This window comes from Schistocerca cancellata, chromosome 3, assembly GCF_023864275.1.
Source record: "Schistocerca cancellata isolate TAMUIC-IGC-003103 chromosome 3, iqSchCanc2.1, whole genome shotgun sequence".
Classification (NCBI taxonomy): Eukaryota; Metazoa; Arthropoda; class Insecta; order Orthoptera; family Acrididae; genus Schistocerca; species Schistocerca cancellata.
This window is the reverse complement of record NC_064628.1, coordinates 837,058,997-837,347,354: the sequence shown is the minus strand read 5'-3', so window position 1 is coordinate 837,347,354 and position 288,358 is coordinate 837,058,997. Positions and strand designations below refer to the sequence as shown.

Genomic DNA, 288,358 nt, shown 5'->3' with positions numbered 1-288,358 from the left:
GTTGTTCATGATGAATGTCGACAAGGTCACGAGGTGGTCAACAGCGGAGCGGCGGCGACGAAAGCCGCATTGGACATTAGTAAGTAGCCGTCGAGATTCAAGAATCCAGACTAACCGAGCATTAACCATGCGCTCCATCACCTTACAGACACAGCTTGTAAGAGAAATGGGGCGGTAACTAGAAGGAAGGTGTCTATCCTTCCCGGGTTTGGGTATAGGAACAACAACGGCGTCACGCCAACGCATGGGGACGTGACCTTCGGTCCAGACGCGATTGTAGGTATGGAGAAGGAAGCTTTTGCCCGCCGGAGAAAGGTGTGCCAGCATCTGAACATGAATGGCATCCGGCCCCGGAGCAGAGGACCGGGACAGTGCAAGCGCACGTTCGAGTTCCCGCATAGTAAAGGGGGCATTATAGGTTTCCAGATTCAGCGAGTGGAAGGAAGGTCGCCGAGCCTCTTCTGCCTCTTTCCTGGGAAGGAAGGCAGGATGGTAATGGGCGGAGCTTGAAACCTCCTCGAAAAAGCGGCCAAAGGCGTTGGCGACAGCCACCGGATCAACAAGGACCGCATTACCTGAGGTCAGGCCAGGTACCGAGGAGTGGGCCTTAATACCCGACAGCCGGCGCAGGCTACCCCAAACGACGGAAGATGGAGTAAAACTGTTAAAGCAGCCGGTGAAAGAGGCCCAACAAGCTTTTTTGCTGTCTTTGATGACTCTACGGCATTGCGCTCGGAGTCGTTTGTATTCAATACAATTCGCCAACGTAGGATGGCGGCGAAAGGTGCGTAAAGCACGTCGTCGAGCACGGATAGCGTCCCTACAAGCCTCGTTCCACCAGGGGACGGAAACGCGACGTGAAGAAGTAGTACGAGGAATGGAACGTTCGGCAGCATGGATGATAACAGCCGTGAGGTATTCGACCTGACTGTCACAACTGGGAAAATCGTGGTCCGGAAAGGTCGCCAGGGATGAGTAAAGTCCCCAGTCAGCTTTCAGTATGTTCCAGCTCGAAGGACGTGGGGATGGGGTGTGGTGCAGGAGACGAACGACACAGGGGAAGTGGTCGCTCGAATAGGTGTCAGAAAGGACATACCACTCGAACCGACGGGCAAGAGTGGTAGAACATATCGAGAGGTCCAAGTGGGAGAAGGTATGAGTGGAGTCCGAGAGGAAAGTCGGGGTGCCGGTATTGAGGCAGACAAGATTGAGATGGTTGAAGACATCTGCCAAGAGTGAGCCTCTTGGACAGGATGCAGGAGAGCCCCAAAGGGGATGATGGGCATTGAAGTCGCCAAACAATAAAAACGGCGGGGGAAGCTGAACGATCAGGTGCATCATGTCAGCCCGACTAACGGCAGACGACGGTGGACTGTAGATGGTACAAACTGAAAAAGTAAAAGCAGAAAGAGTAATGCGGACAGCTATTGCTTGGAGTGGGGTGGTCAATGGGATGGGATGGTAATAGAAGTCGTCCCGAATGAGCAACATGACCCCACCATGAGCTGGGACACCGTCCACAGGGGTAAGGTCATACCGCTCCGAGGTATAGTGGGTAAAGGCAATACGGTCAGTCGGGCGCAACTTGGTTTCCTGGAGTCCAAGGACGAGCGGACAGTGCAGGCGGAGGAGCAGTTGTAATTCCTCCCGATGAGATCGAATACCTCTTATGTTCCAATGAAACAACGCCATCGCTAGTCAAAAAGTTGGGGGAACGAGACGGGGGAAGAGCTGGTCACCTCGACGGCCGCGGAGGGCCAGGTTGCGAGGGAACAACGCTACAACCGACAGGAGGCGGATCCGGTTCCATCGACTGGTCGCCAGCTGCGGCCGCTGTCCCTGGTTGTGTAGGAGGGGCAGCATCATTTGCCGACGAAAGGCCAGCTGAGCACCTGGCAGCAGAGCGTCCCGGCGAAACTGAGGACGGCCAGGAGCGGCGACTCACGGATGGAGCGTCAGTCGAAACGCGCTGGGGTGGAGAGGGGGATAGAGACTTCTTCTTGGAGGCCTTCTTGGAAGGCCGAGGAGGCACAGGGATGGTGGGCTGGACCCGAAGAAGGTCCTCACGCGCGGGGTCCGTTTTGGAACGCCGGACCTCGGAAGCCGGGGTCCGGAACGTGTCCCCGATGGACGCCTGAGAAGAGGATCGCTTCTCAGGTGGCGTGTGGGGAGAAGGAGGAGGAAGGATGGCCCCTGGGGCAGAGGGGGTGGGGGCCACGGGGGAGGAGGATTTGGAAGGGAGGGATTTGGGAGGCGGAGGCAGAGCCCCCTGATGGGCGGAGGAGGCGGAGGGGGGACAGGAGAGGGGTGAGGATACCGCGGAAGGAGTGGACACAACTGAGGCAAATGAAGTGGTCAATGGCACGGGATGGAGGCGGTCGTACTTCTTCCTGGCCTCAGAATAAGACAGCCGATCCAAAGTTTTGATTTCTTGTATCTTCTTCTCCTTCTGATACGCGGGGCAGTCTGAGGATCTAGGCGAGTGGACGCCAGGACAATTAACGCACCGAGGTGGTGGGGTGCATGTATGTTCCTCACGAAGAGGACGGCCACAATCGCCACAGAGGGGCTCAGCCTCACACCGTGACGACATGTGCCCAAAGCGCAAACACCTAAAACAGCGCATAGGAGGCGGAACGTAGGGTCGCACGTCACACCGGTAGCACATTACCTTGACCTTCTCTGGGAGAACGTCCCCCTCGAAGGCGAGGATAAAGGCCCCAGTGTCGATGCGACGGTCTTTGGGGCCGCGCTGGACTCGCCGGACGAAATGCACGCCTCGGCGCTCCAGGTTGGCCCTGAGCTCCTCATCAGATTGTAGCAGGAGGTCACGATGAAAAATAACTCCCTGCGTCCTATTGAGTGCCAGATGTGGGAAAATGGAGACTGGGATGTCCCCTAGGCGGTCGCACGCCTGGAGCGCCGCCGACTGTGTGGCGGACGTGGTCTTGATAAGTACGGACCCTGAACGCATCTTGCTGAGAGCCTCGATTTCCCCGAAGATGTCCTCAATGTGCTGAACAAAGAACATGGGCTTGGAGGTGGCGAATGTCCCCCCATCGGTTCGAGAACAGACCAAATAGCGGGGTAAGTACTTCGCTCCAAGCCGGCGGGCCTGTCCCTCCTCCCATGGAGTGGCCAAGGGGGAAGGGGCAGGAGAACCAGAACCAGAAACGGTACTTTTTCTTTTGAAAGACTCGGCCACAGAGCGACCAGATACATGGTGACGTTTCATCTGCGAAACGTCCGCCCCGATACCACCCACTCCGACCAGGGGCTCTCCCCACGGGCGCCACCCAGCCGCAGCAAGGGCCACCTGGCAGGATGACCATTGCCGGGAGTCCTGATGCCCCAAGGAGACGGGCATCTACTCCTTGGCCGACGTGGGGAGGGTGCACCTCAGGTATCGGCAGTACGATCCCTGTGTTGTCAGGGGGCTACAACCTAGAGGGTACATGACGACCCCACCACAACGGGCTGGCTACCGTGCTGGATTTCTGGTGCCATGGAAAGTCCATCATGATCGCTGGTGCAGATGGAGACGCACTATGGGCGTAACTGGGACAACCCAAAAGGCGTTTAGGCCCAATTTGAGTAATAGTGGGTATGGTTACAACGCCGGTGCAATGCTGAGTGCCAAGGTCTGAGTGCACTTAGGACCAGTGGTACACCACGTAAGGTGTCCTTCCCCAAAAGGCTCGTACTTCTGTAGAAATTTAGAAAAATGGAGGTCAAACCCCAAGGGGGACCATCACATGGAAGGCCGAAACAGTTGAAACTCCTTTTAGTCGCCTCGTACGACAGGCAGGAATACCTCGGGCCTATTCTTACCCCGGACCCGCAGGGGGGCTATGCAGTATTCTTGCCCAGTCCCACTCCATCCCCGCAATAGACCCAGATGAAAGATCTGTCCCATACATCCTCCCACCATCCCTTACTCGAATTCAGTTGCGTGGATGACCTATCCCATCAAAGGCAGGTCTACCTGTTAAAGCAGTTATGCAATCTATGAACTAAGCTTCAGCCACTGTACTGCTTTCTACAAAGGCATCACAACCAACAATCTGTCTGTCTGTCTGCATGAATTGCCATTGCCAAACTGTGGCCAAGAGACAGTTTGACCACCCACTTACTGAACATGCTGCCCAACACAATGTCCTTCACTTCAATGAGCCTATGCCATCTAGATCCTTTCTACCAATGCCAGCTTTTCTGACTTGCACAGGTGAGAACTCTCCCTGCATTAATGATCATTTATTACCATAGCTTCATTGTTCATTCAAGACTGGATAGACTATCTCAGTGGAGAACAAATTAACACAAGTATGCATAATAATACAGAACAAATTTGCATAGCACTTAATGGCATATAGAGTTAGAGCTCTTAACAAGTACATATTTACTTCATTTTATATGGTAGTGCATTGTTTAGGGAGTCCAGTTTGCTGTTCCACTGTCAACCTCCTTTAAACTGTACAGTGGTTTTTGGTACAGAGTTTTTCATATATTTCATCAAAATTTCATCAAGTTCAAGGACTGCATTTTAGTATTTTTGATAGTTGAACATTTTAATGGCTATTGATGGAATACTGTAGAGTATCATGGGGAGATGACAGCTTGAGATGTCCACATCTTCTTTACTGTGCATGTTGTAACTGTGGACGTCACTCCTGTTGGTGAATGTTCCACAATTTTCTTTCACATACACAAAACAGGTGAAGACATACTGAAAATTGTCATCACTCCTAGTAGCATGTGAAGATGGGTTTGCAGTGATACAGTTTCCTACATGATGTTATGATCCTTTTTGTCCCCTTGCCCCCCCGCACTCCCTTATTTAATTATTTATTTATTTTTTAGCATAAGATATTTCTTGCAGCCTGTAGAGAAAACCCTGTAGTGACATGTCACAGCTGAGACGGCTGTGGAACAGTGAGTGATATACCATTAGGAGAGACTGTTCAGTTCACATGCTTCAGTTTCCTCAAAAGGTGTACGACTCCTGGCTGTTTGTCACACACATATGCAGTGTATTCTTGCCAAGTTGTTTACTATCCACCATGATGTCCAGAATCTTCAGAGTTCCTGCATCTTTTAGGTACCCTTTGTCACCGAGTTCATATATCAATATTTGCATTTTTTCTTCATTTATTTTCATTTTGTTTATAAAAACCATTCCTTTATAGTAGCATACAAAGAATATACTACTTATTGAGCCTTGCTGGCATAAATACCTTTCCAGTACAGAATTATGTCATCTGCTAATTGCATGTTCTGTCCATGAGGGTCAATTACAAATACTAGGAACAGGAGGGAGCCCACTACTGATCCCTGTGGCATACCCTACTCCAACTTCCATTCTCATGATAGTGCTCCTTGGACTGATAAATCTTCCTTCTGTTTTCCAAATAAGATTTGTTGGATTGCCAGAACAATGATTCCAAATCCATATTTACTGAGCTTATTTATGAGTACTTTGTGAGGAATGCAATCAAGTAACTGACTAAGGATGCAAAAGTCAGTGCTACCGATTCTTCTTTTTTCTCAAAACTTTGCTTTATCCTAGTAACCAGATTTGGAGTGTTGGTGTTTTAGCCGGCCAGAGTGGTCGAGTGGTTCTAGGCGCTAGTCTGGAAGAGCGCAACTGCTACGGTCACAGGTTCGAATCCTGCCTTGGGCATGGATGTGTGTGATGTCCTTAGGTTAGTTAGGTTTAAGTAGTTCCAAGTTCTAGGGGACTGATGACCTCAGAAGTTAAGTCCCATAGTGCTCAAAGCCATTTGAACATTTTTTTTTTTTTTTGTAGATTTGCTTTCCAGAAATCGTGTTGTTCATCTGTCAAGAGTTCATTAATTTCAAAGTAGTGTGATATTTGGTCTTTCACTGCAGTCTCAGTGACTTTAGTGAACATTGAGATAGGCCTGAAGTTTGCTACTGTGACTGAGTCACTTTTTATAAACTGACACTGTCCATCCAGATTTCAGAAAGTCTGAAAAACCCCAGCAGTGAAACACTTATTAATTACCATAGTTAATAGTTCAGCAGTTTCATAGATAATTTTCCTGAGAACACTGGTAGCCACTCCTATATATTTTGAATATCAGAAGGTTTAAAATATTTTACAATCTTTATTATTTCAAAAATATTTTACAATATTATTTCATTTGTTTGCAATTCCATCCAGTTCATCATTGTGCATCTTTAGTCATTTATTACAGCAGCTGCAGGGTCTATACTGATGTCTGGGATTGTACTTATAATGTTTTCCACAACGTCAATGAAATAACTATTAAAGTCATCTGGACTACATTTGTTTGAGGGAGAGATGGTTTTCTTCTGTGTTCATTGATCAGGTCAAAGGCTGCCTTGCAAGGGTTGTGAGCTCCTTTGATGAACTGACCATTACTTTTCTTTTTGGCTTCTTCTACATCCTTCCTGCTTTGTCTTTTTTCTTGTAACTACCTGCTTTCAAAGACTTCCTTTGCACTTTGACCTGTTGCTGTTTTGTAGTGATCATATAGTAGCAGTACTATGCGTTTTAATGTTTTCATTTCGTCAGTGTTCCACGTTTTTTTCTTTCACATTTTAACTGTTGTGTCATGCTCATAGATCATTTTTTGGTCTTCTGTGGATAGATGTAGTCAAAATTTCCTTTGATGATCTGGAAAAACTCTAAATGCACCAATTATGGCCATTCCCTGCCATCCAGGCTGCCATTTTACTGCAAATACTGCTGTCTGAAAAGCATTTAATGTTTCCTTATTTATTTATAACACTTTTTGTGAATGCATATTTAGAATGCCATAATAGTTAATTGGCTTTTATCTCTCTTTGTACATAGTTCCATTACTAATGCATAAGTCGCACAGTCAAGATTCCCATTTGGAGAACAATATACTGTGACAAAAATTACATTGGGATCTAATAACTCTTAAGCAGCCAACTCTAAATCTTGTTTCTCGGAGTAGCTTTTTGAATCTATTTCTTTAATACTGAATTTTCTGTTGGCATATATAGATACACCACAAAAGGAAGCAGTTTCTCTATACCATGGACTTAACAAGTTTAGGTATTCAATAGAGTTGCAGTACTCAGCTTCTTGTGATGATAACTAGTGTTCACATAGACACAGTGAATCTGGCTTCACTACTTCTGTAAAGAATGACAACATATCGAGTCTAGTCTCAAGAAATCGTACATTGCCACTGCTCATAACTATAGGAGGGTGGGTAATGTGTGATCCGTTTTCACTTAGTTGCTCTTAGTACCTCTTTGTCAAAGGGGAGCCTATTTAACAGGGATATTGGTCATTATTTGGAATAAAAAACACTAACATATTTTTGGGCTATTTAGTGCTTTCCATTACTTTATCTCTTAGCTCAAAGCACTCCGTCTTCAGGCTGCAAGCGGCCCATCGGGACCATCCAACCGCCGTATCATCCTCAGGTGAGGATGCGGATAGGAGGGGCGTGTGGTCAGCACACCGCACTCCCGGTCGGTATGATGGTTTTCTTTGACCGGAGTCGCTACTATTCGGTCGAGTAGCTCCTCAATTGGCATCACGAGGCTGAGTGCACCCCGAAAAATGGCAACAGCGCATGGCGGCTGGATGGTCACCCATCCAAGTGCCGGCCACGCCCGACAGCGCTTAACTTCGGTGATCTCACGGGAACCGGTGTATCCACTGTGGCAAGGCCGTTACTTCTTAGCTCAAAGTCAACACTAAACTTGTAACTGTTATTAAGACCCTTAGTTTCAAACTTCTCAGCTGTAAAGTTGTTATATTGAGGAAATATCTTTTGCAGGGAACTAAGGGTATCTTCTGGCATCATACCACTCCTGACTCTGCTCAGATGAAACCAAACCCTTTTTTCCTTCTTGTTCTCTTGTACTGACTATTTGTTGAGTCATACTTTTCAATTTGGCATTCTGTGGTGATGAGTGTGCATTCTGGTTGGCACTCCGTATTGCACCTTTGTACGAATGCTTATATTGCCTGAAAAGTTCAGTGCCTAAACCCTTTTGGCAGGCTTTACGATGAAACTTTTTTTTTATTTTTTATATTTTTTTGTTAACATGTCACACTTAGATCTGCACGATCACTATGGAACAGTTTACTACAGCAAAATCCATACAACTATTCCCATGCTTTAAACTGCTTTTTTGGCCTTTACACATGATTTACTATCATCACTCACCACAATATTGGTCACATGTATCATACTTTCCCATAACTCCGCCCAATGGATTTTCCATTATTCGATTTCACAGGTACTAGAAGTAGAGATAATTGGACATACACAGAATGAGGCTCCATGTCTGAAGTCCCTGAGCATCTGAATACATAATGAACTGAGATGATATGAGCATGAGAATGAATTACTTAAAAAGCATCTTTCTGCCTACTTTGCACTTAGAAATCTCACTTGCTGCACTGCCCTGCAGCACAGGATTGCTAACTAACTTTGCATACATAAACTAAGCACTGTCTTCTGCTATAATATTTTTGGTCAATCCAGCTAGGGTCAAAAAAGCATTTATTCTACATAAACATGCACAAAGGACAGTATGTAAAATTGATAACCAAACTTCTTGCAGAAGGTGCCTCAGGGACCTAGTGATTCTTAGACATACATGCCACTTATATTTACTCAGAGGAATTTTTGATTAAAGAGAATGAGCTGAGCTGTGTTATTTGCAGCCAAAATATTAGAAGTAAAGATTTCCATAAAGACTGACCTATCTAGGATTCAAAAAGGAGTTTTATATTCTGATGCAAAAATCCATTTAGAGGCTGCTGATAGCTGTTTTCTTGCAACACACAAACACATATAAAGTTATTCCCTTAATTATCAGTATGAGTAGATTAGCACTAGTCATAATTGGTTGTTAGTATACTGTACAGAAATTACAACTGGAATTGGTCAGATCATATGTGGGGATGATATGAAATATAATTGCCATATAGGTTGTCATATATGTCACCTACAAGAAGTATTCTAACTGTGTCAGCTATTTTTCCATCTTGGTGGAATTAATACAACATTATGTGTGAGTGAATCAATGTAGAACTAATCTTTAAAACAATTTGCATGAAGTACAGGTCAGGTCCCTAACTGACCCTTGAGGAACTATTATTTTTGTTCATTACCAGATAAACAAGAAAGTTTTTGTTTCTTGATCTGTACACATTCATGTCTGTAATTTTCAAGTATTAGAAAACCACAAAACAAAATTTAGTATGGTGACAATATGGCCATTAGATCTGCATTTGTACTCAGCGAGCCATCTTATGTTTCCCGTGTATTGCTCTCATTTTCTTCCCTTCTCATTGCATTTGTGAATAAAAATAACTTGTATTGGACCTAATAAAGAAACATGCACTACCTAATTTCAGTATGATATTTCCATTCCTAACTGAGAAATTTAAAATTATTATTGTGTCCCAAGCATAGTTTGTACCTTGGGACAAGCCTCACAGAAGTCTTTATTGGTGAGTAGTGATGTAATTATAGGAGCTAGCCTAAACTGCTGTTCATTCAACATTTTTACAATTGCTACATTTTCTTTTATAAAAAATATAGTATATAAGAAATAAAAATGTAAAACTCCTCCCAAGGTACAACCCTTTCACCTGAGCTGAAACAGAAGCAAGGCAGCTGACAAGTGCTTACTGCATGTAATAAATTTCAATGCTAATAGTTGTATTCATAAGTGGAGCTCTTGAAAATTAAGATCTGGTTGAAAGGAAGGAAAATTATGATGAGAACATGCCATTTGTCATCACCCGATTCCCCAGAAACTTTACTGAGTGGAAAAGCAGTCAAAATGAGTGAACACATGTCTTGGCTTATCCATAGATACTCTATTCTTTCTCCAAAAACAAGTCAAAGTTTTCAATGTGCCTTTTACATTGCCATATCCTTGGAAGAAATGGTGGCGCAGTTGTTAGCATTGCAGTTTTTTAATTCTGCACCCATGTGCAGTGTTAAATTTATTTTATTTTTATTGTTTTCTTTTATCTGTCCATGTCTCTAGAATGTACCTACAGGAATGTTTATTAAATTAGGGGATACAAGGGCATTATATTAATTGCAAAACTAAAAATAGATTTCACAATAAATGTCACACGCATATATATGAGTATGTGATATATTAAGGGAATTGCAATCTTTTTAAATTCACATATTCCAATATTTCCGTCTATCAATTCTATCTGGTGCATTCACTTGGTGATACCAATCATAGAAACATTTGGAACAAAGCCATTGTGAACACTACAAGCATTGCACGAAGGCAGGTTTGCAACAGTGACTTCCTTCATATGAGTCACACATTGACAATTTTTCAGCAAACCATGCACAACAGATCACTTTTCTGGAAACTGGCACTTGCAACCAATGTACACTACAGGAATTTCACTGAAAACAATTTCAAACCCCACCCCTTCCCCTTTATAAATTCATTCATCTGACATACAACTAATATACAAATTAAGGACAACATTAATGTTTTAGTCCTCTGCAGACATTGATCTATAAATGGAAAACAAAAATAAAATTAATAATTGCATTTTGAACGCAGGGCACAAAATTATAAAGCTGCAGTGCTAACCATTATGCCACCATTTCATCTGAGGATACTGCACAGTAAAATGTGCATAAAATATCTCGAAAACTTTGATAATTGTTTTTTCAGAAACTGTCGAGTGTCTGTGAATAAGCTGAGACATGTTTGCTTATTTTAACACCTCTTCAACTAAGCAAAGTTTCTGGAAAATCAGGTTATGGCACTGACTGTTCTCATTAGTAACAAATGCATACAGTAACAAAGTTAGACATTATCTTTGCTTCAGTGGATATGCCATTAACTGTCTTTTGAAGCTGGAGCTGTTATTCAATTCTCTGCTGTAATGAAGTTTATTCCAGAGTCATGTTTCTGCTACTGAACTGGAGTTGGAAGAAGTGGCCAAGTGATGACGTGCGGGAAAGGATTTTGCTCTGATGGCATTGAGTGTTTCTCCCATGTTGTTCAGAAAAAGACTTAAGGTCAAGGAGAAATATCAGTCAGTAAGTTCGTAAAGAAAAAGTATGCAGATTGCTGCACTTGTCTGCACATAGCCAGGATAGCTAATCTTAAGATGGTGAAGTATGATCAGCGAGTTTAACATCAGAGATGTATAAAAACAGGCATTCACCACAAGTTCCAGATGCTGTGAGCTTTCCTGAGAAAGATCTTGCAGGGTAACATCAGTATTATCTATTATCAATTATTTTAAGTATTTGTACAACTTTCTTTTTCAAGTCACGAGGGAAGAGCTATATATCGTTGTAGAGTATGGAGAGATTCTGAGGCCTTCTTGCAAATTGCAGTTACATGCTCAGCCCAATTTAGCTTTTCATCTACTGATATTGTTGATATTTGTTCCATTTGGGATTAATGATGGTAGCAGTTCCCAGTATTTTGGGCTAATGAGCCTGGAATGACCAACCAGAATCATTTATGTTTTGGACAGATTGAGCTATAATCCTTCATTCCTAGCCCATTCTGATAGTACATACAGGCCAGCATTAAAATTCTCAATAATTATCTTCTTGTTTATTGGCTGTGGATTTAGCTATAAACTAGATCACCACCAAATATGTGATATTTACAGCAGAATAGAACTGAAGACCTCACTGACATACAATGAAGAGAATATAGAACATAATACTGAACCCTGAGGAATGCCCCAATATGGCTAAGGTGCTGATCAAAGCACATTGTAGACAAGATGTCAGATAGGAGCAAAACCATTATCCTAAAGTTTTAGAGGAATTTAGACTACTAGATTTAGAAAGTAAAATGTCTAAATCAACAGTATCAAGGGCTTTGCTCAAGTCACAGAAGCATAAGTGCGAACATTGTAAAGACTATTTATAAACCAACAAAGATGATCAAGGAGTGACTCATATCTGCAAAGAAGAAAAGGGCTCCACTTGCAATGTCACGAAAACACCACATACCATGCATGTGCGGAAAAGTTTATGTTGGAATGACTGGACAATCAATCAACACCAGTAACACAGGACGTATGTGGCATTGCAGGTTGGGGCAGGTGGAGAAATTGGTCTTGGCAGAGCATGCTCTGTGTGATACTCACCACATACTAAAATTTGCTGACATGGAAGTCCTGGCTGTAGAGAAGAGCTATCACACTCTCTTCTTCAGAGAAATACACAACAATGGAATAGCTTCAATATGAACAGAAATCCTAAAGGTGAATGGATCCTGGATTCCAATGCTGCAGTGAATGACCATTGCAGGTAGCAAGAGGAGAACCACACCAGAAATGATCACAGAAAAGCCTTTGGATGTTGGCACACTAGGTACATATAATCTGTGGTCACAAGCTCATCTCCCATCCACCACCAGCAATGGAGGGTGAAGCTTTGAAAATGCCAGCCACTTTTCTAGTGAAACATGAGAAAAATCATCAAACTAATGTTGGCGGCCAAAGAACCCAAGACAGAGGCCAACAGACACTTTGTCAAGTACATGTTAGTCATATCTTGGGTATATGTGGCAATCTTCCGGTAATCTTTTACTTTCATTAAAGCAGATAATGTGCTGCAATGTTTGCGGAAACCTGACTGGTATTCTTTTAGTACATTGTAATGTAGTTGGTTGGCTGTTCATGGACCTTATATTATGAAAACAAGATGGTCACAAGAGTGTGCTGTGGCGACATCCTTTATGGGTAATGGCTTAACAAATCACAGATTTTAGGTCTGAAGTAAAAAATATATCATAAGTTCAGTAATTTACTTATCAAACTCAGAGTTACCTTGTTTATGATTTTATGTACAAAACAGTGTCTTCATCAAGAATTCACAGCCACGGATTTCCATCAGTTACCTTCTGATCTATGATACAAGAGGATGGTTGTTATAACTGATGAGAGTTGGAACACACAGTTATTTCTGAATCATTCTGTTTTTCTTTTACAGTACAATGTCTGTTCTGTACCGAGCAAGGTGGCGCAGTGGTTAGACACTGGACTCTCATTCGGGAGGACGACTGTTCAATCCCCCGTCCGACCATCCTGATTCAGGTTTTCAGTGATTTCCCTAAATCACTCCAGGCAAATGCTGGGATGGTTCCTCTGAAAGGGCACAGCCGACTTCCTTCCCCATTCTTCCCTAATCCGATGCGACCGATGACCACACTGTCTGGTCTCCTTCCCCAAACAACCAAACCAAACTGTTTTGTAAATGATACTTTGGTGGTTATCATCAAATTTAAAATCAAACAAGTACTATACACTGACTGCCACAGCATTAACAGAGTGTACAATACTGTATTAATCCAGTTTTTTAGGAGTGTGAAGAGACATCAGAGAAAGACATAATTATATGCACTACATAGATGTATGAAGGAGAATGTCAAACATATTACTAATTAGTCTGGTTTTGGAACCTCAGTGGTGTCAGGATAGAAGAATTGGAAAGAAATTGATTTTCTTAAAAATGGCAGGACAGGAATCACTGGACAACCAAAAAGCAGAGGATGAATTGCTGGATGAAACACTTTTCATGTGATTTACTGTGAAGATCTACTAGAGTGGTGTTCCAATGTCAGACCCAATATTTCAAGAAAAAGTAATTAGTTCAAACAAGATGCAATCTATGGATTTCTAGCATTGTGCATTAATTGCAGGATAGCAACTTCTGTTCATCATTTCAGTATAGAAAAGCCAAAGTTGCAAGGTTCATTTTTTATTTAGTTGAAGACTAGTTTTGAATTACCTGAACCCATTTTTACATCATCCAGACAGACAAAACAGTATATAAATGATGTCAAGATAGGATAATGTCAAGTTTAACCATAAACAGGGACAGAAAAAAAGTAAAGTTTGTTATGTCATTTCACTGTTCATGGTTAAACTTGACATTGTTGTATGTTGTAATGTCACACAATTTAATACGAACATTTTTATTAGTGAATTTACTGACTGACACTGTACACTGTATGTAGGAATCAAAGACACTATAAACTAGCAGAGAGAGATGAACAATAAATCTGATTTATATAAAACTTCTATTGTTATCTGGAATGTTTATTACTCTGGCTATTGTTCCCATTAAGATGATCTTGAAACTACCACAGCTCTATAGATATATTGTATCAGAAGAAATAAAAGAGCTCATCTCAACTGATTAATAGGTGGGACTAATATTATGTTTCTACAATTATCTAGAGTGCTCCAGAATCTACTTTGATGTTCATTTGGAGAGAAATTCATTTGGAGAGACACTGAATGATTCTTTACAGACTAAAGAACTCATTATCATATAGTGTTAACAATGCTTCACCAAGATTTTGTCACTTAGCATGTTATGCAAGTGACTAATTTAGTAAACGGTACACTTTAAACCCAACAGTACAAATCAAAGTGTTGTCCATACAATATTCCAACAAACCACCACGAAACACGACAACAATATAATGTATATGTATAATCTCGACATGGTTTTTAAGAAAACACTGTTTTGACAAACTGCCTATTAGATCCAACGACGTACCGAAAACTAAGCACAGATCCAATGCAGCATATCACATGGAATATGAGTTGATTAATCAAGACATCTTCTCTGCCAGTGGACACACAGAGAAACCTGCACAACACAGAAGCCCTACCACCTCAGCTGTATGGATTACCCAAGATCCATAAGAACAACGTTCCGCTAAGACTGATTGTTAGCACTCCTGGCTCACCTATATATAAACTGGCAAAACACTTGGTCCTCTGCTCCAGGCACATATGGGGAAAACCGAAACATACATAAAGGACTCAAGACATTTCATTGAGAAGCTGAAGAAACAAACTTGCACCAAACAACATCCTGGTCAGCTTTGATGATGTTTTTTTGTTTACAAAAGTGCCACTTAGTGACACTATGGAGCACATCAGCTCCATTTTCCCGCAAGACATCACAAAGCTCTTCCATGCATGTCTCACCACGAGCTGTTTCACGTGGAATGGCGATTTATACTAACAGCTGGGTAGTCCTCTTACTCCAGTGGTAGCCAACTTCTTCATGGAACAATTCAATGCACAGACACTGGACTTGGCAACTAGCAAACCTAAGGTGTGGTATGGATACACCAACGATACTTTTGTTATGTGGAGCCATGGTGAAGAACAGCTGAGTGACTTCCTAAGACACTTGAACAGCGTCCATGCCAACATAAAATTTACCATGGAAGTAGAAAAGGACAAAACGCTGCCATTTGTAGATGTGCTGGTCACATGGGATGGTGAAAACCTGTGATGCAGCATCTATCGAAAACACGGACTGATACCTGCACAAACTATCAAACCACCACCCCGAGCCAGAAAAGATGCATGATCAACACACTCTTAATGCGAACAGGACGAATACGTGAGCTGCAGCACCTCAGACGCAAAATGCAACACCTGGAAGTGTTCTGAGGAGCAATGGGTACTCCACAAATTATATTAGAAATGAAAGAGAGCCAAACACTTGGTGAAGTAAGGAATCAGAAAAAGAAATGTAGGATACCGCCTTTCTGCCATACATGCCCAGAGCGACTGACAGAATCGGCCGTATATTGCGCAAACATGGTGGAAAGATGATTTTCAAACTGACAAGGTAGATCAAAGAGTGTCTTAGATCGGCAAAGGAGAAAAGGGACCCACTTGCAATGTCGGAAATATACTGTATACCATGCACACGCAGGAAAGTTTATGTCAGAATGACTGGACAATCTATCAACACCAGGGTCAAAGAACATAAGCAACATTGCAGGTTGGGGCAAGTGGAGAAATTGGCCACGGTAGAGCATGCACTGAGTGAGACTGACCAAGTAATAATATTCCCCGACACGGAAGTTCTGGCTGTAGAGGAGCACTATCACATGCGATTGTTCAGAGAAGCTGTAGAAATACAAAAACACACGAACAGTTTCAACAAGAAAGAGGAAAGCCTTCAGGTAAACGGATCCTGGCTTCCCATACTGCAGCAAACGACCGCTACAGGTAGCAAGATGAGAACCGCACCGGAAATGACCGCAGAGAAGCCTTCTCATGTTGGTGCACTAGGTACATGTAGTCTGCGGCCATGAGCTTGGCTCCACTTCACCCACGAGCTTGGCTCCATTTCACCACCGGCAATGGAGGGTGAAGCTTTGACAATGCCAGCCACTCCTGCTAGCGAAACGTTAGTAAAATCATTAGATGAACATTGGCCGAAGAACCCGAGACAGAAGCCAATAGGTAGTTTGTCAACAAGTGGCCATGAAAGCCTTAATTGTGTAAACACTATTTTGTCTGTCTCAGTTGTTTGAAAATGGGTTCAGGTAGCTCAGAACTAGTCAAATTAAGTTAGAAGTGAATCTTGCAACTTTGACTGTTTCTATATTGAAGTATTCTAATGGTAAGCCTAATGTCACAGCCACCTAGAATGGGTTACAAAGTGGAAAAATCAATATGAAATATGGAAGCCTTTCAGAGGCACACTAGCTGATGAAAATTTTGTAAAAGAATTATAAAATCTGATTTTCTTTGACAAGATGACTCCAGATCAGTTCAGAACACTGAAGAATCTGGTCTAAAATCAGATGCTATCCAGTAGACATTTGCTTCAAAGTTAGATAATTCTGTAGAACAATTTATTTGAATTTTTTTATTTATTTTTACATCAAGTTCAGCAGAATCAAATTGAGGAGCAAATCACCAAGGTCATGGAACGTGTCAGTACATGAAATTACAACATAAAAGTAATGACAGATAAATGTTTATGAACCTGAAAAAGTCACTCCATAAGTTTAAGTAAACGCACTCAACGATACGACAAGAATCGGCTTAATTTTTCAAGGAACTGCTCGACAGAATAGGAGTGACCCATGGGAATAAGCTAATACTGTTAACAAGAAATGACAGTAATTTTTCACTTATTGCCCGAACCACCCATTTCTGAGCCAAAATTATCCTTTTAGAATGGGAAGAGTTACCCCAAAATATAATACCATACAACATAAGTGAATGAAAATAAGCAAAGTAGACTAATTTTCAAGTTGAACGATCACTCACTTCTGATACCGTGCGAATAGTAAAAAGGGCAGTATTAATTCTTTGAACAAGATCCTTAATGTGGGCGTTCCATGGCAGCTTACTATCTATCTGAACATCTAGAAATCTGAACTTCAGTTTCACTAATTGTATGCCCATTCTGTGAAATTAAAACTTCAAGTTTTGTTGAATTGTGCGTTAGAAAATGTAAAAACTGAGTCTTACTGTGATTTAACATTAATTTATTTTCTACAAGCCATGAACTTAGGTCACATACTGCACTATTTGAAACCGAGCCAATGTTGCACACTACATCCTTTACTACCAAGCTAGTGTCATCAGCAAACAGAAATATGTTAGAGTTACCTGCAATACTAGAGGAAATATCAGTTGTATAAATAAGTAACAGGAGTGGCCCCAACAGTGATCCATGGGGCACCCACTTGCAGTACCCCACTCAGACTACACCACAGCCATTAGCAACATTGTGAATAATGAACTTTTGCTGCCTGTTGCTAAAGTAAAAGGTGAACCAATTGTGAGCTACTCCCCATATTCTGTAATGGTCCCACTTCTGGAGCAATATTTTGTGATCAACACAATCAAATGCCTTAGTTAAATCAAAAAATATGCCAAGCATTCAAAACCTTTTGTTTAGCCCATCCAGTTCATCACAGAGGAAAGAGAATATAGCATTTTCAGTTGTTAAACGACTTCTAAAGGCAAACTGTACATTTCTCAGCAAACTGGGTGTGATATGAAATTATCAATTATTCTTACATACACAGCCTTTTCAATAACTTTTGCAAACACTGATGGCATAGAAATAGGTCTAAAATTATCTACATTATCCCTTTCTCTGTTTTTATAAAGCGGCTTTACTACTGAGTACTTTAACAGCTCAGGAAACTAACCATTCCTAAAGGAAAAATTATGAATATGGCCAAATACAGGGCTAACATGAGCAGCACAGTACTTTAATATTCTGATAGACACTCCATAACCATGAGAGCCCTTTGTCTTCAGTGATTTAATTATTGAGTCAATCTCCCTCTGGTCTGTATCACAGAGGAGTATTTCAGAGATCAATCTCAGAAAGGCATTTGCTAAGGAAGTTATGATTTCCTGTAGAAACTAAAATTTTGTTTAATCCACCAGCAATGCTCAGAAAATGATTGTTAAATACTGAACATATATCTGATTTATCATTAACAAAAATATTTTTACTGTGAATTGACTTTATCGTCGACCTTATGCTGCTGACCTGACTTCATAACTTACCATGTGACTAATTTTATCCTGTGAATTAGCTATTCAATTTGCATTCAACATACTCTGACTTCCTAATAACATTTTTAAGCACCTTACAATACTGATTGTGGCTAACATTTTGATATAATTCCTGCTTTGTTCTACAAGATATCCTTATCCCACTAGTCCGGCACTCAGGCTGCCTATTACTGCTACTACCCCATTTAGAACGTTCTAATGGAAAGCAACTCTGAAAGAGCATGAGAAATTAAGGCTCAAATGGCTCTGAGCACTATGGGACTTAACAGCTGTGGTCATCAGTCCCCTAGAACTCAGAACTACTTAAACCTAACTAACCTAAGGACATCACACACATCCATGCCCGAGGCAGGATTCGAACCTGCGACCGTAGCAGTCGCGCGGTTCCGGACTGCGCGCCTAGAACCGCGAGACCACCGCGGCCGGCTGAGAAATTAAGGAAAGCATTATATTTATCATCTATGTTATCGGCACTATAAACATCCTGCCACTTGTTCCTTGACAAGGTTTAAAAACTATTGCTCTTGGATTAACTTTCCTACATAGTTTGTTATTAAATATGACATTGGTTTGAGTACAAAAGCCTTTTAGTGTTAAAATTTCTGCATTGTGGTCTGAAAGGCCATTCACACTTTTACTAACAGAATGCCCATCTAGTAATGAAGAATGAATAAAAATATTGTCTATGGCTATGCTACTGTTCCCCTGCACCCTAGTTGGAAAAACCAAAGTCTGCCTAGGATCATATGAATTTAGGAGATGTACCAACATCCTTTTTCTTGCACCATCATATACAAAATTAATATTGAAGTTACCACATGTAACTAATTTCTGGTACTTCCTACTAAACCTAACTAACCTAAGGACATCACACACAGCCATACCCAAGGCAGGATTTGACCCTCAGCCAGATATTAAATGCCTGTGTATATGCTATAGTTAGTCTAATTTTGTCTTCATGATCCCAATGGGAGCAATATGTAGGGCAATGGAGGACATCTGTAGATTATTCACTTAATATGGTTCCTGAAGATTCCTAAGTAGGCTTGTACAGGATAATTTGTATTTAAAGGAGTCTGCTGGTTCAGATTTTTCAACATGTCCATGAGAGAAAGGAACCTGTGGTTTGTGCCATCTTCCTTTGTAGAACAGCATATTCAGTATCATCTTTAATGGTTTGATACGGATTCCACACACTTTAGCAGAATTACAAGAATGCCTTACAGTAACATATGGGAAATAAACCTTTCTTCTGATAATGGGGAAAATAAAATGTGTTTGTATTTATGGTCTTTAACTTGTCTCATCTGAAATTTTCCCTAAATTTTCAATTACCTGGATTTTTATAATCCTTATGACTTCTAGTCCTACCTAGTCCAGATCAATGAAGTTCCACTCTTACATAAAATGAAAGTGCATTTGTAGATCCACTGAAGTGCAGTATTCAGATACAGTATACATACACTGTGCCACAGAGTTGTTTCTGAAACATTTCTTATTTGCTTGTGCTTAGCTGGAACACAACTGTTGTCGAAGTACCACCTGGGACTGGAACAACTGAATCACATTTCTGACAGTATTTCAACTACTTATCATTCCTCTCACTGCAGAATTCTGACACCTATCCTACCTTGTCCAACCCCACTCAGTCTCTGATCCCTAACTCAATGCCTCATATCCCTGCAATATACCTAGACACAAGAGCTGTTCTATACATCATCCCCTACCACCTACTCCAATCCTGGCCCAGGCATCTTTTACCCTATCAAATGCAATGCCACCTGTTGAAGCACCCATGTGATGTGCTAACTTAGCAGCAACCACTGTGCCACTTTCTACATGGAAATGGCTACTGTAAAGCTGTCTGTCCACACAAATGGCCACTTCCAAACTGGCCATCCAACACCTGGACTACCCGGTTGTTGAACATGCCATCCAACACAAGGGTTCCACACTAATGACTGCATCACAGCCTGTGCAACCTGGATTCTCCCCATTAACACAGACTTTTCTGAATCATGCAGGTGGGAGCTCCCCCTGCAACATAATCCTTTGTTGCTGTAATCCTCCTGGCCTCAAGCACCTGCCTGTCACCTTCCCTGCTTCTTTTCCAGCACTACACACACTTTCTATCCCTACAATGAACCTAAATATTGCTTTCCCCTCTCTCCTCCCATTTCCTTTCTTTCTCCACCTTGCCCCCACCCCCTCTCACACCCACCAGAAGCTTCACCAAGTACTCTTATCCTGTCTTCACAATGTCCCTGCATGCTTCCACAGGCAGCAGTAGCAATTTTTTTTCCAACCCCAGCCCTCCTAGCCCTCTACTATACACTACTACCATACCCAGCAGAGATTCCTGCTTACCTCAGATGCAGTCAGTTGGGCCTTAGCACCAAGACATGACAGTAGCCCTGTGAGCTGGTTTTGATTGTGTACATGTTTTCTTTGATAAACTTGGTCCAATAGCTGAATATACATTGCTTAAAAGTTACAGGAACATGTGTATCAGCATCAGGTATGTTAAATCCAGTTTATACAAGTGGTACTTGTGGTCTTACTGCATAGACCATGATTTTTGCTTTCAACATATCGAACAACCAAAGTCATTTGCCATCTATCAGCTGTGTTATGCATTACAGTATCAGGTGACTCCTCAGAAGGAAGACTGTACCAGTGTAACAGTGTTCTCTAGTGAGGCACACACAGGGTAGTTGTTTGTGAGTGTTGTATTCAACCAAGCACATGCAATGTGATGTCTTAAAAATTCAGTGCAAGTTACAAGGGCAGTTTGGTCCAAGAAGGATGGACTCTCCATCTTGGTGCCGTAGATGCTAATTACACTCCCTCTGTCATCTATAGGTTGTGGATGTGCTACAGGGAGACAGATTGGTTCTCAAGGCGAGTTTGATAAGGTCAACAACACCTTACAGCCCCATCTGAAGCCTGATGACTGGCCACCTTTGTATTGCAGCATCATACAGCTACTGCCAGAGCACTGCAGGACAATCTCAGAAGTGGCGCAGGAGGTGCCATGTCCAATCAGACTGTATGGACTAGAGTACAAGGAAGGATCTTATGACCCAGACATCCTGCTTAAGATCCCACTGCTTGACATGATATCTCTCAGCTCACCTGCAGTTCTACAGTTCCCACGTCAACTGGCAATTTTGTCACTGGCACGATGTGTTATTCAGATATAAGTCCAGATAGCCAGTGTGACATGGTGACAGCTATGTTCATGAGTGGAGACAGTGTGTTGAGATGTAGCTGCCAAATGTCCAGGAAATTGACAAATTCAGCCAAGGTTTTGTGATGATGTGGGGAGGCATCAGTATTGACAGCCATATAGATCTTACTGCCCTTGGTCATCTTACCACCAGGCAGGACATCAGACATATCTTGTTGAACTATGTGGTGGCTGTTGCATATGGTACAAGGACTGAATTCCATCTTGTGCATGATAATGTGAGTGCCCATGGGGTGAGCATCACCAGAGATGTCTTACGAAGCCTGGACATTGAAGTAATAAAATGGGCAGCAGTGAGTCCTGAGTTACACCCCAGCAAGCATGTATGGGACACATTTGACAGACATGTTTGAGAGCATGTTGTGGAACAGGTTGACTGCAAACTCTCAAGGGCTCTCACTGAAGAATGGGAATGAATACCACAGGGTGACATTCTTAGACTTACACAGAGGATGCCACATAGCTGTCAGGCAGTGATAAACACTCACAGGGGACATACACATTACTGGAGCTGTTTAAATCCAACAAAAAGCACCCAAGGTGATAGAATGAATGTTTCCACTTTGTTTTTGACACCTGTCAGACATTTGAGTTCTTGTTATGTAAATTATCAAGGATGTAATGAGTTTTGTACTTTATTTATGAAAGAAAGGTATACTTTGATAACACACCCAGTCCTTGGTTATTGCTCAACAGTATGTGGCAGATGCCCAAAACAATATTCACCTAATTTGAGCAAATCTAACAATCTTTTACATTATGCCAGACTGTGGCTCAATGCCTTCTCTTTGTGGTAACAATTTAGCCTTTCCATGTTTTTATACCATTCCATATTTTTTGAGGTTTATATCCAGATACATTTGTTAATTTTTATTGTGCAAATACAAAAAATTCATGCACCACTATGTATTGATATACAAGAAAAGAAAAATTACTGGCACAAGAGGAATTATGTAATGTCATTACATTTGCCAGTATGAAAAGGTAAAGTCCATTACGTACACAGTCAACTTTACTTCAGAAAGCAGTGTTATCTCTGAATACATTACTACATAAAATATAATGTGATGGAACTTTGTTGCTACACAGTGTACAAATACACATTACACAAACTGTTATAATGTCAGGGACTAAGACAGACCGTACTTCCCTTCAAGGTGCACCACCCTAAATACTGTTGTCTCAACACACGTAAATGAACAACCACACTCCCAGCTTCTGGATTTGAGTACTTTCACTAATAAATTTTACTGAGTAAATAGAAAAATATTGAGATCCAAGAAACTGCTTGGAAATATTGGTCTTTCAATTATGTGACCTACAGTGATTGTGGACACTGCCGAGTTGGGACTTTAGTTCATGTTCAATGAACATCACTGGAAAAAGCCCAGGAATCTCAGGATGCAACAGCACCTCACCTATTATAAACAACAACATAATATTCATACAAACATTTATTAGACCATTTATTCATTACAAAACTGCACTTGCAAGACTCAGAACATGTGTAAAGTATAGTATAAAATGAATTCACTTAAACTGATGAAGGCACTGCACCCACTGAGCAACAGGCAACATGTTTAATGTAATATACAGTATTTGAGGAATAAAACTTTGGTGGAAGCCTTCAATTCATTCCATATTTTGCCACAAGCTCTTCCACTTTCTTTATGTAAGCTTCCTTTGCTTCCTCTTGTGACATTCCCTTCTTTCCATTCCATGCATCCCACTTTGCTTTGCCTTTAAAATCCAACATTCCTGGACGATCTGTGAAAAAATAAAAATTACAGACTGTTATACATGCTCTTTCCTTTAGACAAGGAAGAAAAGTTCTAACATTTTTATTTCTTATGTTATGCTTGCTTATATATCATCTAAAATGTTTGTTAGCCAGGCCATTCCACCAATAAAACTGATTATTGCAGGTTGTGGTGGGAATTGAATTCTAAGATGTGTACATTACATGAAAACACTGTAATGCTCTAATTACTGCAAACTTTCGTATCTGCTTATAAAAACCAAGCCTGGCAGCAGTTTCATAACTGTTTTTCATCAATTTTCTGAATAATTTTTTATAAATTTTTTAGTATTTCCATTACTACTATGTAAAATTTAGCAGTTGTGCTGTAATGTAAACAACTTTTCATGCTATCACAAAAAATCTATATTTTGTCACATTCCATCACAGTAAAACAAGTATTATATTTTCAATGCAGATATGTTCTGTATGCAATAAATATTACTGAAAAACATAATATGCAAATAATCAAGAACTTATAATTGTAACCTTCAAATTATTTTTTATAATTTGTCCCCTTCTGCCACAGCTCAAACGACTGGTTTGAAGGTGCTCTGTAAAAGATTAGTTATTTCCTACTTTGAATGAACTTCATGTTCATGTTTTAATAATAGATTCAAATTGTTTGTGTTTTAAGTAAAACAGCTGAAATTTTTACATTAAACCAAGCTCCAGGCCCCAATGGAATCCCTATCAGATTCTATACTGAATTTGCAGCTGAATTAGCTCCTCTTTCAGTATAAGATCCCTCTAGCAAAAAACAGTGCCCTGCTCTTGGAAAAAGGCACAGGTCACACCCATCTACAAGAAGGTAGCAGAAGTGGTCCATGAAACAACCATCCAATATCCTTGAAATCTATTTGCTGTAGGATATTTCAACATATTCTGAGCTCAATCATGATGAGGTATCTTTGAACAGGATGACTACCTCGACACCAACAAGCATGGTTTCTGAAAACATCAATCACATGAAACCCAACTCTCACTTTTCTCGCATGACCTATTGAAAGCTTTGGCTAAGGCAACCAGGTAGATGCGAGATTTCTCAATTTCCCAAAAACACTTGTCTCAGTTCCGCACCTATGCTTACTGCCAAAAGTAAAATCATGTAGGATATCAAGGGAAATCTGTGATTGGATTGAAGACTTTTTGTTACAGAGAACACAGCCTGTTGTGTTGGATGGGGAGTAGTCAGATATAGAAATAACTTCAGGTGTGCCCCAGGGAAGTGTGTTGGGACCCTTGCTGTTCATGTTTTATATTAATGATCTTGCAGACAATAATAGTAAAAACAGACTTTTTGCAGATGATGCAGTTATCTATAATGAATTATTAGATGAGAGAAGCTGCATAAATATTCAGTCAGATCTTGATAAGATTTTGAAGTGGTGCAGAGATTAGCAACTTGTTCTAAATGTTCAGAAATGTAAAATTGTGCACTTCACAAAATGAAAAAGTGTCATCTCCTATGACTATAATATCAGTGAGTCACGTTTGGAATCTGCCAACTCATACAAATACCTGGGTGAAACACTTTTTAGGGATATGACATTGAATAATCCCATAGTTTCAGTTGTGGGTAAAGCAGGTGGTGGACTTCAGTTTATTGGTAGGCTGTTGGGGAAGTGCTTACAAATCACTTGTGTGACCCATCCTAGAATATTGCTAAAATGTATGGGACCCATACCAGATAGGATTAAGAGGGGATTTTGAACATATACAGAGGAGGGCAGCACAAATGGCCATAGGTTTGTTTAATCTATGGGAGTATCACAGAGATACTGAAGGAACTGAAATGGCAGACTCAAAGACAAACTATTTGAAGAAAGTCTATTACAGTTTCTATGATTACTCTAGAGAGTTATTAGAACTCCCTCCATATTGCTCAAACAAGGATCATGAGGATGAGATTACAGCAAGTACTGCATGCACAGAGGCATTCAGTCAATCATTCTTCCCACACACCATATGTGAAGAACAGGAAGAAATTGTAATAACTTATACAATGGGATGTACCCTCTGCCATGCACCTAACAGTGGTTTGTAAATATAAACATAGAACATTTAATATACATTAGGTTGGGTGTTTTTCTTAATATTTCCATCAATCAGGACTGGGCCTATACTGTGGCTGAAGTGATAACATTTTGTATCATATCAGCCTTATACATCTGGAAGTTCTCACATAGGAAAGAATGCTTATGACATTGATAGAGAAATCCGACAAGTAGAACACACACAGTACTGGATGGAAAATATCAGATTAAAGATGATGTGTCCTTTTACAAGATTGGCAAACAGATTGTGATGGTATGTTGTCCAAAGGATGGAGGTTAACAGCTTTTAGTCTTCATTTGATGTAGCTATTCATGATATCCATGCATCCTGACCCTGTACACCGTCAGGAAGCTTCAACTTATGTAAGGGGGGGGGGGGGGGGAAGGAGGAGGAGGAGGAGAAGGAGAAGGAGAAGGAAAGGAAGCAATTTTTGATATCAGCTGCATCACAACTTTATGCATAATCAGCAGTAATGAATGAATGAAAATGTGTGCCAGACCAGGACTGCACCATTCAGACACTATCGCAAATGCATGGATTATCTCGGCAAACTCCCTGGCCGACCCCCCTTCCCAACTAGCACCATCTATCCACAGTTCCTGTCCATGTCCTCCATGCTCACCAATTTTAGATTCCCATTTGTGTTGTGTCATGTTCTTTTGGACATGTTCAAAAGTGCAGACACCATGCTTACATATAAATTTTTGAACTTAACTGTTTCAGGGAATGATTCTCACAGACAAACGAAATAATGAAGTCAGTAATCAAATGGGAGAAAAAATAAAAGATACTCATGTGGGTTTCTTTGTTATTGAATTCACAGCCACAAGGTCAGTTAAGCAATTAATAGGAAAAGTTCTAACAGATGAACAACAAGTAACCTTTTAGGAGGAGGACAGTGTGAGCAAATTTACATTTAAAGCTAATAATATTGCATGGGTACCAAATTCTGATATTTTCCAAATTCTTGATATATCTGATATTTACTATCAACAGAGGTTTTCCTCCCTTTGCTTGGACATCAATGATATTTCATAGGATGTTGTATCTTTTGTTAAAATATAAAATTTTAACATCTTTTGTATTTTCAAAACATTAATGTTTGACTGTTGACTATTAAGCACAAAAATTTATAATCTAGTTTATAATTTCAAGGAATTTTTCTACTATGTTACCACAGGTGGATTTTATACCCTGCTTGATATCCATTCTGTCACATGTCTGCCTTTATTTATTTACACACTATGAAATTTCACTAAAGGTATATTTAAGTGTGTAACATTTTATGGCCAATAGAGTTCCTGTTTCAACAGAAATTTAATTCTGGAATGTGAAACATAGTGAAATGTTATGCAACTGTCCCATTCTATTACAGAATGTCTGAACCATAAATTTCATTTAAGAGTCTTATAGTGGCACCTTCAGCAACAGTTTAAGTGCTTTTTGAAGATCATGCTGAAAACCATACCAATGTCAGAGGGCAAGGACACAGAACAGGCAAGTCACAATCTGCCCATGAATGCAGCCAATTGTCATCAGAAAATTTGCAAGCTGCTGCAAGACCTAATGTAAAAGGGCTTTAGAAGGATGAGATTAGAGGTAGTGAATGTCACAGCTCATCTGAACTTTCTACAGGAGAGAAATGCATATGTAACCTAATCTGTTAGAACCTGATCCATTGTTTAAGCTGGAATGCCTTACATCCAATATTAAACACTATCAGCTCTGTGGTGCAGATGGTTGGGAGTTAAGGGACTAAACAGCAACATCAGTCCCTCAGGCAAATATTCATTCATCCATCCAAAATTTGGTATATCCACTAGGGAAGTTATCAGATGAGTAAAGTATGTAGGAGAGCTAAAATAAAGGCACTGAAGGCAATACTGATGCCATAGCTGAGAAATGATTTAAAGAGAAATGGAAGTATATGTTTTGGGCCACTACACAGGGCACATGGTCTCTCAGCTCTGGTGTGACAGAAACCTCACCTGCATCTGACCCCTACCAACCAGATTAAGAAAGACAGTAACAGAGCAAAGACTCTTCTAGTCAAATTCAGAACAGCAAGGGTGAAAAAGTTTGAAAATGTTATGGATCTGATGGACCATTAATAGTGAAAAAATACAATAGAAACAATTAAGGAAACAGCTGGGCATCACCCAGTGCTCTGCATGCATAGGGAAAAGGCCAACCCTCAGCTACTCCACCAGATACGTCAGTGGTGCTGAAGAAGAGGACAGCACCCACTATTCACTAGAGTGCTGCTCCTAAGAGAAAACAGTGAGGCATAAAAAGTGGCAAACTGCATCTAAACACGATTGAAACAGAGGAAGAGAGGAATGACAGAGGCAGTTGGCTGAAAAAGGAGACAGTATCAAAGGATCCCAGATCCAGCATGTAGCAAGAGTTGCCCCAGCCCCAACCATATCCACACTCCCTCAGAAGATAGTTTAAACTGTTATGTCTGCAAATAAACACTTTCACAACTGTGAATAAAAACATTTTCACAATGAAAATGAACCAGTCCAACCCTCCCCCCAGTCATTTGCCAATATGTGAGAGAATATCAAAGTATCAGACTTAGTATGGATAGCCAGGAGGAGGAAAGAATTCCTTCAGGGTAGGCTTCACAACCCCAGTGGGAGGGGGGGGGGGCGCACAAGTTTCATAAAATAAAACTATGGGTTAGTCTGGTATGATTGACACAGAGGCAACACTCAACAGTGGATTCTGTAGGGGGAAATGGTAGGAGGCAAGCTATGCAGCAATAGTCTCGTTGATAGTATGAAGTTATTACAGGAGTAGTAGTTCATCACATGTTCCAGAGGCATTATTTGCACTCAAACCTAGAGCTGGTATCATCAAAGGAAATATAGAGTGAATAATTGCTTCTCTCATCAAACAGTGTCATTCCCTGGGATACCCACATGACTTGGGAATTAGAGGAAGACAACCAGTCACACAATATGATTAAATTCAGAGGAAGACATGACTAGCAGGTATCACAGGGTATTGAAAATAACATCAGGCAGTGGCCTAGAGACTGCTCATTGAGTCACTACATGTTAGAATGTGGTCAAGGGGGGCCCATTTAAGTGGAAGGCACTGTTAATGGCTATCACCTCCGCCATAAAAATACTGCATTTTCCCAGTAACGTCGTTCCTGATCAGTAGTAGCTTTAAAAATATATTCCATCCTATCCATGGTTTTAGGGCCATCTGTGTGAAAGATGGTAGCACCCTGACACTCCTTAATAATATGAAGAATATAAATTAACCAAAATTATGATTTAAATGGGGGAATGAAGCAGAAATGATTAACATCCTATGAGCATGTAAGATACAGTTTAGGAGTAAAATTGCAGCAGAAAAAAGTACAGCAATGGCTTGGGGCACCATGTTTGCCACAAATGTACTCACAGTAAGAGTTGTGAGGGGCAGGGGAAGGGGGCAGTGCATGGACTGGCCAAACACCCACCCACCCACCCACCCAATTTTAGGAAGCATTATAAAGACATGAAGTGTGCTACCCCAGAAAAAGCAATATACTCAGCATGTTTTGAGGAGACTACTGTTGAGGCCACAGACTTCAAACCTATGTATTTCAACAAACACATTGATAACTGAGGCCACATGGCAGGGAGGCCCTGGATGAATTTGGCTACACCATCCATGAGAATAACTCTACCATGGAAGTAGGAAAAAGGGTTGCCATCCAATCCTTAACACCTGAGTACAGAATAAGCAAGATGACAAGCAGCTCACTTTGTACATAGAAAACTTATGCAGACAGACCACCATTTACATATGTTGAGCTGCCACCACCCAACCCAACACAGCAATGTTTTTGAGAACATAACAGTGACTAAGAGGTCCCACCTATTGAGATGCAATGCTTTATGAATGTTTTCTGGGGGAATGGTTACAGTGATATGCAAATCAAAGCAATATAAATAATGCCGAATGTTCAAACAACACAGGGGAACAACTAACATTTTTGCCGTACGTGGGACTGCCAGCAGCCTAGATTTCACATTTTTTGAAGAAACAAGGTGCCACTCTTCCAAACACTGCAGCTGATTGAAGATCTACTTGGCCCAGGTAACACTTCAGGGGGACTGCACACCTCCCTAGTATAGCCTTCAATATACACTATGATTAAAAGTATCCGGACACCCACAAAAACATATGTTTTTCATATTAGGTGCATTGTGCTGCGACCTGCTGCCAGGTACTCCATACCAGCAACCTCAGTAGTCATTAGATATTGTGAGAGAATAAGGCACTCAGTGGGACTCATGGACTTCAAACATGATCAGGTGATTGGGTCACTTATGTCCCATACCTGTATGGGAGATTTCCACACTCGCAAATTTCCCTAGGTCCACTGTTTCCAATGTGATAGTGAAGTGGAAATGTCAAGGGACATGTACAGCACAAAAGCATACAGGCCAACGTCGTCTGTTAGACTGCTGACAGTTGGAAGAGAGCCATACTGTGTAATAGGCAGACACCTATCCAGACCTTCACACAGGAATTCCAAACGGCACATCAGGATCCACTGCAAGTAGTATGACAGAAGGGAAGTAAGGAAACTTATTTCATGGTCAAGCAGCTACTCACAAGCCACACATCATGCCAGTAAATGCCAAACGATGCCTCACTTGGTGTAAGGTGCATAAACATTGGACAATGGAAAAATGTCATGTGGAGTGATGAATCAGGGTATACAATAAGGCCGTCTGATGGTAGGGCGTGGATATGGCAAATGCCCAGCAAACGTCATATGCCAGCGGGTGTAGTTCCAACAATAAAATTCAGTGGTGGTGGTGGTGGTGGTGGTGGTGGTATGGTGTGGTCGTGTTTTTCATGAAGGGGGTCTTTCACCCCTTGTTTTTTTGTAGAACTGTCACACCACAGGCCTACATTCATGTTTTAATCACCTTCTTACTTCCCACTGTTGAAGAGCAATTCGGGTACTGAGAGTAAATCTTTCAGCATGCTCCAGCACCTGTTCATAATGCACTGCATGTGGCAGAGTGGTTACGTGACGACATCCTTTTAATGGACCATCCTGCACAGAGTATTGACCGGAATATTACAGGATGTCTGGGATGTCTAATTCATGCCAGGCCTCACTGACCGGCATTGATACCTCTCCTCAGTGCTGCACTCCATGAAGAATGTACTGCCATTCCCCAAGAAACCTTCCTGCACCTGACTGAAGGTATGCCTGTGAGTGTTCGTCCTGATTTTGCTTTGCTTTACTGTGCAAAAACAACTGGGGGTCATACATTCCCAAGTCAAAACTATAGAACACAAAGACAGTGGAGTTGAAAATGATTATACGTCAGTCCCAACTGACATAAAACACAGCTAGAAACAGGCACATGGAAAAAGGGCTAAAAAAGACACCATACAGAAACAGAGGTCCAAAACTAGAAATTAAATGGCCTTCACCATATTGCTTTAGCGGATAAAAAGTAAGATGCGGTCGACAGCCCACGCGTCATTGGATAAAACGGCCAATAACTCAGATGGGAAACCCAAACGGGAATGTAAAAGGTTAAAAAATGGACATTCCATCAGGAAGTGGCATACAGTTAAAACTTGAGTGCAGTGTGTACAAATGGTGGGGTAGAGGCACTTAGCAAATGATGGCTAGAGAGGCAGTGCCCGATACACAGCCAAATGAAAATAACCACCTCTTGGCAACCTCATTTGCTAGCAGACCAACATAACCATGAAACCACAGAAACATCACACTGGCTCCACCAAGAATGAGCAAGTGACAGTTTTCATGGACCTGCTGCACTAAGAGGTGGGTAGTGTACAGCACAAATAGATTTTGAAGGGCTCAGAGAGTGAGCAGAGGACAATTGAAAAGACTGTCGCTAGATATACTCCGTGGCCTGATACAGGGCAAAGAGCCTGGCTGTAAATACTGAGGAGTGTGCTGGAAGCATATCAAAAGACACAGGTGCCAATGACAAAGGCACACCCGACCCCACCGTCAGTCAGAGAGCACCATGAGTGTATAGAAAGTTATTATCGCAAATTTGCATGCAAAGGTCTTTAAACTGAAGGTGATAGTGAGAGGCTGGAGTGGTATCCTTAGGATGCGAATTATTATTATTATTATTATTATTATTATTATTATTTCTTTCTATTCTCAGACGTTATGTCTGGTCAAAAATGGACAGTGACGCGGACCTTGATCAAGCGTGACTTCCTTTTAACTGTACGGTATATGTTATATTGCATTTAGGAACTTTCGGGTCATTGAGCATGTATCAATAATTACAGATTTTTGTAGTTGTGTATATATATATGTTTGGATGTAGCTGTATTGCATTGATGTACTGGTGGATATTGTGAGGTATGACTCCTGTAGTTGATAGTATAATTGGTATAGTGTCGACTTTATCCTGATGCCACATGTCCTTGACTTCCTCAGCCAGTTAGATGTATTTTCAATTTTTTCTCCTGTTTTCTTCTGTATATTTGTTGTGTTGGGTATGGATATTTCAATTAGTTGTGTTAATTTCTTATGTGTTGTTGTTTTATCTGTTATAATCGTTCTGTTCCAGTATAATTTGTATTCATCATTCTCCAGTACATTTTGTGGTGCATACTTGTATGTGGGAACGTGTTGTTTTATTAGTTTATGTTTTATGGCAAGTTGTTGATGTATCATATTTGCTACATTGTCATGTCTTCTGGGGTATTCTGTATTTGCTAGTATTGTACATCCGCTTGTGATGTGATCTACTGTTTCTATTTGTTGTTTGCAAAGTCTGCATTTATCTGTTGTGGTATTGGGATCTTTAATAATATGCTTGCTGTAATATCTGGTGTTTATTGTTTGATCCTGTATTGCAATCATGAATCCTTCCGTCTCACTGTATATATTGCCTTTTCTTAGCCATGTGTTGGATGCGTCTTGATCTATGTGTGGTTGTGTTAGATGATACGGGTGCTTGCCATGTAGTGTTTTCTTCTTCCAATTTACTTTCTTTGTATCTGTTGATGTTATGTGATCTAAAGGGTTGTAGAAGTGGTTATGAAATTGCAATGGTGCAGCTGATGTATTTATATGAGTGATTGCTTTGTGTATTTTGCTAGTTTCTGCTCGTTCTATAAAGAATTTTCTTAAATTCTCTACCTGTCCATAATGTAGGTTTTTTATATCTATAAATCCCCTTCCACCTTCCTTTCTGCTTAATGTGAATCTTTCTGTTGCTGAATGTATGTGATGTATTCTATATTTGTGGCATTGTGATCGTGTAAGTGTATTGAGTGCTTCTAGGTCTGTGTTACTCCATTTCATTTCACTACTCCAATATTGGTATAGCATAAGTATTTATAGCTTTTGTCTGTTTTCTTGCTGTCAATTCTGTTTTCAGTATTTTTGTTAGTCTTTGTCTATATTTTTCTTTTAGTTCTTTAATATTTGTATTATCTAGTCCGATTTTTTGTCTGTATCCTAGATATTTATAGGCATCTGTTTTTTCCATCGCTTCTATGCAGTCGCTGTGGTTATCCAACATGTAATCTTCTTGTTTAGTGTGTTTTCCCTTGACTATGCTATTTTTCTTACATTTGTCTGTTCCAAAAGCCATATTTATATCATTGCTGAATACTTCTGTTATCTTTAGTAATTGGTTGCGTTGTTGATTTGTTGCTGCCAGTAGTTTTAGATCATCCATGTATAGCAAATGTGTGATTTTGTGTGGGTATGTTCCAGTAATATTGTATGCATAATTTGTATTATTTAGCATGTTGAATAGTGGGTTCAGAGCAAGACAGAACCAGAAAGGACTTAATGAGACTCCTTGGTATATTCCACACTTAATCTGTATTGGCTGTGATGTGATGTTATCTGAATTTGTTTGGATATTAAGTGTTGTTTTCCAGTTTTTCATTACTATGTTTAGAAACTGTATCAATTTAGGATCTACTTTGTATATTTCCAAAATCTGTAGTAACCATGAGTGTGGTACACTATCAAAGGCTTTTTGGTAATCAATGTATGCGTAGTGTAGGGACCTTTGTTTAGTTTTAGCTTGATATGTCACCTCTGTATCTATTATCAGTTGCTCTTTACATCCTTGTGCTCCTTTGCAGCAGCCTTTTTGTTCTTCATTTATAATTTTGTTCTGAGTTTTATGTGTCAATTTCTGTGTGATGACTGAAGTTAATATTTTGTATATTGTTGGTAGGCATGTTATGGGGCGATATTTAGCTGGGTTTGCTGTGTCTGCTTAATCTTTAGGTTTCAGAGAAGTTATTCCATGTGCAAGTGTATCAGGGAATGTGTATGGGTCTGCAATGTAACTGTTAAATAATTTAGTTAGATGTGAATGTGTTGAGGTGAACTTCTTTAGCCAGTAATTTGCTATTTTATCATTTCCAGGGGCTTTCCAATTGTGTGTAGAATTAATTGGTCGGGTGACTTCATGTTGCAAAATTATCACTTCAGGCATTTGTGGTATCATCTTGTATGTGTGTTTCTGCTTGTATCCACTGTGCATGCCTGTTATGTTGTACCGGGATTGACCATATGTTGCTCCAGAAGTGTTCCATGTCTGTTATGTTTGGTGGATTGTCTATTTTAATGTGTGTGTTATCCATTGTTTGGTAAAATCTCTTTTGGTTTGTGTTGAATGTTTGGTTTTGTTTCCTTCTATTTTCACTTTTTTTGTATCTTCTAAGTCGTTTGGCCAATGCTTGTAATTTCTGCTTTTTTTCATCTAATTGCTCTATTGCTTCTTGTTGTGAGATTTTACCTAACCTTTTTCGTTTTTTGTCTGATATTTCATTTCTTATAAATTGTGTTAGCTGTCCGATGTCTTTTCTCAGTTTTTCTATTCTGATCTGTAGCCTGTGTTGCCATGCTGGTTTTGTGGGTTTCTTCTGTGTGTTGGTTTGTTCTGATCTCTGCCTAGTGTGTATATTTAGTGTAGTGAGTGCTCCTATATAAACCAGTAGTTGTAACTCTTCCATACTTGTGTTTTCATTTATTTTGTTGTGTATGATTGTGTTGACAGTTTTTATTGTTGTTTCGACTTGTGGGTTATTTGGCGGTCTATGCAAGAATGGTCTAATGTCTGTATTTGTGTCTTTGTATTCTATATATGTCAGCTGAAATTTCTCTTCTATATCTAACACGTGTCTCTCTTCGTGTGCTATTTGTGCTTGTTCTGGTGGCTGTCTTAAGATTTCGTTTTCCTCCGATTGTTTAATTGATGTGTGTTGGTCTTTGTTTGTTTGCTCTGGGATGTTTGAGTCCATTACTGTATTTTCTTCTTCTTCTGATTGCACATTATTTTGTTCCAGTATTTGTTGTACTTGTTTGATGTTTTCTAATTCTGACTGGGGTATCCTGTTATTTTTTATTATTACGCGGATCTGATCAGCTGGTAGTTGTTCTGTTAAAAATTTTAATTCCGGGTATCTGGTAATAAATGTTGTGTATACTTGTGATCTGTATCCAGTTGTGTTGGTTCCTAGGTTTGTTGCTTGGTAATAACAGAACATGAGGTGTCAATTAACTTCATCTGACCATCTGATCCTCTGTCTTTGTTTCCCTTCTAGGGTGGTTGCAGGAAGCATATCCTGCAAAACACCTCTATTTGGATTTAAATCATTTTCCAGTTGGCTAGCAGTGTCGTTACCATTGTGGGCGGGCATATGGTTCAAGCGTCGTCCCTGACCATGACGGCGCTTGTCCGAGGCTTCTTTAGTTCTGTCCTGAACCAAGTAATCATACTAAAGGGGGGTTAGCCCTATTAGTGGTTTGTTCTTTTCGTCGCCTTTTACGACTTTTCCCGGGCCTCCACGGGGTTTTATTATTATTATTATTATTATTATTATTATTATTATTATTATTATTATTATTATTATTATTATTATTTCGTTCTTTTCTCAGACGTTATGTCTGGTCAAAAATGGAAAGTGACCGGACCTTGATCAAGCGTGACTTCCTTTTAACTGTACAGTATATGTTATATTGCATTTAGGAACTTTCGGGTAATTGAACATGTATCAATAATTATGGATTTCTGTAGTTGTATATATAAGTTTGGATGTAGCTGTATTGCATTGATGTACTGGTGGATATTGTGTGGTATGACTCCTGTAGTTGATAGTGTAATTGGTATAATGTCAACTTTATCCTGATGCCACATGTCCTTGACTTCCTCAGCCAGTTAGATGTATTTTTCAATTTTTTCTCCTGTTTTCTTTTGTATATTTGTTGTATTGGGTATGGATATTTCGATTAGTTGTGTTAATTTCTTCTTTTTATTGGTGAGTATGATGTCAGGTTTGTTATGTGGTGGTGTTTTATCTGTTATAATGGCTCTGTTCCAGTATAATTTGTATTCATCATTCTCCAGTACATTTTGTGGTACATACTTGTATGTGGGAACGTGTTGTTTTATAAGTTTATGTTTTAAGGCAAGCTGTTGATATATTATTTTTGCTACATTGCCATGTCTTTTGGGGTATTCTGTATTTGCTAGAATTGTACATCCGCTTGTGATGTGATCTACTGTTTCTATTTGTTGTTTGCAAAGTCTGCATTTATCTGTTGTGGTATTGGGATCTTTAATAATATGCTTGCTGTAATATCTGGTGTTTATTGTTTGATCCTGTATTGCAATCATGAATCCTTCCATCTCACTGCATATATTGCCATTTCTTAACCATGTGTTGGATGCATCTTTATCGATGTGTGGCTGTGTTAGATACGGGTGCTTGCCATGTAGTGTTTTCTTCTTCCAATTTACTTTCTTTGTATCTGTTGATGTTATGTGATCTAAAGGGTTGTAGAAGTGGATATGAAATTGCAACGGTGTAGCTGATATATTTATATGAGTGATTGCTTTGTGTATTTTGCTAGTTTCTGCACGTTCTATAAAGAATTTTCTTAAATTCTCTACCTGTCCATAATGTAGGTTTTTTATGTCAATAAATCCCCTTCCACCTTCCTTTCTGCTTAATGTGAATCTTTCTGTTGCTGAATGTATGTGATGTATTCTATATTTGTGGCATTGTGATCGTGTAAGTGTATTGAGTGCTTCTAGGTCTGTGTTACTCCATTTCATTTCACTACTCCAATATTGGTATAGCATAAGTATTTATAGCTTTTGTCTGTTTTCTTGCTGTCAATTCTGTTTTCAGTATTTTTGTTAGTCTTTGTCTATATTTTTCTTTTAGTTCTTTAATATTTGTATTATCTAGTCCGATTTTTTGTCTGTATCCTAGATATTTATAGGCATCTTTTTTCCATCGCTTCTATGCAGTCACTGTGGTTATCCAATATGTAATCTTCTTGTTTAGTGTGTTTTCCCTTGACTATGCTATTTTTCTTACATTTGTCTGTTCCAAAAGCCATATTTATATCATTGCTGAATACTTCTGTTATCTTTAGTAATTGGTTGCGTTGTTGATTTGTTGCAGCCAGTAGTTTTAGATCATCCATGTATAGCAAATGTGTGATTTTGTGTAGGTATGTTCCAGTAATATTGTATGCATAATTTGTATTATTTAGCATGTTGGATAGTGGGTTCAGAGCAAGGCAGAACCAGAAAGGACTTAATGAGACTCCTTGGTATATTCCACGCTTAATCCGTATTGGCTGTGATGTGATATATGAATTTGTTTGGATATTAAGCGTGGTTTTCCAATTTTTCATTACTATGTTTAGGAACTGTATCAATTTAGGATCTACTTTGTATATTTCCAATATTTGTAGTAACCATGAGTGGGGTACACTATCAAAGGCTTTTTGGTAATCAATGTATGCGTAGTGTAGCGACCTTTGTTTAGTTTTAGCTTGATATGTCACCTCTGCATCTATTATCAGTTGCTCTTTACATCCTCATGCTCCTTTGCAGCAGCCTTTTTGTTCTTCATTTATAATTTTGTTCTGTTGTTGTATGTGTCCTTAATTTCTGTGTAATGACTGAAGTTAATATTTTGTATATTGTTGGTAGGCATGTTATTGGGCGATATTTAGCTGGGTTTGCTGTGTCTGCTTGATCTTTAGTTTCAGATAAGTTATTCCATGTGTAAGTGTATCAGAGAATGTGTATGGGTCTGCAATGTAACTGTTAAATAATTTAGTTAGATTTGAATGTGTTGAGGTGAACTTCTTTAGCCAGAAATTTGCTATTTTATCTTTGCCAGGGGCTTTCCAATTGTGAGTAGAATGAATTGCTTGGGTGACTTCATGTTGCAAAATTATCACTTCAGGCATTTGTGGTATCATCTTGTATGTGTCTGTTTCTGCTTGTATCCACCGTGCATGCCTGTTATGTTGTACCGGTTTTGACAATATGCTGCTCCAGAAGTGTTCCATGTCTGTTATGTTTGGTGGATCGTCTATTTTAATGTGTGTGTTATCTATTGTCTGGTAAAATTTCTTTTGGTTTGTGTTGAATGTTTGGTTTTGTTTCCTTCTATTTTCACTTTTTTTGCATCTTCTAAGTCATGTGGCCAATGCTTGTAATTCCTGCTTCTTTTCATCTAATTGCTCTATCGCTTCTTCTTGTGAGATTTTATCTAACCTCCTTTGTTTTTTTCTGACATTTCATTTCTTATAAATTGTGTTAGCTGTCCGATGTCTTTTCTCAGTTTTTCTATTCTGATCTGTAGCCTGTTTTGCCATACTGGTTTTGTGGGTTTCTTCTGTGTGTTGGTTCGTTCTGATCTCTGCCTAGTGTGTATATTTAGTGTAGTGAGTGCTCCTATATAAAGCAGTAATTGAAACTCTTCCATAGTTGTTTTTTCATTTATTTTTTTGTGTGTGATTGTATTGATAGTAGTTATTGTTTCGACCTGTGGGTTATTTGGCAGTCTATGTAAGAATGGTGTAATGTCTGTATTTGTGTCTTTGTATTCTATATATGTCAGCTGAAATTTCTCTTCTATATCGAACATGTGTGTCTCTTCGTGTTCTATTTGTGCTTTTTCTGGTGGCTGTCTTAAGATTTCTTTTTCCTCTGTTTAATTGATGCGTGTTGGTCTTTGTTTGCTCTGGGATGTCGCCATCGCCAATTATAGTAACACACATTTAGAAAAACAAAGAAATACATATAAAAATGAACATGTGAAATTATATATAGTACACAAGTTTTAAAACAGCTCAGACTACACTCAGATTTTGATGGACTCGTTCCAGCGGAGTGCCTCATGGGATGCTTGATGGAGCTTCTCAATGCCACCAGGGAAGCATCTGATTGGACAGTCATTCACAATGTGGCTCATTGTTTGGGTGTCACCACAGACACACACTGTCACTTGAAAAGCCCCACTTGTGCACGTTTTCTTTGCACCTACCCTGTTCAGTCCGATATCTGTTTAACTGCAACCACACCTCCATTGGTTGGTGGAAGCCAGGAAATGGAACTGTTGGATTGTCTACAAGTTCGTGGTTTTGGGTTCTTGTAGCTTGCCACTCACATTTCCACTCTGCGTCCTGGTTGAATCCTGTGGATAGCATTTGGACTCCCATTTCATATGCTGGCGTTCTAGATTTGAGGCATTTCCTGGGCAGTGACAGCAAATCATCATGAAGAGGGATAGAGTTTTTTTCAGAAGCTTGCGGACTGTACCACTAATTACTCTCATAACTGAGTTCAGTTGGACATCTACTTTCACTACGTGGGCACTGCACTGTGTGGACTGGTGCACAGTATTCTGCTGCAGAGTATACCGGTGCAAGAGATGCTCCTGAGGGCTCATGTGGTTGCTCCCCAGGTACTGCCTGCCAGCTTTCTCACAAGGTTCACTTGTGTTTATCTTCTTGGCCAAATTGGAAAGGTGTTTTTGAATGTTAAAGTTCTGTCCAGAGTGACTCCCAGGTATTTTGGGCTTTCGTTGTATCTGACTGTGCCAAGAGGGCCGAACCGTGGACTGATCTTTGCTGATGAAAGGTGATTAGAGAGGTGGAACAGGCTTACATCTGTTTTAGAAACATTTGGTCTCAGTCGCCATGTCTCAAAATACTCCAAGTTTAGTAAGGCTGTTCGTTAGGTGTTCTTCACATTCAGAAAGGTCTTCACTCTGATATGAAATTGCCAGGTCATCTGCATATTCAAATTTTCGGCAGGTCAGCTGTGTAGAGGTTGAATAACATTGGAGCAAGAACAGAGCCCTGAGGTAATCCATTATTGAGTACATGCCATCTGCTTTTCTCTTCTCCCTGATGTACTTTAAACCACCTATTGCTTAACACGTTAAGAGGGTGCCTAGAGTTTTGCAAGGTACTGCTCTCAAAAATTTCAATAATAGGCTCTCGCACCACACCGTGTCATAAGCTGCTGACAGGTCAATGAACACTACTCCAGTTAAGTTTCTTTTGGTATCCAGATTCTATGCTAGTAGTCAAGGAGAGCACTTTTTCACAGCAGCTTCTATAAGGTCTGAATCCAGCTTGTTCAGGTGGTATAGCATCAATTTGATCTGGGATTCAGTTGAGAATCATTCTTTCCAAAGCTTGTAAACACAGCTAAGTAGAGATATTGAGTGGACATGTTCTGCAGCTGTTCCCTCTTTCCCTGGCTTTTTGATAGCGATAATTTTTGCTCTTAAATTTTTTGGGTAATGTTGCTGTACAAAGAATTTCGTTAAAAAGGCAGACTAGCCAATTTCGTGTTACCAGTCCACTGTGCACCAAAAATTCAGGGTAAAGCACATCTACATCTGCAGCTTTTCTACATTTCGTATGCTTACCTCGATTCACACACTCCAGTAGAAAAGCAAAGATGCTGATTCACCAACTTGGAGGAAACCCTTCCCACAACAAAGATAACTCAACGGTCTCATGCGACTCAATCGCCAGTCACTTAGAGTTTCCAAGGTCCCAACCATGAAGCAAATCTTCGGTAAGTAAAAAGAGAGCTTACGGAAGTCAAGAAATCTCTGCAACATAGCCTGGAATTCGCCATTTACAATCACTGACCTGGAGACAGCCCTTAACCATACGAAATGTAGCAAGCGAATGAAGACCAAGGTTAACATGGGCCATTTCACAAAGCCAAGGTGGTGAAGGGTTAACACCCATTGGGAAAGTTGCAGGTAGTGTGAAGTTATGCCGCTGTAGCATGTGCCGAAAGCTGACGCCAGGAAGTAACAGAAGGGATACACCCCATACTGGCGATCAGAGGAATCATCGAAGGAGGCAGCATAGGATGGGTGGCCACACATGGCAGACAAATGGCATGCATACCTTCTTAGGAGAAAGTCACAGTGCACAATGGTAAAGCAGTGGTAGTACAGCAGCTTCAGCATACAGACTCAACTGGACTGGTGTAAAAGGCACCCATGGGCAAACATATGTCACAATCATGAATAGTGTTGAGATGGTGTAAGAGGGATGGGCATGCAGACACGTAAACAAAGCACATCGTCGAGTCTTGAACAGACCAGTACACACAGGAGGGTGGTTTGATCGGCACCCCAGCAAGTACCATTGAGGAAACGGACACTGAGGAACCAGATACAGTGGGCTGCCAGGAAAGATACATGGGAGAACCAGGGTGGTCTCTTATTTAGCACAAGCCCCACGAATTTTGTAGTTTCAATGAACGGAAGGGCAACAGGCCCAAGATGTAAAGATGGTAGGAGAAACCACTTGCGTTGCTAGAAATTCATACAGACTGTTTTGTGAATGGAACAGCAAGAGCCATTGTTGATGCTCCAGGAGTAAAGGCAATCAAAACACCGCTGAAGACACTGCTCAGTGGGTCCGTGGAGAACGGAAATAGACCGCAAAATCGTCAAAAGGTTAATAGCGATAAACAGGACGACGCTCCGGATGAAAACCCTGAGCCACAACGGTTTCCTTGATAAAGGTGTGCAACAAGGCAGAACCCACACACACCTTGGAAACTAGATCTTGTAAAAATACAAGGAGGAAACAGGGAAAGCAGCCACAGAAGCCCCACATGTAAAGAGTACAGAGGATACCAGTTCTCCAGTAGGTGTCTTAGGCCTTCTCCAAATCAAAAATCACGGCCAGTCTGGGATTTCCACAGAAAACCAATCATGACATGGGTGGACAAAGTAACAGGATGGTCAACTGCTGAACGCCATGCTTGAAATCCACACTGTGCATTCGTCATTCAATTGTGAGACTCTAGCCACCATACCACCCGGGCATGGTTGGTTGGTTGGTTGAGGTTTAAGGGACCAAACAGCTAGGTCATCAGTCCCTTGTTTCAAATAGGCTCCATTCCGCTAATGGGACATCTCAGTAAAGTCAGAAAAATAAAATGGAAAAAGGTAAAAACGTAAAAGGGCAATCATGTTGTCATTGGTAAAAACAAAATGAGGGAAGTCGGCAAGAGAACGAACCCATCACTATGTTGAAGCAGCATAGGCAAGACCACCTGTGACGTAAAAGGTACAACTGATAGAATGTAGGAAGTACGTATGGGAATAGAAAGACTAACCAAGCCTTAAAAAAAGGATAAAAACAGTAAAAGGGGAAGAAAAGAGGATATCGGTCAGGGAGGTGAATCGGGAGTCTCCTAACACTGCTTACAGTGGGAGACACCCAAACACTCACCGCCCTGCCCCAATACCAGAGAGAGAGATTAAAAACCTTAAAACTGAGAAAAACCACTTTCCCGGAGGAAACCGAGAACCAGAGAGACCATCTGGGAATAGTCAGCCAACATCAAAGGGAAAGTGTGGGGGAGTCTGTACTTAGCACGCAGAGCCAAAAGAATGGGGCATTCAACCAAAATGTGGGCTACCGACTGGAAGGCTCCACAACCACAAAGTGGGGGTGGCTCATCACGCAAAAGGAAACCATGGGTCAGCCTGCTATGGCCAATGCGGAAACGACACAGTGTGGTCGAGTCCTTTCGGGAGAGGCGAAAGGAATAACGCCACGGGCCTGGTGTCACCTTAATCGCACGAAGTTCATTAGACAGGGGAGTAGCCTCCCAAGAATTGGCCCATGACTGCGCGAAGTGGGATTTGATGTGAAGCCGTAAATCCGCTGCACGAGGGGTTACAGAAAATGGGGGGGTAAGTGACTGCTCCCCCAGCCAAACGATCAGCGAGCTCATTACCCGGGATACCCACATGGCCAAGGACCCAAAGGAAGTCAATGGAAGAAGCAGCACGGTGAATATCAGCGAGATGGTCATGGATGGCAGAGACCAAGGGATGGCGCGAAAAACACCGGTTAATAGCAAGAAGGCCACTCATCGAGTCCGTACATAACTAAATGCGGGTGTGTTGGGACTGTTTAATAAAGGTAAGGGCCTGGGAAATCGCCATCAATTCCGCAGTAAACACCCCACATGTAGGTGGCAGCAGATGATTTTCCGTTGCGACAGAGGAGGTGAAGGCATACCCCACATGATCAGCAGATTTAGAGCCATAAGTGTAAAAAAAACAACAGCATCCCGAAACTCCCATAAAATTTGGCGAAAAAAGGAACGGACCACCACCGGGGGGGGATGGAATCTTTTGGACCTCGGCGGAGATCCATCCGAATTCGAGGCCAAGGAAGTAACCAAGGGGGGGGGGGGGGGGGGCGAGGAAGGCAGGACAAAGAAGGAAGCTGAAAATCACGGCAAAGAGACGCAAGGTGGCGCCCAACCGGTAAACCCGCCCGAGGGCGGGAGTGGAGTGGGCGATGTCCATGGTCTGGGAACAGGAGATAATAGGAAGGATGAGTGGGTGAGGAACGGATAGTGAGTGCGTAAGACACCAGAAGCTGGGACCGCCGAACAGAAAGGAGGGGAGGGGGGGGGGAGATCCCAGCTTCAACCAGGAGACTATCTACAGGGCTAGTAGGGAAGGCACCAGTGGCCACACGGATACCACGATGGTGGACTGGATCCAGCACGTGCAGTGTGGAAGGAGCAGCTGAACCATAAACTTGACAACCATAGTCCAAGCGAGACAGAACTAGAGCACGATAAAGACGGAGAAGGAGGGAATGGTCCGCATCCCAAGAGGAGTGGGCAAGGAAGCGAAGGACATTGAGTTTACGGAAACATCCTACCTTCAGATGTCTGATATGGGGCAGCCAAGTGAGCTGTTGTCAAAAAGAAGACCCAGGAAATGAAACTGTGGGACCACACGCAATCGGTGGGCATCGAGAGAGCTCTGGATCAGGGTGGACCATAGTACGGCGACCGAAGTGGACCACCCGCGATTTTAGAGGAGAGAATTTGAACGCATGTGAGAGGGTCCATGCAGAGGCACGCCGTATAGCTCCCTGGAGCTGCCACTCTGCAGATGCCATCGAAGAGGAACTAACCCAAATGCAGAAATCATCCACATACAGGGCAGGGGCGACCAAAGGACCGACAGAAGCCACAAGTCCATCGATAGCAATGAGGAAAAGAAGGACACTCAAGACAGAACCCTGTGGGATGCCCGTCTCCTGGGTCTGTGGAGAACTAAAAACAATACCAACTAACTCTAAATGACTGATGGAACAGGAACTGGTGGATAAAAATCAGGAGTGGGCCCCGAAGACCCCACTGATGAAGGGTAAGTAAGATGTGATGGCGCCAGGCCATGTCATAGGCCTTGCGAAGGTCAAAAAACACTGCAACCAAATGGCGGAGCTGGGAAAAAGCCTGCCGAACTGCGGATTCCAAACAAATGGAGACCGTCCCTCTCGAAAGCCACACTGGTAAGGGGACAATGAATCCCAAGATTCGAGGACCCAATTGAGCCGACAGGCTACCATCCGTTCAAGTAACTTACAAACAACATTGGTCAAACTAATTGGCCGATAGCTGTCAACAGATAGGGGGTTCTTACCAGGCTTAAGGACAGGAACCACAATGCTATCCCTCCGCTGAGAAGGGAAGTCACCCTGGAGCCAGATACAGTTAAACACCTGAAGAAGATGTTGCCGTTGTGGAGCACTGATGTTGAAGCAGTTGGTTATGAATGGAATCTGGGCCAGGGGCTGTATCATGAGAAGAAGATAGAGCAGAAAGAAATTCCCATTAAGTAAAACGTTTGTTGTAAGATTCTGACACACAAGGGGTGAAACATAAGGTGGAAGCTTCAGCCCGCTGTTTTTGATGAAGGAAAGCAGCTGGATAGGAGGCTGACGCTGATGCCACTGCAAAATGGGTTGCTAGATGTTCTGCAAGAACTAATGGGTCCGTACAAATGCCATCCGGGAGGTGTAGGCCTGCGAGGGTGGACTGCTGATGGCAACCTTGGAGAGAGCGAAGTGTAGCCCATACCCGTGACAGAGGGACAGTAGAACCAAGGGAAGAAACGAATCGTTCCCAACATATCCGCTTGCTCTGTCTGATTAAATAACAGGCTTTAGCGCGAAGGCGTTTAAAGGTAGTAAGGCTGGCTATGGATGGGTGCCTCTTAAAGTGTTGCAAAGCTCGACGGCGATCACGGATGGCAATGGCAATAGCCGTACTCCACCACAGGACTTGCCGGCGACGAAATAGTCCAGATGAGCCCAGGACAGCAAGGCTAGCAGCGCAAACAATCGCGTCAGACACGTCATGTAGGACGTCATCAATACAACCCAACAAAGAGGGAGAAAACGCGACTTGTTCAGCATATAGAGGCCAATCGGCGCATTGGAAAGACCAACGAGGCAACCTGTCCATTGGGGAGCGGGAAGGGAGCGTGATAATCAACGGGAAATGGTCACTATCACAAAGGTCGTCGTGTGGCGACCAGTGTAATGAAGGGAGGAGAGAGGGAGAAGAAAGAGAGAGATCAATGGCAGAAAAGGTACCATGACCGGCACTGAAATGAGTAGGGGAGCCATCATTAAGAAGGCACAGGTCGTGGTCTGCAATAAATTGGTCTATAAGAAGACCTCGTCTAGATGGAAAGGCACTGCCCCACAAAGGATGATGAGCATTAAAATCCCCGAGGAGGAGGAAGGGAGGAGGGAGTTGCTGAAGAAGGGTGGTTAAGGTAGCAGGTGTAAGAGTCCTGTCAGGAGGGAGATAAAGATTGCAAACCGTGATTGCAAGGTCGAAGTGGACCCTAACAGCAACCGCATCCAATGTAGTTTGAAGATGTATCCACGTGCTAGCAATGTCTGAACGGACCAATGTACGAACGCCACCAGAAGCCCGCAGGGGTCCGACCCAATTTCGACAGAAAACACGGAAACCACGGAGGGTCGGTGAGTGAGCATCAGTAAAATGAGATTCCTGGAGAACCACACAAGCTGCAGAGTAGGACGAAAGAAGGGATGTCAATTCCGGAAGGTGGCGATAGTATCCATTACAATTCCATTGGAGAACCACAGAACGATGGTTTAAATGGGGGCTAAACACTTTAAATCCAATCATACCACCGGGTCCCCACCCGTCACCGACAAGGAGGGGGTGACATCCATGAACGACAGGTCAGAATCCGGTTGTGAAGTCGGGGAAGGGACCTCCGGTGACACCAGAGGCTCTTTGTCCCGGGACTTATTTTTCTTCTTCCATTCAGGCTGCGATCGAGGAGGGCTGTGTGGCATCAAGGAGCCAGCTGCAGCAAGATCAGGAACAGAAAGAGACCGGGCGACCTGGGGGCCGACAGACCGCGGCTCTGGCGGTCGTCGCGCGGCAGCAGACGCTTGGCCTGGAAGGTGCTGGGAAGGGGCATCCTGGGAGAGGCGCCCTTGACCGGCAGACGCCGAAGGAGTGTGACACTTCTCCAGCTGGGGAGGGGGAGCAGTGCCCATAGGAGAAGGTGTGGGAGCCGCAGGGGTGGGGGGGGGAGGAGAGGTGTCCGGGATGAGGGTAAGGAAGAGGGCGGAAGGGGCGAAGATGTAACCAAGGCGTAACTAGATTTCATGGACACAGGGTAGAGTCTTGCATATTTCTTACGGGCCTCTGTGTAGGTTAAACGATCAAGGGACTTATACTCCTGTATCTTTTTTTCCTTCTTATATACTGGGCAATGTGGTGAACGTGAAGAATGACTACCATGACAATTTACACAGACAGGAGGGGGAACACAGGGACTCCCCTCATGGAATGGACGTCCACAGTCACCACAGAGAGGGGCCTGTGAACAGCGGGAAGACATGTGTCCAAAACGCAAGCACTTAAAACACCTCATAGGAGGTGGGATGTACGGCTTCACATCACAACGATAGACCATAATCTTAACTTTCTCAGGGAGGGTATCCCCTTCAAACGCCAGGATAAAGGCACCAGTATCAATACGATTGTCTTTAGGACCCTTCTGAACACGCCGAACAAAGTGAACACCCTGCCGTCCGAGATTGTCCTGAAGTTCCTCATCACTTTGAAGGATGAGGTCCCTGTGAAAAATCACACCTTGTACCATATTTAGAGACTGGTGGGGGGGGGGGGGGGGGTAATGGACACAGGTATTGTGCCAAGATGGGTACAGGCACGAAGGGCTGCAGATTGGGCAGCTAAAGCAGTTTTTATCAGCAACGGGCAAGAGAAGCAGCACTTGAGGAATCAGTTCCACGCAGAGAGACAGCCACAGATGAATGGCCAGAGTTCTGGACCCGTATGAGTTTCATTTGCATAGTGTCCACCCTGATACCACCCACTCCAATCAGGGGCTCTCCTCACGGGCGCCACCCAGCCACAGCAAGGGCCGTCTGGCACGGTGGCCATTGCCGGGAGTTCCAATGCTCCAGGAGGATGAGCAACCACTCCAAGGCATGTATGAGGAGGTCACAGCTCAGGTATCAGAAGTGTGATCCCTGTGTGTTCATGGGGCTCAACCAAAAGGGTACATAGCGACCCCACCACACGGGCTGGCTACCGTGCTGGCTATGTACCCTAGCATCAGACAACGACGTGAAAGAAAAGGTGGAAGGTACTAGGAGGGTGCACATCGGAGACACTAGGTAAGGTGCTCGTCCCCAAATGGCCCACACTAAGGAGGAGAAATTTTGTAATGGAGGTCAAACCCCAGAGGGGGACCAAGGAATGTCAAAAGGAGGAGATGTTTATGCAACAAAGCCAGATTGTAAAACCAACAGAACCAGGAGGATAGCGGGGGCCAACATAAGCAAAGGACACCAAGAGAGGGAGAGGAGAGGGCGACTGGAAAGGAGCAAGGAGGGGAAGGGGAAGGAAATGCAGCCCTGGAGAGAAAGAAGGCTGCAATAGCTCGGGGCCCCGTGCTCGCCTTGCACGTATCCACAAAAGAGTTGTGGACCCCCCTGGGAGGAAGGGGTAACAAGAACAGAACTATAGGTGCCAAACAGGAGAACACGGGGTTTGTGACCAGCCAGTTACTTGCAAGCTACTGGGTAATGCACTTTTTCCTTTACTCCAATCTCTCTGACAGCCCACTCATCAAGATATATGGGACGATCTCTAGAGGTGGCGGCATGGCCGCCACTGCAGTTGATACAGTGGGGTAAAGGAGGCAGACAATCACCCTTGTGTGCACCATACTACAGGTTACACATTTGGCTGGGTGTCAACAAGAAGTTCTAGTGTGGTTGAAACGATAACACTGGTAGCGGCACTTCAGGTTCGGAATGTACAGCCGGACTGTGTCGTGCCATGAGAGTGGAAGCTGTTATCAAGGCTAAGGGTAAGGGTAGGACACCACCATATTGAATTCCGGAATTACCGATGGAGGGTGCCACAAACTTTGAAGGTTTTTTTCAGCCATATGTCCGGGTACTTTTGATCACATAGTTTAAGTCTGAAAGTGGTACATCAAGCAACAAAAGCTATATTCTACAAAGCTGCTTTGAGCTCTCCAGGTACATTCAGCCAATGCAACATTCCTGTTGTGCATCATGCTGTAAAAATTGTGAAAAATACGTTTTGCTGTTTAACTGCAGAGGACTGGTGTTAGTTTGATAACACAATACTGGTTAGTCGTCAAACTTAGACAGGATTTATCTCTTGCATGTATTTCTTTGCTATTAAATGATAAAGCCTTTGCACTTTAGTCCAAATTTAAGAGCAACAACTTCAGAAAAATTATGTTTTGAACATCCATAGGTATGTTTTTAGGAAGGGATAACACTGTATACAGAGTATGTCATTTTTCATCCAGTGAAGCGTAAGAAACTGCCATCCACATTGTATCTTTTACTCTTATATAGATTTGGTTTCATGAATTTCTAAACAGTGTCGTACAGACAGTGTCATTATCTTTGTTGGAAAAACCAATTTAGACATCAATCCAATATTCAAAATCAGTAATGAGGTGCCTTTAGTCAATATTACATGCTATAAAAGAAAAATAATGCCAATAGTTTTGTCAATGAATCCATTGTGTAACAGCTTTTCATTTACTTTGACTACCATACTTTCATGTGCCACAATCAAACACCAGAAAGGTTCTGGAAATTCATGCACAGGTTTGAGTGTTAACTGATTGAGGGTTTTAATCATTACTATCCTGTGTAACTGCAGTAGCTTAAGTTCAAGAATAAATCAATGATGTAAGCATACAATTCTAGTGACTTTTTGCCAGATTGTCTCAAGATACGGAGATTTATTTTTCAAGCAAATGCATTTTGTAACCTGTAACTGATCTCACCTGTGTTAACATCTCCAACAGAACCTTGTTTGAAAAGTGCATAAATCTCTAGGAGCTCTGCATCTGTGGGAGTAGACTTCAACTTCTTGACATCTTCAGCTGCTTTGTTGAATCTCTGAAATAATTATATATTTTGTCTTAAACTCAGATTTATTTCTCCAATGAAAAAAACTATTTAACAGATACATCTACACAGATATGTATTGTAATACTGTCAGCCTAGTAAAAAGATATTTAACTAATTAGAGTTAATTTAATACAATTATTTCCTGTAATTGCTCTGAAAACAAAAGTGAACAGTATTATGCAGCATGAACAATTTCCCCTCTTTGTACTGAATCAGACTTTTGCCATTCCTTATGTATGTCAAAGGTTGCTGCTAACTTGTTATTGTATAGATTGTTCTCTTTTGAAACTGAGGTAGCTATGATTATATTATGGAGTCCATTTTGGTCAAGAATGGAAGTGTGTTCAAATGCAGTGAGTTCTACTTACTTCCTGTCAGTCAGAAATAATAAACGTCAGAATTTATATAGCAAAACCGTAAATATATTACATTACATGCAACAATAGTAGCACTTTTAGACGTCGTTTAAGTCATCCAAGCTCATTCAAGCATTTACAGCTCCACTTTAAACCTCAATGGCAATTGCTCCTGCTACTTATACAGAGAATTTATCCTCATTCACATCCATACAAATAAAATCTCTTTAACCATATGGTTTTGTTTTAGGGTGCAAAAACAAATGGGGTAATATGCACACAAGTGAAACTACAGAACAAGACAGGAGCTAAACAACTATACGTCAATTCCAACTGACAGAAGACAGCTAAAAAGACTGACATGGAGAAAGGGCTACAGAAGACACCGTACAGAAACAGAGGTCCAAAACTAAAAATTAAATGGCCTTCGCCATATTGCTTTGAGGGATAAAAAGTGAAACACAGTCAACAGCCCGCACATTATTTCCTAGAACGGCTGATAACTGACAGCAAACGCAAGTGGGAACGTAAATGGTTAAAGATGGGCATTCTGTCTGGAAATAGTGGACAGTTAAAACTTGGGTGCAAAATGTACGAAGTGGTGGGGTAGCACCATTTAGCAAATGATGGCTAAAAAGGCAGTGCCCAATACGCAAACTAGGTAAAATGAGCTGCTCCCAAAGGGAAGACCGAGAGGTCACCCAAGGTGCTGGGAGAGGCTTAATAAGCCGGTGCTTATTCTCATGTAGGGAGGACCAGGCGATGCCGAAGGAACACCACCACCTGACAAATGGCAACACAGATCATTGGGGGGATTATAGGAACCAGTGGGCTGAAGTACGAGGACAGCAGCCTTGGTAGCTCCGTCAGCAGCCTTGGTTCCGGGCAGACTGACATGACAAGGAACCCACGTAAATATCAGTGGCTCCACCAAGAGTGAGCAAGTGACAGTTTCCCTGGAGCAGTTGCACAAAGGGATGGGCAGTGTAAAGTGCACAGACTTTGAAAGGCACTGAGCGAGTAAGCAGAAGACACAATTGGGAAGACTGTCGCCAGATGTACTCCGAGGTCTGATACAGGGTTAAGAGCTAAGCTGTAAATACTGAGCAGTATGCAAGCAGCTGATATCAAAAGACATGGTCACCAATGATTAAGGCACACTACACCACACTCAGTCCGAGAGCCATCGGTATACACTAAGGCACTATCGCGAAGGTTCATGCGAAGGTTGTGAAACTGAAGGTGACCGTACAAAGCTGGAATGGTCTCCTTAGGAAGCAAGTGAAGGTGAAGGTTAACATGGGTCACTTCACTAAGCCAAGGTAGTGAAGGGTTCGGTAGTGTGAAGTTTAGCCACTGGAGCATGTGGCAGAAGCTTACACCAGGAGATAACAGAAAAGGGACGCACCCTATACTGGCGATCAAAGGAATCAAAGGAGGCAGCATAGGATGGGTCGCCACACATGGCACAGAAATGGCATGCTGGGGAGAAAGTTACGGTGATAGGACAGTGGTAGTTCAGCAGCTTCAGCATACAGACTCAACTGGGCTAGTGTAAAAGGCACCAGTGGCCAAATGGATGCCACAATCGTGGATAGTGTTGAGATGGCATAAAAGGGACGGACGTGGAGATACTTAAAGCAACCATAATCAAGTTTCAAATGGAGCAGGGAATGGTACAAACAGAGGAGTTCGATCTGGGTCCCAGGAAGTACCATTGAGGGACTGCGTACAACGTGCTGCCACTTAAGACCTGTGGGAGGACCAAGAGTGTTTCCTATCGAGCATGAGACCCAGGAATTTTGTAATTTCAACTAATCGAAGAGCAACAGACCCAAGATATGAAGATGGTGGGAGAAACCAATTGCCCCACCAGAGATTCATACAGACAGTTTCTTCAGTGGAAGAACTAAAGCCATTGTCGATGCTCATGGAGTAAAGATGATCAAGACAGCACTGAAGATGCTGCCCATTGCGGCAGGTGTGTGGAGAACTGTAGTAGATGGCAAAATCACCACCAAAAATGGAGCCAGAGATGCCAGGTAAGAGACAAGCCAAGATAGCATTAATGGTGATAGCAAAGAGGATGATGCTCAGGACAGAACCCTGAGGCACACCAGTTTCCTAGATAAAGGTGTGACAAGGCAGAACCCACATGCACCTTGAAAACTCTTAAAATTCCTGAAGTACACAGGTCAGGCAGCCATAGAGACCCCCTGTGTAAAGAGTATCCTCCATGGAAGATACCAATTCTCCAGCAGGTGTCATAGGCCTTCTCCAAATGGAAAAAACTTGGCCAGTCTGGGATTTCCACAGAAAACCACTCATGACATCAGCAGACAAAGTGACAAGAGGATGAAGTGCAGAACACCGTGCTCAAAATCCACACTGTGCAGTCATTAGTAAATTTCAAAACTCGAGCCACCATACCAGCCGGACATGAATCTCACTTTCCATCACCTTGCGAACACAGCTGGTGAGATATGAGGTGGTAGCTTGAAGGTTTATCCTTACTGGGCTTAGGTATGATTATGATGGTGGCTTCACACCAACGTTCGGGAAATGTGCCCTCTGAACAGATGCGGTTGTATTAAGCAGAAAGTGCTTGCCCGCAAGAGGAAGGTGCTGCAACATCTGAATGTTGACAGTGTGGCCCTGAGGCAGAGGATTGGGATGAACTGAGAGCATGATCTACCTTCCTCATACTGAAGGCAGCAGCATTGTAGCACTAATGATTCTGAGAAGAGAAGGGTATTTCCCGAGTCACCCCCATTTTTTTTTTTTTTTTTTTTTTGGAGAAAGGCAGGGTGATAGTGGGAAGAGACCAAAATTTCCGCAAAATGGCAGACCACAGTGTTGGAGATAGCAATAGGGTCCACGATGACTATGTACATTACTGTCAGGCCAGAAATTGGCGAATGGATCTTGGTCCCAGAGAGCTGTCATAGGTTGCTCCACATGACAGAGGAAGGGGTGGAACTGTTAAAAGACCTAGTGAATGAAATCCAGGTAGCTCGTTTGCTATCTCTAAGAACACGACTACACTCTGCATGCATATATTTATAATGCTTGCAGTTTGGCATCATAGCATGATTGTTAAAAAAGTGGAGAGCATGCCTCCATGCGTAAATTGCATCACAACATGCCTCAGTCCACCAAGGGACTGGGACACTGAGGCAAAGAGAAAGTGCGACGAATGGAACATTCTGCAGCAGTAAGGGTAACGTTTGCGAGAGATCCACCTGGTCACCACAACTGGGGAAATCTTTGCCTTCGAAGGTCACCAGGGAGGAGTAAAGCCACCAGTCAGCCTTTGTAAGCTGCCATTTGCGTGTGCATGCAGGTGGGGTACGAGTGAGCATATGGATATCACATGAGAAATGGTCATTTGAGTAGGTGTCAGAACAGACCACTCAAGGTGCTGGGAAAGCTGGGCAGTGCAGAAGCATTGGTCCAAATGGGAACAGGTGTGTGAGGAGTGAAGGAATGTGGGTGCTCCAGTGTTTAAGAACATCAGCCAAGAGGGCACCTCTGACAGGTTCTGGGAGAACCCCAAAGGGAATGATGCGCATTACAGTCATTGAGTAGCAGAAATGACTGAGGTAGCTGTGTAATAAGCTGAAGGATGTCCGCCTTGGGGACAAAATGATGGAAGGATATAAATGGCACAAAGGGAAAATGTCAGGTGAGGAACAAAAAGGAGAACTGCAACAGCTTGAAGATGGGTGGTCAGTGAGATGGGTTGACTATCAACAATATCCCCGTTAGCAGTATAATGCCCCCACGAGATGGAATGCCGACCTCAGGGGAAGGACAAAACAAAACAAAATGGGAAGAAATGTGAAAGCTCAAAGTGGTCGTGATAACATAATATTGTTTCCTGAACACCGAGTACTAGGGAACGCTGCAATGCTAAAAGCAGCCGTAAATCCTCTTTGTGGGACCAAAGGTCGTGAACATTCCATTGGAGGGTTTGTTGGTTTGTGGTATGAAGGGACCAAACTACAGGGTCATCAGTCCCTTTTTCCTGACACAAATAAGGTGCAAGGTAAGGTAACAGCCAAATTTAGTTTGGGAAAGTGTGAGGGATTAAAAGAATGGGGAACCACACAAAGAGAAAATGAAACAAACTAACAAGAAATGGGGAAAAAACACACCATAAGGAGAAGCAGAAGAAGAAATTAAAACCAGAGAGCAGATTGTCTGGGCTGTCTGATGACAAGCATAAAAGTGGATGAGCCAGTCACTGCAACGCACTAAAATGTCCAGTCCAAAAAGACGAGGCGATATGAAAACATAGGGGAAAGACGGACTCAGAGACAAATGCAAAGCAAGGGCGACAGAGTTAAAATGGAGGGAGGGTGGAGGCCTCAAAGATAGCCAGGTGCCCACCCTTAGATGGTACAATAACCACCCCCCCCCCCCCCACAAATAAAACTTAAAATCTGCTGTTGAGGCATTGTCACCCAATACCGTAGTAGGGTGCTGTGAAGGGTGAAAGCCTGGCACTTTACACACACTATCAATACGAATCAAATCAGTGAAGGGGAAGTTTGTAAGGTGTCTCTTTCGAGAAGTCCACCACCATGTATGTACGGCGCGCCCAGCATATCACAAAGCTCCTTTGGGCCGACACATTTGACTCTTCAGGCAATCAACAATGCTCCGCGGCATATCTGTCAATGTCAGCGACCACCAGACGTCTGTGTTTCTAATGGAGTATGAATTGCTGTTAAGACATTTCATTGAACTTAAGTTTTTATTTCAGAGGCTGGAATTCCACTATATAGGTTCGACTGCAGTTTTCTAGAGAAATATATGCGTTAATATCTGCGAACTTTTAAATTTGTATTATTTCCGTCGTACATGGATCTGCCTTACATCTAATTCCTGTTTCTTTTGCAGTAACAGAGCTAGTTAAGCAATTTTGAAACAACCAACGTGATAATTAGAATCTTCTAGGACAACCTATTCTTTGGACTTTGCATATCATTGTTGTTGTTGTGGTCTTCAGTCCTGAGACTGGTTTGATGCAGCTCACCATGCTACTCTATCCTGTGCAAGCTGCTTCATCTCCCAGTACCTACTGCAACCTACATCCTTCTGAATCTGCTTGGTGTATTCATCACTTTGTCTCCCTCTACAATTTTTACCCTCCATGCTGCCCTCCAATACTAAATTGGTGATCTCTTGATGCCTCAGAACATGTCCTACCAACCGATCCCTTCTTCTAGTCAAGTTGTGCCACAAACTACTCATCTCCCCAATCCTATTCAATACTTCCTCATTAGTTATGTGATCTACCCATCTAATCTTCACCATTCTTCTGTAGCACCACATTTCGAAAGCTTCTATTCTCTTGTCCATGTTTCACTTCCATACATGGCTACACACCATACAAATATTTTCAGAAACGACTTCCTGACAAATCTATACTCGATGTAAACAAATTTCTCTTCTTCAGAAACGCTATCCTCTCTACTTCGACCATCAGTTATTTTGCTCCCCAAATAGCAAAACTCCTTTACTACTTTAAGTGTCTCATTTCCTAATCTAATTCTCTCAGCATCACCCGACTTGTTTCGACTACATTCCATTATCCTCACTTTTGTTGATGTTCATCTCATATCCTCCTTTCAAGACACCATCCATTCCCTTCAACTGCTCTTCAGTCCTTTGCTGTCTGACAAAATTACAATGTCATCGGCAAACCTGAAAGTTTTTATTTCTTCTCCATGAATTTTAGTACCTACTCCGAATGTTTCTTTTGTTTCCTTCACTGCTTGCTCAATATACAGATTGAATAACATCGGGGAGAGGCTACAACCCTGTCTCACTCCCTTCCCAACCAATGTTTCCCTTTCGTGCCCCTCGACTCATAACTGCAATTTGGTTTCTATACAAATTGAAAATAGTCTTACGCTCCCTGTATTTTACCCCTGCCACCTTCAGAATCTGAAAGAGTATTCCAGTCAACATTGTCAAAAGCTTTCTCTAAGCCTATAAATGCTAGAAACTTATGTTTGCCTTTCCTTAATCTAGCTTCTAAGATAAGCCGTAGGGTCAGTATTGCCTCACGTGCAGCAGTGACTTATTAAACTGATAGTTCGGTAATTTTCACATCTGTCAACACCTGCTTTCTTTGGGATTAGAATTATTATATTCTTCTTGAAGTCTGAGGGTATTTCGCCTGTCTCATATACCTTGCTCACCAGATGGTAGAGTTTTATCATGACTGGCTCACCCAAGGCTGTCAGTAGTTCTAATGGAATGTTGTCTACTCTCTGGTCCTTGTTTTGACTTAGGTCTTCCAGTGCTCTGTCAAACTCTTCACGCAGTATCGTATCTCCCATTTCATCTTCATCTACATCCTCTTCCATTTCCATAATATTGTCCTCAAGTACATCGCCCTTGTATAGACCCTCTATATACTCCTTCCACCTTTCTGCTTTCCCTGCTTTGCTTAGAACTGGGTTTCCATCTGAGCTCTTGATATTCATACAAGTGGCTCTCTTTTCTCCAAAGGTCTCTAATTTTCCTGTAGGCAGTATCTATCTTACCCCTTGTGAGATAAGCCTCTACCTCCTTACATTTATCCTCTAGCCATCCCTGCTTAGCCATTTTGCACTTCCTGTCGGTCTCATTTTTTAGACGTTTGTATTCCTTTTTGCCTGCTTCATTTACTGCATTTTTATATTTTCTCCTTTCATCAATTAAATTCAATATTTCTTCTGTTACCCAAGGATTTCTACTAGCCCTCGTATTTTTACCTACTTGATCCTCTGCTGCCTTCACTACTTCATCCCTCAAAGCTACCCATTCTTCTACTGTATTTCTTTCCCCCATTCCTGTCAATTGTTCCCTTATGCTCTCCCTGAAACTCTCTACAACCTCTGGTTCTTTCAGTTTATCCAGGTCCCATCTCCTTAAATTCCCACCTTTTTGCAGTTTCTTCAGTTTTAATCTACAGTTCATAACCAATAGATTGTGGCCCGAGTCCACATCTGCCCCTGGAAATGTCTTACAATTTAAAACCTGGTTCCTAAATCTCTATCTTACCATTATATAATCTGATACCTTCTAGTATCTCCAGGGTTCTTCCATGTATACAACCTTCTTTCATGATTCTTTCATATCATAACATCACTGATTTTTGTTAATCACATACGCCATACATAATGTTTAAGATACAATTGGTAAAACCGTCAACGTTTGTGTTAAGTATCTTTAGAAGTACACGACAAAATGCTTATTACAATGACATGAGTAACACGTTGACGTAATTTAGCATTGTGGTAACTGATGTACGCACGATAAACCAACTGTTTAATTTAACATTTCACACTATGCAACATGTAACCACTTTTGACACGACTCCATTTGACATACCACAGCAGCAGAAATGATGCACAGAAAAATTCACAAAATCTGCTTCAGTAAAATTATGACAGTGTTTTTCACCGAACCAAGAGGCTCGTGCTGAAATGTTAAAAATCCGATACGAAATTTTTTATCGAATAGCTTTCTACATAAATGTTTTATACCATTATTATGTGAAAAAGTTTAAATTTTGTGTGACCGGTCACTGAAATACGTCCACCCTTAACTCTTATCAAAGCAGAGTGCGGATTTCAGCGGACAAAAATTAGGGCCAGACGCACCTCTTGTTGGAGCAGTGGCCGTGATTAAACTGCAATTCAATCTTTAGTAACGGTCATTTGTAAGTGTTGTGTTGACAGTTCGACAGGAAAAATATTAGCTGCTAACGTCTCACCATGTGCTTCAGGAGGGCGACAAAATGAGTGTCCAGGAGGTGCAGAGATCAACCATCTATTGGTTGTATTTATTACACTTCACAAAATGGGCATCGTCGACATTCAAGAAACGTTCAGAACAAACCATTAACTTGCACCATGATCACCTAATGAAAAACTGCGCACTACAGTGATCACGAAGGTTCGCACCATCAAGATCGAAGGCGAACTCTTTGGGAGTTACAAACCGTGCACAACGTTCAACTAGGTATCCACTCAAAGGACGCATATAGAATATTGGTGTAACATGGTAATGAGAACTGATGGAATGTGATGGCATGCAACCGAAAGCCAAACAGTCTATCAGAGCTTATCGTGAAACTAGCTATCCTCTAAGATGCAGCCGCATATAGTGTGACGATATGTTTTATAGACACGGGAAAGAAAAAAAAAAGCTGAATTTGTCCAGTCGTTCCAGGTGGTACGAACTGCAATGTCACTTTTCAAGAGCGATAGTTTGCTGTAAGGGAGTATCAATTTTACCCGCAGACCAGGAATTAAGCAAAAGCGAGTTATTTTGACCAGCTATTGGGCAATAGCAGTGCTCATACCTTAGTTTCAGTTCTCTTGTGTCCATTTTCCCACTCTTGCTTGCTGTAACGTAAGTATTTCCTACTGATCTTGCAAGCCAACTTCTTGCAACACAATAAGTTTCCAGCCAATTTACAATCCAGAGTAACAAGTCGGGAGTATTGTATACGAATGCTTAAGGCACTGATGTTAGTTGATCTTTATAACTTTCTTAGTATCTCTACTTTACAGGGTTCTTTTCATGTGAATTTCCTTTTCAAATCCCGATTGGTCGGAAATGTAAAATTCCTTACTGAAAGAGGCTTTTACCCACATACAAATTTTCGTGCCGATTCCGCGGTTTGTTGTGCATTCGTCAGGTTGGCGTTTTGTTTGGAATTTTGTTATCGCACGTCTTCCAGTTCTGTAGCATTTACGTTACGCAGCCATGCCCCGCTTCCCCTGAAATCACTCATCTATGCCGCGGGCGATTTGATGCACTTCCAACGTAAATTGCTTGGAGCATTCTTGAAACGCGCAAACAGCAGCTTACGAAAATGCGAGTGCGCCCTGTCCTCTTCACATCAGTAGTTTTTCTTATGCACTACACGGTCATATTGCTGCGGACTTGTTCAAAATTGTTTACAATTTTTTTTTTATTATGCTGCGGATGATCTTTGACACACTTGTGTTTAGAACACGCTCCTTGGACAAAGATGGTCCTTTACTACATTTCACTGGAAAGGATATGTGACTACTTGTCCGACAAGGATGATTAACTACGTGGCTCCTCAACTGTTTCGATATCACTGTAACTTGTTAAGGACGCATCGAAATCATTGTGCTCCCCATATGCATTGCCAACACAGTCGAGTGTATACGAAACCACGCATTCCATTGACTCATCTTGCAATAACGCTAGTATTTCGTTTGCCACTTTCCCAGTCTGCGAAATTCCTTGGGTTCCTTCTGACGAAATGTCAACTTCGGCAACTGCTGTTTTACATATAATGCAATGTTTGCTTCGTTTAACATTGAAGCTGACGCTTTACTGACGGGCCTTGTCCTTGGCCCGAGGGTGGAGGGGGGAGTGAGTTAGCTTTTGACAGCCTTTCCTCCTATTCCTTGCTGGAAGGGTTAAGGTGTTTCCTGATGACTGAGGTCCATCCTCGCGCGTTCGTTGGTTAATCCTGGCTGCTAGCATGCAGGAATGCTACCGGTGGGATTTGTGATTTTGGGTCTTCTTCCCTTCGCGCGTGGCGTGTTGTATTGCTGCCTCCAACTCTGCTGACAGCTTCCTCCCGCCGTCGCGAACCTCCTTCCGTAGGAGCACGACTGCATCTTCCAGGATGTAGTCGCAGTCGCACGGCGTGAAGACGGGGTTTGCGTTGATGATGTGCAGGTCCTCCTTTGTGGAGAATTCGAACGTGGTCGCCCGTTGTCCGCCACGTGGTTCAAGCGGCCTATGCGGTAGTGATGGCTTCTGTTCCCCTTCGACATGCGCAAAGAGATATGGCTCCTTGTGCGTGTTGTAGCGCCCACCCCGCAGCATGGTGGCGATCTTCTCAGCACCTGGGGCATGGTGGTGCTGTCTGGGAATGGTGTAACGTCGGTGTGAAGCTTCCCAGCCTCTTCCTCTTGTTTCCCCTGCTGCTTTATCTCCCCGTCGGGAGGTGGGGAAGGAGAGGACGGTGCCACGTCCATGGGCGTCTCCCCAGTTTCCTGATTGCTTCAGATTCCGGGGCGACGTCCGTTTGCGGCGGAACGTCCGTCTGTGTCGCCACATCCACCCCTGCTTGATGATGTTTGGTTTGTGGGGCGCTCAACAGCGTGGTTATCAGCGCCCGTACAATTACCCAATCTTTGCTCAGTCCAATTGTGCCACTTTCCTGGATGATGATGAAATGATGAGGACAACACAAACACCCAGTCATCTCGAGGCAGGTGAAAATCCCTGACCCCGCCGGGAATCGAACCCGGGACCCCGTGCTCGGGAAGCGAGAACGCTACCGCGAGACCACGAGCGGCGGACATCCACCCCTGCTTGACCACCGTAGAGGTGGCGTCGTGGGCGGGTGTCTCCTTCAGTTCCATACTCAATTCTCGCAGCTGTTGAAGCTCCGACGAACAGCGACGAGCTGCTGCTGCGTGGCTGCCCTCTGCCTCCATTGCGGCTTTGAGAGCAGCCACTGTGTCGTCGGTGGCGGCGCTGGGCGGGACTCTAGCAAGCCTCGCCGACTTTTTGTTGGCGCGGGCCTTCTGCCCTGTGGAGTGGGATTGCGGGGCCGCAACCTCTGTTAACGCTGACACTGCTATGCTTCGTAATACCGCCACTACCACTGTAGCACTGTTGTGAGTTAATCTGCGATCACGCAGTTCAACTACACTCCGTAGCCTCATTCTGTGCTCATCACTGGATACCTCCAGTCCCACCTCCTGCTGTCATTAGCAGTCAATATTGCGGCTGCATGGTAGACATCGAATGCCGTAAACATTGGGCTTTTGCGACCTCGCACTCAAGGGGATCCATCTAAGTGTTGCGTCTCAAGATACTGGGTATTTTGTATTGTCAGCGACGGTACGACCACAACAAAATGACGAGACTGGCGAACCGTAACAAGGAATTTTCGTGCCTAATCTGTGGCGTCTTTACGGCAGTGGGACTGACTACGACGTTCGGCGGCGACGCTTCGGTGTTTGTGACATTCAACGTAGTTACTATGACGTGATGTCAACGCACACGAGTCATACGGAAAATCGTGACAAATTCATTCCATTGCTTTACTAGCGGCGGGACTACCGTGACTATTGCGAAATATAAAATTAAGGTTCGAAATCAAAGTTGGTGATCACCGACGAAATGAAATTTATTATGACCAACGGCATGGCCACTTGGCCGGAAGAGGTTGTCGCGCGTCGATGAAAATCTGGCAGCCGTGCGGGATACTTCATGGTTGTGTTGACAATAGGGAGGCAAGAAAGTGTGAGACACGCGCTCGATAATTTTTGGCAAGTAGTGATGCCAAACAAGTACGGTGTTTCCAGAGTTAGGATTTTATTGCTTGGTTCACTACTGGAACGATACGATACGAACTTGTGCACCAAACCAATACTTTGATGTTCTTCAGACTTGGGTATGCACTACAAAAATGTAGCGATACGTCTATAAATATTAGGTTTCGTGACAAATAGCACATGGATTTTCAGTTTCTTTCACCATTACGTGTACGTGGTTTGATTTTCTGTATACGTCGAAAATTCAACCTGAATTAACTAAGGTCAGCGTATCCTGAACAATACTGCTTAAACGTATTTCCCAACCCAGAATGGAACTACTATACTGTCAATGTTTATAAAAAAATCACAATGCAAAGGTGACGTGTCAGATTTCACTTTTCTGTGAGATTAGACAAAAAGTCTTTACTAATACAGCAAATTAGTCCCGGTCTCAAAATTCAATAAAACAAAAAAATCAACGAAGCGGTCAATAAGTGTCATTCATAAACGGCTCTGAGCACTATGGGACTTAACTTCTAAGGTCATCAGTCCCCTAGAACTTAGAACTACTTAAACCTAACTAATCTAAGGACAACACACACATCCATGCCCGAGGCAGGATTCGAACCTGCGACCGTAGCGGTCACTCGGTTCCACACTGTAGCGCCTTTAAGCGCTTGGCCACACCGGTCGGCCATTCATAAACAAGCAAGATACGTTGACGTAAAGATGGAGACATTTCTCCACTATTTTCCTGGTTGAAAACAATTTCCTAATAGTAGCCGAAAGGGATACACCGACTCTTAGATGGCACTGCTGTTGTTACCGAAGCTCCAGTGACTTTGGAAACTATTAGCTTGGGTGATGGAACGTACGAGCTGAATTTGTCAGTCATCGAAACTATTAGCCTGAAGCACAATAGCTGGACTAGAATGTGTACTCACTCTTCCTCCAAACAGGAGTTATTTCTTCACCGTATAGGCTGAAACTAGAATTTAGTTTGATCGAGTCTATAGTCAAACAGGTTTTACGTAAAACTCTTATAGCTAATAATCTAACTGCGCTGCAGCTACGCTTTCTCACCTCGTCGAGGGACATGATTGCTCAGTGTCGCCTGTCTTCCTCTCGGCTCAGTCTTCCGCTGTAGTCCTGAAAGAAATAAGATTGTCGCTGGTTAATTTTAAAAGCTTATACGCTGTGTAAAAAAATTGCGCATACAGCTCTCAAGAATGTTTAGAGAACATGAAAAGGAACACATTCTTACATGACAGTGTCACAGGAGCACCGTTTCCCCGCATGAAGTTTTTGAAGCAAGGGATGCCCAGAGACTGTTCAAAATGCCATGTGAGGTATACTATTACAGGTATTGACGAAAATGTCGACCGTTTACGTTATCGCACGATTAGTATATGTGTGCCAATGATAGGTAGTTGGACACTCCATAACGGGTTGCCCTTTTAGCTAAAGCTGCAGCCATTATTTGGAGTGTGTTAGTCGTAATCACTCAGATGACAGTTGTGAATTAATGTAAGTGGACATTTTCAGCAATATCTCATACAATATTCATCACACGACAGTCCGAACACCATCTCTGAGCATCACTAGCATCAAAACCATGGATCCTTAGCAGAAAAACGGTGCACCTGTGACACTTTTGTTAGATATAAAAATGCTTTTTAGCTCTTCTATACACTCTGCATTCCTGGCTAATTATTACAATTAAATATCGGTCTTAATTTGAGAAAGGAATTTGAGAATGTAAGTTCGGGGCACTGCAATGTGTGATGAAAGGAAGAAAATCGGAAAGTTTGATATATGGTGCTATAGAAGGATGTTAAAAATTAGAATGGTAAGCAATGCGGTACTCCGCAGCCGAAGAAAGAAACATGTGGAAAAAAATGATGGGGAGGGACTGGACAGGATTTGCGTTGAGGGGTGAAGGAGTAACTTCCATGGCACTACCAGGAGCTGTAGTGTGTAAAAAGTGTAAGGGAAGATAGGTAGGAATGAAGATGTTGACACAAAAGGAAATTGTGACGAGTCGCCTCAAACGAGAGGGAAGACTTGAAAAATTTTGTCTACTCAGCTTTTTAACACTCCATATATGCCACAACAAAGGCAAAACCAAACAGATTTATGTCGGGAATTAATGTTTTACAAAAAAAACTTTAAGAACTTAGTCTACTTACGAACAACAGCTTACATTTTTATGACAAATTTGTATTAACACTTCAATACATACAGGAAGCCCGTTTATTAAAAAATAAATCTGTGCCAATGAAAATGATAAGGCCCGTCCACACGCAACGATCAGTCTGCGCACATCACATCTGCGCAGACAGATCGTTGCGTGTGGACAGAAGATTTGCACCAACCTGAGGTGTGTGCAAACCTGGAACTTTGAGTTGGAAGTTTGAGCGAAACTTCTCAAATCTGTGGGTTCAAACCACATCTGCGCAGACAAGTTGGAGCGTGTGGACTGGAGATCGCCGCAAATCTGGCGCGAAACAGCTGTTTGCTCAGTCTAGTGTTTGTATTTGTGCGCACAGGGCATTAAAATGGCTGATACTCGTCAGTGTTCTCGAGAATTTGTAAGTGAATTCATTGAAATATATAGAAACCACACATGTTTGTGGAAGATTAAAAGTAAAGAATCTAGTGACCGAGACAAAAAGGCAGCAGCATACAAAGCTCTACTTGAAAAATTGCGGGCTGTTGACGCCTTGACAAACAGAGAAACAGTAATAAAAAAATTAAAATTCGTTTCGAACTGTTTACCGAAAAAGAGTTATCCAAAGTTCAGAAATCTAGAAGATCTGGTGTAGGAGTAGATCAAGTATACCAGCCAACGTATGGCATTTTGATGTCCTTGGCTTTCTTAGTGATCAAGAAACGCCAAGGCCAAGCAGGAGTACAATTGAACATGAAATTGGAGTGTCAATGTGCGAAGAAATGGAACACGAGGCAATGTAAAACACTATATTTCACATACGTTTATCAAAAGCTTATTCAAAAGAATATATTTGTGTGCAAACATAATAGAAAATTAACTACTGTTATAAAAAGAAACATGAATATACTTGTCCATGTTTTACAAAACAAATTTTATTACGATACAAATCCTTCCTGCCATGGAACAGCTCCAGTAGTACTTAAATAATGTTTATATTTATTTCTAACAGTTGTTGCGCTTTCAAAAATTTGTCCACTTCTTCCACGTTGCAGGGCGTGCATAATTTCTTCGTCACATCTTTCGCCCAGTTCAAGAGAACATTCGTTGATATTTTCGCGATCCAGTGACTAATATGGTGTGTAAAATTGCGGGTTTCTTCTGCGCAAAAAGTTGTGTAAAACACAGCAAGTTAATACCACAGTGTCAATATTCTCCAGCTTCAAGTTTATGGTTGTATGGAAAATACGGAACCTTGATGCCAATATTCCAAATGTATTTTCAACAACTCTGCGTGCCCTAGAGAGGCGGTAATTAAAGATTCTTCCTTTGATAATTTTTCTTGACGATATGGCTTCATTATATCTTTGCAAATTGCGAAGGCATCATCACCAACAAAAACATACTCCATTAGGCCTATTTCCCGTGAATTTGCAATTCGTTGAGGTTGAGGAATTTTTAAATTATTAACAAGAAGTTCGTAAAATTTAGTGTTCTGCAGAACCCCTCCATCGGATACTCTCCCATTTGTTCCCACATCACAGTACACAAATTCATAATTTGCATTAGCTACAGCCATTAAACCGCTTTCGCTTTAGCAGCTACTGTCTACACAATTCTGACCGCTTTCTCTGTTTCCTGCGGTTGGTCTGAATGTTTTCTCAACACAAGTTGCGAACACAGACCACAACAGAAGTTCATTTCTATATTTCAAAATAACAATTAAATTTTTGACGTTTACGGGGAGCGTAGTCGCTTGCCACTAATTTCTTTTCTACACCGACAGATGGCGGGCGAGTAGTAGACTGGGGTTTGTGTTGTGTGAACACACCACATTTGCAGCGATGTTTTGCATGTACAGACATCTGCGCCGATGTCTGCGCAGACATATCGTTGAGTGTTGACCGGGCTTTAAAAGCTGACCCGACTCGCGAGGACTATCTTTGGTTTCAAAAATCTAACTATGGCGAAACCATTTCAAATATCAAAATATACGAAAAGCTGAGGAAACGTCACACGGTAGTGTGTGGCTGTATATTGGCAGTATAGCTAGCTACTCTGAACAGCTTAAGCCTCCACCCGATAAGTTTATTGGAGAGGCAGCTTGAGACTTCAGAAAGCTGTGAAACATTCCACCTTTGTTCACGCTAACACCATTTGTCACAGTCTCTGGTCATATTCGACTGAAAGTACTCATTCATTATTGGATTCCGTGGACATTGATGGTACGGTTCACCAGCTGTTACAAATAGTCCCGAACATTTTCTTCAGAATTAAGATTGAGTGATTTAGTGGAATAGTCAAAGTGAGATCCAACGCATAAATCTTCATCGAGCCAGGAAAGTGTGCGTGCTGCCTTGTGAAGAAAGCTTATCTTGGAAGACAGGAATGTCCATAGCGTATTTATCATGAAGACGTACCAGAAAGAGCAACAATGTGTTCGTGTTCACGATAATCTGAATGAGTGGGGTCAAGTTATGGTACGAAGAACACCAAAGCATCTTAGAACCATCTCTGGGCTGAATTAAATCACTAAGTCAATGCGATTTAAAGGGGGGCCTCATTGGGCCATTCGTACACCCGACGCCGTACAGAATTTGAAGAGATTCCATATATGGATTCCTCAGATCACACTGTGCGCTTCCACTCAGCTACTGCCCAGTTTGTTTTCCTTGGCCCTTGGAGACGTGCAGCTTTATCTGGCGGTATTAGAAATGACCTTTGGCGAGGTGCAAGACTCGCTATGTCCGATGCATGCAGCTCAGCTGACTGAAATGGACTTTCATCCACAGATAGCAGCATTTTCTTTTTTGAAATCGACTGCCATCGACATGGCGCAAAAAGCTTCGGTTCCTGTCAGCGGGGATCATTCTAAAATTATGTTCTTACGTAGTATTACATGGCAGAATGTAGTTCATGATTCCTTGTGCACAACTTGGGCACTTGGCGTTGACACACCAACAAATCGGGCAACTTCAATCACAGGCTTCTTTCTGCCGTGCTGCTGTTACGTCTTCGTGTCGATCCATCTTACAGCGCAGCAAAACGTTGTCTTTGGTCTGCCTCCTCTACAACGTTATAGAAGTGATCGTTTCAGTTTAAGTTGTTCGTCATTTTAACTCTAGTTGAATTGACAGTCTTTACGTTTGTGTGATTTATCGTGCAACCGAAATTTAACAGATTCCTTTTAGTATTCGTATGGAATGTTTAGGGTCAAGCTTCCACTTGTGGCACTATAAAGAGATAGTGTCTACATCATTCTGCAATTGTTTTGATCTATTGACTACTAGTTGGTGAAGGACAGTACCGTCTGCGAACTGTCTACACACTGTCGCCTTGCTGACAAGCAATCACGAATCCAGCCGCGCAATAGACTATACTCCGTAGGCACGCAATCTGATCAGAAGTCGCTTGTAAGGAACGCTGTCAATAGCCTTTTGGGAATATAGAAGTACTTGAGGTCCCCCGTCGTTATGACTAATTACTTCATGACAAAGAGCTAGTTATGCTTCTCAAGGCCGATATTTTTTGAAACCGTGCCGTCAATAGAGTGGTTGTCCTCAAGGTAATTCATAATGTTGAAACTTAGTGTATGTTCCGAAGTGCTACTCCAAATCGACGTCACGGATACCCGTCTGTAGTTCTCCGATTACTATCACTTCCTTTCTTGATTATTGATCTTTAGGTATGGATCTGTGGTGGAGCGAGCGGTTGTATATGACTTATGTACAGAAATTTTATATCACCATACTCAGAAAGGAATCTGGTACACAATCTGATACTAAGTAATTTAAGCTGTTTTACTACAGTGAGGACTTCAAAGTTACTCATACTCGCAGCAATTCTTCATTCGAATTCTGGAATTTTTGACATCGCCTTCTTTGGTGAAGGAATTTCAGGGAAACGTATTAAATAACTCCGCTTCATTGACACTTATCACTAACATTACGAGGGGAGTTTTAAAAGTCCGTGCAAAGTCCGAGATGGCACCACCGGCGCATATCGAGGTCATGTTTACCTAGTAGCATCTTTGGTAAGAACGCACACCAAGTTTCATCCATACTGGTCTATTTGTTTGGCATTCGTGTGAATCAAGGAAGTCGAGTGATTGTCAAAAAATGGACGAAAAATAATTTCGTATTGTGATTAAACACTTTATGAAAGGCAAAACGCCTCAGGAAACTAAAGAGAAGCTTGATAATCATTACGGTGACTCTGCACCTTAGATTATAACAGTTTGTAAGTGGTTTCAAAATTTTCGGAGTGGCCATATAGGCACAAGTGATGCTGAACGTTCTGGACGCCCTGTGGAGGTTACGCCTCCAGAAATCATTGATAAAATCCATGATATGGTGATGGATGACAAGAGTTAAGGTGCGTGAGATTACTAGTGCTGTGGGCACCTCGAATGAACGGGTACATAATATTTTGCATAAACATTTGAACATGAGAAAGCTATCTGCAAGATGAGTTCCACGATTGGTCACGCTTGACCAAAAACGAAATCGTGTGAAGTGTTGCAAGAATGGTTTGCAACTGTTCAGGAAGAATCCGCAGGACTTTAAGCGTCGTTTCGTCACTGTGTATGAAACATGGAAACATTACTATACTCCTGAGACCAAAGAACAATCTAAACAATGATTTACCAAGGGAGAATCTGCACCAAAAAAGGCGAAGGGTTACGGCAACGGTCTTTTGGGATTTGGAACAGATAATCCTCATCGACTATCTGAAAAAGGGTGAAACTATTACAGGTGCATATTATTCATCATTATTGGACAGTTTGAAAACCGAGCTGCAAGAAAACGCCTGCTATTTGACTGCAAGAGTTTTTCCATCACGACAATGCACCAGCACACACCTCAGCAGTCGTGGTCGCAAAATTAATGGAAATAGGATTCCAACTCGTTTCACATCCCCTGTTCTCCAGAATTCGCTCCCTCTGACTACTATTTGTTCCCCAATTTGAAGAAATGGCAGGCGGGACAAAGATTTTATTCAAACGAGGTGGTGATTGCAGCAACTAATATCTATTTTGCAGACTTGGACAATTCCTATTATTCGGAAGGGATCAACAAATTAGAACAGCGTTGAATGAAGTTTATAAGTGTAAAAGGAGACTATGTCGAAAAATAAAGGTTTACCTCTAACACTTTAGCAGTTTTTATTTTTGCACGGACTTTCCAAACGCCTCTCGTACCATGTACCCACCCAGTTACCCGTGTGGTCTAACGCACTGGTTTCCGGGCAATTGCCGGTCCCCGGCATGAATCCGCCCGGTGTATTAGTGTCGAGAACCGGTGTGCCAGCCAATCTGTAGATGGTTTTTAAGGCGGTTTTCCATCTGCCTCGGCGAATGCAGTCTGGTTCCCTTATTCCGCCCCGGCTACACTCTGTCGGCAATTGCTGCGCAGACACCTCCTCCACGTACGAGTACACCATAATTACTCTACCACGCAAACATTGGGGTTACACTTATCTGGTGAGAGACGGGGGGGGGGGGGGGGGGGGGGGTTCGGTGTGGAGCGGCGGTGGGGTGAGTGGAGTGTTTTAGCCTGTTGTGGGGTTGTGTACCACTGAGGGCTATGGCAGGGACGAAGCATCTCTGTCGTTTCTAGGTCCCAGTTCCATACAATAGAACATTACCATGAAAGTAATAACGGTATAGACCGCAAGGCACGCTTATTAAAAGATGGCAGGTTTCGATCATTCCATCTTCAGACCTACAGCCATACTGGGAGTCGATGGTTGTGCACGGAGCAGGAACCACTCAATGACAATAGCTGTTCCTGCTCCATTCACAGTAATTTACGATAAATTTGGCAGAAGGTCTGAAGACGTGATGATCAAAACCGGTCATCTTAATAAACGTGCCTTGCGGTCTAGACTTATTTAAAAAATCTTATTTTGATCCCTTATATCTCCAATAATTTTATCAAAAACATTACCATTGTTATGGCGCAGTGAAGGTATAGTTGTGGCCGTTCAGATACGGTCAAAATGTTTTTGGATTTTATGGCTGATTTCGAGAGTTTCTTTGTGCACTACATTAAAAGCACCTCGCACTGAAGTTAACCCTAAATTTCGAGGTTCTGAAAATTTCTCCCATTTTAGGGATTTCCTTTAAATTCGGCATGTTTTTTGTCGTTGCTTCCACAATAGCGTTCTGATCCGTCGTGTGTCATAGTGGGTCAGTTTTGTCTCAATTTATTTGGTTTAAATCTGCGATGAAGGTCCGTTGACTACCGAGTCCCAGTTCTACACCATTTACGAAGCTCCAAAAGGGACAGCGTCTTAAGGGGGTGACGAATGGGACTGGTGGAAACACCTTTATTGGAAGCGGCATTCCAAAATCCTAACTTTACTAGGAAACTTTGTGGCTATGACCTATGCCCTATGCCCTATTTTCAGCCACAGTAACAGGGCTGAAAGGGACGTGCCGCTACCAAGCCCAGTCGCAGCTTCTTGTTCGCTACTTCCTGCTGCTCCTGTTCCCGCTGACATCATCCTTTGCACTACGACGAGGAGATGATAGCACGCTGCGAGCTGGCGCTGACAGGAGACTGCCGCCTCCAGCTGCCGCTGCTGAATTAATGCCCCGTACGTTTACGGATGGAACCGCCTTCCTGTAGATTCCTGCTGCATACTTTTATTGCACTACACGTACGCCACAGAACGTATCTGAGCATATTACGATATTTATACTCAGGTGCTCTGTTAGAATTTCTGTTTCGTGTAATGAATGGCAGCTTGCTCCAAATGTGAGAAAATTTGAAGTTAATGCAAACAAGTACGAAAAACCATCTTTAAACTGTCTAACACTGTGTTAGCACTACACTGACAGTCACAACGATTAAATATTTAGACGAAACGCTGGAAAGCGGCATGAAATAGAACGAGCACGGGCGACCCATACTCGAGTACTACTGGGGTTTTTGGGATTCGCACCAGGTGGGATTGAAGGAAGACATCTAAGCAATTGAGACGTGTGCTGCTGGATTTGTTACCTACAGGTTTTAACAACACGCGAGTATTACGGAAATGTTCCATGAGCTCCAATAGTCGTCCTGCAAGGTAGAAGACACTTTTTCGTGAAACACTATTTAGAAAACACGGAACAGACACTTTCGACAAACGAAAGAAGGATTCCACTCTCGCCGACAGATATCGCTTGAGGACCATGAAGATAAGCTACGAGTGTTCTGGTCTGATACAGAAATATGTAGACAGTCTTCTTTCCCTGGCTCCATTCGTGAGTGGAACAGGAAAAGAAATAACAGTGACAAAAGGTATCCTCCGCCTTGCACTATACGATTGCTTGCGTAATATATTTAACGACGAAATGACATAGAAAGTGAGAGTAGAAAAAACTGTAGCTTAATAACAAAGAATGCTGCACGGTATGTAACTATCGTCTTGACAACTGAAGGAATTTGTAAACGAATTTTAGGACCTTGTTTTGTATATCAACCAGTCAGTCAGTCTTTGCCCCGACACTTTATAGTGTCTGCATTCCAGAAGGGAACGCTCCAGTGGCATGCAGATGCCAACCAAAGATTAATATTTTAACACTACTTCACCCATTCTCATAACTCGCTGAAGTACATGGGAGAGGGTACTTGTTATTGTACCCTATTTTATGGTTCCTTGCTGTACCATTCGCGCATGTAGTGACTGACGAAGAACTGCTTCAAGGTTTATTGGTTGCACTCTTAGACGAGTAGAATATTCCTTGTCTGCTCTTTGAAAGCCGGTTCTAGAAGTTAGAAGTTTGGTTCTTTAGACGTCACACAATGAGCCTGTTAGCTTCAAATAGACTATAAACGGACATCAGATCGCAGAGCTACACAAAAATGGGACATCTGTTCCCGTGGGCACTCAGCAGAAAATGTTGGCTGAAGAAACATCTGCCACGAGGTACGAAAGAAGTAAACCGCAATGGTTGAATTTTCCTTCAAGCGAGGTGTATAAAATACTCCTATCTTTTCAGAAAATGAGGGCTTCGACCTCTTACATGATGTATGTCTCCACAATGCGAGCGCAAATACTACACTTTCACCTCAATGGAAGCGAGTATCACTTGCTTAGCGTAGCTCTTTGGGAGCTGATCCGAAAATTGGATTCGCCGCCATTGGTCTGACACATTGGCCGATCGTTTCTGGTCCTTTTTCGTTACGACCTTTTTGCAAATGCCGGGCGTTTCTCCTCGCCCATCCATTTCCGCCTGATATACACAATACGCACACAGCTCAAGCTCGCAAACGAAGTACGGATATTACAGACTTCGTTCACAGATTGCGTACAAGACGCGGCTCCATAAGAAGTTGAGACGAAGTCAGACTACGGCCAACCACATTAACGGTGAATTCTGATGAACCATACTCTCTTACAATGCCTTTTTCCGTGTCTACAAATCGAATACTGAATATAAGAAACTGCGTTCTGTCTTCTACTGTTACATCTATAGTAAGTACAGTATTTGCTCCAGGTCTTAGCTTCCGGCAGCATTGCAGGTTTGATACATTCTTTGACGAATCGAGCTATAATAAGTGTTCCATTTATCGTATGATTTTCAGTTCGTTACATGCACTGAAATACGAAGTGCATTCAAGTTCTAAGGCCTCCTATTTTTTCTAATTAACTACTCACCCGAAATCGATGAAACTGGCGTTACTTCTCGACGTAATCGCCCTGCAGACGTACACATTTTTCACAACGCTGACGCAGTAATTCCATGGCAGCGGCGAAGGCTTCTTTAGGAGTGTTTTGACCACTGGAAAATCGCTGAGGCAATAGCAGCACGGCTGGTGAATGTGCGGCCACGGAGAGTGTCTTTCATTGTTGGAAAAAGCCAAAAGTCACTAGGAGCCAGGTCAGGTGAGTAGGGAGCATGTGGAATTACTTCAAAGTTGTTATCACGAAGAAACTGTTGCGTAACGTTAGCTCGATGTGCGGGTGCGTTGTCTTGGTGAAACAGCACACGCGCAGCCCTTCCCGGACGTTTTTGTTGCAGTGCAGAAAGGAATTTGTTCTTCAAAACATTTTCGTAGGATGCACCTGTTACCGTAGTGCCCTTTGGAACGCAATGGGTAAGGACTACGCCCTCGCTGTCCCAGAACATGGACACCATTTTTTCAGCACTGGCGGTTACCCGAAATATTTTTGGTGGTGGTGAATGTGTGCTTCCATTGAGCCGACTGGCGCTTTGTTTCTGGATTGAAAAATGGCATCCACGTCTCATCCATTGTCACAACCGACGAAAAGAAAGTCCCATTCATGCTGTCGTTGCGCGTCAACATTGCTTGGCAACATGCCACACGGGCAGCCATGTGGTCGTCCGTCAGCATTCGAAGCACCCACCTGGATGACACTTTTCGCATTTTCAGGTCGTCATGCAGGATTGTGTGCACAGAACCCACAGAAATGCCAAATCTGGAGGCGATCTGTTCAACAGTCATTCGGCGATCCCCAAAACAATTTTCTCCACTTTCTCGATTATGTCGTCAGACCGGCTTGTGCGAGCCCGAGGTTGTTTCGGTTTGTTGTCACACGATGTTCTGCCTTCGTTAAACTGTCGCACCCACGAACGCACTTTCGACACATCCATAACTCCATCACCACATGTCTCCAACTGTGGATGAACTTCAATTGGTTTCACACCACGCAAATTCAGAAAACTAATGATTGCACGCTGTTCAAGTAAGGAAAACGTCGCCATTTAAATCAGTTATTCTCGCCACTGGCGGTAAAATTAAATCTGCCGTACGGTGCTGCCATCTCTGGGACGTATTGACAATGAACGCGGCTTCATTTTAAAACAATGCGCATATTTCTATCTCTTTCCAGTCCGGAGAAAAAAATCAGAGGCCTTAGAACTTGAATGCACCTCGTAAATTGTTTCATTTCGTGCTTCATCAGTATGCCTTAACATCACAGCACGTGCATTACGAGTAGTGCAAGAGGTATCCAAGTGCTATGGCAGGACAAAACAAATTAGATTCGAACATTTGGACTTATCGCCGTATTCGCATAAAAAGCAGATTCCTAAAAATCTTAGTTTGTTCGTATACTAAGTTTGTGACTCCTTTTCTATGTCAATCATTCAACCATGTATTAAAAATATAATACGGCTTTCACAGGAGGTTTAGGCACATAAATATTACTTGCTTTTAATTAAATCTGACCTGATTACACACTGTTGAGACTAAGTGAGACTTATTCTGTACTTAAGAAATTCAGCTCTTCCATAGGTGATATTTTACCTCTGCTGATTGAAATGCTTTAGATGCTATTGTAATTTATCGTGGACGGTACTAGAATTTTTGCCACCAACTGTAATGACTTCCTCTTGGGAAAAGCTTAATAGCTTAAGAAACTTAAAGCTGCACTGATTTTGGTTCGAAGTTGAGGCTTAAGTCATCCCACGCCGTGTAACTGGCTGAGCGAGCTTATTCTCGAGGCAGAAGTATGCAAGTTTCTCTAGGATCTCTCTCTATTCGCGAAAAACTATGTAAAATCTGAACAAGGAAATATTTATTTCCACAAAAATCAAATATGTCTTCAAAAGCAATATTCACTGCCTATTATGCAAAGTTCAACACAAGCGAGTTATGCACGGGTACACGGGGTGATAAATATTAAAAATCTCATATTGGTGTTCACTGCGCACGGCTTATGCTGAGCTAGAAAGCTATGCGTCGTTAAATCAATGACGTTGTCTCTTAAGAAAAGGACCGCGCAATCCACAATTCACTTCCAGAACTATGCGGAGGTCCACTGGCGTTCCCCGAAATTTATCCAAACGGGGGCAAGATTCTATATCGCCATTTTTATGTATATTTCGAAAGATTGGAAAATGCGTTTGGCTCTAAGAACTTAATTTGGATAGAGTAAACGTAATGTGTTGGCCCTAAGATATTAATTTGACGAACTACAGGTATATGTATTTGCAAAGTCCACTTTTTTAATATTAAATCCAGCGAAATACGAAATAAAGCTAGAAAACACTTGCAAAATCTATTTTTGTTCATACCTCAACGTTAGGTTGATATTGAAAACACGTTTGGAACAGTAAAATATCCATTTAAGACCTACTGGATATCAGAAAAAATAGCCAGCAAAAATGTCCTCCTTTAGTACTCCTTTTAGCAGAGAAACAGAACATTAACAAAAGAAAGGCTTATTCAGCTGTGGTACCATCTATTTTGATAAACTTCACGTCTAATTATGCCAATGGGTTTCTTTCCTTATTTTCATGACACTAACATTTATTATGGCTAAGTTCAACAGGATGTTTTGAAAGCTATATTTTATGTATTTGGGTGATATGTAACCTAGGGCCAGCATTCAACGGGACAAATGTGAGAAATCTTACGAAACAATCCTCGAACTGACCGGTAGAACAGACTTAAGAACCAACGACTGAGCCAATACCGCACTCTTCAGTTTGATACGTTCTTGTTCAGTCATGTCTAATGAACAGCAGAACTGTTAACGCGATGGCCGTACGTCGCGCTATGTCTACAAGATTGGGGACTACTTCGGCAATGCTCTTCTGAGGTCTGAGGTCTGTATCCACCCAGCCAGAAATAACGCTGCAATTGCCGTGACGCTAAGGAAACGCTACGAGTTACCATGAACATCCTGATAACCAAACGGACCTTATGTAGCGCTTGCTAAAGGTGCAGCTTTTCCAGTTTTAATCGGGCAGTGCTAAATTTAGGGTTTAGTCTTATCACAATTACTTCCAGAAGAGGCTGAGAATCTTATGACGAATTATGAGTATCCAATCCCTATTTCAGGAGGGTGCAATACCTTTTCTTGCCATCTCTTGCAGGCGCCTATTCCCGAGTATTATGTTTTTAAGAGGAATTTTTTTTAACTAGTACTCATGACAACCTGGCAGTTAAGCTGAAAGGCAGCTTCAGTAAGAAGTACCACCACTAAATCTGTCATACTGCCCCGCTTCGACTAACGTGCGTATCAGTTTGAACAAAACCAGTACATGTTGCAAGTGTACACACTGCTAGTTGTCAGGAGGAACCTCCAAATTATTTCGTGAATCACAGTGAAAAATAGCTGCCACCACCTCTCCCCCCTCCCATCTCCCCCCCCCCCCTCCCTGCCCCGATCGTCACACAAGAACCCTCTAACGCAGACCGTGCGGTCTTAGAAAGAAATCAACCTGTACTCTTCATCTGTATTTTCCCGTAATTTCCGTTAAGCGATATAGGGAAACCACGAAGACACCAAATCTGAATGTTCGGACGGACAACTAAACCCAGCTCTTCGCGAATGCGAGTAGTGTATAACCAATGTACCATCTAAACCAGCGCTGTTTTTCTTTTTCGACACTCAATCATCCAGCCATGGAACTTAAGAATATATGTTACGCTGTTTTATCTTCAAAATCTTCCATTATAATTAGTGCTGTGTTTCAAACGCGGTCCCCAGATTGTTAGTCTGTCTGAAATAATCATTAGTCTGTTTACTCTTCTCCGAGTATGACTGATTTCATTTTTACTTAACTGAGTCTTCGACTAGGCGTATTCATCCACAGCGATCTTCACCTCTTAATGTAATGTGAAGAGAGACTCCTGTGATCTTCGTAGTCTTCTGCCTTGGCACTGTCTTGCAAGATTGTCTTTTCTAAATTACACCTCAAAATGTGGCCAAGGAACTGATGGTATATTTGACTGACAAGAGGAGGCAAACTTCTGATGGTAACTTCTATACGGGAAACATTGGTTGTCTTTTTACGGTACTTCTCTTGTTCATGGTACATTAAACGTCTTCCTTCGGCACATCTCTAATGCACCCGTTCGGCTCTCGTCATTAGCTGGCACGGTCATAGTCCACACGTCTTAACGCGAAAACCTTTCACTGTACTTCAGTGATTTTAACACTGCAGGCATGACTTACGTCCTAACATATCAACTTCTGTTGACTGTTTCACCGTTTTTAAATGAAACGGTAGGAATCAAAGAAACTGCAGCGGAAACGTTTCAAGCGAAGATTACGCTATTCAATGAGATGACGGAATGGCCCGTCACAGGTGGCTTGTTACTTGGCATTCAGTTATCTTGCCGCCGTGAAGAGTAATGACCGACTCTTTGCCTCACCTCATCTACTTCTGGGAAGTAACACTTAACACCTGCCATTAGGGGAGTTTTACTTCCATTAGCAACCCCGGAGCACAACCACACACAAGCTTGCATCTACGGGCAGAGCCTCGGGCTCTGCTTATGTCTCAGGCGCTCTGCGACGTAATCTATGCAAAAAATGGCAGTCCAAGAATTAAATATTGTATAAAGAAAACTCGTCATTACTATGAAAGACTTGGTTGGTTGGTTGGTTGTTTGAGGTTTAAGGGACCAAACAGCTAGGTCATCAGTCCCTTGTTTCAAATGTGGTCCATTCCGCTAATGTGACATCGCAAGAAAGTCAGAATAATAAAAGGGAAAAGGCTAAAAACGTAAAGGGGCAGTCATGTTAATGGTAAAAACAAAACGAGGGAAGTCAGCAAGAGAACGAACCCAACGCTATGCTGAAGCAGCATAGGCAAGACCACCTGTGACTTGAAAGGTACAACCGCTAGAATGTAGAAAGTAAGTATGGGAAAAGTAGACTAACCAAGCCTTAAAGAAAGGGTAAAACAGAGTAAAAGGGGAAGAAAAGAGGATTTCGGTCAGGGAGGTGAATCGGGAATCTCCGAACACCGCTTACAGTGGGAGACACCCAAACACTCACCGCCCTGCCCCAATACCAGAGAGAGAGATTAAAAACCTTAAAACTGAGAAAAACCACTTTCCTGGAGGAAACCGAGAACCAGAGAGACCATCCGGGAATCGTCAGCCAACATCAAAGGGAAAGTTTGGGGGAATCTGTACTTAGCACGCAGAACCAAAAGAATGGGGCATTCAACCAAAATGTGGGCTACTGACTGGAAGGCTCCACAACCACAAAGTGGGGGTGGCTCATCACGCAAAAGGAAACCATGGGTCAGCCTGCTATGGCCAATGCGGAGACGACACAGTGTGGTCGAGTCCTTTCGGGAGAGGCGAAAGGAAGAACGCCACGGGCCTGGTGTCACCTTAATCGCACGAAGTTTATTAGACAGGGGAGTAGCCTCCCAAGAATTGGCCCATGACTGCGCGAAGTGGTATTTGATGTGAAGCCGTAAATCCACTGCACGAGGGGTTACAGAAAACGGAGGGTAAGTGACTGCTCCCCCAGCCAAACGATCAGCGAGCTCATTACCCGGGATACACACATGGCCAGGGACCCAAAGGAATTCAATGGAACAATCAGCACGGTGAATATCAGCAAGATGGTCATGGATGACCGAGACCAAGGGATGGCGCGAAAACACCGGTCAATAGCAAGAAGGCCACTCATCGAGTCCGTACATAACAAAACGCGGGTGTGTTGGGACTGTTTAATAAAGGTAAGGGCCTGGGAAATTGCCATCAATTCCGCAGTAAACACCCCACATGTAGGTGGCAGCAGATGATTTTCCGTTTCGACAGAGGACGTGAAGGCATACCCCACATGATCAGCAGATTTAGAGCCATCAGTGTAAAAAACAGCATCCCGAAACTCCCATAAAATTTGGCGGAAAAATGAATATGGAAGACTTAATCACCATGAAGGTACAGCGCGTGTAGACAATGTTTCATGTTTATTTTGGTAACTGCACATATTTCACTGTTAGTTCTTTCGAAAGGAAAATGAAATGTACTTCAAAGTTTATCAGATCTTTCTTGTATTTCTACAGTAATTCGTTAATGTCTATTACCTGCAATTAAATAAGGCTGGGAAAATTGCGCTTTATATGAAACTTCACAGTACATGAGCATAGCTTACAAAACCTTTCTGATGCCAAATGTGCCCGCGCGTCCATGCGCATATTTATACGATAAAACTTTTTCCCAACCGATTCCATCTCGTAAGCGCGCGGTTAGAACGCACTTGTTACACAGTGTACCAGTCACATTTACACTTAGTTTTATTCGTGGATTGCACCCGGAAGAATGTCGTACCCTTCTACAGGAGCTTCAACAGCTATAATTTTAGCACCTTTAACATTACGTGCCTTGTGGTAAGTAATAGTATGTATCTTTATTCGTATTGGTACTTGGGCCCTCGGCATTTTATGAGTATGCCTATCTGATGTGTTGTAAGACTTCCTTGGAACGTTTCCTATTGGAGATCGAACATTTCTGTAACTCTTACAGTGACCAATCAAACCAGTGAAGAATCGTGTAGTCTTATTTCAATCTCTTCTACCTCTCGTTTATCCAGTTTAAGGATCCCTTATCTACGAGCTTTACTTTTTCAGGAATCTATGTACGAATTACGCTTTCGAGTTCTGACAGTAAATCGAAGAAAAAAGTAATGAGAAGTAGCAGAAATGAGAACAGCGAGAAACTTATGGTTGTTTATGACCAAGTACATGAAGTTAAGGAATTCTGATAGCTAGGCAGCAAAACAACCCATGACGCACGAAGCAAGGACGACATACGTAGACTAGCACTGAAACAGGTTATTGCGCGCCACGGGAAGTCTACTGCTACCAAACGTAGGCCTTAATTTGAGGAAGAAACTTCTGAGAATGTACGTCTGGAACACGGCAGTGTATGGTAGTGAAACATGGACGGTGGGAAAACCAGAACAGAAGAGAACCGAAGCATTGGAGATCTGGTGATACAGACTAATGTTGAAAATTCAGTAAAGGTAAGGAATGGGATTCTCCGCAGAATCGGAAAGGAACATGTGGAGCACATTGACAAGGAGGAACAATATGGTAGGACGTTTGTTAAGCCATCGAGGAATACCTTCCTTAGTACTAGAGGGAGCAGTAGAGGGTAGAAACTGCAGAGGAAGAGAGACGAATACTTTGACCAAATAATTTACGTATGTTGCAAGTGCTACTCTAAGATGAAGAGGTTGGCACAGAAGAATTCGTGGCGCGCAGCATCAAACCAGTCAGAAGACAGACGACTATGAAAAATGTTCTGCCGATAATCATCTGCCCTCCCCACAGACAGATTTATGTGGCTGTTAAACTTTAGATCACTGCAGACAACTCATACATCAAGATTTCAGCAATTGTGTGGCTGCCCCACGTGTCTTCCACGACTCTTGCAATCCCAGGAGGCGAAAATAAGCTGAACTTGCTCCTGTTAGCAGGCACGGTAAATGTTAACAGGCTAACAGAATTTTAAATTTATTTCCTACTTAGTATTCGATCGTATAACGCATCACCAACGTTTCTATTAGAATCTTCCAGATTTGTTTTGTTACTGGGAAAAGGTGGAAAAAAGTTAACTCCAATAAGAAAGAAATAAGGAATAAAAATCTTTATATTATGAAATATTAAGCAAAGTACAAAATTTAGCTGAAGGTAGCCTTCACTGCCATTATGCAATGTTAAAATACAGCGCACATGTATTTAACGCAAAACTAGGTACACTATATCAAGCCGGGCAGAGTACTGGGCCGTAGATAGCTGAGCAAGGTTACGAAGGGGGAGATTCCAGAACTCCTTATCACATGAGTGGCCGCGTTGGTTTGCCGTCAATGCGCGATCTTCTTGCAACGGCGAGCGAGTTTACCGAGTTCTGTTGGTGATAAACAGCTCGACTGCTACCAAGGGAAGGCGGTAAATGTCTAACGAGAGGCGGTAGCTGCTGGCCCGACTCCAAACTCAAACTGAACGGAGCGAGACGTACGCGCCACATTCCTGTACGCTTCCGACCGAAAAATAGAGCCGTTGTGAACTATGTGAGAGGACAGTGGCCAAAGCCATTCTTCAGAGACATAGGCGCTGACCACATCTTTTGCAGCTAGAGGTTTCTTATCCCAGCTTAGTTCCAACCGACGAAAGGCTGTTCTCACTGAATCCCTACACCCTCACGAGGAAGAAGATTGCTTAAGATCACCTTTTGCTCTTCGTATAACTGCTAGTCTTGGAAACTAGTGAACTAATCTCCTGACATACTTCGCAATTTTCGCTCAGTGCATTATAGAATAATTTTCTGGGGTAATTACAAGAAAGCCCTGACAGCAGTAAAGCAAGTAGTAGGCATAATAATGAGCTGTTAACCCGTGGCCGTCATATAGATTTATCTCTTCAAGGAGTTGGGCATTTTAATTGCACTATCGGAACACACGTATTCCCTAATGAAATTCGTCAAATAATTAATCACAATTTAAGAATATTGATATCCACACATCTACATCGATACTCTGCAAATCACATTTAAGTGCCTGGCAGAGGGTTCATCGAATAACAATTCACTATTATTCCAATATCGTAGAGCGCGCGCAAACAACGAACACCTACATCTTCCTGTACGAGCTCTGACTTCCCTTATTTTATCATGGTGGTCGTTTACCCTCACGTAGGTCGGTATCAACAAAATATTTTCTCATACGGTGGAGAAAGTTTGGAATTCCATGAGAAGATTCTGTCGCAACGAAACAACTTAATGATTGCCACTCCAATTCACGTATCATGTGTGGCACTATCTCCCATATTTCGCGATAATAAACGTGCTGCCATTCTTTGAACAATCCTATCTGAAGGTTCCCACGCCGTGCAGCAGCATTCTAAAAGAGGACGGACAAGCGCAGTGCAAGCAGTCTCCTTAGTAGATTGTTACATTTTCTAAGTGTCCTGCCAATAAAACGAAGTATCTGGTTAGCCCTCCACACAACATTTCGGTGTTCCTTTCAATTCCAGTTCGTAATTGTAATTCCTGGGTATTTAGTAGAATTTGCGGCCTTCAGATTTGATTATCGTGTATCCGAACTTTAGCGGATTCCTTTTAGCACTCATGTAGATGACACCACATTTTGTTATTTTGGGTCAACTGTCAGTTTTCTCATCATACATGTATCTTTTCTAAATCGTTTTGCAATTTGTTTTGATCTTCTGATGACTTTACTAGTCTAACGACAGCGTCATCTGCAAACAACCTAAGACGGCTGTTCAGATTGTCTCCCAAATCTTTTATATACATAATGAACGGCAAAGGGCCTGTAACACTATCTTTGGGGTCTGTTTTACTTGATGACTTTCCGTTAATTACTAAGAAGTGTGACCTCTGCAGGAAACCACTAATCCAGTCACATAACAGACGATATTCCACAACCACGCACTTTCACTACAAGCTGTTTATGTGGTGAAGTGTCAAAAGCCTTCCGGAAATCCAGAAATACGGAATGAATCTGAACTCCCTTGTCAATAGCACACGCTTCATGCGAATATAGAGATAGTTGTGTTTCACAAGAACTATGTTTTCTAAATCCATGTTGACAGTTTTCTTCGAGGTAATTCATAATGTTCGAACGGAATGTATGTCCCAAAATCCTGCTGCATATCGACGTTAATGATATGGGCTTGTAGTTTAGTGGATTACTCCTACTACCTTTCTTGAATATTGGTGTGATCTGTACAACTTTCCAGTCTTTGGGTACGGATCTTTCGTCGAGCGAACGGTTGTATGTGGTAAGTATAGATCTATTTCATCAGCATACTCAAAGGAACCTAAATGGTATTGTGTCTGGACCACAAGACTAGCTTTTATTAAGTAATTTAAGTTGTTTCACTTACGAGGATATTTACTTCTACGTTACTCATGTTGGCAGCTGTTCTTTATTCGAATTTTAGAATATTTACTTCGTCGTCTTGTCAAGGCATTTCGGGATGCTGTGTTCAGTAACATTGCTTTGGCAGCACTGTCTTAGGTAGTATCTCCATTTCTATCGCGCAGAGAAGGCACTGTGTTTTGCCACTATCATACTTCACATACGACCAGAATCACTTTGGATTTTCTGCCGGGTTTCAAGACAGTTTTGTTGTGGAAACTATTATAAGAATCTCGCATTGTAGTCCGCGCTAAATTTCGAGCTTCTGTAAAAGATCGCCAATCTTTGTGATCTTGCATCTGTTTAAATTTGGCATGTTTGTTTTGTTGTTTCTACAACGGTGTTCTGACCCGTTCTGTACACCAAGGAGGATCCGTCGTTTGTTAATTTATTTGGTATAAATCAATTGCTGCCGATACTATTTCTTCGAATTTAAACCACATCTTGTCTACACTTATATTGTTAATTTGGAAGGAGTGGATATTGTGTCCCAGGAAGACCTCAGGTGAATATCTGCTTTTTTTTTTGAATAGGTATATTTTTCGTTTATTTTTGGAGGTTTTGAGGGTTATAGTATTCAGTCTCGCTACGACAACCCTGTGTTCACTAATCCCTGTATCCGTTTTGATGCTCGTTAACTCAGGATTATTTGTTGGTAAGAGGTCAAGCGTGTTTTCACAACCGTTTACTATTCACGTGGGCTCGTGAACTAACAGCTCGAAATAATTTTCAAAGAATGCGTTTAGCACTATTTCGGATGACTGTTGATACGTACCTCCGTAATTAAGCATGTATTTTCGCCAACACATCGAGGGTAAATTAAAGTCACCAACAACTAATATCGTATGAGTCGGGTACGTGTTTGAAATCAAACTCAAGTTTTCTTTGAACCTTTCAGAAACTATCATCTGAATTGGAAGGTGGGTAAAAGGAACCAATTATTTTACTCCGGTTGCCAACAATGACCTCCGCCCATACTAACAGGAAGTATCTACTTCAATTTCGCGACAAAAACTACTACTGACAGCAACAAACACGCCACCGCCAATCGTTTTTAGCCTATCCTTTCGGAACACCATTAGGTTCTTCGAAAAAATTTCGGCTGAGCTAATCTCCGCCTTTAGCCAGGTTTCAGTGCCAGTAACTATTTGAGCATCAGTGCTTTCTATTAGCGCTTAGAACTGGTACTTTCACAACACAGCTACGACAATTTACAACTGTTATACCCGTGATGCCTGTATCTACGTTCTTCCTGTGTTCGGTTTGCACCCTTTGTGACTGAAGTCCTTTTGTTTTCTAGAGTGTGTCTAACCTAAAAAACTTTAGTCTATGCCGCACAGCCCCCGTTACCTATGTACCTGTCTCTTGCATGTAGTGGACTCTTGACCTAGTCAGCAGAACCCGAAACCCAACCACCCTTTGGCCCAAGTTGAGGTATCTGCAGCCTACACAGTCTCAGAACCTTCTGGTCCGCAATCGGTCCTGTCGACTATGTTGCAAATAGCCAGCTTTGCTTTCATCTCGCAAGGAAGACTGGCAACCTTTACCACTTCTGTTAGCCGCTCAAAACCAGAGAGAATATCTTGTGATCCTAAGTGACATAATTGGTATTGACATGGGCCACCACCTGCAGTTGGCTGCATCCTGTGTTCTTCATGGCATGCAGAAGACGCCGTTCCACATCTTGAATGACTTCACCCAGTATGCACACTGAGTGCATATTGGTTTTCTTCCCCTTCTTGGCAGCCATGTCACTGAGGGGCCCCATAACGTGCCTAACGTTGGAGCTCCCAACTACCAACAATCCCACCCTCTGTAATTGTCCAGATCTTTAAGGGTGAGAGGTTTCCTGAAACAGGAGAGGCGGCAGCATCTGGCTCAGCGACAGTGTCTGCCACAGACAGCACCTGGAACCTGATAGACTACCCGGGGAGGCCTTACGTGCGGCCACCTGGAAAGTTTTTCGCCACCTGCTACACCCCGCGGCGACCTCCCGCTCGACCGCAGGCGAGGTGTCCACCTCAGTGCGATTAGTAACTGGGCTGGTTACTGGTGAACGATTGGAGGATTGACATGCTGGATGTATGTTGGACAGCTGGAGCACAACAGTGGTGCCCATCCACTGCAGCCTCAAGCTGTATAACCGAATCCATCATAGCCTGGAGCTGAGAGCAAGGTCTCACCAACTCACCTCACATCCACACACAACAATCCCAGTTCCTGTCCACACTTAAGACTGGGGGAAACTAAAGTATCCAAATAAATGGAATATCGACACATGCTGTGGAACTCAGACACTGACGAAAATGTAAGAACTGTGTAATAAATTAGATTGATACGCAGAGATTCAAAACCTAACTACCGAAGCACTCACGTGAAACTACAATTCGCCCTGATTAGGAACTTTTAATATGTCACAAAATCAGTTTACTTTCTGACGCAAACGAAAACGTGGGAACTGAGGCTATTAGATATTAAATTAGCGCACAGAAACTCAAGAAACTATTAAAAAAGATAAAATTCGCTCCTGTTTAGGAGCTCTAAAGTCACAAAATCTGTTACTTCCCAGTAGCTGCTTGTGTGTGTACCAGCTGCTGCTGCCTGACTAAAACACTGAGGAAAAAATGACTTGTTACGCATTATAAAAGTTATCAGTGGCTCTAAGGAGTTCAATATGAAGCAACAAATATGTTTTAAAATTTTACAATGCCATAAGATGCGTGACAGGTGGTGAAGCATGTTTTAAATCTAACATAAAATCATTCTCCTGGACAACTATTCTCATGAACGAATTCCTGTTTAACAATTGGTAGCCTGTAAAAAAGTTACTAGTTTTTAGGTGTAGAGAGATCAGTAGGACTAAAAAATAGTGAATACTGGTCATGTACTGTATATACCTGTACACTAACTCATTCCACATAATTTCAATTAAAGAGTCGTTCAAATGATCTAATAAATGTATCATTAACTACAGTAACTTTTAGTAATTTATCAACTCCTCTCTAAATGAAGGCAGGCAAAATCTGTTTCCTGGTTTCGTTTCCTTGGTACCTTAGGAATCATTTTCATGAACTGTGTTCTCTCTCAGAAATTTCGTAAACGCTTTAAATCGCGACTGAATTTTCAAGGAACTCTAAATAAAATGGAGGGAGACATTATTGATACACCGTTAAGTTGTTAATTACTGAACGGACCTGGATCTGTCATCTGAGTGCTCATCAGTTCCTGCTCTACTTTGTTTGCAGCCTTGAGTGACCGCCCACGCACCCGTCTCCTCGCGTGGCGGTTGCGAAGTTTCGTCCTGTTACAACTGATTGCCGATGGTGGCATTAACGACACATCTTTTTGTCTATGTGTGCACATTAGATTACATGTATTTGTGGTAGGGTCAGTTGTCCCTCTAGGCACAACGCAGTGATCAGTTTCCCATGTGACTGAACTTCCCTATTACAATTATTAACGATGTCTTAGCAGGCAGCACGATTTAAGAAATATAGTACCGCAACGAATGGCCTGATGTTCATGGGTAACAGACCCACTCATTCATCACTGAGCGTCACGCACCATACAGGACAATCGTTCACGCAAGTAGCAATCTATGTCAAGAGGACGACGACTTCATCTTCCTGCTAGACTAAGTCGCTTCATCCTAGTAGGCAGTAATTGTCTTCAATCGGTAGACTGGTTTGGGTCACCTCTTCACGCGGATTTATCTGACATCTTTTCATCTCTGCAGAAAGATTACACCCTATATCTATTGGAACCACATACCTACCTCTACCCCCATCCTACCACAGCACCATTGTCGGAATACGGTACTGCTGAAATTTCACTGGAAACATTCGCTTGAGAATTTGTGTATGAAGTGATTTATAGAGTTAAACGGTATAAAACTAGTCGTAGGAAAGTTAGAGGCAAGATTCACTCAGATTAATCAGGAAGCTTAGTCCACACCTGAAGGTGGTAGCTTACATAATGATACGTTTAAAGGGTCGTCAGCCCCTCCATTTAATGAGAGAAAAACAAAAAAATAGAAGTGAGGAAGTGTGGGCTTTGCTGCTCTAACCATTTAAGCAAGTCAGAATTTAAAAGGACCATGACAGTTTTAACACGACAGGTAAAAAACTAGAAATAACCAAGACAGCATCTTGCACAAGAGGCACAGCAAGGTGAGGGAGGAAAGTAACCGGCGGTCGCATGGAGATTTGGGGCGGGGGTTACCCGCCGCACGGAGAGGCTATTCCCCTCACAAACACTTTCACATACTCTCAGGAGAAGCAACAATTAGGCAGTGGCTGTCTCATCATCCGCAAGCATCTGAGGTTGTGAGGGAGACAAAGCTGACGGCATGCCACAGGTCGGCCAGCAGGGCGCACTCAACAAAGAACACGCGCTATCGTCAGTAGATTACCGCAGCTGCAGTGAGGATAACACTCGACGCAGAAGGAACTGGTGGGTAAGTCACGTGGCCGATGCGCAGTCGGCTCAACACAATGGCATCTTTCCGAGAGGCCTGGAAAGATACATGCCACGGCTGGTAGCCTGCAAAGCACTTTACTTCCCCGTCAGTCTTGTCAGTCGCGAGACAAAACGGAAGAGATCCAGGGATTTGTAGAGTTTTTCCTCACAGGTTCGATTAGTAAGGACGAAAGTGTTAACTCCAATGGCAGATGCTACAAGGGAGGCATTTGCGACACCGTGTGGATTACTGTCAAAATTCCGGAAGCATACGTTCGTAGAACGGCTGACCAGTATATCGCATCATGCAAGGCATATGTCGCGAAAAGGCCATGAACACAATTAGGAAGATTCGAACACCAACTGAGGCCTATCTACAATGGTCCTTCCCGCGCACCTCTTAATGGCTGCAGCTGGCCAAGGGGGGAGGAGACTGAGGAGGGTGCGATATTGCATAAACGACCCTCCCCCACATATCGGAAGGTGGTGCGCGGATTGTAGATGTAGATTCAGCTGTCAGTCAAATACGTAGCATTTATCATTGCAATTAATCTTTCAAATTTTGGTCCACAAACAGGAGTCAGACTATGAAATGACACTTCCAATGGATGGAGTATCATAGAAAAACATGTCACCTTCGTTAATTTTTTTCACGTAATCTTTCTTGCTCGAAGAAGAAAAAAGATGGATACAAAGCTGGTACGACGGAAACAGGACGCATATGTAGTTTACACGGAAATCAAGAAAGAAGCTTATGTCAGTATCTTTAGCCCGTAGAACATTCCTCCCAAAGACACTAAACAAGGCAATACAGTTGGCACTCTGTTTCGAATGCTCTTGAATAGGGATAAAACTTTTCGATGGCATGTAACGTAAAATGGTGAAGATTTCGATATTGAATCGATTTTTAACCACTAAGTATTTACTACGGATATCCGTAGATATTGCAGCATATCAGGATCTGCGCAAATTTTTCTATTTAGATCAGTTATTACTGTCGATATCCGAATCCCGGAAAGGCCTCTGCTAATAGACAAGGATAACAACAGCTATAAATCAACCGACAAATTGTGGAGGTGCAGATCGATCCTCAGTGTGAAGGCGAATTAAAATCTGAGGAAAAGAATTCCGGTTAAGATTTCTGCTGAAGTACGCGTGGATGAATCGTCCGTGTCCAATGAAGTCGTTACCCGTGGCTATGCTACCGAAAATATTTGCTATGTTAAACAACTTCTACAACAGTAAGATACAGAAAGGGCGAATAAAAATCTGCTCACGTTTGCTCGCTTTCCACACGTCCCATGCAAGCACAAAGACTATGTTCGAGATACTGAACACACGTTTGAGAATGTTCGTGGACAACGAGCGATGGTGTTTGTATTGGATGTTAGTCGCTCGATGCCCGTCGGTTATACAGGATGTCCCACAATGACTGGTCGGTATTCAGGAATACGACAAATGATCATTCGAAGTGAAAACGTCTAGTAAACATGGGTTCTAAAATGCCTGCCGGGCGAAGTGGCCCAGCGGTTCTAGGCGCTTCAGTCTGGAACCGCACGACCGCTACGGTCGAAGGTTCGAATCCTGCCTCGGGCATGGCTGTGTGTGATGTCCTTAGGTTAGTTAGGTTTAAGTAGTTCTAACTTCTAGGTGACTGATGACCTCAGATGTTAAGTCCCATAGTGCTCAGAGCCATTTGAACCATTTTCTAAAGTGCGTTGAATACTACTTTTCGCTACTGTGAAAATCCTACTGAAATGCTCATAGCGCTTCAGGTATCCACCTTAGAGCCCTTTTTACTAGACTTTTGCTTCAAATGATCGTATCATGCCTGAATATTAACCATTCCTCCCGGGACACACTAGAAGAACTCGGGCCTCACTCGGAAATCATGGTCGATATTGAGTGTGGATCCACTGCGTCACGGACAGAAAAGCAATCACGTAAAACTATTTGGGTTTCCTGGTACACTAACTTTATGGAAATTCAGCCAGTGAAACGAAGTTTCTAAGAAACGCGTGGGGATGGGAAAGGACACGCATTTTTGTTGCAGAATTACCAATCACAATGGCTCTCATTAGCTAACGATTCTCTTGTTTCAATGACGGCAAGGAATTTTCTTACGGAAACTATTTTTGCTATAACAGCGGAATTATATGACAGCTGAAAGTTGGAAGCGATGAATATATCTACAAGAGGACAACATGTTCTCTTAAAATGAACATTTCCTTTCCCTAAATGTTAATTTGGAAAGAACGGTTATTTTCCAGCGATGTCATCTCTAACGACGTTGAATTGTCTTACAATCTAAAATAATTTTTTAGCTCACGTATCACAGCTTGGCAAATACTTCAGAAAAGTACGTCCATGCAGATAGTATTAAATTAACATGGATTCAAGACCCATTTAAAACTAATATTTACAAACGATTTTACTACTTTAAAAGGAAACCTTATCTTGCGACAACAGATGGAAGAGAAAATTTCGTAACATGGGATTTCATGACTTCTGAATATCGGCAAGAGATTTTTCTAACGCTCCGTGACGAAGTTATATACGAGTGTATGCCGATCTTCGGTGGTCCCTGTAATAGAGTAAATACCACCTGAAAAGGAACATTGGATCAAAAAATGAGGGTAGCTGTATCTAGTTTGACTCCGAGCTTTGAGAAGGTGCTGTGAATAAGCTCAGCTACACCATTAATCGTATTATTGATAAAGGTAACACAGTGGAAATTTCAATTACATCTCATTGTATTTGTAAACTAACCTAATCTCATCAAGAGCGCACTAGACTACGTTAGAGAAGCCATATTTTGACTTAGGGCGCAGCGGAATATTTCCAATAATTTGCTGGTGATGGGAAACAGAAAAGGTTGGCAGCCACTGCTCTAAGGTTTCCCTTAGAATGTAGGAGACTAGACAAAGTTAAAATGGTCACGTCGGGTAATTCCCGGGTGTCTGGTAACTGCATGAATGAAGCGATGCCCCGTCAGTTACCCAAGTTCCAGCGCAACCATGTCCCGCCCCTACAGAAACAGTTGTGAATTATTAAGGGAGCACAGTGAGGGGGTCGATGCTGCGAGCAAACTTACCAGCGACGTGTAACAGGTGGGGGCGCACTCCAAGCGTAGCCGAGGCAGTTTCTCAACAAAACGGCAGCGAAATGGATGAGCTAATGGGAGTTAGTGCAACCCTACTGCATTTGGATTCCAGGGGGAAAAAACTGGGCTGCGTGTGTGCATTCTTTAAGCACGCTAACTGCTTCCGAAACTAGCTTATGAATTGATTCTGGCTATATAACTTATACAGCACGCCAAAACACGTTTTTGGATACATCATTGAAAAGCAATTTGTCCGAAAAATTACTAACACCAATACCAATATTAAAGTCTGTTTAACAGTTACAACCAGACTGGCAATCCCCATTTTTCCTCAACAGGTTTTGGCTACTGGTGTTTCATGCAGAAGTCTGATGTACATCTTTGAAGGGTAATTCTCATCGATATGCTTCGCGGTACCAGGTGATGGAAGGACTCAAGGAATTCATTAAGGCAATTTGAAATGACAACGAAATGTTTATTTTAATATTTTATTGTAGTTAACCAGTTGCTAAGTTCCTGCCCACGATCAAGGCAACAAGTAATGAATCTTCAAACAATTTACAATTCGTAAGGACATACGCAGAAAAATTTTATGGCTCAGTACGGCAGTTCTTCGACAGTAGCAGCGAGCACTTTTACATTTCAAATTTATTTGTAAGACTATGTATACAAAATTTTTATATTCTTTAGGTGATAAACTTGTGTGACAAATGTCAGATGTGCTGTTTCCCCGTTTAGGCTCAGTGAATGGTTTGACGCTGGTTGTCTTTAGAGACGGTATTCAAACTGTGTGATGAATCTTGTTTTAGACATGCTGCCGAGCACCTTAATCGGTGGAATATGAAGCGTTTGGTGTACGAGACACCGGTAGAGACTACAAGAGAACTGATTGCCCACTTGGTTGACACTGCAGTGCACCTACGACATTCGTCACACGTTTCTTTGTATCTCCTCTAAGCACGCAAATATTGTATTCGTGGTACTTTTACTCCCTGTATAGTACTGTGTGTCTTCCATAGCTCTGACGAAGATATACGTATCAGATTCACATACTTCATAATCTGTCTTGTTTGCCCACTTTTACATTCTTGTGACCAACAAATAGGCGCTTGTACTGCTGCGTGCCATCTTTCAAAATGAAGATAAATGTTCCAAGTTGGATAGGTTAATTAAGTCTTTTGCAACTGTAGTAAGAGCAAACGCGTTTCACTTTATTCTAAATCATCTCCAGTGTTCGCTGTAACAATTTAGTTTCTTCCATCTTACAATTTCGTTTGCTAGGATCATGAACAGTTCGCGCGCGTTACTAATATAAATGGTTAATAATTGTTTACTTGATTCAACAGAAAACCGAGAGTAACGATGAGAATAGCGTTTATAGTAGTGAGCAAAGCATGTTAACTGTTCATGATGCTAGAAAACAAAATTTTAACATACAAACATTGAAGTTACAGTCAGCCCTGAAGATGCTTTATAATAAAGCGAAACGCGTTTGGTCTCAAGAGTCATTCCAATTGCAAAAGACTATAATCTGTACAATTTTATATCTGCAACTGCAGAAAAGACGCCGAAAAACAAAGACATTGTTTCTCTACTCTGATTTCGTTAGTTGGCACAGCAGTACTGTCGGTGTCAGAAACAGGAAGGGAGGGGGGGGGGGGGGAGATTATACTGACCATAATAATGTCAACATTGGTTGGCAACACGATGGGCAAATCACTAGTACTGCCTGGCCATACCGCACTATTACTTACCACAGTCACATTGCAGCAATGTTGAGGACACTATTTCAGCCACACTACCTTACAAAGATGCACCGACCAGCACACATCGAGCACTTCCGAGACACATAGGAACTGCCTCACGTTCATATGCACCTTTAGGCCAAGAGCGTTTCATTGTAGGCTGACACGAGCCTTAGATGCTTGTTAACAGTGTGCCCTGGAGCTAAACCACTGCCCCACTGCTTGCAAACGTGAAAATGGGTACTAACAATCATTCTTCTCGCGAATCATTCGCGGATAGACTGGGACGGTGAGAGGGGAGTGTGATACTGGTACATTAAATTATCGTCTCACTAGTGAATGGAACAGATGTTCTAAAATCATACCAGAAATAATGTTCATTGCGAATATCTTTCTTCGCTAAGGCTTTTGACTTTGAAACGCCACATCCTCTATAAAACGTGAAATAGCAAGTGATGGTAGATAGTGGGTGCACAGTTTCATATATGCTTAATTTGTGCCGTCTCTAAGCCACCACGAATCAGCATAGTTACACTGAATTACATTCACTTCAGTGCCAGCACAAACACGTTACAGTTATGGGAGACATGCAAACATGCTTATTGAGAAACATTTCCCAAAACAAATTTAGTTGCAACAACACGAGCATTCTTCCACTGAAGCAATATACCACACGGCTCATGTGAATGAGCAATTGCAATGAAAACGACTAAGATTCGGCCAGACTGACTTGGACTCTCAGCACATGGTCAACAATGTCATACGATCATTTCATTTCAGCACATGGTATATTTTGTCTTTTTTAGAAGCTCCGATGCTCAAATCGCGTCATGCAACTTCTAGGAATAGTAGAACAGACTGGCATTCTGACAGCCGACTGCTCAGAAATCCAATACCTCCGGGTAATCAGAGGCCACAGTAGGTAACAAAATTCATGAATTTACTTGAAAATCCAACGGCTCGCTACAGCCGTGGTCCTGCACGACAATCTGAATGTTAAAAACTCATTCAATGGCTAACAACTGACTTGCGTTAAATGATTAACAACACAGTTGCTGTTTAGTCCTTTTAAACGAAATCCGAAGCCTGTAAGTTATGAAGAATACAGAACACTGCGAAACAAGATGAAGCAATACGTTCGCAATGCCGAAAGCACGCAGCTCGTTTCGTTATGTGCAGCGATACGAGCTTAGATATTTTGGAAGAATCTCCGCAGCTCGATTGTTGGCACGAAATTAGCAGCAGTTTTAGGCGCCATCTGACGAATTACTGTTTTTCTAGCACCACATTTGCTCAAGTTCAGTAATTTTTCGAAAGCCTGCGAAGACTGCTACCGAAATATTTGGCACTTTAGTTCGTATAGAACTCTAAAAGTTGTGAGATTTGCGGATGTGCGTACTCTCATACAGCAGCAATGAAAATAGGGGGAGAAAGTGTTTCGCTGCTATCTTTATTTGGTTGTACACTTTTCTTGCGGTTATAAAGTGTAACACATAATTATGCGCGAAATTTCTGAGTTTCGCAGTTCATGAAAGTGATTAACTCCAGGAACTAGTTACGCAGCTCGATTAAAACAAAATTATTTCCAACTCAACCAGTACAAAAAAATATATGCAGTTACCGACTAGGCGCCTGCGTAGTTTAGTATGTTTTTTTCATTCCAGAGACGGGTTTGATGCTGCTCTCCATGCTACTCTATCTTGTGCAAGCTAAACTGGTGACCCCTCGATGCCTCACATTGCTAGTCAGTTTGTGTCACGAATTCCTCTTCTCCCCAGTTCTGTTCAGTACCTCATTAGTACATGGTTTATCCATCTAATCTTCAGCATTCTTCTGTAGCACCATATTTCGAAAGCTATTCTCTTCTTGTCTTAACTACTTGTCGTCCATGTTTCAGTTCGATGTTTATGCTTTGCTCAATACAGGCGTTTAGAGCGTCGTCTAATACTCCTTTGTTTATAATTTTATGGACATTTGGTATGTAACGACCAAAAAAATTACAAAGGAGTATTAGACGACGCTTTGAAATATGCCTGTATTCAGTAAAGCAATAGCTGGCGCAATAGTCTGTCGAGATATTGTGAACAGAAACATACGGGGATCTTCACATTTTCTCTACGTCAGGAACAATTAAGAGATGCTCAATATTCAATAATACATTTTATGGACAGAATAGAAGTCACCATTTAAGAATTTGTTATAGTTCCTGTTCAATAAAGTACTGCTGTTTTATTACTGCTCTGTGCTCTGCAAATTGCAAACAATGGAGTTTCAAATGATTCCAGTCCGCAATTTGATACTTCGAAACTAGTGCTAGTGTGTATTTCTGCAATAATTACTTCCTAACGTGTGTTGAAAAATAATCGTTAAGGGCCCCGTGCAAGAGCTTCGACTTGACCTAGGGTTTATTTCTGTTAAAGAAGATACATTGCTCTTGCGTTGGCCGAGGTAATAACACCCTGTCACGCAAGCAGCGCTGCTATTGCCACAGCGGCGTTGAGGACAAAGCCCAAAGTACCGCGCGCAGACTGCGATGCGAGACGCTAGTGAGTGAAGACAGCCTGTACCACAAACAAGGAAGGGATCTACATGGATACTCTGCAAATCACATTCAAGTTCCTGGCAGAGGGTTCATCGAACCACCTTCACAATTCTCTATTATTACAATCTCGTATAGCGCGCGGGAAGAATGAACACCTATATCTTTCCGTACGAGCCCTGATTTCCTTATTTTATCTTGGTGATCGTTCCTCCCTATATAAGTCGGTGTCTACAAAATATTTTCGCATTCGAAGGAGAAAGATGGTGATTGGAATTTCGGGAGAAGATTCCGTCGCAACGAAAAATGCCTTTCTTTTAATGATGTCCATCCCAAGTCCTGTATCATTTCTGTGACACACACACTCCCATATTTCGTGGTAATACAAAACGTGCTGCCTTTCTTTGAACTTTTTCGATGAGCTCCGTCAGTGCTATCTGGCAAGGACCCCACACCGCGCAGCAGTATTCTAAAAGAGGACGGACAAGCGTAGTGTAGGCAGTCCACTTGGTAGGTGTGTTACATTTTCTAAGTGTCCTGCAAATAAAACGCAGTCTTTGGTTAGCCTTCCCCGCAACATTTTCTGTGTTCCTTCCAATTTAAGTTGTTCGTAATTGTAATTCCTGGGTATTTAGTTGAATTTACGGCTTTTAGATTAGACTGATTTATCGGTAAGCGAAGTTTAACGCGTTCCTTTCAGCACTCCTGTGGATGACCTCACTTTTCGTTATTTAAGGTAACTGCCACTTTTCGCACCATTCCGATATTTCTTCTAAATCGTTTTGCAGTTTGTTTTGATCTTCTGATGACTATTGGTCGATAAACGACAGCGTTATCTGCAAATAACCGAAGACGGCTGCTCAGATTGTCTCCCAAACCGTTTATATACATAAGGAACAGCAAAGGGCCTATAACACTACCTTGGGGAACGCCAGAAATCACTGTTTTACTCTATGACTTTCCGTCAATTACAATAGGGAAGTAAAGCTTCCACAGCTGATAGCTTCATGTGGACAGTCAATTTATGATGTTCACAATAACTGACAACCACACGCACTTGTTTGCTCAAACCATACATGAAAACTAATAGTGCAAAAACATTTACACGTTTATAAAAGCATAAATATACTATACATATTCCACGCAAAAACCTTTAACAACATCTCTGCAATATTAGGTTAGCACAATACTTTATCACATTGAGTATTTGCAAGCGGTGCAGGGAATGTCTTACTTCTAGCTTTCTTTTAGATATAGAATGAAATGTGTACCAAGTTCAGTTCAATTTACTGCGCATATTCCACAATTATGTCTTCGAAAGCACCAACCTTCTCTTCTCTCTCCCCCTCCCACACGAAAAAATATCGCAACTCCTAGCACTCAGCCTAGAGTCCTCTGACATTTAAACTAGTCAGATCTTTTCTATTGCTTTTCGGTGTCATTCCATCCATTTCCACCCACTCATTTCCAGGGCTTGAATTGTCATCGAGATAGTCACCAGTCAACCTGCTATTTCTGTCTTCTTCCTCCTTCGGTCCAGAGACTGGTTTGATGCAGCTCTCCATGCTACTCTATCCTGTGCAAGCTTTATCTCCGAGTAACTACTGCAACCTACAACCTTTTGAATCTGCTTAATGTATTCATCTGTCTACCTCTACGATTTTTACCCTCCACGATTCCCTCCAATACTAAATTGGTGATCCTTGATGCCTCAGAACGTGTCCTATCAATTTTAATTCCTACTCCAAATTTTTCTTCTGTTTCCTTCACTGCTTGCTCAGTGTACAGACTGAATAACATCCGAGATAGGCTACAACCCTGTCTCACTCCCTTCTCAACCACTGCTTCCCTTTCATGCCCCTCTGTTCGTGTAACTGTCATCCGGTTTCTGTACAAGTTGTAAATAGCCTTTCGCTCCCTGTATTTTACCCCTGACACCTTCAGAATTCCAGTCAACACTGTCAAAAGCATTCTCTGTCTACAAATGCCAGAAACGTGGGTTAGTATTTCCTCATGTGTTCCAACATTTCTACGGAATCCAAACTGATCTTCCCCCAGTCTGCTTCTACCAGTTTTTCCATTCGTGTTAGTATTTTGCAGCCGTGACTTATTAAACTGATAGTTCGGTAATTTTCAAACCTGTCAACACCTGCTTTCTTTGGGATTGGAATTATTATATTCTTGACGCCGGGGGTATTTCGCCTGTCTCATACACCTTGCTCACCAGATGGTAGAGTTTTGTCAGGGCTGGCTCTCCCAAGGCCATCGGTTGTTCCGGCGGAATGATGTCTACTCCTGGTGCCTTGTTTCGACTTAGGTCTTTCAGTGCTCTGTCGAACTCTTCACGCAATATTATATGTCCCATTTCATCTTCATCTACGTCTTCTTCCATTTCCATAATATTGCCCTGAAGTACATCGCCCTTGTATAGACCCTCTATATACTCCTTCCACTTTTCTGCTTTCCCTGCTTTGCTTAGAACTGGGTTTCCATCTTATTCATACAAGTGTTCTCTTTTCCCCAAAGGTCTAATTTTCCTTTAGGCAGTATATCTTACCCTTAGTGATATATTCCTCTACATCCTTACAGTTGTCCAATAGCCATCCCTGCTTAGCTATTTTGCACTTCCTGTCTATCTCATTTTTTAGTTGTTTGTATTCCTTTTTGCCTGCTTCATTTAGTGCATTTTCTCCTTTCATCAATTAAATTCAATATCTCTTCTGTCATCCATGGATTTGTAATAGCCCTTGTATTTTTACCTTCTTGATCCCTGTGGCCTTCACTACATCTCAAGGCTACCCATTCTTCTTCTGCTGTATTTCTTTCCCTTGTATTTGTCAGTCGTTTACTAATGCTCTCTCAAACACTGCCGCCTCGTTCAGTTCATTCAGGTTTCATCTCCTTAAATTCCTACCTTTTTGCAGTTTCTGCAGTTTTAATATACAGTTCATAACGAACAAATTGTGGCCAGAGTTCACATCTGCCCCCGGAAATGCGTTACAATTTAAAACCTCGTTCCTAAATTATCTTACCAATCTGAAATCTTCCAGTGTATCCAGGCCTCTTCCGCATATATAACCCCTTTTCATGATTCTTGAACCAAGTGTTAGCTATGATTAAGTTATGCTCTCCGCAAAATTCTACCAGGCGGCTTCCTCTCATTCCTTACCCCTCCCCTCCCCCCAGTCCATATTCACCTACTTTTCCTTCTCTTCCTTTCCATAATATCGAATTCCAATCCCCATGACAAATTTTCGTCTCCCTTAACTTTCTACTATCCCTTCTGTGGAGCTAGTTGGCATACAAACTTACTGTGGTAGGTTGCTACAATAATGCGTTCACTATGCTGTCCGTAGAAGCTTATCTGCGCCATTATTTTTTTATTCAACATTAAACCTGCTTCTGCATTACCCCTATTTGATTTTGTATTTATTACCATGTATTCACCTTACCAGAAGACTTGTTCCTCCTGCCACCGAACTTCACTAATTCCCACTGTAATTTTAACCTATCCATGTCTCTTCAAATTTTGTAACCTACGTGCCCGATTAAGGGATCAGACATTATACGCTCCGATCCGTAGAACTCCAGTTTTGTTTCTCCTGATGACATCCTACTGAGTACTCCCCGCCCGGAGGTCCGAATGGGGGACTATTTTACGACCGGAATATTTTACCTAAGAGGACACCATTTAACCATACGGTACAGCTGCATGTCCTCAGGAAAAATTACGGCTGCAGTTTCCCCTTGCTTTCAGCCGTTCGCAGTACCAGCACAGCTAGGCCGTTATGGTTAGTGTTACAAGGCCACAGCAGTCAATCATCCAGACTGTTGCCACTGCAACTAATGAAAAGGTTGCTGCCCCTCTTCAGGAACCAAACGTTCGTCTGGCCGCAACAGATACCCCTACGTTGTGGTTGCACCTACGGTACGGCTATCTGTATCGCTGAGGCACGCAAGCCTCCCCACCAACGGCAAGGTCCATTGTTCAGGAGGGGGGTGGGGGGGGGAGGCTGCGGCAATCAGCCTAGTTCACCGAAAACTGTATTCTTCGCTAGTATCGGTAGTTTTCAGATATTTTTAAGAGTCACCAATTTCTCATTTCCCCGTAGCGGTGTTTGGAGTACCTGGCCCATACAGTATTTTCCCCCAAATACGAAGTCACGTGTACCAAATTTGGCTGAAATGTGTGTTCAAAGCTATGCTGGAATTCAATTTAAGAGAGCGCGTGTTCAGCAAGTCAAAGCGCTGGGAATTTCAATACAATCTGATGAATTTCATGTGACGTGTGGCAATGTGGCTATCCTGGTTGCGACTTTTTCGTCAAAAGCGTGATTGTGTAGTGCTGTTTCGTTGTGACTAAGAACCGTGTGTTAGAATTTATAGCTGTTCAGGGATCGCAAAGCACTCTCGGAAAAATAAACTGGGATTGAAGTTACCATTTATGTTTAGAACTAATCGTCTTACTGTATAGACAAGTCATAATTTAACATTCTTACCAACAATCTCGCAAAATCTTTCATAGCTTTATTTCAAATTTTCTCTCGATACTGTGATGCAGTGTTGCCAATGCTTTTCAATCGTCAGGATCGTCAAATTATCCGATTTTATCTCCATATACACTTCGTTTCAATAATAGTTACAGACATGTTCCATGGCGCAAAGCTATGGTATAGACTACTTATTTCTCCTGTCGGCTGAAACGCAATATCCTTCGCCTTCTGTCCCCTCTTTTGTAGCCATCAGTGCTAGTATTGTTCAGTTTTCAGTCTGTTCATACGAGCCGTTTCCAAGTTTTTAAGGGTACTAAACACTCGTTCCACCGAGACATTGGAGAAGGGATGACAGAAGACGACATGAATTAAAAATATGTCAAAGTAAATGCGCTGTCGGTAGTTTATTCTATAGCTGAAGATGGCTCTTCCATAACAACATTTCGAAGGTAGGCAATAAGTGCGTTATATTTTTCCACTTCACTATCTACTCACGATTTGACAGACATGTCGAGTTGCAGAAGGACAATATACGATAAAACTATTTTTTAACTGTGTCCCTCCTACCAAATCATCTACTGAAATGAGAACCCAAGTTTATCAGCAAATTCCCGACGCCTCTTTGATGTCAAAGATGCTTTTGAAGCACGAAGATGAATCATGACACGAGTATTTAATATAAGCTACATGTAGGAAGTCTTTCTACGCTCGAAAATACCGAATGGTGGTCTCCAGCCATAACCTTTGATTCCAAAGAATTTATCATTGCCTTGTACAAGATGTCAGCAGTATACGACAAAACTTCGAACATATCAAAGAAACTCGTTCTGATCTGGCCTGAATCAATATTAAAATACACGACTGTATAATGCACACTGTTTAGTACCAGATCAGTAGTTTCATCCATAATCAGTGAAAAAGACGCACCTGGGTGCGTTCATCATACAAGGACTCTGAATTTGACTTACCTAGCAGTCAAATAACACTTTACGATTTCGTGCGCTTTAAAGCAATCTTCTGAGTAACTTTAATCAGGAGACATTCTTACGAAGAGGAATCAATGTGTCCAAGGTACTGAATGGTAAATTATTTGCCGCAAAAAGCGTTAATTTTATTTCTACTCCTTTTATATTGTCGGCATTGCTACCTAGCATTGAAGATACCTTATTATAGAAGTAGATGCAACCGATTTGGTTTACTAATATGTTAAGAAGACTGTACGCCTCAAAATTTCAGATTTAGGTGACAAAATACTATCACATACAGTGATTAAGTCGAGTCCATCCCTCAGTTTGTTGCTCATCCGTTAAGAACCAATTCATTCAGAAGAGCTAACCAGGAATCACCGAATCAATTTGTTTTGAATTTCTTTGACTTCCCATTCGAATGCGATGTTTAGGCAGAGGTAGCTCTATGGTATTTTTCAATAAGCTCAATTTATAAATTAAGAGTTTCAAGAAAATTAGCGAGACAGCAAATTTAGGAGCAGCAGGCAGATTGTCTACAGATTTCACACTGACATTTGCTTTACGCAACCACTTATCCATTTTAGTGTAATAAATGGACTATAGTTTAATAGCTATCAGAACAATCTAGCAGTGTGGTAAAATTGTGAGAATGCCATCACAAGAAAAACAAATGACAAAGTACCGGTATACTTTACGAGTTGCGACACATACCAGTTCGAACAACAGCGGAAACAAGAGCAGAGAAACCGGGGAATTCCCGGACACATTGCACAATGTAACACGCGTCACAACCCTGAAATTCTCTCACCGCGTCTGTACTCACATAATAAACGGTTAAAGAATGGTTTGAACAAAATGTTTGGTGCCAACATTACAAACTACCCGGAAAATACCCACCGACCACGGTTTTACCGTACAATCGGGCAATCACTGCTCAGATGAACATATGCTACCTTTTTTTTGTGATATGTTACAATACAGCATCACCGGTCTGTTGCGGTCTAACTGTGTTGGTGAGGCAGTAAATTTATCCACAGGGCAGTGACTGCGTCACTGCAATTCACTTTGGAGGTGTGGCGGTGGGACTTTTAGTCCGTACCACCCTCTGACGGTGACTACTACATGAGTCAGGCAGAAAAATTTAGCCTAACGTGGGCAGGTATGATTGGAAAGTATTGGACGTGGAATGGGGGCTAGTCCCGCCAAAGGATGCGTCCGCGGTGGTCGTGCCAGACCCATCGTTAGCCATGGTCGGAATCCGATTCCTCTAGGATGGTTAGGGGAACCGGATGTCGATGCCAGCGACGTGGAAGTGTGGTCCCAACGTGGCGTAACCAATGGGCAGTGTCCCGCAAGGCATCCACTTTCTCATAGAGCCGCCGCGCGTTGTTTCGTATGGTTGTCTTTTAAGGGGGCGATATCCGCTTCCTCGTGGAGAATGACAATTCTCGTGAGTGGCGGGGCGTGCAGACTCCACCTGAGCTTTTTTTTTTTTTTTTTTTTTTTTAATGGACTTGTAATCCGAGGTGATAGGTTACAATACAGCATCACCGGTCTGTTGCGGTCTTACTGTGTTGGTGGGCCAGTAAATTTCCACTGTGCAGTAACTTTGTCACTGCAATTCACTTTGGAGCACTTTTTCAACGATAGTGTACAGTTTTTCTATAACATCCGACTGCGAGAAATAAAATGCAGTGCTGTGAGAAAGTGTGATTGTTTCCTCTCTCGTAGTCAGTTTGAACTGCAATAACAGAGCATGCAAGCCATTAGGCAGTGTTTGTCCCACATACAAGGCGTGTTTTTGAAGTACCGTATTGTACTTCCGCGGCTGGATTTGGCAAGCTATGACAGAGCCATTCGCCGTGTTTACGTTTGTATTTGAAATGCCTCCTCCAACTGAGAATCCCGACGACTGAAATACGCCCTGTATTCGTTTTCTTAGCGCTGAAGGCGTGAAAGCGTCAAATTCGTCACGTCAGTGAAATGTATGGCGAAAACACGAGTCATGGGATGGCACTGAAATGAGCAAGAGCTTTTCAAGGTGGCCGTACGAATGTGTATGACAGACGAAGTGTGCGACCTTCATTCATTACTAACGATTTGTGGCAGAAAGTTGATGAAAAGTGGAAAGAACCTTCGTTATGATGAGTTCCCTCAAGTGTCAAGAAGTGTGCTTTATTCAATGGTTGTTTAATCAGGCGGCACATTTCGACGAGGGAACACGCCTCTTGTGTTCTTTCTCCCTATAAACACACAAAGTTCAAACAACTTCACACAATGGTTTTTCTTCGTCTCAGACGGTTATACAGCAAACTGGAAAATCGTATTTATGACTTATCGGCCTATGACTAGAATAAGCTGACGGAATCCGACTGGTTATGAAATTTGTAATCTCACCCAATTACAGTTTAAAGCTATGTGAAATACTGTCATTGAAGCTACTATCCTCGAAGATCCAGCAGTTGGAGACGTCGCTACCATGCTCAGTATAGAAATGACTCCGATTGATTTACCCATTCGTTTTAAGATACTTATTTCTAATTAAGGTTTAGTTTTCAATAATAAACGAATCACAAGGCCAAAAGTGGGGTACGATGTCAGGATCACAGAGGGTGCAGGAGGCGATGGTGGTGGGGGACAGAGTCGGCAGTTTAGGATACATACGCGATTCCCATACATATTCACCTATTAGAAAGCATTCACTATTACAGCGGTGATTAGCGTTTTGAAACTTGGGCTGTAGAAGTAGAACTGATGGGAAGTTCACAGAAATATTCACGATACACTGGGCTGCATCCGAGTTATTTATGAAACAATTACGCGCATTAATAAGCTTTTTCAACTTCTAAAGCGAATTATGCACCGTAATATTAAGTAGACATCGTATACTTAGAGCAAAACTGTGGTACAACTACATTCGAGGCCCTTGTCATTCCATTTAATCGATCTCCCTCAGATAATCTATCAAGTATCAGCAGTGCTGCTGTTTACATTTCCATACAAACATCTAGAAAGTAAAACAATCTATTAGTACTTGCAGTTAAAGTATAAAACTAAGGTATGAAAAAGGAGTTTAGGACTAATAAATTAACAAAGAATTATACTGGAAAGACTTACACAATCCACTTGGCGTCAGAGAAATAATGAATTCCATAAGGTAAAATAGTTACGAAGGAAAGTGTTTCAAAACAAGTTTATTACAATTATCACTTTTTAATTTATTTTTTAAGTATTTGAGGAGATACGGAGACAACTGCCCCAGCCGCTAAACACAGTTCGTTTTTCGTAACACCTTTTCGACATAGTGGCGTTCGTATTACTATATAGCAGAAGTCACCAAATTTTTCGCAACAAGCCGGATAACTAACAAAATGACGAGCAAGGACCGCACCATCATTTTAAAATCGATTTAAAATTGAAACTGGGAAAATTAAGGCACAGAGCAGCCAGGAGGTCTTATTCTAAAAATACTGAAGATCGCCTTTTGTTCTAAGAATAATTTTAAATTGTGTCACAACGTCTCGTTTCCCATACGTTTTATCGAGCACATTTAAGAACCGCTGGCGGGCCGGATGCGGCCCACGGGCCGTAACTTGGCCACCCCTGTTACATAGTTGAAACTGATTGGTGTAACCGTTCACGTGTGGCAGGGTACACGCAAGCGAACTATTGCAGTGACATCGGTTGCGACCGGATCGCCGAATCGGTCGATCGGGTGTGGAACGCTTTATACACGTTACAGAAAAACAAGTCGAATCGAGAAAACTTTCCCCAATAACCATAGGACGGAAATCAAACCATTTTATAGCTATAGCCATATAACGGCAGCCAAACGGCGACAAGCGCACGGTACAGTATGTATTTAAACCTTGCGTTTCGCTAAAGATACCGGTTTCAGCTGATATTCAACGCCACGAACACTAAAAATTCCTACCCATGGCTGTTTACATTGGACGCGAATTGTCTATGACGTTTACAGGATAAGATTCGACAAATTAACTACGTGAAAAGGTCTGAAGGGCGTAAATTTTACCTTTTGCTATGCTCAGAGAAAATTAATGAACTTTTGTTGTAAGAAGTACAGTAGATCAGTAAGTGCGAACTAAGGCAATGGTGAAAACCAATTTTGAACACTTTCCCTTTATGGTTTTTCAACAAATGACGGGAAAAACTTAAAGCCCGTTTCTGATTGGCTGTTATGCCGTTATTCCACATCGGCGCATTTATTATGTTAATGTGAATAATTTTGCTCTACCCCAAGTTTCTCATTCTGCAGTAACACTTATTAGCAGGTTCTTTTCCTCCACCGCGAATACACAGATGTTACAGCGGTTTTCAGACTGTATTGGGAAACAAATGGAACTACTCGTGTATATTGCGAGATATGTAAGGAAACTACCACGAAGTACTATCTTTCTCAATTCGTATATACTCTCAACTGTTGAGTTAGATACATACATGACCAAGTCGAGCTATTGGCTGAAAACTACGTTCGAGCCGCCCCAAAGACAAACAGTTTTCCATGATTCATATATCATGAGGTATTCTCAACACTTTTGGAACTGTTGACATCCAGTCAAGTTTTCCAGTCAGGTAGCTGATAATGCTCCATCTTGAAATGCCAATAACCTCCTTGAGGTTTGGAGGCATGTTTATACAAAATATAGCTATTATGAGCTTCAAAGCTGAGCCTAAGTGAGTCTTATCAATCTCCACGTGATTTTCGCCGTCCGCTGCTTACAACGAAGGGGAATCTTGATAGTGGCCGAACTTTAAATCCCTATATGAATGTATTCTGCTCCGATTTTTCAGTAACCAACTTTCAATATTAATATTTTGATTGTGTTAAAGGATCATTGTTTCTGGCATTGGCAATCCTATCCTTTGGAAGTGCACTACAATTGTGGTGGTTACACAAACCATTTGATAAAATAGAGGCACTAAACACGTGTCGGTGCTTTCGATTGCTACCGAACTTACTTGAAGTGCGTTATTTGCAAGTTTTTCTTTCTTGAGGACAACGCTTTTTCGCAACATGTGCGTGAGAACTGCAGAAACCCTATTTTGAGACAACTGAACGGCACAATCGCTACGACTCTCCAGCAGTCGAGAATTGGACCACGTATTCGCATCCTTCCCGATTATGGAAACCACGAATCGCGACTGACGATATATGGAAATTAAGCCATGCAGTTCTCGCTATGTCTACGTCTAGCACAGTTTACAGTTTTACCAGGAACCTAGTATTGACACACACAGACACAGACACAGACAGAGCGAGAGAGAGCGAGCGAGCGCATGCGCATGCGCTCTCGCGTCCCGCAGGCAACTTGAACCGACTAGCTGCGTAGCGAAGTAACGAGTTCCCTAGGGAATGTGGCCGGACGCTACACTTGACACCTCAGGCGAAAGGTCCCCACTGTATAGGTGAGGGGGAAGGGAAGAAGAGACGCAGCATGCACCAGGGCTAGCAGCTGCTAGGCTACTGCGACACTAAATTCACTCGGGAAAGAGTTCACATATCCAATCCTCGCCGCACCAAAGAAGAGTCCGCTGATTCCTTTTAACTTGTCTGAGACGCTAAAAATATTGTAAGCTTTGTCGTTTTCAAGGTAGCGGCGGGTTAGTTCTTAGGGGCTTTCCCCCAGTCAGTATTTATTTAGACTACCAGTTTGTCAAGTCAAATTGAAACGACTCAATAATATAGTCAGCTGACAAGGCGATTTTATACGATCAAGTTGTCGACCGCCCATAAGAAAACGTTTCGGCAATTATATTAACTATCAGTAGCAAGAAAGAGAAAAAACGAGAAAGATGGCGGGCCGGAGAATGAATAAAAAACGGAATGATTTGTCTCAAGTCGCTAAGTAATACATGGATCACGGACCCGAAACCTTTCATAAGCTATTTTAAGACGAGTCGTACATCCTACGATAAATTAATGTTGAGGACGTAAAGCAAAAATACATTGATAGGCAATCGCAGTCAACGAGACATTAACCTTTACGTTTCAGGCGACAGGAAGATTACTCAAATGCCTGAAATTTAGTGCTGTATTATCGGCAAACAATATTAACAAAATTGTTGAAGCCCTTGAAGCAACTGTATCTACCGTGCGAGGATATGTTCATGTACTTAATATAAAACAGTGTTTACGTTTTATTATTTGGTGAGACTGACATGCGTTTCGTATATCTCTCACTAGTCACTGCGTATATCTACGGTATTAATGCATTGGCACTCTTAGTGCTCGTTGAGCGACTGCTGGAAATATGGATTGCTTGAAAGTAACACTGCTGCATTGCAGTTGGGCAACTCCGCAGCAGCTCTAAACTATCAGTTCCAATCCTGTGCCCTCAAGTATCATACGTGAAGAGCCTGCCAATTTTCGGCGACGCTCAAACCCTCGCACGGGTTGTGGATGCAACCGCTGGCAGTGAAGTCCTGGCCTTGAAACTTCTGCCACAGCAGGATGCGCACCAAACACACGCTATTACAATTTCCTTTCCGTCCACGAGGGACACGCTAGCAACACAGCACCCCGCGCATCGCAAGTGTGACACACACACACACACACACACACACACACACACACACACACACACACACAAACCGACTACTTCCGAAAAACATGGCATCCAACAAGAGTTATCTAATTTTCTAAAAATCGCAGTAAAGTAGCTAACAGTATGTGTGGGCCCGCCTTCATACAACACTTATCTCAATCCCTTGATGCAAACGCTTTTAGCCCCAAACTAGTTTCAATTTATCCCCTCAGATGAGTCTTATTAATCTATTACTTACACGTCAATACTTTGGTTGCCTGTTGTTTAGACAAGCAGTATGTCCTGTGCTATTATTGGTGAACCAGATTGTCAGAGATATTTACTACCACGTTGTCTACTAGCACACATGGCCAACAACTGCGCTTTGATGCACAAAGTGAAGTTCCCGAAGCAGCCACATAGAAACAGAGGCAGACATGACTTGCATTATGAGAAAACGCTATATCGAAGTAGTACCGTATAAGGAATAACTAAGTAAAATAAAAAACCGAGGGCCAGGTAGCGCCGTAACAAGTTTGATGGTCAAGGTAAATACAGGGTGTTACAAAAAGGTACGGCCAAACTTTCAAGAAACATTCCTCACACACAAAGAAAAGATGGTTGACGTGTGTCCGGAAACGCTTAATTTCCATGTTAGAGCTCATTTTAGTTTCGTCAGTATGTACTGCACTTCCTCTATTCACCGCCAGTTGGCCCATTTAAAGGAAGGTAATGACTTCGGTGCTTGTTTTGACATGCGACTCATTGCTCTACAGTACTAGCATCAAGCACATCAGTACGTAGCATCAACAGGTTAGTGTTCATCATGAACGTGGTTTTGCAGTCAGTGCAATGTTTACAAATGCGGAGTTGGCAGATGCCCATTTGATGTATGGATTAGCACGGGGCAATAGCCGTGGCGTGGTACGTTTGTATCGAGACAAATTTCCAGAACGAAGGTGTCCCGACAGGAAGACGTTCGAAGCAATTGATCGGCGTCTTAGGGAGCACGGAACATTCCAGCCTATGACTCACGACAAGGGAAGACCTAGAACGACGAGGACACCTGCAATGGACGAGGCAATTCTTCGTGCAGTTGACGATAACCCTAATGTCAGCGTCAGAGAAGTTGCTGCTGTACAAGATAACGTTGACCACGTCACTGTATGGAGAGTGCTACGGGAGAACCAGTTGTTTCCGTACCATGTACAGCGTGTGCAGGCACTATCAGCAGCTGATTGGCCTCCACGGGTACACTTCAGCGAATGGTTCATCCAACAATGTGTCAATCCTCATTTCAGTGCAAATGTTCTCTTTACGGATGAGGCTTCATTCCAACGTGATCAAATTGTAAATTTTCACAATCAACATGTGTGGGCTGACGAGATTCTGCACGCAATTGTGCAATCACGTCATCAACACAGATTTTCTGTGAACGTTTGGGCAGGCATTGTTGGTGATGTCTTGATTGGGCTCCATGTTCTTCCACCTACTCTCAATGGAGCACGTTATCATGATTTCATACGGGATACTCTACCTGTGCTGCTAGAACATGTGCCTTTACAAGTAAGACACAACATGTGGTTCATGCACGATGGAGCTCCTGCACATTTCAGTCGAAGTGTTCGTGCGCTTCTCAACAACAGATTCGGTAACCGATAGATTGGTAGAGGCGGACCAATTCCATGGCCTCCACGCTCTCCTGACCTCAACCCTCTTGACTCATTTATGGGGGCATTTGAAAGCTCTTGTCTACGCAACCCCGGTACCAAATGTATAGACTCTTCGTTCTCGTATTGTGGACGGCTGTGATACAATATGCCATTCTCCAGGGTGACATCAGCGCATCAGGGATTCCATGCGACGGAGGGTGGATGCATGTATCCTCTTTAACGGAGGACATTTTGAACATTTCCTGTAACAAAGTTTTTGAAGTCACGCTGGTACGTTCTGTTGCTGTGTGTTTCCATTCCATGATTAATGTGATTTGAAGAGAAGTAATAAAATGAGCTCTAACATGGAAAGTAAGCGTTTCCGGACACGTCCACATAACATTTTCGTTCCTTGTGTGTGAGGAATGTTTCCTGAAAGTTTGGCCGTACCTTTTTGTAACACCCTGTATATTTTGGAAAATGATTCTGCCTTGGAGGTAAAATGTCAACATCAAGGTGGTGCATGCACCATTTTACGCACACTGATCAGATCTCAAATGCACAAGAATTTATGGTAGAAGTATAGTTTTACACTGGACAGACACGTAGCATGTTCCGTGTACGGAGTTGCTTATTAGCCGGTGTAAATTCGTCATTTCTCGTTGACTCCGCAATAATTATGGTCTGTGACCCATTAAATTTATTTTCTCTCAAAGCATTAGAGCTGCTTTTTGAACACGTTCAACCGGAATTTATAGAAATCCACACTCCAACGTCGCGAGCGGTACAAGAGCGCACCCACAGGGTTACGTTCTGGGGACAGGGTAATTTGTTGCCTTCTCCCCATCCCACTCCCAGCAAATCTTACAGTCATGCACATTTAACTTGCCACAGTAGACTAAAATGTTTCAATACAATAATTTGTTTACATCAGTACTTCGTGCATCCATGTTACTTCGTGCATCTAAGTATCAGAACCTCGAAATACAAGTCAGATAAGTATTCAATTCGAAAAGTATTCGTCCGAAAAATTGTGAACATGTACCAGGCAGTTAATTTAAGAACTGTAATATCAACAAACATAACTTTCACATAATTATATTGAAGAGTGAAGTCAGCAATACCAGTATTTTATGTATTTAGACTGAACGTACGCCTGAAGACTGGCTGTGTGAGCTTGTAAATACAAATGTTTCAGTAGTTTACACTGACCTTCGAGAAGTTTGCCTTAATTTTTGCTTGGTGGAGACGTCTTTTCCTGTCTTCCTTTATTCCTGCTTTTTTTTTGTTCTACCTGTGGGCTGATACTAACCATATCTTATTTGTCAGTGATAGCAGGGATCGTCAAGCCTGGGAATGTTCGCGTTTACCTGGATGGAGTATTACCTGTTAGGTCTTAAGCCAATCCACGAGGCCAGGTCCTCAGATGAAAGTATCCTGTGTCAAAACTTGCATTTATAGAATTCTCTGCCACTTCCGAGACTTAGGTCTCATACCACTTTATTCTCCGGAAGTTTGTTATGAAATTTGAAATCTACATGTAAAAATATAAATTCTGTGGGGGAGAGTTAACTTCTCCACAATACGCGTTCTTGTGGGCCAAAGCCCACATTTTTCCTCCTAAATCGTTAACGCGTGATAAGCGTCAATGCACGAACTTCTGCTTCTATGCCCATCACCTATACTCGAGACTAAAATTACCCCTAATGGGGAGCGTGGCTACACTGTGTGCCTTTCGTGCTTTTCCATTCCTTGAAACATTCTCTGAATGAAAGGAGCTGAATTCTTATTCAGTTATTTAGAAGCGACAGATTCCCATTTCAATAATTTATATTAATACTACAGAAATTATAAAGATTTTTAGTGGTGGAACTAACCACTACTTATATATAAGAAGCCGTTCAAGGCATTTTAACAGTGGGCAATCACTCCAAAGGCATTAAGTGAAAATTTTTCTTGTCAGAGCTTTCGTGTAACCATGTCAAAGCTACTCCGCCTGGGAAGCCAGGACAATATCCAAAATTATATATCGATCAGAAAATGACAGCGGTAGTAAATCCAATTAGTATACACGGCTCTGCACTATTCCGGTAAGTGCAAGTTCTTTTGGCTCGAGGAAGTCTTTCCACTTACACTACAAAAACTAACATTTCGGCAACATTTGGAACATCAGCGATTGTTTTAAACATGAGAATTAGAAGTGCTAGCTTAAATGGCAGTTATTTTCTTCCTATTGGTCAGTTTGTCTGCTGAAATGGTCTATGGCATTACTGGCCGCTAGACAGTCAATTTTATGAATTTATACTGTATGTGTAGCAAGTTTTCTGGGAGGATTTCATAATGTTGCAACACCACGTTTCTAAATCCTACCGCAAGACGATATCAACTGGTATCCAAGAGAAAAATAAATTCCTATTAAAACATAATTTCTAATTTTTTAGAAAAACTGATTTATCGATTCATTCACTCGCACGTTCATCAAATCCAATCATGACCAAGAAACTTCAGGAATTTGGAAAATCAATTTATATATGAAGTACTGAAGCAGGCACTGCAAGCTACTAGTGTAGCATCTACTAGCAACAAGTTAATTCTACACTGGTAACGTTGACAGTTATGAGAAACATTGTTCTAGAATCTTTCTTAAAGTTACAGTACGATGGTTAGTGAAATGTTATCCAAATGCAAATATCCGTGTGTCTAGAGTTTACTTTTGAGCGGCTATGTACCATCCACTGTAACTCCATTAGAGGGCGCGTGTGTAGAGGTTTTATTTAGAGCCGGTATGTTACGAACAGCTGTAAAAAAAATTACCAGTGTCTATTTAACATTATCTAATTCATTGCGTCCAGACCACGAATTGCCAACTCCAACGGTATTCTACATCCGTATTCAGAATTCACAGATAGAAGACCAGAACTATTTAAGTGACAGTTCTTGTCTTCTGTAATAATTATCATAGAACAGGCAACGACACTAGCAGTTACACTCAGTACGTTTGGGTCTTGGTATCTGCTTAGCACAATAATCCTGAGCGCCCAAATAAAAAAACGGCAGAGTTAATTCACCTTTCTGGCTATCGTATGAATGTAATGTCAAACTCAACTGCAATATCATTCGCTGGTGATTGTAGAACGCAATTGATTGGCGCTCTGTTAACGTCAGAGCGTTAAACTTTGGTTAAACAACAGAATTAATAATTCTCATAGTATAGCATTTAGTGCAGAAACCTTTCAATTTCCTTATTATACACGCTTTGCTCAAAGGGTGACTCATTGATATGTGGGTTGCAACGGATATCTAAACTCGTTTATGGAATTATTTCTGTCTCTCCAGCTATCTCTTGGTCGACTGGTGTTACGTAACGTAATCTAACACTTGTCACTTGCTATTAACAACGAAAAAGTTTCCCGACATAACGAGCCCACGTCGCGTGAACACCTTTACTGTTAGCAGATCAGCAAAAACGTGTTCACGACTATATACACAAATTGGCATCATGTTAACTTCAATACTGGCCGAATTATTCTTCAAATTCGGTTTCACTTCCATCTGAAATGCAAAGTACAATTCGTATCTTCGCCGGCGTGCTCTCCGTCAGACTTCGATAAGAACACGCCACTGTCACGTTACATAGTGACTAATGACGAACGATTTATGAACTAGCCGGTCACAGATGCTTATCCAAGGTCGCCTGTCACCCAGATTCACTCACATGAGAGCAGAGACGGGATCAATACTTCTCACGAATGTCACAGGCGACGCACTGGTCGGCACTTTGCAGTTAATTGATCTTTGACTCATCTCCCGACTGTTCAGGGCCACGTGCCCGTCCGATGTCCACCAGCACACGTAACATGAAGGCATCTCATTGCATAACTGTAGTTACTCTCTAGGCTTCGTGCCATATTATCTACAATGGAGAGTTGGTTAAGTGCACGTTAGTACTGCAATAACACTGCAGGAAAACTTTCAAAGATTCGTTGACACTTTCAGTAGTTGTCTAAGCTGTCTCGAAAGAACACACACACTTATTTCTAGGATAATATGACCTCTACTCATATGTTGAATTAGGCATCTTTTATTTCTTGGAGTTTTATTGCACGGTCCTTTCACTATAACTGACAGGACGAAATTTAAAGAAAAATCTCAGCTACAGCAAGCAGTGTATAGTAACTGCTGTGGCACGTCGTAGAAAACCTATAAACCTGTACTTACAGAGTTCACATAAATGATGGGGGAAAAAAAGTGTGTGTGTGTGTGTGTAAACAAAATCTTACATGAATACACACTACAAATCAACTATTTTGCAAAGTTTAGTCAGTTTCAGCGTTTTGGGTCGACTTATTCGCCCTAGGAAACGCCCAGTTTTCGAAAAACAAGTCGCTACAGAGTTGCACTTGCTCCATATTCTTGGTATAAAGCACTAATTTAGTGTGCTCTACGTACACAGCTAAATGCTCTCATTATCTTGGGTACCGCTTGACGTGTCATTACACAAACGCTTCACAGTTTATGGGTACTTACAGCTGTAGGTGGGTGCCTGCTTTTCCGGCGCCGGTTCTGTGCGGGTTGATGCTCACGCTCGGGTTAAGTGCTGACGAACAGATCGACGCCTCATGTGCACGCGGACATCAGCGCTACGAGCGGCAGCGGCGAGAACCACTAGAACAAGCGAGCGCCGACAGTGGGCGGTTCTAGGCGCGAGATTCCAACAGCCCGTAATGATAGGGTGGATGAGATCCTGTGCATAATTAATACGCAGGCCACAGGTGCCGCACAATAGCACAGCTGGCATGGCCGGAACTTTTCCGTGACTCAGGCGGTAGACAGTACTGGTGTTCAGCCGCTGTGCACGGATTTGTAGAATAAAAGCACGGTATGAAAACAAAGAGTGTGCATCATCACGTCAACCAAGTCTACACAGATTTAAGTTTGGTACATTGCTGGTTGTTAGTTTTCATCCTGAGATTTTAGTTGTCACGACGTTATTCAATAAATGGAATGCCGAACATACATTGTACCTAATTAACAGATATGCTACCCCAAAAGTTTTTGAAAAGGTAAAATTTGGAGAAGAAATGAAAACTTTGAGGTTCGCCAATGACATTGTAATTCTGTCCGAGATAGCAAAGGACTTGGAAGAGCAGTTGAACGGAATGGATGGTGTCTTGAAGGGAGGATATAAGATGAACATCAACAAAAGCAAAACGAGGATAATGGAATGTAGTCGAATTAAGTCGGGTGATGTTGAGGGTATTAGATTAGAAAATGAGACACTTAAAGTAGTAAAGGAGTTTTGCTATTTGGTGAGCAAAATAACTGATGATGGTCGAGGTAGAGAGGATATAAAATGTAGACTGGCAATGGCAAGGAAAGCGTTTCTGAAGAAGAGAAATTTGTTAACATCGAGTATAGATTTAAGTGTCAGGAAGTCATTTCTGAAAGTATTTGTATGGAGTGTAGCCATGTATGGAAGTGAAACATGGACGGTAAATAGTTTGGACAAGAAGAGAATAGAAGCTTTCGAAATGTGGTGCTACAGAAGAATGCTGAAGATTAGATGGGTGGATCACATGACTAATGAGGAAGTATTGAATAGGATTGGGGAGAAGAGAAGTTTGTGGCACAACTTGACCAGAAGAAGGGATCGGTTGGTAGGACATGTTCTGAGGCATCAAGGGATCACCAATTTAGTATTGGAGGGTAAAAATAGTAGGGGGAGACCAAGAGATGAATATACTAAGCAGATTCAGAAGGATGTAGGTTGCAGTAGGTACTGGGAGATGAAGAAGCTTGCACAGGATAGAGTAGAATGGAGAGCTGCATCAAACCAGTCTCAGGACTGAAGACCACAACAACAACAATACAAATTACAAAAACTAGTCATCACAGTTTTTTTCAAAGCACTCTCCTTTAAATTGTGTTCACTCTTGCAACCCTACAAGTCAGTTACTGAATGCTCCACGTTATGTTTCTTAATCAGCGACACACAACAGTTCAATAAAAGCATTTCCGGGGACTCAGTAGTCAAACACACTACTACTACCTCTTTCCCTTTCTCTCACTAACTGTTCTTAAATTTTATTGTTGTGATCGTTCTGCAAGTAGCAGAACGGTGTGTGTGTGTGTGGGGGGGGGGGGGGGACAGAGATACATAGATACATGACGCATTGTGTCTGCCTTGTACTACTCAACCTCGATTGAACTTAACGGAAACGCGTGGTAGTGCTACAGTTAACAAGAACCGTGGCGACTGAGGGAAATGCATTGCAGTGTCGATGCTTTCAGGCCTGTTGTGCATATACTATCAACCTCAACATAAGCCGACCGAAGCACTCTCTCTCTCCCGGGTGCAAGAATAAGGTGCAAGACTAATACTCGGTCGTCCCGTTGTAGTTTTCTGTGCGTTGTAACCCTCGCTTGCTGAATGCGGAAACCGGAGAAGAATGGTGCAGCTCTTCTTTCGATCGTCTCCATCTCTTACGGACATCCGATTTGACATTTGTGTCAGTCTGATGAACACAACTCCAGATTGCCACAAATGGTTTCTTACTCTCTTAGAGGGGTGGAAGACCATACTTCAACGTCTCGTCGACGATGTCATTAGCGACAGAGTATAAGCTCGGACTGGGGAGACAAAATGGCCGTGCCCTTTAAGGTACCATCTCGGCATTCGTCTTAAATGTTTTGGGCAAACAAAGGAAAACCTCAATCTGGGTGGCCTGATGGGTTTTTGAACCTCCGTAATCGCGAATACGAATCCAGTGTCTTGCAAATGCGTCAACTCGCTCGATGTTCTTTTGGGGAAGAGAGGAAGGAAATTTCACACCGTTAGATCTAGCTTGGAATTCGGATGTGGGAGACTGGATTAAAGACTTGTGAAGAAAAGGTTGCCTTTTGCAGTAGTCTTAGAAGAATGGTAGAATGGGGCCGAACACATCGCCCCTTTAGCCACTTCTGAACTCATTTGGATGACTCAGTAAGGCATGCTCCATCACACCTGTGATTACAGTCATATCTCATTCGAATGTGAATGTGGCGAATAATCCTACAGCGATGAAAAAAGTTCATGTTATTGCATTCTCTACTATCTCCCCTTTCTCATTTTAGTAGGCCATGCATCATGAGGAGACTGCCACGCATGACAGCTGCCTATCACATCCACCTCTTGTCACCATTTTCCACTCTTGACACGGTATTTTTTACAAAAGTATCAAAGGCTGAACAATACTATCAGACTTTTGGAAAAATATCATTCACACAATCCCGAAGATAACAAAGGCAGCAGTGCGAGATTAGTCGCACAATCAGTTCATGTATCCAAGTTACTAACAAGAATATTATACAGAAGAAAGGAAAATAAAATTGAAGATGTGTTAGACTATCAGTTGAGCTTTTGAAAAAGTAAAGAGTCCAGCGAGATACTTCTGACGTTGCACTTGATCACACAAGCAAGACTTAATACTCAATTCACATTCATAACATTTGTCGATCTAGAGGAAATATTCGACAATGTAAAATAGTACAAGCTGTTCGAAATCTCGGAAAAGTAAGTGTCATTTTTAAGGAAAGACGGGTAATATACAATAACTGCAAGAACCAACAGGGAGAAATAATAATGGGAGACGAAGAATGAAGTTCTCGGATTATAAAGGGTACAAGACAGTCTTTCGCTCTTACTGTTGAATCTATACATCGAAGAAGCAGTGACGGAAATAAAAGAAAGGTAAGGAGTGAGATTAGAATTCAAAGTGAAAGGGTATCAATGATAAGATTAGCTGATGACACTCGTAAGTTGTAGAACTGCATGATACACACTGTGCAATCTTACAATACATTTATTCACTTCAAATGGTTCAAATGGCTCTAAGCACTATGGGACTTAACATCTGAGGTCATCAGTTCCCTAGACTTAGAACTACTCGACCTAACTAACCTAAGGACATCACACACATCTATGCCAGAGGCAGGATTCGAACCTGAGACCATAGCAGCAGCGCGGTTCCATACTGAAGCGCATAGAACTGCTCGGCCACAGCGGCCGGCCATTTATTCACTACCTGTTTCGATCATGGAGCATCTTCACGATGGAAAAATATCTGTTGTGACACCCCTGTTGCGCCTGAAAAATGGTGCTGTGCACTTTCTGCTCTTACATGTTTTCAACGTCGTTTTCTGCTTGATAAAGCGTTTATTACAGCGTTAAGTATCAGCATGTTTCCAGATTAGCAATGGTGTATACCTTCCTGGTTAAATAGCATGTATGCCGTGTGAAGTTGTCACAATAGATATTTTTTGCACTGTGAAGATGGTTTATGATCGAAACCGGTAGTGAATAAATGTGTTGTAAGACAGCACAGTGTGTATCAAGCACGTCTCCAACTATATCGATGCTGTTAACATTGCTGACTCAACGAAAGTGGGGAAGAATTGTAGGACTTGTTGAAAGGAATGAAGAGTGTAATGAGCACACAATACGGATTGAGTATGAAACGGACAGAGAGAAAAGTAGTGAGGAGTTGCATAAGTGAGATTATCAATAGACTTAAGATTAAAATTGGGTAGCATGAAGCAGACGAAGTGAAGAAATTCTGCTACCTTGTGAGCAAAATAACACTCGACGGACGAAGCAAAGAGGCCGCAAAGAGCAGAATAGCACCGGTAAAGAAGGAATTGTTGGTCAAAAAAATATTTACAAGTATCAAACATCAGTCTTAATTTCAGGAAGAAATGAGTGAGAATGTACTCTTGGAACTCGGAATTTTATGGAGGTGATTAATGGACTATGAAAGATCGAAAAAGATCTGAATCGAAGCGTTTAAGACGTGTTGCTATGAGGGATCGTAAAAATTGCATGAATTGATAAGAAATAAGGTGTATCTCTGCAGAATTACTGATAACACATAGCAAACATTGACAAGAAAGGTCAGGATGACAGGATATGTGATAAGACATCAAGGAATAACTTCCATGTACGTGAGCGCGTGCTCTTGCGGTAGCGTCCTCGCTTCACGCGCACGGGGTTCCTGGTTCGATTGCCGGCGGGGTCAGGGAGTCTTTCCTGCCTCGAGATGACCGGGTGTTGTTGTGTCGTCTGCATCACCATCATTCATCCCCATTACGGTCGGAGGAAGACAATGGCAAACCACCTCCCCGAGGACCTTGCTTAGTACGGCGGTGCGGGTCTCCAGCATCGTCCACTACGCTCCTTGGAGTATGGGGCCTCATCATCATCTTTTGAGGGCGCCATAGTGGCCACAGTCTGCAGGGGAAGATACTGATTATAATATCTCCACCACACAAATGAGGTGGTATTGTTACAAGTGTTGCTCTCAGATGAAGAGGTCGGCACAGGAGAGGAATTTTGTGGGGGGCCGCGTCAATCCAGTCAAATGACTGATGACGAAAAAAAAAAATGTTGTAGCACTGTTGACATTACTCCAACCACGAGAGTTCTGTTCATAGCGTAGAAGGTTTGCTATTTGCTATCTGTCGCCCGCTGCCCTTACGTCGTAAAGACTTTCGAGTAAGGTCATGTATATGATGGCCGCTCCTATTGCAACATTACACTGTCAGTGTTGGTATTCTTCACTCATTCTCCGAACACGAAGCGAGTTTTACATTTACGTCTCTACTCCTACATTCCTGACTGTGGTGGAATTCTCTTCCCTGGTGCAATCGAGAATGCTGTGGGCGGAGGACGGCAGTCGTTAAACTTACGTACGAGCCCGGGCTTCTCTCTTTTTTTCTGTCGTAGTCATTACGCGAACAGCACGTCGGTGAAGTAATATGTGGCCTAAGACCTCTCGGAACCTATGTTCTCCGAATATCGACGGTAAACCTCTCCTTCATGCACTACGCCTGTCTTGTCTGTCGCGGTAGTTTGATAAGCATTTCCGAGAAAGTCCTGCTCTTACTAGCCGAACCAGCGACAAACGTGCCTTTCTTCTTTGCAACTTCTAGGCTGACGACAGTACTCAAGACTCAGTCGGACGACAGCTACCTCTTTCTCTGATGAACTGGATTTCCTTAGGTTTCTTTCAATGAATAGCAGCATGGCATCTGCTTTCGTCCAACTAGTTTTATGTAAGCGTTTCACTTTTTCTTTCCGGACAGTTACTTCCAGATATTTTACAAATATTACAGTTTCCAATGATTGCCTGCTAAACGTGCGGTCGAACAACAATGGGTCCTTTTCGCCTATTCACGCGCAGTATGTTATGTGCATTTATGCTGAGGCTCAATTTCCAGTCCCTGTACTTATGGTCGATCCGCTACTGGTACCCCTGTACTTTTCTGGCGGTGCGACTTTCCTGTGCACAACATTACCATCCGTGAGCAGCCACAAGGATTTTTCGACGGTTTACTAAACTAACCGCGCTGAAACACTGCCTTTGGGTATTCCAGAAAATACTTTTACATTTGACAATTACTCGTCATTACGGACGACGTTCTGATCTCTTTGTTCTAGGAAGTCTTGAATCAAGTCACAAAGCTGATCACACATTCATTGGTACTGGCGATTTCTGGGTACACACATCAAAAAAGTTTTGCGTCACCCTGGTCCCCAGAACTCCCGAAGATAGACGTTGACTTTGGATGTTATATCACAGGCACAATCCCTTTGACTGTTCAGAGACGTCACTAAACCCATCCAAAGATGTGAACAGCCATGCGTGAGCAGCGTCTATTAGACAGAGGGGGTCCGACAACCGATCATTTCCAGTCATTCCACCAGGAAGGAGGTACACGGCTCGTGTTGTCTGTAGTTCAGCCATGCCTAGACGATCAATACCGTGTTTCGATCGCGTCACGAGTGTTACTTCGTGCCAGCAAGGGCTCTCAACAAGGGAAGTGTCCAGGCGTCTCGGAGTGAACCAAAGCGATGTTGTTCGGATATGGAGGAGATACAGTGAGACAGGAACAGTCGGTGACATGCCTCGCTCAGGCTGCCCAACGGCTACTAGTGCAGTGTATGACCGCTACCTACAGGTAATGGCTCGGAGGAACCCTGACAGCAACGCCACCATGTTGAATAATGCTTTTCGGTCAGCCACAGGACGTCGTGTTACGACTCAAACTGTGCGCAATAGGCTGCATGATGCGAAACTTCACTGCCGACGTCCATGGCGGGGTCCATCTTTGCAACCACAACACCATGCAGCGCGGTACAGATGGGCCGAACATGACCGAATGGACTGCTCAGGATTGGCATCACGATCTGTTCACCGATGTCGCATATGCCTTCAACCAGACAATCGTCGTAGATGTGCCTGGAGGCAACCCGGTCAGGCCGAACACCTTAGACACACTGTCCAGCGGGTGCAGCAAGGTGGAGGTTCCCTGCTGTTTTTGGGTGGCATTATGTGGGGCCGACGTACACCACTGGTGGTCATGGAAGGCTGTAGATACGTGAATGCCATCCTCCGACCGATAGTGCAACCATATCAGCAGCATTTTGGCGAGACATTCGTCTTCATGGACGACAATTCGCACCTCCATCGTGCACGTCTTGTTAATGACTTCCTACAGGATAACGACGTCGCTCGACTACAGTGGCCAGCATGTTCTCCAAACATGAATCCTACCGAAAACGCCTCGGATAGATTGAAAAGGGCTGTTTATGGACGACGTGACCCACCAACCACTCTGAGGGATCTACGCCGAATTGACGTTGAGGGGTGGGACAATCTGGAACAACAGTGCCTTGATGAACTTGTGGATAGTATGCCACGTCGAATATAGGCATGCATCAATGCAAGAGGAGGCGGTACTGGGTATTAGAGGTACCGGTGTGTCCAGCAACCTGGACCAGCACCTCTGATGGTCTCGCTGTAAGGTGGTACAACATGCAATGTGTGGTTTCCATGAGCAATAAAAAGGGGCGGAAATGATGTTTATCTTGATCTCTATTCCAATTTTCTGTACAGGTTCCGGAACTCTCGGAACCGAGCTGATGCAAAACTTTTTTTGATGTGCGTATGTTGTGTGTCGACTCGTAGTGAGAAATCGTTCAAAGCGTGGAAACCTTCCGGTTTCCTCTCGGTTGGTCCATGCGTCTTAATGTCTTGTAGGCCACCGAGGTTCTACAGCGATGAAACGTCTAATAAAAGTGTTAAAATGGGTGATGATATACGATGAGTCACATCCTAGTCAGTTTCAAAATTTTCGGTGTCTGCATCTACATTCATACTCTGCAAACCTCTGTGTAGTGCATTGCAGAGAGTACGTCCCACTGTACCAGTTATTAGGGTTTCTTTCCGTTCCATTCCCGTATGGGGGAGAACGGCAGAAAAGATTGTCGAAACGTCTCTGTGTGAGCTACAATTATTCTAATCTTGTTCCTCCGATCCCTACGAGATGGATGTGTACGGTTTTGTAATATATTTTTAGATTCACCTCTTACAGCTGGTTCTTGAAACTTTTTGAGTAGCCTTTCTCTCGGTACTTGTGGAAGTCCATGCTTCTTGAGGATGAGGGAGAGCGACTGACAATATAATTAACGAAAATAGAAAACCACAGCCGTATTTTCAAAGTATTTATTATTCAGGTGACCAGTTTCAATGCTACATCTGTGTCATCTTCAGGTCCTACTATTAACCAAATAAGTACTTCCAGTCATTTGCTCATATACCATAGGAACGATACAATAAATACAGTCATTTGCTCATATACCATAGGAACGTTACAATAAATAGGTGCCGTGTGCAGCTATTCGTCAAGATTTTACTTTCCAAACATGTAGTCACCGTAGTGATGACGTTCGGAATAAAAACTCCTGACGAACAGTGGTCCACGGGACATAGTTATTGTATAGGTCCTACAATACATGAGCCAATGACTGGAAGTATTTATTTAACAGTAGGACCCGAAGATGACACAGATTTAGCATTGAAACTGGTCGCCTGAATAGTAAATACGAGTTGAAAATACGGCTGTGATGTTCTATTTCCATTACTTTTTCGAAACATTTTCCGCCTGTCCTCAAGTGACTGCCAATTTAATCTCGTCAGCACCTCCGTGACTCTCCCCCATTGGCCAAACAAACCTATCATCATTCCTGCTCCCCTTATATGTATACATTCAGAATCGCCTATTAAATCTGGGTGGTGCTGGTCCCACAAACTTGAGCAATATTCTAAGATGGGTCGCCCAAATGTTTCGTAAGCCACCTCGTCTGTAGACTGATTGCATTTCCGCAGTATTCTACCAATGAACCGAAGTCTGCCACCCACTTTACCTATGACTGAGCCTATGCGATAGTTGCATTTCGTATCCCAACGAATTGTTTCACCCATTTTGCTGAGGCACATCTAGAGTTACTTCTACATCTGCCGATGACTCTCTCCCTAATATAACGTGCTGCGTCCTCTTTACTAAGAAATGCTCAGCTGAATCACAAATTTGGCCTGATACCCTCATACGATCGTACTTCCGATAGCTGTGTTACTGAGTCAAATGCTTTCCGGAAGTCATGAAATACTGCTGCCTTGTCCATGGCTTTCAGAATGTTATGCGATAAAAGCGCGAGTTGGGTTTCACACGATCGACGTTTCCGAAATCCATTTTGGTTGACTTAGAGTAGGTTATTCTGTTCGAGAAACCTCATTAAGTTTGAGCTCAGAATGTGTTAGATGATTCTACAACAGATGGATGGTAGTTTTGCGGATCACTTCTCCTACCCTTCTTGTAGATGAGTGTGACCTGTATTTTCCTCCAACTATTGGGCACGGAATTTTTGTTCGACCGATGTACGCTTCCAATCATTTCTACGAAGATTTACATTAAATGTCTGAATGACTCATGGTATCAGCCTTCTTGCCTTCCAGGAATAAATGCGTCATGGACAGCACATTAATATTCCGAGCAGAAGCTGTTTCACGAGAGGGACGGCTTACACTCCTGAGCATATTACAAGTGCAGCAGCGCAAGATACGTGGGCGACTTTTTAGGTTGGGGCCGATACTTAAAGAGCGGTGGATGGGGTTGATTACGTTCGCCTCTAGTGGACGTTATCACACGTGAGTAGCAGTTACTCTCCCCCTCCCCATTCAAATCGTCAAGGGTGGCCCTCATTATGGCTTTCTCTACTGAACTTAGCGCTTGTGCCTGACGCCTTTCAACAGCGCAAGGAAAGCACATGTTTCGCGCATATGTGTTTTGCTGAAATTGGCACTGACCGACAGTAGGCGAATGTGATCGACCTATTTGCGGAATGCAAATATGGTTCAGAGCTATGTTTCTGTACGTGTTGACTACGGGAGATAAAGCAAACAACGGATCATAGAAGACAACAATCTTATTCTAGCACTCGTATAAACAATCAGCTTTTCTTCTTCAGTCAAGAGTCTTCAGTTCGGTTCGGTGCGTTTCGACTGCATCCTGCTGCCGTTATCAGTATCTTTTATGCCAGTGATTGTATGGTTTAATGTTTTGGCCACAGTCAGCGAAGAATAATTACTTTCAGAATGTTCTGTGTACAAATAAAAAGAAAGGAAGGAAGACAAATTTTTACTGTCTCGTCGACGTCGTCGTTACAGACGGAACACAAGCTCAGATGGGGGAGGACGAAGAAGTAAATCGCCAATGTCGTTTTCCAAGGAACCGCCCAGCATCCGCCTTAAATGGCTTATGGCAACGACGAAAAACCTAAATCTGTGTGGTTGGAAGGGGGTCTGAATCGCGACTTTTCCGAAAATGAGTCCAGTGTTTACTGTTTTAGAAGAACACTGTGGCAAATGAAATATCAGTTTGTTGAGATGAATGCTAACTAACGACAATAAAAATAATAGTTAGTGGATGATATTAAACTATCTACCGATGACCGAAAACATTATGACGACCGCCTTAATAGAGTGTTGGTCCAGCTTTGAAAAGCATTGCAGCAGCAGCAGCAGCATTGCGTGGTTTGGCTTCATCAAGTACTTGTCAGGTTTCTGGTGGGATGTGGCACCAGGCAGTTGTCGTCCAGTTTCCTTACTGAAACATTTTTCCAAGATATTCGAAAAAGTGATGTACTCAAGAGTAGTCCACTGCATTTGACTGTGTAGATCATGGTTCCCTCTTAGAAAGACCCAAGTTGGGAATTGATGGTTTTACCCCATAGCTCGTCTGAATCATAATCACCAGACAGAATTCACAAAGTAGTGATGAATAATTCAGACAATGTCGGAAAGGTAGAAAACTTTATTGAATGAGGGAGGGACGAGGGGGGGGGGGAGGGTAAAACTACAAAAAAGTATTGCCACAGGGTACAGTTTTGGGTCCACTCCTTATGTACACTGATGGAAAAATGTCGCAACACCAAGGAGGAGTAGCGCGAGATAAAGGAAAATTGGCAGGCAGATGATGTCTATTCACATTTCGCGACAGTCGCTTAAGAATGGCGCTGTTAACGCCACTATAATGATACAAATCAGGTTTGCTTTAAACATATGCTCTAACGGTCGTGAGCATTAGTTACCTTTAAGACTGGACATGGTGAGTTGATGATACTCTAGAATGCCTTTAAGGAAACAAACACGCCAGTCAACACCTCACTGAATTTGAGCCAGGTCGTGTAGTAGAACTTTGAGAAACTGGGTGATCCTTCTGCAGTACTGCGGAAAGACTTTGTAAGATAGTAATGCCGTTTTTTTTATTTTTGTATGTTATCGATGTGCACGTCAGAAAGACAGTAACTTACGTTTCTGTTAAAGAATCTTTGGTCTTATCGTGGCACTGTCTTTGCCTCTGCGCAGTCTGATACATCCTTCATTGATGTGTGGTAGGTGATGGACAAATTCAGTAGTGCTGTGTTGACTTGCGATGGTATCTGTTAGATGAAGAAAGATTTATTGTAAAGGACAGCAAGGATCTTTTTTTAAAAAAAGAGGGGTTTTCAGGTAAGACTGCAGTGCTGCGCACCTAGTTTGTAGAAATTATTATTGGCAGATACTTAACTTTGTTCATTTGCTAAGAGCTGAGAGAAAGATTGCCCCATTTCCTTGCGTCATGTACTAACATAATAACTGATTAAGCTGTTTGGTTTTTACAGAAATTCTCTGTTAACATTCTGCCCTTTTTAAAACAGGGTTCAATTTGTTAAGCATAGTATTGTTCAGACCAATGTTATGTGTGAAGGTCACACAAAGTTTTACTCTGTCTTTTTCAGTACATACTTTACTCTAAAAGCGTTGTCTTGGAATATCATTTCATAGGGATAGTTCCTATCCCCATCTTACTGTTTATCATTCCGCATTACACATTTCACCATGTGGTTTTGCAATAGTTTGAATATGTTCAGAAATTTCATTTAAAAATCGAAATCTACCTTAGCCGCTGCCTGCTTGCTGTTTGCTGTTGTCCTTTTGAGAAATCTGCAACAATTTTGTCAAGACGCGATTCAAGTGGAAATTTTGATTAGGGCCAGATAATTGTTTTACTTCAGTCGCGCATGTAATATAAATACAAATTATATTCAGGCCAGTTACAGTTCAATTCAAATTACGTTCTGTTTAGTCAAAGGTTAGCTCAAACGGTTCAAATGGCTCTGAGCACTATGGGACTTAACTACTGAGGTCATCAGTCCCCTAGAACTTAGAACTACTTAAACCTAACTAACCTAAGGACATCACACACATCCATGCCCGAGGCAGGATTCGAACCTGCGACCGTAGCGGTCACGCGGTTCCAAACTGAAGCGCTTAGAACCGCACGGCCACACCGGCCGGCCAGGATTCGAACCTGCGACCGTAGCAGCAGCGCGGTTCCGGACTGAAGCGCCTAGAGCCGCTCGGTCACAGCGGCCGGTCAAAGGTTAGCATATGAGTTTAGGTTGGATAACAGTTTATGGGTACTTTGGTAATAAGTAGGCTTTTATAGAGTTTTATAGAGTTGGGCTAAATTTCGTACAAAGATAAATATGATGGGGAGGCTACCACATGACAAGAATGTAGCCACTGCACATAATTGCTGGCAACGGTGGTCACGAGAATGTATGGTCGCAAGAAAAGCGGTTTCCAGATGGTCAAGTGGCACTACCGAGAGGGAAGACCATGGAGTTCGGTGTATGGCTGTGGCGCATCGCACTGCATCTGCAGCAACAATCCGAGCAGTAGTTGCAGCAGTGACCCAACGAACTGTTACAAATCGGTTTCTTCAACGACGTCCTGTAGCGTGCTTTCCACTGACTCCAACCACCCCCATTTGCGACGTCAGCGGTGCCAAGCAAAAGCTCAGTTGAGTGCAGGGTGAAGGTCTGTTGTGTTCTCTCATGAAATCTGGTTCTGCCTCAGTGCCAGTGATGATCGTGTGTTGGTTACAAGGATGCTAGATGAGGTCCTGCAACCAACTGTCTGTGTGCTTGACACACTGAACTGACACCTGGAGTTATGGCTTGGGGTACGATTTCGTATGACAACAGGAGCACTGACTGCAAAACTGTTCGTTAGTCTGGTGATTTGACCTGTTGTTCTGTCACTCATAAACAGCGTACTAGGGGATGTTTTCCAACAGAATAACGCTCGCCCAGAGACCGCTGTTGTAGCCCAACATCCTCTACAGAGTGTCGACATGTTTCCTCGACCTACTTGATCGTCAGGTCGGTCTCCAATCGAGCACATATGGGACATCATCGGGCGAGAACTCCAGCATGTTCGACAAACAGCATAAAACGTGCTTTTATTGACAGACCAAATGCAACAGGCGTGGAACTCCATCCCACAAACTGACATCCGGCACATGTAAAACACAATGCTTGCACGTTTGCATGGTTACATTCAACATTCTGGCGGCTACACCGTTTATTAATGTAGTAGCATTTCACATTTCAAATGGCTTATCTCGCATTTACCTATTAACTTGCAATGTTAGTCACTTAAATATGTTACCTAGACAACTCTATTGTGGTAATTTCATTACTCTATGTTAATTATTTTTGGTGTTGCGATTTTTTTCCCGTGAATGTATATGAATGACTTTTAACTTAACAAGCAAAATGGGTACTTTGTGCAGACGATACTAGTGCTATACTAAATCCTGTAGAGAGGAAGCGTCCGCGGCTCGTGGTCTTGCCGTAGCGTTCTCTCTTCCTGCGCACGGGGTCCCGGGTTCGATTCCCGGCGGTGTCAAGGATTCTTCATGCCTCGTAATGACTGGTTGTTGCTGTGTCGTCTTCATCATCATCATTCATCCCCATTTCGGTCGGAGGAAGGCAATTGCAAACCACCTGCACTAGGACCTTGCCTAGTACATCGGTGGAGGTCTCCCGCATTGTCCCCCAGGCTCCCCTAAGTATGGGACCTCGTCATCATCAAAGAGAAAGCAACAAAAGATTTAGTAATTGATTTTTTCCAAAGAATTATTAATTAGATTCTCTGATAGTAGACACCATAAATTTTGAAAAACACACTATATTCAGTTCTGGTAAATACAGTAGGCTAGAACGCTCCAAATTTTTAGGTGTGCGTATTCATGAAAGCTTGAACAGATAGAGGAAAATTTTTAAGTTCCTCAAACAATTTAATTCGGTTACTTTTTCTCTTTATATAATTACTAATCTTTTAAACAAACGTATCAGCCTCCTGGTATATTTTGCATATTTCCACTCAATAATGTCTTATATAATGATTTGCTGTGGTAACTTATCACTTAGAAAGAAAGTACTGATTGCTCAAAAACGAATAGTATGAATAATACGTGGTGTTCACCCACGGACTTCATGCAGGCACCTCTTCATGGGACTAAGCATTTTAACTGCGCCGTAACACACACACATATATTCGCTAATGCAATTCGTCATAAATAATTTATCACAATTTGAGAAGGAAAGTGATGTCCACGCTACAACACTAGGGGGGAAAATGACATTCAGTACCCATTGTTAAAGCTGTCGGTGGCTCCGAAAAGAGTTCAATAAGCGGCAATATAATTTTTTGATGATTTTCTCACTAACATAAAATGTCTGACAGATAGCGAAGCAAGTTTTAAATCTAATTTAAAATCATTTTTCTTGGACAGCTTCTTCTATTTCATTGACGAATTTATCATTAAAAACTGGTAGCCAGTAAAAAAAAAATAAATGCATTTGCATGAGTAGGACTAAAAATTATACTGAGTTCATGTGTTATTAATGTTGATACTAAACATGTGTATATGTTCTGTAAACTGACTCGTTCCACTCGTTCCACAAAAAAATCGTTCAAATGATCTATGGAACGTGTAACTAAACAACCAACCAGATACCTACGCACAGGTCATACAATTACCGTTAATTACGGGCCGGTTGTTTGTGGCCACGAACTGGCGGTCTCTAGCGCCTCAGATGTGTTCAGGTCGGACGACTTGATGACCAAGAGGTCAACATGAGTTTACTATCATGCTCCTAAATTATCCCGGCAAGATTAAAGTCTTTTCGCACGCATAGTTATCCTGTTCGAAGATACCATCTCCGACATGGAAGATATCAAGCACCAAGAAATTCAGGGGGTCTATAATAATGTTCCCGTAGCCAACAGGTATTGCGGTGCCTTCGGTTACTCCCACACATCTCAAGGAACAGCAGGTGAATATCCCCGTATCATAATACTGTCCCCACAGTCCTGAGTAGGTGAGGTGGTGCCTGTTTCGAGGAGTCATTCACCTAGATGACGGCGTGTTCAGATACGACAGTCGATCTGATGAATCGAGAAACGTGACTCATCCGACCAGTCGACACGTTGCCTTTTAACGCACTGTCCAATCTCGATGACCGCGTGTCCGTTGCAGTCGTAAATGATGATTTAGTTGGGTCAACATTGGATATCGTCTGCTCACTTGACGAAAGGTCTGTTCCTAAAGACTGGAAAGTAGCACAGGTCACACCAATATTCAAGAAAGGAAATAGGAGTAACCCGTTGTATTACAGACCCATATCACTGACCTCAATTTGCAGTAGGATTTTGGAGCATTACTGTACTCGAACATTATGAATCACCTTGAAGAAAATGACTTATTGGTACATAACCAATACGGATTCAGAAAATATTGTTCTTGTGCAACGCAGCTAGCCCCTTATTCCCATTAAGTAATGAGTGATGTCAACAAGGGATCTCAGATCGATTCTATATTCCTACATTTCCAGAAGGTTTTTGATACCGTTCCTCACAAGCGACTATTAATCAAATTGTGTGCATATGGAGTATCGTCTCAGCTGTGTGACTGGATTCGTTATTTCCTCTCAGAGAGGTCACAAAATGGTTCAAATGGCTCTGAGCACTATGGGACTTAACTTCTGAGGTCATCAGTCCCCTAGAACTTGGAACTCCTTAAACCTAACTAACCTAAGGACATCACACACATCCATGCCCGAGGCAGGATTCGAACCTGCGACCGCAGCGGTCGCGCGGTTCCAGGCTGTGGCGCCTAGAACCGCTCGGCCACCCCGGCCGGCAGAGAGGTCACAGTCCGTAGTGATAGACGGAAAGTCATAGCGTAGAACGGAAGTGATATCTGATGTTGCGCAAGGTAGTGTCATAGGCCCTCTGCTGTTCCTGATTTACATAAAAGATCTAGCCCCCTTAAATTGTTTGCAGATGACGCTGTAATTTACCGTCTAGTAAAATGATCAGACGATCAATTCCAATTACAAAATGGTCTATAGAGAATTTCTTTATGGTGAGAGAAGTGGCAACTGGCACTAAACAAAGAAAAGTGTGAGGTCATCCACATAGGTACTAAAAGAAATCCGATAAATTTTGGGGATACGATAAATCGCACAAATCTAAGGGCTGTCAATTCGACTAAATACGTAGGAATTACAGTTACGAGCAACTTAAACTGGAAAGACCACGTAGATAATATTGTGGGGAACGCGGAACAAAGACTGCGCTTTGTTGTCAGAACAAATTGAAGACGCGACAGACCCACTAAAGAGACAGCCTACATTACACTTGTCCGTCCTCTGCTGGAATATTGCTGCGCGGTATGGGATCGTTACCAGGTAGGATTGACGGAGGACATCGAAAAAGTACAAAGGAGGGCAACTCGTTTCGTGTTATTGCGCAATAGGGGTGAGGGTGTCACTGTTATGATACGCGAGTTGGGGTGGCAGTCACTGAAACAAAGGCGGTTTTCTTTGCGGCGAGATCTATTTACGAAATTTCAAACACCAACTTTCTCATCCGAATGCGAAAATATTTTGTTGACACCCACCTATGTAGGGAGAAATGATCATGATAATAAAATAAGAGGAATCAGAGCTCTAACGGGAAGATTTAGGTGTTCCTTTTCCCCACGCGCGATTCGAGAGTGACATGGTTGAGAAGAAGTATGAAAATGGTTCGATGATCCCTCTGCCAGGCACTCAAGTGTGAATTGCAGAGTAACCATGTAGATGTAAATGTAGATTTAGTTGTAGATGCTGCAGACTCCCATGTTCAACAATGTGTTGTGAACGGTGTGCTCCATACATTTGTGCCTGCGCCAGCAATGTATCCTGTGCCATATCTGACACAGATATCCGATATCCTGCATTAAGAGCGGGCAAGTAAATCTCCGACCTCCAAGTTGTGCGAGGAGTCATGGATATCCGGTTTGTAGCCTATTCGTAGTTTCACCGCCCTTCAACCACTTTTCGTAGATGCTGACAACTGTAGCACGGTAAATGCCAGTCGACTTCTCTTATCCGAAATGCCCGTTCCTGGTGCAGTACCGTATTTAATTTATCGTCTATCAAAGTCAGTTATGTCAGTGGACTTCTTAATATACGGAACAAAAACAGCCACCAGTTGCAGAAGGTGGTAGTCAAGAGCACTTGACCTAGATTTCAATCCATATAAATAGGCCTCCTTTAGAAGTCTTATTACCTAGAAATCAGTACATACAGATAAATGCAAAGTTAAAAAAGGTAGGAATTTATAAAAACACAATATACATGCAGTAGAGGTTATTACCACAAGCAATAAAAATACGTCCACTTGTTATCATAAATACAAACTGCATGGCCACGTGCAAAACTCAGCAGTGTGGCCGACAGGATGAGTGCCTAACATGGGCACTGATACATTGCAAAATGGCCAAAAGCAGGTAATTATTAAAATAAGCCAAAGCTTCCGTTGTACATGCCGATCATAATGTGGCGCCAATAGGTTTAGTCATAATTAAAATTGCTTTTCTTAAAAACAGCCGTCTGGCTTCGTCCTACATAAGATAATACACATTTCAGATGTGGCGTGTGTGGCCAATAACGGATAAACATGCAACTGACGGAAAACATTCATGTGTGCACAGAAACTGAGAAAACTGCGCCTAGATGGCGCTGATACTGCGGTCTATAGCAGCAGCAAACAGCTCATGTAACTGTATCACAAGCTAAAATCGAAACATTTTCATAACATAAATCCTGAAGACAGTGAGTAAGATAAAGCAGCAAAAATTTTTAGAATAAGACAACGAGGTTTATGAAAATTACATGAGAAATGACGTGTTATACTGATATGTACAACATTTTATTAGGAATTTTTTATGAAGAGCTTGGCATTCAGAAAACAGTATAGTAGCTCAATGTAATAAATGTTTTAATTCGAGCACAGGGCGAAACCATCATTAAATTTTTATTTATTTTTTGTTTTATTTTGTTTCGATTCATTCTTCTGAATGCAGCCAGCCTGGAATACTTCCATTAGTTATACTAACATGAGCAAGTGAAGACATATCTCAGGGGTATACAAAAGTTAAAAAAGCATTTAATTATGTACTGAATGGAGTATTTTTTCTTTTCGTCATTTAAAACTGATTCATATATTGTGGATTAAGTTGTTCCAAGTGCCATTAACGAGTAACTAATTAATCTGCCGTATCGCTGCGGTAAGCCTGCCATCACTTTGCTAACCCCAGACAAAAACTTCGAAACGCCAGAAATCTTGGTCAAAACCGGCCGCTGTGACCGAGCGGTTCTAGGCGCTTCAGGCGGAAACATGCTGCTGCTACGGTCGCAGGTTCAAATCCTGCCTCTGGCATGGATGTGTGCGGTGTCCTTATGTTAGTTAGGTTTAAGTAGTTCTAAGTTCTAGGGGATGGATGATTTCAGACGTTAAGTCCCATAGTTCTCAGAGCCATTTGAACCATTTGGTCCATCGTTGTACAAACTTCCTGATGCCCTCATAAAAGAAGGCTCTCGGTTGAGCCGTGAGCAAGGAATGCACCACTTCTTTCACTGCTTCTCCGAGGCAAATCGACAGCCCCTTAATGCTAGTTTGAGTGCCGGCCGAAGTGGCCGAGCGGTTCTAGGCGCTACAGTCTGGAACCGCGCGACCGTTACTGTCGCAGGTTCGAATCCAGCCTCGGGCATGGATGTGTGTGATGTCCTTAGGTTAGTTAGGTTTAAGTAGTTCTAAGTTCTAGGGGTATGATGACCTCAGTATTTAAGTGCTATAGTGCTCAGAGCCATTTGAACCATCTGAACCAAGTTTGAATGGACCAAATAAGTGATAGAATGGGCGAGATCGGGACTGTATGGAGGATGATGCAGTACTTCAAATTTGAGTTTCTGGAGCGTTTCAGCAGTGTGGGCTGCAGTGTGCGGACGGGCATTGTCGTGCAACAGTACAACACCTTTTGCCAGCAATCCTCGGCGTTTGCTTCGATTTGCAGGCTTTAGCCTGGCAATAAGCATCTCACTACAACGTACACTGTTTATTGTTGTGCTCCATTCCCCATAATGTTCCAGTACTGGACCTTGTGCGTCCCAGAAACACGTAAGCAGCAGTTTTCCTGCGGAAGGTTGGGTCTTGCGAGCTCACTGTCCCTGCAGGTCCATTCCAAAGATTGAAGAAAAGTACGCAGGACCTGAGAGTCAGATCTGCTCTGTCATTCCGCATTCTGTGCCAACAGCTGGAAAGGGGAGGAGGGGGGTGACCTTTCAATAAAATCGGAAAATAAGAAAAAAAAACTTTACATGTGTGCGCGTGAACATTATGCTGCAAACTCCACCATTCAGTTACCTTTTCTGAAATATACCCGTTAAAAGTTGTAAAGATAGTCTTGGAACATCCTGTACGTGTATAGGACAGCATCTAAACGTGCTTGCCTCTGGGTTTTTATTAGACTAAAACAGAGAAATCACATAAGCGCGGGTCCTCATTTAAAGAACTTTAATTAAGGTTTATTACAATCTCTTTATTTCCAAGCGATCGAATTCCCCCAGACACAGCTGTATAGAAATCCCTCCAGTGCGCCTCTTAACACCCTCAAATACTAGGGGACCAATCCGGGAAAACTCAATGCAGCAAAATTTTAACTTTCACCTGAGCTAATTAACTGAAAGATATTTGTGCCCATAGTAACATCGAGCCAGTACGCTCACAGTTCATTTCACCATGGGTGCAATAAATTATAATGTAATTCAACTGAGCAGTTATAAGGTATTTCTTTTAAAAAGTGTCTGCTCGCCGTGTGACAGACTTGGGAAGGCATGGGCCGTCTCGGTTTGATTCCTCGTCCTTCGAATCTCTTTTGCCAGCCCAGATGTGATTTGTTACGCTATTTCTACGTTTTTCTCGATTCCAATGCTTATCTGTTTAAACATTTTAGCCTCATTTACACGATACGCAAACGCTTTCACCGCGAAACAGATATCTACATACACTGAGGCGCCAAAGAAACTGGCATAGGCATGCGTATTCAAATACAGCGATACGTAAAAAGGGAGAATACGGTGCTGCGATCGACAACGCCTACATAAGACAACAAGTGTCTGGCGCAGTTGTTTGACCGGTTACTGCTTCTACAATGGCAGGTTTTAAAGGTTTATGTGAGTTTGAACGTGGTGTTAAAGTCGGCGCACGAGCGATGTGCACAGCATCTCCGAGGTAGCGATGGAATGGAGATTTTCGCGTATGATCAGTTCACGAGTGTACTGTGAATATCAGGAATCCGGTAGAACTTCAAATCTCCGACATCGCTGCGGCCGGAAAAAGATCCTGCAAGAACGTGACCACCAACGACTGAAGAGAATCGTTCAGCGTGACAGAAGTGCAACCCTTCTGCAAATTGCTGCAGATTTCAATTCTGGGGCATCAACAAGTGTCAGCTGCGAACCATTCAACGAAACATCATCGATATGGGCTTTCGGAGCCAAAGGCCCTCCATGTTCCCTTGATCAGTGCACGACACAGAGCTTCACGCCTCGCCTGGGTCCGTCAACACCGACATTGGACTGTTGATGATTGGAAAGATGTTGCCTGGTCGGACGAGTCTCGTTTCAAATTGTATCGAGCGGATGGACGTGTACTGGTATGGATTTAACTTCATGAATCCATGGACGACGCATGTCAGCAGGGGTTTGTTCAAGCTGGTGGAGGCTCTGTAATGGTGTGGGGCGTGTGCAGTTGGAGTGATATGGGACCCCTGATTGGTCTAGATACGACACTGACAGGTGACACGTACGTAAGCATCCTGTCTGATCACATGCATCCAATCATGTCCATTGTGCACTCCGACGAACTTCGGCAGTTCCAGCAGGACAATGCGACACCCCACAGACCCAGAATTGCTGCAGGGTGGCTCTAGGAACACTCATCTGAGTTTAAACACTTCCGCTGTCCACCAGGCATGAACATTATTGAGCATATATGAGATGCCTTACAACGTGCTGTGCACAAGAGATCTCCACCCCATCGTACTCCTACGGATTTATGGACAGCCGTGCAGAATTCATTGTGTACCTTAAGAGGTAACCCTAGGTTGCACTGTCTAGAGTACAGAGTATTGTGTTTCAATTATTGTAAGAAGCCGTGAAGTTTTAAATTTGTCGATGTATTTTGTTCGTTTGAACCTTTTAAGCAGAACAAATAAAACAAATAACAGTGTAAGTTATTCTGATGTACCAAAAGCCTGATGAAAACAAATAAGTCTTAACTATTACATAAATATATGTACTCATATATACGAGGGTTAAATGAAAAGTAATACCTCCACCTTCATTAACTGGGTTTGGATGGAGATATTTTAATAAATCAAACACAGAAATAATCCTTAGAATGTGATCTTTAATTACCAATAGCCAATTGGATACATTTCTGCCAAAGATGAACAAGTTTTCTGAAGCCGTCACGGAAAAAGTCGACACTCTGTTTACGCAACCACAGTCTCACCGTTCTCTCAACGTCTTCATCAGAAGCTTAATTATGTCCCTGCAGATCGTTTTTCATTATCGGGAACAGATGGAAGTCAGACGGTGCTAAATCTGGGCTGTATGGGGAATGCCGTACTTTGTTGAGATTCACTCTCTGAAGCTCTGCTGTGGTGGCACGTGAAGAGTGCGGTTTGGCATTGTCATCCTGCAGGAAAACATTTGCCTTTTTCTTTCAGACCCTTGTTAGCCGTCGTTTCAGAGTTCGCAGCGTTGTGATGTGACGCTCTGAATTTATTGTTGTTCTACGATCAAGGAAATGAACATGGGTAACACTAACTGCGTCCCAGAAGACTGTGGCCATGATTCTTCCAGCTGAGGGCTGCGTCTTGAATTTTTTTTTCTGGGGCGAGTCTTTGTGTTGATATTCCATAGGCCGACGTTTCGTCTCCGGGTCGTAATGGTGTACCCAATTGGGTGGAGAAATGCGTCATCTTCATTCTCGTAACGCGAGAGGAGTTCCTGGCAAATTTCAAGTCTGTGCACTTTCATTTCAGGAGTCAGCATCCGGGGTACCCATCGTGCACAGATCTTCCGATAGCCAAGCAAAGCAGTAATGTGATCCACTCGTTCTTGCGAAATGCCGATTGTGCTTGCAATTTCTATCTGAGTGATACGAAGATCGTCCTGAATCAATCTGTCAACATTTTGCTTGTGAAACTCGGTGGTTGCCGTTACAGGACGCCCAACTCTTTGTCTGTCACGCAGGTCAGATGTTCCCGCCTCAACATCTTTAAACTTACTCGCCTAATGACGCACAGTACTCACATCAACACAATCACCATAAACTGCTTTCATTCTCTGATGAATCTCGTTTGGGGTGACATCATCTGCTATCAAGAATTCAATGACTGCACGGTCTGCGCAGGGTTTCACATTTTACACTGTAACAACAGAACCGTCCGATGCTAAGGCTTGGCGCCAACTGGAGCTGTAGAGAAAAGGCTACGGAAGAAGCCAGTACCTGCCGCATACCAATGCTGCCAACTGTTGAATGATAATTACAATAATAACCGGCAAAAATTGTGGACAATACCTATTCACCGGGACGTATTTATGGCTTATTTCTTATCTCTCATCCGTCACGCAAAACACACGAAATCACGATCAAATTTTAATCAGAATTAATTCGTAAAGGAATATATTTGAGAGTTTCAAAATCTTGTTAGTATGTAGCGATAGTATTGGGAACTTGAATTAATTCTCACTGTTGCTGGACAGAGAAAACAAGTGTATTGTAATAGAATTATGTAAGATAATTTACTGAAAGCAGTGTCCTTCAGCAGCTGCAACCTTTTCCCATTTTTCGCGTAGCAAATAGATACCACGATAAAAAAACAGGTTCATTTGAGGTGAGCCTCTCATGGAAACAGTTTTGGAAGTTTTAAAAATGTGAGGTGTTGTTCACAAATGCCATGCTGCAGAGACCGCGGAAGGGGCAGTTTGTGGTGAATATGTCTCTTCAAGGTTTCCTTCACTTGGTTTGCAACATGTGGTTTGACACTGACGTGAAGCAGAGTGACTTTGTCATGTCTCTGAGCATACAGTGTACGTTTGTCTTTAAGTGCGCCATTCAAACTGAGTACCAATAATGCTGTGTAGCGTTCAGCATCCACCGCTTGACCCGGGTACAGCAGCTGATGCTACACCACACCGACCAGCAACCGTTTTGTCACTCACCTCAAAACTGTTGTCTTTGAATTGTCGAAACCAATCTGTGCTTGTTGTTTCAGACAGAGCATGTTCTCCATCCGCTTCCACTAGCTAACGATGACTTTCCGCAGCAGATTTCTTGAGATAAAAGCAAAAGAATAACACTTCCTGCAAATGCTATATTGTAAGTGCACAACCGGAAATATTGAAGGCACTACGTAGTTGTATTCTTTTCGGTCCACTTGAAAGTCACACAAAGATCTGAAAAGCCTTATGTTTCTACTGTTAAACAGGCGTCGTGTGGCTGCACTTGTACAACTGCTGCACACTCTTCGTCAACAGCGAGAATTAATTTAAGCTCCGAATAGTTTGCCACGCCTGGAATGTGTTATCACAGATGCTCTGCATACCTGTAACTAGCAGCGCATTTTAATAAATTCTGAAAAGCTGCAAAGAGTGTTTCCAAAAATGTCTTTCACCAAACATATCCACAGAATAAGCCGACCTCGGGGAAGATCAGTTTGGATTCCGTAGAAATGTTGGAACACGTGAGGCAACACTGACCCTACGACTTATCTTAGAAGCTAGATTAAGGAAAGGCAAACCTACGTTTCTAGTATTTTTAGACTTAGAGAAAGCTTTTGACAATGTTGACTGGAATTCTCTCTTTCAAATTCTGAAGGTGGCAGGGGTAAAATACAGGGAGCGAAAGGCTATTTACAATTTGTACAGAAACCAGATGGCAGTTACAAGAGTCGAGGCGCATGAAAGGGAAGCAGTGGTTGGGAAGGGAGTGAGACAGGGTTGTAGCCTCTCTCCAATGTTATACAATCTGTATATTGAGCAAGCAGTGAAGGAAACAAAAGAAAAATTCGGAGTAGGTATTAAAATCCATGGAGAACAAATAAAAACTTTGAGGTTCGCCGATGGCATTGTAATTCTGTCAGAGACAGCAAAGGACTTGGAAGAGCAGTTGAACGGAATGGATAGTGTCTTGAAAGGAGGATATAAGATGAACATCAATAAAAGCAAAACGAGGATAATGGAATGTAGTCGAATTAAGTCGAATGATGCTGAGGGAATTAGATTAGGAAATGAGACACTTAAAGTAGTAAATGTGTTTTGCTATTTGGGGAGCAAAATAACTGATGATGGTCGAAGTACAGAGGATATAAAATGTAGACTGGCAATGGTAAGGAAAGCGTTTCTGAAGAAGGAAATTTGCTAACATCGAGTATAGATTTAAGTGTCAGGAAGTCGTTTCTGAAAGTATTTGAATGGAGTGTAGCCACCCATGTATGGAAGTGAAACGTGGACGATAAATAGTTTAGACAAGAAGAGAATAGAAGCTTTCGAAATGTGGTGCTACAGAAGAATGCTGAAGATTAGATGGATAGATCACATAACTAATGAGGAAGTATTGAATAGGATTGGGGAGAAGTTTGTGGCACAACTTGACTAGAAGAAGGGATCGGTTGGTTGGACATGTTCTGAGGCATCTAGGGATCACCAATTTAGTACTGGAGGGCAGCGTGGAGGATAAAAATCGTAGAGGGAGACCAAGAGATGAATACACTAAGCAGATTGAGAAGGACGTAGGTTGCGGTAGGTACTGGGAGATGAAGAAGCTTGCACAGGATAGAGTAGCATGGAGAGCTGCGTCAAATCAGTCTCAGGACTGAAGAGCGCAACAACAACAACAACAACATCCGCAGAATGATACAGTGGAGTATGGCATAAATTTAGAAAAGGTTGGTGCTTGCTGGTGATGGAGCAATTGCTGAAAGCAGTGACGGCGGGAACAGTCGCGATGTTGCTGTCGTGGCTGTCACATTAGTGGTAGAGGACTGAGCAGACAGGATTAGCAAGTGTACGGGAAGCTCAGGACAAAAGATGGTGCTGAGAGTTAGCGCATAGGGTCGTCAGGATCACTGTCTGTAAGTAGGAGGACCAGGGAAGGGAAAGGTAAAAGTATGTTAGGTTGAGAAGTACGGGTTATGTAATGACGGGGAGAGGGAGCTTATTGAAATTACATTGAAAGTGGGTATCTAGAATGTCGAGGTCTGATGGTACCCCCCAGGTTATATCACTTGTTTGTATGATTATGTTTCCATAATTTCCAGGCGCGGCTCGTGGTTTCTATACTGGGGAAGGCTGCGGCATTTATCGATCGGAGCCAACATAGACCTCTGGTTACGCTACAGATTAGTCTGACATAAACAACTAAAAATTCAGGGGGAGGGGGGTATGTACTGTATCTTCTATAATCAGGTATTAAATGTCATAAGAAGCTAACTTCGAATTAAAATCTTTGGTTAGTGTTTTTATACATCATTACATTTTCTGATACTTTGCAGCAAATCATATGAAAAGACGCGTTTCGGAGGGATCTTTAATGCGATGAATGTTAACTTTGCGGCTGCTTATATTTTTGGTGTTTTAAGTACTAAACTTAAGGCGTTTATTGTGGTTTACCTCCAAAGCTCGAAGTTTACAAGTTCGCATGACGATACTGTGATATTTTGGTGACGTCACAGGTCTTGTGCTGTGATTGGGTGGCATGAGCAATCCATGCAACTGCCATATTAATTCACATGTTTGAGAAGCGAACAGTTCGTATTTATTGTGTATTATGAAAATATGCATTTATGTGAAATAGCGCACTAAAGATCTCTCCAAAATACGTCATTTTTAGTACGGTTTGTTGTGCTAAAGTACACAAAATGTGACATTGTAGCGCAACACACTGTACCGGTACCAAAAGTGATTCGTTTAGGGAAATGTCATCACGTTTATGACTGGCTAAACATGACACTACCTTTTTTTAATCACTTCACTTAATAGGCTAAGTAGGACTTAATATAAAGAAATTACCTCTTATCAATTATGTATGCACTTTTGCTTACCTCAGTTCATTTGTTTATAGACGAAGTCTCCCCTTCGGTGCAGCAAAATGGTCTATGACCATTTCATTGAAATTTGGCCGATTCAGTAATTCTTTTTCTAGGGAACACATTACAAGCGCACAAAGTCTGGCCTCATTCATAGTGTTGCGCATGAATGATTTCACTCGCTTTAACGTAGAGAAGCAGCGTTCTGCCTCGCCGGTCGTCATAGGGAAGGTTACTATTATTTGCAGAAGTTTTACACTTTCAGGAAAAGCTGTAGCCAGATTGTTATCGTAAAGAAAGTTCAGCAAGGTCAAAGCACCTGACGCCTTCATAACATCTTTTCGGCTGTACAACACGTTCAGCTCATGACGTAGATCTGAATACTGCAAATTGAACAAATTAACAGCTATTTTAAGCTCTTTTTCCGGAAAAATAGTTTGATGTTGTGCAAACAACGATGGATCTACCTGTTCCCAGTGATCGTCAGTTTCAAGTGAGGCCCTAATTTGCTGGACAGAATCTGCAAAGTGCGATACATATTCAACAGTTTTCACTGCATCAGTATTCCTCTGCTGCAATTGATTAAAGAGAATGTCACAATGGGGCATGACTGTATTAAAAACATTTAACCAGAAGAGGAAATCTTCGTCTTGCAGGAAACCCTTCAGTCCTGTGGCATTGTTTATTGTCTTGTAATCACTGACATCATCATCAATAATTCTTTCTAGGCACTCAACAATTTCCTTTTGGTATTTGTACACAGTGGTTATGCTCCGTGATTTAAAATTCCATCTGATGGACTGAGGACAAGTAGGAATACGCTTCTTCACTACTTCGTCAAGAATGGCTGTACGGTTAGAAGACCGGGAAAAAAAGGTGGAAATTCCTTCCAAGTTGCTAAAGAAGATCCGCAATCGTTGTCCTTGTCCTTTACTCTAACAACTACATCACTGAGTGCATCATAAAAACTATCAATCTTATCTTGATCTGTCCCTTCACAATGCGAATATACTGACACAATCAGTTAAATTTAGTTGTTGAACGTTGTGTGACGGGCAACAACGTTCAACAATTAAATTTAACTGATTGTGTCAGTATATTCGCATTGTGAAGGGACAGATCAAGATAAGATGGATAGTTTTTATGAAGCACTCAGTGATGTAGTTGTTAGAGTAAAGGACAAGGACAGTGTTCTGCTCATGGGTGATTTTAATGCCAGGATAGGAAATCGAACAGAACGGTGTGAAAAGGTTATGGGTAAATTTGGAGAGGATATGGAGGCCAACAGGAACGGGAAACAACTCTTGGATTTCTGTGCCTGTATGGGCTTAGTAATCACAAACTCCTTTTTTAAACATAAGAACATTCACCGGTATACTTGGGAAGGCAGGGGAACCAGATCTGTCATTGACTATATAATAACAGATCAGGAATTCAGGAAGGCTGTGAGGGGCACACGTGTATTCAGGGGATTCTTTGATGACACTGATCATTATTTAATCTGCAGCGAAATTGGTATTGTGAGGCCGAGAGTGCAGGAGGTCAGGTCCATATGTAGGAGGATAAGAGTGGAGAAACTTCAGGATAAGGAAATCAGGCACAAGTACGTAACAATGATCTCAGAAAGGTACCAGTTAGTTGAATGTAGTCAATTACAGTAATTGGAAAAGGAATGTACAAGGTACAGGGACACAGTACTAGAAGTGGCTAAAGAATGTCTTGGAACAGTAGTGTGTAAAGGTAGGATGAAGCAAACAGCTTGGTGAAATGACACAGTCAAGGCAGCCTGTAAAAGGAAAAAGAAGGCGTATCAAAAATGGCTACATACTAGAACTCAGGTAGACAGAGAAAGTTATGTTGAAGAAAGAAACAAAGCCAAACAGATAATTGCAGCATCCAAGAAGAAATCTTGGGAAGACTTTGGAAACAGGTTGGAGACTTTGGGTCAAGCTGCTGGAAAACCATTCTGGAGTGTAATTAGCAGTCTTCGAAAGGGAGGTAAGAAGGAAATGACAAGTACTTTGGACAGGTCAGGAAAACTGCTTGTGAATCCTGTGGATTCCTTGGGCAGATGGAGGGAATATTTTGAAGAGTTGTTCAATGTAGGTGAAAATACGATCAGTAATGTTACAGATTTCGATGTACAATGGGATAGGAATGAGGATGGAAATAGGATCACATTTGAGGAAGTGGTGAAAATGGTCAATAGATTGCAGTGCAATAAAGCAGCTGGGGTGGATGAAATTAAGTCGGAACTCATCAAATACAGTGGAATGTCAGGTCTTAAATGGCTACACAGGATAATTGAAATGGCCTGGGAGTCGGGACAGGTTCCATCAGACTGGACAAAAGCAGTAATCACACCAATCTTTAAAAATGGAAACAGAAAAGATTGTAACAACAACAGAGGTATCTCTTTAATCAGCGTTGTGGGTAAAATCTTCTTAGGTATTGTTGAAAGGAAAGTGCGAGTATTAGATGAGGACCAACTGGATGAAAATCAGTGTGGGTTTAGGCCTCTTAGAGGTTGTCAGGACCAGATCTTTAGCTTACGGCAAATAATGGAGAAGTGTTATGAATGGAACAGGGAATTGTATCTATGGTTTATAGATCTAGAAAAGGCATATGACCGGGTTCCTAGGTGGAAGTTATTGTCTGTTCTACGAGATTATGGAATAGGAGGCAAACTTTTGCAAGCAATTAAAGGTCTTTACATGGATAGTCAGGCAGCAGTTAGAGTTGACGGTAAATTGAGTTCATGGTTCAGAGTAGTTTCAGGGGTAAGACAAGGCTGCAACCCATCTCCACTGTTGTTCATATTATTTATGGATCATATGTTGAAAACAATAGACTGGCTGGGTGAGATTAGGATGTGTGAACACAAAATAAGCAGTCTTGCATATGCGGATGACTTAGTTGTGATGGCAGATTCGATTGAAAGTTTGCAAAGTAATATTTCAGAGCTAGATCAGAAATGTAAGGACTATGGTATGAAGATTAGCATCTCCAAAACGAAAGTAATGTCAGTGGGAAAGAGATATAAACGGATTGAGTGCCAAATAGGAGGAACAAAGTTAGAACAGGTGGACAGTTTCAAGTACTTAGGATGCATATTCTCACAGGATGGCAACATAGTGAAAGAACTGGAAGCGAGGTGTAGCAAAACTAATGCAGTGAGTGCTCAGCTACGATCTACTCTCTTCTGCAAGAAGGAAGTCAGTACCAAGACTATCTGTGCACCGTTCAATCTTTCGACCAACTTTGTTGTATGGGAGCGAAAGCTGGGTGGATTCAGGTTACCTTATAAACAAGGTTGAGGTTACGGATATGAAAGTAGCTAGGATGATTGCAGGTACTAGTAGATGGGACCAATGGCAGGAGGGTGTCCACAATGAGGAAATCAAAGAAAAGCTGGGAATGAACTCTATAGATGAAGCAGTCAGGGTGAACAGGCTTAGATGGTGGGGTCATGTTACACGCATGGGAGAAGCAAAGTTACCCAAGAGACTCATGGGTTCAGCAGTAGAGGGTAGGAGGAGTCGGGGCAGACCAAGGAGAAGGTACCTGGATTCGGTTAAGAATGATTTTCAAGTAATAGGCTTAACATCAGAAGAGGCACCAATGTTAGCACGGAATAGGGGATCATGGAGGAATTTTATAAAGGGGACTATGCTCCAGACTGAACGCTGAAAGGCATAATCAGTCTTAAATGATGGTGATGATGATGGGCGTAACAGTGAATAAAGTGAGCATTCCTGAACATTTCTCTAATTCTAGTTTGAACTCTACTTTTATGCCACTCATAACAGGAGCACCGTCATAACACTGAGCTATCAGTTTTTCAGGTGTTTCATGTACATTCATTTTCTCTAGCTCGCAGAGAACAGCTGCAGTTACATCGTCTGCACTGTGTCCCTTTGGGCGTACAAAGGAAATAAATCTTTCATTTATTTATCCCAGTAGCTCATAGCGAATTATTAGGACCAATTGTGACAATTGTGACAAACAGTCAGTAGTTTCATCAACTTCTATTGCGAGAAAGTTTACCTTCGACAGTTCACTCCTGATGAGATTGAGGCATACCTCATAAATTGATTCCAGGAGTTCATTTTTAATTGTGTTCGATAGGCCTAAGAAAACACGGTTTTCTGATTTCTCAATGTGCTGCTTCAAGACGCAGTCCAGTTCTGCCATACGACTGACTAATCCTCGAAAAATTCCTGGGTTTTTGGAATCTTCTGTTTCGTCGTGGCCCCTTAAGGAAAGCTCGAATTTGCCACAAAATTTAATACAGTCTATCAGTTTACCCAGAATATACCGATTTTTTGATACATTTTCAATATATATCTTTATATTACGGCGATAAGCACTGTCTAATTGGCACATAATGTCCACTTTCCGTAGCATTGAAAACTCAATGAAACCATTTGAATGTTTTTCGCTGGAATTATGTTTTTTCACGTTTGCGTGAACATTCTTTAAGTCAGTGATACCACTTTCAGTCCAGGCACTATCAGTACTATTTTTAAGAAGACAGGTGAAACAGAAAAATGCATTTTTCACTTCACAACCACACAACCACTCAGCTGCATCGTACATTGCTCTATTAAAACTGCGTTTGTATCCTTGCCTAGATTTGCACTGTTTCTGTTCTTGATTCATCCTTAGATCGGGTCTGGGTGCACCAAGTTCTTTCACTTTCATCCTGTGGCCGTGTTCCAAGTTTTTACCTATTAAATTGCACATTGAATTCATATTGCGCTGGTTTCACACTCGCCGTATGTCGCAGATATTCACAAGGAAGTAAAACTCACTAAAATCTTGCAAAATATACTCCGAAATAGAAACTTGCTAATATCACACGGTATCAACAATAGCCGTCAACATCAGCAAGCAAGGAAAATAAAGTAACGGGACAAATTTCGCGCGCTTTGTCCTCTAATCACTTATGAAACTCTCGCTAGATGGCAGTACTGGTATGATACTGTAGTGTAGTGTACTCTGGCGGGATGTTTGCAAACTTACTCTAAATGTGGATAAAATACCCAATGGCAGAAACAAAACAACTATGTAAAACATTGTCAAAACAATAATACTAAACGTCGATTAATGACGCATCGAGGCGTTGTAGGTAGATGTGCAGAGACAGAGATTGGATAGCGACGTTTCGGCCACTCTACATTCCTTTATTACATAGATACTGGAACGTGAAAAACGTGTGGTGGTTGGTATGACACCCTTAGCCTAAACACTACTAACCTTTCGGAAAACATCTATCGATACAAACAGTTCCAAAAACGTTGACCGCCGTTATTTTAAATGGAATGGGAAATATGCGAAATTTGTTCTGATAATTTCAATTATGTAATACGTTTTTGCGAAATTTACTTTAACATATATTTTGGGGCGGCTCCGCCTCAGAGCCTTTAATTACGAGCCGCGCCTGATTTAATTTCTGTTCCTCGCTATACCTGCACTGATATCCATACACAACTGTGAATTGCATGGCGAAGCGTACTTCACATAGCACCTAATACACTACTGGCCATTAAAATTGCTACACCACGAAGATGACGTGCTACATACGCGAAATTTAACCAACAGGAAGAAGATGCTGTGATATGTAAATGATTAACTTTTCAGAGCATTCACACAAAGTTGGCGCCGGTGGTGACACCTACAACGTGCTGACATGAGGAAAGTTTCCAACCGATTTCTCATACACAAACAGCAGTTGACCGGCGTTTCCCGGTGAAACGTTGTTGTGATGCTTCGTGTAAGGAGGAGAAATGCGTACCATCACGTTTCCGACTTTGATAAAGGTCGGATTGTAGCCTATCGCGATTGCGGTTTATCGTATCGCGACATTGCTGCTCGCGTTGGTCGAGATCCAATGACTGTTAGCAGAATATGGGATCGGTGAGTTCAGGAGGGTAATACGGAACGCCGTGCTGGATCTCAACGGCCTCGTATCACTAGCAGTCGAGATGACAGGCATCTTATCCGCATGGCTGTAACGGATCGTGCAGCGACGTCTCGAACCCTGAGTCAACAGATGGGGACGTTTGCAAGACAACAACCATCTGCACGAACAGTTCGACGATGTTTGCAGGAGCATGGACTATCAAGTCGGAGACCATGGCTGCGGTTACCCTTGACGCTGCATCACAGACAGGAGCGCCTGCGATGGTGTACTCAACGACGAACCTGGGTGCACGAATGGCAAAACGTCATTTTGCGGATGAGTCCAGGTTCTGTTTACAGCATCATGATGGTCGCATCCGTGTGTGGCGACATCGCCGTGAACGCACATTGGAAGCGTGTATTCGTCATCGCCATACTGGCGTATCACCCCGCGTGATGGTATGGGGTGCCATTAGTTACACGTCTCTGTCACCTCTTGTTCGCATTGACGGCACTTTGAACAGTGGACGTTACATTTCAGATGTGTTACGACCCGTGGCTCTACCCTTCATTCGATCCAGGCGAAACACTACATTTCAGCAGGATAATGCACGACCGCATGTTGCACGTCCTGTGCAGGCGTTTCTAGACAGAGAAAATGTTCGACTGCTGCCCTGGCCAGCACATTCTCCAGATCTCTCACCAATTGAAAACGTCTGGTCAATGGTAGCCGAGCAACTGGCTCATCACAATACGCCTGTCACTACTCTTGATGAACTGTGGTATCGTGTTGAAGCAGTACACGTCATCCAAGCTCTGACTCAATGCCCAGGCGTATTGAGGCCATTATTACGGTCAGAGGTGGTTGTTCTGGGTACTGATTTCTCAAGATCTATGCACCCAAATTGCGTGAAAATGTAATCACATATCAGTTCTAGTACAATATATGTGTCCAATGAATACCCGTTTGTCATCTGCATTTCTTCTTGGTGTAGCAATTTTAATGGCCAGTAGTGTATTTGTATTTGTTCTCATACCACCACATATGTAGTGCTAGAAGAATTAGTACTTAAATGGCTTTGTACATCTTTAATTAGTTTAATCTTCGCAAGCTCTACGGAGCGATATGTTGGGGACTGTATGTAGTACCTAGAATCTTCGCTTAATGCTGATTCTTAGAACTTCGTAAATAGGTTTCAGCTAAATGGTTGGTGTCTATCTTCTAGACATATTTCAGCGTTTCCATGCAGCTCTGTCCTGTGTCTAACAAACCCGTGGCAAGTTCATACTGTCCTTTGTGGATTTTCAGTGTACCCTGTTTGGTATGGGCCCCGCACACTTCTGCCAACGAACCGAAGTCTTACAGTTCATTTTCCTAAGACTGAATTCCATTTCATATCCCCACAAACTGTTACACCGGGGCATTTGTATAAGCTGACTGATGTAATTGTGTCTCGTTGATATTGTAATAATAGAAAACTGCATTTTTGAGTTTGGTGAAGCGCACAGTTTCACATTTATGAACATTTAAAGCGAGTTGCCAATCTTTGCACGAATTTCATATCGACAACTTATGTGTTTAAAATATGCAACCAGTGGTTTTTTTGTTGAATTTTGTAATCATTTATTTTCTGCACCGTTAACTGGTTTTCGAGCCACTGCCTGCTCATTATTAGATGGAGGTGTTGCAGGAACATTATATGGTGGACCATGGGTAGCTGCACGCAATGACTGTGGTGTCAGCGGGACTGAAGAAAATTTACTTTTGAATACATTATGGGAGTGAACAGTGATCAATGTGTTACAAATACTTACTATCAAAAACGGTCTTGATCACAATTTATTTATTACGGTGACCGGTTTCGATCACTGCTGTGATCATCTTCAGACCAATGAGTAAGAACCTCCTTCTGCTGGATTCTCTCATTGGTCTGAAGATCACAGTAGTGGTCGAAACCGGTCACCGTAATAAATAAATTGTGATCAAGACTGTTTTTGATAGTAAATATGAAGAAAATTTATTTACAGGCAAGAAAAGTCAAGAAGACGAAAATAATTGTTATATTTCAGCACAGACAATAGGACGTAAGTATCCTAAAACGTAAGTTCTTTCCATTTTAAACATTTTTCGTTACCAGTAACCAAATTTCCGTTATTTTCGCCGGCGCCACGGCCACTGCTTCCAGCTGCATATGGTCCACGGTATAATGTTCCTGTAACACCTCCATGTATTGAGTAGCCTGCAGTGGCTGGAAACTACTAAATGGTACAGAAAATAAATCTGATCAACATTTAAAAAAAACTGCGATTGCTTCCAACTCATACCCACATTAATTGCCAATTTATGTCAAAGTACTTTACCACTGTTAATTGCATCATTTTCGAAAGTTTAAGGCCCGTTTCACACTGCAACACTGGTGATGGTCGCCAGTGATGGTCACCCGTGACTGTGGTGAACACACTCGGACCACTGGTGTCCGACACTGCAGGTATTGCCAACTGATTAGCTAGTGAAATGGACTCATACAGAGGTAGGAACTAAATTTCGCTTGCCTTTTATGGTTCGTAAAATAAGGTATTAAATTTGAAAAAGGGACATAAAACTTACCAATTCCGTTTTTCTTGTCCTTGCTCTCCTCATTGAAATCAGGCACAAACTTCGTTATAATTTCTTGCCTCGCACTCGTTTTCATCAGTTTGTTGCTATGGTCATCGCTTTTCACATCCAAAATCGCAGGACGGCTTTCTACTTCACTTACAAAATCTTGTGTGTTAATTAAATCTGAACTCATGTGTACAGTGTGTACAGTACAATGAATATTTCTCGTCACTGTCTCAGAAATAACTGCCTGTCAGTTGGCAAATCTGCAGCGCTGTGTCTGTGGTCAGTGTTCCAGCGTGAACACTCCAGTTCAATCTAATGCAGGGCTTCACAACATACGTGCTCGCGGAGCAAGCTGTGAACAGCAAGGCACGAGCACGGAGCAGCGCGAGCACGCTACCCCCACTACCGGACCAGAGCGGAAAGTGGGGAGAGTCACGTGGGGCACACAACAGCTGCCACCAGTCAATGTAAATCCGCAGCCACCTGCAGGGATATCACTCACGAATTATTACTGTGACAAATGAAACAAATAAAGGAGAATGTACACGTGCCACATAATTTTATTAGCTTAGTGTATGCCTCTACATTCGTACTAATTTGTGAACTGTTACACAATAAAAGGTGTCACTGAAGTGTGGGATTCTCGGTTATTTTGTACTTTTTGCCCTTTACAATTGCGTTTATGTTCGGAGTAATTGTTCTTTTGCATTGTAGGCGCAGCGTGCAGTTTAAATTTCGATCAGAAAATGCGTTTCTCAGGCGCGTCTTGTTACATTTCATTGCAGAGAACAGTTATTCATAAACATACATGGAACCGACCATTGATATTATTGTAGCTGCCAGTTTGTGCAAATGAGGAAATCCATCCTGAGGGAAGTGTGTGTAAAATTCCAAAATGTTTTTCTTGTTCTGAAATTTGTCTCTGTATTCTCTGTCACACTGCGGGTCAATAATTTCTAGTTGCAGCTCAGGACGAATCTCTTCAATATTCGCTGAATATGGAGAGGAGAACAGATCAGAATCACTGTCTAGTGCTGTCAGATCTTGAAAGCGTTGATCAAATTCTTCCTTAAGGGCAACTAAACTATGTGAATAACGTTCACAGTCTTTGTGAACATCTTGCATGGATGATAATTTAGGAAAATGAGCTAGATTTCCTGTTTCCAGCTGACTCACCCAAAGTGTCAATTTCATTTTAAAAGCTCGTATTCGATCTAATTAGCAGATCTTTACCTTGTAGTGAAATGTTCAAAGCATTCAGATGGCTAGTTAAATCTGCTAAGAACGCGAGATCACATGTCCATGAAGGCTCTTTCAATTCAGGAACACACGTTATTTATTTCCATGAACATATTTATCTCATCTAATAGGCAAAAATTCGATTTAATAATTCGCCACGACTAAGCCAGCGGACCTCGCTGTAATACTCGTAAGGCAGGCTACCGTACTGGCTTTCTACATCCTCAAGAAAGCTTTTAAACTGTCTGTGTTGTAGCCCATGCTTCCTTATATAATTGGTTGTACGAACAACACTCATCACATTTTTTAGAGTGATACTCTTTGCACATAAGTTTTCCTGGTGGATCACACAGTGAACGCCCATTATTTCATTCGACACGGTCAGTTTTTGCATTTTCTCCTTCAACAGCGCAACGAAACCTAATTTTTTTCCTGTAATTGCTGGTGCACCGTCTGTAGACACTGAAACTAAAGAATTCCACAACAATCCTATATTTTCAACACTACTTAAAATATCACCTCCGGTTGTAGTGTTCTTCATGGCTACTACATCGAGGAGCTCCTTCCTCACCTGAAGATCTCTTTTAACACCTCTAATAAATATGGAAAGCTGCGGTGTTCCAGTGATATCAACACTTTCGTCCAGAGCTAGAGAATACGCCATAAAATCTTTATAGATATTTGCAAGTTGGCTCTGGACGTCGTCTGCCATGTCCTGTATGCGACGCATAATGGTCATGTCAGATAATGGCACAATCCGAAACTGTTCAACTTGAGATGGACACAAATGTTCCGCTGCAACTTCCAAACATCTTTTATTAAATCGCCATCAGTGAAGGGGCGCAGGGATTTTGCTAGAAACAAAGCAATTTTGTAGCTCACTCTGAGAGCTGTCTCAGTTGATTTTTCTTCGTCATCCAGATCTTCTTCGGATAGCTTCCTTTTAAGTTTAATAACTTCCTGTGCACGATCTGGTCCATCACATTTTCCACTTCCGTAGTCTTTCGCGTGGTACGACATATAATGTCGCTGCAAATTAAATTTCCTAAAAGAATTCAGCGTTTTGTGACATACTAAACATTTTGCAACACCATCTTTTTCTGTAAACAGATACAATTCCTCCCAATGGGGCTTGAACTGCGAAAGCATGGTTGGGGTTACACAACGGCGACTTGACATGATTCTTAACCAGCGAAGTGACTGTTAGAGCTGATCGTAGTACTTTTAACGTTACACAGTCGGCGCGAATTCAATAGGCATGCTGCGGTCCTATTCATACGTGCGCGCGCATTTCCCCTCCATCCCCTCCCTCCCTACTCCACGACCTTGCACCTGCTCGCGAGCACGTGCCTGAGCAGACGCGAGTACTCGGGCTCAAAACCGGCCAGTTGTTAAGCCATGATCTAATGCATATACGGCGGTGACTGCTGGGAGCACAGAGACCTTGTCCGTCACATGTGGCGAGGACATCTTCGCCGGTGACCGTCATTAGTGACAGTCACCAGTGTCCCAGTGTGAAACGGGCCTAAGACTACTGTTAATATTTTCTGCCTGGCCGTCAATGTAGAACATGAACAGATATTGTCTCAACACAGTTCTACTGACACAGCTCTACTGAGTCAAATTCTCTTTGCGTGTCTAAATTCATACACAACTTAGCTTGGATTTATATCAGACCCTGACAAGTCGTGAGACTTATAGTCCTTTAAGATGTCCTGTGATGATGTCTTACCTTCTGAAGCGTCGAGCAATGTATAATACAGTAGTTGGCCGTATGATCTGCAGTTGCGGCGTTGAGTACGCAGTCCCACTAGGGTTGAGTCGTCCTTAGTTCAATACGAGCCTCATTTTGCGCTCGGTGAATCAGCATTACCGTCGCTCGACGAGTTTCACTCGTCGAAAGACATTGCCACCGCCATGAAACGTCGAACATTTCGACCGACATCATACTGTTATATGTGTGAGATACCTTGTTTATTAGCCGTATGGTCTTGAAACTGGTACATAAATCTGTTGCTTCATAATTGTGTACAGTTTTTACATTAAAATGGCTGCCACCCTTAGCTTTTTTGGTGTATTTGTTAATTTCTTATGTGGCCCGTGTTCCTGTGAGAAACAAATGAGTAATATGGAGTAAATGACATATCGGACTAGCCATGTTTGAGCTGCAGACCTCTTGTTCCCTGAGTCATGGCCACACCATTACAGAACAACGAAAAATTGAGGTTCCAAGATGTACATCATGGCATGCTGATATCGATACAGAGGTTGCTGCGCGTTGAAAGCTGTAGTGTGTCCAGCAGCTCGGCAAGTGGTTTAGTGTGATACTGATGGTAAGCTGCAGCAGATTTTCAGGTCCTAAAATATAATCAAGTTTTCCCACACCTTTGTTCACGATACACCTTCGTCGGAAAGATCTAATAGCAATGTTATGGGGGCTCACAGTGATAGGTGTCATATATAATTTTTTATATGAATTTTTGGTAACTGAATCGATTGTGAGCGAGCATCGATGTTGTAAGCTGCATCGCAGAAGTCAGCTAACATCTTTGAACTGCGCTAGGGTGCAGTGGGACCAGACATTGTTTAGCTGTGGTAGAGACAGAGTCGAAGTTCAGGTGTGTGAGAGTTAGACCGATGATGTTAACCTGTGTTAGTGACGAAGCCACGGCAATATTATGATTCAAATTTAATGTGTAAGTTTATTATTTTGTTCAATCGACATGATTATAAAACTGATTTGTGACGGAAGAAATCTAACGGAATGTCAGGTAAATACAATAACAATGTTATTTTTTTCACTATTGCTGCGCCATCGAACGAACTTGGTTATTGTACTCAAAGTTGTTAGATTTGAGAGTTAGGAAACTGTATTGTTTGGATGTTAAGAAGTTCATTAAATTTAAAATCTGCCTTGAGCACTTTGTCTCAATATACAAAAAAACAGTGTTATTTCTGCGCATATTTCATTACCAACCTTTTTCTTACAATTCTTTTTAATGGATGACCCAACCAAGTATGTTCGATTTGCAATTAACAAAGAACTCATTGCACCTCTTGATTATCTCTGTGTAGATACAATAATTTGCACCTTTAGCATAGCGGCGCGCGTTATCCAGATTTGCGCAGAATAGAGGTAAGGAGAAAAGATTATAATTTTTTTATTTATTCAATCAGAACCAACTTACGTTATTTAGACACAGTTTTTGTGATCAAATTTTGCAAAGTCAATTACTCTAGGTTTCATGTCCAAGTTAATTATTCAGGCAGTTTATACTGTTCAAAATTCTCGCTGTCAGATTACTAACTTTTACAGTATGAAATACTTCCCTTTTCGTTATGACAATTACTTATTATTACGGTACAGCTTTGCTTTCACTTCACAACTGTTGATTCATTATCGCAGCTCTGGCATACAATCAGAAACAGAGTACTTCAGTTCATGTTTTTATTAATTCAGATACCTTCCAGCAGACGCAGGTGTTGGTATTCTGAATGTTAAAATGATTGGAAAATGTACATTAGGCTTTATCTTTGACTAACTTATGTGCTTAGAAGACAACATTAATAGCATTTCGATGAAGAAACAACTACAAAAATCCCGTACGTGGTGTGAAACTGGCTGGCTCTAGTGACAGTACCGTAACATATTTCTCAGTCTTTTTTTTCTATTTTCTTTACCTCGTCGTGACGGAGTCTGCATGTTACTCTGGATTTGGCAATGTTAGTGGTAGAGATGAGTGGATGCCCTTCCTCTCACATATTACCAACTTGGGCTCCCTCTGCGCCCCACTATCACATAGCCCAGCCTGGTATCGGATGAAAAGAACTGGACTCTTCAATAGGTACTATCTCAAACAGCTCGCTCTACCCAAGGGGTAGAGAACGGAAGTATGAAGAAAAAAAACAGTACACCACAATGTCCATCACTCGACCCAGAGCAAGGCCGGTGCAAACATGGCCGAAACCTGGGGTTTATCCATATAGTGATGGTTATCTTAGAATATCGTGCTGCTCCACATTCAGAGAACTTAGTTTAAGGAATTCCAGTCCGCTGAGGTAAGTGTAGGGTGAGGTTTTTAATGATACTTGTTCGGGTCAGAAAAGAAACTATGAACGATAATAAATGTTTATTTTATTTGGTTATAACAAAAACATTGGATCACTTGTACTTGGGCTCGAGTGTGTCCCTGACGTATGCAATGTACTTCTCCTTGGCCTCGTCCTGAGACATGCCCTTCTTGCCAGACCACGCCTCCCACTTGGCCTTTCCTTTCAGGTCCAGCATCCCCGGTTTCTCTGAAACAAACCAGTCACAAATAACTCAGCACAAGCATATATAACCTCTCTCGTACGCACACATCCACGCTAACAATGTACAGTAACATTAACCACTAATCGAAAGCTCGGTTTACACCGGAGCGAACACAAGCGAATGAGCATCAGCGAATGGTCTCTAGTGCAATCTGTAGGCGAACTCCAACGAACAGCCTACGGCCGCGTTCGATTCTCATTCGCTGGTGCTCGCTCGTATCCCAGTCGTCGTCGGTCATTCAGCGAACAACCAAAGGAAGTTCGCACCTTCTCTGCTTCGAAGCTAGTACATTCATCTGATGTTTTGCATACGATTTGCTTTAACCGTTGAAACGAGCTGCGTGAGTGATGAGTGGTCGGAAGAGAATGTAATGTTACTGAGAGAATGATATACAGGGTGATCGGAAACATCCGTTACAATCTTCTAGGACTTCTAGAGGGCAATGATTAGCTACAGGCGTTTGAAAACATGTTTGCCAGGTAGGTGTGCGACAGGGCATTTATAGCGGGGTATGCTTGCGTTGGATCGGCTGATGTCATTTGACGTTTACCTTACCACTCTGTCCTGGTTCAAGCTTCTTCCACGTGTCTGAGTATTAGAGCAACGTATCTGAGTATACGTTTGTAGAACATACCGACATGAGCCATCCGTATGGCGCAGCCTACGGTAATTGAAGAGCTGCTCGTAGCCTTTTTTAAGATCGCTATCCAAAACGTCCGACTACATCACATACCCTTTTCCCCATAATTACGCAAAGGCTTCGAGGAAAGGATAACTTCACTGTCAGCAGGTGTGACTCTGATACTTCAAAGCCGGCAGGGGTGGCCTAGCAGTTCTAGGCGCTACAGTCTGGAACCACGCGACCGCTACAGTCGCAGGTTCGAATCCTGCCACGGGCATGGATGTGTGTGATGTCCTTAGGTTAGTTAGGTTTAAGTAGTTCTAAGTTCTAGGGGACTGATGACCTCAGCAGTTAAGTCCCATAGTGCTCAGAGCCATTTGAACCATTTTTTGATACTTCAAGGCGAAGCTGCACACCCTAAATGAAAGAGGCTGCACTGCAAATAACAGTGTTTGTGAAAACTAAGTTTCCTCTTGCAACACACTGATATGACGTGCAGGTGTGCTGTTATTGTAATTGCTCCTATACTGATGTTGTTTGTAAACACACACACATGCGCTATCTAGGTGTAGAATGCCGCACTCTACCGGATTGCAGCATTTCACTTGAAAGTAAAGCACCAGTAGGGACGCATTACAGACGTCAACGGAACAGTAGGGTAAATATCCACTATCCCACGAAAGACAGTCGCGACCAATGTTCGGATCAACATCATCACGTTAGCTGCAGAAGGCTTGTCAACCAGGAAAGTTCCTCGACGTGTGCACCGGAGTCAAAGTGGTATCTTATCGACCTGGAATCGGTGAGAATTGACAGGTAGTGCTCAGGGCTTCACCGCACAGGCCGTCATTTCTCTACAGGTGCGCAGGATGATCATATCTACGACTTTTGAGTCAAAGGAACCGTTGGCTGAATGATCCAGAATAGAATTCGGCGTTAGAAGATGTTATAGGACGTGCATCGCATCAAACCAATGACTCCGTTAGAAATGGGCAAAAAACAGTGCACAATGGACGCCCCAGTATTGGCGCCGGGCGCTGTTTACGGACGAATCTCGGATCTGTGCGTATCCTGACAATCGCAGACAAAGTGTTTGGAGACAATCCGGTAATCGACTGTGCCCCACATGTGCAACAAAGTGGTGGTAGAGTGATGTACTGGGATGGCATTACATGGGGCCACCGAATACCTCTCGTGATTGTTGAGGACAATCTCACTGCTCTACGATACAGGCACCAGTTTCTGCAGACAACAATGGGGCGGCATAGCCAGCACTTTGGTGTCAATTTCGTCCTGATGCCGTGGTTCAAATGGCTCTGAGCACTATGGGACTTAACTGCTGAGGTCATCAGTCCCCTAGAACTTAGAACTACTTAAACCTAACTAACCTAAGGACATCTCACACATCCATGCTCAAGGCAGGATTCGAACCTGCGACCGTAGCGGTCGCGCGGTTCCAGACTGTAGCGCCCAGAACCGCTCGGCCACCCCGGCCGGCTACGTCCTGATGGATGATAACTCGCGTGATCGTGAAGCTGTTGTCGTGAACACCAGAATGGAGTCAAAATAAATAAATAAACCAAGAGAGAACATTAAGAATGGAAGACCAAGAATGAGATACTCAATGTGAAAAAGGTGTGCCGGTCAGCTGCTACCATTAATCTACAAGCTCCTACCATTAATCTACACATCGAAGAAACAACGACGCGAAGAAAAGAAAGATTTAAAGGTGGGATTAAAACGTATGATGTATGGATGTCACCGATTCAAAGGTGAGATTAAAATGCATGATGGATGGATGTCACTGACAATATTCGCTGATGACATTACTATCCTCGGTGAAAGTGAAGCACAGGAAATGCAAAATAGCAGTGCCTATGTTATTAAGTACAATACAATGTTCCTTAGGATATGCATGCTTGTTCGAAGGAACAGGCACTCCAGCGACTATAGCCGCCAAGAAATACAGGAAATGTATTCGCAATTTCGAATATGAACCACCATCGGCTGTATATTGGAATGACGACGAAAATTTGTGCAACACCGTGACACGAGCCCGGATTTCCCGTTTTACGCGAGCGACCACCTTAACGGCTTCGGTTATCCGTCAGCGAATCACGGGTAGATCCAGACTTCCATATGTCGTCGTCTGTGTGTCACAACCTGCACTCGTACGTTACGTATATTTTCGTCTAGGAAGGGCCTGGTATTGGCCAATAAATACGAAACAGCAGTGCCTATGTTATTAAGAAGTACGATGCAACGATGCAATATTACTTCTGACAAGCATTCCGTGTTTATTCGCCAATACCAGGCCCTCGACTCTCAATAAATATGTCGTCCTTGGACGGAATACACGTAACGTACGAATCCACGTCGTGACATCGGTGAAGTCGTATAAGACTTGTGGCCGTGATTCGGGCATGGATAGCAGAGAAGCGGTTAAGGTAACCGCTCGCTTGAAACGGGAATCCGGTTTCGAGTCCCTGTTCGGCACAAATTCGCAATTGCGAATACACTTCCTGAACACAGAACCCGCTCAATGGAATGAAAAGTCCACTGGGTACAGAAATGGAGTGAGAAAAACGAAGAAACATGGAGCGGTTGAGGTGTAGCAGAAGTAAGAATAACGATAAACTGGTGACCACGAAGTAGATGAAATTAAGGAATTCTGCCACCCTCGAAGCAAAATAACATACGACAGACAAAACAAAGAAGACATAAAAGCAGAAAGAGTATTCGAGGAGGAAACAAGTCTACTAGTATCAAATATCGGTCTTAATATTAAGAACAAATTGCTGAGGATGTCTGGAACTGCATCAGGTACTTTGGTCAAGCAGGGGAAGAAGAGAATCGAACCATTTAAGATGTGGTGCTACAGAATGATGCTGAAAATTAGTATCAAATATCGGCATTAATTTGAAGTAGAAATTGCTAAGAATGTTTGGAGCACAACAGTATATGGAAGTAAATCGTGTACTGAGGGAAAATAGGGAAAGAAGAGAATCGAAGCGCTGAAGATTTGGTTCTGCAGAATGATGATGAATATTAGTGATAAGGAGTGTGGAGTTTCTCGACAGCATTGGCAAAGAGAGAACATATGGAAATCATTCAGAAGAAGAAGAGAGAGGGTGATAGAACAAGTTTTAGACGTCACTGAATGAAGTCTATGATACTAGAGAGTAAAAACTGTAGAGGACGACAGAATGGAATACACCCAACAAATAGCTGAGATGAAGAGTTTGACGCAAAAGAGGAGTTAATGGCGGGCCGTATCACAACAGTCAGAAGACTGATGGACCACTCTCTTCCACAGTACGCCCTAATGAGGCGCTGAATATGAGAAACGGCAAACGCATTTCTCATGCCCAAAATGTCCAAATAATTTCCTGCTTCAGGAATATCGACCCTGTCAGAGTTTCGGAGATATTTCATTTGCTGAAGGGTGACGAAGTGCTAGATGTGTGATGAAAGTTAGTGTGATAAATGTTCGTTGCCGTAAATACAGGCACCACAGCCAACTTTGAAAATACTAAGTAAATTCAGACAACCAGTGATCGATGAATAGTTTTAACTATTCTTTTACATCCACCATATCCCTCGCATTGGGATCTTGAGAAAAAGATGAGCAGTTACGATGCGAATACAGGCAGATAGTCACAGTCATTTTCCCCTCGCTCCTTGCCTGGTACAGATGGGCACTGTAGCGGAATGTGGACATCACCAAATGATGTTCTAGCCTCTAAAGATAATGTCTGATGTGGTCGTAGGAAAGTCCCAGGAATGCTCCAGACAAGGTCAGTTGTAGAACAGGAATAGATTAGTGATGTACCTTTCATAACAGAGGGGAACTATAAAACTGCCCATGATTAAACACTAGTACATGTTCAAAAACGTATAAGCGCAAATTCAGCTTACTGTCTTCTCTGTTTGTAAATAATTAAAAGAATGAGGGAAATGAAAGAAGATAAAGAGGAATTAGAGTGAAAGAGGAATGTGTATTAACTATCATTGTTAATGTGATTAGATGCGGTCTTCTTCCCTTCCTTTTTTCTCGCAACATTTCGGAAGAACTGTTAAATGGGACTGGTGAACTGTTTACCACATAATATTACCTAAGGATTACCAAAAAAGAGACAAAAATAATGATATCACCGAGAAGTGGTAGGAAAGTGCATGTCAACAAGATGAATAGCAAATGTGAGGACGGCACAAAAAAGAAAGTGATACGAAATATTTTCGCGTTAAGGACTTAAACAAAGGACTAGCACTTTAGTAACAGTCTGTGCAACATAATGTTTGGTACAATATATACAAACGCAATGCGTTCATCGTAGGAACTAGGAAAGACGAGACTGAAAGAATGTGAAATGTCTCTTATAGAGATGGACGAATAAAGAACAAAGTGAAGAACTGTTATCTGGGAAAGAACAAGTTGATGCTTAAGTTTATCAAAGAGGTTGATGAAGTGAAATGAAGATTACTAACAATATCAGTACCAGTTCACAAACTCAAGCTAACTAAACTGGCGATAGAGATGACTGTAAAGGCTGTACCATAAATCACATGATAGGGGAGACTTAAGACTGGATCATGTTTCACATGTTATTACCGTTGGTGGATGCAGGAGGAATGAAGACACGAAGATCAGGTCACAGGCTAGGAAAAACCTAGGCGTACGGCGTGGTCATACGAGTCGAGAGTCTGAACGATTTAAGAATGTTGACAACAATACATGCGGAGTTTAACACAACATGTAGACACTACTTCCTCATCAACATTGATAGCTTTGGAAGTCTGGAAGCCTTTCTATAATTGATGAAATGTTCATAATGACCATGACCAGATACAAATAGTGAAGAGTGAAGTCTAGAGGGTGATTTCTCGCATACTAGCTGCACAAAAATGCTAAGAGACATATTGACTCTTAAAAGTTCCTGGCATATTGAAACTGTGTGTCAGACCAGACTCGAAGCCAGAACCTTTGCTTTTGGAGGGAAAATGTTCCACAGACTGAACTCTCTAGGAACACCTTACGAATCTGACCTCACAGCTTTATCAGAACCTGTCTCCCACGAAGGCCCGCAAGGTATGCAGGCGAACTTTTGCCATGTTTGGTAGGTAAGAGATACTTGCTAGTGAAAGTAAATCAGTGCGGGCATGTCACAAGGTGTGACTGCATGGCTTTCATCTACAACAACTTTGAACAAATCACATCACCAATAGCACGTTTTCGCCTTTTTTGCAGTACATGTAAAATTTTTATTCTATGATACCATCAATTGGGTTGCAATTGTAACAAATTTCCTGTTTAATTTACCTAAATTTATCTAAAACAAGATCAAACAATACATCAAATTAGCACAGAGAAAACACTCGGCACGAAGAAGTTAAAATCAAACTATTTTGTTGGAAACATATTTATACTCTTTGGATACAATATCAGCACTGATGCTGTCAGTGCCTTTTTTTTATTCTTTGCATAAAGTAAATCGTTTGAAGGATGCGCTGATAATGAATAAGCTGAGTATAAACATTTGTACAACATTGTAGCTCAATGTATTCCAGCACAGTGAAAGACTATTGGGACCAAAACAACAGATCAGTCGGGAGTGCATTTGTCAGTGAAAGACAAAGGTTCTGGGATTAAATACCAGTGTGGCACTCAGTTCTAATCTGTCGTAAGTTTAAAAATCAGCGCATACGCCATTGTAGAGTGAAAATTCATTCTGCCGTAATGAGGATTCTTAGTCAGTGACTTTTATTGTGGCCTAAACATATTTTCGTCTATTACAAGCCATTAATAAGACATCTATCAAGTTTCTTTCATTTCTGAAAAACCTGGAATGGATGAAGATCGTTTATGAAAACTAGGTGGCTCGTGTTTTGTTTGCGGTAATTATTGCAGATTTGTATGCTTTATCATATCTGAAACATTCAGCGTGTTTTGGAACCGTTTTCTAACCCTTCTCCCGTTTGACCTATGTAAAGTAATTTTATGCAATCCATTATTTATAGCTGTCTTATGGTCTTCGTTTTATGGTTGAATTATTCTAGATTCAAAGGGAATTTATAGACTCCAAGAATGAAGATTTTAAATGCAGTTCCACTTTGTGAGTTTGTATGCATAGACGTAAAGTCTATAGTTGCGTATGAGGTGGCTGAATTTTTAGAGAGAAAGAATGGTGTGTTGTTAACTACAGATACTACAATGTCCAGATAACTGCTAGTCCAGATGCTATTGTGAAATTTGTGTGCGTTGTTAAATTCAGCATGTAATGCGTTAAACCTTTCAGGGGAGTTTACAAGCAAAAAGCTGAAATTTTTGGTGTTTCTCATTTTTTCCTTCGTAAAATGGTATATAATTTACCTTTGTATGGTGCATAGAATTTCTTTTTAAATTTTTTTACATTACTTCATTATCTGTGAAGCGACCTATTTACGGACATGCTTGTCGTTTCCACCGACGGATGGAATGTATACAGCGCTCAATGTTAGGTATCCTGGAGTTTAGAATAGGGTGCGCCTGGCCTCACAAAATTCAAACTCTGGCTGGTAAAAGAATAAATGGTCTTTAGCCGTATTATGTAATGGCCTCCAGGAATAACAGAAATGATTATATTCTCGGCCACATACTTCCACAGACACATAACAGGACACCAATACATTCACTTTGTTCCTTTGGACCTAAATCATGGAGTACATTCTGGATTGCTGATGTTCAGGAGCGTGTTTCGAGCACAAGGGTTCTATTGCTGAAGTTTGTATGGCAGCCATGACGCCAATTTATAAGGCCATAGCTCACACGGACCTCCTCTGAATGTCTGTACATGAGCACACTCAGTATCCAAATCAGTCATTCAAAAATATGACTGGGACATGGGTGTCCAAGAATATCTTTGTGGGGGTAAATAATCTGACATGGGGTGTCAGTGATGTTGTGTCGTCACTCTGTGACACAAATGTAGGAAGAATAAGGGTGCTAATAAACCTCTGCATCAGCCTTGGCTGTCATACCATAAAGGGGCTGCAACTTTTATGCGAATTAAGAGTTGCCAAGTCACAGCATGCAACAGAGTTCAGCATCAGAGAAGCAAGGTCAGCCCGATGCGAGTAGGTTCTAGAACAAGTGAGAGACAAGCAATAAGATCTGGTTTTGGACCTCAGTTTAAAAATCTGAGTGAGTTGTTATCGTTTTCAGCTTTAAACTCTAATTTCTCAATATGACTTTTTTAATGTTCCCATATCCGAAAATATACATGTCATAGAAATATGAAACTTTGTTAGCAGCTTTAACATAACTGACTACACCTACTGAAGCACAATCATAGTTTGAATGGGTATGAAGTTAGCTATTTGTATATGCAAATACTGAATGTAAAAAATTGCATATTTTTAATCAGTTAGTATCTTTGGTTCTTGTGCATTTCATTTCTTAATTCTGCTTCACTCAACAAAAATAACAGGAATATGTTATCTGAAAGAAATTTAGAGTTATCATCATTGGTTCAAAGATAAAGGTACATAAACTTGGCTTATTTAACACTGGCAGCATAGGTCTGGCAAACTCCCCGTATATAGACAGTCTGATCAAAAGTATATGAAAACACCTATGCAAGGTGTAGCTGACCACTAGACGTCACTAGGAGCTGGCCCACCAGCGTGAAAGGAGGCGGTAACTACTGCATTGCCAGTAGAGGAACAGTAACAACAGAAAGGGTCATTCACGAGAGCTCAGTGACTTCCAACGTGAAATAGTCACCGGACATCACCTGAGTGACAAATCCATCAGAGATATTTCAACCTTTCTAAAGCTTCCCAATACGATTGTCGGTGATGTTACTGAAGTGCAAACGCGAAGGAACAACCGTAGCTAAACCAACACCAGACAGACTTCATGTACTGACGAACAGAAACCGTCGAGCATTACGCAGAGCTGTTGCGAAAAGTAACATTAAATTAGCGGAATTCGTGAGTTCCGAAGTGCTAGCAGCTAGCACAATGTGTTTAGAGAGTTAAAAAGAATAAGAGTACAATGGTCGAGTTGCTTCTCAGTGCCACACATTTCTTTGATCAAGCTAAGGCCGGTATTACACTATGAAATTTCTTTGTCAAAGATTTGATCAAAAATGTGATCAAATATTCCGTCAAATATATTTGACAAAGATCTCTGACGTAGTGCTAGAAGGGGTATTACACTGTCATCATATTTTTCGTCAAAGTTAAAGATGGCTGACAACAACAACTTGTTATTAATCGCAGCAGTTGCATGTACCACAATTGCACTGTGTGCACATGCGGAAGAGAAGTGGGGCGGGGAGGGGGGGGGGGGGAAGGAAACATCCTGGGTGAATGCTGTGGGTTTTACGACTACACGATAAAAGCATTTAACAAACTTCTTACATGAACTTATAGTGGAGGACGTCAAATCGTACATAAGTTACTTAAGAATGGATGATCATACATTTCTGTATGTGCCCAGTGAAGTGGATCCTCATATCACAAAGCACAATATTCACTTAAGAACTGCTACATCTGCAGAAGACAGGCTCACTGTAACTCTCCGATTCCTTGCTTCAGGAGAGGGTTAGGTTAGGTTAGGTTAGGTCACGTCACGTCAGGTCAGGTCAGGTCTCCAATCTTCTTAATGTATTTTTGTATTCAGGGTGCCTCACGTTGTAAAGCGCCTCATCAGCCTCATACATCTCTATTAATTTTGTAGTTGTCGGCACACACCAATTGTATTTACCAGCAATGTTTATAAAAACACTACAGACGACAGAACGCTGTAGCGATGCTAGTGCTCCATGTGGTAACAGGTCACATTGCAGTGAACAGAAGACAAGCGACTTCTTTGATCAAATCTACAGCGAGGCCCTAGATTTGATCAAATATTGGACGAAATTTGACAAAGTTCCCTATTACACCATCAAATATCTTTGACAAAGAAATTTGATAGTGTAATACCGGCCTAAGCGACACTTGTAGTGGTTTACAGGCGACGCCACTGACAGCGGATGGCTGGAAACGTGATCGGAGTCCGGCGAATGCCTTGAGCCAACACTGAATTACAAAGTAGCAAGTGTTATGGTACTGGGGTGTTTTTCATTGTTGAGATGTGATCACATTATTGCACTTAAGGAAACGCTTAACTTGAAAGGGTATGAACAAATTTCACAGTACTGTGTACAGCAGAGGAACAGTTCAAAGACAATGATCAATTTTATCAGCATGACATTGTTGCCTGTCATGAAGTGGGATCTGTGAAGCAATGGTTTGTTCACAGCAACATTCCACATTCCTGCCCAGACTGCTGATCTGAACACAACGGAACACCTCTGAGACGCGTTAGAACGTCGAATTCACTCCAGACCTTAGCATCCAACACCTTCTCTGGTTGTGGGTCTTGAAGGATGGGCTGCCATTCCATCATAGACGCTTAGACACCTCATTTAAATTTTCTCTAGCGGTGTTCAAGCCCTCATAAGATACCATTTAGAAGACACCCTGTGCTTGGCCCACTTCTTGTTTATACATTTTATTGTTGGTTGTGTAACTGTGGGACAGTAGAAGTTATAGCACTTCAGTAAATTCAGTTACTTCTGGTACAGATGATGTTCTATGTTTCAAGATGTTCTGTCTTATTGTTTCCATAATTTCTTCTACAGGGATACATTAATACAGATTGACTTTGTCTCAGAAGGCAAGTTTGGGTTGAGAGAATAACTGTATGTTCTCTGTTTTTAATAGTTTCCTTGTTTAACTGTATGTGTCGTTTCATAAGCGCTTGCTTTTGCCAAAATGGTCTGCAGCTTCTTCATAATTTTCTGGGCTACTTATGGAGTCTATGAGTCTAGATGGTGCGTCACCTTTATGTAGGATTGTTTTATGAATGTAGGGACCACTTGATTCATTGACAAAATTCTCTGAATTCCTTTGCTGGTGGATAGAAGTTCCATTTATTTTCTTTACTGTTATGTTCATCTTGGAATCTAGATATTAGATCTTTTGAATTTTCAGTGACTGATAATATTTGTGTTTTACTATCATCACTATAATATTTCCACCGTCTGCGTTGGCAGAGAATTACTCCTGCGCAGCTTTTCATATTTTTTGCTGTACTGTGTGTTCATCATTGGTTGATTTCTTGGGCATTTTTACTATCTTTTGTATTATTTGATTTGTTTTTTCTGCTAACACAGTTTGTTGATTACTGTTGAGTTGGGCTGTCTCTGCTGCAAGTTTAATTGAACAAATCAGCATTACATACTGTTTTGGTCAAGCGATGATTTCAATATATTTCAGACCTTTTCTGTACTGTCTGCTCATTGTTGTTGAGGTATGTGACAGTGGCGTTGACTACCCTCGTATTAATAAATCTTATCTGACTGTTTGTGACCCTAACAATTTCAACACACTGTCTGCTTCGACAGTTTAAGTGCCTATAAATAACAGTACATTGTAGTAGCAACCAGTTATAGTTATAGGGGTCCCACCATAAGGATCTGTCCTTATTCTATGAGCAGCTTACCGTCAAAGACATCCGCGTAGCTCACAAACATCAAAACGAGCTGGAGGTTCTCAGAATATCTTAAGACATTACTGATGAACTGCCTGCTCCGATCTCATTTTGGACAGCCACCTCAACATGCCTGTTCTTTTCACACACAATTCTCCTTAGCTCTTGTACTTCCAGGCATACTTTACATTACTGTTGCTACTTTTAACTTGTGTTAAGCTTTATATGTAAGTAAGTCATGCTCTTTCACGTCCTGAGGTTACTTATGTCACTACAGTTTCCTGTGTTGCGTACTTTACTAAACTGATTATTGTATGTAACTGGCTTATGTACGAACGTCACCTGTAACTTCACTCTGGTATTTTATTAGTCTTATTTTATATTTAGTTAGTGAAGGTCTATCAGAGATCGTACCAATAGCCACATGGTTTGTAACTTTTACCCATTATTTAAGAATTATATGTATTGCTCATCAGCTTAGTTTAAGGCTACACGCCCTTTTTTGGCCTGTTTTGTGAGGTAGATAGTTTAATAGTTATCAGTTTGTATGTAATAGATTCCTGTTCACAAGTTCTAAAATACCTTTGTTTTTATAAAGGACCAAGCGAGATAAGATGTTAGTAGAGGCATCAAGCCAAGAGGAGCGTTAGAGGCATCGAAGTGCAAAATTAGTGTTCAGGATGTATCATAAATACTAGCAACAACTTATTCAGGTGAAAGCATACGAGGTAGGGGTCGCTTGTGCAGAAAAATGCGCTCAAGCTGGCGCTCCTTACAGGTCTGTTGGTGGCTCTAAAGCCGAAACTGATTATCTGTTCAAATAAATTAAAATGTGATCAAGATTACGACTTTATTTAGATCTAAGTCACCAGTATCCTCAAGGATGACAAAGTGAACTCATTTCGTGTAAGCAGAAGATGTTGGAAAGATATGACATGTAAATGCAAAGAAAGAATAATGCCTCACGAACTCATAGCAGACTCTTCTCAACTGCGCGTCTGTCATATAAAATAATCACCATCGAATCAAGATGAGTTGACAGACATTCTAAAGTTTCCACCTTAGTTGTCGCTGATTTACTTTATTAAAATTCGCACAACTGACCAATTTCAGCATTGCAGGCCATTTTCAAGTACAGTCTACAAAAAACAGAACAATGAACATGTTTATGTTTAGCATACTGACATATAAAAATATTTTACAAGGAGAGCCTAAAAATTGTTTACTTACAGGTGTCAATATATTGTAATATTATCCTACTATTAAACGGCTGAAATAGCAGTTCTGAGAGTTAGCACATCATGTGCAAGTGTCAAAAATAAAAAAGAATGTTTTTTCAGTGCAGTAACAGTTATTCTTGAAATAAATGACACGTTATACTCTTATGTCACTGTATGCGCTCGCTTTAGTTGCTAAACACGAACTGTAACTTCTGTGCAATCTGAGGGAAGCAGAAACAGCAAAGACAGACCAATTTAAAAGTGTATTAATGTATCGATAAATGCGTCATATGTATACATACTACATCTATCTTGTTATAAACGCATTAGACGGTCGAAACTATAACAAACAATTCCAGCATGGACAGCAAGTCAAAGCATCAAATGCATCTGCAGGATGGAATAAAGTTAGGAAAAGGAAAAATGATTTCTTTATTGGATTATGGGCGTAAATTAATTAAAATATACGTCTGCCAGATGGTACATAATAATAATAATATGATAGAAGCAGGTGACTATAGTTACGTATATATAACTACATCTGTATATGAAAAATGTGATTTGTCTTCGATAAAAGATGATGTAGAAACTCAACGATTGTCATATTTCGCCCATGCTTGCCTTTTTGCATTTTAATTAAACTGTCTTTCATAATTTCGAAGTTTCGGTTACTGGTATATTCGTACATAGATTGGCTTCATCAAAGGAGGCTAATCTACCTTCCTCTCGGATGCGGATGTTTCTTGTTTGGTCACCCAGTTCTTGTGAGTTACGAATTCTACATTTAGCTCATTTATCAAACTGTTCAATTTTGTATTTGATAAATATGCAGGGCTAGCTATACCAATAGCTATGAGATGAATCGAAATTTCAATCTTCAGTTCAGCTCAAGTGTAGGGGGTCCTAGGGTTCATTATTACGCACTCTCTACTTTCCTTCTCACAAAAATTAACTGCTTACTTCTTAACTGCTTTCCTAATTTTGGCGTTAAATTATTTACCTGGATTGTGGTTAATTTTTTTATTACAGATAATGTTAAAGAATTGATGAATTTTCTTTTCATAATCACTAATCAGTATCATAATTAAGATATTGCCTTTGTTGGCTTCAATTTCTACGACTTGGTGTGTTTTTAATTTATTGTTAATGCCACACAGAGTACTACAATTGTGCATTTGCTCGCTAATATAATTAGCACCACGATTCTCCTGTTTGGAAATCATTCTGGCGATTTTACAGGTGATTTTGTTTTGTTACAGTGTTGGGGTTTGTACCCATGGAGGTAAAAAGAAAGAAGGAAGGTGGCACTAGAGACTTACGCTGTACTCTGTTTTGATGCCAGAGTGGGCGCCATTTTAAGTAGCCCAAAACAGTAGCACATTACAGTAGCAGATTACTATTGTTTACGAGTACTTCTTGTTAATTACATCTATCACGTGCGCGTAAAAACAGTTTTAAATACTAAGAATTATAGAGCTTACTTGAATAACATAGTGTCAGGGATGGCAATTTCGATCTTTTTTCTGTCCTTGAATGCGTATTTGCTCTAGTAATACGACACAGAGTGACGTCACGGTGAATGCGGTGAACCTAATGTTTTGGGCTAGTTAAGATGGCGGACATCGGCTTCAATTTGTAAAGTAGCCACCGCCCCTCCCACGTCCATGGTTATATCATACCAGTGGATACCCGGTGACTTTACCATACTACTCCGAAATTTTGAGGGCATTTTAAGCATTAGTTTAATGGGTCTGTTTCTGCTTTAATGAACTGTATACGTCAGATTCCTTGCTTTTTTTAAAATCTGAAATTACTATTGTATGATCTATCTTCATTGTTACACTGATTCTTTTCTGTAAGCTCAGTACTTTTATTTTTGCACCTGGTTCTAATATCATGAGCAAAGTCATTAATTTACTTAAAAAATATCGGTTTGGAGGAGCGACAATACTTCCCCTAATTTTAGATATGACACACAAAACTGGTGATTAAGTTGTTATTTATGCTTAAATTTAGCACGAATTTCGCATTTTAACCACAGCACTTCACTAGACTTTTTACTATATGAGCTATCTTTGTTTTAGGCTTAATTTTAAGACTGAAAAATTTAGGGTCATGTTTAGTTTAACCCACTATTTACGAAATCTAATGGATTCAGTTGTTTTTAACAGTTTAATCTTCGTCTGTTGGTGTAATACTTTACCCCTCGCCAAGTGGGCCAGCATCAATAATATTCTTCATGTATGGTACCATAGCCCTCCATTTGTTGATGGAATTTTAAAGCAAAGTAATAGATACTAGAGTCGCAGCGCACCTGTGTTGTTGTCGCCGACGGTGGCCTGTTTGAAGAGCGCGTACAGTTCAAGCAGCTCCTGGTCCGAGGGCATCTTTGTCAGCTTTCTTACATCCTCGGCTGCCTGGTTGAAGCGCTGTCACAGAATAGAAAGCTCTTTTCAGATGTATTAGCAAATGGTATCCAGCACTAAACAAGTACTCATTGATCGAAAATGATTACCACTATTCTCTCGTTCGAGACTAAAACTACAGATCATAAAAAAAATTTTTTCAAGGTTGAAACTACTTTACTACCTTCAGCGCTTATGAATTTAGAATGAATGCTTCTTTATTTCATCGTTCACTGGTAGTGAATAAAGATGAATCTACTTAATGCACATAAAGAGCAAGAACACGGTAGTATCTGATCAGTGGTGAACATCTGAAGAGTAAGTAAAAGCTGTCGTCAACCCAGAGGTTGGTTGGACGGTCGCAGTGGAGAAACGTTCAATCAGCTGTGGTTCTAGCTGCACCATGTAAGCGCATCTACCAGTGTGTTATGCACATGACGAAAAACATTAGCAGTACTCACAAACAGTAGAATTCGTGATCATGGAACAAGATGTTTAGGTACTTTGGATTAAACGTCACACAGGCATTTTGTATAACGGAACGGTAGACCCGTAGGCCAGTGAAGCTGCCATATCCGGAACCCTCTTAGATATCAAGTTACCTAACACCGACATATTACTTCAATTACTTCATATTAAAATGGACGTCATGTCGCAGTGGGAAGAAGACTGGAAAGCATCAGCTGTAAATGAAGGAAAATATTATAGTTAGACACATCCCACATACCCAGCTAAGCATGGTTTCTAACATGTCTGTAAACCGCAGACTTATCTCTGCATTCACGAGGAAGAGTTTTAATCACAGCAGTTTTCCTTCGCATTTATTTCGTCTAAGAAATTCTGACATCGGTGATTGCAGGAGGTGAAATCTGGGGGACACTAATCATTTAATCTTCCCCTGCTTGAAGTACTATCAACATAGAGAACAATTCCTTTTCAGATTTTAACAATCTCAGGGTTCCATCCCCAACACGTACTATTAGTTTTTAATAAGGACTGAAAGAGAAGTGCTCCGATGTCTGTCAAGGCTTATTTTAGTGGTCGATTTTAAAATCTGACTATAGGACCGCAGTTAAAGTGCAACTTCTCTTTTTAAAGAATGTCTAGCGTTTAGAAATTAACGTTGGTGTGCCTTTGTTCACACAACACTGAAAAAACAATGTTTAGTTATGTTAATGAACCATGCTCATGTCAGAGTTTAAAAAAATACCAATTTCAAATGTTAATGGATAGTGTACTCACGCTGCAGCCCAAATAATAAATAATGGAACAAGTGGAATTCTAAACTTAAATTTACCAACAGTAAACAAACAAAAAGCACAAAACAAAATTTTGTACAAGGAAATAAAATTATACAATACGTTGTCCAAGGAGATCAACGAATCAACTAATCTGAACCATGTCCACAGAACTACCAAACTTCACACATCTGGAGATAAAGAGAATTTTAAGAATCTTCCGCCAGCGGCATACATTTTACAATATCTTACCATTGTGATCCAGAGCTGCAAAATCCTCTGTGATTGTGAAACAGCTTTGCTACGGATTATCGAAATATAATAATGTGTTAGACGCTAAAATTCGTTATCAACGCGAAAGGAAGAAAAGTTTGCAACGATAAACAACGGCTGTTGTAGCGCCTCTTCCGGTTATTAAACGAACTAGTTTCGAACAGTCGCAGATATGGCGTCTCTAGCGAAAAATATGTGAACTATATGGAACTCTTGGGATCCTTATTTTGTAAACAGTGCGAAAATGTTGATTTATAGGGATATTTTTTCTAGAGGTTCATGGCGTGCAGTTTTATTCGGGATATGTCACGATTTTAAGAGCACAGCTTAAACTGCTGCTAAGGATACGATCGTCAGTGATAGTTACTCTCTCTATCGTAGCTTTTCCTTCGATACACCAACCAAAAATGAGGACGACGTATTTTAAAATTTTATATTTTCTTTTTACAATGAAGAAAAGGTAGATTTATTAAGTATTAATCACATTTATTGTCTTGTTTGTTCAGGCCTAATACATAATGAATAAAATATTAGTATTCTTTGGGCTATAACAATTTTTTCGGTAGTTTACATCCCGCTAACATGCTGCCATCTGTTGGTCCACAATGGTAGTCAGTTCTCTCTCTTTCTACAGAGTTTTCGGAAATTACCGTTGCAAACTTCTAGGACTTGGACAGAGGAATGAGGACACAATATTTTGAATAGGAACCCGTATTAGGAAAAGTCAGTAGTTGGACAAAGTTTCCGGACATGGGTTCCTATTTAAAATACTATTATGTGCTCAAGTCTTAGAAGTCTGTTAACGGGAATTTCTGGACAGCCTGTACAGTGAATTCCAATACGTGTCGATGTTAGTGCCAGCTGCTAGCAGCATTTTTTACTTAAGAATTCACTCGGCCAGAGGCAGGTTATGTAGCTTTCACGAAAATAAATCGTGTAAAAATAAGAATCTCAGTTCATCATATTTATTACCTATGACACTTCAATAAAATACATTTATATAAATTAGTTTTCATTCAATATTCCGTGTGGGGCCCATAGCTTGTTAATTTAAATTTATTGGAACTCACTCTTGTTCCGCTGGCTTACACTCAATACCGATGATTCTGTTTCGGTAAGCGCTGAAGTAACGTGAACTGAAAGCTTGTAAGATACAATTTTTTTGATTGTTTGGTTACTTCATCACTTGCTTTTAAAACATAAACTGTCGCTTGTCGGAAGTTTTTTTTATTTTGAGAAATATTTGTCACCACTCGTTAGTTTCCCTTGAATTTCTTTAAACATTTGGTTTGCTAATGTGGATCATTCTTGCTAATACTGTACATGTCACTGAATTCATCTGGGTCATCACTTTTCATGCAGTCGTTTGATTTCTTCCATTCCCATCCCACTGATTGTTTCGACATTCTGATCCTAACACAAAATTCGCTATCAAAAGGACACCTTATTGATAAACGTTGACGAAAAGTTGAGTTAAAGATTATCTATTGGTATTCAATAGAAACCAAATATCAGAACGGCAATAACACTAATGACAGGCGATAACAGAATGCAGTCAACAATAACGGCTTAACATTGGCAAAACGATTGAATATTTCAACTCAGAATTGAAGCGTAGACTGTTTGCATTCCGTTGTTCTCACAGACTGGTTTCACTCAACAGAAATGAATGAATAGTAATGCTGTGGTCAGTTGGTCCGATTAACTGGTGATTAAATCAGTGTAGGAAGCGATGGGTAAACTTATGAGGCAATCGTTTGACGAAAGAGGATGTGTGTTCTAATATATCTCACGTGTTTACAGAGAGCAAGTAAAATTAAGCTTACACATATTCGTCGATTCGCCCCGAAAAATTGCTTTTACTGAGATTGCTACATTTGTAAGCGGAAAAATAAAATTCCATTACATATACCGAACGGCGATAGCACGTGCCATATTTTTGAAACAGCGAAGGACAAGGAAGAACTAGTTACATGTAGTTTGTGTGGGTGGTCCTATGCCACATATGGAGTAATGCCTAACCCCCAAATATGCCACAAAGATTATTATTACAATGAGGGGCTATAAAAATAACTAAGTCTTTAAATACGAAGAAGAACGAATGTACATCAACGTTTCTGAAAATAATCGTATGCAAATGTATCGAAAACATCTAACAGAACAAATATCTGCATGTATGTAACTCTGCCATATGCATAGGAAGGGGGGGGGGGGGTTACCGGGTACCAGTTACCAGGCCTGTGGGGTGACAAAACTTTGCAGGTTCTGTGGCACGAATTCAGAAATATTTTTTTCGTCATTTCTTTCATGATCTTTTTCTAAGAACAGGAAAGCTCAGTATTATAGTGCATCTATAGGTTTGTACAAGAATCTGAAACACGTTGCAAAACCATGGAATTAATATCAGATCGTTTTGATATTTTAGAGCCCAGCAATCTGATTAAAACGTCAAAAATTGGACTTCCCGGCCGTAAAAAGTTCAGTTGACAGTTAAGATGTGATTTCTGATACCGCAACTAAGAAGATTTCTGCAAGCTTCTGAAGTCCAGAAGTTCCGATGGATATCTTAGTTCCTGACTGAGTATGGATTTCCTTCTTTTCCCAACCTTATTTTCATGTTAACATTTTTCTAAACTTCATATGTTTCGGTAGCGTCATGTGAGAAGGGTATTTTACAATTTAGGTTCAAATGAATCAAGAATTATTCTCCAGTTTGTCAATTTTGTTAATGAAATATAACGTAGCTAAATGTACGCATCGATTGTGATAACTCAGTTTCAAAATTAGCAGCAGAAAAAGTTAGAAGGAAGAGGTTCTAAGCTACATGATAAAGTCATCTATCACTAAGAAAGTTTTATATTATTTGTACTGCTTCATTAATAATTAATTAAACCGTATTATTTATAAAAAATTACATTTTTTTCATTCATAAAAACTGTTTACAAAATAGTTAACGATATACTTTGCTTACTTAACCACTTGTATCAAAGAGTTGCCTTCCTCTAAAAAATTATTTGATATTTTTGTGGAGTTTGTGGGGTTTGGGAAGGTGACAAGTTAAAACATCGCACCGGATGTCAAACTACGCTGTTACGACACTGGCCATATGACAATTTCGTCTGTCTGTGAATACAATTGTGAAGATAAAATGCTTTCAAAGTTAGTTTCTCCTGATTGTCTCGCAATGGGTCGAACACACACCACCAGGAATTTTGTTCTTTTCTCAACAATTGATTCACCGAGATAGAGATACTCGATTAAATTGTTTTGTGCAGATGTATTGTGACACCCCAAATTTAATGTAATTTATACCACTAGTAAAGGAGTCTCACAGCGTTATTAATTTGTAAATGTTGTTTAGCTCTACTATGAATTTTAACTACGAGTTATTAGCTGTCACTGTACTAACTTATGGAGATACTTAAAGAGATCGTCTAGAGCTATTATTCTGGAGAGAAAAACTCGCATAGTATCATCTAAAGAAAAGTAATTTCATGCCCGCATTTCGGTTGTTAATAAGGTTACGATAATACACCGTTCGCTTTGTTCAGAGGCCCTAATTACTAAGCGTGAAAATGAAAATCGTTTATCAGTATCTTTAGCGTAAGAAAAAGAATTTAAAGTGAAATAGATGCCTCGTCCTCTGTGTAGGATTCGAGGAAGCAACGGAAGCCCGACGTCATGGAGACGGCGGCTATTTGGAACTCTCGACCCCCACCCTCCACCTCACCATTCTGTTCAAGGCTCCATCTGAGTTAGATCGTTTAATGTAGCGAAGTGAAGAATGAAGCAGTTAATGGTTAATTGTGGGAACTATACATAACTCGGAGAGGGCACTATAATGAGATACTTAAGCAAATATGTATCAATATTTCCGTCACAGATGGACTATGTGGGGAGCAAGAAGTCGTGCGAAAGCCCCGTCTGTGGAAAAACTACTCTGTGAGCAGCACTACAGGGAACACTTATAAATATGTGTTCGAAATTTGTGGAGGGTAAAGTGTTTCCTGTTCTACATCAAGCCCTTTCTGCATCCTTTAATTCGTTCAAGACCAAATTATTTTTTCTGCTGATCATCTACATCATTCCTAATGTGTAGTTCCGGCAATCTCCCTTCCAGAATTTGTTTCCGTTTTATCTGTCATAAAGCATTTTATTTTATAGTTTATTATTTTTATGCTATAACAAATTCGTTTCATATCTTTCTCTCGTGTAGCACTGCATCGCTACGTTGTCTGATTTTTCTGTCGCCCATTTTGCACGCATTCGAAGTCTTAAGTATCTGTACTTAAGTCGGCCTTGTTGCATGTGATGTCCATAACGTGACTCTCTCACCTTGCTTCCATTCTACATTTTTTTATCGATAAGTTATCTGTGATCACCGGACGGTCGCGCTTGTATTCCACTGTACTGATTAAGATGTGTGTCAATTAACTCTTTTCTCGCAGATTAAAACTGTGTGCCCGACCGAGACTCGAACTCGGGACCTTTGCCTTTCGCGGGCAAGTGCTCTACCATCTGAGCTACCGAAGCACGACTCACGCCCGGTACTCACAGCTTTACTTCTGCCAGTATCTCGTCTCCTACTTTCCAAACTTTACAGAAGCTCTCCTGGTTCGCAGGAAGTTTCATATCAGAGCACACTCCGCTGCAGACTGAAAATCTCATTCTGGAAACATCCCCCCGGCTGTGGCTAAGCCATGCCTCCGCTATATCCTTTCTTTCAGGAGTGCTAGTTCTGCAAGGTTCGCAGGAGAGCTTCTGCAAAGTTTGGAAGGTTGTTGTTGTTGTGGTCTTCAGTCCTGAGACTGGTTTGATGCAGCTCTCCATGCTACTCTATCCTGTGCGAGCTTCTTCATCTCCCAGTACCTACTGCAACCTACATCCTTCTGAATCTGCTTAGTGTATTCATCTCTTGGTCTCCCTCTACGATTTTTACCCTCCACGCTGCCCTCCAATGCTAAATTGGTGATCCCTTGATGCCTCAGAACATGTCCTACCAACCGATCCCTTCTTCTGGTCAAGTTGTGCCACAAACTTCTCTTCTCCCCAATCCTATTCAATACTTCCTCATTAGTTATGTGATCTACCCATCTAATCTTCAGCATTCTTCTGTAGCACCAAATTTCAAAAGCTTCTATTCTCTTCTTGTCCAAACTATTTACCGTCCATGTTTCACTTCCATACATGGCTACACTCCATGCAAATACTTTCAGAAATGACTTCCTGACACTTAAATCTATACTCGATGTTAACAAATTTCTCTTCTTCAGAAACGCTTTCCTTGCCATTGCCAGTCTACATTTTATATCCTCTCTACTTCGACCATCATCAGTTATTTTGCTCCCCAAATAGCAAAACTCCTTTACTACTTTAAGTGTCTCATTTCCTAATCTAATACCCTCAGCATCACCCGACTTAATTCGACTACATTCCATTATCCTCGTTTTGCTTTTGTTGATGTTCATCTTATATCCTCCCTTCAAGACACCATCCATTCCGTTCAACTGCTCTTCCAAGTCCTTTGCTGTCTCTGACAGAATTACAATGTCATCGGCGAACCTCAAAGTTTTTATTTCTTCTCCATGGATTTTAATACCTACTCCAAATTTTTCTTTTGTTTCCTTTACTGCTTGCTCAATATAGAGATTGAATAACATCGGGGAGAGGCTACAACCCTGTCTTACTCCCTTCCCAACCACTGCTTCCCTTTCGTGTCCCTCAACTCTTATAACTGCCATCTGGTTTCTGTACAAGTTGTAAATAGCCTTTCGCTCCCTGTATTTTACCCCTGCCACCTTTAGAATTTGAAAGAGAGTATTCCAGTCAACATTATCAAAAGCTTTCTCTAAGTCTACAAATGCTAGAAATGTAGGTTTGCCTTTCCTTAATCTTTCTTCCAAGATAAGTCGTAAGGTCAGTATTGCCTCACGTGTTCCAATATTTCTACGGAATCCAAACTGATCTTCCCCGAGGTCGGCTTCTACTACTTTTTCCATTCGTCTGTAAAGAATTCGTGTTAGTATTTTGCAGCTGTGGCTTATTAAACTGATTGTTCGGTAATTTTCACATCTGTCAACACCTGCTTTCTTTGGGATTGGAATTATGATATTCTTCTTGAAGTCTGAGGGTATTTCCCCTGTTTCATACATCTTGCTCACCAGGTGGTAGAGTTTTGTCAGGACTGGCTCTCCCAAGGTCGTCAGTAGTTCCAATGGAATGTTGTCTACTCCGGGGGCCTTGTTTCGACTCAGGTCTTTCAGTGCTCTGTCAAACTCTTCACGCAGTATCGTATCTCCCATTTCATCTTCATCTACATCCTCTTCCATTTCCATAATATTGTCCTCAAGTGCATCGCTCTTGTATAGACCCTCTATATACTCCTTCCACCTTTCTGCTTTCCCTTCTTTGCTTAGAACTGGGTTTCCATCTGAGCTCTTGATGTTCATACATGTGGTTCTCTTATCTCCAAAGGTCTCTTTAATTTTCCTGTAGGCAGTATCTATCTTACCCCTAGTGAGATAAGCCTCTACATCCTTACATTTGTGCTCTAGCCATCCCTGCTTAGCCATTTTGCACTTCCTGTCGATCTCATTTTTGAGACGTTTGTATTCCTTTCTGCCTGCTTCATTTACTGCATTTTTATATTTTCTCCTTTCATCAATTAAATTCAATATTTCTTCTGTTACCCAAGGATTTCTAATAACCCTCTTCTTTTTACCTACTTGATCCTCTGCTGCCTTTACTACTTCATCCCTCAGAGCTACCCATTCTTCTTCTACTGTATTTCTTTCCCCCATTCCTTTCAATTGTTCCCTTATGCTCTCCCTGAAACTCTGTACAACCTCTGGTTCTTTCAGTTTATCCAGGTCCCATCTCCTTAAATTCCCACCTTTTTGCAGTTTCTTCAGTTTTAATCTACAGGTCATAACCAATAGATTGTGGTCAGAGTCCACATCTGCCCCTGGAAATGTCTTACAATTTAAAACCTGGTTCCTAAATCTCTGTCTTACCATTATATAATCTATCTGATACCTTTTAGTATCTCCAGGGTTCTTCCATGTATACAACCTTCTATCATGATTCTTAAACCAAGTGTTAGCTATGATTAAGTTGTGCTCTGTGCAAAATTCTATCAGGCGGCTTCCTCTTTCATTTCTTAGCCCCAATCCATATTCACCTACTACGTTTCCTTCTCTCCCTTTTCCTACACTCGAATTCCAGTCACCCATGACTATTAAATTTTCGTCTCCCTTCACTATCTGAATAATTGCTTTTATTTCATCATACATTTCTTCAAGCTCTTCGTCATCTGCAGAGCTAGTTGGCATATAAACTTGCACTACTGTAGTAGGTGTGGGCTTCGTATCTATCTTGGCCACAATAATGCGTTTGGAAGGTAGGAGACGAGATACTGGCAGAAGTAAAGCTGTGAGTACCGGGCGTGAGTCGTGCTTCGGTAGCTCAGATGGTAGAGCACTTTCCCGCGAAAGGCAAAGGTCCCGAGTTCGAGTCTCGGTCGGGCACACAGTTTTAATCTACCAGGACGTTTCATGTCAGCGCACACTCCGCTGCAGAGTGAAAATCTCATTCTGGAAACTCTTTTCTCTTTTCATTACGAATCTCACAACGTATTACCCTGTTAAAACACCAAGCTTCTTTAACGCTATGGTGCTCACATACTGTAATTGTGAACAGGATTACATCTGACACTATGAATCCCAATGTCCATTAAATGCAGGATATGGAGGATTTGATACGGCGACTGTAATACTGGCAATCACCTACCACGTGAGTATAACCCGAGAATGTAAAAATACGCATAAGAACGCGTTTCAGTTCTCAAAAACTTAATTGTTTTGCACTAGATACAGGAAAAATAGCTGTTATCGTTTGACACTCTCAATGTTCTTCAATGGACATGAAATATGTACACACCAGGGAACTTGCGCCAGACTTTCCACTTCAATGACAGTATTTGAAATAAGTGAAGTCGTTGGAATAAGTGTAGTTGGCGACAGTGACATGTGTTTGTCGTTTCGGAAAGTGTATTCTTTCAGAAAAGTCAACTTGTACGACAGGCAGAGACAATGGACTATTGCGTCGGTCACCGTTATTATATATGACAATACTGTATACAAATTATCTAGTTAAAAACTATTTTAAAATAAATAAAATGGTATTTGCAATTTGCAACAAGACAGTATGAAAAGAGAATCTCTTACTTGTGATTAATAAATTAGTTTCGTAAAGGTATGAAGCTGGCCATCGATGATTTCCTTTTGCACATGATAGTTAAAGGTCTCGTATGTTAAAATGTTCCACAAGTAGTAAGTTTTAGTGCAAAATCGGTATGGAATGTCAAATGCCAGTTAAAAAAATCTTTCCAGCGATACCTCATTCATCGCTGTACGATTAGTACTTGTTGATAAGAAGGGATATTGATTTGAGAAATTATATATATGATATATTAACGCCTCTTATTGAACTAGCCTTTTTTTTATGTTGCAAACACTTCGATGTCATCCTAGAAACATTGCAACCGATGACAGCCTGCCGAACTTCTGATGTCTCATTGTGGGAAATCTATTGTATTCCTCACCTTTGTGGCGCAAGTGAACTCTCACGTACTATCCATGGCACACAATGGCCACGGCGCGATGACTGATAGGCTAAACGTTATAAGCTACTGACCTCCAGAACACCAACAGGTATAAAAATCCAATAACCGTATTTCACGAGCAGTTGCTATATGTAAAGTTATTCTCTTTACCGAAAAGACGCACCACTCACCAATACATCAAGGAGTGGAAAGTAATGTTAAACTTCTCACAGCCTGAAGCAATGGCACCCAACATGGGGGTAATTATCCCCTAAGCAGTAAAACGAAATTTTCTAACGAGTAAAAAAAAAAAAAAAAAAAAAAAAAAAAAAAATCAGTAGTGTTTGGGTCTCGAAACTGAACTATTTTCAAAAGATCATTATTATTGTTATCATCATTACTATTTCACAAAACTGTAATACTGATTACATAAGTTACCAATAATTACATTTTTTATTTTAAAGTATGAGAGAATGTGGTGGAGGTTACAGCTTGTGAAACGAATGCCTGAACAACACCTCCCTTGCTCCCCACATAGTAATATTGACACATATTTGCTTAAATATCTCATGATAATGCCCTCTCCGAGTTATACGTAGTTCCCACAACTAACCAGAAACTGCTTCATTATTCACTTCGCTACAATAAACGATCTAATTCAGATCGCAAAACAGCAGTAATTACGTAATGGCTAGTACATTGCTGTGCGGAAGTGGTCAGCCGCAAAGCACCGGCACCCTAAAGTCTTCCAATTTCTGTCATTTTAGGGGTAAGGAGTCCAAGAATCTACTAATACACAAGCTTGAGGTATAATATACACTCATTTTAGGGGTAAGCAATCCAAGAATCTCATGGTACACAAGCATGTGGTGTAGTGTACACCATTTGACTTGCTTGATTTTAAAATGGGGTTGCTGGGTGTGAGTAAAGCAAGTGAGAGGAAGCACTTTTTGTAATAAGTACCTACCATCAATTTTGATAATTAGCTTTCTTTTCTGAGGAGGAGTTGTACGTAGTCATCGCAATGAATTGAGAATTACCCCATCTTTCTATAAATATAAATAAAATGTTGTTACAATTAAGCAGTACCTGTTGTATCATTAATTCATTATTTCGGGGGTTTAATAAGAGACATACTAAAACCAACTATCATTTACCTTCCATCATTTAAAAAATGAAAGCGTTCACAGATAATGCTCTTTCATTCTAAAGTTTCGTTAGGCGCTAATGTTGTTGATGGCTGGGAGACTTGGGTGGGTAATACCAGTATCTAATTGCACTCAGGTGTCATAGTCTCAGAAAGGTTGGGAATCACTGGCGTAAAGGAAAACCAAAGTTTGATGCCTGCCGCATACACATTTAGTCCTGCAAGTCTAACTGAGCTTGGCAACTTCTGACAGCAAGAAACACTTCGCTGTAATAATGAGTCTCATCCACTGCTTCTCACGAATTATAAGTCAGACGTATGCTATCATGCAAGATATCCTTTTACGATACTGTGTTGGAGAAATTCTACTTGCCCGCAGATACCAGTGAGGCAGAATTTAGAAACATCTGGATTTGTGGTCGAGGGCCACACGACATCGATAGTAGAATCTCTGGATTCTTAGCAAATTTCTTGAGAAACACGATACTTTTTCGACCAGCAGACTATGGATGAAGATCAAAACCGGTAGTGTTCGCGTGCCTAAGCGTTCGTAGAACACTACTGGTGTTACTTCTTTCGTTTGGTCGGCTACAATGCTAAACTGGTATTGAAATTTAAAAATATTATATCCTAACTTATGGGAAAAGGGTCTTTTTTTTAGAAGACTTTATGGTTTTCCTAATTGTTGCCTATTGGTTGGTGAGATACTAATTCCTTTCTTTCATCTACTTCTATATCTACATTGTGAGAGCCACTTGTAAACTTACATTTACAGACGCCAGCGCCTACAAATTTGACGCTCTGTAGTCTCGTTGGATGACGTTTCCGGACCTGGCTTCCTATTCAAAATACGATGTATCTCACTCCCAACTATAAGTCCTAGAAGTCTGTAGCGGGAATTTCCGACCACTCTGTATAGTAGGACAACGGCCAAGACCATAGAAGGAGAACATACATTTTAATGACTGTACAGAAAACTCATAATGTTGTGAAAAAAAAGGACACGATAGAGATTTGAACACGGGTCACACACTTGACAGTCCAACACCGTGACCACTTTTTTCGTTTTTCTTTTTTTGTTGATATTTTGTTCGTCAAGGTTAGTTCTATTTGTTCGAGGCGGACGTCCCATGACGCTTGTTCAGGTTCATCGGTGATCCATTAATTCAGATTATTTGTTTTTTGTTTTTGTTGTAGAAGATACACAACCCTCTGACCGAACATGCTGAGCTACGGTGCCGGCAATAATCACGACGCTGTTGCTGTGTTATGCTACTCTATATTGCACTTCTTGCCCTTCAACCGTTCACTGTTTCTGTTTTGCTTCTTTTTTCACAGTTCAGAACATCTTCTTCCTGTTTTCATGCTTGATCAGTGTTCAGTTTTTGATGGGCTGTCCACTGTGCTACCTTACCCCTAAATCTGAGAGGGGTGCGATGGGGAACATGTGCAGAGAACCAGGAAGGGAAATACAATGAAATGAAAAATATATGGATGTATCAGCAGCTCAAAGTGTGTTCACTGCAAGCAGTACAATGTCCAGTGTTGTGATGCGGAATTGTGACTTACATTTCGGTGGATTTGAAATGCTAATTGGTCACACAGATCTGAAGAGTGGAAAGCAGACGACATAGGATAGATATTAGAACAGTCAAAAAAAATATTGGATGAAATATGTGAAGAAACTATAACAGAGTGCCAAAAAAAGGAAAACGTAGAAATGTTCAAGGAATACTGAAAACTGATTAGTTTAAAGTGTAAAGACAGGAAACGGCTAGGTTAATTAGAAGAATCGAAAGAGATTCTGAAAAGAGAAAACTTGCGGAAACTGACGAAAACTTTTGAAAAAGTAATACTCGTGATTTTTATTAGACATTTAAGGGCAGACTGATAGGAAACAAAACCCTATGTGTATATTTCAGAAACGAAAATGGCAGGCGTCGTTACGCCCGATTGAAAATTGCGAAATACTTTGAAAATATTTTGATCAGTTTCTTAATTTCCAGAACCAATCCATAATCTGTAATTCTCAAACACTCATAAAATCTAGAAGAAGATTTACCACTGACTATCAAAGAAATCCAAGAAGTAGTTAAAACCATGTAAAACAATACAGCTATTGGAGAAGACTATTACAGCGGAACTTCTGAAATGGTCTTTACCAAAAATAAAAAATGAGCTACAATTAATCTTTGAAGAAACATGGAGAAAAAAAAAAAAGTCCAGGAGAGTGGAAGATAGCCTCGATACATCGACTACTAAAATTTCTTTGCTAATAGTTGCATATAATGTATTTCCCAAAATTCTACTAAACAGTGTGAAAACAGTAGACAGTAAACATCAAGGTGGTTTTATAAAGGGCGTATCATGTTCTGAACAAATATTTAGTCTGAAGTCCATCATTTGCCACAGATTACAGAATTCAAAAGCTATTTTAGTTATGTCTGCTGATTTCAGAAGGCGATTACTTTTGTTGACAGAGACAGTATACATAAAATAACCCGAGACTTTATGGCAAAGTCGAAATTAGCAAATCTTATTCGTGAAACACTTGCATTCACATTATCTAAACTTAATTTACGGAAGTCAGCCCTTCAAAATGAACACATCTTTTTAATTGTGTTCTAGAAAAACCAATGAAAATATGGAAAGAAAAACTGAATGAGTACGATTTCACCAACGAGGTATGGAAGAGGAAACGAGAAGACTAGAAGAAACGTCTCGCATTTTCAGATGACTGTACTATACTCTCCGAAAATATGACCCATGTTGTAATAAAAATTAACTTTTAGAAGAAAGTGGCAGTTGATCGGCTTAATAAATTATGCAGGAAATAATAAATATTTAACGAGGGTTAATGCACCGAAATTACTGAAAACAAATACCGGCAAAATAGAAAAATTTTAAGAATTTCAGTATCATGGGGAAATAATCCAAGAAAATGGTTTGTAAAATGCCACAATAGAGAAAGGATGCACAAAGCGGTTGTAGTGCAATTAAAGACCTTTAAAATAAAAAGTTCCCGTCTAAAAATGCAAAAATAAGGCGTTACAATATAGTTGTGAAACTAGAATGTCTAGATGGAAGCGAATGTCTTGCGTTAAACTACAATCTAGATAAATTAGAAATAACAAAGGCAAATGTTTAGGAAAATATTACACACACAGAAAATTATGGAAGGCTAAAAATTACGAACTAACGATGGAATTTATCAAAACACAGAAAAAATATAAGAAATAATGAGAAAATGAAGAGTGATATTTTTGGAATATAGACTAGTCAAAAGGATCTTCAGATATGTATGGTATAATAAGCCAACAATAAACTGGATCTATGATGCAAAAAAGACTGAGAAAAAGCAGCTATAAAAGCTGAAAGAACAACTGTCAGAAAAGGATAGGAAAAAAGTATTGGATACAGAAGAATTTCAAGGTAGGAAAGGGAAAAGAACTGATCTTAAATTGTCAGAAGAAAGGGAAAACCATACTGAATAGACGAAAAAGTAGAAAAGAAAAGAAAAACGGATAAGGAGTTGAAACAGGCTCGTGATCCTTAGTTGGCTCATTCGAGGTTAAAAAGAAAATTAAAAAAAGAAGGCTGTCGCACTTGGAAAGAATTCTAGTAGAACGAATGGCAAGAGAGACATTGGCAGACCAAGAGACGTTGGCAACAACTTTCACAGTGACCGAAACAGGCGAATCGCCTATTTTTTGAAAGAAGAAGAAGAAGAAGAAGAAGAAGAAGAAGATGTAAGAAACAGAGTGTATTTTGGATGAGAAATTTAACATTATTAACATTACTCCTGCAATTTGTTCGCTAGCTTAGATTATTAGTTCTTGGAAGCTGGCTGAGCTGGTAAGGACCAGACAGCAAACCCAAAGTTTCGAGGTTTGATCTGCAGTCGATCCTACGATTTCTTTTTCTGTCACTTATCCCTTCTTTCATCTCTGCTAATAAAGTGTTGATCTGAAAATTTCCAAATTGCACAGCGGTTTGAAATCGGCATTAAACTATAGGTCCCTCTATAATTGAATGGGTAAGACATTTCAAAGGCCGTAGCACGGCAATTGCATGGCAACTCCAATAGTGGGATGCCTAACACAGCACTGCTATGTGTACACTAATCTTCAGGTTGAGGACAGATTTACTTACCATGAGAAATGCATGTTCAACATAAATGGAGATGTTAGCCAAGCCTGCAGGTTGCGCTGTTGTACACTACTGGTTATTAAAATTGCTACACCAAGAACAAATGCAAATGATAAACGGGTATTCATTGGACAAATATATTATACTAGAACTGACATGTGATTACATTTTCACGCAATTTGGGTGCATAGATCCTAAGAAATCAGTACCCAGAACAACCACCTCTCTCGTGATGACTGGGTGTTGTGCGATGTCCTTAGGTTGGTTAGGTTTAAGTAGTTCTAAGTTCTAGGGGACTGATGACCATCGATGTTAAGTCCCATAGTGCCCAGAGCCATTTGAACCAGCCAACAACCTCTGATCGTAATAACGGCCTTGCTACGCCTGGACATTGAGTCAAACAGAGCTTGGAAGGCGTGTACAGGCACAGCTGCCAATGCTGCTTCAACACAATACCACAGTTCATCAAGAGTAGTGACTGGCGTATTGTGACGAGCCAGTTGCTCGGCCACCATTGACCAGACGGTTTTAATTGGTGAAAGATCTGGAGAATGTGCTGGCCAGGGCAGCAGTCAAACATTTTCTGTATCCAGAAAGGCCCGTACAGGACCTGCAACATGCGATCGTACATTATCCTGCTGAAATGTATGGTTTCGCAGGGATCGAATGAAGGGTAGAGCTACGGGTCGTAACACATCTGAAACGTAACGTCCACTGTTCAAATTGCCGTCAATGCGAAAAAGAGGCGATCGAGACGTGTAACTAATGGCACTCCATACCATCACGCCGAGTGATACGCAGCATGGCGATGACGAATACACGCTTCCAATTTGCGTTCGCGCGATGTCGCCAGACACGGATGAGACCATGATGATGCTGTAAACAGAACCTGGATTCATCCGAAAAAATGACGTTTTGCCATTCGTGCACCCAGGTTCGTCGTTGAGTACACCATCGCACGCGCTCATGTCTGTGATGCAGCGTCAAGGGTAACCGCACCCATCGTCTCCGAGCTGCTGCAAACGTCGTCCAGCTGTTCGTGCAGATGGTTGTTGTCTTGCAAACGTCCCCATCTGTTGACTAAGGGAACGAGACATGGCTGTACGATCCGTTACAGCCATGCGGATAAGATGCCCATCGTCTCGAATGCTAGTGATACGAGGCCGGATCCAGCACGGCGTTCCGTATTACCCTCCTGAACCCAGCGATTCCATATTCTGCTAACAGTCATTGGGTCTCGACGAACGCGAGTAGCAATGTCGCCATACGATAAACCGCAATCGCGATAGGCTACAATGCGACCTCCATCAAAGTCATAAACGTGATGGTACTCATTCCTCCTCCTTACACGAGGCATCACAACAACGTTTCACCAGGCAACACCGGTCAACTGCTGTTTGTGTATGAGAAATCTGTTGGAAACTTTCCTCATGCCAGCACGTTGTAGGTGTCGCCACCGGCGCCAACCTTGTGTGAATGATCTGAAAAGCTAATCATTTGCATATCACAGCATCTTCTTGTTGTCGGTTAAATTTCGCGACTGTAGCACGTCATCTTCGTGGTGTAGCAATTTTAACGGCCAGCAGTGTATGTATCCATGAGCGGCACCTGTGTAATGTCCTCATCACGCTACTAGTGTCAGTTACGGTGAGAAAGTGTTACGTGTAGTTGTTAGTGCATTATGTCGGAGCTGATTCTAACGTGGGCAAATTGTCGGTGGTCGTGTGGTGGGTGCTTTCGTAACCAAGGGGGCAGAAGTGTTTCGTGTTACAAGTGCCATTGTATCGAAGATATATATGCAGCAGATAGGGAAAGCGACAGAACGCCATCCGCTAAGTTACAAAGTCAACGATAAAGTGTATGTAGAGCGATCGTGACGGTGACTGAAGAGGACGACATCTGCAAAAATCACTGCAGAATTGAGTGTCGCACTCGCGAACCCTGTCAGCATCAAAACAACACGAATGGAGCTCCACAAGCGGGGAATTGCAGGGCGAGCAGGAAATTCCAAAAGCACTTATTGGTGATACAGATTCCCGTAACACGAAACCATGGTGCGGATGCAATAATATCTGGAGTATGGAGCAATGGAAGCAAGTCATTTGGTCGGATGAGTCCCGTTTCATACTGTACCCAACTTCTGCCTGAGTTTAAGTGCCAAGATTGAAATATGGCGGAGGGTTCGGGATGATTTGGGTAGCCATATCGTGGTGTTCCATGGACCTCATGGTTATTCTGCAAGGTTGCATTAATACCAAAGATTAAGTGACCATTTTGGTAGATCAAGCCATTCCCACGGTAGAAGTGTTTTTTGCCCAATGATGCAAAATTGCAGCGGTGTACCGCAGGTCTCTAGAAGAGCGTAGCGATCCAAAGGATTGGAAAAGGGCACAGGTCATCCCCGTTTTCAAGAAGGGACGTCGAACACATGTGCAGAACTATAGACCTATATCTCTAACGTCGATCAGTTGTAGAATTTTGGAACACGTATTATGTTCGAGTATAATGACTTTTCTGGAGACTAGAAATCTACTCTGTAGTAATCAGCACGGGTTTCGAAAAAGACGATCACGTGAAACCCAGCTCGCGCCATTCGTCCACGAGACTCAGAGGGCCATAGACACGGGTTCCCAGGTAGATTCCGTGTTTCTTGACTTCCGCAAGGCGTTCGATACAGTTCCCCACAGTCGTTTAATGAGTAAAGTAAGAGCATATGGACTATCAGACCAATTGTGTGATTGGATTGAAGAGTTCTTAGATAACAGAACGCAACACGTCATTCTCAATGGAGAGGAGTCTTCCGAAGTAAGAGTGATTTCAGGTGTGCCGCTGGGGAGTGTCGTAGGACCGTTGCTATTCACAATATACATAAATGACCTTGTGGATAACATCGGAAGTTCACTGAGGCTTTTTGCGGATGATGGTGTGGTATATCGAGAGGTTGAACAATGCAAAATTATACTGAAATGCAGGAGGATCTGCAGCGAATTGACGCATGGTGCAGGGAATGGCAATTGAATCTCAATGTAGACAAGTTTAATGTGCTGCGAATACATAGAAAGAAAGATCCCTTATCATTTAGCTACAATATAGCAGATCAGCAACTGGAAGCAGTTAATTCCATAAATTATCTGGGAGTACGCATTAGGAGTGATTTAAAATGGAATGATCATATAAAGTTGATCGTCGGTAAAGCAGATGCCAGACTGAGATTCATTGGAAGAATCCTAAGGAAATGCAATCCGAAAACAAAGGAAGCAGGTTACAGCACACTTGTCCGCCCACTGCTTGAATACTGCTCACCAGTGTGGGATCCGTACCAGTTAGGGTTGATAGAAGAGAAAGAGAAGATCCAACGGAGGGCAGCGCGCTTCGTTACAGGATCATTCAGTAATCGCCAAAGCGTTACGGAGATGATAGATAAACTCCAGTGGAAGACTCTGCAGGAGAGACGCTCAGTAGCTCGGTACGGGCTTTTGTTGAAGTTTCGAGAACATACCTTCACTGAGGAGTCAAGCAGTATATTGCTCCCTCCTACGTATATCTCGCGAAGAGACAATGAGGATAAAATCAGAGAGATTAGAGCCCACACAGGGGCATACTGACAATCTTTCTTTCCACGAACAATACGAGACTGGAATAGAATGGTGAACCGGTAGAGGTATCAAAGTACCCTCCGCCACACACCGTCAGGTGGCTTGCGGAATATGGATGTAGATGTAGATGTAGCATGATGGTGATGTGTTCGAAGACGACAGGCCCCCTTCTCAAACAGTTCGCGTCGTCCAGGACTGGTTATGTGTCCACGAGGATGATTTGTCGCATCTCCCCTGCTCACCACACTGACCAGATCTCAATGGTATTGAGTCTTTGTGGTCTACTTTCGAGAGAAGTTTGCGTGACCGCCTTCCATCTCCAGAATCGTTACCTGAACTTGCCACCATTTCGCAGCAGCAAGAATGGTATAAGATACCCATAAAAATCAAACAGGGCCTTTGATTAGTTATTCCGAGAGGACTGGAAGCTGTTTTGAACGGAAATGGTTTTCCTACACCGCGTTAGATGTAATGTTTTGCGATTTTGATGTTTCCATATTAACTTATGCAATAACTACACTCATGCTCATAAATTAAGGATAATGCTGATACATGCTGAGATAACGCTCTGGTAGGCGGTTTGCGGGTTTAAGTCTCGGAGCACTATGGGACTCAACATCTTAGGTCATAAGTCCCCTAGAACTTAGAACTACTTAAACCTGACTAACCTAAGGACATCACACACACCCATGTCCGAGGCAGGATTCGAACCTGCGACCGTAGCAGTCCCGTGGTTCCGGACTGCAGCGCCAGAACCGCTAGACCACCGCGGCCGGCTTGCGGGTTTAAATCACCTCGGGGTATGACCATGCGGTCGTCGCACGGTGGCGCTGGCAGCAGTCTGCATACGCAGAGTACGGTGCAGCGAGTAAGTGTGCAGACGTTTTCAGACGTGCTAATGGTGACTGTGTGTTGAAAATGGCTCAAAGAGCACATATTAACGACGTTATGAGGGGTAGAATACTAGGGCGACTGGAGGCTGCTCAAACACAGCAGGTCGTAACATGGGCCCTCCGTGTGCCACAAAGTGTGATCAAGATTATGGCAACGATTCCAGCAGACAGAAAACGTGTCCAGGCGCTACAGTACGGGACGTCCACAGTGTACAACACCACAAGAAGATCGCTATCTCACCATCAGTGCCCGCAGACGGCCACGGTGTACTGCAAGTAGTCTTGCTCGGGACCTTACCGCAGCCACTGGAACAGTTGACTCCAGACACTCAGTTCACAGACGACTGAACAGACATGGTTTATTCGCCCGGAGACCTGCAAGGTGCATTCCACTGACCTCTGGTCACAGGAGATCCCGTAAAGCCTGGTGTCAAGAACACAGTACATGGCCATTGGAACAGTAGTCCCAGGAGCTCCGACAGGCACTGGTGCAAGAATGGGAGGCTATATCCCAGCAGCTGCTCGACCACCTGATCAAGAGTATGCCAACCCATTGTGCGGTCTGTGTACGTGTGCATGCTGACCATATCCCATATTGATGTCGGGGTACATGCGCAGGAAACAGTGGTACTTTGTAGCATGTGTGTTTCGGGACGGTTTTCTCAACTTATCACCAATACCGTGGACTTACAGATCTGTGTCGTGTGTGTTCCTATGTGCCTATGCTACTAGCGCCAGGTTTATGTAGTGCCACGTGGTGTGGCACCACATTCTGCAATTTTCCTTAATTTATGGGCATGAGTGTATATCAGTGAACACTACTACGAGGTCCTACTTGAATTTGAAGTTGGATATTGGTAATAAGTAATGTTTCTGTGATATTCACATCACCACTCCATCTGTACAAAGGTGGCATTAACATCGTGGTAGAATACCTAAGCGCCTTGGTGACGACCGCAAGGCCAGACACTATTAAATTATCTGTACGTCCAAATTTTGGCAGCCTTCGATATGATTTCGTGCTGTTGTAATTATGACATGCCTCGTTTTTTGGGGAGGCGGTCATCAGTTTACTGACTGGTTTTATGTCGCTGCCACGAATACTCTCCTGTGCCATCTCAGAGTAGCACTTGCAATCGACGTCCCGAGTTATTTGTCGGGCATATTCCAGTTTCGTTCTTCTCCTACAGTTTTTATCCTAACAGCTCCCTCATGTATCATGGAAATTATTCCTTGATGTCTTTACTCATGTCTTATCATCCTGTCCCTTCATCTTGTCAATCTTTACCACATGTTCCTCTCTTCCCGATTCTACCGAGAATCGCTTCATTTCTTATCAGCCCACCTATTTTTAAACATCCTTTTAAAGCACGATTATCAGACGCTTCGGGTCCCTTATTTTCCGGATTCCGTGTGTGCAGGAGTTTAAATAGGCGCCCCGTAACCAAGTCCCTCGTCGCGATCCATGTTGTCCTCTGCTGCAAACAGAAATGCAGATGTTCAGAGGCGACTCCGGTTGAACCGTTCGGTAGATTATGCTGAGTAGAAGTTACAGCGGTTGGTCGCTGTGGCCGAGCGGTTCTAGGCGCTTCAGTCCGGAACCACAAGGCTGCTACGGTCGCAGGTTCGAATCCTGCCTCGCGCATGAATGTGTGATAGTTAGGTTGAAGTAGTTCCAAGTCTAGGGGACTGATGACATCAGATGTTAAGTCCCATAGTGCTCAGAGCCATTTGAACCAGTTTGAAGTTACAGCACAGTGTCACCGCCAGTTGCTTTCTGGGAAAGGTATGTTGATTTTAATTTGCCATTGCCTTACTCCGCTGTAATTGGTATTCTTGACAGAACGGAAACGATGATAGTTGCAGTACATGATACTGATACAAGGCAAACAATCGTGAAAGGCCAAATCTTGTCGAAAGTAGACTCTCTGCAAGGAAGTGGGATACGAAAGTACCAAGGAGTGAAGAGACGTGCTTGACGTTCTCTGAGGCTACAGACACCGCGATAATGAATAGCCCGGTAGGCAGTTCAGTTGAAGAGGAATGGATACCTCTAAAAAGGGCAATCACAGCAGTTGGAAAGAAAACCGTAGGTAGAAGCAAGACATTTGGCAAGAAATCAAGGATAACAGATGAAGTACTTCAAGTTAATCGCCCAAAGAACGGGTACAAAAATGTACAGGGAAGTTCAGAAATACAGAAATACAAGTCAGGGGTGAAATAAGTAGGAAGAATAGAGAAGCTAATACGAAATGGCTGTATGAAAAATGTGACTCAGCACATAGGAAAGTGAAAACAACCTTCGAAATTAAAAGCAAGGGCGGTAACATGGTGGATTGGGAATTCCTCTGTTAAATGTAGAGGCGAGAGTGGACAGGCGGAAGGAGTACATTGAAGGCCTGTGTGAGGGCCTTGTCTGATGACGTGACAGAAGAAGAAACAGGAATCGAGAGGGAAGAGCTAGGGGATCAAGTATTAGAATCAGAATTTAAGAGAGCTTTGGCGGACTTAGGATTAAATAGGGCAAAAGAGACAGATAACATTCCATTGGAATTTCTAAAATCGTTGAAGGACATGGCAACAAAACGACTATTGCGTTGGTGCGTAGATTACATGAGACTGGCGATATACCATCATGTCATCCACACAATTCCGAAGATAGTATGAGCCGACAAGTGCAAGAATTATCGCAATCAGCTTAACAGCTCATACATCAAAGTTACTCACAAGAATGCATGAGCCGAGATGTGCAAGAATTATCGCACAATCAGCTCAAGAGCTCATACATCAAAATTGCTGACCAGAATGCATGAGCCGACAAGTGCAAGAATTATCGCACAGTCAGCTTAACAGCTCATGCATCAAAGTTGCTGACAGAAATAACAGACAGAAGAATTGAAAATTGAGGATGTGTTAGATGGCGATCAGTCTGACTTTCGGAAAGGTAAAAACATCAGAGTGGCAGTTCTAATGTTGCAGTTGATAATGAAAGCAAGACTGAAGAAAAATCGAGACACGTTCATTGGGTTTGCCGACCTGGAGAAAGCGTTCGATAATGTAAAAACGTGCAAGGTTTTCGAAATTCTGAGAAAAATATGGTAATATAGGAAGACTGGTAATATACAATATGTACAAGAATCAAGCGGGAACAATAAAAAGACGAAGAGCGAAGTGTTCAGATTAAAAAGGGTATAAGACAGGGATGTAGTCTTTCGCCCATACTGTTCAGTCTATATATCGAATAGGCAATGAGGGAAAGGTTCATGAATGTAATTAATATTCAGCGTGAAAGGATATCAATGATAAGATTCGCTGATGACATTGCTATCCTCAGTGAAAATGAAGAAGAGTTAGATAATGTGTTGAATAGAATGAACAGCCTAACGAGTACATTATATGTGGATTGAGAGTAAATCGAAGGAAGAGGAACATAATAAGAAGTAGCAGAGATGAGAACAGCGGAAAACTTTACATCTGAATTGGGGATCACGTAGTAGATGAAGTTAAGGAATTCTGCTACCTAGGAAGCAAATAAACCCATGCACGGAGCAAGGAGAATTTAAAAAGCAGACCAGCACTGTCTAAAAGGGCATTCCTTGCCAAGAGACGTCTGCTAGTGTCTAACACAGGACTTAATGTGAGGAAGAAATGTCCAAAAATGTACGTTTCGAGCACAGCATTATATGGCAGTGAGACATGGACTGTGAGAAAAATCAAATGGTTCAAATGGCTCTGAGCACTATGGGACTTATGTGATGAGGTCATCAATCCCCTAGAACTTAGAACTACTTAAACTTAGCTAACCTAAGGACATCACACACATCCATGCCCGAGGCAGGATTCGAACCTGCGACCGTAGCGGTCGTGCGGTTCCAGACTGTAGCGCCTAGAACCACTCGGCCACTCCGGCCGGCGACTGTGAGAAAACCAGAACAGAAGAGAATTGAAGCCTTTGAGATGTGGTGCTACAGAAGACTTGAAAATTAAGTGGACTGATAAGGTAAGGAATGAGGAGGTTCTCCGCAGAATTGGCGAGGAAAGGAACGTATGGAAAATACTGACAGGATGGTAGGATATCTGTTAAGCCATCTGTAAATGACTTCCATAGTACTAGAGGGAGATACAGAGGGTCAAAACGGCGGAGGAAGACGGATTCGAATACATTCAGGAAATAATTGAGGACGTTGGTTGCAAGTGCTACTCTGAGCTGAAAAGGTTGACACACAGGAGAGGAATCCGTGGCGGGCCGCATCAAACAAGATAGAAGACTGATGACAAAAAACTGCGATATGTGTAAGAGCAACCTGAAGAGTAATTTGTAATAAAACCTAAGGCGATAAATAATGGTTTGATGGTTTGTACGTCTTCGTCTATAGTCTGCAAGCCACCTTACGGTCTGTGTCGGAGGGTACTTTGTGTACCAATGACAGTTCCCCTCTTTCCTGTGCCAGGCGCGAATAGTTTCTGGTAAGAACGATCTCGTGTGGGATCGAACCCCTCTGATTTTATCTTCATGGTCTTTTCGCGAGATACACATAGCAGTAGGCAATGTGTGTTTACTCTTCCAGGAATCTACGCTCTCGAAACTTAACAACAAACCACACCGTGATGCTGAACGACTAGAGAGCAGCGTCTGCCACTGTAGTTGGTTGATCATCTTCGTCACGCTCTCGTACCTACTAAATGAACCTGTAACGAAACGCGTCGCTCTGCTTTGAATCTTCTGTATTTCATATGCCAATTCTGTCTGGTGCGAATCCCATACTAACGAGCAATATTCAAATATTGGTCGAAATGCCCGTACCATTGTAATTTCTTCCTATCCATTACGTCATATATTCTTTCTTTTATTTTCATTCTCCTTATTATTTCGGTGTTACTTATCTTCTCTTTCCTGGAGAGTCTTGCCGATCTTCTCCAGAAGTCCATCTCAAGAGCTTGTAATTTTTTAATGTACTTCAGGTTAATTGTCCAAGTCTCCAGGTCTCCGTTCCATACAGAACCATAGTCTCTAATATAGATTTGTATATTAATTTTTTAGTTCTGCTCATTACATTCCTGCTCCATAAGACAGTGTTAAGTATCCCAATAACCTTCCGTCCGCTACTAATTCTTTTATTGATTTCTGACTCTGATTTTTCCCTCGATTTCTAAAATGAATCCCAAATAACAGAAAGTGTTTATCTTTTTCATTTTCATTCCTTCAATCTTCTGAATCATTAGTCAAGTATACTGTTTTTTGGTAATTAATCTTCAAACCCCAAGTTTTGTATGCAACTGCTAGTTGATTGCTCCTCCCGATATTGTGGTTCAAATGGCTCTGAGCACTATGGTACTTAACTTCTAATGTCATCAGTCCCCTAGAACTTAGAACTAATTAAACCTAACTAACCTAAGGACATCACATACATCTATGCCCGAGGCAGGATTCGAACCTGCGACCGGAGCGGCCCGATATTGTGCTACGACTACTTGATCATCAGCAAACATTAAATGATGCAGGTAAACTCCATCTATTATTTCTAATCCCATACCATTACATTTACGAGACCATGTTCTTAGGCTAATATCTATATAGGTTTTAAATAATGATGGTGACATGGGACAGCCCTGTAAAAGGCCTTTGCTTGTTCTAAATTTCTGTGAAAGTTTATGACCAACTTTCACTTGACAAATGTTACTTTATACATTTGTTGTATTATTTTAATCAAGGAATGGCCACGCGGTGTGGCCGCGCCGTTTGAGGCGTCCTGTCACGGACTGCGCGGCCCCTCCCGCCGGAGGTTCGAGTCCTCCCTCGGGCATGGGTGTGTGTGTGTGTGTTTGTTGTTCTTAGTATAAGTTAGTTTAAATAGTGTGTAAGTCTAGGGACCGACGACCTAAGCAGTTTGGTCCCTTAGGAATTCACACACATTGGAACACAATCAAGGAAGGGTTAATGTTTGCCATATGTAGTGCTCTCCAAAGTAATTTTCTTGGAACAGTATCATACGCTTTTTCTAGATTTATGAAAATTAATCCTATATTTTTTTTATTTTTCCTTATGCTTCTCCAAAATCTGTCGTAATGTGAAAATATGGTCTACACATGATCTCCCAGCTGTGAAACCACATTGTTCTTCTTGGGTTCTAAAATTTTTTCCAGTTTGTTTTTAGTTACTTTCGCAAAAATTCTCATTAATGTGTTTGTAACACAAACTCCTCGATAGTTTGAACAAATTTTGCGATCCCCTTTCTTAAATATGGTATTAATGTGGCCTAGCTTCATCTCGTTGGGTATTTAACCTCCATGTATCATTTTGTTGAAGAGCTGTGTTATCAGTTTCACAATTTCCTCACCGCCATATTTCAGGCACTCCAGACTGATATTGCCCGGTCCAGGTGATTTACCATTCTTTCCTGTTCTCAACGCCTGAAGTACTTCACTTTCTAAAATCTCAATCGCATCATCTTCATGTCCATTTTCTTCCACTGTTCCTTCTTCTAGATATTCTTCCCTGTCCTTATTTAATAATTTTTGAATGTGCTCCTGCCATTCCTTTTGTGTTATCAGTTGGAGATTTGTTTTGCTTTTTGTATCCTGTCGAAGCCTTTTTAATACTGACCACGCTTCTTTTGCTCTCCCAAATCCTAATTTGCTATTAACTTTGGCACATGTTCTTTCCCATGCTTCGTTTTTTGCCATCCTTATTTTTTTCATCACTTCATTCTTCTTTTCCTTGTATATTGATATTGTTTCTTCTGATTTATCATTCAACCACTGAAGGAACGCATTTCGGTTTTCTCTAACGAGGACCTCTATTTCCTCTGACCACCACTCTACTGCACTGTTGTGGTTGCTATCTTTTTTACGCAACACCTCTGTTGCTATGATTTTAACATTAGTCTTTATATAGTCAAATATTTACTCTGTACTTCCTTCAAATGATTCAATCAGTATCCATCCTGGCCGCAAAGAGTGTTCTGATACTTTCGTCTTGTAGGCTGGCAATATTAAAAGGTCGTTTATAAGTACTGTGAAAAGTAATGGCACTGTAACAGGCCCATATTGCTTTTAGACTGAAAACATTTGCTGTCTCACGTAAGCCGACTGCCACAGCTCTCGTATCCCAGGCGGCCTAAATGAAAATAGCTGCCCCGGCTAGTGGACGCTATAAATATTGATAGAGGGTCAGGATCTCATATAAATATTCTACCCAGTATCAGACCGTGGGAAGGCATGGACTACGACCCTTCTTGTAGAGAGCCACCGATTTGAATGGATACTAGGGAAAGGGATAGGAATCGCAATACTAACAAACATGAGATTTAGAAAATAAGGAGGAGATGAAATCAATTCAAACAAGGTACTATTAATCGACGGCATCCTTAACCGATATAAAACATTCACAGAACTACACATAGAGAGAGAATTGACCTGTAATTACTGAACTTTGAATGAAACACTTCGGAAAGAGAATGCTGAACCACGAGAAGTAACTAGAAAAAGGGGGGGAGGGGGTGGCAGATTTCGATGAGTCGTACCGCACGGCTGGCGCTGCTGGTCTCCGTAGTATAGCAAAATCTTCGCGATCGCCAAACGACCGAAACGGCGATCGAGTCCCGGCATTATTGCTGGACTGTGTCCGTAGCAAAGAAACGTTAAACTTTACCGCAGCATGGCGGAGCGCACCCATAGAGAACACGCGGTCGCTGGCGAGACGGCAGCTGGTCGTTCCTTCTATAAGGTTGCAGACTGGCCAGGAGAGCGGTGCATAGAGATTTTGTTAGGTTTGCCCGCACCTGAAACTAATGTTCCTACGACTGAAAAAAGTAGGCATGGTGCCAACTTGCTGGGTAGTCAAGCGGGTAGCTGTCGCCTACTGGGCGTTACAATTGGTCGCTTACTTTTCGCCCCCGAGGTTTCCTAACCTGGTGCAGCCTCGCCCGTTGGAACGGCGGACTTTCCTGTACTAGTGCGCGTCTCTGGACCAACAAGAAGATCCGTTTAATATAGAATCTTTTTAACGATCGCCGCCAAATTGAACAAATTATTAATTTCTGTCAAAATGACGGCAGCCAAAATCTGTTTACAAAACAGCTGTCGGTTCCTCTGTATGTACGGTATTATTATTACAAGGTTTTCTTCCTTTCTGTAATTTTAGATTCCTGGTTGAATCTTTAGGCACTTCGAAACAAAATCTGTAAGTAGGCTGTTTAGGTTTTTATGTTGCTAACGCCACGTAGCGCTCTGTATGTAAATCACTGACTGTGCTGTGTGAAGTCTGTGGCTGGTTTGCATTGTTAGAATATTTGCTATTGTACAAGGTTACTAAATAATAAGGTTGGGCAGTAAGCGCTCTGCTCTACCATTGGCTGGCCTAGTGACGTCAACGTGGAAGCAAGTGCTCACGAGCAACGAAACGGCATGCGCGTTTACGTCAAGTTTTTGGCGGAAGATTTTGTTTATATCAGAATTGAGATGTCTAACCTGCTTTTCTGCTGCTAAAATAGTACCGTTAAAACTTATGAGTTATATTCTTTCGCAGCTTATGCCTCACACATCGGTAAAATATCAGATCACAACCACACTGACACACACTTGAAATTCGAAACCTCGGCTCAGATAAATCAGAAACTATTCATTTAATCGCATTGAAATGAATTTACTTAAGAGCTCGAAGTTGCACACACTTGTTTGTAAGAACAGCATTCCTTCTTTCTAAAGCCGCTATAGCATTCATCAAAGTAACTTTATCTGTGTCTGAAAAAAAACTGTCATCTGTAAATGTGCTCTTATTATGATGTTTCTTATTTGGTTACAGCTTTTCCAGAGTTTCCAGAGATCTCTTATGTAGTTCTCGTTTCTTATACCGTTTGGTTCTGTCTTCTGTTGCGGGTGACACATTGACAGTCGCACTACTGCACGGCAAATTGCACGAAGGAACTGCATCTGGCTTGAGCATTCTTTTTCGGGACAAATTAAGCAATTCAGACTGTAAATCCCTTAAGTAATCTGTTTCTGCGAAATGGCGAGAACATATTCGTGCATGCGCAACATTTACACTGTCTTTCCTACAACATTTCGACAACCATAGTTTTTGTAATGTTTCATTAGGCGGGAAACTGTGATACATTACGTCAGTTCCCTTTGTGCTCCGGTTGTAGGAAAAACAGCCCGTAACAGCACAGCCTGGCATTGTAAAACTTAATTTTCTCACTCACTTGTAGATTCTCCAATAAGAATTTCACAAGACGAACCATAAATTATAGAGCTCATAGAGCTGGCGAACACAATGTTGATCCCGCTGTCCACTATCGCTAACTATTTCAATTCCGAATCAAATATCAATTACAGCAAAAACCGTTAACACTCCAGAATGTTTCCGCTGTGGACTGAGTACCTCAGAAGAAAGAACTCAATCAAAATACCCCTTCAAACACAAAACAACACAAGAAAAACAATCACACGCAATTAGAACTGTGCACTGTTTGGCAAAGCTGCTTCCACCGTGACGTCATGCGCACAGCTGAGAAAACACGTTGCTTTCTGCGCCCCCCTGCTATTGTAGTGTTGGGCTTGGGCAGTTGGATGTGAACAGCGCGTAGCGTTGCGCAGTTGAAGGTGGGCCGCCAGCAGTGGTGAATCTGGGGAGAGAGATGGCAGAATTTTGAGAGCAAACGATCTGGACGTGTGTCCATCATAAAGAGTAAATTTGTAATACTGTATATCATGAACTAATATATATACGATGACTTTTGAACGTTATTAAGGTAAATACATTGTTTGTTCTCTATCAAAATCTTTCATTTGCTGACTATGCCTATCAGTGGTTAGTGCCTTCAGTAGATAGAATCTTTTATTTAGCTGGCAGTAGTGGCGCTCGCTGTATTGCAGTAGTTCGAGTAACGAAGATTTTTGTGAGGTAAGTGATTCATGAAAGGAATAGGTCATTGTTATTCAGGGCCATTCTTTGGTAGGGATTATTGAAAGTCAGATTGCGTTGCGCTAAAAAATTGTGTGTCAGTTTAGTGTTGATTAGAATAAGTAAAGAGAGTAATGTCTGAGTACGTTCAGTTTTGCTCAGCTGTTTGAAAAACAAATGACGTAAGACGTTTATCTCCACTGTAATTCATTTATTTTTCTAAGGGACGTTTCAAATTGATAAGCAAATTATGCATACAGGAGTGGTTGTTCCTCATAAAAAGGTCCCGAATGTGTCGCCTCCTTTCATATTCATCAATTACTTCTCGACGCTTCCTTTGCTTCCGGCCTTGCGCGCCGCCCTCGCTCTCATCACGACATGTGACATTCTTGGGAGGGTGCGTAACAAAATGTGTTACACGTTCAGAATGATATGGTGTATTATATTTGCTAGAAAATGTTCAATACACTCACGCACTTGGTCTGATATTCCGTACGCTAGTAATTCCCTCATTAGGTGGAACTGTGTCAAATGCCTTTCGGAAGTTAAGGAACACGGCATCCACCTGGACGCCTGTATCTACTTGATTTAAATTAACTTTTTAAAACCACTTGCGTGGCTGTTTGCTGTGTTAAGTTATAAACCTTATTATTCCGTTTTGAATCCTGCAGGACTGTCCATAAATGTGTAAGAGTATTAGGGGATGGAGATCTCTTCTGAATAGCACGTTGCAAGGCGTCCCAGATATGCTCAACAATGTTCATGTCTTGGGAGTTTGGTGGCCAGCGGAAGTATTTAAACTCAGAAGAGTTCCTGGAGCCACTCTATAGCAATTCTGGATGTGTGGGGTGCCGCATTGTCCTACTGAAATTGCCCAAGTCCGTCGGAATGCACAATGGGCATGAATGGATGCAGGTGATATTACTTGTCAAGAGTCGTATCTAGACGTATCTGGGTCCCATATCACTCCAACTGCACACGCCCCACGCCATTACAGAGCCTCCACCAGCTTGAACAGTCCCCCGCTAACATGCAGCCACCATAGATTCATGTGGCTTTCTCCATAACCGTACACGTCTATCCGCTTGATACAATTTCAAACGAGACTCGTTCGACCAGACAACATGTTTCCAGTAATCAACAGTCCAATGTCGGTGTTTACGGGCCCAAGCGAGGCGTAGAGCTTTGTGTCCTGCAGTCATCAAGGTTACACGACTGGGCCTTCGGCTCCGAAAGCCCATATCGATAATGTTTCGTTGAGTGGATCGCACACTGACACTTGTTGATGACCCAGCATCGAAATCTGCAGCAATTTGCTGAAAGGTTGCACTTCTGTCACGTTGAACGATTTCGTCAGCCGTCGTTAGTCCCATTCTTGCAGGATCATTTCCCGGCCGCAGCGATGTCGGGGATTTGATGTTTTACCGGATTTCTGATATTCACGGTACACTGGTGAAATGATCGTACGGGAAAATCCCCATTTCATCGCTACCTCGGAGATGCCGTGTCCCATCGCTCGTGCGCCGACTATAACACCACGTTGAAACTAACTTAAATGTTGATAACCTGATAACAGCAGTAACCGATCTAACAACTGCGCCAGACACTTGTCATTTAGGCGCTGCCGACCGTAGCGCCGTATTCTGCCTGTTTACATGTCTCTGTACTTGAATACGCATCCCTGTACGTGTCTTTGGCGCTTCAGTGTAGTACCGCAATAGTGAATACCAGTAGTAAGATGTATAGGGGTAGACGTAATACCGATCGTTTTTGTAAATTCAGAATAGGAGCTATGCTGTCATCCTTTGCCCACCGTTTAGCGAGAGTTCCAATCCCAAACTTTCCAGGTTTTCCACGGTTTCCCAAAATTGGAAATATAAGCTAGGCCGTTTAATTACTTTCCTGTCATTGCCCGATACCAACTTGCGCTGCATCATTTATCACCTCGATGTCACGTAGCTTTTGATTTAATGGATATTCCCCCACATTTTCTTACTGAATTTCTTGCTGTTATTACGCCGATGCTAAAATCAAAGTGGTGTTCTTCGCTGTATCTTTGATAACTGCAGGTTTTATTTTGCCACAAATGGTTTCAGCGAAAAGTGAACAAAAGACGGAGCGAATCATTTTGTTCGAATTTTCTTTTTGTTTCTGTGACGATCCTTAGTCTCTAAATACTTTATGAAAGAAGACATGTTTCTCACAGAAACAAAATTTTAATGACTTTGCCGAGTGCAACAGGGGATACTGTAGTTAAATACCAAGATACTTGGATAAAGACACTGAAGCTGAATGAATGTGTATGGTTCAGTAAGGCGTATCTGCAAAATAACGTGATATCAAGGTGCCTGAAAAATACTTATGATCGAAATTAGCTAATCGCTCGATTTAAATGAGGAACGCTCACATTAAAGCCTGCAAGGGATGATATTTTCTTTCATAAACAAATCTTTATAGTTGAAATCTTTGACTGCGAGATGGAGATCTGTGTCCCACAAGCGATCTCACCGCATTCATTTGATGTGTCCGCTCAGTGTTATAAAAACTTGGACCCTGTATGAAACTACTGATATTTCAAGCCTGTAACAAGGGGAACCGAGATTACTGCCTGCGTCTAATCTGTGTCGAGCAGACTTATCGATGATAAGATAGCTCTGTGTGCGTCAGGCGGGTTCCAAAAATACGGAGACGTTATGCGCCTTTCCATGTAAAGGTCAATTAAGGCTGGACATCAAGAAACACACGTTATGCGCCTTTCCATGTAAAGGTCAATTAAGGCTGGACATCAAGAAACACAGCTTACGAGCATTGCACAATGCATTTCAAATGGAGGCAATCACATAAATTGTCAACTGAACAGAACGCCACCGTCAAGGATTCTTGGAAAGAAGCTTTTTACGTTGACGTCATCTGCTAGCCTCGGATGTTAAAGTGTTTTGTTGCACTGTGGAAGGTTACACTAATATACTTCATGTTCTTGTGTCTTAATTTGCATTTGTATTGCTTACTTTGCTTTCATTACATACTGCGAAGTTTGCATGAAGTCAGGATAAATTTAATTCGCGTGTTCACTGACTGAACAGATTAGTAGATGAAATAGTTCAAATGGCTCTGAGCACTATGGGACTTAACATCTGTGGTCATCAGTCCCCTAGAACTTAGAACTACTTAAACCTAACTAACCTAAGGACATCACACACATCCATGCCCGAGGCCGGATTCGAACCTGCGACCGGAGCGGTCACGCGGTTCCAGACTGAAGCGCCTTTAACCGCACGGCCACACCGGCCGGCTGATTAGTAGATGAACGCTTGTTATTATTTGTTTATTTATGGAAAGAAAGAACCTACATTGTGCGTAAATAAGGAGCAGCTCCACTGAAGGAAAGTATAAATTGTTGCCGTTATTTGACTATTAAAAAGAATGTTGGCTTCCGCCTCACGATATTCGGCCGACATTTGTTTGACGATTTTTATAACGTTTCACCAATACGTTTGGCTGGCGCGGACTCTGCTTGTCACCAGGGGACTGTTAGCTATAATTAAATTTATGCTCAATGCAAGATTCTACCAGGCGGCCTCCTCTTTCATTCCCTCCCCCAGTCCAAATTCATCTACTACGTTTCCTTCTCTTCTTTTTCCTATTGTGGAATTCCAGTCCTCCATGACTATTAATTTTTCGGCTCCTTTAACTATCCGAATTATTTCTTTTATCTCATCATACATTTCCTCAGTCTCCTCCTCATCTGCGGAACTATAAACTTGTACTACTGTGGTGGGTGTAGGCTTTGTGTTTGGCTTGGCTGCAATAATGTATTCACTGTGCTGTTTATAGTAGGTTATCCGTATTCTTATTTTTATACTCATTAAATCTACTCCAAAATTATGAGACTGTAATTGCCTGATGTAGTGTTATTCTGTTCTCTGAGTGACTCGATGTTTAATGGACTAATAAGAAGAATTTTACTTATATTGCATAATGCATTTAAATATGACACGATTACAATAGGTGCTAAATGCTTCGAATGTCAGGTTTCTTCCATTCATTGCATCGTCTTACAACAGCCTTAACTTAATTTCGTATCGCTTGCTACAAACGTATACCGCTTTTGAAGATGACTGTCCCTATGATGCGCATTCACGAACCTGAGTGCGAGGCACACACACAACCCTGAGTGATCGGTACTGGAAATACTGTCTGAACAACACTCGGAAGGCTCAGCAGTACACACCAACCGGTGTGTCATCCTCAGCTGTTAGGCGTCAGGGGTTGCGGATACTAAGCATGTGTGGTCAGCATACCGCTCTGCCGGCGTTGTCAGTTTTCGTGACTGGAGCCACTTCTCAATCAAGTAACCAACCAACATTAGTCGACTCGTGGTCGAATTCACCAAAGTCAGTTAAAATGAAGCTCATCTTAAAAAATTACTGTCCCTGAATGGTCAAATGGCTCTGAGTACTATGGGACTTAACATCTATGGTCATCAGTCCCCTAGAACTTAGAACTACTTAAACCTAACTAACCTAAGGACATCACACACATCCATGCCCGAGGCAGGATTCGAACCTGCGACCGTAGCAGTCGCGCGGCTCCGGACTGAGCGCCTAGAACTGTCCCTGAAGGTATTCTTGTTTCTTACTGAGCAATGTTAAGAAACAAAATTAGATGATATCTTCCCACCTTTCCCAGTATCCAAACATATCAAGGACCCACTGCAAGTTGGAATGTTGTCGACGCCTAGCACCGAGCATGGGCAACCTCTGTGATCTGCACACCTGATCCACATACTTAATATCGTGGGCCACCTTGTCACTTGAAGCGACAGCAGCACTCTTAACGCTTGAAGTCAAAACTGTAGCGTCCGTGACGTTATGTTTATGGAGTATCGCACCTATATGAATGGTACTCATTTCCCAACATTCCCCGCCAGCGAATTATGCCTCGTAACATGCGATTTTGGGAGTTCATTCATTATTTTATGTTTACCCAATCTTCAGATCTTTGTATTTATTTACGCATCGTGAACATTATTTCCTTACAACGTTTTACAATAGCTGTCTCAAGAACTTTTGTTGCAAAACCCTGTAGCACCTTGCTCTCTCCCACGAATTTCTTCTGTGGACTGGATTGAAACCAATCATGGACCGGATACTGGGTAAGAAATCAGTCTGAAATCCCAATAGCCTGTTACTATTTGCCCAAACCTGCGGCTAGCTCTTCTCATTTTTGCTGCCTGGGATTACAAGAGCTGTGGAAGACAATTGTTGCTGTTGTAAACTGACAAAGTGTGCCCGTTCTAAGCTGGAAGTGATCTTTCACAGCAGGTTGAGAGAGTGAACACTGTACAAAAACTGCTCTGGAGACTACTGGAGACACAGCACACTCTGCTTAAATGCATTGAGACTACAGCTTTAGTCTCATCGCCATTACACAGGTAGTCACTTCCTGTCACCATATGAATGTTGAGAAAGAGGTTTCTGATCAAAAACCATAAATTATGCAAGTCATGAGAGTTGCTAAACTCCTTATTAGTTGTGTGCTACTGATCCACCCCAGTTTCGCGAGGGTAGCACGAAGTATCTACAGTCGGATGAATAGTCAGGTGTAGTGGTAATACAAGGGTTGCCCAGAAAGTAATGCACCGCAGTTTTTTCTTCAACAATTCTTTATTGAATGTAATGAGAATTAAACACACGAAAGAATAGTGTTTTATCTACATACCCTATTTTTCGCGTAATCTCCATCCTTTTCCATGACCTTCCTCCAGCGCGAAACAAATGCGCGTATACCCTGTGGGTACCAATCCTTGTCCTGATGGCGGAGCCAGTGCTTCACTGTATGATCACCTCTTCATCGGCCTCAAAATGTCTTCCACGAATGGCATCCTTTAATGGACCAAATAAGAAGTCCGAGGGGGCTCGCTGCAACATGTCAGGTGTGACAGCCGTGGATGGTCCCCGACTGCTGCAAATCGTGGAACTTCGCCAAACCGCCTTCTGAAGACCTCACCCTATGTGCCCAGCGACTATACTCCTGTCGACAGCAGATGCTCCATAGGCTCTGCACAAGCGTTTGCGAATACTCCCTACAGTTTCTTCTCTGCAGTGAGAAATTCAATGACGGCACGGTGCTTGTAACGTACATCACCTACAGACGCCATTTTGAAACTGTCCTGCAGCTACGCTATCTGTCGGAAGCGAGGGAAACTTGGCGCACACACTCAGGAGATTAGATTAGTACTTGTTCCATAGATCATGAATACGACACTTCGTAATGATGTGGAACGTGTCAGGTTAATAAAAGGTGTCTATACAAGATATTACATTACACAAAATATTCCTTTAGAATTAATTTTTTTGTGGAGGTTGTGGAAATTACCCACTTATTATATCCAAAAATTCATCTAATGAGTAGAAGGAGCTGCCATTAAGAAATTCTTTTAATTTCCTTTTAAATGCTATATGGCTATCTGTCAGACTTTTGATGCTATTAGGTAAGTGACCAAAGACTTTAGTGGCAGCATAATTTACCCCCTTCTGAGCCAAAGTTAGATTTAACCTTGAGTAGTGAAGCTCATCCTTTCTCCTAGTGTTGTAGCCATCTACACTGCTATTACTTTTGAATTCGTTCGGATTGTTAACAACAAATTTCACAAGTGAATATATATATTGTGAGGCTACAGTGAAGATCTCTAGCTCTTTAAATAAGTGTCTGCAGGATGATCTTGGATGAGCTCCAGCAGTTATTCTGATTACACGGTTTTGTGCAATGAACACCCTTTTACTCAATGATGAGTTACCCCAGAATATGATGCCATAGGAAAGCAGAGACTTCAAATAATACATCGTTACGGTTCGCATTCGTAACGTTGTTTTCGAACTGAGAAAAAAAAGTGCCGTGCATTACTTTCTGCGTATTCCTCTTAAATTAGATACACTAACCAACCTCGTGCATCAGTCTAACTGTTGGTGAAAACCGTATCAAAATCCCTACAGTCGTTGCTGAGATTAGCGTCTACTTAAGGACGGAAAAATGCGGGCAGTAGCTGATTTGTGAGAAGTTTGGATTCTGGTCAAGGTTTGTGGGTCTCTAAGTGTTTACCGGCTGTTTAATGCGTTTCCCGACAGATACCGTCTCTTCTGTAGCTAACGGGCTCGTAACTCCTGTCACTCTCACTACATGTCACTTACTGACAACTGTGGAACAGGTAACAACCTGTAAGGCCCCAATTCCTTACAGGATCGAATTACCATGCATGAAAAAGCTTCAAACATCTCCTTACTTACAAACGAGTTAATGTGTTGAACATTTGACGCTAACCATGTAAGAGAGATCCATCTTAGAAAAGGTTCTAAATTTTGTTTGAACTTCGTTGGAAGTCGCTTAGTGCTATCATTATGAACCACTAGATAAAGAGAGTCTGGGCGGTTTGCGCATCATTGTAAGCAGCAGCTTCACATCTCCTCAAGTATGTGTCATTCAACGACGTAATTCTGCATGTACATTCAGTGATATATGTGTATACTGTCTACAAACTATATTTCATCATGTCTGATGCTGAAATTTTAGTGTATGAACAGCGTAAACGTAGAAAGCAATAAGCTTTTCTTCATTTCGTAATATTTTGAACGATGTCAACGAGGAAAAGTTTCGCAAAGGTTTGAAATTATATGTAAAGTTTCTTGAAAGTCGCTAGGTGGTCTCATTCTCAGATACTGGATGAATAAAGGCCGAGTATTTGCGCGCTCGTCAGTTATGCTGCCGCAAGACAAACATACAGTAATGCTTTATTATGTAAAACTTTTAAAATAAGAATATAGGCTGCCTTCTAATGAGTAAGTTATGGTACCATTTTAAATTTTTAAATTCGGTCAATAATTACAAGAAATATTGAAAATCAAATTTTTATTGCCTCTGAAGGCTGTTAGATAGGCAACCTGCAACTGGTACCGATTTCTAGGTTCTTGGATGTAAGTCTAGTAATACACACACACACATCATACACATTAGACATTACTATCATTACAAATTATAATACACATTGACCTCCTTCGTGAGTCATTCTATTAGTGAAAACCGTATCTAAATCTCTACAGTAGTACCTGAGATTAGACTTAACATACAGAGAGACGCAGCGAGGAACTTTAATTCAGTAGTATGCATAAATGTATAGATATTCTGACTTTTTGTACATGTGACTCTGCAACTTTACCATGTGCCGAGACGTGCACATCGGCGCCCGCGTTATGTCACATAGCAAAGAGAAGCACCAGTTAATGAAAGTAATACTTACATTCAAGTTACAACTCACACTGTGATAAATTTTATTTTTTAACATAACTATTTCGGTATCTGTATGGCTTCACATGCAGAAGTTATTGGATATTAAGTCCGCATGTTATGCAAAACACTTTTTGCGTATGGCCCGTGTTTTCCATAGCAGGCGGACGTTACCTCTGGTAAATTTCAATGAAAGAAGGAATATATTTGTTGCGCCTTCATGATTATTCCAAGCATTATATAAAAAATTCCAACAATGTGCAGTGTACAGTTCACTGTTAGCCGTCTGAATTAGTTAGTGTGACCGAGTGAGGTGGCACAGTGGTTAGCACACTGGACTCGCATTCGGGAGGACGACCGTTCAGTCCCGCTTCCGGCCATCCTGATTTAGGTTTTCTGTAATTTCCCTAAATCGCTTAAGGCAAATGCCGGGATGTTTCCTTTGACAGGGCACGGCCAAGTTCCTTCCCCATCCTTCCCTAATCCGATGAGACCAATGACCTCCCTGTTTGGTCTCTTTCCCCAAATCAGCCCATCCCTCAGTGTGTCGACTGCGATTGAAAATTGACGAAAGCGACTTCAGTGGTGTTATTCATTTGAAGGGTTGGACTGTCGTACAGATCAAAACGACTGGATGAAGTTCGGTTGTAGACGAATTACTTTTGGATTAATGAATTTAAACGTGGTCGGACAAGCACCGAAGACGAAGCACACTCCGGCTGCCAAATTCAGGTCTCCACAAAGGAATCTGTAGGGAAGCAGCCTACTCACGCCGTATAAAATTCACATCAGTCTTTCCATTGTGTGCCAGCCTAGTCTGCTGTAACTAGCTCTGACGTCATAAATGTTGCGCAATACTTTAAAAATCAGGTAAATAACCTGAAACGTTTCTAGCATGTCAGGAGTAATACTAAATCAATACGTGTTGAATATCAGTTCGATAACTTTAACCATTTTCGAAATTTGGATGTTTTTCTGTAAAAATCATCGGCGCAACAGAAAAGAGCTAGAAACTTAAAAATTTATATTTAGATTCCTTTTTCATAATAATTTAGTAGAAACAGTACTTTGAGTCTCACAAATTAAAATTTTAGTTGAAATTCATGATTTTCTGGTTTTTGTCTTAAAAATTAAGGAAGCAAGATAGATTAAGTAGGCTAATAAATAAGGCTAGGATGTTTATATTTAAGTAGAATGGAGATCAGCTATAATCATAAAGATGTGAGAAGTTTCAATTGAATAACTATAAAACTATAGCGATAGCGTATCTCCAAAGGGCAAGTTCATAGCTCGTCTACTGCGTGTAGTGTAATTAAATTAATTCTCTCGCCCAAAATATTTGACTTAGCCACGTCAGACTTTTATTATGATTACTTACCTGTGTGCTGAATGCACATTTAAATTGAGAACTTCATCGGCCATCAGCAAAGGAAGCGATGATTTATTCAATAACTTAATGTGGTGCATTACTAACCCAGCGGCTAGTTGGGAGAGCCGATTTGATCAGGCGTTCCCTTAGCCGTCCGCACTGCGGCTTTATATATAAGAACGCGTCGCGTCGGTATCATTGCTATAAACAGCCTCGGATGCCGTATTAAGTTATTCGGAGTACGCGTAACCATGAAATCGTTTTCGAGTGAAGTGTTAATTCTGGGATGACTTTAATAACCTATCTTCAGTTTGCGTATGTCGTATTTTCACGTGCCGCTGAGGGACAGACATTCTACCATTATTTAGCGTGGCGTTTGATGAGCATATTCATCAAATTATGGCGAGCATTCTCTTAAACATTTAATTTGGACAGTTATAGTTGCATCAGCGCATTAGACTCTGAACTGCTCTGTTAGTCAGATTGTGTGGATTCTTTTTGTTTTGATCTGTGACTTTCAGAATATAGCTAACGTTTTTTCACGATCGTTTTTGATTATGAATCCCAGACAATCTCCTAATTCCTCAGAGCTATAAGCTGTAGCTATAAGTGTATTTCTCAGATGAATCGGGCACTAGGCATTCTAATTACAGGCTTCACGTTTTGCTAATCACTTTCTGGTTGCCAATATTGTAGTTAGAGAGCCAGTGTTGAGAACGGCAAAAGACAGCATAAATAATAGGAACATTTATATAACAATTAATTTCACCCGACGCCCCACATATGGTTAATCGGCCGGGAAATGCTTCTTTTCTGCATCTACTTTACACAACAAACCAAACATTATATAACTACATTCATTCAACCCGCTGCCCCACATATGGTTAATCGGCCGGGAAATGCGTAATTTCTGCAGTTACATTACATTCTATTATTAGCAACAAAATTCCACCCCCCGCCCCACAAATCCACTGACAAAATCCATGTTCTGGTAATTCGTAAGAATGCTAAGACTGTAGACTGTAGACATCTCAACTGAGCGAGTGCATAATATCCTGCACAGAGAATTGACCATGAAGAAGCTGCGTGCGATTAGGGTGCTGCAGTTGCCCACAGTCGGGCAAAAGCTCATCCGGCACAGCATTTCAACACAGTGTTTGGCAACGTTTAATCACATTCCGCAAGACTTTTTGCGCCGGTTTGTGACTGTTAGTGAAACCTGTATCTATCATTGCACTCCAGAGTCAAAGCAATGGACAAACGCTGATGAAAGTGCACCGAAGAAGGTAAAGACCATTTTATGAGCTGGTAAGGTGATGGCCGCTGTTTCTTGAGATTCCCAGGAATAATCCTCATAGATTGGTTGGAAAAACACAGAAACATTACAATGTCGAAAATGTATGAATTGAGCTCTGAACTGGTTCCTCATCCACCCTCTTCACTACACTTAGCCCCAAGTGAGTTTTTCCACTTAGCTAAAGCGAAACTTTTGCTTTGCTTGGAGATAATCTTCATCAAATAAAAAAGTGATAGTTGCAGTCAACGAGTATTTTTCAGTGTTGGACAGAACCTACTTTTACGACGATTGTATATCGCTCAATGGAAACTATGTCGGAACGTAAGATGACTTCACTTAACACTTCCGGGCTGAGATGCCGTGGTCCATACATAAAACTTCTCCCCTGACGTTTCGCCTTCGCTGCGGGAAGGCATCCTCCGAGGACAAACGGCGAACTGCAACGAGAGCGCGAGTGAGCGCCGCCGTATATACACTCCTGGAAATTGAAATAAGAACACCGTGAATTCATTGTCCCAGGAAGGGGAAACTTTATTGACACATTCCTGGGGTCAGATACATCACATGATCACACTGACAGAACCACAGGCACATAGACACAGGCAACAGAGCATGCACAATGTCGGCACTAGTACAGTGTATATCCACCTTTCGCAGCAATGCAGGCTGCTATTCTCCCATGGTGACGATCGTAGAGATGCTGGATGTAGTCCTGTGGAACGGCTTACCATGCCATTTCCACCTGGCGCCTCAGTTGGACCAGCGTTCGTGCTGGACGTGCAGACCGCGTGAGACGACGCTTCTTCCAGTCCCAAACATGCTCAATGGGGGACAGATCGGGAGATCTTGCTGGCCAGGGTAGTTGACTTACACCTTCTAGAGCACGTTGGGTGGCACGGGATACATGCGGAATGCATTGTCCTGTTGGAACAGCAAGTTCCCTTGCCGGTCTAGGAATGGTAGAACGATGGGTTCGATGATGGTTTGGATGTACCGTGCACTATTCAGTGTCCCCTCGACGATCACCAGTGGTGTACGGCCAGTGTAGGAGATCGCTCCCCACACCATGATGCCGGGTGTTGGCCCTGTGTGCCTCGGTCGTATGCAGTCCTGATTGTGGCGCTCACCTGCACGGCGCCAAACACGCATACGACCATCATTGGCACCAAGGCAGAAGCGACTCTCATCGCTGAAGACGACACGTCTCCATTCGTCCCTCCATTCACGCCTGTCGCGACACCACTGGAGGCGGGCTGCACGATGTTGGGGCGTGAGCGGAAGACGGCCTAACAGTGTGCGGGACCGTAGCCCAGCTTCATGGAGACGGTTGCGAATGGTCCTCGCCGATACCCCAGGAGCAACAGTGTCCCTAATTTGCTGGGAAGTGGCGGTACGGTCCCCTACGGCACTGCGTAGGATCCTACGGTCTTGGCGTGCATCCGTGCGTCGCTGCGGTCCGGTCCCAGGTCGACGGGCACGTGCACCTTCCGCCGACCACTGGCGACAACATCGATGTACTGTGGAGACCTCACGCCCCACGTGTTGAGCAATTCGGCGGTACGTCCACCCGGCCTCCCGCATGCCCACTATACGCCCTCGCTCAAAGTCCGTCAACTGCACATACGGTTCACGTCCACGCTGTCGCGGCATGCTACCAGTGTTAAAGACTGCGATGGAGCTCCGTATGCCACGGCAAACTGGCTGACACTGACGGCGGCGGTGCACAAATGCTGCGCAGCTAGCGCCATTCGACGGCCAACACTGCGGTTGCTGGTGTGTCCGCTGTGCCGTGCGTGTGATCATTGCTTGTACAGCCCTCTCGCAGTGTCCGGAGCAAGTATGGTGGGTCTGACACACCGGTGTCAATGTGTTTTTTTTTTCCATTTCCAGGAGTTTATAAGCCACCCAGAGGGTGCCGCTTCAATCACGTGACGTCGGCTGTGCTATGATCTCTGATATTGCCAACTCTCTCAACTGAAATTAATCGATTATCACGCTGTTTCTGCAATGTTCATATCCATGTCTTATCCAGCTTAATGTCTTCATCTTTTCTATTAAAATTATTGCAGTGTTTGACAGTCTCAATAGCCTGTCTGTATATTCGCGCATAATAATGCGACGACTTTGCAATGACTTACTCCATGATTTTTTCCTGATAAGCTTTACTCTTCATTACGACAGTAGCGTTGCCCTTATCTGCAGAAAGCACGATGACGTTTTCATCTGCGTTGATGTCCCTCAGTGCCTTCCTTTGTGCCTGTGATAGATTACTATTAGGTAGTTTACATGTGCGCAAAATTCTAGCTATTTCCATTCTTACGTCAGCGGACTGCTGTGACAGCTGACGGATACCTGCCTCAACATTAGCCACAATATCTTCCGTGGGAATCATTCGGGGTGTCACTGCAGATTTGCAAATGATAAATATTCACATGCAGATTTGTTCCTCAAAGAAAACCCCGATTGTAACCAGACATCCATAGCCGGATTCCTTACATACGGCCGAGCAGCACCCCGGAATCTGATTCATGATACGATCATTATGAGGAAATGTAGCAATTTCTCCAAAATGACGATAACCGTTAGAATCCGCTGAACATTTGATCGTATTCTTCTCCTCCAAAGAGGCGCCTTCTTTCTTTGCGTCGGTTGGCTGCTACGCAGGGAAGCTCTCAGGAACGAACGCATTATTTGCCTTCTACTGTATATCCCAGACGGCAAAAAGTGGCCACTGCCTTTCTGAGCAGTTGGCGGGAGACCAGGGGAACTTGTCTAGGGCACTCCAGTGTCATCAAAAGTCCGGCTCATGGCCATGTCGTTAAGATCTTACTGTATTACTTGTCTTATCAGCGGCTGCTGGTCAGAAGACGCCAACGGTTACCGCATTCGACTTGCTGCATAGAGTGCCGTTACGTCTTTCCTGTTCATTACCTTGGACAGAGACACGTAATGTCGCCCGCGATAAAGCGCCAGCCTTGATGCTACAAACCATTATTGACATCGCCGTGTGGTGAGAAGACATTGCAACCTCCCTGCATTGTCGCCCCGACTGAACTCTCACGGCTGCAATAGCCTCTCAGATGAGTCTGGTTTAACTCGAAAACTTTCTCCAACTGTACCTATAGCGTAGAGGTTAAATTTAGGTTCGAAAATAACAACACGGTGTCCGCCAATTTAAACCACTGCCTGTTTATTATTATCATTTCTTTACTTTCTCAGACGTTAAGTCTGGTTAAAAATGTGACGCGGACCTTGATCAAGCGTCACTTCCTTTTTAACTGTACGGTATATGTTATATTGCATTTAGGAACTTTCGGGTAATTGAACATGTATCAATAATTACTGATTTCTGTAGTTGTATATATAAGTTTAGATGTAGCTGTATTGCTTTGATGTACTGGTGGATATTGTGTGGTATGACTCCTGTAGTTGATAGTATAATTGGTATAATGTCGACTTTATCCTGATGCCACATGTCCTTGACTTCCTCAGCCAGTTGGATGTATTTTTCAATGTTTTCTCCTATTTTCTTCTGTATATTTGTTGTATTGGGTATGGATATTTCGATTAGTTGTGTTAATTTCTTCTTTTTATTGGTGAGTATGATGTCAGGTTTGTTATGTGGTGTTGTTTTATCTGTTATAATGGTTCTGTTCCAGTATAATTTGTATTCATCATTCTCCAGTACATTTTGTGGTGCATACTTGTATGTGGGAACGTGTTGTTTTATTAGTTTATGTTGTATGGCAAGTTGTTGATGTATTATTTTTGCTACATTGTCATGTGTTTTGGGGTATTCTGTATTTGCTAGTATTGTACATCCGCTTGTGATGTGATCTACTGTTTCTATATGTTGTTTGCAAAGTCTGCATTTATCTGTTGTAGTATTGGGATCTTTAATAATATGCTTGCTGTAATATCTGGTGTTTATTGTTTGATCCTGTATTGCAATCACGAATCCTTCCATCTCACTGTATATATTGCCTTTTCTTAGCCATGTGTTGGATGCGCTTGATCGATGTGTGGCTGTGTTAGATGATACGGGTGCTTGCCATGTAGTGTTTTCTTTTTCCAATTTACTTTCTTCGTATCTGTTGATGTTATGTGATCTGAAGGGTTGTAAAAGTGGTTATGAAATTGCAGTGGTGTAGCCAATGTATTTATATGAGTGATTGCTTTGTGTATTTTGCTAGTTTCTGATCGTTCTAGAAAGAATTTTCTTAAATTGTCTACCTGTCCATAATGTAGGTTTTGTATGTCGATAAATCTCCTGCTTAATGTGAATCTTTCTGTTGCTGAATGTATGAGATGTATACTATATTTGTGGCATTGTGATCGTGTAAGTGTATTGAGTGCTTCTAGGTCTGTGTTACTCCATTTCACTACTCCAAATGAGTAGGTCAATATTGGTATAGCATAAGTATTTATAGCTTTTGTCTTATTTCTTGCTGTCAATTCTGTTTTCAGTATTTTTGTTAGTCTTTGTCTATATTTTTCTTTTAGTTCTTCTTTAATATTTGTATTATCTACTCCTATTTTTTGTCTGGTCCTAGATATTTATAGGTATCTGTTTTTTCCATCGCTTCTATGCAGTCGCTGTGGTTATCCAATATGTAATCTTCTTGTTTAGCGTGTTTTCCTTTGACTACGCTATTTTTCTTACATTTGTCTGTTCCAAAAGCCATATTTATATCATTGCTGAATACTTCTGTTATCTTTAGTAATTGGTTGAGTTGTTGATTTGTTGCAGCCAGTAGTTTTAGATCATCCATGTATAGAAAATGTGTGATTTTGTGTAGATATGTTCCAGTAATATTGTATCCATAATTTGTATTATTTAGCATGTTGGATAGTGGGTTCAGAGCAAGGCAGAACCAGAAAGGACTTAATGAGTCTCCTTGGTATATTCCACGCTTAATCCGTATTGGCTGTGATGTGATATTATTTGAATTTGTTTGGATATTAAGTGTGGTTTTCCAATTGTTCATTACTATGTTTAGGAACTGTATCAATTTAGGATCTACTTTGTATGTTTCCAATATTTGTAGTAACCATGAGTGGGGTACACTATCAAAAGCTTTTTGGTTATCAATGTATGCGTAGTGTAGAGACCTTTGTTTAGTTTTAGCTTGATGTGTCACCTCTGCATCTATTATCAGTTGCTCTTTACATCCTCGTGCTCCTTTGCAACAGCCTTTTTGTTCTTCATTTATAATTTTGTTCTGTGATGTACGTGTAATTAATTTCTGTGTAATGACTGAAGTTAATATTTTGTATATTGTTGGTAGGCATGTTATGGGGCGATATTTAGCTGGGTTTGCTGTGTCTGCTTGATCTTTAGGTTTCAGGTAAGTTATTCCACGTGTAAGTGTATCAGGGAATGTGTATGGGTCTGCAATGTAACTGTTAAATAATTTAGTTAGATGTGAATGTGTTGAGGTGAACGTATTTAGCCAGAAGTTTGCTATTTTACCTTTTCCAGTGGCTTTCCAATTGTGAGTAGAATTAATTGCTTGGGTGACTTCATGTTGCAAATTTATCACTTCAGGCATTTGTGGTGTCATCTTGTATGTGTCTGTTTCTGCTTGTATCCACCGTGCATGCCTGTTACGTTGTACCAGGTTTGACCATATGTTGCTCCAGAAGTGTTCCATGTCTGTTATGTTTGGTGGATTGTCTATTTTAATGTGTGTGTTATCTGTTGTCTGGTAAAATTTCTTTTGGTTTGTGTTGAATCTTTGGTTCTGTTTCCTTCTACTTTATTTATTATTATTATTATTATTATTATTATTATTATTATTATTATTATCATCATTACTATTATTGGTAGTATTATTGTTATCATTAGTACTATTTCTGCATCTACATCGATATTCCGCAAACCACCGTACGGTGGTTTGCGGAATCTGTCATTTCCTTTCCTGATTCACTGCCGGCCGATGTGGAAGAGCGGTCTTAGGAACTTGAGTCGAACCGCGCAACCGCTACGGTCGCAGGTTCGAACCCTGCCTCGGGCATGGATGTGTGTAATGTCCTTAGGTTGTTAGGTTTAAGTAGTTTTAAGTTCTAAGGGACTGATGACCTGAGATGTTGTGTCCCATAGTGCTCAGAGCCATTTGAGTTCCGTTTTACTTTCAAATAGAGCGAGGAAAAAACGATCATCTATATGCCTCTTCATGAGCCCTGATTTCTCGTATCTTATCTTATCTTAGCGCTCCTTAAGCGCAGTGTTATGTTGGCGGCAGTCGAATCATTCGGCAGTCAGTTTCAAACGCAGGTTCTCTAAATTTTCTCAGCAGTGTACTTCGAAAAGAACATCTCCTTCCCTCCAGGGATTCCCGTTTAAGTTCCGGAAGAATCTCCGTAACACTTACGTGTTGTTAGAATCTACTACTAACGAATCTAGCAGCCCGCATCTGAATTGCGTCCTCCTCCAATCCGACCTGATAAGGATCCCAAATACTCTAGCAATATTCAAGAATAGGTCGCACCATCGTCTTATATGCGATCTCCTTTACAGATTAACCACACTTCCCTGAAATTTTCCCAATAAACCTAAGTCGATCATTCGCCTTCTCTACCGCAATTCTCGCATGCTCGGTCTATTCCGTCTCGCTATGCAACTTCACGCCCAGTTATTTAAACGACTTGACTGTGCCAAGCAGTACACAACTAATGCTGTATCCGAACATTACAGATTCTTTTTTTCTATTCTTTCGCATTAACTTACATTTTCCCGCATTCATGAAACGAAGTAGAAATTTTGTCTAACATAAGGACCCTCCATACTGTAAATCACGGATTTTGATGCGCTTCAAATATGTTGTAGAGGCACTTACCCTGAGTACGTGGCTATACGGGGTTATAGCGACAGGCCTTGGTTTTTGAAAAAAATCGATTTTGAAGTTCATTTCGCGATTTGTATACCCGTAACATTACGTATATTCCGAGCAAGCCAGTGTAGCGCAGCGGTAAAGGTTCACATCTACCGCGCTGGAGGTACCGCGTTCGAATCCTGCTCGTGTACTTTTGTCTTTTTTCCTTCAAAATCGACCGAATTTTTCAATTTTATTTTAAAGAATATCAACACAGTGTAAGGTGTGCGAAATTATAAAGATATATTCAGTTATTAATATTTTCTGTCGTACAATATTACAAAATCTTATTTTTCATCGTCCACATTGCTGGATGTGCCAGAACAATATTGTGGGTGATACTTATCACAGAAACAACCGAAGCACAAATTTTCGCAGCAACACGCGCATTTTATGAAAGCAACTGTCTTACAGGCGCACGAAAAATGGCTCTGACCACTATGGGACTTAACTGCTGAGGTCATCAGTCCCCTAGAACTTATAACTACTTAAACCTAACTAACCTAAGGACATCACACACATCCATGCCCGAGGCAGGATTCGAACCTGCGACCGTAGCGGTCGCGCGGTTCCAGACTGTAGCGCCTAGAACCGCTCGGCCACCCCGGCCGGCTTACAGGCGCACGGCTTCTTCGTGAGCGATACCGGGAAAAACAATTCTCTTTCATCCGCTAATTTCAATGCGAACCATGCGTATCTAATCATGCTTTCAAAATTAGTTGCACTGAATTGATGTAGGATTACCGAATGTAATTTTATCGAATCTTCCCTAGAAGCAATCTCCCTATTGTCTTTCGTCAAGTGGAGAGCATTCTGAATAATTTTCGTACAGATTTTCACCTGTCGGTAAAAATAAACATCGCAGGGCTGGCAGTAAGGAGTGCACTTTGGTGGGACCACTTTTAGGGTGCAGGTGCTCGCTTTCCTTTCGTCAGTGAACAGATGATCGTATAAAGTTGAATCGGTTTGCCCTCCCCACGAATCGATAATGTACAAAAAAATTTCCATCCCACCCACGAAAGAATTACAGTACCCAAAAATTCTTCGTACACCAGTTTCGTGAACTTCCCGGATTTCGTGCAGTATACGACTACATTTTTGTATTTCCCACTTAATTCGTCTACTCGTTTTTGAACGTTGGGACCTTATTTTCCGGATGGTTCTTGCATACATAAAAAACATATAGGAGCAGGATTCGAACACGGTACCTCCAGCGTGGTACCCGTGAAACTTTGCCTCCACGCTACGCTGACTTGCTCGGAATATATGTAATGTTACGGGTATAGAAAGCGCGCACTGAACTTCAAAATCGATTTTCTCACAAACCAAGGGCCGTCGCTAAAAAACCGGATAGCCAGGTGCTCAGGGAAAGTGCCTCTGCAACATATTTGAAGCGCATTAAAATCCGTGATTTACAGTATGGAGGGTCCCTTTGTAAGTCATCTTTTGTCTTCCTACAGTCACTCAACTTCGACACCTCACCGTACACTACAGCATCATCAACAAACAACCGCAGATTGCTGCCCACCCCGTCCACCAAAATCATTTATGTACGAACATTAGTTCTACCACACTCCCCTGGGCTACTCCTGACTATACCTTGTCTCTGATGAACACTTGCGTCGAGGACAACACAGTGGGTTCTATAACTTAAGAAATCTTCGAACCACTAACCTACCTGCGAACTTATTCCATACGTTCGTACCTTCGTTAACAGCTTGCAATGGGGCACCACATCAAATGCTTTCCGCAAATCTAGATATATGGAATCTGGCTGTTGCTCTTCATTCATAGTTTGGGGTATATCATGTGAGAAAAGGGCAAGCTGCGTTTCGCACGAGCGATGCTTTCTAAAACCGTGCTGATTCATGGACATAAGCTCCTCAGTCTCGACAAAATTTATTATATTCGAACTCAGAATATGTTCAAGTATTCTGCCGCAAACCGAAGTTAGGGATATTGGTCTGTAATTTGGCGGGTCCGTTCTTTTACCCTACATACAGGAGTGACCTGAGCTTTTTTCCAGTCGCTTGGAACTTTGTGCTAGGCGAGAGATTCGCGATAGATAAGGGAACAATGCCGTAGAGTACTCTTCGTAATACCAAACTGTGATTTGGATCTGGTGACTTATTTGCTTTTAAATCTTTTAGCTCTTTCTCGTGTGGTTGAATGGCCTGATGCAAGTCTTTTTGTAGAGACGCCACTTCGGCGATTTGCGGGTCCCTAATCTACCCCAGTTATCCCACCTGGAGAAAGGGGACCTAGGTTTTAACGTGGAATCCGAACCCCCCCCCCCCCCCCCCCCCGTTTCTGCCAACTGCTCAGGTCGTCAGAGATGTAGGCTGGGTTAAAAAGCAAACTGAAAAATCTACGGTCTAAGTGGGATTCGATGATGCTATATGTCGGTTTCCAGGTACGGGCTCTACAGCTAGACCACAAAGCGTCGTTTGGCAATTTATCACCAACGCCTGTTTCTCTTGAAATGTCAAGGATTTCCATATTGTCATTTGCAACGAATTCTTGGTTGCGACCGTACTTTTGTTAAGGCTGTTGTGGACATTGTGAATGTTGTGGGTTGGCAAGAGAGCCAACCCGGTACTACAAGAGGAAGCCGAAAGGCACGCGTTTTAGCTCACGCAGGCTGGCGTGAGGTCTGGAACAGGACAAGGAAATTAAATTTAGAAAAAACTGACGTAGCTGGTGGAATACTTAACTTTACTCCATAAATGGTGAACGTCGCTCTTGACGGTACATTTTTTACGGTATCAATAGTAACTGGTAATGGCGCCTTGCTAGGGCGTAGCAAATTACGTAGCTGAAGGCTATGCTAACTATCGTCTCGGCAAATGAGAGCGTATTTTGTCAGTGAACCACCGCTAGCAAAGTCGGTTGTACAACTGGGCGAGTGCTAGGAAGTCTCTCTAGACCTGCCGTGTGGCGGCGCTCGGTCTGCAATCACTGATAGTGGCGACACGCGGGTCCGACGTATACTAACGGACCGCGGCCGATTTAAAGGCTACCACCTAGCAAGTGTGGTGTCTGGCGGCCCACAGTGAAAGGTTCTGGTTCTAATCTATGAATATCTTTTAATGATACCTTTTTCTTTGTGTGTTGTAACTTCTGTCCACCTCCTCAGCATGTCAATCAGTTATCAGTTTAGAATCACCTGCAAGCAGTGAAGTATTCAACTGTCTTCAGTGGCGGCTGGCCTAGAGGCACTGTTACTGCAGCACCCCCTATTTCCACTTGATATTATCGATAACACTCAATAATATTGTGAGTCTGTTTTCTTTAATTCCATTTCTATACTTGTCCAGTATATAATTGTTAGGCTTAGTGTCAGTAGCCATCTCACAGTTTATTAAAACATACAAAAATCTTAGGATGGAACTGTGCGCTCCACAGTTTTTACGGTGTGTTGTTTGGCTGTTTTGCACAAGCTGCAAGCAAGGCTGCAAAGGGGAGAATGCAGTGTCGCTTCCGCAGCGCCGACTGCCGAACCCTGGCGTGTTGGTGGTAAGTAGTTTTGCTTTTACTTCACGTGTGTATTTTGCTTTAAAACTGTGAACCATATTCATGAATGTGATCAAGTGTAGATTTAGCATCCTGCTATTCTATCAGATTTTTTTGTTCGGTTTCTTTACTTTACACGAACTTTACTCAAGGCCTTCCACCCCAAGAAGTGAATTATGTGACTAAGTGAACTTTAACAGCTTACGTTTTCACAGCTGTCCGTCCGTGAGAAAGTTAAGGTTAAGAAAAGAGATCGTTCAATACCTGATATTCTAATATCTCAGCCAGGCATAAGCAAGAACAAGAAATACTCGTACAGCCATAACTTTAATTCTGAATGGTACCAACAAAATGTTGACTTTGCTGCTGTGAAGTAAAATCTTCAGTCTTGCTTTCTGTGTTTACTGTTTGGAGGTAATTTAACGTGAAAGGATATCAGTGATACGATTCGCTGACATTGCTATCCTGAGTGAAAGTGAAGAAGAATTAAATGATCTGCTGAACGGAATGAACAGTCTAATGAGTACACAGTATGGTTTGAGAGTAAATCGGAGAAAGACGAAGGTAATGAGAAGAAGTAGAAATGAGAACAGCGAGAAACTTAACATCAGGATTGATGGTCACGAAGTCAATGAAGTTAATTCTGCTACCTAGGCCGTAAAGTAACCAATGACGGACGGAGCAAGGAGGACATCAAAAGCAGACTCGCTATGGCAAAAAAGGCATCTCTGGCCACGAGAAGTCTACTAATGTCAAATACCGGCCTTAATTTGAGGAAGAAATTTCTGAGGATGTACGTCTGGAGTACAGCATTGTATGGTAGTGAAACATGGACTGTGGGAAAACCGGAACAGAAGAGAATCGAAGCATTTGAGATGTGGTGCTATAGACGAATGTTGAAAATTAGGTGGACTGATAAGGTAAGGAATGAGGAGGTTCTACGCAGAATCGGAGAGGAAAGGAATATGTGGAAAACACTGATAAGGAGAAGGGACAGGATGATAGGACATCTGCTAAGAATGAGGGAATGACTTCCATGGTATGCTACTAGAGGGAGCTGTAGAGGGCAAAAACTGTAGAGGAAGACAGAGATTGGAATACGTAAAGCAAATAATTGAGGACGTAGGTTGCAAGTGCTACTCTGAGATGAAGAGGTTAGCACAGGAAAGGAATTCGTGGCGGGCCGCATCAAACCAGTCAGAAGACTGATGACAAAAAAAAAATTAGAAATGTGATAAACTGAAAGAAAAAACTGAAAAGCGTGAGGAATGAAAGAGGTAAGTTGGTTATGTAGTTTCATTGTCACTTTTAGGAACTGTACGTATTAAGGAGAAATTTGCTGATGCACAGAGACGTTCAACAAATTAGAGTAATATAAAGTTTATATGTGTTTGCCTCCTTTTACACAATTTTAAAATGAAAGTTAAAAATTTTCTGGAGCAGCACTGACTGTCTTACAAAGTCAATACAGATAGTGGAATTATAACCGATTTTTCTACAAACAGGCGGAGGAATGCCTCCCCTCTCACCTCGTCGCTCCCCTCCCCCCCTCCCTCCCTCCGTCACTGAGACAGAATCCTCTACGAAGCAAAAAGCCTTTTACCATAAAGCATATGGATCGCACATGTTGTCATTACATTGAAACCAACATGCCGGTCAGCTGACTGGCGGCAGTATCGATTTGCAAGCGACATCTGCAGTACTCGTCAGTTTATCTTCATATTTTAAAATTTTCATTAAAAATTTTGTTTATAACAATGGTGATATCCCGAGCAGCGTTGGCCTCGCTGAAAGAAATGCGACTTTTCGAGATTAAGTCAGTGAATTTAAGTAATGAAGCTAAGAAGTGATATCGTTACCAAGCAGATGCGAATGGCCCTCTATTTGAAAGTACGTGTGTCTAAATTTTAGGAACTGAATAATAAAGGTCATTATATAAATCTGTCTCGAAAAAGTAAGTGTGGAAATTTATGAAATATTATTCAGAAGGTATTTCTTTTCTTTTGTTTTCTGTTCAGCTTCATAATTTTTTAAACTGTTTACAGTTTTCCCACTGATGCAGTACAAAGGAATATTTGGATCCTTGCTTTGAAAAGTTGAAAGTTAGGATTCCTCAGATCTAACACTCACTGAGTGACGAAGAGCATGTAACGACGGAATACTGATGACCAACTCACTGCAAGAATTTCCTCTATAAGCAACGTTTTCTGAACCATAATGCTTCTTATATTGATATTGTTTCGGTATCTGCACCGGATTAAGCAAAAATCATGAAACAAACGCTTCTTTTGTGTAGAAACGGTACGTTATGAACAGATATAGTGTCAAATGTGTGTGGATGTGAATTCCTAAGGGACCAAACTGCTGAGGTCATCGGCTGTATACTTACTACTTAAACCACCCTAAACTAACTTATACTAAGAACAACATACACACACACACCTATGCCCGAGGGAGGATTCGAACCTCCGGCGGGAGGGGCCACAGATATTTACTATAAAAGTATAGTAAAACATATGGCACGTATTACCGAAGAATCGGCAGTAAACGAAATGCATACCGCCAAACTGATATTTTGGCTTCTGCTTACAATGCAACAAAAACAGGAATTCACTAATGTACTGAAATTCTGTCGTTCGTAGAAAGAAAGAATTGTCAGCAGAGTGTTTAGAAGTGCCTGTTATCTTGTCATCTGACCGAGTGCAAAAAAGATACCCTCCCTATTAATACTGGCAATTTCGGAGAAATTAGGTTAGCTACGTGGGGTACCCAAAAAAACTGGAATATTTTTTAAAAGCTGTAAATTTTCATTTTTTTACAAAATAACCTTATCCCCTTCGAAACACTCTCCATTAGAACTAATACATTCGTCCCACCGGTGTTTCCTCCGTCCGAAACATTCTTTTGTAGTTATCTTGAAAAATGGCTGACAGCTCCTCCCTTTTTTTTCCTCGACTTCTCCAGTGTTGTCAAATCGGTGTCCCTTCATGCCCCTTTTTATGCGTGGAAATAAGAAAAAGTCGCATGGAGCCAGATCAGCCGAGACAGGTGCGTGAGGCAGTGGAACCATGCGCTTTTAGCAAAAACCTGTAACAGCTGTGTGTATGTGCGCTGTCGGGGTGGAAAACCAGTCTCCTGTCTGCTAAATCGTTCCTTAAAATTCGCTAAACCGAGCTCCGAGATAACCCACTAATCTCTGACAGTTGATCAACTGTTTGTCGACGTTCTCTGAGCGAAAGCTCTCGAATTTTTCTAATATTTTCGTCGATTCGGACAGTTGATGGACGTCCAGAAAAAGGTCACCATTTCTAAATCGAGCAAACCACTCGCAGAATTGAGTTTTCTCATACCGTCATCTTGGTAACCTGTTTTCAACATTAAAACAGTTTCAGCTGCATTTTTACCGAGTAGAAAACAAAATTTCACTTAAACTTGCCATCATATAAACGAAACAAGAACAAAATAGCGCTAGCTAACAAATACAGTCACTGCAGATGAACAGAACAAGCCAGGTCGACAACACAGGCAGCACCGAGCTGGCAATGAGTTGTGCTATTCACGCCTAGAAGCAAAAATACGTGCTACACAAGCTCCGTCCACAGCAGTGTTATTCCGTTTTTTTGGGGGGGGGGGGGTATCTCTTCCTATACATGGGTAATGTTAACAAGTCGTTCAGTTGTTAAAAGCGGTGCATTATTCCAGTTATATATTAGAGAAAAAATTAGAAAAAACTGTCAGCTCCGTTTCGCATGGTGCGTAATGAATGACACTCGGTTTTTTGCCTTCCGTCACGTGACTTGAATGTTAGTTTTAAACCGTAAACGGCACAGTTAGGAAGTGCGAGGTCTAACAGTATCTGATCAAAAGTATCTGGACACTTATTAGTGCCCATTAATATGGGGTGTGTTCCCTCATCGTCCGGCCTGAAATCTGCTGAGAAAACTTTCCATAATGTGTCTGTGGAGAAATCGCAGCCCATTTTTCAATAGCCAAAATCGGTAAGGTATTGATGTTGGACACTGGGTTCTGGTGCGAAGTCAACTTTCCGACTTATCCCAAAGGTGTTCCGTTGGTTTCACGTCGGGACTCTGGGTAGGCCACTTCAGGAATCTTATTGTCCACAAACCGCTGCTTTATGGTCTATTGGAGCCGAAGACCTACTCGTGTACCCTTGATGACTGCACGACTCAAAGCTTATGCCTCGCCTTGGCTCATCAACACCGACATTGGACTGTTGATGATTGGGAACATGTTGCCTGGTCAGACGAGTCTCGTTTCAAATTGTATCGAGCGAATGTCCGTGTACGGGTATGGAGATAACTTCATCGATGGACCCTGCGTGTCAGCAAGGGACTGTTCAAGCTGGCGGAGGTTCTTCAATGGTGTGGGGCGTGTGCAGTTGGAGTGATATGGGGCTCCTAATATGCCTAGGTATGACTCGGACAGGTGACACGTACGTAAGCATCCTGTCTGATGATCTGCATCCATTCATGTCCATTGTACATTCCCATGGACTTGGGCAATTCTGACTTGGGCAAATCCAGCAGGACAATGTGACACCCTGCACGTCCAGAATTGCTACAGAGTGGCTCCAGGAACACTATTCTGAGTTTAAACACGTCCGCTGGCCACCAAACTCTCCAGACACGAAAATTATTGAGCATATCCGGGATTCCCTGCAACGTGCTGTCCAGAAGAGATCTCCACCCCCTCGTACTCTTACGGATTTATGGACAGCCCTGCAGGATTTATGGTGTCAGTTGCCTCCAGCACTACTTCAGACGTTAGTCGAGTTCATGCCATGTCGTGTTGCGGCACTTCTGCGTGCTCGTGGGGGCCCTACGCGATATTAGGCAGGTGTACCAGTTTCTTCGGCTCTTCGGTATATGATGTAAGTGCAAAAAAGTTGCACCAGGAGCTTTTTTTTGGGGGGGGGTGGTTTAAGGGTGCTCAGCTACTGAGGTAATTAGTGCCCAGTCACAATTGTTAGAGCACATAGAATCTAGTAAAACTCAAGGGGGGGGGGGGGGGGAGACACCAGAAAGTTCTTACAAAGATGCAGATAAAATAAGTGAAAGAGTTAGATGTCGTTGGACAATCCAGTCAAAGTAATGAAACGAAAAACACGAGCAGCTGCTCGAGCGTCATCCGCTAAAATATCCTGTAAAGTAGATGGCAGAGACAGGACAACACGAGATTGACTAAAACGGGGACACGACAATAAAACATGGCGCACTGTTAATGCATGACCGCAAGGGCACTGCGGGGCTGGGTCACCGGAGAGCAGGTAGCGGTGGCTAAACCGGCAATGCCCAATCCACAACCTGGTCAGAAGGACCTCTTCTCGCCGAGATGGTCGGGAGGAAGTTGTCCAAGCAGTTGGGAACGGGTTTACTGCCCGGAGCTTGTTTCCTTGAAGTGAGGACCAAGTATCCCACCACAAGGACACAAGCCTCTTACAAACAACCCCACTAACGGCACCAGGAGCGATATCTCCTAAGCTCACTTGCACCGCTCATTGTTGGGCTGAGGAACGTGACGTTAAGTTATTGTTCCGTCTAGTGCGGAGACCCAACATTTGACTGTGGCATTCCGTTGACCCCAGCGTGAATCATCCCTGATGCCAGGAACGGAATTCTCCACTGCGGTGGCGGTTGGCGGCAACGACCTGGACCGACGACTCATTCGGCACGGAGGCAGCCGGGCGGCTCGGGAGGTCGTCGACTCCCGGCAACCGGCTTCGCCCTCGCCGTCCTTGCGGTGAGCGGGTACAAGGTACGGCTGCTGGTGCGGGTGCAGGGAGAGGGGACAACGGCGGCCGCCTCACGCTGCCTGCTCCGCAGCTGCTGCGGGGCCGCCGAGAGGAAGTGAAGCGCCGGAGAGCCCTGATCGGCGATCGCATTTCCGGTACACTTGGTCACAAAAAATATACATCCATTCTCCACAAACCACTGAAAAATTCAGCGCAGGCGGCTCATCCCTTTGTACCGGTTATTAGGGCTTGCACCCGTTCCACTCGCACACGGGGCGCGGGAAGAATAATTGCTTAAACGCCTTTTTGCTCGCTGTAATTAGTCTAGTCTGTAAGTAGGCTGTTTAGGTTTTTATGTTGGTAACGCCACGTAGTGCTCTGTATGAAAATCACTGACTGTGTTGTGTGCAGTCTGTGGCTGGTTTGCATTATTTGCTATTGTAGTGTTGGGCAGTTGGGTGTAAACAGCGCGTAGCGTTGCGCAGTTGGAGCATTGGAGGTGAGACGCCAGCAGTGGTGGATGTGGGGAGAGAGATGGCAGAATTTTGACAGCGGACGATCTGGACGTGTGTCCATCAGAAAGAGTAAATTTGTAATACTGGATATCATGAACTGATATATATATATAGGGTGTCCCAGCTATCTTGTCCACCCAAAATATCTCTGGAACAATAACAGCTATTCGAAAACGACTTTCACCGGTATCAATGTAGGGCTGGGGCTCATGAATGTACATATTTGGAAACATTCTAAAACGAAAGCATATGTGTTTTTTAACACAAACTTATGTTTTTTTAAATGGACCTCCTATATTTTTTCTTCAGCAATCCATAGCATGACAAAGCACATACACAGTGGCGTTGATTGCATCGCAATATTCCCATTACATCCCGAGATATTGAGACGCGAAGTTGACGCTTGAAACACCCGACATGCGCTGCTAGCTCACGTCCTGAGGCTCAGGCGTGAACCCCATGCTGCCCGTAATCGCGATGTGATTGACAAGTAAGTGTTCCTCTTGATAAGTATGGAGGTGTCAATCACATCGCGATTACGGGCAGCATGGGGTTCACGCCTGAGCCTCAGGACGTGCGCTAGCAGCGCATGTCGGGTGTTTCAAGCGTCAACTTCGCGTCTCAATATCTCGGGATGTAATCGGAATATTGCGATGCAATCAACGCCATTGTGTATGTGCTTTGTCATGCTATGGATTGCTGAAGAAAAAATATAGGAGGTCCATTTAAAAAAAAAACGTAAGTTTGTGTTAAAAAACACATATGCTTTCGTTTTAGAATGTTTCCAAATATGTACATTCATGGGCCCCAGCCCTACATTGATACCGGTGAAAGTCGTTTTCGAATAGCTGTTATTGTTCCAGAGATATTTTGGGTGGACACGATAGCTGGGACACCCTGAATAATGACTTTTGAACATTATTAAGTTAAATACATTGTTTGTTCCCTATCAAAATGTTTCGTTTGCTAACTATGCCTATCAGTAGTTAGTGCCTTCAGTAGTTAGAATCTTTTATTTAGCTGGCAGTATTGGCGCTCGCTGTATTGCAGTAGGCGCTATAGTTTGGAACCGCGCGACTGCTACCGTCGCAGGTTCGAATCCTGCCTGGGGCATAGGTGTGTGTGTGTCCTTAGGTTAGTTAGGTTGAAGTAGTTCTAAGTTCTAGGGGACTGATGACCTCAGAAGTTAAGTCCCATAGTGCTCAGAGCCATTTGAACTATTTTTATTGCAGTAGTTCGAGTAACGAAGATTTTTGTGAGGTAAGTGATTCATGAAAGGTATAGGTTATTATTAGTCAGGGCCATTCTTTTGTAGGGATTATTGAAAGTCAGATTGCGTTGCGCCAAAAATATTGTGTGTCAGTTTAGTGTTGATCAGAATAAGTAAAGAGAGAAATGTCTGAGTACGTTCAGTTCTGCTCAGCTGTTTGAAAATCAAATAAAGTATGAGGTTTATCAGCACAGTAATTTATTAAATTTTCTAAGGGGATGTTTCATAAGTCTTGTCCTCGCGACCTCTCCGGGAACGGTACGTAGTGAGTTGTACAGGATGGCCAAGATAAAAGAGGACCCGTGTTATCCTGAATGTAGTGTTGCCATACCTAGGTGGGACCTAGACGGGACTCTCTGAGATGGGGTTGTAGAAATGAAGTAAAAAGTTTGATTAATACAATTACTTTTTATTTAGAACACAATTACATAGAACTTGTTGCGGAAGCAGTGGTTGGTACACCGTATTTTTCGGATGATTTCACCTTTTTCGGCAGGTCTTTCTTTTTCCTTTTACATATTCACGAATCTCGATGCAAGTCAGCTTGTTGTTAAATTGGCACAGTGTAAGAATGATTCCACAGTCCCTGGCAGCGGTCGATTTCTTTCATCAGTCCAGTAGGCTGATATCAGCGAAAATACTCTTCCCACAGTAGTGTTTTGTGCGGGAATAGAAAACAAATACTCGGATAGTTTTAGCGGTTGGCATTTGCGATCAGGATTTTCGGTTTCCTTAAAAAAGTAAATCCACCTTTCTTCCACGGAGTGTTTAGACTTCCATTCTACCGAGTCAAGCTTAGTTTCTTAAGAGAGAGCTCTCCAGACACGTATATTCCTGAAAACAGTTGTCGCCTGAAATTTTCACGCCATTTTTAATCAACTGTATAGCAGTGTCTTCAATCATCACCCAATCTGGGGTTTCAGATAGCGTCATCCAATCAAACATTTATTAAAAGAAATAGCCCATTTCCCTAAGTAATCAAATTATACGTATAGTCCCCTAAACTTAGAACTACTTAAACCTAACTAACCTAAGGACATCACACACATCCATGAACGAGGCAGGATTCGGAACCTGCGACCGTAGCAGCCGCGTGGTTCCGGACTGAAGCGTCTAGAACCGCTCGGCTATCGCGTCCGGCCAATCGATTGCAGAAATCACACCAAATGCACTGACAGAAGTTTCCAGAATCATGTTGAGACATGCTGAGTTGCGTATCGAAGTTTATGGTGAACATTTTCAGCACCTTCTGGAATTATTGACCTACTGAATGTGATTACGTTATTTTTCATAATAATAATTTACTATTCGATATTTACAATAAACGACTGAATTGTCGATACTCTGTTTATAAGACAGGGGCCGTTTATTTTGGCTACCCTATGCTGTATTCTAGAATCCTCAAAGTTGTCTCTTGAAACGTTGTATATACTCTTTCTAGGGATAATTTGGGTCTATCTTCAAGAGTCAGTCCCTCTACCGAAAAATTAGGCCTAAGACCATGACATGCAGGAAACGTACTTTAGGGCAAGAAACATTAACACATCTCTACTTGGACAGATTGTTGTTGTACTGGGATCCTTATGTGCCTTGAAAGATGCGTTTTTAGGCTTCTTGTTTTATCTTATCGTATCTTTTGTATTTTGGTGATATTTGGGTGTGATTCAGTTGAGTATTTGCAGGCTCTAATGAAAATTCAGTTCAGCATAACGCGTTAGTAGTTTATTTTTGTGAGTGTAATTTTAGGACCGTATACTCAAGTTTCTCTCGTGCTCGTTCACGCTAATCGGCTTTTACTCACTTAAAAAAACCATTTCCAGGCTACTGCACTGCATTGCTTGTGTCAGTCATTTCTACATCTACATCTACAGGTTTACTCTGCAATTCACATTCAAGTGCCTGACAGAGGCTTCATCGAACCATTTTCATACTATTTCTCTGCCATTCCACTCTGGAATGACGCGTGGGAAAAAGGAACACCTAAATCTTTCCGTTCGAGCTCTGATTTCTCTTACGTTATTATGATGATCATTTCTCCCTACGTAGATGGGTGTCAACAAAATATTTTCGCATTCGGAAGAGAAAGTTGGTGATTGAAATTTCGTAAATAGATCTCGCTGCAAAGAAAACCGCCTTTGTTTCAGCGACAGCCACCCCAACACGCGTATCGTATCAGTGACACTCTCACCCCTATTGCGCGATAACACGAAACGAGCTGCCCTTTTTTGCACATTTTCGATGTCCTCCGTCAGTCCTACCTGGTAAGGATCCCACACTGCGCAGCAATATTCCAGCAGAGGACGGACAAGTGTAATGTAGGCTGTCTGTTTAGTGGGTCTGTCGCGTCTTCAATTTGTTCTGACAACAAAGCGCAGTCTTTGTTCCGCGTTCCCAACAATATTATCTATGTGGTCTTTCCAATTTAAGTTGCTCGTAATTGTAATTCCTAGGTATTTAGTCTAATTGACAGCCCTTAGATTTGTGCGATTTATCGTATACCCAGAATTTATCGGAATTCTTTTAGTACCCATGTGGATGACCTCGCACTTTTCTTTGTTTGGTGCCAATTGCCACTTTTCGCACCATACAGAAATTCTCTCTAGATCTTTTGTAATTGGAACTGATCGTCTGATGATTTCACTAGACAGTAAATTACAGCGTCATCTGTAAACAGTCTAAGGCGGCTGCTCAGATTCTCACCTAGATCATTTGTGTAAATCAGGAACAGCAGAGAACCTGTGACACTACCTTGCGGAACGCCAGATATCACTTCTGTTCTACTCTATGATTTACCGTCTATCACTACGAACTGTGACATCTCAGAGGAAATCACGAATCCAGTCACACAACTGAGACGATACTACATATGCATGCAATTTGATTAATAGTCGCTTGTGAGGAACGGTATCAAAAGACTTCTGGAAATCCAGGAATATGGAATCGATCTATGGTCCTTTCGGCTGCGATCGTTGTCCGCGAAATTTTGAATTTATTAGGATGGGCTTTATTGGCTTAGAGTAATTTTTCTTTTCGTCCGTGGAAAGGCGTGCGTAGAGAGGTTGTGTGTGTGTATGTGTGTGTGTGTATGTTTGTGTGTGTTTTTCCATTCCTCCACCACCGCGTTGATAACCTCTGCGAGTAGGTGGACCTGTTTTAGCACCTTTTGTGTGAGGTTTCACAATTAACTTAGTCTGCTGAACAGCGTTTTGTTGCAGAGTTGTTAATGTTTTAAACTATAACCTATACACGGCGCGAGTAATGTAGCTCGTTTTATGGCGTCATGAAAGCTTTATGATGATATTCGTTTTGTTGCGAAACATTGTATTGTTTGCGTTACATTAGGAAACTCTCGTATGCACGCACACCTTGCAATAAAATGAAAGGAAAGAATACTGGTTTGCAGAACTTAAGGAAGACATTAACTTTCGCACTATGTAACACCGCCAAGTAACACAGCTCGATGAACCTTGGACCATACGTGGAAGTTGCTACTACAGTGTAGTACAGAATGTAATTACACTACTGGCCTTTAAAATTGCTACACCACGAAGATGACCCGAAATTTAAACGACGGGAAGAAGATGCTGTGATATGCAAATGATTAGCTTTTCAGACCATTCACACAAGGTTGGCGCCGGTGGCGACACCTACAACGTGCTGACATGAGGAAAGTTTCCAACCGATTTCTCATACACAAACAGCAGTTGACCGGCGTTGCCTGGTGAAATGTTGTTGTGATGCCTCGTGTAAGGAGGAGAAATGCGTACCATCACGTTTCCGACTTTGATAAAGGTCGGAGTGTAGCCTATCGCGATTGCGGCTTATCGTATCGCAACATTACTGCTCGCTTTGGTCGAGATCCAATGACTGTTAGCAGAATATGGAATCGGTGGGTTCAGGAGGGTAATACGGAACGCCGTGCTGGATCCCAACGGCCTCGTATCGCTAGAAGTCGAGATGACAGGCATCTTATCCGCATGGCTGTAACGGATCGTGCAGCCACGTCTCGATCCCAGAGCCAACAGATGGGGACGTTTGCAAGACAGCCATCTGCACGAACAGTTCGACGACGTTTGCAGCAGCATGGACTATCAGCTCTGAGACCGTGGCTGCGGTTACCCTTGACGCTGCATCACAGCCAGGAGCCCCTGCGATGGTGTACTCAACGACGAACCTGGGTGCACGAATGGCAAAACGTCATTTGTTTCGGATGAATCGAAGTTTCGTTAACAGCATCATGATGGTCGCATCCGTGTTTGGCGACATTGCGGTGAATGCACATTGGAAGCGTGTATTCGTCATCGCCATACTGGTATGGGATGCCACTGGTTACATCTCTCGGTCACCTCTTGTTCGCATTGACGGCACTTTGAACAGTGGACGTTACATTTCAGATGTGTTACGACCCGTGGCTCTACCCTTCATTCGATCCCGGCGAAACACTACATTTCAGCAGGATAATGCACGACCGGATGTTGCAGATACTGTACGGGCCTTTCTGGATGCAAAAATTGTTCGACTGCTGCCCTGGCCAGCACATTCTCCAGATCTCTCACCAACTGAAAACGTCTGGTCAATGGTGGCCGAGCAATTGGCTCGCTACAATACGCCAGTCACTACTCTTGATGAACTGCGGTATCGTGTTGTAGCTGCATGGGCAGCTGTACCTGTACACGCCATCCAAATTCTGTTTGACTCAATGCCCAGGCGTATCGAGGCCGTTATTACGGCCAGAGGTGGTTGTTCTGGGTACTGATTTCTCAGGATCTATGCACCCAAATTGCGTGAAAATGTAATCACATGTCAGTTCTAGTATATTTGTCCAATGAATACCCGTTTATCATCTGTATTTCTTCTTGGAGTAGGTATTTTAATGGCCAGTAATGTAAAAGAAATCACAGTTTTATTCAAAGGATACACGGAAGTCCTGTGGTTCATGATGGTTCTCCGGACATTATAAAAGGCGGGACGTGGTGCATGCTCTGCAACGTGCTCTCATGCTGATCACAAGGCCGACAAGTAGTTCTTGTGGTAGGACGTTCCTTTCGTCCTCCAGCACTTGTCAACGCCAGGATGGTCGCTGGTGCATGTGAACTCGCTGCAATATATCTCCCAAACGCATCTCTCACATCTTCGATGGGATTTAGGTCGGGGAAACGGACAGGCCAGTCCATTCGCCGAATATCCTCCCGTTCCAAGAGTTCCTCCAGCTGCGCTGTTCGATGTGGTAGCTCGTCGTAGACCATAAAAAATCAGGACCGGCTACACCCCAAAAATGATGCGCATGGGGAAGGAGCACAGTGTCACAATAGTGATGACCGGTGACTGTACCGTGTTTAAAGATTTGAAGGTCAGTAAGCCCATACAACATTATCATTGCCCACAGCGTAACACCTGCACCACCAAAACGATCATGTTTCTCCAGTGCTAGACGTTCCCTCATATGTCGAGAGGTGGGAACCATAATGCATCGAGGAACATTGTCGAATATGACGGTGAGGTGTGCATAACGTTACATGAACGTGCTGATCTCCAAAGATTTGAACTCCGAACACTCACCCGTCAATATCATTGTGACAGTGCACCTGTCTTTTCAGGGGTGCAGTCAGCCTTGACTTCATTTTTATGGATAACAATGAACGACCGCAACGAACAGCGCTCGTGGAAGAGATCTTGGAACCAGAGGGTTTTCGGCGACTGCATTAGCCTGTCCGGTCCCCCGACTTACATCCCATCGGGCGTGTATGGGATGCGTTGCAGAGAGGTAATACAGTGCGTCCATATACAGCAGCGACCATCTAGTAGTCAGCCGCGCTGGTAGAGAAATGGAACACCCTACCAACCTTGTAATCAGAAAAAGACCACGTCGCAGAGCGCGCATTGTCATCCACGGTGATCACACACCCTATTAAGGGTTATTTTTCAGGGGAACATCACGAATCGCAGTGACTACAGTGTGATTATTATCTTTGAATAAAAGTGTCATTTCTGTTCGTCTCTCACCGTATTTCTTTCATTTGGCCTCTGTCATTTCTTCCTATGTATGGTCCCACTTTCATTGAGCCATGTTACTGGGCAGTGACACGTCACGCGAAAGTTACTTTCGTCCTCCAGTTTTGCACACCAGTACGTGCGATAAATGAACAGTGAAAAAACTATATAAATCAGCCATACCTGGTGCAATGAGAAAATAATCGCCGGCCGGGGTGGCCGAGCGGTTCTAGGCGCTACAGTCTGGAACCGCGCGACCGCTACGGTCGCAGGTTCGAATCCAGCCTCGGGCATGGATGTGTGTGATGTCCTTAGGTTAGTTAGGTTTAAGTAGTTCTAAGTTCTAGGGCATTCATGACCTCAGCAGCTAAGTCCCATAGTGCTCAGAGCCACTTTTTTGAAAAAATAGTCAGTGCAAAAGAGTGGGAAAGATAACTATGTATCGCCGAGTCTTTAGACAACGTAGGCACAATGAACTTGCATTCTGATGCATATAATGGTAAAGATGTGTGTGACTAGGAATGCATTCGCGAACATTCAGTGTGCTCTCGATTCTGTTTAGATCGGCAACAGAGCTATCTCAAAGAATCTGCGAGAATATGGCACTGAAAGGTTTGTATACTCTGTACACGCACATATTTGTAATACTCAGTCTACATATTCTGCGCCCAATAATGCCAACACGCCATCCATCCAGTCTTCTTTGTGTGTATTATCGTATGTGCATTTGGTTATTTTTTACATGGCTTCCTGTTTGGTTCTACAATGTAAGTGTTGTTCTCTTTGCGCCCAATGTGCATCATCATTTCGTGTACCCGCTTAGATTGCGGGACGGATCGTTTGTAACAGCAAATGTGTAGCACTTAATTTGGCCTAGTTGTAGATGAACGCATTGTTGGCCCCCAAGCCCAAAAGCCCTCCAATGACAGCAAAACCTAATCAGACTATTTCTACATCAATTCCCTTAAGAACCATGTAGGAACTGAGTACGGACACATCAAAAAAATGCCACACTAAGTGGCACCACCAGTTCTCCTTTATGGTCACGAAACACTCATTGTTTCGTTTTGTTTTGCTTTAGGGCGCAAAAAACAACTGGTGTCATACGCGCCCAATCAAAACTATAGAACACGAACACAGAAAGGAATTAAATGACTATACGTCAGCCCCAATTGACAGAATAGAAGACAGCTAAAACAGGCACATTGGAAAAAGGGCTAAAAAAGACACCATACTGAAACGGAGGTCCAAAACTAAAAATTAAATGACCTTCGCCATATTGCTTTGACGGATAAAAAGTAAAACGCGATCGACAGCCCGCACGCTATTCCCTAAAACGCTGATAAATCAGACGGCAAACCCAATCTGGAATGTAAATGGTTAAAAAAAGGGCATTCCATGAGGAAGTAGCGGACAGTTAAAAATTTGGGTGCAATGTGTACAAAGTGCTGGAGTAGCGCCACTTAGCAAATGACGATGGCTTAAAAGGCAGTGCCCAATACACAGCCGAGTTAAAATAGTCTCCTCCCGGCGGAAGGGCCGAGAGGAGGTCGTCCAAGGCACTGGGAGAGGCTTAATAAGGCGAAGCTTATTCCCGTGAAGGGAGGACCATTGGCGACGCCAAAGGGACGCCACCTCCTGACAGACGACAACGCAGAGATTATCGGAGGTAATGTAGGCACTCGCAGGCTGAGGTACGAGGACTGCAGCCTTGGCAGCAGCGTCAGCAGCCTCGCTTCCTGGCAGACCGACATGACAAGGAACACACAAAAACATCACACAGGCTCCACCAAGAGTGAGCAAGTGACAGTGTTCCTGGGCCCGCTGCGCTAAGGGATGGACAGTGAACAGCGCACATAGACTTTCAAGGGAACTGAGTGAGTATGAGCAGAGGACACAACTGAAAAGGCTGTGTCGCCGGATGTACTCTGTGGCCTGGTACAAGGCGAAGAGCTCGGCTGTAAATACTGAGGAGTGTACCGGAAGCCAATATCGAAAGACACGGGTGCCAGTGGCGAAGGCACACCGAATCCCACGCTCAGTCCGAAAGCCATCATTGTATACGAAGGTACTATAGCGAAGTTCCACGCGAAGGTCGTGAAACTGAAAGTGATAGACCGACGGTGGAGTAGTGCCCTTAGAAAGCGAATGAAGGCCAAGGTTAACATGGGCCGCTTCACGAAGAAAGGTGGCTAAGGGTTCACACTCGCCGGGAATGTTGCAGGTAGTGTGAAGTTAAGCCGCCGTAGCAAGTGGAGAAAGCGGACTCCAGGAAGTAACAGAGAAGCGAGACGAGCCCCATACTGACGATCAAAGGCATCATCAAAGAAGGAGGCATAGAGGGGTGGCCACGCATGGCAGACAAACGGCATGTATACCTGCTGAGGAGAAAGTCACAGCCATAGGACAGTGGTAGTTCAGTAGCTTCAGCATACGGACTCTCAACTGGGCTGGTGTAAAAGGCGCCCGTGGCCAAACGGATGCCATGATGGTGGGTAGTGTTGAGACGTGTAAAAGGGATGGGCGTTCAGATGCATAAAGTTGGTTAAGAAGGTCAGCCAAGATGGCACCTCTCTGACAGGTCCTGGGAGAATCCCAAAGGGGATGATGAGTATTAAAGTCACCGAGTAGCAAAAATGAGGGAGGTAGCTGCCAAGAAAGTTGAAGGAAGTCTGCCCTGGTGACAGCGAACGACGGAGGGACATATATGGTACAGAGGGAAAAAGACAGGTGGGAAAGGAAAACGCGAACTGCAACAGCTTGAAGATTTTTAGGTAGGGAGATGCGATGACTATGAATGTCATCCCATATGAGCAGCGTGACACCCCCATGAGATGTAATGCCGTCCTCAGGGGGGAGGTCGAAACAAATCGGTAAGAAATGTGGTAGCTCAAAGTGGTCGAGACGGCACAATTTCGTTTCCTGAAGGTAGAGTACAAGGGGACGCTGCAACGCTAAAAGCATCTGTAAATCCTCTTTGTGGGGCCGGAGGCAGCGAACGCTCTATTGGAGGAGAGTCATGAGGAGGAAGAGATGTAGGGGTGTCACCTCGGCAGCTGCTGAGTAACAGCTGAGCTAGAGGCACAACTGCACGGCCCAGAAGCAGGAGGATCCTGCTCCACGGGGTCCACAGAAGCATCAGTTTGCTTGTGCAATCGGTCTGTCGAGTCCAACGCTGAAAAACGGTTGTTGGCGCGCACCAGTGACACGGAGGCTGGACAGGCTAAGGTATCACATGGTGACACCATCGAAGAGGATCTTCGAGGTGGCGAAGGAGAAGACCGTTTGTTTTGGCGGACTTCTTCGAGCTTCTCCGGTCAGATGAAAACTTGGCTGTTGTTTGGCTGGAGGGACCGAGGACGTCTTCATGGGAGTACTCCTTCTGTCCTTTCTGGCCTACCTGTTGTGTAGCTGGTGGCTTCGCCCCTTGAGGCGAGAGTTTGACGGCTTGTTGCACACATGGACAGGGGAATGATGATGCTACCTCGACATTTGGCGATTTCACAACCTCAGAGCTGAATTGGAGGTCGCAAGTCTGCATGGCCATGTCCTTCATGGAGCGAGGGGTAACAAGAACAGAACTATAGATACCAGACAGGAGAACGCAGCGTTTTCGACTAGCCAGTAACTTGTGAGTTACTGGATAAGGCACCTTTTCATTTACCCGGACCTCTTGAACAGCCTGCTCGTCAATATACACTGGACAATCCCGATAGGAGGTGGCATGGCCGCCATTGCAGTTGATACAGCAGGGAGGAGGAGGTGGACAATCCCCCTCGTGTACATCCCTACCACAGGTGACACATTTGGCTGGGTGTCGACAAGACATTCAAGTGTGGTTGAAACGATGACGCTGGTAGCAGCACATTGGGTTCGGAATGTACGGCTGGATTGTGATAATTTCGTAGTGTGCTTTGAGCTTGGACAGATGCACCGCTATCAAAGGTGAGAAAGTGCGAGTGGGCACTAAGGAGTGTTTCATTACACAGTGGACGGCAACGACACCCTGATCAGAGAGGTAAGATTGGATTTCAGCCTCAGTTAGACCGTTGAGCAGCCTGGTGTAAATTACACCACAGTAAGAATGCAAAGTTCTATGCCCTATGGGCCTCGACACGAATAGGGTGACCGTGGAGAAGCGAGGCAGCAAGCAGTTGTTGTGCTTGATAATCAGAAGTGGTCTCCAAAAGCAAAGCGCCATTCCGTAAACGAGAGCAGGATTTCACAGGGCCAGCAATTGGATTTACACCTTACTGAATAATAAACCGATTTACTGTGGTGAAGAGTATGTGAGACCACGAGGAACCGTTGTGCAGTGGAAAGGGTCTTTGAATCATTAGCCTCATTACGTTTACGTTTTGTAGATGTTGAGCGGGACTATGATTGACTAATTGCAAGGAAATCCCCCGCGATTGCCAGCGTCTGCGATGCGCGCTCCTTCCAACTGGGGGCCCCCTTTACAAGGGGGTGCACCCGCCTAAGGTGATTGTTCACACTTCATGTCACACCTCCCGAACACCTGACAGAGGGGCCAATCGGCAATTTGGGAATGTTACAGCCAGGCAATTATCGCTCCCTGGACCTGGCCTGTACCAGGGGGTACGTGCGAACCCTACCTGTCGACCCAGGGTTGGGAATTACACGTTACCCAATCACCTGTTATGCGTCAGACGCGTAGGCCAGCCTTCAGGAGCGCACAGGGAGAAAGAAGGAAATGGAGGACCCTCAAACGCCGAAGTGGAGGAACGAGAGGAGAAGTGAAATAAAGAAAGGAAAAGGGAGCGAGAAACAAAGGTGAGACTGTTCTTACGTCAGCGACAGAATGCAGAACGTTCCCAATAATACCCGAGACATGTTGCCCAAGGGAGGGGAAAAAGAATAGCAAGAGGATAGACATGCAGCACTGAAGGGAAAAAATGCGGCAAAGGCTCGGACCCCGTGGTAGCCAAGCACGGACCCGCCAAAGAGTGGCGAGCCCCTTGTGGGGACTAAACACTCATGCTATCCATCATATGATATTGCTCAAGTATGTGGAAACCGTACCAAACAGGACTGACAAGGCAATCAGGTATACAATGATGGGCAGCACGAATAGTCACATATGTCTTTCACCCAAGGGGAAGTGTCATGACAGACACCTTGAGCGAAAGCTACCAAAGGGACCCTACTGTATTTCCATGCTAATAAGAAATGTTACTTAAAATTTTCTGTTTATGAGAGCTTATTGTTACCATGTAAAAAGGTCATTGCTACAGAATGGTTATTAAATGTGTCTACAATTAATGAAATTTTGCAAATGCTGATCGCAACATAGTGTACCCAGAGAACTTGCACCGTCGGCTTATCGCCATCTTATGGACTACGAGGAAAGCAGAATCATTGGCCTGAAGGACGTAGGAACATCATACAGACAGATCTCGCATACAGTTGGCTGTGATGCAATGACTGAAGAAAAAGTGGTGGCTAGACGGACCCAGGAGGACAGTAAGGAAAGAAGACTACGCATGGGTACCTCCAGAGAAACTAGACAAAGTGGTGGGATTGTTTGGGTAGCTCTGACATCATTTGACGCCTAGGCAGAAGTTACAGACAGTGTCACCACGAACAGTCAGAGACATACTGCTGGAAGTTGAGTTGAGACCTAGGGGTGCCTCGTGGTTGCTGCTGGAATCACACCACAAACGACAGGGACTTGCTTGTTGCAGAGCCAGAATCAAATGGGACAATTATTCATGATGGATAAATCCACTCCAGTTGTACCTGATTAATCCTTCATCCAAATAGTCATACAGACGACACGGGTTTCAGGAATTAAATCCCATCTTCAGTTGCTACAAAAAACCAAACTAAGTGGGATGATTCATAGAATCAATTAACATTAGAAGGGCCTATAAAACATGAACTTCAGGTTATACCTTGATTGCGTACGAGAAAGTCTTACCAGCCGCTCTTTCTGGGCTCTCGCGACATGCGGCGGACTCACAGAAGCTTTCATTGCCTCATTGCATGCTACTTGACAAATTTTCTGGGTATTTTTGGATGACTGGTGCGACTTTCTCGTACACAATCAATATTTATGACCCGATGTTCACATTTTTATGGATCCTTTTAATGCCAATTTTATGAAGCATCCCTCTTAGTTTCCCCTGTTTTTTTGTAGCACATGAAGATGGGATTTACATTTTGACAATGGGTCGTGTGTACGATTTTATCCAAAGAAATTATTAGTCAAGTACAACTGGACCGTATTTATTCACCATAAAAATTTTTAGCAACAGTTATGGATGTCCCGTAAGGAGTGTGTTATGAAAATGGGACAATGTTTGGCATTCTATTATGTTCAGCGGTATGTCTCTTCTTTTTTGTTTGGCAGATGGACGCCAGTGTGTCTGTAGACGACCTAGTGAATGGCGGGCGGAAATTGAAGCTCCCGCACTACTGCCGTTTAGAATGAGATAGTCACTCTGCAGTGGAGTGTGAGCTGATATGAAACTTCGTGGCAGTTTAAAACTGCGTGCAGGACCGAGACTCGAAATCGGGGCCTTTGCCTTTCGCGGGCAAGTGCTCTACCATCTGAGCTACCCAAGCACGACTCGTCCTCACAGCTTCAATTCTGCCAGTACCTCGTCTCCTACCTTCCCGACTTCACAGGAGGTCTTCTGCGAACCTTGCAGAGCTAGCACTCCTGAAAGATAGGATATTGCGGAGACATGGCTTAGCCACAGCCTGAAGGATGTTTCCATAATGAGATTTTCACTCTGCAGCCGAGTGTGCACTGATATGAAACTTCCTAGCAGATTAAAAATGTGTGCCAGACCGAGACTTGAACTCAGGATCTTTGCCTTTCGCGGGCAAGAAGCTGTGAGGACGGGTCGTGAGTCGTGCTTGGGTAGCTCAGATGGTAGAGCACTTGCCCGCGAAAGGCAAAGGTCCCGTGTTCGAGTCTAGGTCCGGCACACAGTTTTAATCTGCCAGGAAGTGTCACTACTGTCGTTTGCTGAGCTCCTACTAGGAGCACGGTAGTCACGGACAGAAGCGATTTTCGAGATACACTTCGCCAACTCCTAAATCATTGCACAGGGAGATGTTGGATATGACAACACGCCAGTATGTGGTAAGAAGGCAAACCTTGTTGTCACACCGTTCATGATCAAGATACAAAATAGTATATCCTAGCAGGACAGTGCAAGACCTTGGATTGCAATTCAGTACATAATTCATGAGGAATCCACACATATCCGTGACAAATGTGTCTGGTCCCCTGATTTCTCACTTACAGAGCACGTCTGGTGTGTGATGATAACATTATTTTCATTCCATACTTTAACAGGCACTTGTCCAAAAACTGATACAGCTTGTGTTTCAGGTATGGTAAGAAACCTTCCCGCTCGCCCCCCCCCCCCCCCGCCCAAAATACATTCTGTGTCTGTTTACTTCCAGGCGACAACGAATACAAGAGCGTGATCGTCTGCTTGGAGGTCACATCTCGTACTGATGATGACTGTTATCAATTCGGAATGGAATGAAAGTTTAATCAATTAAATGCGCTTTATGTGATGAACGTCTCCCCAGAGTTTGATAAATATCGGACTCATACCTCAAAGTGTAACACTTTCCATTCCGTCAGTGGATTAGCTATAGACTTGTCAGTTAAATGGGTAGACAGTAAAATGGCTCTGAGCACTATGGGACTTAACATCTATGGTCATCAGTCCCCTAGAGCTTAGAACTACTTAAACCTAACTAATCTAAGGACAGCACACAACACCCAGTCATCACGAGGCAGAGAAAATCCCTGACCGCGCCGGGAATCGAACCCGGGAACCCGGGCGTGGGAATCGAGAACGCTACCGCACGACCACGAGCTGCGGACGGTAGACAGTAACGGAGAAACGAAATGTAATCTACAGGTAAGATACAACAAGATGTAAACATAATACAAACTGTAGCAATAACCTAGCATTCACATACTCCTAATACAGGAAGCTTCTATCAATTATATTCTCAGAGAAAATCTGTCTAAATGCTCACTGAGAATACCGCGATTATAATGTAGCATGTCGGGGTAAACAGACAAGTAACTGAGTTTTGCCTTTATGTAAACAGGGCACAAAAAAAAAATCTTTAACTGGTAGCATTACGGTAAATTGATTTGCATTTTTTCCGTTAGCATGCGTTTAATGATTTTTATAGCACAAAAATAAATATTAATAATTTTTACAGAGCAAAAATAAAAATTAACTGTAAAATGTGCGATCGTTAGGGTCTTTTGAATTTGCTATCCTCCAGCGAACATTTGACGCTGTTAATAAGACGCATATGTGTTGTGCGAAATAAATAATGAGCATCTCGATGCGTCATGCGTCAGTCAGTCCGCTACAGCAGGAAGTAAGCAACATGGCTTACTAATATTCGTACGTGTTCCGGTGACTCTGGACGTGATGTGCTTATGCTCTCCCCTGGAGACGTGCTGCTAACAAGACTCGTGGCGTTGCATGTTTGTAAACTTACCTCGTCAAGGGTTGCCATTTCTTGATGCCGAGAGGTGACACAGTGACCTGCAAAAAGAAACAATTGCTTACGTAAGAGGCGATATCCGAGACTCAGTGCCGACTCGACAAGGCTGACTGCGGCCGATTGTGAGGCGTGTAAGCCTGGCGGAAATTGAAGCTCCAGCACTAATGTCGCCTGCTGAGTTCGTTCTACGAGCACGGCAGTCGCGGACACTCAAGGTGAACCAGAAGCTCTGCAAATGCCGCTTAACTCTATGAAAGCTATCGCTGAAGAGTTGTCTTCTCCGTACAGCAAACGTGTGAATTGTGTACCTTGTGGGGAAAAAAAAAGAAAACTGAAAAATACCAATAAAATATTTTATGAACCGATCTGTCTAAAAATAAGTAATAATGTAGATTACAGAAACGTTCGACGCACCTCATTTCCGGCAGATTCAAAGGTGCGTGAAATGTTCCTCTATTTTTATTTCTTACATTTAGACAAATCGTTCCAAAAAATATTTGACCGATTTTTAAATTTTATTTCATTTTTAAGTTTTGTTCGGGAAGTGTGATCTTATTGACACATTTGCTTTCCTAGAGTCTTCCATTGCGGCCGGTGTGGCCGTGCGGTTCTAGGCGCTTCAGTCTGGAACCGCGTGATCGCTACGGTCGCAGATTCGAATCCTGCCTCGGGCATGGATGTGTTTGATGTCCTTAGGTTAGTTAGGTTTAAGTAGTTCTCAGTGCTAGGGGACTGATGACCACAGATGTTAAGTCCCATAGTGCTCAGAGCCATTTGAACCAATTTTTTTTCTTCCATTCTTGAAATGTCCTTGTCTGGGAGGAAGCGTTTTTGACAGATAATACCACACCGATGTAACTATTTGTGTGCAAAATGGCTAGCCCTTGAAGAGATGAAGCTTTTGGCACTTCATTTACACAGTTAGCAGTAGCTACTCGTGAAATACTTCAATTTTTCCTCGAATCACTAATTAAGGTTTTGTTAATTACCATGGTTATTATAAAGAAATTAATTATTTTTTTGAAAAATGGACATCACGAAGGTCAGTTTGATATACCATTTTTCCATTTCCAATTCTTCGTTTGGCTGCAAAAATTCGGACAAAAACCCGTTGTGTAATTTGTAGTGTGTCTGCTTTCACGCTGCTCAAAAATTTGAGCAAATAAATGCAAGGCAAAAATTCATGGCAGAAATTAATGACAGTTTTGTTGGTAGGCGAGACACACCCAGACCTCTACAACATTTTCTGGAGCTTGCAGGGGTCGCGTGTTGCCATAATGTTACTACGTTCCACGTGATGTTGCGGGATCAGTTGCATGAGGTAGTTGATGGATGGGCAGCCAAGAGAACAGACATGCGGCAATCTCCATGTTTTAACGTAATAAAAATATGCTACTAAGTGGTGGGATATAAGGGGGTATAGCTGCCAGCCATGACCAGTGGACTGAATACCTAACCACTGACTGCACTAACCGATGGCCGGTCGAGGAATTGTGTAAGATGTTAAGTGTGTGTGAGACTCTACACAAATGGACCATTAGGAAACTTAAAAGTCAACAAAATGAAGCAGACTCACACACACTGACAACATCAAAAGAAATGGATTAACACACATAAAAAACGCACTTGAAAATGAGAATTATTTCTCGAAACGCGTCGTGCGAATAATAAAATAAAGAAAAAATCGTGACTGGTAGCGGATTATTTATTTTTATAAACAAACCTATTATATCTACAGTCGCAGGCTTTCACAAACCATTTATAATGGATCTAATCAGATTATTAGTGCCAAGCCAGGCAATGAAAGCTATATATAAATACAAAAACCTCAAAATGAAAGTACTAAAAACAGTTGCACACATAAGATTCAACAAGCACTGTCAACAACTAGGCATAATTCCGAAATATATAAAAGTGAAAATATGTTCTAGCAGCAACATAGCAAAACTTATAAAACACAAAGCAGAAAAACTCTGGCTGAAAACCGAAATAAGGCAGTTACATAAGAAAAAGGACTTACTAAACAGAAAGCTACTCAACATGCAGATAGAAGCAGCAAACAACATGGAGCCTACAGTTTATGACAGCATTTGCAGGCATATCCAGGACATAGTCGACAAGGAGTACTTGACCATTTGCAACACACATAACAAGAAACTACAGGCCTTGACATCCAAACAAGACAAGAGATCCAACCTTGGGATAACTGACAAAAGCAAACACACATTTTACAGTAGAGTGGTGAACAACACTGACATAAAGTTCAACCAAAGAGAAAATGATCTACTCCAAAAAGGACTAAAATACAACGTAAAACCTAACCTCAACAACCATACACTGAAACAGGTTATAGCTGCAACAAAAAGTGCAGCAGATGCTGCAAAATTAAATTCAAATACAAAAGCAGCAATAGGTCACAAAGTAAGCAAGCTTCTTGAGACAGAAATGAATAAAGATAAGTTTAGATCTAAATATACAATAAATGATACAAAAACATTAAAATCTATAAATAATAAACTGAAAAACAACCAATCCATAGTTGTAAAGTCAGACAAAAGTAATACATTAGTTGTGATGAAAGAAAAAGAATACATAGACAAAACAAATGAATTTTTTGCTGCTAATAACATTCAGCACATTGAAAAAGACCCAACCAAACAATTCCAAAGTAAAATTAAGGAACAACTAAAGAACACACATTTCCTGTTGACAGAAACTGAAAAGAAATACCTTACATGTATGAATCCAAAAGCACCACGCCTAAGAGCACAGCCAAAAATACACAAAAATGGATACCCGATACGTCCCGTGGTCAACTCTATAAACAGCCCAGCATACAAACTGTCACAAAAACTGAATAACATACTGGTGAAAAATTATACATATGAAACAACATATTCCATAAAAAACAGCATGATTCTAGCCAAAGAACTAAGAACCAGAAAGCTCCCCCAAGATGCACAGTTTATATCACTTGACATCATCAACCTTTATTCAAACATACCCATACAAGAAGCTCTAACAGTAATACAAAAGAACCTTATGCAACACAAGAAACTTTCATACACAGAGATTGTCGAATTTATGGAACTCCTTCAGCTAACCCTAAGTTACAACTACTTTACCTTTAATGACAACATTTATAAGCAACCAGATGGCCTAGCAATGGGATCATGTATATCCGGTACCATAGCTGACATATACATAAATCACTTAGAACAAAAATTATTTGACAGCCATGAACCTTGCCTAAGGAAAATAGAATTTTATAGGAGATATGTAGATGACACACTACTGTTAGTGAAAGGAGATACCAAAGACATCACAGACATTCTTAATCATTTCAATAATCTAAATGAGAAAATCAAATTTACAGTGGAACATGAGCAAAATAAAAGTATCAACTTCCTGGACCTAAATATTACAAGACACAACAACACATGCACATTCAAAATTTATAGGAAAAACACAATGACTGACACCACAATCCCTGCAACCTCATGTCACCCAAATATCCATAAACAGGCAGCATACAGGTCAATGCTGCATAGGGCAACAAAAATACCATTGAACCAAGAAAATATGCAACAAGAAATAAACACAGTGAAGAAGATTGCAGTTGCCAATGGTTACAATGCTTCCATGGTTGACACAATCTTAGACAAAGTGAAGAGAAACCCAGGTACAAACTGCACCACAGAAGAAAAAGATAAAAACAAATATATATCTAGCATTCCATACATAGGAAATGTATCACAGAAAATTGCAAATATTTTCAAAAATCACAGAGTAAAAATTGGGTTTTCTACATCCAATAAACTACACCAAAAACTAATACATAATATAAAGTGTAATCATGATCCATATTCAGACTCTGGAGTATACCAGATAACATGCCAGGAATGCTCCAAGTTCTACATAGGACAAACAGGCCGAAATATCAACACCAGGTACACAGAGCACATTAGAGCATACACACACAACAAACACACTACATCAGCAATAGCAACACACATACATAATACAGGGCACCCAATTGGAAAAATAGAGCAAAATGTCAAAGTACTCCACCGACTAAATAAAGGACATAAAATGGATTTGCTTGAAGAACTGGAGATATATTCACATCACAGAAAATATGAAGATAAAATATTAAATGAAAAACTTGAAAGTGAATCAGTTAATTTCTTCAGATGTTTCGATAATATACTTAAATAAAAATAGTAAAACATAGAAATAAGCACAACTGTAAAATCAATATAAGTAATTCATAAGCCAAATTGTTAAGATAAATAACCTCTGTACAAAAGCATATCATAATCTGTGGAAGACCTATAATGTTATCTCTGTGAACTACATGTAAGAAGATCTTTGTAACTGTTTTGTTTATATAAGATATTTTCGATGTGTAAAGTGTACAAGTTGTGTAAGATGTTAAGTGTGTGTGAGACTCTACACAAATGGACCATTAGGAAACTTAAAAGTCAACAAAATGAAGCAGACTCACACACACTGACAACATCAAAAGAAATGGATTAACACACATAAAAAACGCACTTGAAAATGAGAATTATTTCTCGAAACGCGTCGTGCGAATAATAAAATAAAGAAAAAATCGTGACTGGTAGCGGATTATTTATTTTTATAAACAAACCTATTAGAGACATATAGTACAATCCATAAATTGATGACATAGAAGTGATACAAGTACAACATTGACGATTAATGTTGTTGTAGTGCCACAAAAAAATAAAGATACACGTATCCGTTTGACAAAGATATTGAACATGCTGTGTATGAATTTTACACGGCACCAGAAGTTAGCAATTAAAACTAGAAAGTAGTAACACTGGAAATATGCCTGTTCAGAGCCTAAATTGAATAACTATACATATAAAATACATATAACATGACAATTAAGGTAGTTCCCAGTGCTGATCTAGGATGGCGCGAACACAAAGAGAAAGATTATCGACGGCCGCAGCTGAAAATGAATATGAAACATAAAGAAATTAGTAGCTGTTCTGTAATGTTCTGACAGCGCCTGGAATGCTTGTCAATTGAACTCTGATTGTAATTACTGAACCTCATAGTCAGTCATGGGTTGGTTAGCGTAAACTTTTATTAGTCATGTGAAAATATAAGGGCGTTATTGTTAACTGCTATTGGACGGGATTCAGTAGCACAGACAGTATTAATTGGGATGGATGGGCAAATGTGATGTGTTCGGTGAGGATATTTCAGTGATGCTCAGCTGAATTTAACTACGATGACTAAGTTAATGATTACTTCGCGAGTTATATTTGATTTATTCTGGTCAAGTGGATTATTCCTCGACTATTGTGAATTTTTCCTGACGTGTGGTTAGAATAACAAAGTTTTGTACACGGCTACTTCTGATCAGGCAGGATAAACGGAAAGCAGAGCCTAGTAATGATTAGCAAGAATCGTTTATCGGCAGGGGATTATATTTTTGTATAATTTAGCCCCTCGTTTGTGTTTCACCTGAAGCTATTACAGTGGAAGCCCTCAGGTTTCAGGTAGATTGGACGGTGGACGAAACAACTACATCGGTGGATAATAGATGGCCGACAGATAAGCGAATCGCCACAAGTTATAACTATATTCTAGTTCGAAATGCTCGCCTAGAGGTCAAATTGACCCTGCGAGGCTGGTTGCATACTGTGTGTCGCCACAGCCCCGTCAATTTCCCACAGAAAGGCAGCATGCAGTTCTTTTGTTTCCTGATCGATGTACCTAGGAGCCTTAATTTGTAGGTAAAGATCACCTGCGTTCGAAACTTCGCGCTCTACAATCTCCCAAATTTTTTGCGCTCTACAATCTCCCAAATTTTTTGAGACGTCATTCTGTAATACCCTGTACAATGTTATTTTTGTACCGATCTGTTGGCAATATAGTTCAATACACCCAGGCGAAATAATGAAACTTATGTCTCAAACTTACGTTTGCAATTTAATCAGTGAGACCAAGTGCAGTGATTAAGAACTAGTATTTCCTCCCAGTCATGCTCATAACCGTGCAGTTCCTTCAGAATTGAAAGCACGCTGTGACTCAGTGGATATTTTGTCTCTTAAGTCTTTCCAGTTTCCTTCGGTTATTCACGGCTGGTATTTCGGAGTACACAACTCTATTGTATGCAAACAATCCACGTGTGCTGCTCGCATGGCCTGGTCGTTTACATATACTGGGAACGGACAAGCTCCTTCACACTTCCTTTACACCTTTATAGCGTTCTCTTGGTTTTTATTGGACATTCATCAAGCAGAGCAATTGAGTGGCTGCTGTCAATCATAATTTTCTTTGTTCCAATCAGTACTCCACGAGCTTGTGTATCAGCTGACAAAGTAATCTAGTGTCGAAAGACTTTGGGAAATCTAAGCGTATACAACATGTCTCTTCGTCTATCATTTGCGAGGTATCGTCTGTGAAATATTAAAATGTTAATGATATACCTTTAGTAGCGTAAGCATTTCTTTTTATACAGATATCCATCCAGACACGTACTCTGAAAACCAGTGTGATGTGCGTGGTAGAGGGTACTTAGCATGTTACATCTTCGTGTTTCTTCCAATCGCATACAGAGTGTGGAAGGACTAACTGTTTGAATACCTCTGTGTGTTCTGTAGTCAGCGTTACCTTGTCTTCACGATCCCTAAGAGAGAGATACGTAGCGGGACGAAGAAAATCTCTCGATCCTTCACTTCACATGGTTCTCGGAATTTTATAAGTAGACTTTTGCGGGATAGAGTATGGCATTTCACGTTTTTCAATATGTTCGTGAGTCAAACAAATCACACACTTTGAAGGACACACCTGGAATGCAGAAGTGATTGCTGTAGCTTTCTTTGCAGACTGACTGCATTTCCTCAGTATTCTTTCAATGCACCGAAGTTTGTAGCCTGTCTTACCTACGATCGAACCTGCTCGGTCATTCCATTTTACATCCTACAAATTTTTTACTCAGGTTCTTTTGTGAGTTGACTGATTCTGACTGACTCACTGTCGTTTTGCTTATATAATACTATGATGTCTGTTTTCGGTTTTGCGACTTGCATCATTTTACGTTTCTGTGCATTTAAAGACAATTGCCAGTCTTTGCACTACTTTGAAACCTTATCAAGATCTGATTGAATATTTCGATAGCATTTTTTCAGACAGTAGATCGTTTGCGGAAAGTCTGAAGTTACTATTAGCTTTGACGTCATTAACATAATACATGAACAACAAAAGTCCCATTATATGGGGTGTTCAGAAAGCCTCTCCGCAGTGCCGTATGACTGCAGCCGCGCGTTCCGTATGCCGCAGTGAATATACGGAAATGAAACTCAGTGAAATACTAGTTATTAATTTATTGAATATTCGTTTTACTTACAAATTTTCACATTAAATGTTGAAAGTATTCCCCCCCCCCCCCCCTGTTGTTGAATATACAATTCAATTCCTTTAATCATGTTTCCAAACACAAGCTGTAACATTTCTTCTGTAACAGAAGCAGTGAAAGTGGATATTACAGTTTTCAATTCATCGATGGATTTTGGATGGTTTTTATAAACAGTTGCTTTCGCTGCACCCCAGAAGAAAGTCAGGTGGTGTTGGGTTAGGCGATCGTGGAGGCCAGTCTCTGTGAAATTATGCGATCACCAAAAATATCAGCAAGCAGTGACATTGAAACGCGAGCTGTATGCTCGGTTGCACCATCATGTTGAAAATAATCGTTCAGTATTTCACTTAACACAAGTTCTCCTATGAATGGGTACAGAATATCACTGCAGTATCGTTGTGCGTTTATTGTCTCGTTGAAAAATAAGGGACTCACAATCCGACGTCTAGAAATTGAAATACAAAGTCCTATTTTCACAGAATGAAGTGTATCCTCATGAATACACAATGGATTTGCAGTACCCCACATACGAGAGTGTGCGGTGGCCGAGCGGTTCTAGGCGCTTCAATCTGGAACCGCGCCACCGGTACGGTGGCAGTTTCGAATCCTGCCTGACGTGTCTGATGTCCTTAGGTATGTTAGGTTTAAGTAGTTCTAAGTTCTAGGGCACTGATGACCTCAGATGTTATGTCCCATAGTGCTCAGAGCCATTTGAACCATACGAGAGTGTTGTCTCCGGGAAAACTGAATTAAATGTTCGACGAACTGAAACTGTGTATTTACCGCCAACTTTGAATATTTGTTCGACTAAAAACACACGTTCTTCAATGGTTAGCATTTTAATAGTGACAAAAACGAACAAAGGAACTAAACTTAAATGTTCACGTCAACACGTAACGTCACACACCAACGATACTACTGACGCTGACTGAGATAAACGAAACACTGGAATGTTGGGATAATCCACTTGAAGGGAAGTAATCCACGCAGGTGAACAATCATATGGCACGCGCGGCTAACAGTCATATGGCACTGCGGATAGACTTTTTGAACACCCTGTATTTCACTGGGACACATTTTGAGTTAATTCATATGAACAGTAACAACTTCGCTTCTTCCCAGTCATTTGGCGCATGAATTGGGGTAAAAGCGTCAGGATGTCACTATAAAGTACTATAAAGTAATGCCAAGAGTGCGTTTAGTGAAGGAAGAGAGCAAAACCTCTACAACAATCCTACACTGACAAGTCACATTAATTTGACCACTTGTCAAAAACCTGAATAACCACCGTTTCCCGCGTGGGCGGCTCCGAGACGTGCAGGAAGAGAGTCAGTGAGGTTATGGAGGATACGGAGCCAGTACCGCTCTGGGTTCAAATGGTTCAAATGGCTCTGAGCACTATGGGACTTAACATCTGAGGTCATCAGTCCCCTAGAACTTAAAACTACTTAAACCTAACTAACCTGAGGACATCACACACATCCATGCCCGAGGCAGGATTCGAACCTGCGACCGTAGCGGTGGCGCGGTTCCAGACTGAAGCACCTAGAACCGCTCGTCCACCCCGTCCCAGGGTGTTTCTTTCAGCTGTTTCACACCGATTGAGCGTAAAACGCGATTCGTCTTTGAAGGCCACCTGCCGCCACTCAGTGGACGTCCGGTTGCGGTGCATGGACCAGGCGGATGTTGCTGAGGACCATATGCAGCAACGTTCGCTGAACGGTCGTTGAGGAGACACTGTTGGTAGCCCCTTGCTTCATCTGGGCGGCAAATTGCCCAACAGTTGCATATACACTACTGGCCATTAAAACTGCTACACCACGATGTGCTACAGGCGCGAAATTTAACAGACAGGAAAAAAAAGCTGTGATATGCAAATGATTAGCTTTTCACAGCATTGACACAAGGTTGGCGCCGGTGGCGACACCTACAACGTGCTGACATGAGGAAAGTTTCCAACCGATTTCTCATACACAAGCAGCAGTTGACCGGCATTTGCCTGGTAAAACGTTCTTGTCATGCCTCGTGTAAGAAGGAGAAATGCGTACCATCACGTTTCCGAATTTGATAAAGGTCGGATTGTAGCCTATCGCGATTGCGGTTTATTGTATCGCGACATTGGTGCTCGCGTTGGTCGAGATCCAATGACTGTTAGCAGAATATGGAATTGGTGGGTTCAGGAGGGTAATACGGAACGCCGTGCTGGATCCCAACGGCCTCGTACCACTAGCAGTCGAGATGACAGGCATCTTACCCGCATGGCTGTAACGGATCGTGCAGCCACGTCTCGATCCCTGAGTCAACAGATGGGGACGTTTGCAAGACAACAACCATCTGCACGAACAGTTCGACGTCGTTTGCAGCAGCATAGACTATCAGCTCGGAGACCATGGCTGCGGTTACCCTTGATGCTGCATCACAGACCGAAGCCCTTGCGATGGTGTACTCAACGACGCACTTGGGTGCACGAATGGCAAAACATCATTTATTCGGATGAATCCAGGTTCTGTTTACAGCATCATGATGGTCGCATCCGTGTTTGGCGACATCGCTGTAAACGCACATTGGAAGCGTCTATTCGTCATCGCCATACTGGCGTATCACCCGGCGTGATGGTATGGGGTGCCATTGGTTACACGTCTCGGTCACCTGACGGCACTTTGAACAGTGGACGTTACATTTCAGATGTGTTATGACCCGTGGCTTTACCCTTCATTCGATCCTTGCGAAACCCTACATTTCAGCTGGGTAATGCACGTCCGCATGTTGGAGGTCCTGTACTAACCTTTCTGGATACGGAAAATGTTCGACTGCTGCCCTGGCCAGCATATTCTCCAGATCTCTCTCACCAATTGAAAACGTCTGGTTAATGGTGGCCGAGCAACTGGCTCGTCACAATACGCCAGTCACTACTCTTGATGAACTGTGGTATCGTGTTGAAGCTGCATGGGCAGCTGTACCTGCACATGCCATCCAAGCTCTGTTTGACTCAATGCCCAGGCCTATCAAGGGCGTTATTACGGCCAGAGGTGCTTGTTCTGGGTACCGATTTCTCAGGATCTATGCACCCAATTTGCGTGAAAATGTAATCACATGTCAGTTTTAGTATAATATATTTGTCCAATGAATACCCGATTATCTGCATTTCTTCTTGGTGTAGCAATTTTAATGGCCTGCAGTGTATATTCGCCCATACACATATCTGCAGCCATCGTTCATCCCTGTCATCTATGCCCATGGTCCACCACAGTTGCGTCGGCCCCTGTTTTGGAAGGCGTCGTTTTGGCACGCACGGTGTACTTTAGCCACGGCGGCAGTGAACAGTATCAAACTTACCGGTTTCGGAAAAATCTTCCACTCTTGACCCAAAAGTAATTGGTCCTGTACTTTTGCACGTCAGGTAGATCGCTCTGTTTCCGCATTACGATCACGACTGCGCTGATTCCCGCGTTCCCCCGGTACACTTCATACAGGATGAGTCAAAATTAACTGTACACACTTCGTATGTGTAATGTACAATCAAAGTAAGAGTAAAATATTAAATAAAATTTGGACAGTTTATTTCCGTATTATGATGCGTAATGTCATTTGTGGTGGGCACTACATCACGGGCCGGTACAGGCTTTTGGCGTGTCATGTTCGCCTGCATATCGACTCATGTTGCGTTTTCGACAGTGCTCCTGAACATTTCAGTCGGGAGGCAAGAGATTGTCTCAGAGTTGCTTATCCGGATAAGAGGACAGCTCGTGCAGGACCAGTTTCTTGGTCCGCCGGATCTCCAGATTTTAAACCTGGACTTTTACCATTGGGGCCGTCTCAAGGAGCTCTTCTATAGTCCTGCAACTGAGGATGTGGCACAACTACAGCAGCGAAATGGAAACGGCTGTGCAGTGTCCAGAATGAGATGAACGGAGCCTGCAATATTACGAGAGCGGTAAGAAATCGAGCACGCCACTGTCTTCGAATACATGGACATCATTTTGAACACGTGGGGTAAACAATACACCACGTAGTTGTGCTGAATTTCGGATCCCTTCATATCTCTGCTTTCTGAGAAGAACTGATTTTTGTTGCTTATGTTGCACGTTTGATCCCTACTCTACTGCATAATTCTGAAATAACGCAATTTCAGACAAAGCTTTACTTAACGTTTTATTCTTATTCTGATGATTACATTACACCAGTGAAACATGTCTACCTTTGAATCGCCTTGTGTATCTTCCACTATTTGTGCTGCCATCTGCCGTCTACGACTCTTCATTGCACGTTGACGTCGAAAACAGGCAATGGTCACATTAATGTCACTGGACCGTGTAACATAGAGGTTGTATTAAGATCTCCTGCAATTAATAGCCATTGTGATCGTCGATGGAAACCGTACCACTCTCCTGCAACTAACTGCCTTAAAAACCAACCTGGTACCTGACCCTTAACACTGAGACACCAGGGGAGAAGCTCATCATCTTTTCCTTGGAGCCTTTGTCCCACTTCAACGCAGGGTCGGCCTTGTTACTATGGAGCTGGTGGTGATAGTTGCAGAGTGTGGCAGGATACCCATCCTGTCATCACCCCGAATCCTCCGGGACAGAATTAGAGTACTCCAGCTGTCTGCGTCTAATGTAAACCGTGAAATAGTGCGAACGTTTTCAGATGTCTGCGAGTCGTGTAACTAAGGCGGAACGGGGGGACCAGCCCAGCATTCACCTAGCGGGATGTGGAAAACCGCCTAAAAACGACATCCAGGCTGGCTCGTCGTTAATCCACCGGGCGGATTCGATCTGGGGCCGGCACACCTACCCGAGTCCAGCTAACCTGGTGGGCAGGCGAGAAGCTCATGAATATGGTAAATAGTCTACAGTTTAACAGCAGCGTAATTACCTATTTTTGTTATTCCTTTTGTTGCTCTAATGTGCACTGTATACAAAATACCAGACAGCTATGGTGATTTGAAAAAAAACTATATAGAGCTTCAGTCAGTGCTCGCAAACTCCTCTAGGAACACAGGACTATTCTTTACTGAAACTAAGATGCACATTATCCTGTAAAAAAATCTTGATGAAACATGCTTTATACAAGCGCAATTCTAAAATATTTGGCGCTGTATTATGTTATTTCTTGATATCGCCTACGAAACTTGGACGCTCATCGTAGAGTTTGTAAAAGTTATGTCAATGGTATTTTATGATTTAACACTGCCAACTTCCAAAATCATGAACAACAGCTTTTTTTTTTTTTCAAAAAATATATTTTCTCAATCGGAAAGTTCGTCCGAACACCACAGTCCTTTATTAAGGTATTTTATGGTCATACTGGAGGCGACATGCCTTTACTTTACCTCATCCTTTAAACTGATTTATCAGGCTTGTTAGAATTGGACTTACAGATTAACGTGAACCCCAAACCACAGTTCAAACTGAACTACTCGCAGAGGTGAAAGAAACGATATGTGACTGAAAAATCTTAGCATTAATTAGGGATCGAACTGCGAACCATAAGAATGAAACCTTAACAGAATACCAACTGCATATGTCAGTGATTATTCCTATCCAGCTTATGCATCTACATCCAAACTCTCCAAACTACTCTCAAGTGCGTGGCAGAGGGTACTTCCCAATGTACCATTTACGAGGGTTGTCCAGAAAGTAAGTTCCAATCGGTCGCGAAATGGAAACCACAGTGAAAACCAGAAACGTTTTATTTGCAACAGTTAGGTACACCTTCCACCTACTTCTCTACATAGTCGCCGCTCCAACTTCGAGTTTCGTCATAGTGTTGTATCAACTTTACAATATCGTCGTCATAGAAAGCAGCCGCCTGTGCTTTAGGCCAGTTACCTGCACTGGTCTGCAGCTCGTTGTCTGTGGAAAAATTTTGTCTTCATAGCAAGCGGTTCCTGTGAGCAGAGGTAAGACTCAGGGGGAGCCAGTTACGGACTGTATTGTGGGTAATCAAACACTTCTCATCGGAAACGCTGCATGAGCGTCTTCATTGTCCTGCAGTGCGCGGCCAAGAATTGGCATGAAGAAGGAACTACTCGACAGTTGTGTTATGTGGGCTGCATGACACAGGCGAAATCTCTAACCAGGCCCTCATACTTGGCGGCAGACGCTATTTCCTATGCATCTTTACGTGCTCAATGTTCACTCAAAACTGAAAAGAGCGACGCGATACGATAGGCGGGCATACTAGAGACACTGTCCAACACATCTGTGCAAAGCCTTACCGGATTTTCCCAGTGGTTTCCATTTCGCGACCGATCGGAACTTACTTTATGGACAACCCTCGTATTGGGGCTTCTTCCCATTCCATTCACGTATGGAGCGCAGGAGAAACGCTTGCTTAAACGCCCCTATGCGCGCTGTCATTAGTCTAATTTTTTCTTCACAATTGCTGTCAGAGTGATACGTAGGGTGCTGTAAGAAGTAAGGAAAGGAGAGTAGTGTTTAACGTGGAGACGGAGCACACACTCTGATTAAGGAAGGATTGGGATGGAAATCGCCGGCCGCGGTGGTCGTGCGGTTCTAGGCGCTCCAGTCCGGAGCCGCGCTGCTGCTACGGTCGCAGGTTCGAATCCTGCCTCGGGCATGGGTGTGTGTGACGTCCTTAGGTTAGTTAGGTTTAAGTAGTTCTAAGTTCTAGGGGACTGATGACCACAGCAGTTGAGTCCCATAGTGCTCAGAGCCATTTGAACCATTTTTTGGGATGGAAATCAGTCGTGCTCTTTCAAAGGAACCATCCCGTCATTTGCCTGAAGCGGTGTAGGGAAGCCATGGAAAACCTAAATCAGGACTGCCTGAGGGATTTTTGATACAGAGTGTTGAAGTACATTTCTGGATTCATCACTCAATGTTGGTTTTTGAAACTCTGTAAGTATGTTTTCTCGGCATAGTTCACGTCTCTCTTCTAGTGTCTGCCAGTTCAGTTTCTTCAGCATCTCCGTGACACTCTCACATGAATAAAACAAACCTGTAACCACCCGTGCTGCCCTCCGTGTAGCTCAATATCCACTGCAAGTCCTCTTTGGTACGGGCCCCACACACTTGAGGCAATATTCTAGGATGGGTCGTGCGAACATTTTGTAAGCCATCTCCTTCGTAGACTGATTGCATTTCCCCAGTATTCCACCAAAGAAGGAAAGTTTGCCACATACTGTACCTAAGACTGAGACTGTGTGATCTTTCCGCTTCATATCCCTGCTAATTGCTACGCTTAGGTAATTGTATGATTTGATCATTTCCAGTTGAGACCCTATGATATTGTTGTCATAGGGTAATTTTTTGTGAAATGCTTAATTTTACATTTCTGAACATTGAAAGCAAGTTGATAATGTTTGCATCATTTTGAAACCACATCAAGATATTTCCGCTTTCTGAAGGTAGTATCACGCTACAGATCAGTGCATCATCTCTGAAAAGTCTTAAGTTTGTATTAATATTGTCGGAAATGTCATTAATTAACAACATGAACAGCAAAGGCCCCATCACTCTTTCCTGGAGCACTCCTGAAGTTACTCTTACATCTGTGGATGACTGTCCAACCAAGATGACGTACTGCATTCTTACTACCAAGAAATCCTCGATCAGGTTACAAATTTCGCTTAAGAGCTGATACGCTTGCACTTTTGATAATAAGCACTGTCCACCTCCATAGGAGAGTGTTCAGCGAGGCAGAATGCCATGCGAGAGGCGCGGGTTCGATTCCCAGCTGGGTCGCAGATTTTTCTCCGCTCGGAGACTGGGAGTTGTGTTGTCTTCATCATCATATCATGCTCATCGACACGCGAGTCAACGAAGTGGCATCAACTAAAAAAACTTGCGCCATGCGACCGGTCTACACGACGGAAGTCCTCTCCAGATGAACATTTCATTTTCATAATAAGCGTTATGTGTGGTACTGATTAAAATGCTTTTCTTAAGTGAAGAAATATTGCATCTACCTGAGTGGCCCGATTCAGGCTTTCAGGATATCGTATGTGAAAAATGCGAGTTGCGTTTCACACGATCGATGTTTTCAGAAGTCATATTCTCTTTTAAATAGACACCACAAAAACATCTAAAGACGAACACCAAACGGATTGAACAAATCCTGGTATCACATCTTAATTCCATAAGAAGGTCCTGTTTTGTATTGGGTACTTACACTGTGTTGCTTCTCAGGGACTGTGCGAGGAGCACAAGGAAGCGAAATGAGGGATGTCCAGGGGGAGTTTCTTTACAAGAAAGAGCGAGGGTGGACTTACGCAGCTGAACGAGTGTCATTAGTGTCCCCAGAGAGATGGAAAGAGTAGTCCTCCACAGACGGTGGAGAAGGTCTTTCGTTTCGGAAAGAGTTTCTTGAGGATTCTTAAGGCTTTTAATGGCCACAAGACAATTACTCACTGATTTACCGAGTGGGACGTTTTTTACAGCAACAGATTTTCGATGTTGTCAACTCCATCTCCCATGTCTGGGACTGACTGAAGAGTACAAAGTCTTACATTTCCTCCTGAACTCCTAGCCCTACATTTCAACCAACATCGTCCACTCACTACTTGCGCAGAATACTCATCCGTGTTTTCCTCACAGCCATTTGTTTGTTGGTATCCCCGCCGGACTGTCTATGGAAAAGTACGGACCACGTCAACTGGTAACTCACCTATATCTGTCCTACAGGTGGTAAAAAAAGAACGAGTCGTATGGAATTTCCGGCCGAGAGTCACTGAAGAGTTGTTCAGCCACCTAAGTGGAAAAGTTAACTTCCTCTTGGCAAGCTAACAACTTTCCTTCGCCAAGTGCAAGGATTGCTTTAAGTACAGTGCCTGATAAAGCCAAGCACGCAGAATGCTTGCTCGCATGTACACGTACAAACCATCGGCAGGTAAATGATGAGAGTTTGTAATCTACTTCCTCCTTCCTACTTGCAGCTATTGTCCACATTAGTATTTTATCAAGATTTGAGAGGAGCGAAGATAACAATAAACTTTCTAGTTTGCTTATTTTTTCACGTTGAGTTGACTCCAGTTCTTCTTGTCTAGGGGTCTGACTCGAAGCTGAAATTCTCACATTTTAGGTCCTCATGGTTGATTTGACCTACATAAATCTGAAAATTTTTGTTGCAGAAATTTTGTTGTTACGTTAATATATTTTGTCACATTTTAGTATATCATACAGTCTTTCGATTTTTCACAGTAACAAAGCCGAAATTACGTTGTTCGCTCAAAATACAAAAATGCGTCCGATCTCATCAGAGTCATACTTACTATTCTTTCACTCAGCGGAAATAAATTCTAAAGTGTTACAGTTTTTCTTGACAAATTAATTTCTATTAGTTTCGATTTTCATTTCATAAATGAATCCAGAAATAAACATAGTAAACAGTACTAGCTTGCGTAATTAATAATAAAAATTTTAAGTGTGCCAGATAATTCGTAATTTCAAATGTTTCTAAAAAAAATTTTAACTGTACATTCAGAACTAATACTTATCGATTATAGCATCCAAAATAAAGTAAGTCCTTTTCACAAATTTTAGCTTGAAATATAATATACTCTGTGTGTCTAAAATTATACGAAAGTTTTCAGAAAAGCTGCTGAGATAATACTGACCTGCCCAAAATTCGAAAAAAAAAAACTACTGGTATCGACAACCACTGTTGAGGAAAAGTAATGCTAGAGGATCATGTCCCGTTACAAGTTACAGTTCTCTGTGACAGGGAGAACGGCCACCAGCGTGCATTTGTGTTGGTGGTGTTTAGTCTTATTACCAGAGCTGGTAGGATACGTAAAGGGGTGTGAACAGCACCAGATGAGTGGTCACTTTGAAGGACACCGAGGTGCGGCTTACTTGTGTCAGGCAGCGGCACGTCACGGACAACCTGCGTCCTCATGCGATAATTCTCATGTGACAGTACCGTGGTACAATTTTTCAACAGGACAATGCACGTTCACACATGGATCGTTCCTCTATGAAATGTCTGGGTGATGCTGAGGTATTCCCATGGCCAGAAAGAGCGCTAGATCTATCCCCGACAGAACATGTGTGGGACCAGCTAGAACGTAAACTCAGTCCCAGCACTAGTATCCAGAATACCAATGTCCAGTTACAAAACTTGTGGTCCAGCTTGCCTTAGGAGAAGATGCAAAGGATTTATGACAGAGCATGCATCCAGGTCAGAGGAGGTGCAAGTTCTTTGTAAGTCTGGCTCGGTTTTGTAATCGCTGAAGTAATAACAAATACATTCTGATCTCGTGACGTTTCATTTCGTTTCCCCCTCCAGCTTCACTGTTTCGTCAGGCAGTGTAAATATGTTTCGTCTTTATAACGAGAGCATGTTGTAAGTAGTGTTATTATTGTGGTGCTCATAACTGAGCTAGAGGATGAAACTGTGCATTGGCACATAGCATGCTCTTTTCATACGGCGGAGCGTAACACACGATATTGGCGCAGAGTTTGATTATGAGAAAGCGTTCGCCAGCAATCTGCTTTACTGCTTAAATATCTGTGATGAAAACTTGTCCAGTACTTAACTGACTAGCTTCCAGTCGGGAGCCATGTAACAGTCGTGCATTGCCGACCTCGGCGAAAGAGCGTAGCAAGTAAAACATCGCAGCCCATGCGCATTTGATACTTTTGTACGAGAAAGTGCGGCTGGAGTCTATAGTTTTGATGCTAAACTAACTGTATTACTACCCACCACCTTGGCCGCAGTCGATAACGTGATAGCGCTTTGCCACTTGACCCTGATGTAATCTGTGCCAAATCTACACATATTTGCTTCATTACTATCTAATCTAACATCCATTATTCCAGCCAGTCTTGGAATGTGTTTAACCTTGAGGTGAATTATTAATCAGCGAGGCTTCATGTAAATTTTATGTGATATGTTCGTGGAGGGAGCGACCTAAATTAGAGGCCAGTTACGGAGTCTACTCATGGGTGTATCTATTCACCAAATTACGTTGTTCAATAAGGAAAGGCAGGTTGCGTGAACAAAATGAAAATATTGCGGTTCAACGGCGGGTTTAGCGACTTGATTTCTGGAGCCGCGAGATGGAGGGATACAATCGAAGAAGAATAGGGTGTTACAAAAAGGTACGGCCAAACTTTCAGGAAACATTCCTCACACACAAATAAAGAAAAGATGTTATGTGGACATGTGTCCGGAAACGCTTAATTTCCATGTTAGAGCTCATTTTAGTTTCTTCCACCTACGCTCAATGGAGCACGTTATCATGATTTCATACGGGATACTATACCTGTGCTGCTAGAACATGTGCCTTTACAAGTACGACACAACATGTGGTTCATGCACGATGGAACTCCTGCACATTTCAGTCGAAGTGTTCGTACGCTTCTCAACAACAGATTCGGTGACCGGTGGATTGGTAGAGGCGGATCAATTCCATGGCCTCCACGCTCTCCTGACCTCAACCCTCTTGACTTTCATTTATGGTGGCATTTGAAAGCTCTTGTCTACGCAACCCCGGTACCAAATGTAGAGACTCTTTGTGCTCGTATTGTGGACGGCTGTGATACAATGCGCCATTCTCCAGGGCTACATCAGCGCATCAGGGATTCCATGCGACAGAGGGTGGATGCATGTATCTAACGGAGGACGTTTTGAATATTTCCTGTAACAAAGTGTTTGAAGTCACGCTGGTACGTTCTGTTGCTGTGTGTTTCCATTCCGTGATTTGAAGAGAAGTAATAAAATGAGCTCTAACATGGAAAGTAAGCGTTTCCGGACACATGTCCACATAACATATTTTCTTTCTTTGTGTGTGAGGAATGTTTCCTGAAAGTTTGGCCGTACCTTTTTGTAACACCCTGTATACTCACTAGTTTCTGTTTCAGAATAAAGTGGCTACAGCGAAGCCATCCAGTGTCCAGAAATAGTGCTACCCATTTCTTTTTATTGCTCCTTGATCGTCGCGGAAAATGGAGTCTTGTTTGGGTGTAAGAAATCGTCTCCACTAGGCATCAAGGGATCACCAATTTAGTATTGGAGGGCAGCGTGGAGAGTAAAAATCGTAGAGGGAGACCAAGAGATGAATACACTAAACAGATTCAGAAGGATGTAGGCTGCAGTAGGTACTGGGAGATGAAGAAGCTTGCACAGGATAGAGTAGCATGGAAAGCTGCATCAAACCAGTCTCTGGACTGAAGACCACGACATCATGATATCTAGAAATAGAAAGGATAACACAGATGGACCCCGCTGCAGTTGCTGACTTCACTACTGCACAGATCAAAAACTGCTTTTCAAATGGCTTTCCTTATCGATCTTGCTTTGCGAGATAACCAGATAGCCCAGTGGGAGGATAGTGGTCTTTGCACTCCAGACAAAACTAAAATTTCCTTTGCTTTTGTAAAACAACTTTCATATAAATCTACAACTCGATGGGAGACTACGGCTTGAACGAAGGCAGAAGAGTTCGTTCTTTCAGAACTAAACAGGGTGGGTCTAAGGCCTAAGTGACGCAAGCAGCCGCTTGGGCGTCAAGCTGAGAGGGACACTAGGAGCACCCTAGTGCAAAAATTGTAGAGGTCTTACCAAGAGGTAACATTACCAATAGATAACCGGAATTTCTAAAATCGTTGGGGAAAGTAGCAACCAAATTACTGTTCAAGTTTGTTTGAAGAATCTATGAGTCTGGATACATACCATCAGACTTCCGGAGAAACATCATCCATCTAATCCCGAATCTAGCACGGGCAGATAAGTGCGAGAACTATCGCACAATCAGCTTAACAGCTCATGAACTCAAGCTCCTGACAAAAATAATATAAAGAAGAACGGAACAGAAAACTGAGTATCTGTTTGATGATTAGTTCGGCCTTAGCTAAGATTAAGACACTACAGAGGCTGTTCTGACGTTGCGCTTGATAATGGATTCAAAGCTTAAGTAAAATCAAGACGCGTTCATAGGAAGTAGCGTTCGACAATGTAAAATTGTGAATGATGTTCGAAGTTCTCAGGAAAATACATGTAAGCTATTGAGAAAAATGGGTTACATTCATTACGTACAAGAAGCAAGAGCGTAAAATAAAAATTACTTTCTCGGGTAACAAATAGTATCAGTCAGATGCAGTCTTAAGTCAGATGTCTTTTGCTTTATTGTTCAGTCCACAAGTCTAAGAAACAATGGTGAAAATAAATGAAACGTTCAGGAGTGGGTTTAAAATCTAGGTGAAATGATATTAATGGTTCTCAGTGAAAATGAGAAAGAATTGCAGGACCTTTTAAAAAGAATGAAGAGTCGCCTAATGAGCACAACTGTGCACTGGAAGTAAGCCGAAGAAAGACGAAAGTAGTGAGGAGAAGCAGAAAAGAGATTAGCATTGTACCTAGCAACAAAATTGGAGACCACGAAACAGACGAAGTGAAGGAATTCTGCTGTCTTGGAAATAACACAACGGACGACGAAACGAAGATATAAAAAGCAGACGAGCACAGAGGTAAAGGCGATTCCTGAGGTAATTTGTTGTAGAAGAATGTTGAAATTTAGGTGGACTGATAAGAAATGAAGAGATTCTCAGCAGAGACGGCGAAGAGAGGAACATACGGAATACATTGACAAGAAGTGACAGGATTTGTAGGACGCCTGTTAATAAGTCAAGGAATAACTTCCACGGTGCTTGAAGGAGCTTAGGGGAGAAAAACCGTATGGGAAGACGGAAGTTGGAATGTATCCCATAAAAAATTAAGGAGGTATGGTGAAGGTGCTGCTCCGAGAGGTAGACGTTGGTCAGTGGCAGGAATTCGTAGCGGGTCACATCAAACCAGTCAGAGGACTAACAGACAAAACAGGAATCCAACTTATGATGACGGAGGGTGGGGGACCTGAAAGTTGGACGTTCATATATATATATATATATATATATATATATATATATATATATATATATATTTGAATGTTGGCTACTGATTCTGCTGTTGTGTGCATACACTAACTCTGGGTCGGAGATATTATTGTCGAGAGTGGTAGCGAGCGAACGGTTGTTGAGAGTAGTCGGACGCAGCGTGACACGGAGACATGTCGCATCAGGAGAGGTCTCAGCCTGCGCTGACCGTGCTTGTAGCCCCGTAGGAGAATATAGCATTAATCGAAGAGTTTTGGTAATTAACCTTTTTTGTTGCACGTGGTTGTTGCTTGCTTACACACTGGCAGGATTTTATCAGATTTGTGTATGCTTACGTTGAAAGTAATATTCACATCTTTGTTGTGACCAGAACCGTGATTGATTATAGACATTGTGGAATAATTAAGGTTTTTGCTAATCAAACTGTCCATTGAAAAAAAAGGCCTGAGTAAATTTTGTCAGTGTACGAATCTTCAATTTTTAGAATATTGTAAATTAAAAGTTTATTGATTCCTTTCATTATTATTTTTTTTTTTTTTGCACTGCTCAAGGCTTGTTGGCTAAACCCTTCCGGAGCATTTAATTTCTATAAAAAATAAAATAAAGGAACAATTACAGCAGTAGTTGTGACCATGCATTGCACTCTGCAGGAATCGCAGCATTTCTTTTGAATAATTTTAGCACGTTGCTGAGAATATTCTTGCAGCTGCAGCGGATAGACGAGGTGAGTTGTCTGCTGCGTGCAGGGGAATTGCAGTATAATTGTTAGGAGACGTTAGAGAATATTTTAAAAATCGCAGTCAGATACTAGAGAACTGATTTCTCATGTTTTATAGGAAGAGTAATTAATTTCTAGTTTTGTTCTCTATCAGAATACTGACATTTCAGATAGTTGGGGATCCCAGAAAATGTTTGAATACTGACATGTCAGTATAAGGGTTTTCATAATACAAGTTGTAAGGCCACATATCCGATTTTATGATAACGATAGAGTTTCACTAGATTGCCTTGCAATTTTTAGAGAAAAAATATTGATAACGGTAATATTATCAGAGATACAGCTTTACACATTTCCGTACGTCTTTCTCCAGGCTAATAATTACAGTTTCTAGATAACAAAAGTTTCATACCATGTGTAAGAAGCCAAATCAAATTTGGATATCGTTGTAAATTTATGTCTAGGTATGATCTACTTATATATTTCAAATGAATGTTTACATAGAACATCAAATTCTACGATACTTCCTCTACGTACCATCTGCTTGGGCTAGATACAACTACTAGGAGCGCGGCCGCCATTACGTTCTTTTACCGATGCCTACTATGTCAAGGATAAAAAGCAGAGGCTGGCATCGACTCCCTGTAAAGGTAATGCTGCATCCCTTCCAGCATTTTAGTGGCGCGGAACCAGTTTTACAGGTATCCAAGGCTTACCTGAGATCGGCGAGCGAACGAGGACGTCGCAAACCGGACCGAATTCTGACGAAGGAAAAAATTTCCACTATTTGAGTTTGGAAGGTAGGAGAGAATGTGTTGGCTTATGGTTCACGACTACACTAGAACTGGACACACTCTGAAGAGCCAAAGAAACTGGTACACCTGCCTAATGTCCTGCAGTGCCCCGCGAACATACAGAAATGCCGCAACACGACGTGGCATTGACTACTAATGTCTGAAGTAGTACTGGAGGGAACTGACACCTTAAGTCCGTAAGAGTACGAGGAGGTGGAGATCTCTTCCGAAGAACACGGTTCAAGACATCCCAGGTATGCTGAATAATGTTCATGTCTATGGAGTTTGCTGGCCAGCGGAAGTGTTTAAATTCAGAAGAGTGTTCCTGGAGCCACTCGGTAGCAATTCTAGACGTGTGGGTGTCGCATTGTCCTGCTGGAATTACACAAGTCTGTCGAAATGCACAATGAACATGACTGGATGCAGGTGATCAGACAGGAGTCTTACGTACGTGTCACCTGCCAGAGTCCTATCTAGACGAATCAAGGGTCCCATATCACTCCAACTACACACGCCCCACAACATTACAGAGCCTCAACCAGCTTGAACAGTTCCCTGCTGACATGCTGGGTCCATGTATTCATGAGGTCTCCATACTCGTGCACGTCCATCCGCCCGATACAATTTGAAACGGGACTCATCCGACTAGGCAACGTGTTTCCAGTCATCAACAGTCCAATGTCGGTGTTGACGGGCCCAGGCGAGGCGTAAAGCTTTGTGTCGTACAGTCATCAAGGGTACACGAGTGGGTCTGCGGCTCCGAAATCCCATATTGATGATTTTTCGAGGAATGGTTCGCACGCTGACACTTGTTAATGATCCAGCATTGAGATCTGCAGCAATTTGCAGAAGGATTGCACTGCTGTCACGTTGAACGATTCTTTTCAGTCGTTGGCTCGTTCTTGAAAGATCTTCTTCCGGCCGCAGCGTTGTCGGAAATTTGATGTTTTACGGATTCCCGATATCCACGGTACACTCGTGGAATGGTCGTACGGAAAAATTCCCACTTCACCGCTACCTCGGAGATGCTGCGTCTCATCGCTTGTGCGCTTACTATAGCACCACGTTCAAGCTCACTTAAATCTTGATAACCTGTCATTATAGCAGCAGTAACCGATCTAACAACTGCGCCAGATACTTGTTGTCTTACGTAGGCGTTGCCGACTGCAGCGCCGTATTCTGCCTGTTTAGATATCTCTGTATTTGAATACGCAAGCCTATACCAGTTTCTTTGGCGCTTCATTGTATAATTATGAACGGCAACGTAGAAACCATGCGAGGGTCATCCAGTACATCTATACTCCGCAAGGCACTTTGTGGTGGGTGGAGGAAGTTGCCTTGGGATATCCAGCCTTCTTGGTGTTCCCGCAAGGTACGCCTAAGGGGAAGTAATATGTGAGTTGACTCGTCTAGGCACTTACTCTCTCCGATTTTTAGCAGTGGACCACATCCTTATGCAAAACGCCTCTCCTCAAGCGTGTGCCGCTGGATATGGGTGAGAATCTCCGCGCTGCTTTCGCGCTTCTTAAGTGAACCTGGAACGAAACACGATGCTCTTCTCTGTTTTCTTTATAGATCCTGTCTGGTGTGGATCCCACACTAACGACCAATAGTCAAATGATGGTCGAACGAGGGTTTTGTAATGAACCTGGTTGGTAGATGGACTACTCTACCCGAGGATTCTTCGAATTAATGTCATTCTGGCATCTGCCTTGCTTGCGATTTATGTGGCCGTTCCACTTTCAATCGCTCTATACGCGTAATCACAGAAAAATGGATTTTTCTGTTTCTTTATGCACAAAAAGTTACATTTGTCAATAGCAAATTCCTACACCACGCATCGATTCTGTCGGTCTTCCTGGGTTTCTCTTCAATTTCACATAGTTGCGACTTCCCTGTATACAATAGCCTCATCTGCGAAAATCCTCATGGAACGATGTTATCAACTATCCATTACATACGTTGTGAATAGTAATGGTTCCGTCCCTTGTAGTACGCTCGGTTACTTTTACGTCTGAAGATTTCTCTCCGCTAAGAATGTCATGCTGTGCTCTGTTTATTACGAACTCTTCAGTCGAATCACACAGCTGGTCTGATGTTCCGTATGGTCGTATTTTTGTCATTATGTGACACTGCAGAAATGTATGAAACGCCTTCTGGAAGTGAAGGTGCACTGCATCAACATGGGCGCCAGTGTCTACTTTCTGGGTTTCGTGGGCGAACAGAGTGAGCTAGGTTTCACACAGTCGTCGTTTGCGGAATCCATGTTGATTGCTAACTGTTTCTAGAAGTGTCATAGTACAGGAGCGTAAAATTTGTTTCAAAACTCTACAACAAACCGACGTGAACGATATAGGCTAGAGTTTTGTGCCTCTGTTCGAATATCTTTTATGAAAACGGGAATGACGTGCACCTTTCCCCAGTCACTAGCAACACTTCACTGCTGTCCGCTGTACAAGCATCCGTGAAGTTGAGTTCATCATGCAGATGTTTCCAGCACGTAAAAATGGGAACAGTGAATAACGGTAGTTGTCTGGAAGGCAGAAATCGTGAAGCTGCCTCGCAGAAACTTACATAATGTGTCTTCTGTCCTTTTGTACCATGCCTGGAAAGTGGAAGGGTAAGAGAAGTTCGCTGGTGCCAGCGTAAAAGGGATCGCAAGATATTCCGTAAAGAAAGCTGGTTCAGTGGAAATACTACTATGATGGGGTAGGCTAGAAATAGTCGTCGGTCGTTGATAGCCAACTGACTCACAGAGTCTGACTCACATCGGGTAACTGAATGCATCCATTACCAGGAAGGTGATGTATAGTTCCCAGAATTCTTTCGTCTGATAATTTAAAATAAAAAATAAAAATTACCTGGCCATTGCGGGCAACCGTTTGAAGATTATGAGAGTGACCGTCAAGGAGCCTCGTTTGAATCTTTGAAAATGTGGCTGGTGGTCTCAGATCGTAAACGAAAGTTCCTAATTCCACCACGGCATCGGCCATCGGTGACGAAGGCCCTTGGAGACTGGCTTCACATCATTGTAGTGCCGATGATTGTAATTGTTACAACTCAAAGATCATCGTCAATAAGTTGAGATGCGTAGAGAGGAAAAGTGACGTTGGAAATGTTAGTGTTCCAGTTTGCCTTCTGGAATGCCCGAAGGTTTGGTGGAGGAGTGAGGAAGGGAGGGGGCAGGGGGAGCGGTTTGTCAGGACTGAGAACTGGTCACTGTCACAGACATAATTATGTACAGCCCACTGTGAACTGTAATAGGATGACTAAGTTGGACGAGCAAAGTGCAAGATCAACGACTGAGAACGAGCCATGTGCTACTATGATATATGTAGTGTATCCGTCATTGAGATAACACAGTTCAAAATCATCAAGCAACTTTTTGATGAGGAGATCCCTACCAGCTTGTCTAGAAGTCCTCCACAGGGGGTTATGTGCATTTAAGTCACTAAGTTGCAAGAAAGGTGGAAAGGAGTTGCTCCATCAGGTTAAGCAACACGATATGTTACAAATTATGATGATAACGGTGGTTTGAACACGAACAGTCATCATCTCCAACTGTGTTTTGAGGGGCAGCCGTTCGCTATAGACAATCGACTGAACAGGCGTACAGTGCAGATCCATCTGGACACCCTCTTGGGGTACGCACGATCCTACGGTGAACTTCGTATAAGTTGATATTGGAACAGATATTAGCAGAAAGATAGGTTTAGTGCATGGCCATTCAGTTGCAGCATAGAATTTTGTTATTTGATGGTCTATAATCTGATCAAGAACTTTGCCTCTCCTCCATGTTTGTCTTATACTCGCTTTGAAAATTTTTTTCACTAGCGGAATTCGATATGGCTACTTCCATGAAAAGTTTGAGTGCAGCAACATGCATTAGCAAAATCTTATTCGGAGGCATACCATACATTACATCAATTACAGTAATATACTCGCTGGGTAAGTGCTCACGTCTCTAATATTTTCTTGGGAATCTGCCACATTATTCTCCTGAAATCTTTTTAATATATTCTCACTACATTTTCGGCTCTCGTTCTTCGTATTTCATTACCGAGAATGGGTAAGGCGTAGCTCAACAACAGTTTGAAAGACATCCACAAGCTCATAGGCCGCACAGTCTGGGGGCGCCTTTTCTGTGCGGCCCCCCACGTCTGAGGTTCGCGTCCTCTCTCGGGTATGAGTGAGTGTGTTATCCGTAGCGTAAGATAGCCTAAGTTAGATTGAGTAGTGTGTAGGCTTAGGGACCGGTGACCTCAGCAGTTTGGTCCCATAAGACCTTACCACAAATTTCCAAATTTTCCAGGCTCATAGCCTGACACGCGGACCATAACGTTAACGTTCGCTGCTCTCAACTTCACCGTTTATTGCGAAACGTTTAGTGTACTTAATTTTGTATCAGGTACTTTATTTACTTTTCCGTGTTTGCAGTGAGGTTAAAGTTGAGATAATAGTAATATCTATATTAGCACAAGGTTTTCGTTATCTACGGTCAAGATATCGAATTGCCTTTGACGTGTACCCACCGGGTAGGCAGCTTCAACGACATTAGCAAACACCAGGCGCGCCTTTGCTCCATTGCTGTCCACTGGTACGCCTTTGAAGTATATCTGCGATTTATTTTCTACGAAGTGATGTAAAAAACACTGTCGATGAATGTCTCGCTTTATCGCTGCTTTGTGAGTGAGACTATTACAGGAATGGTGTCGCACACAAGAAGGGCCCAAATTTGTTTATCGGTTGAGCAGTCTTCTAGATGTGTTTTCACGACGTTACTGTGTTAACTGTACGTGAAGTAAGTAGCAGGAACGATATTTATGACCAAACACACCGAACGCGGTGGCGGCATGGTTAAAGTAATACGTTCCAGTCGCCAATGTTCTTCCAACCAATCGCGAACAATTGTGGCCCGGTGACATGGAGCATTGTCATCTAGAGAAGTTTCACCGTTGTTTCGGAACATGGAGTCTTATGAATTGCTGCAAATGGCCTCCAAGTAGCCGAAGATAACCATTTCCAGTCAACGATCGGTTCAGTCGGGCCAGAGGAATCAGTACTTCCATGCAGACATATACAGGGTGAGTCACCTAACGTTACCGCTGGATATATTTCGTAAACCACATCAAATACTGACGAATCGATTCCACAGACCGAACGTGAGGAAGGGGCTAGTGTAATTGGTTAATATAAACCATTAAAAAATGCACGGAAGTATGTTTTTTAACACAAACCTACGTTTTTTTAAATGGAACCCCGTTACTTTTGTTAGCACATCTTAACATATAAACAAATACGTAATCAGGCCGTTCGTTGCATCGAAAAATGTTAATTACATCCCGAAATATTGTAACCTAAAGCTGACGCTTGAGTACCACTCCTTCGCTGTTCGATCGTGTGTATCGGAGAGCACCGAATTACGTAGGGACCCAAAGGGAACGGTGATGGACCTTAGGTACAGAAGAGACTGGAACAGCACATTACGTCCACATGCTAACACCTTTTTATTGGTCTTTTTCACTGACGCACATGGTAATGTACATGTGCGTCAGTGAAAAAACCAATAAAAAGGTGTTAGCATGTGGACGTAACGTGCTGTTCCAGTCTCTTCTGTACCTAAAGTCCATCACCGTTCCCTTTGGATCCCTACGTAATTCGGTGCTCTCCGATACACACGATCGAACCGCGGAGGAGTGGTACTCAAGCGTCAACTTTAGGTTACAATATCTCCGGATGTAATTAACATTTTTCAATGCAACAAACGGCCTGATTACGTATTTGTTTATATGTTAAGATGTGCTAACAAAAGTAACGGGGTTCCATTTAAAAAAACGTAGGTTTGTGTTAAAAAACACTTCCGTGCATTTTTTAATGGTTTGTATTAACCAATTACACTAGCCCCTCTCCTCACGTTCGGTCTGTGGAATCGATTCGTCAGTATTTGATGTGGTTTACGAAATATATCCAGCGATAATGTTAGGTGATTCACCCTGTATAATAGCATTGTCCATCAGCCTCGTATCCTTACAAAATAGAATTAATAGAATGGATGGAGAACATCCAACGAAGAAAGTCGCGTTCCGTCAAGGGACCGTACACTGTAATGAAGTCATGGGATAGCTATATGCAAATATACAGATGGCGATTGTATGGCGTACACAAGGTATAAAACGGCACTGCATTAGCGAAGCTGTCATTTGTACTCAGGTGCTTCATGTGAATAGGTTTCCGACTCGTTCATGGCCACATGTCGGGAAGTAACTAGATTTCGAACGGGGAATGATAGATGGAGCTAGAGGCATGGGACATTCCATCACACCGTTATGGAGCGACCACCAGCTTGCACAGTGCCTTGTTGACAACTTGAGTCCATGGTTTCGTGGGGTCTGCAACACACTCAAACCTTAAAATCAGCTCTTACCAACTAATATCGGGACTTATGTGACCAGGCCACGGTTTTCCAGTCGCTCCAACCGAAATGGTCACGAGCCCAGGAGTGGCGCTGTAGGCGATGCCGTGGTGTTAGCAAAGGCAATCGCGTCGGTCGTCTGTTGCCATAGCCTATTAACGCCAAATTTTGCAGCATTTTCCTAACGGATGCGTTCGTCGTGCGTCCCACGGTTATTTCACGTAGTGTCGCTTGTCTGTTAGCACTCACCTCTCGGTCGCTAAGTTGAAGGCTGTCGGCCACTGCGTTGTCCGTGGTGAGAGGAAATGCCCGAAATTTGCTATTCTCAGCACTCTTGAATATCGGATATCGGAATACTGAATTCCTTAACGGGTTCTGATATGGAATGTCCCATACATATTAGTTCCACCTATCATTCCGCTTTCAAAGTCTGTTAATTCCTGTCGTGCGGCCATAATCGCGTCGGAAACCTATTCTAGTGAGCCACCTGAGCACAAATGACAGCTCCGCCAATGCACTGCCCTTTTATACCTTGTGTACGCTATACTACCACCGTCTGCATATTTGCACATCGTTATCCCATGACTTTTGTCACTCCAGTGTACGATCACATGACGGAACGCAACGTTCTTCGTTGGACCTTCACTATCCATTCTATCAATACTACTTTATTAGGATCCTGTGGTGTCACCGCCAGACACCACACTTGCTAGGTGGTAGCTTTTAAATCGGCCGCGGTCCGCTAGTATACGACGGACCCGCGTGTCGCCACTGTCAGTGATTGCAGACCGAGCGCCGCCGCACGGCAGGTCAAGAGACTCTTCCTAGCACTCGCCCCAGTGGTACAGCTGACTTAGCGAGCAATGGTTCACTGACAAATTACGCTCTCATTTGCCGAGACGATAGTTAGCATAGCCTTCAGCTACGTCATTTGCTACGACCTAGCAAGGCGCCATTTATCTTTTGCTGGTTATCTTGTAAAGCCTGTACCGTCAGACCTATGTTCACCAAATATGGATTAAAGTTAAGTATTACATCAACTACGTACTTTATTTGCTAATATAAAAAACCTTAACTGTTCCAGACCTCACGCCAGTCTGCGTGAGCTTAACGCGTGGCTTTCGGCATCCTCGCATAGTGACTTGGCTGTCTTGCCAAGTCACAACAGATCCCACGCTCATAATCAATGCTCAAAATATGATATTGTTATTGTTAAGAAAAAGGGAAGGGAGACCAACAATATCAAAAATAACTTTACATAATACTAGTTAGTATAATGCTGGATACACATTTGCTCGATCCATTTAGGATCAATTCACATGCCAAATATTTCAAGAACTTATTTTCAATCTTTCATCAATTATACCGAGCGAAGTAGCGCAATGATAAGAAACTTTTTTTGGAGGACCGCGATTAGTATCACTGTCTTAACACACCGACTGTTAATGTTATTTCCGTCAACCGATTAACGCGAATGCCGGGATCGCTCCTCTAAAGAGACTCGACCGATTCCCTGCCCCATCTCTCGCAAATTCAAGCTTCTACTCCGTCTGTAATGAAGTTGTCGTAGACGTAATGGTATACCCTAATCTTCCTTTTTTCCTAGTGAGCAACAGACTGGAGTACAGTACTACCTACCACATGTTAAAAACAGGTAGGAAGACTTACTCGAAAAAAAAAGTGGTCCGTATTTATGGTAGGTTTCGGTTTCTTCTGCCCAATCAAAAAATGCTTGCCGATTGAATGTGGGAGCGTAGAGGAAGGGATACTGCATTGGACAAGAATACACTGACACCTACCCAGTAGCGTATTGCCCCCCCCCCCCCCACCTCACTTTCCCTCCTCTCCCTTTTCATAAACAGAAAGTAAAATTAGGGGTGAACATCTCGTCGACGATGAGGTCATGAGAGACTTAGCTCAAGCTCGGATTGCCTTATTAAAGTGCCGTCTTGTCCACCCATTATGACATTACATAACGAAAATTTCTTCTACAAAAATCAACATGGATTCCGCAGGTAGAGATCTTGCGAAACTGAGCTCGCTTTTTTCTTCCATGAAATATAAAGCGTCCTAGATGAAGTCGCTCAGGTTGATGCTGTGTTCCCTGACTTCCGCAAGGCATTCGATAGAGATTGACACTGTCGCTTAGCGAACAAGTCGCTTAGCGAACAAAATACGAACTTACTTCGTATCTGTCTTTGTGATCGTTATCAGGACTTCTTTATAGAAGACAATCAACAAGTTCTTAATGGGACAAAATCGACAGGTGCCGAGGTAACTTCGGGAGCAGCCGAAGGTAGTGTTATTAGGGCTTTATTGTTTATAATTTATATTTATGATCTTCTTCAAACTCCGTCCGAACAGGCCTCTGAGGGCCCAACGATACCGACCGACCACCGTGTCATCATCAGCCCGAAGTGCGCGCATGTGGAGTGGCGTAGGGTCAGCACAACGCTGTCCCGGCCGGTGTCAGTTTTCGTGACCTGCAGCCGGTACTACTCGGTCAAGTAGCTCCTCAACTGGCCTCACAAGGGCTCAGTGCACCCCGATTTCCAACAGCGCACGAAATACTAGGATTGTTAGCCACGCCCGACGGTGCATAACTTCGGTGATCCGACGGGCGGTGTGTCAGTCGCGGCATGTAATAATGATCTAGTGGAGGCAGTTGCTGGACGATGCTATTGTGCATTGCAAAGGTGCAACGCCGAAAGAAGTAAGAAGCGAAATGCAGAAAGACCTGAAGGAGATTGACGATTGATAGGAAGTTGATCCTGAAGTTAAATAAATGTAAGATAATGCCCATAAATTGGGCGAAGAAACCCAGTACTGTTCGATTCCACTGTTACGTTATGCTAACCGGGGACCTAGAAACGACGGAGAGACTCCGTCCCCGCCGCAGCCACAGTGGTCCACAACCCCACGACGGCTACTGCAATCCACTTCACCCCTCCGCAGCCCCACACCGAACCCAGAGTTATTGTGCGGTTCGGCCCCCGGTGGACCCCCCTTGGAACATCTCACACCAGACGAGTGTAACCCCTATGTTTGCGTGCTAGAGTAATGGTGGTGTACGCGTACGTGGAGAACTTGTTTGCGCAGCAATCACCGACGTAGTGTAGCTGAGGCGGAATAAGGGGAACCAGCCCACCTTTGCCGAGGCAAATGGAAAACCGCCTAAAAGCCATCCACAGAGTGGCCGGCTCACCGGACCTCGACAGAAATCCGCCGGGCGGATTCGTGCCGAGGACCAGGCGCTCCTTCCCGTCCGGAAAGCCGTGCGTTAGACCGCACGGCCAACCCGGCGAGCTAATGATCTCATAAAAAAAATTGTTGGAAAACCAGATGCCAGGCTGAGATTCATTGGGAAAAATCTTAAGGAAATGTAATTCATGCACAAAAGAAGCGACCTACAAAACGTTCGTTCGACCTATTCTTGAGTACTGTTCTACAGTCTGGTACCCTTAACCATGAGTATTAATAGAAACAGAGAAGATTCTGCATCTTCAATAAGACAATACTGTTCGTCGCTCCAAAATCAAGTTGTCATGATTTGCGAAACACCCTGCCGACATTACGGAGCTCACGTGATTACTCAGGTCGCCTGCTGTTGATTGAGCATACCTATGACGCCATCTAGCGAGATGTGTACCCTTTGGACCCAGTTCCAGCCAGCATATGTGATTTATGGACGGTTGTTGGGTGGTTATGCTTCACAATGACTTTCCAACGCTTCCAGTGTTTCGAGGAGTCAGTGCGACGTTGCGTCCCGTCGTCATCAGTCCTACGTCTAAATTTACATATATACTCCCCAAGTACCAGGGTACTTCCGGTACTACTATCTGATCGTCCCATCCCTGAAACATTTATGAACAAGTGAGAAAGATTGTTGGCATGTCTCCGTATGAGCTCTAATTTCTCCGCTTTTCTCGTCGTAGTCATTTCGCGAGGCTCCTGTTGGGGAAAGTAACGTGTTGTCCGAATTTTGTTGGAACGTACGCTCTAGAATGTTCAACAGTGCACCTTCCCTGATGCAAAACGCCTCTTTTGTAGCGTCCAACAGGAGTTGCTTTTTTTTTTTTTTTTTTTTTAAAAAAAAAAGGGTCTACGTAACACTCTCGCGGTGAGTAAACGATCCCGTGACGAAAAGCTCCACACTTTATTGGATAGACGTTGAGGTCAGAAGGTGCAACAACTTTAATCGGGAGAGCAACGATGCCCATAATGGTACATGGAAACGGGCGCTTGATGCTGAAAGGCAGTAGATAAATGAACTAACAGTGAGTCATGCACCATCTAATGAAATCAAGAATGTTGCCAATATTCTTGCATCACAGACGTTGATATACTCTCTCGTAGCATATGGGAGTTCCGTGACCTTGTGCCGTCTCCACGGCGTAATTCGGCCTGCTAAATGAAGTAACGCACGGTCTACAGATAACTCCTGACAGTAACGACGGAAGATGTCTGAATACAAATCAGACGCGGCTACAAGTGCGTGAAGCATTTATTCAAGAATGTCGCGGCGAAAACTATGTCGTCAATGGGATATTTGTGAGGATATTCCGTGTACACGTAATTTATTTAATTGTCGGCGATGCCCAACTGTATCGGATCTTTGTGGAAGCCAAGGACCACAGCATGAACGTGTGCTCCTGTGCTTACGACCTTCTGAACCTCGTGAACTAACAAAGCAAGCTGCGTTTCACGCAGTCAGTGCTTGCTGAAATCATACTCGTTCCTGAATAGGAGTCGTTCCGTCTACGAAAATGTCATCATAGACGAACATAATATACAGGGTGTCCCACGGAGAATGGTCACAATTCAGGGATACGACAGGAATGTTCATCTGAAGCTAAAACCTTCATATTGTGGAAGCCAATAGTTTCGAAGATAGAACATATTTAGTTCACATTTCTTTTTATGCCATAGTGGCGCTCATGTATGTGCCTTACCCACGCAACTTCTTTGATGTTTTACTCTAACCTAACGTACCCCGTTGCTCTCTTTGCTCAATTCGATTCTCGGGCGGATCGGGGTTTCCTCTGCCGGGGAATGCGTGTTTGTGTTGTCATAATCATTTCATCATCATTGGGGAAAGTGGCGAGACTGGACGCTGAAAGGATTGGGAATTTGTACGGGTGCTGATAACCGCGCAGTTGACCGCCCACAAACCATATCATCATTATCGTCTCTGGTAGGAATCTCTTTCTACCATTCAACTGGCCCTTGGACGAGTCCATGATGTGAGCGAAGTGATGGGAGGGACTGAGAGTGTATCAGACAGATCCATCGGTTTAACTGCGTCTGTACAAGCGCTGAATAAAATGCCAGACATGTACACTAATAAATAATATGCAGGTAACTGGTGTGGTATCGATAGCTACAATGCCGCGTCGTAGGTAAAAGTTCCTAGGTTGGCACCACGACACAGACACCGACGGCAGCGCCCGCTAGCCGGCGCTGTGCAGCTCTACGAGCACCGCTCCGGATTCAGTCCATTTGATCAGGAGCAGAACTTAGCTTTTACTTCATAGGCGATTAGCCAGGACAGACTTTGCCTTTGTTAACTTCAATGATAGTTTGTCCAACTACTAGTAACTGTTAGCTTTCATACGTAAACAGCTCCGCACCTACGCGCTCATCTGTCCGCAAAGTTAAGTAATACTATAATTTGTGTATGTTCATACACCAGTAAATGAGCTTTAACGTATACGCAGTACCGAAGTACTTCAGTTTCTCCTGCTCCTACTTCCGTCCTTCACTCTCAGCCTATTTTGCAGAAGCAATTCACAGGAGCAGATCCGCGCGCCACGTATACAGACGGGATACAAAAAAGGTGTATGTTTACAGTTTATGCGGTGGTTGTATGCTGCTGTCGAAGAATACCGTCGGCACTTTCCGATATTTCGAATTCCAGAACGTGAAACAGGTATTCTTTTAAGTTCCAAATCTTCTTCAGAACGTGTATTTCAACAATCTGCAGGAACACCAACACATTGTTGGAATAGTGCAACTGGTCCCGCCACCCACACATTGCGACTTTCTGCACGAATCAGTCTCCCACGAACGTATGATGGCGACCATTACATGCGGAAAACTTGTACCCGTTTCACGTACAACGTGTCCACAATATTCTCATTGGTGACAGTGCCATTTGCTTCCATTAGTAGGCCGGCCGCGGTGGTCTAGCGGTTCTAGGCGCTCAGTCCGGAACCGCGCGACTGCTACGGTCGCAGGTTCGAATCCTGCCTCGGGCATGGATGTGTGTGATGTCCTTAGGTTAGTTAGGTTTAATTAGTTCTAAGTTCTGAGGGACTGATGACCACAGATGTTAAGTCCCATAGTGCTCAGAGCCATTTGAACCACTTTGAGCTTCCATTAGTATTATTCACCGACGGAACCACGTTTACGCGGAAAACAATAAACAACACAAGTGGAACCATTGATCGCTGCAAGAAAATCCATAGGCTAGAGTGCAAACTAGTTTCTGAGTTCGTTTTTCGATCAGTGTTTGGTTGGTTGGTTTGTTTGGGGGAAGAGACCAAACAGCGAGGTCATCGGTCTCATCAGATTAGGGAAGGATGGGGAAGGAAGTCGGCCGTACCCTTTCAAAGGAACCATCCCAGCATTTGCCTGGAGCGATTTAGGGAAATCACGGAAAACCTAAATCAGGATGGCCGGACGCGATCAATGTTTGGTGCGGCATGATATGCAACATGTTGATAAAAAAGGAAAGTAAATTCGGCGATTAGGCCCTAAAGGTCACGCGATAGTTGACTGACTGTCGTGCCATCTTCAGTGAGGTATGCGGTCAGCACATCGCACTCCCGGCGGTTGTTAACGTTTCCACCCTGGAGCCGCTACCTCTCAATCACGTAGCTCCTTAATTGGCATCGCGAGGCAGAATTCACCTCGGTCCAGTCGTTCAGCCAAGGAAACATCCTTGGCAGTATCAGAAATCGATCCCGGATCCCCCACGCATGAGCGTCCGTCGTGTAGACCCCTCGGCTCCGGAGACAGACTAATATGTTGATAGTTTCAAAAATGGTTCATATGGCTCTGAGCACTATGGGACTTGACTTCTGAGGTCATCAGTCCCCTATAACTTAGAACTACTTAAACCTAACTAAGCTAAGGACATCACACACACCCATGCCCGAGGCAGGAATCGAACCAGGGACCGTAGCGGTCGCGTGGTTCCAGACTGTAGCGCCTAGAACGACTCGGTCATCCCGGCCGGCTGTTAATAGGTCCATCCATTTTAGAAGCTCGAATGAAGGGACGGAATCACTTGAATTTCTTTTTTATTTTTTATTTATTTATTTTTTTTTTTTTTTGAAAATTCGTTTGTTGAACACTTTGATGACTTTCCTTTGCCCACGCATTGCAGTGTACTTCTGCAAGATGAATATTTTACCACACATGTGAGCGTACATCTCGACCACACTTACTCTAATCAGTGGATTAGCCGTGGCAGTACAGCTAACTAGCCACCAAGATCGCCAGACCCTACGACGTTAAATTTTTGTTCCTGTGGTTGGACGAACTCTGATGTGTACAAACGAAAGGTAGTGAACTGCACGGCCGCACCATGGCGATGCTGCCCTCATTAGGAAACCTGTACTGGCACAAATAACATGTTCTCCCAAGAATGCACAAATGCATTGAAGTTGACGTTGCGATGTCCAAACGTTTATTATGAACTGCACAACAGCTGTAATGTGACGTGTACGATAATACTAAGGGGTGTATGTGTTATACTTATTTTAATTGATTGCAAAATGCATGTTTTAATATTTTCTAACTGCTCTGCATAAGTGAACCTGACAATGTACTGAATAATACAGAAAATAAATAGCAATGGACATTAAATGTGTTTCATCTCGGAAATCATTCGAAACTGGTTACATTTCCACATGTAGTTTTTTTGCTTCAAATGATCGTTCCTGTCATATCGCTGAATACTGAGCATTCCTCCAGGTACAACCTGTGCATTCCATAATTCTACAAGAAAATAACGCCATTGAGATTAGTTCTGACCTTCGGTCTTGCGAGCCTGCTTACATCTTGCAACGACCTCTGACTTTTTTTTCAGTCGCGTGTTTCTCTTCGTTCTTCCAACGACCTACGGTAGCCGGATGTTAAAAGAGGGATTTTTATTACTTAAAAAAGGTGCGAAATTGTATACTATAATTGGCGCAGTGACACATGCCTTTTATATGACAGCAAAGTGCAGTCTGTAGTAATACTCGACGCAGACAATGAACAATGTTCGTTGGCAGGTGAAATAAGTCAGCACTCACTAGTAATAAAACCTATTAGCAACAAGTTCCTGGTCTGGAAAATTGACAAGCAAATGTCTGAGCTATAAACCCATATTTAGTGAAAGAATGAATATTTTCAGATAGCGAATTTCGAGTCGAAGTAAAATTAGTAAAACTTCTTGGACACTACGATGACAACACGCTCGAAAACAGTTTTTGGTGCACCTAAACTGTTTGTCTTTTGGTGAAAGGTTAGTAGAGAATATCAATTATTGCTGGAGAATTATTTAAGAATGTTGGCTCCATTCGCAACAGGGTGCGTATGTATCGCAAAATTTGGACTATGTTACCAATGAAAACAGAAGAGTGAAACTGAATGCATTTGGAGTACGAATACAGTTTTACATCTAATCTACGCTACACAAACTACCTTACGATAGGTTGAGGAGGATAGTTTGGTAGTGGGTACTTTCCAATTGTAATAGTTCGCAAGAAGAACGATTGCAGGTAGGCCTCCATGTGTGCTCGAATCTCTGTAATTTCACGTCCATGGTCTTTCCGCGAGATATACATAGGAGAAAGCAAGTACTTTGCTTGGGTCACCTTGGAACGTACGCTCTCTGAGCACTGACAGTAAATTACCTCGTAATGCAGAAACCCTCTCTTGCAGCGACTGCCACAATTTGAATGAAGGTGAAGGATTTGCATGAAGACGAAATAAAACTGAATATGAAAATAACGATTAGTACTTTGCTGCATCTGTTGTATCAGTAACTCGTTATTTACAGTTCTAGTAAAACATCCGTTTCCTTTGTTTACCCTTTAAGAAATTATTAAAATTCGAGAACTTGTTCAGTCTAAACTTTAGGGGTACATTTTGTAGGGGAATTGGCTGACATCTAATATCTATCAGGATTAACGATCCTAGAAAGATTGGAAAACATTATGTTACAGCCTTCTGCTACATAAAATAAATACGTAGGTAAGAATTGATTCTGGAGTATCTGTCTTCGGATCTCTTTTGGAACAACACTTTGTGCCATCCTCAGTTAGAATTTTGCGAAGTTCTTTAGAAGAAAGATCTTTTAAAGGCGTGCTCCGGTGATTTGAGCTCCCAAGCGATCTTCGAGATTTATGCGCCTCTCGCGAGAAATTTAAGCCACATCACAAGCGTGAGCGTATGGAATATGTAAACAAATATGTTCCTATCGTCGGCATGATGAATCTTTTTTCATAAGCTGTTCGACAAATAATCGTAGGTGCTATACAGAGCTGATTTTTGTTTCGCTATCTGCGTACGCCTGACTGTAACGCGACGTACTGCTACAGCTATATTTTGTGCAACACGCCAGGTGGCCAAAGTAGTAGCCCACACAGAACAGCAGATGAAGCTGTTTGTGAGGTCGATTTGTGGGCCGGAATGTCGCCACTGTAGCGTATAGTGAGAATGGTGATCACAGAGATGGGAGGTGTGGAGCGCTACTCACCTGTCTGTAGCTTGGAGTTCGTCGCGGGCGAGCGGCAGTAGTGAGCGGACTGACGGCGCAAGCAGAGTGTAGAGCTGTGGCTGGATGCGGCGCGATGGGGAGGGGAGGGGGAAGTTGCTGTGGAGGGGATAGGCCGTCAGTGCCGTGGGCCTCGCTAATCACACGAAATCCGCCCGCCGCGAGTGTGCAATCCCAAAACGCCAACGGACTGCTATTCCACGCTTGTGCCTGAGTGACGGGTCAAAACACGTGCATGTTGAAACACGCCCGTCGTCAAAGAGCGAGTGCGTATTGAGGGTCCACTTAAACTACAGGTATAGCGACACCCCATATATACTTCAGTGAGCCGTCTCTCGGAAGAAAGGATGGTTAGCAGAATGAGATTTTCTCTCTGCAGCGGAGTGTGCGCTGATGTGAAACTTCCTGACAGATTAAAACTGTGTGCCGGACCGAAACTCGAACTCGGGACCTTTGCCTTTCGCGGGCAAGTGCGGTACCATCTGGGCTACCCAAGCACGACTCACGCTCACTCCTCACAGCTTTACTTCTGCCAGTATCTCGTCTCCTACCTTCCAAATTTTACAGAAGCTCTCCTGCGAACCTTGCAGAACTAGCTCTTCTGAAAGAAAGGATATTGCGGAGGAGACATGGCTTAACCACAGCCGGGGGAGAGCTTTACAGGAGAGCTTCTGTAAAGTCTGGAAAGTAGGAGACGAGGTACTGGCAGAAATAAAGCTGTGAGGACGGGGCATGAGTTATGCTTGGGTAGCTGAGATGGTACAGCACTTGCCCGCGAAAGGCAAAGGTCCCGAGTTCGAGTCTCGGTCCGCACACAGTTTTAAACTACCAGGAAGTTTCATATCAGAGCACACTCCACTGCAGACTGAAAATCTCATTCTGGAAACACCTCTCAGGCTGTGGCTAGGCCATGTCTCCGCAATATCCTTTCTTTCAGAAGTGCTAGTTCTGCAAGGTTCGCAGGAGAGCTTTATAAAGGCACATTTGCATGCCGAGCGTGAGTTTCCTCGGAAACGCGAAATATTAATTAAATAAATAATCAGTGACAAATAAATAAAGCCTATGGCACACAACTGCAGCGCTGTGTCGCTGATAAAACAAAAGCACAATTACGTTACTCTTATGTTTGATTAAGAAAGGGGAGAGCTCTGGTAGAAGTGGTGCGAGAAGCACGTATTTTATTCTATTGTCTGGCACACCGCCATATTTCATGTTATTGAAGAATACTGCGAGTTGCAACCAGACTAGGCACTCGATTCTGTAAAGAATTTATATTTATAAAAGTAAGTAGGATTATGAACTGTAGGCTTATTCATTGAATATATCTGATTTAACTAACTGTGTAATTTTTTTATGTTTAGTAGACAATCACCTCTGTACGACGTATTGGCATGGCTGGCAAATTATCGAAATATTGAGATTTAGATTATGAGTCCGCACCTACCGCAGCAGTCTTTGGAAACGATTTATTTACGAAGTCCGATTATTTCAGTTTTATTTCACGGTCAACTACGAGTAACATTGCCTTTATGAGAAAGCCATTGTCAAGCGTCTGATACCGAATAATTAAACGTCCACGTTCCAGATAAGCAAATATTTAATACAATCACAATCACCATCATACAGATAGAATAATTAATATTCAAATAATATTTTTTATTTTATTTATTTTATAGCTTCTGTAAAGTTTGGAAGGTAGGAGACCAGGTACTGGCAGAAGTAAAGCTGTGAGGACGGGGCGTGAGTCGTGCTTGGGTAACTCAGACGGTAGAGCACTTGCCTGCGAAAAGCAAAAGTCCCTAGTTCGAGTCTCGGGCGGCGCGGGATTAGCCGAGCGGTCTTGGTCGCTGCAGTCATGGACTGTGCGGCTGGTCCCGGCGGAGGTTCGAGTCCTCCCTCGGGCATGAGTGTGTGTGTGTTTGTCCTTAGGATGATTTAGGTTAAGTAGTGTGTAAGCACAGGGACTGATGACCTCGGCAGTTAAGTCCCATAAGATTTCACACACATTTGAACATTGTTTTTCGAGTCTCGGTCCGACACACAGTTTTAATCTGCCAGGAAGTTTCATATCAGCGCACACTCCGCTGCAGAGTGAAAATCTCATTTTGGAAACATCCCCCAGGCTGTGGCTAAATCATGTCTCCGCAATATCCTTTCTTTCAGAAATGTTAGTTTTGCAAGGTTCACAGGAGAGCTTCCGTAAAGTTTGGAAGGTAGGAGACGAGATACTGGCAGAAGTAAAGCTGTGAGGACGGGGCGTGAGTCGTGCTTGCGTAGCTCAGATGATGGAGCAACTGCCCACGAAAGGCAAAGGTCCCGAGTTTGAGTCTCGGTCCGGCACACAGTTTTAATCTGCCACGCCGGCACGGTAGGTCAGCGTGTTCGGTCAGGGGGCTACTCGCTCTCTGTAATAAAAAAACCGAGAAAGGAATCAACGATCAACTTGAATGGATATCTTGTGACGTCCGGCAAGACCAAACGCAACGAGAAATACCGAACAAAATGAAAAATGAAAAAGAAGTCCCGGCCGCAAAAAAAAAAAAAAAATGGTAGAACACTTGCCCGTGAGAGGCAAAGGTCCCGAGTTCGTGTCTCGGTCCGGCACACAGTTTTAATCTACCAAGAAGTTTTAGGATGGTTAGCGTTTAACGTCTCGTAAACGAATGGGAGAGGTAGAGAGCTGGAGAGAGTAAAAACGATAGAGGAAGGATGAGATTGGAATATGTCCAACAAGTAACTGAAGAGTGGAAATGTCATCGTTCTAAATGCCATTTTTTCACAAAATGCGTTTTGAGTGTGGTTCCTTTGCGTGTCCATAGACTTGTTCCTTACGCCAAATGATGGAGAAAACGTTTCAAACATTGATTAAAATGGTGTGCCCTCTCTGAGTTCCAGGTGCCATTCGTCAAGGTCTCCGCCAGTTAGCTGATGTACAGTTCGTAAGCTTTTGTTTGCATTAATAAAACATTTTTTGTAATGGAAGGAGACAATTAGGGTTTCAGAAATAGTAAAATAGTGAAAAACTGTGTGATCAAAGTGTCTGACACTCACCCATCTCAGATAGCTATTAGAAATTCTTATTCTGAAATAGAATAACGGAAAATTATCATTGTAGTAAAAAGAGGAAAGGCCATGGCTGATGGATGCCGTGCCGTACTTCATTTTAAAGACCAGCCATGATTCTCAGCTGCGAAACGGAAACACCTGTTGACGATGTTGCCATTTCTTCCTCAGCAGTTCAGGGAGCTCGGCAGTAAACTTAAAATCTTTCTTCTTGGCACTTACGATCACTCAGTGGTATGGTAACTAGAACGTTCTACTTAACCTAAATTATCGTAAGGACAAACACACACACACCCATGCCCGAGGGAGGACTCGAACCTCCGCCGGGACCAGCCGCACAGTCCATGACTGCAGCGCCCTAGACCGCTCGGCTAATCCCGCGCTGCCCGAGACTCGAACTAGGGACCTTTGCCTTTCGCAGGCAAGTGCTCTACCATCTGAGTTACCCAAGCACGACTCACGCCCGTCCTCACAGCTTTACTTCTGCCAGTACGTCTCCTACCTTCCAAACTTTACAGAAGCTCTCCTGCGAACCTTGCAGAACTAGCACTTCTCATGTGTCTTATTATTTTTGCTGTGATGAGGTGAGCAACATAATTTTGTCGTATCGGAATACCTTCTCAATTTTTTGGATGCGAAATAGTTATGTACAAAAAGAGATCCGTCGTTTTCATTCTCCTGAAAAATGTCAGATTTGACACATAGAACGTTTGGTATTTCCACTCTTCGGTTGAGAATGTTGGATGCAAGCGCTACTCAGAGACGCTGAGATTGACACAGGGGAGGAAGTCGTGTCAGGCCGTGTCAAACCAGTCACAAGATGGTTCAAATGGCTCTGAGCACTATGGGACTTAACATCTAAGGTCATCAGTCCCCTAGAACTTAGAACTACTTAAACCTAACCAACCTAAGGACATCACACACATCCATGCCCGAGGCAGGATTCGAACCTGCGACCGTAGCAGTCGCGCAGTTCCGACTGAAGCGCCTAGAACCGGTCGGTCAAATGGCCGGCCAGTCACAAGATTCAGGATCAACTGCCCGGCTCCGAAGAAAGCGTCCATTTTCTGCCGGTTGTCGTGCATTTTGCTACAATTTTCTGGCGTTGTGACCTTCCTATACATAACTGCATCATCCGTGAGGAACCTCATTAAGCTGTCGACTTTGGCTACAATCAAAAAGTGTTCAAAGGTGTGGGAATTCCAAAGGAACCAAACTGCTGAGGTCATCGGTCCCTAGAGTTACACACTACTTAAACTAACTTATGGTAAGAACAACACACACACCCATGCCCGAGGGAGGACTCGACCCTTCGGCGTGAGGGGCAGAGCAATCCGTGACACGGCCCTTGGGCCGCGCGGCCACTCCGCGTGGCTGGCTGCCATCATTTACAAGTATTGTTAACAGTAACGGCACTAAATTCTCCCCTGCAGTATTCAGGAAGCTATTTTTTTGCCTGACGATTTCGTCCGTTTAGAACGACGTGTTGAGTTTCGAAATTCCCTGACAGATTAACACTGTGTGCCGGACCGAGACGCGAACTCGGCACCTTTGCCTCCCGTGGGCAAGTGCTCTACCAACTGAGCTACTCAAGCACGACTCACGACCTGTCACCACAGCTTCAATTCTGCCAGTACCTCGTCTCCTACCTTCCAAATTTCACAGAAGCTCTTCTGCGAACCTTGCAGAACTAGCACTCCTGGAACAAAGGTTATTGCGGAGACATGGCTTAGCCACAACCTGGGGGATGTCTCCAGAATGAGATTTTCACTCTGCAGCGGAGTGCGCGCTGATATGAAACTTCCTGACAGATTAAACCTGTGTACCGAATCGAGACTCGAACTCGGGACCTTTGCCTGAAAATCTCATTCTGGTGTTGAGTTTTATCTGCTATGAAGTCCTGAGTCCATAGACAAAGCTGATCCAGTATTGTACAAGCATGTTTTTCTGTCATTATGCGTCAGTGCGGAACTGTATCGAATCTCTTCCGGAAATAAACGAACACAGAATCAACCTTGGTGTTGGTATCTAATGCCTTTCTCACGAACAGAGCGAGCTGAAATTCACAAGGTTTCTATTGAAGTCTGTAGAGGCGAGTTTCGTTTTCAAAAAGTTAATTTTACAACATAATTCCATAATTCTACAATAGATGTTGTGAGTCAAGTCCTTCATTTACGAACACGACTCTACTTGAGAACGGATTTGACCTGCGCCTTTTTTTTTTTTTTTTTTTTTTTTTTTTTGTCGGTGAGAATGATTTGTTGTCAGTTAAGTGCCCTTCTGTAGTCAGTAGTTTCACAGACTTCCGTGACACACAGATGAGCTGCATATATCAACTTTTTTAGAGTAGTGTCCACAGACAATAATACGAAGCAATGAGGTTGAGGGAAGATGGCAACCTATCGAATCAATAAACTGGTCCTCCCATACCTATCCACAGGCCATAGTAGATATCATTCAGTGCACCTTGAACAGTGTGAATTAAAAATTCTGGTTGCCCATTATGCATAAACCACATGCCTCTTCTTACCTGAAGGGGTACTTCCTGAAGGAAACCTGAAAAAATGTTCCGATAGTGCAGACAGCACATGTTTGATGTGCTGGGAGAACATATATATGTACCACTCACCTACAACTGCAGCCCACACATTTACTTCAGACTATTGCTGCTGCCTACGCTGAATTAGACCGTGAGGAGTGCCGTCCACAAATGATAGTAGTTAAAAGTTTGCTATTCCAAATCGGAATTCGACAGCGACGAGGATCGTGGCCTATCGAGACACCCGTTTATCGTACCGCGATATTGCTGCTCGCACTCGTTGATATCCCACGACTGTTATGCGAGTGCGGAATCAATTGGTTCAGGAGGACCATACTCTACGCCATGCAGGCCCCACGCGTTATCCCATGGGAGAACAGATATATTGTTTTCTCTGCTGCGCAGGATCATACAGCTACCTCAGGCACATTGAGTCAGGATATGTGTGTGTTTCGAGCAAGAGAAGTGTCGATACGGAGCAGTGTGTCGATGTGTGGAGCATCACGGACTATCAGCAGGGCGAATATCGTTGCTGCTTCCATTGATACAGCTGCAGAGACACGTGTGGCGATAGTGGTGCGTCCAACAACAACACGGGTACAAAAGTGGCACCACATCGTCTTTTCGGACGAGTTTCCATTCTGCATGCAGCATCAGGATGGACGTACGCTCTCGTGTAATGAAATTTTTCTATAGTACTTTTGCAATTGTCATCGTCGTTCCTGTCCAGCACCGGTCTTGATCGCATCGGTGCTCAGGACGATCGCCTCTGTTTCGCAGGGCTGTATATCTTTGGGTCTTTTGGCGTTATCTTTCAACAAGATAATGCGCGACCGCACATGGCCCCTGCTGCCCTGACTTACCCCGATAAAAAGTTTATGTCCTGGCCAGGAAGTCCTTCAGAGGTCTCATCCGTTGAAAACTTCTGGTCATCGCCTACCGAGAGATTGGGCTACTATTACTCGCCAGCCACTATTAATGATGAACCCTAACATAGAGCTGTAGCAAATGGGGTATCTGTACCTGTCATCCAAGTTCAGTTCCATTCGATTCCAATCCGAGCTGGAGCGTTTTAATTGACAGATGTGGCAGTTCTGTACGCTAAATTTCGCACTTTAGACACCACCAAATCACCTATCAATTTGAACATGTATTCTTTCTACTATATTGTATACACACAATAAGTAAAATTTGATTCTTTTCTTTCCTTCCTGATGTTGCACTTTTAACTGCCAGCTGTTTAAATGTTCAAATGTGTGTGAAGCCCTATGGGACCAAACTGCTGAGGTCATCGGTCCCTAGTCTTACACACTACTTAAACTAACTTAAACGAACTTATGCTAAGAACAACACACACACCCATGCCCGAGGGAGGACTCGAACCTCCGGCGGGAGGGGCCGCGCAGTCCGTGACATGACGCCTCAAACCGCACGGACACTCCGCGTGGCGCCAGCTGTTTAAATCGGTTTCGATAGGCATGGAAACACAATCGCAGGGAGTAGAAACCAGATTGCAAAGTAACTGCCTTCTGATTAGATGTTGTACAATACTGCTTCCTGCGATCAGACGTTGCCGCAACGTCGTCAGGCTGTTTGGATGTGGGATACGGTTGCACCACTACTGGTAATGTTTCCTCCTTCGCTCTTCACATCCGGCCTTTTGTGCGTCAGACGCTGTAACCTGTTCTGCTCCGTGTGTTTCAGAGTAGTACCATCACTGCAAGAACGGAACAGAGTGCCACATTCTTTTTTAAAGTCGATTTGTCGTTTAAAACGAGGGAACAGAAGGAGAGATGTCGATTGTTGCATACGTGTGGGAGCTATGATACCCTTCACTTTGAATGGGTCAGGAAAATTAACGAAAAATCTAGATAGGCAAAATCGACATCTGATCGGCAGTTATCTTACATACTGACTTCAAACAATGCTATCCTATCGTTTCTGTCCGATTTTTACAAGTAGCTAAATAAAGATGCTAAATACAGTTTTCCGTAATTCCTTCACGAAAGAAGACGAAGTAAATATTTCAGAATTCTAAACCAGAACACCTGTTACCATGAGTGACATAAAAGCAGATATCTTAGGTGTTACGAAACAACTCAAATCAATTAAGAAAGGCAAGTCTTCCGGTCCAGATGGTACACCAATCAGGTTCCTTTCAGAGTATGCAGACACAACAGCGCCTTTCTTAGCAACCATATACAACCGCTCACTTCTACATCTACATCTACATTTATACTCCGCAAGCCACCCAACGGTGTGTGGCGGAGGGCACTTTACGTGCCACTGTCACTACCTCCCTTTCCTGTTCCAGTCGCGTATGGTTCGCGGGAAGAACGACTGTCTGAAAGCCTCTGTGCGCGCTCTAATCTCTAACTTGACGAAAGGTCTGTTGCTAAAGACTGGAAAGTAGCACAGGTCACACCAATATTCAAGAAAGGAAGTAGGAGTAACCCACTGAATTACAGACCCATATCACTGACCTCAATTTGCAGTAGGATTTTGGAGCATATACTGTACTCGAACATTATGAACCACCTTGAAAAAAATGACTTATTGGTACATAACCAACCAGAAAATATCGTTCCTGTGCAACACAGCTAGCTCTTTATTCACATGAAGTAATGAGTGCTGTTGACAAGGGATCTCAGATCGATTCCATATTCCTAGATTTCCAGAAGGCTTTTTATATCCTTCCTCACAAGCGACTGTTAATCAAATTGAGTGCATATGGAGTATCGTCTCAGTTGTGTGACTGGATTCGTGATTTCCTCTCAGAGAGGTCACAGTTCGTAGTGATAGACGGTAAATCATCGAGTATAACAGAAGTGATATCTGGCGTTCCGCAAGGTAGTGTCATGGGCCCTCTGCTGTTCCTGATTTACATAAATGATCTAGGTGACAATCTGAGGAACCCCCTTAGACTGTTTGCAGATAACTCTGTAATTTACCGTCTAGTAAAATCATCAGACGATCAATTCCAATTAGAAAATGATTTAGAGAGAATTTCTGTATGGTGCGAAAAGTGGCAATTGGCACTAAACAAAGAAAAGTGCGAGGTCATCCACATGGGTACTAAAAGAAATCCGATAAATTTTAAATCGCATAAATCTGAGGGCTGTCAATTCGACTAAATACCTAGGAATTACAATTACGAGCAACTTAAATTGGAAAGACCACATAGATAATATTGTGGTGAAGGCGAAACAAAGACTGCGCTTTGTTGGCAGAACAAATAGAAGATGCGACAAACCCACTAAAGAGACAGCCAACATTACACTTGTCCGTCCTCTGATGGAATATTGCTGCGCGGTATGGGATCCTTACCAGGTAGGATTGACGGAGGACATCGAAAAAGTGCAAAGAAGGGCAGCTCGTTTCGTGTTATCGCGCAGTAGGGTTGAGAGGGTCACTGATATGATAACGCGAGTTGGGGAGGCAGTCACTGAAACAAAGGCGGTTTTCTTTGCGGCGAGATCCATTTACGAAATTTCAATCACCAACTTTCTCTTCCGAATGCGAAAATATTTTCTTGACACCTACCTACGTAGGGAGAAATGATCATCATAATAAAATAAGAGAAATCAGAGCTCGAACGGAAAGATTTAGGTGTTCCTTTTTCCCATGCGCCATTCGAGAGTGGAACGGTAGAGAAGTAGTATGGCTGGCTCTGAGCACTATGGGACTTAACTTCTGAGATCATCAGTCCCCTAGAACTTAGAACTACTTAAACCTAAGGACATCACACACATCCATGCCCGAGGCAGGATTCGAACCTGCGACCGCAGCGGTCGCGCGGTTCCAGACTGTAGCGACTAGGACCTCTCGGCCACTCCGGCCGGCCGAGAAGTAGTATGAAAATGGTTCGATGAACCCTCTGCCAGGCACTTAAGTGTGAATTGCAGAGTAACCATGTAGATGTAGACGTAGACGTCGTACATTAACTCTAATCTATTGTTACGCCAGGCAATGAGCACGCTATTGCGCCCACGGCGG

At 42.5% G+C, this 288,358-nt stretch overlaps 2 protein-coding genes across 3 annotated transcripts; both read right to left on the bottom strand.

Moving 5' to 3' along the window:
- Positions 1 to 23,050: 23,050 nt before the first annotated feature.
- Positions 23,051 to 111,762, bottom strand: LOC126175884 (acyl-CoA-binding protein-like). Of its 2 annotated transcripts, none has more exons than XM_049922928.1 (4): positions 111,646 to 111,762; positions 61,875 to 61,940; positions 48,988 to 49,102; positions 23,051 to 23,381 (listed from the first exon to the last, which is right to left on the bottom strand). In XM_049922928.1, exons 2-4 carry the CDS (start codon positions 61,887 to 61,889, stop codon positions 23,242 to 23,244), a joined length of 270 nt encoding a protein of 89 aa, XP_049778885.1. In that variant the 5' UTR covers positions 61,890 to 61,940; positions 111,646 to 111,762; the 3' UTR covers positions 23,051 to 23,241. The 2 variants fall into 2 exon arrangements, with proteins under 2 accessions (XP_049778885.1, XP_049778886.1); XM_049922929.1 differs by lacking the exon at positions 111,646 to 111,762 and adding an exon at positions 110,834 to 110,900.
- Positions 111,763 to 151,677: 39,915 nt separating this feature from the next.
- On the bottom strand, positions 151,678 to 278,838 carry LOC126175885 (acyl-CoA-binding protein homolog). The gene is made up of 4 exons (XM_049922932.1): positions 278,743 to 278,838; positions 239,819 to 239,865; positions 166,553 to 166,667; positions 151,678 to 151,861 (listed from the first exon to the last, which is right to left on the bottom strand). The coding sequence occupies exons 2-4, from the start codon at positions 239,834 to 239,836 to the stop codon at positions 151,725 to 151,727; spliced, it is 270 nt and encodes an 89-aa protein (XP_049778889.1). The 5' UTR covers positions 239,837 to 239,865; positions 278,743 to 278,838; the 3' UTR covers positions 151,678 to 151,724.
- Positions 278,839 to 288,358: the final 9,520 nt, after the last annotated feature.

Coding starts and splice junctions, on each gene's coding strand:
- LOC126175884 (XM_049922928.1), bottom strand. Junction 23,382..48,987: donor TGTTGGAGATGTTAACACAG/GTGAGATCAGTT, acceptor ATTTTTTCACAG/ATCGTCCAGGAATGTTGGAT.
- LOC126175885 (XM_049922932.1), bottom strand. Junction 151,862..166,552: donor CGTCGGCGACAACAACACAG/GTGCGCTGCGAC, acceptor GGTTTGTTTCAG/AGAAACCGGGGATGCTGGAC.